Source organism: Hemicordylus capensis, chromosome 5, assembly GCF_027244095.1.
Source record: "Hemicordylus capensis ecotype Gifberg chromosome 5, rHemCap1.1.pri, whole genome shotgun sequence".
Lineage (NCBI taxonomy): Eukaryota > Metazoa > Chordata > Lepidosauria > Squamata > Cordylidae > Hemicordylus > Hemicordylus capensis.
In genome coordinates this window covers 211,838,703-212,123,136 of record NC_069661.1, presented here as the reverse complement: position 1 = coordinate 212,123,136, position 284,434 = coordinate 211,838,703, and the positions used below count along the sequence as shown (strand labels likewise).

The following is a 284,434-nucleotide window of genomic DNA, read 5'->3' as shown; positions in this document are numbered from 1 at the left end:
GACACCAGTATGACTGCTTGTCATTTTTGTCTGTTTTTTAAATATACATGTTCGTCTGTTTTTAAAATTTACAACATTTAGTCATCCAGGAAAGCGATCTTAGAATGGAAGGAAGATTCTCTCCTACCACATTAATAATGAAACTTACTTTGGGAGGGGAGGACTACACACTCTCTAATCACTAGGTAATATTACTCCATTTGCCTTCTATTAGTTCTTTAGTGAATCCACCATATATAATTAATCTATAATTTTGCTAAGATAAGGACTGTCACGTTTTTCTTTCATTCTGTCTGTGATTTACAAAGGGGCCCTGTGTTTCAATTAGCAACACAGGCAAATCCAAATCAATGCTGGCATCTATATTTTTAGGTAGAGTTGCTATTTCTTCTTTGTCCCAGAAACCCTCCATGAAATGAAAAATCCGTTTTACACTCAGCAAGAGCTAACCTAACAGCATAATCCGATGCATGTTCACTCAAAATAAAACCACTCTGTTCAATGATGCCTAAGTGTGCCTACGATTGCAGTTTTAGTCTGAATAAAACACCTCCTGTGAACCATTTTGAGATAAAGCACGGACTTCCAAGGCTTTTTTTATTCCCTAATATCTACCTTGCCCTGCCTTTGTTTCACTAAATATGTAGCCTGAAGAAAAGATCTATTAAATTTAAATGCAAGCTCACTACTTTGTGACATTTTAGTTGGTTCTAATAAAAGATATTACACGACTGCGGACTGTTGCTCATGATAGAAGCCAAGTATGACCCGGTTCTGGCAGGTCCTACTGGACAAATCTAGGATTAGAGTGGTGAAAAATCCATCCATCTTAAGTCATTCACACATTATCTTCACCCTCATACAATGAGTATACAGTCTACACAGGTACAGATCTGTATACAGGTACAGTCATTCACATGTTATGCTGAACGGAGGTACATTAGTACACTTCCTATCTGTACCTTTATTTTATTTATTTGAAGGGCCTGTTTATTTATTTATTTGAAGGGCCTGTATTCAGGTTCACTTAAAATGAACACAAGTACAGTCTTTAACATAAACACATGTATGAATGACACCTGTGCACTTGTACATCTGTGTACTCATACGGCATGATGTCTGGAACGGGGCTATTAACCATCCTTATGTTCCGAAGTCAATCATTAACCCAGGTCAGATGAGAACCCCATCATGAATGGAGGGACAGCATTCTACCTTTTTACCATGTGTTAACCTCTGTATGATGGTGGTATATGATGTGAGGGACCATTAATCCCTGTTATCTGACATACTGTTAGAGTGGAAAATCCAACTTTTTACCACTTTAAGGATCCTGCTTCGTGTGGGTGAAATTTTACCTTAGCAGGGTAGGAAAATCCCACTTTTAAGGTTGCCATTCTAAACATATTTGGGAGTATGCCCCCACTGAACGCAGTGGGATTAACTTCTGGGCAATACATGCAGGGGCATGGTAGGGGTAGGGGAGTGAGGCTGTTCACCCCTCTCCCTGAAAGCCCCTTGGAGTGAGGGAGAGAATGAAGACAATAGGGAGGGGCGAGCAGGGGAGTTGGGGGGTCCCACAGGAGCTGGAGGCCCCGGTTCTTTGAACCCATCTGCCCAATTATAGCTCCACCCCTGCCGGTTTTTTAAAGTGCATTCAAGGCCAATTACTTCATTTTTAGGGAATCTGAAAGGAAACCCCAAAGTGTGTGTTTCAGAGAAGGGAGCCACGACTGGAAAGGTCCTTATTCCATCCCAGCAATAACTCGGGGTTTTGTTTGTTTGTTGCTTGTTTCTTCCATACTGGAAGGGGATCCGCAGAGAGGTGGGTGGGGAGCGTCTCTGCTCTCTGACCCCACCCCCGCGAAGGGTGGGGCGGGCCTGCCCATGGCTGCCCCGGGGCAGCGGGGCTGAGAGGAGGCGGGCCGTGCCCTGAGAGCGAGGAGGGCAAAGTAGTTCAAGTCGCGGGGCCGCCTCAGTCCGGAACAACACACGGCGCGCAACTCAGCATGGCCCGGTTCAGAGGCAGCGGCTCCTACCTGTCCTCCTGCTGCTGCTGCTGCTGCTGCTCGTGGGGGCTCTTCCTTCTCTGGGCCGTGGCAGAAACTCGAGCAGGTGAGGAGGACGACACGAGCCCTTGACACGGAAAAGACCTGCCCGCTACTCTCGCCTGCTCCTCGGGAGGGAACTTGGGCTAAGGTATTCCGAGAGGATTAGGAACAAGGGGGCGGGCGCAGCCAAATCCCTTTCCAAAGCAGGCTGGAAGCGGGGTCCGCTGCTGAGGCAAAAACGAATGGGCACGACCCTGAGAGGGAGAGGCGGCAGAGCCGGGAAGGTCTCGTGTGAAATCTCCTCTCCTTACACTGCACACACACATCCAAGATAAAAACTCTTCTTTACTTTCTCGCTCTTCACTCGTGATCTAGTCCTTGGGATGGTGAGCTTAAAACAACCCCCACCCTGCTGCAAAGCCTCTCATTGCCTGAGCAGACGGCCTTAAAAAATAAATTTAAAAAATGATGTGTTTAGAAAACGGGTAGCAAAAGCTTCCTTCGTTTGGAAATAATGCAAAACGTTGAAAGGTTAAAGTTGTCAGGTTCCAAATTTCAAAAGTAAAGAGTATTCTGTTCTGGAGTGTGAGGAGCTGTTTTCTGTCACTATGGAACTGGAGTGTTTTGAAATTCATTATGTTCTAGTTTGCTGGTTTTCCTAAAAGAAACTTCATTCCTTTGAGGTAAGAGGGTTTCTTTCGTTTTTTTTAAGTCTTCAAATGGGAGGCATTTCCTCCCTTGGGAATAATAATTGTAGTCCGGTAGCTCCAGCCACACTGTATGAACTGAAACATTGCATCAGGTAAAGAAATAAAGAGAGGTTAGTTGCAAAGTTTGAGCATACCCCACACTTTTTGAACAATTTTAACCAGCGTGGTGTAGTGGTTAGAGTGCTGGACTAGAACCAGGGAGACCCGAGTTCAAATCCCCATTCAGCCATGAGACTAGCTGGGTGACTCTGGGCCAGTCACTTCTCTCTCAGCCTAACCTACTTCACAGGGTTGTTGTGAAAGAGAAACTTAAGTATGTAGTGCACCGCTCTGAGCTCCTTGGAGGAAGAGCAGGATATAAATGTAAAAAACAATAATAATAATAATAACACACAAGGGATGCGAGACACAATTAGGGTATCTTTCTAGTGAATTGTGAAAAGTGTTAAAACTACAGTTAATTTTCCAAATGTTGACAGCCTAGGAGCTATTGTCATCTAAGTGAAGCTCTGTTTCATATACTTTTAAAAGGCATTTTGCAAAATGAAAAGAAAAAACAACTATTGATTAAAAAATTATCTATCATAGGATGGGAAACTATTTGCTGAACAGATACAATGATCAAATGAATTTACAATAATGCTTGTGGGATTCAAATATAATGGAATACAGTACAAGAATATAATATTATTAGAATGTGTATGTTGTAATGATGCAAACCTTAAACTTTCACAAGAGCCAAAACAGATGCGATAATGACTATGGGAATGGTGCTTGCTCAGGTTATAGATAATATCTGACCCATTACATATAAACGCATGAGGCTTGGCCCATTCATGAGTACTATAGAGTTAGGATACCAGTGATCAGTAACCAAGCAGATGTATTGTTGACATGATAACTCTGTGCATGAATGGGCTGAGTTGCAAGTAAGTGCATTTATGCATGATGGGGTTATTGTGGAACATTTGTCTGGCTAGCGCTTTACCCGTGACCAGCATCATGTCTGTTTTGATCCTTTGTTTGGGATGCATAGGCATTTTAGAATGATTGTAACAATCGTAAAACCTATATTTATCCCATATAGCATTTCACAACTGAAGCTGTAATTGCACTTGCACAGTTTCTTCGATAGTTGTCTTTGTTATTGTTCCACCTTCTAAATCTTTATTCACTATATTATGCCTTCATGTCTGGTGAAATCTCCTTTAAAAATATAGCCTTTAAGGGGGAAAAACCTGGTATACAGTATTGTGGCACATTGGTATATTACTGGACACCATGTTGTCCCACTTTGTCTTACCTGTAAATGGGATGCTAACCTTAGGAATAAAGATGGTTACCAACTCAAAGCATTTGGCTTTCCTAACTTTTTCATATACACTTAGAAAGTTTGGCTGATAGCCAGATCCATGGAGCACTTGTGCAAACATGTTGCATTAGTGCAAGGCTGTTGTATTAGCTAGTTGTGCCAAGTCTGGAGCTTATTTTCCAGACTAGTGTTGCGCTTATGCAGTGAGGTATGCAGTCCTCATATGTTTTGTGGGGAACTTCTGTGCAGTACTGAAATCTGGATCATCTCCAGACTTTGTGCAGCTTTTTGCATTAGTACAACTTTGTTCATTGCACAAGCAATTTGTTAGTCTGAATGTCAGTTTTAGTAAACTAGTTTAACTACTTGTAGTTTAACTATTCTTCATGTAGCTGAATGGCAATTACTTTATGAAAAGTTGTTCAAACCAGGGTGGATTTGATTTAAATCAAACTGATTTAAATCACGATTTAAATCACGATTTAAATCACTAGCAGGGTGGATAAAAATAAAAAAAATCCGATTTAAATAAAAAAAATCTGATTTAAATCAAAAATCCGATTTAAATTAAAAAAATTGGATTTTTTAATTTAAATCGGATTTTTTTATTTAAATCAGATTTTTTTGATTTTTATCCACCCTGCTAGTGATTTAAATCGTGATTTAAATCAGTTTGATTTAAATCAAATCCACCTTGGTTCAAACTACATATACTACTCTTGTTGATGTTTGCCACTATAGTTTCTCTGTTGCCTGCCAGTTCGAATCCCATTATTAAAAATACTAAATACTAAAAATACTATGAAATATTAGGTAACAAGGGTGTGCAATATAAAACTGGCATTATTATGGTGAAATATCTTTCTGATTCCATATAGATGAGTCGCCCAGTCCTGTTCTTCAGTTCTGCACAACAGCTTTGTGTGATGCTGGCTAACAGCAGAGCTGATCAGTGTTCCTTCCCTCTAAGGCATGTGTGCACGCTCACATGTTTTTTGATATCCGCTCAGTCAATTTTAGATCCTGCTCAGGTTGAATCAGAGAGGTTCCACTCTGAATGCACATGCGTACACACTGCCTTGATACTGCCGCCCAGAACGAAACTTGTTCGGCACACAGATGAAAAAAATTAGAACACGAGTGGTGATCCACTTCCAGACCCACTTGGTGAGGGAAGCTCCAGGCAGTTAGGCTGGGGTTCGTAGAAGTTGCAGTAGCAGGGGGTAATAGAAGGGCTCTCTGGTCAGCAGACAAAGATCTGTGCAGTCAAATACCTTTGGGAATGATTTCACAGACATTCTCTTTGGGCTTGCAGCAGGATGGATGGCTTGAGAGACTACTCTGGGTTTGAAGATTGGGAATAACAAAAAGATTTATTCCCAAATTGATTGGGAATAACAAAACATTTCAAGGGATTTGGACTCCCTTCCGTTCAGAGGGGCAAGGGTAAAATGAAGGTAGCTCAGAAGAAAGTTTCTTCCAGGCTGGCCTGATTGAATCTGTCCTATTGTTGGAAAGATATGGCGAGGAAATCAGTTCCTCTGAGTCCAAATACTTTTTCTTGTTCTATTGTCTTTAAAATCCAGGAGGTCTAAATGGAGGCACCTTTTAAAGTGACAGTTCTCTTATATGTTGCAAGCAGGGGAAGAACAACTGTCCCTATCCAATCTCAGCACATCATCTCTTGAGTGGTTGTTGCTAGTGTCTACCTTATGTTTCTTTTTAGATAGTGAGCCATTTTGGGATAGGGAACCATCTTATTTATTTATTTATTACTAGTAGGGGAGGCCCATTGTTGACTGGGCCAAGTCATTTTGCAAAGATTACTGATAAAGAAGTTAAATATAAGTAATAGAATTTTTTATTAATGGGCTTGCAAAAGGGAAGTAAAATAACAGTTCGACTAGGGGCCCACAATAGCTGCTGAATGGCTCAGCGGGGAAGTAACTTCCCTATGAAGCAAGAGATTGCTGGTTCGAATCCCCGCTGGTATGTTTCCCAGACTATGGGAAACACCTTTATTGGGCAGCAGTGATATAGGAAGATGCTGAAAGTCATAATCTCATACTGCGTGGGAGATGACAATGGTAAACTCCTCCTGCATTCTACCAAAGAAAACCACAGGGCTCTGTGGGCACCAGGAGTCAACACCAACTCAATGGCACAACTTTACTTTAGGGGCCCACAAACGTTGGCTTACATAAGAACTGCCCTGCTGAATCAGGCCCAAGGTCCATCTAGTCCAGCATCCTGTTTCACACAGTGACCCACCAGATGCCATTGGAAGCCTATAGGCAGGAGTTGAAAGCACCTTCTCTTTCCTGCTGTTACTCCCCTGCAACTGGAACTCAGAGGCATCCTGCCTCTGAGGCTGTAGGTGGCCTACAGTCCTCCAACTAGTAGCCGTTGATAGACCTCTCCTCCATGAAATTATCCAAACCCCATTTAAAGCGATCTAGGTTGTTAGCTGTCACCTCATCTTGTGGCAGAGAATTCCACAAGTTGATTATGCATTGTGTGAAAAAGTACTTCCGTTTGCTGGTCCTAAATTTCCTGGCAATCAATCAAAGTAGTGCACTCATCTAATTTAAGTAATAGGATTGTTCATGCAAAATGTGGTATCTGTAGGTAATTGGAAAGTATGAGTTTATTTTGCACAAACTCTTCAAAATACATAATATATTTCTTTTTCTGTGTAAACGACTTGAGAACTCTTGTTGAAAAGTGGTATACAGACTCTCTCCAAGTTACAAACACTCACAAAACAAAGCTCCATAACATAACATATTACTTTAATGAGGTCTCCAACTTACCAACACCAGCCTGCAAATACAAACACAGCATTCCTCTTGGAAACTATATGTTCCGAATTATGAACATCTGACTTACAAACAAGCTTTTGGAATACAACCTGTTTGTAAGCTGGGGACTCCCTGTACAAGTAGTACTAGTCGCTGCCGCCACCATCTTTCCTGGAAGATGTCAACTAGCTGAGTTAGTCAGGAGCTCTAATTTAGCTTCTGGCAAGGGCTGAATTGAGGCTCCTATGTTTCTCACAATAGACCAGACAGTGAGAAGGAAAGTCACGTCAGGCTGGGGGGTATTGCAGTCAGTGAGAGGAGGAAGAAATCATGTCAGGCTAGGGAAATATTGTTTCTTAACTTAGAATTCAATTCAATTTGAGTAAGGTATTCTGACATTTGCATACCAAGCTTGGTGTTGCTGATTTAGTCTCATCTTCTTGGACTATAAATCAGGGCTGCCACCCACAGGAATGTAGGCGAGAGCTTGGTATCAGGACCTACACACAAACCTTACATTTTTAAATGTAATTTTTCCATGGCAGCCTCTAGCTTAGTTCAGTCTACACCCAGGCTCCTGGTTTTGCCTGGGAGACTTTTGGGGGGGAAATGGCCCGAGAAGAAAGTCTGTTCCAACAATAGAAAAGGTGCTGAAGATGCATCAGGAAGTTGGAGTCCTCCAAAATAATGTCTGAGATTCAAAATGCTCAACAAATTTCACACATTTCTCTTCTCTAAGGCAAATGTGGAGAAGAACAGAAGGATGTTCAAGTCTTCTTCACATTCTGTAGTCCCAGCTTCTGGCAAGGGCTGAACTGAGGCTCCTGTGTTTCTCACACTAATCCAATCAGTAAGAAGGAAAGTCACTCCGGCTGGGGAGTATCGCAGTCAATGAGAGGAGGAAGAAATCATGTCAGGCTAGGGAGATATGGTTTATTATTTTATAATCCAGTTCAATTTGAGGAAGGTATTCTGGCATTTGCATGCCAAGCTTGGTGTTGCAGATTTAGATCCGGGGTAGATGGCAGCCAGCGAGCTGGCAAAGTCCTCAGAAAAATTAAATTTGCCCTCTGTGGCTATACCAAGTTTTAATCAGGGTTTTATAAAAGGCTTGCTCACATTTATTTATTTATCTATCATGTTTTTATACCGCCTGATATGTATATCTCTAGGCGGTATACAAAATTTAACACACAATATAAAAGAGTAAAAACACATGATGGTGTCAGAACATTTTAAAATTTAACACACAATATGAAAGAGTAAAAACACATGATGGTGTCAGAACATTAAAAGGATAGAAATTGGACTTATTTACAGCTCTATAAATGACAGGAGAGCAATATTATGATCCAGCTAAAATGGCCACCACTATGTCCAAGCTTACACCAGTGTAGATAGCTTGCATTCTGTGATCTCCCAGCACAGGGGCATAGAGAGACCCCTGGGGGCCAGGGGACAAAATCCTATTTGGGGGCCCCCCTTCGCGCATGTGAAGCACGTGTTCTCCCAGCACTCTAAGCCATGCCCTCTGCATCTGACTTCATACGCAAGGGGCAGGGCAACCAACATCCTACCGCCACCCTCTGCCACTATTTCTGTTTACCTCTGGAGGGTGGGGGTGAGCTGGGTGGTGGCAGTGGGTGCTGTAGCTGGCTGGCCGGCCTCTCCAGCCAAACTGCGTGGCTGCGGAGTTCGGACATGGACACTGCATGCCCGTGGTGTCACAGGCATCTGACGTCCATATCCAGACTGTGCAGGCCTGCAGTTTGGCCGGAGAGGCCCAGAGAGGCCAGCTGGAGAGCTGCAGTGCCTGCCAGTGCTCGGACCCCCCCCCTCCCGAAATAGCTGTAGTGGGGCAGCAGCGGCAGCAGGGCAAGGGAAAGGACGGGCAGTGGTGGCAACGGGGCAGGGGTGGCCTGCTTGGATGGCCCTTGGGGGGCCCCTGACCCTCTGGGCCCAGGGACATTTGCCCCTGTTTGTCCAATGGGCGCTACGCCCATGTCCCAGCAGCAATATCAAACGCATAACGGTGACAGTAGGAAATGATGGAATGATACAATGATAGCCACTTCCAAGAAGTCTTTAGCAACTCTGTCATCATCTACTAATCACATCATCTCCAATGACATCCCTATATTATCCATGCATGAAAGTCACCATTTAACATGTGATACTGACAGAAAAGCCATGACAATGTCACTTGACCCATTTCATACCTTCTCTCACTCACAGTGCACACATATGGTGCCTGGAGTAGTCTATTGTTCCTCCTTTTGCACAGCTAATACCATAGTTTAGTGGTAAGGAAGGCAGCAACTGAGTGATACAAAGACCCATGGATCCACTCAAGGTACCTTTCATTTCCCCAGCCCACTTCTCATCATTTCTACTGCCTGCCTGCCCCACATTCCTTTAGAGGATTGCAAGTGCGTGCAAGTTATTTTCCCATCATACACTGCAACCATCTGTCTTCATACAGCCCAGCTGAGTGGTTTACCAAACCAGGGGATGGGAAAGTCAGGAGGGTGGTTTGCTGTTGGAGTCTGCTTGCTTACTCTTGCTGGAACTCAATAGACTAAACATGAAACAGATCTCCAGCTCTAGAGGTGGTGAAGTCCTTGCCTCCTTCCCATAGTATAGCCTATTCAGGAGACAGCTGAGGTGGGTAACAAACAGGGCAAGTGAGTGAGAAAGAGAAAATTATAGCTGTTAACCATCTTAAGAAGTGAGCTATCATTACAACAGGCATAGCTCTTAGACCCTATAAGTAATGGAATGGCTTCTGAAGGCAATATAAATTAATAGGGTTGCCAATCTGATTGTTTAGCAGTGCTCCTGAGCTTCTGAAAGTGCATGATAGACAGCAGAGTAACATGTGCACTAAATCCCAGTGCTAAATATGACTGCATCTGTTATTTGGCTGTCAAACAGATTTCAAAGGCAAATGAGCCCTGCTAGACCAACCTGGTGACACCCCAGACAGGAACAGCTGGTGTTTTTTTACTGGGCATTGTTATTGCTGCTGACCCCATATGGGTGGGGAACTCTCCTCGGTGCGTGATGAAGGGTTGCCTAGTAGCATGTGAGAAGTCAAGAAAAATGTGGGGATAGGTATAATAATGGGTAACTGCAGAAACATAGGAAGCTGCCTTATGCTGAGTCAACTCTTTGGTCCATCTGGCTCAGTATGGTCTACATTGACTGGCAGCAACAGTTAAAGATTTCAGTCGGGAATCTTTTCCTGCTCTCATGATTCCTATCCAAGCCAAAGGAGGAGGGGGGAGTTCACTGGGGTTTAATCCTTGACTGTAAAGGATTCACAGTAGGCGGCCACCATCCACTTTATTTTGATGTGGGAATACCCACTCTGCATATAAGCTTTCTGAGGTAGGGATGGTGGAGGTGTAAAGTGGCAAAACCCTCCCAAAAGGGGCTCAGCCAGTCCTAGGCCTTCAGAGGTGTGTGACTAAGGCAAACCCAAAAGAAGAATAGCACACTTCAGCAAGGGTTTATTATTAGATTCAAAGAAAAAGTATGCAATAAGAACAATTATAAGAGAGGGTTTTAAAAAAATTAAAATAGGTAGCACAGATTCCAGCGAAACAGAAAAGAAAAATTCAAGTCCCTTTTATGTGTCTACTTAAACCGGTCCTAACTGGTTACACACTGGCTGCAGCCTTCCCATTTGCAGAGCAGCTCCCAGCCTGCTACTTCCTCAAGGCCCTCTTGGGACAGACTAACCAACAGAACAAAAGCTTGCTTCCCTCCAGTAGGGATGTGCACAAAACGGTGCTCGGCCTCTTCGGCGAAGGGGGGGTTAGCTTTAAGGAGCAGGGAGGGTGCTCATCCCCACCTCCGCATGATGACCTGGCTGGGGTTGTACGTGCATGTGTGTGATGTGCTCACGGGCACTGGCCACTTCCGGTCTGACAATGACCGGGGAGGCAAGGAGGTATGCTGCTGCCCCATGCTAGCGGTTTTGCAGACAGCGCCGGTGAAGGAAATGTGGCGGGGGCTGGATGAGCACCCTCCCTGCTCCTTAAAGGTAAACCCCACCACCACCGCCAAACCAGCCCAAACTCCATACCTCCGAACCGGTTTGTGCACATCCCTACCCTCCAGTAGGTGGCAGCTGTGCGTATCACTCTCATCCAGCCCTCTGGATTGGTCCTTCTGCTTTGAATTTCCTGGGCTTTCTACCTTATTAGGAAAGGCCCACCTTCCAGTTGAGGCCTAGTCCTCCTCTTAAGCCTTACTGTCACTATAGCAGCCCTAGGGATGTGCATGGAACCAGCAGGAGACAACTCAAATTATTATTTCTTGTTTACACAGTCAGACAGGTGTTATTGACTGGTTTGTTTTATCCAGACATCGAGTCCTTCCCAAGTACCTGGGATGCCAGAATTTTATTGTCAATGTTGTTGTTGTTATAGATATCGTCGCAGAATATAGGCTGTTCCCAGTAAAGCTGCTTTTTGTAATTGGCTGATGGTGATTTCTGTGGCCCCTATGGTGTTGAGGTGCTCTTCAAGGTCTTTTGGAACTGCACCCAGGGCGCCAATTACCACTGGGATTATTTGGGTCTTTTTCTGCCACAGCCTTTCAATTTCAATTTGTAGATCTTTGTATTTGGTGATTTTTTCTATTTCTTTTTCTTCTATTCTGTAGTCTGTCTGTTTGTAGTCGGAAGTCCTATAATATTTTTGCATCTTCATTTTCTACCACTTTTTCAATTTTATAGTCCCACCAATTTTTGGCTACAGGTAGCTTGTATTTTTTGTAGATGTTCCAGTGTATCATCCCTGCTACCTTGTCATGCCTTTGTTTGTAGTCAGTCTGTGCGTTCTTTTTACAGCAGCTGATTAGGTGGTCCACTGCTTCATCTGCTTCTTTACAAAGGTGGCACTTGCTGTTTGTTGTGGATTTTTCGACTTTTGCTCTTATTGCATTTGTTCTTAGTGCCTGTTCTTGCGCAGCCAGTATTAAACCCTCTGTTTCTTTCTTCAAGTTACCATTCTTAAGCCATTGCCAGGTCTTGGTGATGTCTGATTTTCCACTTATATTGTGCAAATATTGACCATGCAGGGGCTTATTTTTCCATTTTTCTGCTCGGTTCTTGACCTGTTCTTTCATGTAGGCCTGCTTTGTTTGATTGGTGTTGAATAGTTTCTCGTTCTTGACCATTTGAAGTGCATCTTCTTCACTGTCCTTGATATATTCTTCAAGGCCTCTTTTCTCCTCCTCTACTGTTTGATGGACTTGCAGCATTCCTCTTCCACCTGAGCTGCGAGGGAGGTATAGCCTATCGACATCACTGCGGGGGTGCAGAGCATGATTGATGGTCATGATTTTCCTGGTCTTACGATCTAGCGTCTCTAGCTCTGCCTGGGTCCAGTCTATGATTCCTGCAGTGCATCTGATAACAGGTATAGCCCAGGTGTTTATGGCTTGTATGGTGTTCCCGCCATTGACTTTGGACTTGAGGATTTTTCTAACTCTCCTGATGTATTCACTTCCAATTTTTCTTTTAACTTCAGTATGTGCAATGTTATCAGCCTGGAGAATGCCCAAGTATTTGTAATGTTCTTTCTCTTCCAGGTTCTTGATGTTGCTTCCATTGGGCAGTTCTATTCCTTCTGTTTTTGTTATTTTTCCTCTGTTCATTATTAATGCAGCACACTTGTCTAGTCCAAACTCCATTGCTATATCGCTACTGAATATATGGACAGTGTTTAGCAGTGATTCAATTTCTGACTGAGACTTTCCATACAACTTCAGATCATCCATGTACAGCAGATGGTTGATTTGACTTGATGTTTTAGATGTTTGGTATCCGAGGCCTGTTTTGTTGAGTATTTGTGAAAGTGGGGTCATGGCGATTACAAACAATAGAGGGGATAGTGAGTCCTCTTGGAAAATGCCTCTTCTAATGCTAACCTGTTATTATTGTTATTATTATTATTATTTTAAAAAACATTTATATCCCGCTCTTCCTCCAAGGAGCCAAGAGCGGTGTACTACGTACTTAAGTTTCTCCTCACAACAACCCTGTGATGTAGGTTAGGGTGAGAGAGAAGTGACTGGCCCAGAGTCACCCAGCAAGTATCATGGCTGAATGGGGATTTGAACTCGGGTCTCCCCGGTCCTAGTCCAGCACTCTAGCCACGGGATACCTTTAAGGTGTCTGACATGTGCTTCTGTTGTCTGACGAGGCAAGGGGGCAGCAGGGAGGTACGCTGCCACTCCACCAGACCCTTTTAAAGTGCAGTGCTGGTGGGGGAAACATGGTGGGAGGGGTAAGAGCATCCTCCCCCGCCCTTAAATGTATCCCCTCCCCCAGCCTGCTGGTCTTTCAAACCTGTTTGGAGGCCTGTAAAAGGGCCTCCAAACAGGTTCGTGCACATTCCTAACCAGCCCTATCTGAAGATACCAGGGATTGAACCTGGGACCTTCTGCATACAAAGCAGATGCTCTATCACTCAGCAACAGTATTTTTGTAGCAACAGACAAAAAGGTAAAACCTGTAACTTTAACTATGTGTTTATCAGCATTCCTCAGTTAATGAATATGTTTCTACATGTCTCACCTCTGTTGAGGGACCTGCAGGTGGGGGTTCATCTGCTAGGGGTGAATATATGGCTATCTGCACATGACTCACCTGTCGATTGAAGGAAATTGCAGGCAGCTTCACATGCAGTTCTTGCTTGTATCACTGCACACCTAATAGTTTGTATCTTGCAAAGAGTGATATGTACTCTTTGAGATAAGAGTGAGATGGTTGTTTGATCAGCAGTACCTGCAGTTGGAGCAGAATGTTTGGTGTTCACTGCCAAAGGTGTTTTATTCCCCATATACCTTCCTAGTCCATGTGATGGGGAGACTTACCTACATTTGAGGATTTGTGTTACAGCTATAACAAGTTTTGAAGCCAGAATCTCATAGACTCGGTATTATAGAAATGTGGGTTATTGGCTCTCCTTCTCAAGGGAGGCGAACTGGTCTTGTGGTAGCAAGCATGAATCATCCCATTTGCTGAGCAGGGTCCACCCTGGTTTGCAACTGAATGGGAGACATGTGAGCACTATATTTACCTTAGGGGATGGGGCCACTCTGGGGAGAACATGCAGGGAAGAACATTGAGTTTCCCTCCTTGGCATCTCCACATATGGCTGAGAAACACTCCTGCCTGTAATCTTGGAGAAGCTGCTGCCAAGTCTGTGTAGACAATATTAGGCTAAATGGACCAGTGGTCTGACTTAGTATATGACAGCTTCCTATGTTCCTATGATAGCTAGTAGCAGAGCTATTTGTGTGACAATTGAAACCTGACAATTTTAGTCTCTTTTACTTATGCATCCAATATTCAAAAGGCTGCTGCTGAAATTCTATTTGACATATACCAATTGTGTAAATTTTGTTTTTAAAGAACTGTGAATCTCTCAAGACTGCTATGATGAACAAGATTGCTTAAGCATAACTTTTAACATCTGGTTCATGCTTTTGTGGCTAAAACTGAAACAGGTGGTTTCATACAAGTTTTGCAACTATGGCTAGTTGGCAAATACCGAAGCAGTTTCTCCTGAAGTGATGGGGAAGTGAAACCATTTGTTGTTGTAAGTTTAGAAGCAAATAGTTGTGGTTGGAATGATTCTTAAAATCAATCTTGGCATTTAGAGAAGTATGACCAAAAGCTAAGATTTTTTTAAAATCAATTTTTAAAGTCAGTGCTAATCTGAAGCACGTAAATTTATCTGTCAAGAATTAAGACAGCTGGAAATATCTGTAGAAGCAGAACTAATATGCTGGATATTATTTCTGTTTTAATGTATTGCCTCATTACCATGTTTACTCAGATGCATGGTTGTTACCACACTCTGTGACTCTGCCTTTGGCTGATTAAGTTGAATTAAGTTCATACAGCAATTTTGTTTTATAAGGTAGCCAGAAAACTGGCTCCAGGTAAAGGTGATATTGGGGTCAGAGTACCCAAAAGGGAGCAATGGAGTCAAGACAGATCTCTTTGAAAAACTGGGGTTACATTTATTAAAGACAGAAGCACATGAGATTAAACTGGTAGTTGGCAACCACTTGGTGAGCCAGGCAGAAATGTCTGACTACAAAATGCTAGATCTTGAGCAAAGCACCTGGTTTCTTAACAAATGCATGATTGAGAGAATCCTAGCATAGAGGGATGGGGAAAGAGCGTGAGGGTCCGTGCGTGAGGGTGAAAGAGAGTGTAAAGTTGTCTGCAAAGCTGGAGTGCATTGAGGGTAAGTTTGTAGTCATCTTTCTCTGGGCAGAAGTAGATGGACAGGCTGTTCCTTTATGTTATAGAGGTGATTGTGAGGCCTGAGAAGTTCAGAGATGTGGGTATGAAACATGTGCTGGCCCACTTCAGACAGACCTGAGCTGCAGGGAAAGGGGCCAAGTTAGAAAGGCTTCTGGTGCAGTGGAAAGGCAGCTTAGACATAGGTTGTCAGTCCCCCAGTGTTAAGCCAGAGCCGGCTAGAACTTGGGGTGCATTGAGTTGTTGTAGGGAATTGTGAACAAATGGGCATGGTTTGAGCATCCATCCATATAAGTTATGAATGGGTGGCAACTGTTTGTAAACAGTGTGAAGTAACACTGCAACAGATACAGTAGATGTGCCAGGTAACCTGCAGTGCTGTTATGGACCTGGCAGCACAAGGGCTCACTGAATTTGGGAAAGGGGTGTAGCTCAGTGAAAGAGCACATGCTTTTCATGCTTTGCATGGTCCCAGATTCAATCTCTGGGAACTCCAGATAAGGCTGGTGGGTGGGGGTAGGGAATCCTGTTTGAAGCCGTGGAGATTTGCTGCAGTGATGGCTGTCAGTCATGGCAGACAATACTAACATACATGAACCAGATGTTTGGCTTAGCATAAAGCAATGAACTCTGCCACAAATGTATCTTTCACCTTCATTGCATTTGCATCTAATCTGTACAGCTTGTTTCAGCATTAGGCACATGCACACTAGCTTTTTAACTAATTATGCATTTAAATAATCAGATAAGGTCGTTCACATGACCATTTCATCTTGTTTGGGCACGGACTGGTGGGAAGACAGACTCCTCCCAGCAGACTATCGCCCTTCACCTGAAAGCTCAAGTGGCAGAGTCAGGAGTTGGAGGAAGAAGCCCTCTGGCATCCCACAGTGCACTGTGCCAGGAGTGCAGGTGCATTGGGAGATTTATCTGCTGTTGGGCGCTCCTGCTGCCCAGCTGGTAGAAGGGTGGACTTGCTCCCTTCTACCTCACTATTAGCCCAGGTACAAAACCTAGGCTACCCTGTTGCAGAGCACCAGGATTGGGGCCAATATCAGCACTCCAAATGACCAGCTCTACACGGGTAGGGCTAGAGTTGACATGCCCCCTGGAATTTTGGGTTCCACCCGGTTTTTAAACATCTCACCCAGATTGCTTAGCCCACCCAGATTCACCTGGATTTCAGCTTTCATTTTTTAAAATAAAAGCTAAGCTCTAGCCCTTGTAGAAGTGGAGTTATGGAGCAAAACATGCAGTCACTACTCTGCTCAAAAATTATTTTCAAGCCAATTTACATAATATACAAATTAGGCACCCAGATTTGGAAATCCAGAATATGGCAACTCTAGGTAGGGCTGGTCGTATGAATAACCTTAATGTGTATTAGTGCATGCATTGTTTTTACTGTACTTAAGTACCCCAAGATCCATCTGCTGTTTGTTGACTTATTCTTAATTCATTCAATTCTACCATGTTTTGACCAACTGGGTCTTGGTTATAGTCTGTTGAATGGTAAAACTTCCACACACAAAGAAAACAAGAATGTTATGCTAGCAGAGGTAACAGAAACTTCTAGACCAAACGCAAGTGCTCCAAGGTTGCTTGTCTTATCCTCCAAGATGTAAGATAGCAAATGCCTTTTTATTTTAATGTTTGCATTTATAGCCTGCCATATTGCTCAGTGGGCCCTCAGGCCTTCTAAAACAATTATATCTGAAAATCTAATGCAGGTTTGGAATGAACAGCTCGATCTAGTTGCCCCCAAATTCAAATCACTGGTCTGTCCTAGCAGAACAGTGTGTTGCTAGGACCAAGGGAAAATAAAGCCTTGCTACAACATTCAAGACAAACCCATCAATATAATAAACATTTTAATAGCATTTTATTTTTGACAGAAGAATATCACTGTGGTATCATAAGCATAAACTCCTATCTCTCAAGCAGATTCCAGATGTGGAGCTTGGTGATCCACCAAGCTCTTTGAAATGGGAGCTATTATATAGAGGCCCTCAGGACTCCATTCTGTCACCAATGCTTTTTAACATCTACATGAAACCGCAGGGTGAGATCATCAGGAGATTTAGTGCAGGGTGTTCCCAGTAAGCTGATGACACCCACATCTATTTCTCCTTATCATCATCAGGAAATGGCATTCACTCCCTAAGTACCTACCTATGGGCAGTAATGGGCTGGATGAGGGATAACAAATTTGAAGCTGAATCCAAGCAATACAAACATGCTTATTGTGGGGGATCGAAATTTGAGGGATGAGTTAGGTCTTCCTGTGCTGGATGGGGTTACTCTCCCTCAGAAGGAACAGGTACGTACTGTAGCTTGGGAGTGCTCTTGGATCCAGGCCTCACCCTGGTATCTCATGTGGAGGCTATGGCCAGGAGCACTTCCCATCAGCTGAGGCTGATTCAACAGCTGCATCCATTCCTTGAAGAGAATGATCTCAGAACAGTGGTGCATCAGCTGGTAACCTCCAGGCTTGACTATTGCAATGTGCTCTACGTGGGGGCCTTTGTACATATTTTGGAAATTTCAGTTAATTCAAAATGTGATAGCCAGACTGGTCTTGAGATACCATATTATACCTTTTTAAAAACAGTTGCACTGGCTGCCAATATGTTTCAAGGCAAAATACAAAGTGCTGGTTATTACCTTAAAAGCCCTAAATGGCTTGGATTTGGGCTACCTTAGAGAGCAACTTCTTCAGTATGTTCCCCATCGCATGTTGAGGTCATCTGGAGAGGTCAGTCTCCATTTACCACTGGTACGTCTGGCGGCAACTCAGAGTTGGGCCTTCTCTGTAACTGCTCCTGGCCTATGGAATGAACTCTTGGCAGATATCCATAGTTTAGGCTCGATGTTGGAATTTAAGAGAGCCCTAAACACATACTTGTTTGGCCTGGCCTTCCAAGGTTTTAAAAATGTTTTTAAGTATTTTAATTGGTTTTAAATGGCTCTGAATTGTGTTAAAATTGTTTTTATATTCTTTTAACCAGTGTGTTTTTAAATGGTGTTTGTTTTTATGTTTTTAAGATTTGTTGTGCACCCAGAGCCTTTGGATGAGAAAATCTAGAAATGTAATAAAATAAATAAATAAATAAAGCCTCTTAAAAGCATTCAGTTTTCCTGTTAAAGGGGTGGAGAGCTGTGCACAGCATACACAAAAATCTTGCCTTCAGGATGACTTTGGCTCAACATTATCATTGAGAATAATTCCAGTGTAGTTTAACTCAGGGATATTGCCAACTTTTGAATAATAGTAAAATTGCAATTGATATGTTTTGTTTTTATATACATACACACACTCCAGTCAATAGGTTTCAGGATGAACGTGGGCCATACTACATGCACTGTATGAACTGCAGTAATTCATCGATTTGTGTGAGGCCACAAAGGTTTTTTTGCGTTTAAAATTTTTGGAAACCAAGGGCATGGGAGGTTGTAGCCTGGACAACTATGCTGTTTTAGTACTTCAGCTGAGACTTATTCTTACTAACCACAATGAAAAATCTTGTATTTCATTCAAATCTCTAGATTCAGTACTGACACTGTGGATTTAAGCAGGTTTCAGAGGCTGTGAGAGTGAGAGCACACAGAAGAGAGCCAGCGTGGTGTAGTGGTTAGAGTGTTGGACTAGGAATGGGGAGACCCGAGTTCAAATCCCCATTCAGCCATGATACTTGCTGGGTGACTGTGGGCCAGTCACTTCTCTCTCAGCCTAACCTACTTCACAGAGTTGTTGTGAGGAGAAACTTAAGTATGTAGTATACCACTCTGGGCTCCTTGGAGGAAGAGCGGGATATAAAATGCAAATAAATAAATTAAAAGAAAGAAAGAAGGGATTCTTGGTGTTGTCCAGGAAATCGAGCCTCCGTCTGTTCAGTGATAGATCATTTTTGGTCCACTTTTCGTCTCTTCCAGTGTCAGAGCAGATCCTGGCACGCAAGATGTGTCCCCTAAGATGAGGGTTATGTGAAGGAGTCGGTGGCTATATAGAAGGGTACGGGTAGGAATAGGAGGAGAGGCAGCGGAGGAGAGACAGGGTCAGTATCCCATTAAGAAATAACTAGCATCCCTTTGTTAGATCTAGGCACAATGAAGAGGAATTGCCTTAGGGCAAAAGCCATAGTGAGAGGCCATTCACAGTGAACAGACTCAAATCCTGCAACAGAGACCCTATCCTCCAGATTGAGAATACTGTATTTTAGAAAATAGAAGATTGTTTCTAACCACTTCTGCATAAACCAGATCATGATCTCAATGATGGAATATTTAACTTAGATGTTAGGTATTAAATAAGATCAATTAAGATGCTCTTGTTGAGTAAGGATAGTGGAAGAATCTTCTACCCAATAGATAAATAGGACTTGGTCAACAATGAGATATGTAGATAGCAGTGTTTAGGTATCTTGCTCAATAGCATCCTTCTTATTGGTATTTGCTAATCATTGTTCTATTTCCTTTATTTCCTGCTATCTTGAATGTGATTTTAATATATAGAATGTTGATCTGTATAATTTTAAGAGTATCTACCTACCTTCTCTGAAGTGAACTGCTTTTAGTAAAACTCATCAAGTTCATCATCATCATCAACTCATGCCTTAGAATGGAAGTGGGCTGGCCTACTGTTGAGTCTAGAATCTGGAAGGCCATGTTCAGTTTTTGGCGCAAGTTGTTTTTCTGCCCTGATGGGCTTGCCCCGTTAGTCCTAGAAGATTCTTTTAAGACCCGATGGAAATGGTCCATTGACAACAGATTAAGTAGGTTGGGTTTTTCATCTTCGGTGATAAGACAGATGGGCCTCGAGAAGGCCTCAGATGCCATAAACCAACGCATAATGGACATTGCCAGGCAGGAGGATGTTAGTAAAATAAGATCTGGGGTTTTTATGGGGGCCCAAATTGATAGTCGGCTCCCGGCTCGATACTTGACAAAGCTATCCTTCGTTGAACACCGTAGAGCAATGACTGCGGCCAGGTTCAATGCCCTTCCTTCAGCCGTCCTGGAAAGGCAATTTCTGAAAATCCCTTATCTCCAGAGATTGTGCCCGTGTCATGCGGGAGAGGTTGAATCTACCAAACATGTGTTGTTGAATTGTTGTTTCTATAAGGAGTTACGAACAGAATTAATTTTCCCTCTTTTAAGAGATCGCAGATTGACCTCAGGTCAGGAGAAAGTGGAGTTTTTACTTGCAGACTTGGATGATTTCATCTCGACAAACGTAGCTAAGTTTCTTTGTATTGCAAGTAAACTCCGCAGAAGACATGTTGAGAGGTTAGATGCAGGCATAGTATAGTAGGAGGGTGAACAGATTTTATCTAGACAAAATTCTTCATGGATGATACTCTTACTGTACTGTTTCTATTGCAGTTTCTTTTGATGTTCTGAAGTGGCGTGCGTGGTTTTGTTGTATTGAGAGGCCGTTGGCTGTAATAAAGTACTACTACTACTACATCAAGTTTTATGTGTACCATTCAAAGTCTCTGCCTGCATGCCCATGAGTGTTCCTTCTAAGGCGTGTGTGTGTGTATGCTCACATGTTTTTTATTGTCTACTCAGTTGATTTTGTTGGGGAAGAATGGCAGTTCAGTCCTCAAATAGCAAAGTAAAACCAGTTTGGTGAGAAAGCAGCAAAGCAAGAGGTCTTGAGACAGTTCTCTAGTACTGAAGAACTACAAGTATTTATTGAAAGAAAAGGTTACAAACAAATGAGTGGTAGCTCATGGCTGAAGAGAGAGAACAAACAAACAGCCATCTCTGGAGAGACAAAATGGAGGCTAATACTGGAAGAACAAAGAGGGGAGGAGTCTAGTACTTTTCCATGACCCTAATCCTCCCCCCCCACAGTGGTCACTATAAGACATTGCAGCTGAGAGCTGATGCTGCCAGGGTCCTAGCTCCAACAAAAATTTTAGATCTTGCTCAGGTTGAATCTGGAAGGTCCCTTTCTGAATGTATGTGTGCACACACTGCCTTGATGCTGCCGCCCAGAACAAAACTCACAGATTAAAAAAAAAATTAGAGAGAACACTGATGCCCATCTGTGTGTGTCACTTTTATAAAGAGGGAACCTCAGGAACACCACATCAAGAGGATCTGTTAAATGTTAATGGAACAATGGTTGTCACTCCCAGTTTCATAGTGACTTGAAAACAACACAAGCAACATTTAAGTAACAAAATTATAATTGTATCCATAATAATAATAAAGAGGTCAAACAAAAGAAATAAACATATAATTCAGTTGCATTTGAAGAGGCATTATTCATTGTACCCTGCTGTTGTCCAAAGCAGCAATAAAATGCCATAGTCAGTAATGCCGTCATTATTATAAGCAGATAGAATGTCTTGAATAACAATGACAACCTGATAGCTAGAATGATGTAAGGAGTGACAGGCAGTCCTGTGGACTAGAATGATGTAAGGAGTGACAAGCAGTCCCGTGGAGTGGGAATGTATAGGACATAAATATGAATGACATTTTCTCTTACAGTGATTCCAGTGTCCTTTGATCAAGGACATCTTTCCATACACCTCCATTTGAATTTTTGACCTAGGCACAGTTGTTCTGCTGACCTAGATCCTTTTACACAGCCTGCCTCCTTGGAAACTAGTCTGTCAAGCTCAAGGCAAAAGATCTTATGACACACATACCCATCACCCAGCATGCCACACTAATTGAGGGGGAAACTTCTTTAAAACAGAGTGCTGTCATCACCTCTAGTGGATGGAGGAGCTACATCTAAAATCTTCTGAAGATTTTCAGTTTAATCATAATTGCATTAAACATTGTGTGGGTTTGTATGGAATGAAAATAGCACATTTGAAAACAGTTGGGCATAGTTAGTCAGTGTTGCCTCCTATATGTTTCAGGAGGTGCAGACTGGAGTTCAAAGGTGAACACATAGGTGCCAACTGTACTGTCAACCCTCACCAGCAATGAGGGTTCCATTCCGGGAAAAGCTCGTGGTTGGTGAATTCGCAGTTGGCGAGGCATTAAAATAAATGGTAAATGGGGATTAGGGGAGTCAGTCGCAAAAAGTCCACAAAATACAGTTTAAAATAGAAAAAATCAATCACTCCAGAACCCCCAGAAATCACCCCATCCCCTGGAAATCGCAACCCCAATTACCAAAAAATCTTGCCAAACTACGAATACTTGGGTCACAGTTGGCGAGACCTGCCACATTTTCCCAATCACATATACTTAAAACCGTGATTGGGAAACCTGCGGTTGGCGAGGGATGACTGTACCACCAGGGACAGTTCCTATTCTCTGGAATCTGTCCCTGGTAAGGCATTGCCTGTAATTTTGCTTCCTGTTCAATTTCACAAGGGTGCCAGAAAATTGGAAATAATGGCTGTACTGCTGTGCAACTACATTCACAGAATTTTTCAGCAGCTGTGCACAAGTGCTCTTGTACAACTGCTTTGATGTTGTGTTTCTGTCCCATGCAGCAGCATGGGCAGTGCAATGCCACCCATCTAGCCTTGTGCTGTATGTGGGCTGCCAATCTTCAGGATTCAGCTCCCTCCTCAGAATCTTTAGAAATTAAATCTCCAAGTGGGTGGATGGGTTCATGGTGTCTCTAGTGCACCTGCATGTCAATGGAAGCACAGTAAGGCACTATGCAGTGCAAAACAGTGGGGCTGTTCACACGATCAACCCTATCCTGGCCTGCACAGCTCTACCCGGGTAGGGCTGGTCGTGTGGCACGCTGGGGTCAGGACCGATCCCAGCACTGTCCTGCTGGGTAGCCCAGGTTTTCTACCCAGGTTAAAAGTGAGGTTGAAGGGCGCGAGTGCACTCTTCTACCCTACTCCCCAGTCGTGGGGCTGCTCAGGCAGCCTGCAGCCTAAGCAGCCACAGACCTGGGCAGCAGGAATACTCGGCAGCAGGGAAATCTCCAAACCTCTTCCTCTGGCTCTCCTGCTCACTGTGGCACCACTCGTGTGCCGCACGAATGGCAGAACTTGCAGGGGACAGGCAATCATCTGCAGGAGGCAGGTGGGATCCTGCCTCCCCACCAGCCCACCTCAACACCTGTACACTGGTCGTGTGGACGACCACAACCTTAATATCTTGCGAATGGAATCCAGGCTCCAGCAATGTATAATAATGTCTGGGAGACTTGGGCAGTAATCCCTGGTATGAGAATTGGTTGTTACCAGGCTTTTCCTATTTTCACCTGCAAAATGTTGGTGGGCATGGGATGCTCTGGTAATCTAGAATAATGTGCTCTGCATGCACTTTATAATCTGCTTTCTGTTTGCGGTATGCATGTAACCAGAACTGTGTGCCGTGCCTCCCAGATTGCTTAGCCACACCCCTACACATTCCCTGTTTTCATTGGTGAAATGTTGACGAATATGCTAACTTAGGTATAGTTGGCTCCACAGTTAATACACAGAAAAGGCAATATTTATATTTTTGTCACACTTGACATTTTTGCAGTTAAGCTTACCAGAAGTTATGTGGTCATTCTTTGTGTGCCTGCAGTTTCTCCAGTGGAGAGTTTGTCATGGGGTGTGTCTGTATTACAAAATATATTCTGTGGAAGTGGGGAGAACAGGACAGTCTAATGTTTGCTCTTCCTTGACACATGGCATGTATTTTTATTTATCGTTAAATTTGTACATTGCCTTCCATTAAAACAATCTGTCTAATTGCATGGCAAAAATTATGTGCATAGTATAAATTTCTCATATGATTGGATTCATTTGCAAAATGATACCAGCCTGTCTGAGGCTTGGCAAGGCATTCTCTGTGGTGTGGTGCCAGTTCTGTTTCTGATAACACCTCCTTATGGAGGCAAGCAAAGCCCTACTCTGTACATTTTCCTCCATAACATGAAAACATGGCTCTTCAGAAGGTGTTTAATATTGCTTGACCTCTTGCTGCTATTATTTTTGGACCTTGGAATATGAACTGAGTGTTGTCTACTGCTGGATTTATATTGTACTGTCTTTCATAGTTTTTATTTTATTGTTTTAAAAGTTTCATTGTGAGCCTCTTTGGGTCTCATAGGGAAGAAAAATAGGATAGATGCTTACCAAAAAGAAGAAGAAGAAGAAGATCCCTTTATTTAGTTTACAAGTGCTTATCTTGGATTTCACCACTGCACGGTACTGAACATCTTATCTGAAGGTCTAGATGTTTTGAGTAGGTTAAGTAACTGGCATTCTAAATGCTGTCATTTCAAATTTGTAAGTAGCCTTGAGGACGAAGGTTGAAAGGATGGATAAAAAAGCTTCAAGTAAATATTTACTGAAACTTTAAACTTCTGAAGTCCTGTTGACATGTTTTTCTGTTAAATGGGACGCTTTGTGCTCTTATGTTTTCCTGTGCTGTCTCTGTGAGAATACTACTTAGAAATATTGGACCCTTTGATCATATTGGTTTACACAGACTGTGTCCTGCGGTGCCGAGGTGTGTGCATCAGCTGAAGCCTGATTGTATTCCTCGTAAGTGGGACAGATCTGGCTGGCTCTAATGACTGCTATTAGAATGACTAGTGAAAGTTAGCACCGTGCAGTTTTTGTGAGAAAGACCAGCTCACAGGATGCTACACACAGAAGCTGGAGGGAATCCTACTCTGGACTGTGCAGCACAACAGTCAAAGGAGCATCAAAGGGTGGTGGTGGTGTGTAGTTGGGTTCAGGACACAATCATTGAGGGCAATAGTTGTGCCACTGAACTAGGCCCAGGACTCTAATGTCTGAACTGTCAGCTGTTGTACTTATAGCTTGACCTGTTTTATCTAACTGAAAGTGACTAGTGTCTGGCAGTAATGGGGAGTACTTGGAACAAGGTCCTACTGAAATCAGTAGAACTCACTTCTTCATATAACTTGTCTAAGATTGAGACGTTAGGGTATTTTAATATTAACAATAATAGCATGTTTCAGTCTGCTTAAGTTAAAAAACCAGCAGTTAATATAAAAATAGCTTTCTGATATGTGAAGGTACAAAACTGGCACACTGTAAGTCAAGTAAGGTTAAACTAATGGAGACATTGGATGTAAAAATCAGAAGCTGGAACTGAGAAGATGAGCCTCCTCATTTTGATCAGATAAGATAGTTATCTTATCTTAGTTATCAGAATGGTAAAAGAAACGAGTGTTTTCTCAGCTATATTTTAGTAGGACTGGAAGGCAAAGAGGTTTCTTTTAGCTGTCAGTGTGACAAACTGGGCCTCTCTTGAAGCAGAATGGAAGCACACAATCATACAGAAATAGTTCAAAGAGAATTATTTCAAACCTGAATTTATGTGTGAGGAGCAAGTAGTTAGTGGTTGTGAATCCTCCAGTCTCCTAACTTTTATTGTTTAACATTTATATGCGATCATATACAGTATCTGTTTAATAGGCACAAAAACCTCTTTTGCGGGGGGTTTTTAAGTTTCCAAGGCCAAGCCATGGATGATGCCATATAGTGAAAAGATTTTTCTGCATTTTAAAATTTTATTGGCTTTTACAATAGCTTTACAATCCAACTACATTCATTTATTTGATTAAGTAAATATTGACTTCCCGCTTATCTGTCTGTGCGGTTCACGTTAACTATACATATAAACCATTGCTATAATAATTCAAAACATACATACTCCACATTGCTACTCGATTTTACCCAACCCAACCTGCTGTTATTACTATATTTCAAACCTTGCTGAAAGGTCCATATTAGAAAAATAGTTCTTTAAGTAAAATAAAAATGGTTCCCAATCTTCTTTGAAACATTCCAAATTTCCATCCCTTATAAGTGCTGTAAGTTTTGCCATCTCAGCATATTCCAAAATTTTTATCAACCAGTCTTGTTTTGAGGGCATTTTATTGTCTTTCCATTTCTGCGCATATACTATTCTAGCCGCCGTGGATGCATACATTAAAAAAGTTAGATTTCTTCTGGATAACTCTCCTTGAATTATTCCCAGCAGAAAGGATTCTGGCCTCTTAGGAAATGTCATTTAAAAATTTTTCTTCAGCTCATTATATATCATACCCCAAAAAGCCTTTGCCTTCCCGCATGACCACCACATATGAAAAAAAGTTCCTTCACATTGTCCACATTTCTAACATTTGTTTGAAACAGTTTTATACATTAATGCTATTTTTTTCGGTGTCAAATACCACCTATACATCATCTTATAATAATTTTCTTTTAAAGTATAACATGCAGTGAACTTTAAATCAGTTTTCCATAATTTTTCCCAAGCAGCCATATCTATATTATGACCCACATCTTGAGCCCATTTTATCATAGTTGTTTTAACCACTTCATCTCTTGTCTCCTCCAAAAGCAACAACTTATACATCTTAGAGACTAATCTTTCAGCATTTTCACACTCCTTCTCGAATCTTGACATTTGAACCTCAAATCCAGTTTTAAGATCTTTCTTATAAATTGTATTTAGCTGATGGTACTGAAACCAGTTACTAACCAGATTTTGTACTTCGTTTAGGTTTTTTAAATTTACAGCCCTTCTCTTGAAAACATAACAAATCCCTATAGGTATCCCATTCAGGTTGCATATTTGTCACTTTACGTGCCAAAGCTTCAATCGGGGATACCCATAATAGAGTTTTACATTCCAGCCATTTTTTATATTTTACCCACACTCCCATTAGACTCCTTCTTACATACTGATTAAGAAAGTCTTTATGCACTTTGCTTTTATCATACCACAGATATGAGTGCAAGCCAAACCTTCTATCAAATCCTTCCAGATCAAATATTCTGAGATTTATTTATGTTATCCATTCCTTTAACCACATCAAACAAACAGCATCGGAATACAACCTTAAATCAGGCAGTGTAAGACCATCTCTTTCTTTAGCATCTGTTAAATTTTTAAATTTAATTATTGGTATTTTCCCTTGCCAAACAAATTTAGTAATGTCCTTTTGCCATTGCTTGAAACAGGTTAATGTATTAATTATAGGAATAGTCTGAAAAAGAAGCAACATTTTAGGTAAAACATTCATCTTCACAACTGAAATGCTTCCCATTAAAGATAAGTTCATTCTAGTCCATCTTTGCAAATCAATTTTTACTGCATTCCATATTTTCATATAATTATTTGAAAACAACAAAGAGTTTTTGTTTGTCAGCCAGACACCCAAATATTTGATTTTCTTCTCCACTTTCAATTCGCTTATTTCATAAAGTCTGTCATTGGATTTCTGGTCCATATTTTTGTCAGCACCTTCGTTTTACTCTTATTAATATAAAACCCAGCCAATTGGCCAAAGTGTTTTTTTCCAAGAGCCTTCCAAGCCTTCTTTTTTCCAAGAGCCTTCCGATCTTCCCTAATGGATTTTCTAGAAAAAACACCACATCATACGCAAAGGCTCTGAGTTTATACTCCTGTTTCCCTACTTTCAGGCCTTGTATTTGGTCATCTTCTCTGATGATTCTACAAAGCACTTCCAGAACGAATATAAAAAGTAATGGGGAAAGTGGACAACCTTGTCTAGTTCCTTTTTTAATTTTACAATTATTTGATAGTTCCCCATTCATAATAATTTTGGCATATTGCTCCAAATATATTGTCTTAATGGCCTTAATAAAATTATTAGCAACTCCCATTGCATCCAGTAGCTTCCACATAAACTGCCAGGAGACGTTGTCAAATGCTTTCTCTGCATCGAGAAAGATCATAGCTATCTGTTTGTCGTTATGTTTTTCATAATACTCCAATACATTCAGGACTGTTCTCACATTGTCTCTTAGTTGCCTTTTTGGCAAAAACCCTGCTTGATCTTCATGTATAAAAGTTCTTAGTATAACCTTCATTCTCCTTGCCAAAATAGCAGCAAAAAGTTTATAATCATTATTTAACAGTGAGATTGGCCTGTAATTCTTGACTTGCGTTAGATCTTGATCCGGTTTTGGAATTACTGCAATGTTGGCATACTTCCAAGACTCCGGCATATTTCCTTTTTGCAGAATATCTTTCACCGTCCATTGCAAAGGCTGTAATAACTGATCTTTAAAAGATTTGTAATACAGAGCTGGCAAGCCATTGGGCCCTGGTGCTTTATTAACTTTACTTTGATGTATTACTTCTGTTATTTCCATTATTGATATTGGTGCATTCATAATTTCTATATGATCCTTGGTAAGTTGTGGAATGTTTTGTGTCTTCAATAATTTATCAATTTTTATATCCTCTACTTTGTTTTCTTTATATAATTCAGAGTAATATCTGAAAATTCCCTTTTTATTTCCCTTTCATCATAGGAAAGTCTTTTTTTTTGGTAGATATCTTGGATATGTACTTTTTCTTTTTCTCACTTCTAATTTTCCAAGCCAATAACTTTCCTGGTTTGTTTGCAAATTCAAATGACTTTTGCTTCACATATTTTAAATTCCATTCAATTTCATTTAATACCAACATAGAGAGCTGTTGCTGAAAATTTTTAATGACTTGAATAGTCTTTTGCTTGTCCTTAATCCATAAGTTTTATTATCAGTCCATTGACATTCCATGAGACTATTTTGTAATCCATCTTGACTAATTAGAATTACGTGTTGAAGGCACTGAGTGTTCTGGGGTTAAACATTTTTTGTATTTACGCCAAAATTCTTGTGCTTTGAGGAGCTCTGTAATTCTGTTCCTCTTCCCTTTGTAGAAGAAGGAGACCCCTTCAGGCACTTCCCATCTGAAGCGTATTCCATTGGTATTTAAAGCATCTGTTAAAAATTTGTAATCCTTACGTTTCCTTAAGATCCTGGATGCTATTTCTTTCAAAACTTTTACCTGTTGGCCTTCAATGGTAAGGGCTTTAGCAAAATGTGCTTGCAATATCTGCTCTGTATTCGATTTGGAGTTAAATTGAACCATACAGTCTCTGGGTACTTTGTTTGCTGTAGCATATGCCGAGTTTACTCGAAAAACTGAATCTTTCTGTTTCTCCATCTCTTCACTTGGAATTCCCAAAAGTAGTGCGAGTTCCTCCCTAAGCACTTCTTAAATATCTTGCCCAGTTTTTTCTGGGATCCCTCTAAACCTCAGAAAATGCTCTTTTTGTCTCAGTTCCAGCAAAGCCATCTGATCTAGTAATTTCTCCCTGTCATCTCTTAATGATCCCAGGTCTTGCTCCAAACTTTCCACCCTTCTTTTAAATTCTTTATTGTCATCAGCTATTTTTTTCACTGTCTCCTCGATATTTGATGTTCTTTTATTCAATATTTGTATATCTTGACTAACTTGTTACAAGGTACCAGAACTTGCTTTTAATTACTGTTTCATAGCAACTAATGTCTCATTCAGATTCAAAGACATTTTTCCTTCACCCGGGCCTGGGTTTGGAACAGAAAACCTTCTGGCTTGTGTTTGGTTCTGCTGTTTAGCTTTTTGCATTATTTTCAACTCTTCTTCTCATACAGCAGTGTATAAATGTTCAAACCCAACAACACAGCTCTTACAGAAAGTTTCAGTATCCTTGTTATAAAAAAATGTACAGGCCTCCAATTATTTCCAAATAAGCTCAGCTCCAGACCGCAACCCTTCTATCTTATCACCGCAAGTTCAGTTCTCCCATGGTTCAATGATCCGCCTTCTTCATCTAATTGGTGCACTTTCTAATAGACATCATTCACCACCAAACAGCAAACAGCAGTTCACTTCCTCGTTTAGTTTAACTCTCTCAGGATGACTAACAAAGTAGTCCCAACTATTTTGCTTTAGGTTTTAAAGCTTTTAACCATCAGTTCAGTTCTTAAGCTCCAGCATTTGATACACAAATTAAATTCCCAACCTTAATTTATGGCTGGCAGACTCTTACAAGGACTTCACGGCAGTGGCTTGACATCTGTCCAATCCTTACAGCAACAGCAAATAGAATTCCAGCAATTTATCACTGACCATGCTTCAGGGTGAGCTTCTTGATCTTTAACCATTAATTATAATCCAAACCGAAAGAAATTGAATGCCAGACAGGCTTCTGTCCGTAGATTTCCAAAGGAGAAATTCAGCTAGTTGTTTCCCAACCCCCACCGCTCAACTTAAATCAAAGCTGTGCCTTCCAGCGCAGCATTTGAGATAAGGAGCAGGCTCCGGGGGATGCAGTGGGCAATCTCCATCCAAACCCTTTAATCCAGGGTGGTGGTGGTGGTGTTATGAAGACTCAGACTCCCCCCCCCCCAATAACTCCTCCTCGGTCTCCCCTGTCGGGATGCATGCAGCCTCGTTGGCACTCCAACCGGAAGTCGAGGGGGGGAAATTCTGGATTTGAATATAGAATCCTTTTCAGTTTCTTTCTAGAGGAGCATGTTTCATAGACAATGCTATGTTGTTTTTTCTGGGGAAATTATGCCTTGGAAGATGCTTCCACTCATGTAAGAAGAGGTATCTGATTTCCACCAATTTCTCCTTAATGACCCTCACAGCCCCTACAGTCACTGCTCTGATGGGTCCCCTGCTCTGATGGGTCCCCAGATATTGTATTACAGAGCGGTGTACATAGTTTATGTTTATCCACATGACGACCCTGGGAGGTAGGTTAGGCTGAGAGTTAAGTGACTGGCCTAGAGTCACCCAGAGAGTTTCATGGCTGAATGGGGATTTGAACTCAGTTCCTAGTTCAACACTAATCCACATTAATCCCATAAATGTTGTTGGTTTGTCATATATGAGCCTTCTATTGACAGTCTTTTATGTACACAATTAGACATACGTATAGTACTTAATCCCCTTAATTTGATTAGAAGTGGCCACTAGAAAGGAAAACTCAGCCCTCCGCCTTGCTGCCATTTTAATTCCCATACATATACACTTTCCCTTCAAAATGAGTTACCAAATATGTCTGCTTGCCATTTGCAGTGCAGCATTCTAATTCTCAAATATCCTTATTGATATACTTGCAGATCTCCACTATGCAACTCTATATTGGGTGAAAGCTGAAAAGAACTTCCAGCTTAAAGATGTATTGGACAAGAATGGTGACATTTATGGCTATTACAATGACACTGTACAGTCTACCGGTTGGGGAATTCTTGAAATCAAAGCAGGCTATGGAAGACAGTCTGTAAGTAATGAAGTCCTCATGTATGGTGCAGGTATCTTAGAAGGCTATCTCACTGCTTCGTAAGTATCTCTGTACACTTAATTGACTGAATTATTATAATGAGGCTTGAAATTTTAATAATATGATTTCTTGACAGTCTTATAAAGGGCCTCGGGCTTTTTTGTCATCTGAGCAAGATAGAGGAGAATTCAGTACTAGTTGGGTAGTGAAACTATGGAAGGGTGGTCTAATCCAGAACAAATATTTACTCATTGTTCAAAGTGAAGGGAGAGCAAGGTGCCCTTTCACTTTTGTCTTTCTTCCGAACTTTAAAAGTCACACTTGCAATTTCTGTAATTCCAATATATGTGATATGAAAAAGTCAGCTCAAAACTTCGATTGGGACATTAATAATTACAAGTTTGAAATATGTAGAATGAATGATTGAAATCTTTGTATTATTTTCATACCTGTCTTTGTTTAATGAGTTATCAGTGGCATGTACTTAAAATGGTAAGAAGAGAGTGACAAAAAGGTATAAAGTAGAAGTTCTGAAACTATGTTCTTATCAGCCATTTCAAATCAAGAAATCAATGTTCAGATTTCTGCCCTCTTGCCCTGGCTGGAAGACAAGTAGGTCAAAAGACAAGTTGTTCTAGTACAACTGGACTAAATTTGGTCCAAATCGGTTAGGCAGTTCACAAGTTAGCCCACTTGCACCTCAAATGTTCATGAGTACACCATTTTGAATTGGGGTGGATGACATCATCACAAACTGTGTTTGAGGTGCCCCTATGTGTCCCTACAACTGTACCCAATTTGATTAAAATCCACAGGTTAGCCCACTAGCGCCTCAAATGTCCATGCGTCCGCCATCTTGAATTTTAGTGGATGACATCATCACAAACTACATTGAGCCATCCCTATGTGTCCCTACAGCCATATCAAATTTAGTTTATATTGGTCCAGGCATTGTGAAGTTCATGGGAGGGGGACACACACACACACACACACACACACACACACACACACACACACACACACGGAATGCTGGGTAATCTAATAAGCCTACTGGAAAGTAGGCTAAAAAGTGAAGAAGCCAGAGTGAGGGGGGAGCTTTTCCCCACAACTCTGGTCCCATCAGGCCCAAACTGCGTTGCCAGTGTTTGAATGTAGCACTGGCACTGCTAAACCATAGTTAAGGGCGGCAAAACTCCACTCTGTCCAAAGGTACAGAATGGAGTTTGGTGAGGGAACCGCAGCCAAACCCTTTTAACCCTTAACTCCAGTTTGCCAAGTTTGGATGTGCAGCTTTGGAAACCAGAGGTGAAGGGACCTCCAGTTTCCCAGTATGTCCGAACTCGGCCATAGCAAGAACAAACACATCAACAGCCAGAATACCTTGAAACTGAGGCAAGATCTGCTTTAGACAGGAAGCCTCTTATACTCTTCCTGTCTGTAAGGAAGCCAATACTGGCCTCACGGTGGTGGGGACAGCATAGAGCCTGAAGACTCGAAAACTGCTGCAGTATAGTAAGTCACCACAAAGGGCAGTGGTAAGCAGAGTCTCGGCCTCAGGGAACTCTGACACTGGAAAACCATTTATATTCAAATATAAACAGACGGGGTGAGGGGAAAGAAATATGTGGGAGGATGGGAATATATTAAGTTGTGTGTTGAAGTGTTTCTGCTAGCACATAATTGCAGAAACATACCTGTTTTATATTCTCACATTCTTGTGAGTTCAGTTGCTGTTTGTACCCTGAAGAACACACGTATTAAAAATACTGCATGTGTTATGGTGTGTGTGTGTGTGTGTAGAGGGGGATGATGTACTGTTGATGCTTAACTTGCAGCGGGGGGGGGGTGGCCTTTCTGTCCAGGCTCCAAAATGACCTAGGTGCACCTCTGCCCAGTGCTATTCATAACCAGTGGTTGTGCAAGCAGCACCTCTGCTGTTTCCTCCACTGCAGTGCACTCAGTGAACAGTGTCTGGGCAGCTTACGAGTCCTCAGCAGCCCCAGGGCAGACCGTTACAGAGCCAATAGGCTGCATATAATATCAGCCCTTTTTGCTTCTTAATTGTGCATCTGACCTATAAGTAAGAGCCAGTGTTACTAGCCAACCCACACAGAGCATCTGTGCTCTCTTTGGGGCCAGCTGTATCCCCCTCCCTCCTTTCTGCCCCACACTCTTGCCCCCTCTTCCCCTCCCTCCCGCCTCACTCTCTTGTCCCCTCCCCTCCCCTCCCTCACCACTCTCTCTTGCCCCTCCCCTCCCTCGCCACTCTCTCTTGCTCTCTCTCCCCCTCCCCCTCTCCTGCCCTCCCCCGCCCCCTCTCTCACCCTCCTGCCCCAGTATCTCCTGCCCTCCCCCCTGCTCCTCTCTCCTGCCCTCCGCTCTTCCCCCGCCCTACTCTCTTGCCCTCCCTCCCCCTCCGCCTGCTCCTCTCTCCTGCCCTCCCCCTCTCCCCCACTCTCTCTTGCCCTCCCCCTCCTCGCCCTCGCCTGCCCCACTCTCTCTTGCTCTCCCCTCCCCCCTCCTTGCCCTCGCCCGCCCCCACCCCACTCTCTCTTGCCCTCTCCCTGAATTTCATTTTACAGTACTTACCGGGCGGCGGCAACCGCTGCTGCTCCTCTGCCCAGGCGGTGAACACGGAAGTCCTGCCGCCCAGTTCCCTCCCACCCCAGCCTCCCGCGGGCATCTGGCCTCGGTGGCCGGTTCCGCCGCCGCCTGGCCGTGAGCCGCCTCCGCAGCCGGGCCCAGCGCCTCTGCGGCCTGGCCCACTACCGGGCCGAGTGCCACCTTTGAGGCTGGGCCTGCCAGGCCCATTGCCGCTGCTCGCTAGCCTCTGCGGCTGGCCTCTTTGAGGCCGGCTACCTCTCCCCTACCCTCACCCTCTTGCCCAGGCTGCCAGGCCGAGTCCCGCTGCTGCGGCTGGGCCCGCTGCCGCCTCGCCTGGGCCCGCTGCCTCGCCTCCGTGGCCCAGACGGGCCTGCGGCCACCGTCGCCACCCACAGCCTGGCCCGCCGCTGGTCAAATTCTCCTGGGTGCGCTGCGCCAGCCAATCAGGCGAACTCATTTTCCCTGGCACACCTAGGAGAAACATATATAGATAGATAGATAGATTATTAGTCTGTTATTATTAGTCTGTTGTTGTTGTTATTATTATTATTAGTCTGTTATTATTAGATGGCTTATTAGTCTGTATTTGTGAAATTAAAAATGGAAGAAAAAATAGAATAATATTTCCCTCCTCTTTATTTCAGACGTATGTGTGACCATGTTGCAAACCTGTATCCACAGCTGATTACGAGCGTAGACATTGAGAAAAAAGTTCAAAATTTTATGGGGTATGTACTCAGTTGTCAAAAATGTGACCCTTTCCTAGTGGTGGATGGATGACAGTGCCATAATAGAGTTCAGACAACCCATGAGATATTTTCATGATGCAGAAAGATGCCACAAAAAAGCTGTTGTCTTCAAGGTGCCACAAGTCCTTTTTTTGTTTTGACTGCAGTCGCTCTAGTAGCATCCTGAAAGAACCTGCAAAGACAATAGAGATGCATGTGGCCCCACAGCAGTTCAGGAGTAATGACATTTAGATGGAATGTGCTGTGTGAACTGTTCCTATATTAAATTACTAGATGAACAGGCTGAAAGGCAATCCCATATAGTTCTTTCTGAAAAAAGGACATTTATCAATTGGCTACACCAGGGATATTCAACATGGGTCCCCAGATATTGTATTACATCTCCTATCATCCCCAACCACAATGGCCAAAGGCTGAGGATGTTGGGAGTTGTAGTCCAGCAATGTTTGGGGAGCTAAGTCTGAGAACCCCTGGGCTATACTGTTGATTGCTTGATAAACAGTGCAATCTTAGGCATGTTTACTCAGAATCACATTTCATTGGCTGATCTCCTAACTATGTGCTCGTGCAAGCCCTGTAGCACTAGCACAGGGATGCACAACTTTGGCCATCCAGTTGTTGTTGGTCTTTAACTCCCATCTCCAGTCACAGTGGCCAATAGGCAGGAATGATGGGGGCTGTAGTTGGAGGGCCGAAGTTGTGCAGCCCTGCACTAGCACAAGGCTCCTGCACTAGCTACTTGCACCAAGTCAGGATCTTGTAGTCTAGTACTGTGCTACTGAAAGCATGCTTACGCTTGCACAACCGGTCTGTGTGGGGTGCACCTCATATGGTTTTAAGGAAAATTTTTGCACTATAGTGCAATATGGAAAATCCCCATGCCTTTATGCAGTTATGAGGACTGGTCTTGCAGTAGCAAGCATGTCCTCGCTAAGCAGGGTCTGCCTTGGTTTGCATTTGAATGGGTGCTGTCTACAGTAAGATATTCCCCGATGAGGCTGTCGATGAGGCTGTAGATCAGTGTTCGAGCGTCTGCTTGCAGAATGCAGAAGCTCCCAGGTTCAGTCTCTGGCATCTCCAGGTAGGACTGGGAAAGACTCTTGCCTGAAACCTTAGAGAGCTGCTGCCAATCAATGTAGACACTATTGAGCTGGATTAACTAATTATTATTATTATTTCTTGTTTACAAAGTCAGACAGGTGTTATTGACTGGTTTGTTTTATCCAGACATCAAGTCCTTCCCAAGGATCTGGGATGCTGGAATTTTATTATCAATGCTGCTGCTGTTGTTATGGATATCATCAAAGAATATAGGCTGTTCCCAGTAAAGTTGCTTTTTGTAATTGGCTGATGATGATTTCTGTGGTCCCAATGGTGTTGAGGTGCTCTTCAAGTTGTCTTGGAATTGCCCCTAGGGCGCCAATTACCACTGGGATTATATTGGTCTACTTCTGCCACAGCCTTTCAATTTCAATTTGTAGATCTTTGTACTTTGTGATTTTTTTTTTCCTATTTCTTTTTCTTCTGTTCTGCTGTCCCCTGGTATTGCTATGTCGATTACTTTAACTTGTTTTTCTTTCTTCTCAACTACAGTTATGTCTGGTATATTGTGTGGCAGATGTTTGTTTATAGTCGGAAGTCCCATAATATTTTTGCATCTTCATTTTCTACAACTTTTTCAATTTAATGGTCCCACCAATTTTTGGATACAGGTAGCCTGTATTTTTTGTAGATGTTCCAGTGTATCATCCCGGCTACCTTGGCATGCCTTTGTTTGTAGTAAGTCTGTGCGATCTTTTTACAACAGTTGATTAGGTGGTCCACTGTTTCATTTGCTTATTATTTCTTTTTTACACAATCAGACAGGTGTTATTGACTGGTTTGTTTTATCTAGACATCGAGTCTTTCCCAAGTACCTGGGATGCCAGAATTTTATTGTCAATGTTGTTGCTGTTGTTATAGATATCGTCGCAGAATATAGGCTGTTCCCAGTAAAGCTGCTTTTTGTAATTGGCTGATGGTGATTTCTGTGGCCCCTGTGGTGTTGAGGTGCTCTTCAAGGTCTTTTGGAACTGCACCCAGGGTTCCAATTACCACTGGGATTATTTGGGTCTTTTTCTGCCACAGCCTTTCAATTTCAATTTGTAGATCTTTGTATTTTGTGATTTTTTCTATTTCTTTTTGTCCTATTCTGATATCCCCTGGTATTGCTATGTCGATTATTTTAACTTGTTTTTCTTTCTTCTCGACTACAGTTATATCTGGTGTATTGTGTGGCAGATGTTTGTCTGTTAGTAGTTGGAAGTCCCATAATATTTTTAGATCTTCATTTTCTACAATCTTTTTCAGTTTTATGGTCCCACTAATTTTTGGCTACAGGTAGCTTGTATTTTTTGCAGATGTTCCAGTGTATCATCCCTGCTACCTTGTCATGCCTTTGTTTGTAGTCACTCTGTGTGATCTTTTGACAACAGCTGATTAGGTGGTCCACTGTTTCATCTGCTTCTTTACAAAGGTGGCACTTGCTGTTTTTTGTGGATTTTTTGACTTTTGCTCTTATTGCATTTGTTCTTAGTGCCTGTTCTTGCGCAGCCAGTATTAAACCCTCTGTTTCTTTCTTCAAGCAACCATTCTTAAGCCATTGCCAGGTCTTGGTGATGTCTGATTTTCCACTTATATTGTGCAAATATTGACCATGCAGGGGCTTAATTTTCCATTTTTCTGCTTGGTTCTTGACTTGTTCTTTCTTGTAGGCCTGCTTTCTTTCATTGGTGTTGAATAGTTTCGCATTATTGACCATTTGAAGTGCATCTTCTTCATTGTCCTTGATATATTCTTCAAGGCCTCTTTTCTCCTCCTCTACTGTTTGATGGACTTGCAGCATTCCTCTTCCACCTGAGCTGCAAGGGAGGTATAGCCTATCTACATCACTGCGGGGGTGCAGTCTAGATCTTACGATCTAGCGTCTCTAGCTCTGCCTGGGTCCAGTCTATTATTCCTGCAGTGAATCTGATAACCGGTACAGTATAGCCCAGGTGTTTATGGCTTATATGGTGTTCCCGCCATTGAGTTTGGACTTGAGCATTTTTTAACTCTCCTGATGTATTCACTTCCAATTTTGCTTTTAACTTCAGTGTCTGCAATGTTATCAGCCTGGAGAATGCCCAAGTATTTGTAAGGTTCTTTCTTTTCCAGGTTCTTGATGTTTCTTCCATTGGGTAGTCCTATTCCTTCTGTTTTTCTTATTTTTCATCTGTTCATTATTAATGCAGCACACTTGTCTAATCCAAACTCTGTTGCTATATCGCGACTGAATATACGGACAGTGTTTAGCAGTGATTCGATTTCTGACTGGGACTTTCCATACAACTTCAGATAGTCCATGTACAGCAGATGGTTGATTTTACTGGATGTTTTAGAAATGTTGGATGGTTTTTTTGTGAAAGTGGGGTCATGGCGATTACAAACAACAGAGGGGATAGTGAGTCCCCTTGGGAAATGCCTCTTCTAATGCTAACCTGTCCAAGTGTCTCACCATTGATTGTTAACTGTGTACTCCACATGCTCATTGCTTTTTAAATAAATATCTGATTGTTTTTGCTGACACCAGTTGTTTCTAAACATTTTCGTATCCATGTGTGAGGCAATGAATCGAAGGCTTTCTTGTAGTCAATCCATGCAACACTTAGATTGGTTTTTCTTCTCTTGCAATTTTCTAAAACCATTTTGTCAATCAGCAGCTGGTCTTTTGTGCCTCTGGTGTTCAGGCAATTTCCTTTCTGTTCAGCTGGAAGCTGTTTGTTAGTTAATAAGTGTTGCATGACCTCATCTGCTATTTTTCCAGTTAATAATTTGAACATGGTTGGCAGGCAGGTTATCGGTCTATAATTACTTGGAACTGCACCTTTTGCTGGGTCTTTCATGATGAGATGAGTTTTCCCAGTTGTTAGCCATTGTTCAATATCACCTCCTTGCAAAATGTGATTGAACTGTTTTGATAGGTGTTTAAGCCAAAAGCCATGCAGTTCATCGTCGCCTGGTGCAGTCCAATTTTTAATTTTCTTTGCTCTTTCACTTATTAATTCTTGTGTTATTATTAGATCTTGCATTTGTTAGTTACATTTTTCGACCTCTTTCACCCAGCCTGCTTTTTTATTATAATCTATTGGATTGTCCCATAATTTCCCCCAGAATCGCACTGTTTCTTCTTTATTTGGTGTTTCTATGTTACTTGCAGTTTCTCCTTCTATGCTTTGGCAGAAACGTCTCTGATTCGACTGGAATCGGAGATTCTGCCTGTGTTGTGTAATTCTGGCTTCGTATCTGCTAATCTTCTTTGACACTGCTGTTATTTGCTGCCTTATTATTTCCAGGACTTCTCTAATTTTCCTTGAATTTAGGTGGTATTTTTGGATCAGATACTGTTTGGTGTTTTCATTCTTCAGCTTCTTGTCTTTCATATCTTTCAGTTTACTAACATCTGATCTAAGCCTGGAGATTTTATTTTCTAATCTCATCTTCCATTTAGGTGATGTACTACTTTCTTTTGTTACAGGTCCACTGATCTTATATCCGAGCTCTTGTGTTGTTATTGTTGCTGCACTGTACATTAGTTGGTTTGTTTCTTGCAAATTCTTGGTTGTTATTTTTGCAAGTGCAGCACTGACATCTTTTAATGCCTGAGCAAGTTGTTTTTTGGCAACTGTTTTTAGAGCTGGGAGTCGAACCCTGGTGGTTGTTTGGTTCATGTGCTCAGTTATTTTTTGCTTTAGTTCTTGTTGCTTTTCTGTTAAACGACATTCGGGTTTTTGAGGTGAAGGCAAAGGGGAGGTTGCCTGGTTTTGATTTTGAAACAGTTCTTCCAGCTCAACTCCTGTGAATACTTTATTTCTTATTATGAATCTTTTCTGGTCTGCTAGCCACTGTTTCATTTGCTTCTTCTTCTTCTTCTTCTTATTATTATTACAACATTTATATCCCGAGCCCAGAGCGGTGTACTACATACTTGAGTTTCTCTTTCACTACAACCCTGTGAAGTAGGTTAGGCTGAGAGAGAAGTGACTGGCCCAGAGTCACCCAGCTAGTTTCATGGCTCAATGGGGATTTGAACTCGGGTCTCCCCAGTCCTAGTCCAGATTTTTTTATCCTAGTGTTTTCTGGCTCCTTGTGCAAAAGTGATTGGAATGTCAGCCACTGAGTTCAGAAGGACTTACCTCCAAGTTATAACCAAAGTGTAGTACTCTGAGATGATCTGGAGCAAGGTGTACAACTTCAGCCCTCTCGCAGATGTTGGATTACATTCCCATCATCCTGCTCCCGCAGATTTTGGACTACAACTCTCATCATTCCTGACTATTGGCCACTGTAGCTGGGGGTGATGGGACTTGTAGTCCAACAACAGCTGGAGGGCCAAGGTTGCACAGCCTTGATCTGGAGTATAAAAATCCTTTTCTCTCAAGTCTAATTTGTTCCTATGCAGGAAGCAAAACCAGTGGACCAGAGAACAAATCAAAAACAACAAGGACGACCCCTTCTGGAGACATGCTGGATACGTTATTGCCCAGTTGGATGGACTGTACATGGGAGCTAGGGAGTGGTCTAAACGACAGAAAAGAACAGTAAGCGTTTCTAAGTTGTCTTTGTGTAAAAATAAATGTGATATGCCATGTTCGTTAATTATATAGGTTTTTTAAAAAGAACAACGCAGCACCTTTTAAACTAACTTGTTTTTTATTGCATGAGCTTTCATGCTTTATAACCTCCTTCCTCAGATGTGGGGTGAAAGCAAGGATGGTCAGTTACAGGCAGGTAGTGACCAACCTTCCGTATATATTTAAAGAGACACTGACATTTTTTCATTATTTAAAAGACACAGTGTTCTCATCCTAGCAATACTGCTTTCTTCTATATATAAAACATGCAAATAATCTAGCTGTACTACAGCAGCTATCAGTTCCATGTAGAATACATAACATAGGTTTCAGAATGAAGCATTATTTTCCAGAACTCTTATTGCGTAGCCTTCTTGGAAACTTAGACGGAGTGAAGAAGCTCTATTTGCACATGCTCTGTCTCCTACAGAGGATGGAAAGTGACATGGCATGGAGTTGCTGTCACTGCAGCTCTAATTGTTGTGTGGGCTGGTTGACCCTCTGGGATATCAGAGGCAGCAGTACTGTGAATTAGCAAGTTGCGAATTGACTGAAGACAAATAGCTTTCACCTTTATTGCCGAGCTCAGCCTTTTTATTTCACGCTGTGAGAGCAAAGACATGAATAACGAACTGACCTTTCCATCTTTGTCTAAGCTCTGCAAGAAAACATGGAACCTGGGGTTGATGGAGTCGGGACCAACAGCATTTAAAACAAATGGCATTTATCCCCTGTTGTTTTTACATCCAGCCTTTGCTGAAAGTAAGCTATAGAAACAAAGAAGAAAGGAAATGTGGTGAGAATTTTTTCACAACCAGATCAGTGATCCTTGTAAGCACATTTACTTGGAAGCAAAAAAAGCCAATGAAATCGATAAACCTGGCTTTTGATTAAAGATGCTGAAATCTGGTGGGAAGGAGAACTTTATAGCAGAAGCAGTTACAAACATAATATTTGGTGGACTTAAATAAACAGTTGAGCTAGTGACTGAGGTGATGAAGTCACCATGGGGTGACCTGGCATGGCAGCTCTTAATGTGAATGTTCTGACTGCTGAGTGGTGAGGAGAAACATTAAAGTCCTCACACAGCGGAGTATGCTCTGGTGGTGAAGATGTTTAGCCCTAGGGATTATCTGAAAACATGAGGTTGAGTTAAAAAAAAAAAAAGATTTATTAAGAAACATCACATACTAAGAGAGAGACATTGAACAGCATACCCAAACAAGCACTAGCCCTTAACAAATGAATTACTCTAAACTGACCAAGACAGACCTATTAACATTTCATCATGCCTCTAGTAGCCAGAAGAGGTTACTGTGGTGCTAAGAGCAATGCTTTAGAATTCTCACTTCTTCTAACACTTGCTTGAGCAACAACTCAACAACTTCCATCATTTCTCGCAATACAAGAAAATGATCTCTTGGCAATGACTTTGTGAGTACATCTGCTAACATCTTCTCCATTGGGCAATATTTCAAATACTGAACTGTTTTCAGTATTTGAGACCTGTTTTTTGTACATCACGTACATAATGGTATTTTGTCTCAATATGCTTTGCTCTGGATTTTGCCTTCTCCATTTGTGAAAGCGAAATGCAATTTTGATTGTCCTCAAACAATTCAGTTGGTTTTGGTTCATCAGCTCTAAAGTCTTGCAACAATTTGTGTATCCATGCCCTTTTCTGGCAAGCCTGAGTAGCTGCCACATATTCTGCTTCCATAGTGTTCTGCTTTCAACTGCACCAACTAATTACTCCACCTCCGTAAAATAACAGGTATCTACTCATGGATTTACAATTTGTTGTGTCTTCTGCCCAGTCTGTATCCACATAACCCACAAGTCCTAGGATTACTACTTGCTGGTAATTTAAATTTTAAATTAGCTGTACCTTTAAAATATCTACCCAGCCTTTTAACTGCAATCCAGTCACTTTTGGTAGATGTACTCACTTTCCTGCTTAAAATTCCCACAGCCACTGCAATGTCTGGTCTTGTTACTGTGGCAATATATAGAAGTTTCCCAATTGCTTTCCTATATTGCCCATTGTCTGGAAGAAGCGTGCTGTTTGCATCTTGCTTCAAGAAGTAGCACAAAACCAGAAAACCCAGTTTGGTTCAAGCAGAATCAGACTCAAACTGAACCGGGTCCAGTTCTGTGCACTACATCTGGGCCCAGTTCTGGCTCATGTCGGAATTGGTTCAGGCCCAGCTTGGGTGTGGGGGAGGAATTTAATAATAATAATAATAATAATAATAATAATAATAATAATAATAATTATTATTATTATTATTATTATTATTATTATTATTATTATACGTTTATTCGGTCATTGACCAGCAACATTTACAATAAAGCAGTACGTATTTTACAAATAATATAACAAAACTTGGCCATAACAGAAATAATATCAGTGTCCTCATTAATTAAAAGATAATTTAAATAAAATTCATCAGACCGGCCAGGCAAATTGTCTAACATAGGAGATAAAAGTCTTAAACGGGGTTCCCTATAAAAATCACAATAAAGAATAATATTATTATAATAATAAATAGACTTACTGCCGTTATGGGGCTTTGGTGGTGTGGCCATGGGGGGAGTTTCCTGAGGTTCCCTCCCCCCTGCCAGCTTCCCCCCGGTCATTTTTGACCTATTTCAGGCTGTTTTTGGCTCACTGTGGGCCTCTGTGCACTGGTGGCAGCCATTTTGGAGGCCACCGAGCACGTACACTGAGTTTAGTTCCCTTTGCCCTTACACAGCATGTACACTTGGGCTCTGTATTACAGTGACTTATATTTAGGCCTCTGTCTAGATCTTCCTTCTCCAGCTGAAATATTGCATTGGGGTCTTTGTGTCTCATTTTTCTGTGCCATAAATTCAGACATTTTTAATGTGAGGATTGTTTTACAATCTTGGCATCTTAATTTATACAGTCCACATCGAATAGGCTACTCTTTTGCAAAGTCCTTTTCATAAAAATGCTCTCCCAGTGGCCATTCGCTCCTCGGACTCCATCACGGCTTTTAGAAAGCTTGTTAAAACTTGGCTTTTTACCCAGGCTTTTACATAATCGTTTTTACTGCTGCTTCTGTGTGTTTTTACCTGTTGTATTGGTTTTATGCCTGTATCTTATATGTTTTTATATTTTTAGCTTGTTGTTTTTATTGCCTTTTTATTGTATGTTTTAACTTTTGTAAACAGCCTTGGGGTTGTCTTTTAACGAAAGGCGGTATATAAATGCAACTATAAAATAAATAAATAAATAAATGAGTAGCTCACCTTTATCTGTGATAAAACAGTATTTTCCTTTGAATTTCGCCTCATAACTTTCTCTGTAGCATATTCAGGCTGGACAGGTGTGGGCACAAACAATGCATCTTCAACAGTCAGTTTCACTGTTTCTCTTTTTTGCAGTTTGCAGTGTATTGCAGAACCTCTGCCTTCAACAAACATCTGCTGCCTATTTGCCAGAAAAATGGAAACTTTATAATTTGTGCCCAACTTAGTAAATCTTTCTCATTCTTTAATCAAATTACTGGTTGCACCTGAATCAATACAAATTTTAGCATTACATTTTGTAGAACTAGCTTTTAAATTTTTCTCAGTATTAGCAACATATGTTTTATGTTTGTTAGACTTATCATCTACTTGCTTCCATGCATTTTTCTTTGTATACCTGGGTGACCCGCTCCTCCTGAAATGTGGTAACACCTCCTTTTTAGTTGCAAATTCTTTGTTCTGAGGATATTGCGCCTTCATATGTCTGGGACTCCCATAGAGAAAACACTTTTTGTTCTTTTGATACCTTTTAAAAGCATTTCTTCACTTGACTTTAGTTCCTTCCCATCACCTCTGCACAAATTGAAGTCTTCCAAGCGGTTTATCACAAAATCAAAATCAAAATTGTCTTTGGCTTCGAATACATTTCCAATAGGCTCAAAATGCTCAGGAAGACTTTTCAATAACAATCCAATCTGAACCATATCAGGCAGAATTACTCCCTGTGCTTGCAGCTGTCGTGAAGTCTCCAACACTTCATTTACATGCTTAGGCAGATCCTCTCCCTCCTTTAGTTTCTTAATACACATCTTTATAACTTGATGCACCTTGGAGACAGCTGACTTTCTTTCATACAATTTCTTTAGAGTACCACATCCTTTGCATGCTATTGATTTCTTAAATGCACTAATACAGAATCACTCACTGATCCCAGTGGGTGACCCTATTATAGGGTCATTCATTATCCGAGTGGCTTTATCTTCTGTATTGTCCCAGATCTGCTCCTCCTCTGACAGGGTGTTCTGTGTGTAAGTCCCTGCTGATTCTGTGGGTTTTTAGGAGCATCTCCATTTTGAAAGACCACGGGTCAATATGTGGACCTTGTAACTACTCAATCCCCTGTGGCACTCGTCCTGTCTCCATCTTTGAGAAAACCTTGTTTTCCTATTCAGGCTTTCTTGACCAGTCTCAGAGCTCTTGGTCTATAACCCTATTGATGGGTGTGAAGAGAAACATTAAAGTCTCAATGCAGCAGAATATGCTCTGGTGGTAAAAGATTTTAGTCCAAGAGATTATCTGAAAACAGTAGGCTGAGTTAAAAAATTTTTATTAAGAAACTAAACATCACATACTGAGAGAGAGGCATTGAACAACATACCCAAACAGGCACTAGCTTTTAACAACAACTGAACAGTTCTGACTCTTGACAGACCTATTGACATTTCATCATGCCTCTAGTAGCCAGAAGAGGTTACTTTGGTGCTAAGAGCAACACTTTAGAATTCTCACTTCTGACACCTTACCCACTATTAGCAGTGTCACTACTCTTTTCATCTTGGAGCTTATTTAGGTCTTTTCAGAGGAAGGTTTTGTGTTTGGGGGTGTTTGCGTGTGCAGAGAAGGGACGGTGGAAGGGGGGAGCCTTAAGATGGTGAGAACGTATTGGATGTTACCTCCTTTTCAGGTGAATTTTTACACCTGCTTGTTTAAATGCAGGGGTTGGGAGAGAGAATGAATGAGGGTTGGAGCCTACCTTGCTTTCTTCCAGTCTGCAAGACGGGACAATTTATTCAGCACTTCATGAGGCCAGTACAGCCACTTATATAATTAGCTGGTAGCCTATCCACACTTACCTGGCAGTAATCCTCACAGGAAAAAATGGGTTGGATCCTGAGTAGACTTTGCTCAAGCAGAACTGCACTTCTGCTTCTGCAAGGGGAGATGGGATTTCTGCTGACTCCCTCATTTATCGACAGCCCCTTTGATCCATACTTCACACTGTTCCTAGGGGTCTTGCCTATTCTCAGGATTAGCATTTCAAGTAATGCTGGGCACTGTAGGCCAGAGGAGGGGTCAAGAAAGCCCAATTATGCAAGCAGCATGCTGCTCATTGTTCTCTAGATCCAAGCTATTGAGACTTACTTGTGCATAAACATGCATAGGATTGGGCAGTTAGACTAGAACCCCTGCTAACTTGGCAAAGAGGCACCTTTTAACATGGTGATTCTCTTTATTTAGCAGGGGGAGAGTAACTGGCCCTATCCACCCCCAGCAAAGTACCTCAAGTGTCTGTTGCTGGTGTCTATCTGAAGTTGCTTTTTAGATTGTGAGCCCTTTGGAGACAGGGACCCATCTTATTTATTTATTATTTCTCTGTGTAAACCTCCCTGAGCCATTTTTGGAAGGGTGGTATAGAAATTGAATTATATTATTATTATTATTATTATTATTATTAATCCCCCAGTGAGGCACTACCTTGGCATGGTTGTGGAGCTTGCGTGCTCTGAGGAAGGTGAGGGCTATGCCAGAGGTCCAACCATACTGGACAGGTCTCACCAGAGAGCCAGACAAAGAGTGCCTCTCCCATCAACAAATATGGTGAGACATAACTTTAATAAATCTATACCAGATTGGTCGTCGCCCGGGTCAACAAGGACCGTGCCAGGTGCTGGAGTCCCTGGCCATCTGGTGGCAAGTGGGCTACAGGACTCAGGATCTTCAGTTGAGCAACCAGGGCTGGAGACTGCAAGGTTACTGGAAGACACATCACATAACCAGAAAAAATATACGAAAAATGCCAACAAGGAAATAATGATCTGCTATTACAAGTCTAGTCCAACTAGAAGAGGTTATTTTAAAAGAATGTACCAAATTTGGAAAGAGAAGCATCCAGATACAGAAATAACAGAACAAAGGCTAGCAGACCAGAGAAGATTCATGATAAGAAATAAAGTATTCACAGGAGTTGAGCTGGAAGAACTGCAACACAGGCTCAAGATATGGAAGAGGAATTATCACCAACTGAAGAAGTTGCTCAGGCGCAGGTGGAGGAGGTGTTGGAAATAGAAGATGCCACTGTTGCTGAACTGTTTCAAAATCAAAACCAGGCAACCTCCCCTTTGCCTTCACCTCAAAAACCCGAATGTCGTTTAACAGAAAAGCAACAAGAACTAAAGCAAAAAATAACTGAGCACATGAACCAAACAACCACCAGGGTTCGACTCCCAGCTCTAAAAACAGTTGCCAAAAAACAACTTGCTCAGGCATTAAAAGATGTCAGTGCTGCACTTGCAAAAATAACAACCAAGAATTTGCAAGAAACAAACCAACTAATGTACAGTGCAGCAACAATAACAACACAAGAGCTCGGATATAAGATCAGTGGACCTGTAACAAACGAAAGTAGTACATCACCTAAATGGAAGATGAGATTAGAAAATAGAATCTCCAGGCATAGATCAGATGCTAGTAAATTGAAAGATATGAAAGACAAGAAGCTGAAGAATGAAAACACCAAACAGTATCTGATCCAAAAATACCACCTAGATTCAAGGAAAATTAGAGAAGTCCTGGAAATAATAAAGCAGCAAATAACAGCAGTGTCAAAGAAGATTAGCAGATACGAAGAGTTACACAACACAGGCAGAATCTCCGATTCCAGTCGAATCAGAGACGTTTCTGCCAAAGCATAGAAGGAGAAACTGCAAGTAACGTAGAAACACCAAATAAAGAAGAAACAGTGCAATTCTGGGGAAAATTATGGGACAATCCAATAGATTATAATAAAAAAGCAGGCTGGGTGAAAGAGGTTGAAAAATGTAACCAACAAATGCAAGATCTAATAATAACACAAGAATTAATAAGTGAAAGAGCAAAGAAAATTAAAAATTGGACTGCGCCAGGCAACGATGAACTACATGGCTTTTGGCTTAAACACCTAACAAGCCTTCATAAACAACTATCAAAACAGTTCAATCACATTTTGCAAGGAGGTGATATTGAACAATGGCTAACAACTGGGAAAACTTATCTCATCATGAAAGACCCAGCAAAAGGTGCAGTTCCAAGTAATTATAGACCGATAACCTGCCTGCCAACCATGTTCAAATTATTAACTGGAATAATAGCAGATGAAGTGATGCAACACTTATTAACTAACAAACAGCTTCCAGTTGAACAGAAAGGAAATTGCCTGAACACCAGAGGCACAAAAGACCAGCTGCTGATGGACAAAATGATTTTAGAAAATTGCAAGAGAAGAAAAACAAATCTAAGTGTTGCATGGATTGACTACAAGAAAGCCTTTGACTCATTGCCTCACACACTAGATCGTAAGACCAGGAAAATAATGACCATCAATCATGCTCTGCACCCCTGCAGTGATGTAGAGAGGCTCTACCTCCCTCGCAGCTCAGGTGGAAGAGGAATGCTGCAAGTCCATCAAACAGTAGAGGAGAAAAGAGGCCTTGAAGAATATATAAAGGACAGTGAAGAAGATGCACTTCAAATGGCCAAGAACGAGAAACTGTTCAACACCAATGAAACAAAGCAGGCGTACAAGAAAGAACAAGTCAAGAACCGAGCAGAAAAATGGAAAAATAAGCCACTGCATGGTCAATATTTGCACAATATAACTGGAAAATCAGACATCACCAAAACCTGGCTATGGCTTAAGAATGGCAGCTTGAAGAAAGAAACTGAGGGTTTAATACTGGCTGCACAAGAACAAGCACTAAGAACAAATGCAATAAGAGCAAAAGTCAAAAAATCCACAACAAACAGCAAGTGCCACCTTTGTAAAGAAGCAGATGATGCAGTGGACCACCTAATCAGCTGTTGTAAAAAGATCGCACAGACTGACTACAAACAAAGGCATGACAAGGTAGCATGGATGATACACTGGAACATCTGCAAAAAATACAAGCTACCTGTAGCCAAAGATTGGTGGGACCATAAAATTGAAAAAGTGGTAGAAAATGAAGATGCAAAAATATTATGGGACTTCCGACTACAAACAGACAAACATCTGCCACACAACACACCAGATATAACTGTAGTCGAGAAGAAAGAAAAACAAGTTAAAGTAATCGACATAGCAATACCAGTGTATAGCAGAATAGAAGAAAAAGAAATAGAAAAAAATCACCAAATACAAAGATCTACAAATTGAAATTGAAAGGCTGTGGCAGAAGTAGACCAATATAATCCCAGTGGTAATTGGTGCCCTAGGGGCAATTCCAAGACAACTTGAAGAGCACCTCAACACCATAGGGGCCACAGAAATCACCATCAGCCAATTACAAAAAGCAGCTTTACTGGGAACAGCCTATATTCTGCAACGATATCTATAACAACAACAACATTGACAATAAAGTTCAGCCATCCCAGTCCTTGGGAAGGACTCGATGTCTGGATAAAACAAACCAGTCAATAACACCTGTCTGACTCTGTAAACAAGAAAATAATATCTGCACCAGGCAACAATTTGTAGTTTGAAGCACAGCCTGAAGATATTAATGTTATATATCTGTTTTTAAACTTCTAATGAAGTCAAGTGTTCTAAATGCTTGTATCTAAAACATATCAGTTGATTTTTTTACTACCGTCCTTATTAATTTATAATGATAATGGTCTAAGCAAAATCCAAGTTAGCATATATAATAAGTTAAGAGACACCTCACAGAACATTTTAGCGTTGTAAAATTTCACCTTATGAAATGGCCCTCAAGGTACTGCCCTGTTCAGCTCAATCCACAGGAAGATTAAGCTTTTCTGTCATGCCTCAAAAACATCATCATGACTAAAAGTCAAACTAGATGAGATGGGAGAAGATCTGTGATCACATCTCTTGTTTTCTTCAAAGTTAAAAGTAGTCACAGGGGGCAATTCAGATGAGGACAGATGGCACTGCAGGGAGGAAGGTTAACTCTTTCACCCACATAATTTCCCCAAGCTAAAGCACATCTCCAAAGCTGCTATTTGTCTTGTGTGGGGTGGGGGTGGGGAGACTCTAAGGTATTATACATATGTCTCCTCCTACCTATCCCAGGTCACCTTAACTGGCGCAGCAAGGAAATGCTTGACTAACCAGCAGAAGGTTGCTGGTTTGAATCCCCACTGGTACTATATCGGGCAGCAGCAATATAAGAAGATGCTGAAAGAAGATGCTGAAAGGCATCATCTCATACTGCATGGGAGGAGGCAATGGTAAACCCCTCCAGTATTCTACCAAAGAAAACCACAGGGCTCTATGGGTGCCAGAAGTAAAAATTGACAGCACACTTTACTTTACTTTACCCACCCTAGACTGCAGCTAATTTCATCTTTGGGGGAGATTTGTTGAACAGTCATCCACTGTCATAACGCAGTTGCATCTCGGCTCAGTGGGGCTGCTCAAGCTCAGCCAATGTCTTGCAGAGCGTGTTCTGGCTGACGGCAGAGCCATTTTAGCTTATTCCCTTTGTTTCCCCCAGAAAGCTGCAATCACAGATTTACCACCAGTTCATCTAGTTTATTCCTTAGATAACCTGAGAATCTGGGGGTGTCCTTTTAAAAGTTTTCTATTATTATTTGTGGCTAACATACTGTGCAAGGGTACATCAGCCAGTAACTTTGCATGCAGACAAGTTGTACAAATTGCACAAATGCAATAAGTGTGCAAGGATGTTACACAAGAGGAAATCCATTAGTTCTAGTGGACATATGCTAGTGTAATATCATTTGTGCAGTTGCACAACTTATTTGCATGCAGTGTCACTGGGCTAACGTACCCTTGCACAGTATGTTACCCATTATTATTATTATTATTATTATTATTATTATTATTATTATTATTAAAAAATCTTAATCCATTCTTCACAATATATTAGGGCTAAGAAATAAAATTAATTACTTTTCAAGCCTTCTTAAAACTGGATCACAGAAAAGAAGTTGAAAGCACATTTTGAAAGACAGGGAATATATGGAATTTGAATGTAAACTTTGGATGCTACTATGAGAAACAAGCGACTGAGACACATTTTACAAAAGACCTGAGGAGAGGGAAAGGGGCTTTCAAGACAGTAAATGTAAAAATTAAATTCCTTTCTGAGTCCAAGCAAGAGACTTTCATGTGTTTATATTATTCTCAAAATGTATTCAGTATTCAAACACTTTTTTTTTACAAAAAAAGTGACAATAAAGAAATTCTTTGGGCAGGTAATTATGTTCAAATCCTATAATCCAGATATAATGGCAAAGCAGTGTGTGCTTGACAATGCATAGGAAAGGTTCAAATTCTTACAAAGCTCTCAGGTATTCAGAGAACAAAGTTAGGGTAGGTGCCTGAACAGCTGCTTGACTAAACAGCATATTCTGTGTAGGGAAATAAGAGTTATTAGATCTGGCAGGCATGGGAAGTTCCAGTGGAAACAAACCTGACAAATAGACAGATGGGAAAACTTTTATTTTGTTAGGCATATGGGATCCTTGAAAAACAAATAGAGGAGATATTGCCCAAAGCTGGCATTGTAGCAGGACAAAGGAAATGGAGGGGAAAGCAGCTTCTGGAACTCTGCCACAGAACTCTGGATGGAGCTCAGAACAGGTGTAAAGTTTAACCTTCCATATCCAAAACCATTCAGAATAGGGAGAGACAAATGGTGAACCCTGCTAACTGGGCAAACCGGCACCTTTTTAACGTGGCGATTCTCTTTATTTTGCAGGGGGAGAGTAACTGGCCCTACCCACCCCCAGCACAATACTGTGGCTGGTGTCTGTCTATGTTTCTTTTAAGATTGTGAGCCCTTTTATGGATAGGGAGCCATCTTATTTATTTATTATTTCTCTATGTAAACCGCTTTGGAAACTTTTGTTGAAAAGTGGTATATAAATAGTTGTTGTCGTTGTGATAACAGATTTTAATTCTATTTCTGGGTGCCGCTTTGCTTTGAGTTGTATATAATTTACTTTGTTCACATTCTTTTGCCTAGAATGCTGGAAAGATGAGTTAATGGAAGTGCTTTTTGTACCGTATTAACAAGTAAAGTGCTGAAAAGATGTGTATACTATTACTTATCAAATGGACTGGAGGATAGCTGGTCATGTGGTAGCAAGCATGAATTGTTCCCTTTGCTAAGCAGGGTCTGCCTTGTTTGCATTTGAATGGGAGGCTACATGTGTGAGTCTCCCATTCAAGCTTTTCCCCTCAGGGGATGGGGCTGCTCTGGGAAGAGCTTCTGCATGCTTGCATGCAGAAGGTTCCAAGTTCCTTCCCTGGCATCTCCAAGATAAGGCTGAGAGTGACTCTTGCTTGCAGCCTTGGAGAAGCCGCTGCCAGTCTGGGTAGACAACACCGAGCTAGATGGATCAATGGTCTGACTTGGTAGAAGGCAGCTTTCTATGTTCCTATGACACAGTAAGCATACAAACTGTAGGGAAGGTTGCCAAAAGTGTTGTGGCACTGGCCAAATCTTGCTGCCAGTGGCAAAGACGATGGGCAGTGATCCATCGACATCAGAGACCTGCTTGGGCTGCTGCATAACTTGAAAAGCAGCCCTGTCAGTGTGGCACAACAGGGTTGCTGCAGAAGGCCTTGAAAGCGCTTCCAGACGGGCACGCTGCACTGCTGCTCGGAAGCGACAGCCCCATCACACTACATCAACAGGGCTCCCTTTCAAGTTGTACAGCAGCCCCAAGGGGTCCCTAATGCCCATCATGTTGGCCAGTAAAATTAGCAAAACTGCTACCAGAGTTGGATCACGGCGTATGGTGAGTGCCATGTGAATAAATGAGGGAGCAAAAGGATATACACTGCTGAGATGCTGACTGAGGTCATGGAAAAATTGTGGGCATACTGATACCTCAAAGATGCATGCTAGGACCACAGCTCTTCAAATGGAGATTATGCATGTTTCTTTCAATCATCATCATCAGCATTTATTTAGAATATTTCAAGTATTCAAAATGCCACACGTACATTATCTTAGTAACCTTGTAACAGAGAGAGCCTTGAAGCGAAGAGAGCCTTGCCTGAGGCAAGCTACTGAGTTTGTGGCTAAGGGGAGTTTTGAACAATAGACTTCAGAGTCACTGTGTTGCATTATATGGCTTTAGCTAGCCATTTCCAGGGCCACCAGCCACACACCCACATAAGGGGATGTGGACTGGGATAGCCTTGCTGCTGAGGAAATAGCCTTGCTGCAGCAGATAATCCTCTACACAATTGTTTTTCATACTATGGCAGACATACACTCCAGCTCTATAAAGGGGGCATGCATAGCCTTCTGCACCTACCAAAAGAAAGAGAAAAGGCAAGAAAAGCAAGAAAGACATCTGAAATGGCAGGCTTTCAAAATAATATTGGAAAGCAGAGGAAGAACTTGTGACATTTCCCACAGAGATGTTTGTTCCCTCTAAGGCATGCAGACGTACACACACTCACATGTTTTTTGATGCCCGCTCAGTTAATTTTAGATCCCGCTCAGGTTGAATTAGGAGGGCCCCACTCTGAATGCATGTGCACACACACTGCCTTGATACTGCCGCCCAGAACAAAACTCATTCCTCACAGAGATGAAAAAAATTAAGAGAGAACAGGCATAATTGAAGAGGTGCAACATCTTGTGGATTTTTCAACTTTTGCTCTTATTGCATTTGTTCTTAGTGCCTGTTCTTGCGCAGCCAGTATTAAACCCTCTGTTTCTTTCTTCAAGTTGCCATTCTTAAGCCATTGCCAGGTTTATTATTTCTTGTTTACACAGACAGGTGTTATTGACTGGTTTGTTTTATCCAGACATCCAGTCCTTCTCAAGGACCTGGGATGGCTGAATTTTATCATCAATACTGTTGGTTATTATAGATATCGTCGCAAAATATAGGCTGTTCCCAGTAAAGCTGCTTTTTGTAATTGGCTGATGGTGATTTCTGTGGCCCCTATGGTGTTGAGGTGCTCTTCAAGGTCTTTTGGAACTGCACCCAGGGCGCCAATTACCACTTTGTATTTTGTGATTTTTTCTATTTCTTTTTCTTCTATTCTGCTATCCCCTGGTATTGCTATGTCGATTATTTTAACTTGTTTTTCTTTCTTCTCGACTACAGTTTTTACAACAGCTGATTAGGTGGTCCACTGTTTCATCTGCTTCTTTACAAAGGTGGCACTTGCTGTTTTTTGTGGATTTTTCTACTTTTGCTCTTATTGCATTTGTTCTTAGTGCCTGTTCTTGTGCAGCCAGTATTAAACCCTCTGTTACTTTCTTCAAGCAACCATTCTTAAGCCATTGCCAGGTCTTGGTGATGTCTGATTTTCCACTTATATTATATATATATCACAAATATTGACCATGCAGGGGCTTATTTTTCCATTTTTCTGCTCGGTTCTTGACTTGTTCTTTCTTGTAGGCCTGCTTTCTTTCATTGGTGTTGAATAGTTTCTCGTTCTTGACCATTTGAAGTGCATCTTCTTCACTGTCCCTTATATATTCTTCAAGGCCTCTTTTCTCCTCCTCCTACTGTTTGATGGACTTGCAGCATTCCTCTTTCACCTGAGCTGCAAGGGAGGTATAGCCTATCTACATCACTGTGGGGGTGCAGAGCATGATTGATGGTCATTATTTTCCTCGTCTTACGATCTAGCGTCTCTAGCTCTGCCTGGGTCCAGTCTATTATTCCTGCAGTGTATCTAATCACAGGTATAGCCCAGGTGTTTATGGCTTGTATGGTGTTCCCGCCATTGAGTTTGGACTTTAGGATTTTTCTAACTCTCCTGGTGTATTCACTTCCAATTTTTCTTTTAACTTCAGTGTGTGCAAAGTTATCAGCCTGGAGAATGCCCAAGTATTTGTAATGTTCTTTCTCTTCCAGGTTCTTGATGTTGCTTCCATTGGGTAGTTCTATGCCTTCTTCTTTTTTGTTATTTTTCTTCTTTTCATTATTAATGCAGCACACTTGTCTAGTCCAAACTCCATTTCTATATCACTACTGAGTATACGGACAGTGTTTAGCAGTGATTCGATTTCTGACTGGGACTTTCCATACAACTTCAGATCATCCATGTACAGCAGATGGTTGATTTGACTTGATGTTTTAGATGTTTGGTATCCGAGGCCTGTTTTGTTTAGTATTTGTGAAAGTGGGGTCATGGCGATTACAAACAACAGAGGGGATAGTGAGTCCTCTTGGAAAATGCCTCTTCTAATGCTAACCTGTCCAAGTGTCTCGCCATTGATTGTTAACTGTTGTTGTTGTTGTTGTTGTTGTTATTATTTTACACAGTCAGACAGGTGTTATTGACTGGTTTGTTTTATCCAGACATCGAGTCATTATTATTATTATTATTACATTTATATCCCACTCTTCCTCCAAGGAGCCCAGAGCGGTGTACTACATACTTGAGTTTCTCCTCACAACAACCCTGTGAAGTAGGTTAGGCTGAGAGAGAAGTGACTAGCCCAGAGTCACCCAACAAGTATCATGGCTGAATGGGGATTCGAACTCGGGTCTCCCCGGTCCTAGTCCAGCACTCTAACCACTACACCACGCTGGCTCTCATCTGTATACATGAAATAGTCAATACTGTTGTAAGATACCTGTTTTCTATAGATCGTACTCAGCTAGGTAAAGTGTGTGTTTCCATTACCTATAAACTAATAAAAACACAGTAATTAACTTTTAGGTGTTTTAATTTATGAATGGGTAGCACAACCAAGTGATCTAAATTACATTTAAGAGCCCAGTAACACAGTAACAGTTATCTTCAAGATTTCTTGACTAATTACTTTCAGATAAACAGAATAATGGTTTAAAATAATCTTGATACAATATAATATGTTTGTTTTTATTTTCTGTGATAGCATTCTAAGTTTAGAGAATGTCATTGTGAAAAGTCAGTGCAGAAATAAAACTTCTGGAGGAAGCAATGCAATGGATTCCTCCTCAGGTGAAAGAGAAAACAAAATTGCCACTAGCTGCTGTGAATTGCTTGCCCAGGGCTGGTTACAGCGTGATCACTGGAAATCACTTACCCATCTTGGCTATCCTTGCGGCAGCCATGTTGTTTATAGAGCTCTGAATTGCACTTCAGTTTTTAAAATCAGCATTACATTGGCTACTTTTTAGTCCTTCAGTAACGAGGCTAATTTTAGTGATAAGCTTTCCATTTTTTCCCTTTTAAGGAAGACTAACAATTTCACATTTGTTTTTTTTAAGAATATAAGAAGCTGTCTTCTACCGAGTCAGACTATTGGTCCATCTAGCTCAGTATTGTCCATATTGCAGGCAGGAGTCTCTCTCAGCCCTATCTTGGAGATGCCAGGGAGGGAGCTTGGAACCTTCTGCATGCAAGTATGCAGATTCTCTTCCCCAAGCGGCCCCATCCCCTGAGGAGAATATCTTACAGTGCTCACACATGTAGTCTCCCATTCAAATGCAAACCAGGGTGGACCTTGCTTAGCAAAAGGGACAATTGCTACCACAAGACCAACTCTTGAGTATAAGCTACCCAAATCTGAAACGTGTTCATTTTTAATTTGTAAATTAGCCCTAGAACTTCACTTCATATCTTGTCAACACTATTTGACTTCGTTCTTTAGATGTCCTTCCTGTAAAAAGCAGTTCAGATGTGGATATCAGTCACCCACCATGTGTAAACATGACTAAGCGTACATGTTTGTCATCTCTTTAGCCTGCATTTTTATTTTGATAGCTGTTTTAATGGTTTTTAATCAATATAACTGTTTTACTTGGTTGTTCTAAGTTTGGTATTTTAATGGTTTGATTTATTCTTGTAAACTGCCTCTTTCCCTCACTTGCGGGCTTCCCAAGTGTGTCTGATTGGCCGCTGGACTGGATGGGCCTTGACATGATCCAGCAGGACTTTTCTTATGCTCTTAAATGTTTGTTAGGCGGTATAAAAATGCAATATATCTAATAAAATCCCTCCTTTTCCCTTCAGCCTCTCACTGTCTTTCAAGTTGACTTCTTGAATGCAATTGGAGATCTGCTTGACCTCATTCCTTCCTTACATTCACCAGGGGATGAGTGTGACACTATGACAGGAGGCTCTCGGAGATACCAGTGGGATATGGGTCATTGTTCAGCTCTTATCAAGGTAAGATCAGTGAGACTTATTCGCTTCCCACCTTTAGGGCCCCAAAGGACTCGTGTAATTAACTTTTTTTTTTTTTTGCGCTCCAACATGGGATGATGCACCAACTGCATTTTTGTTAATCCTGGTGCATATACCACTGACATTTTAATCCTCATTCAGATTTTGGGGCTAGATTTCCACCCCTAGCTGCATAAACCACTGCACTCCCAGCTATACTTTTGCTGTCAAACTCTTACCTAAACTCTGTACACAATATATCCACAAATGTGGCCCCTCACCAGTAATGATATTTATGCTATTAATAAAAATATGACAGACATACTCCTAGAGGTGCAACTACATTCACAAAGGGAACCACTGTCATCTGTTTTTGGCTTGGACGTGTGTACTCAAGCAGTGTGTGACCAAGGACAGCTGACAAGAAACCAAACAAAAGATGTGATGATTGTGGAAGGCTGGCCTATAGAAGGTGCTTGACCAGCTCCCTTACCTGTGATTATTGCCTTTAAGTTAGTCACAGTGCGTCCTTTCAGCTGAAATTCTGAGAAATGAGATGTTGAAGTACAGATCCTCATTCATGTGGGGTTTGAACAGTAGTGGCTGGTGGGCACCGGACCAGGGGGGCAGGGGAGGACTTGGTTACCGAGGCAGGAACCCGGGGAGTGGGGGTGGGAGGCAGAAAGCAGAAAAGCCAGGGTAAGAAATAGGGAGAAATGCAGCAGAAAAGCCAGGGCAAAAGGCAGACGCAAAGGCAGAAAGAGGGACAGAAGGAAGAAAGCAGGGATTGCATCCCTTCTCCCACCAAACGAACACACTAGTAAAAGATCAGACTTGCCATCAGCCAGGGAATCCTCCAGGGCAGGGAGCTTCCTCCAGCCCCTCCTCCCCTGCCTGTAATGTCCTCTTTAGGTCTTACTGGCTGGAACAGCTGCTACTCAAACTCAGGAAAATGAACATTTCAAACTGTTTGAAATTTTCATTTTTCTGAGCTAAGAACTTGCATCCTCAGTGAGTCGTGCAGTCACACAGGACACCATGGTTGGGATGTGGAAGCCACTGCTGCACTCCCCTGAAATGAAATGTTAAATTATTGTAGGTTCTGTGGCCTGGAAAAGTTGTGTGTGTGTGCGTGCGGCGGGGGGGCATCCAGTGTAATCAATAGGATGATTTGGGAGTAGGAAGTTCTGCTTGTGTGTAAAAAATCATTACTCTGGATGAGGGTTAAAACAAATGGCATGGGATTAATCATTGCCCCCATTTTAGTTGTTGTACCTTATGTTTTCATTTATGCCTAAACTATATTTGTGTAATACAGCAATGTACTAGCATTGGTTAGCAGCATAAGGTTATAAGGTTATCGTTATAAGGTCAGCATAAGGTTATCATTTCCATTTTTGTAGGTGTAGAATCAAATGTCTAAGAATTACTTTTGTCTAGGATTCTGCATTGTGCGGCGTAAGAGTAAAGCTGGATTTCTATTGCTTCCAATGAGAAAAATTATCATGGTCTTTTGAGAGCATGGAATACCATTTCCAAAATCATAACTCTGTGCTCTGTTTTCTAGGTCCTCCCTGGATATGAGAACATCTACTTTGCTCATTCTAGCTGGTTCACATATGCAGCCACACTGAGAATATATAAGCACTGGGACTTCAAGATTGATGATCCACAGACACGCACAGGCCGTGCTTCATTCAGCAGTTACCCAGGTAACAGAGGACGCAAACTAGACATGTGCCTGTGTGTTTTAGTGTAAACAGTAGCCACAGCTCTTGGGGCAAAATAGTATCCATGTGAGGGGTAGTGGTGGTTTCCAAACAAAAACTGCAGCAGGGCAGAGTTAAGTCTCTACTTCCATGTTGTGGTCTCCTCCTACTTACATTTTAAAAAACCAAACATGTGAGGCCAAATTACATGATTAATGTCACATCTAGCTGTACAGGGAGTTCTATGTATGTTTGTTGTGTTTGAATTCAGGAATCTCATCTGCATGTTGTAAAATCTTGCAGAGTTAACTACTTTGTGACCCAGGCCCAGAGTATTCATCACAAAAATGTATGGCCTGGGAACATCAGAGTTTATTTCTACTTTGAAAAAGTGCTTTACTAGTTAAGTATTGGGACTAAACAAACAAATAATGAAATACATTTGACAATAAAGAATATTAAATTTCATTGAGGACTACAGCTATAATCTGAAGGTGAAAGACAAATTCATTTCTAAAAACGTGAGCTCAAGAGCATGATAAACCTATGGATTCCTAAAAGAGAATTTGTTATGAATTATATAGAATCTTAGATCTGGTGCAGTACTGAGGTTGTGCTTCTCCAGCTTACTAAATCTGCATTATGCTCTGAACCAATACTGAAAAGTGCTCCTGCTCCAAGGAATAATATGCTACCTTATTTGTATGTGATCTTAACAGCAGCCCAGTGATATTTGATATTGCTAGTACTTCAGTTACAAAAACTAGTAGCCTCTATTTGTAGCAGCCTATCTTCTCAAGTTTGCTCCATAGGTTTCAACTGCAAACCATAGGAATTCATATCATATACTTAAAAGAGCCTTCAGAGTCAGGCTGTGTGTGTGTGTGTACACACACACATATTCATTAAATTAAATATTGCTTGTGCTGGGTTGCATCTATGGAAAATATCACATCCATCAGTCAGAATACTTTTGCTTGCCATATGCTGGCCTTGTGCTTAGGACCAGCCTCGGATGCAGGCATCAGAGATGCAAAGCATGGACCTTTATTGGATGTGTGAGTCTTTCTGAATGAGAAGGTTTGTTGTGACTGGATAGGTGGGTTCACTCACTTTATTTAATCAAGAACCAGTGTGGGCTGTAAACACACTTGGTTTGTTCTGCTGCCTTTCCTCCATGTGGTTTTGTTTTTACTCCCCTGCTGAAACTGGGGAAGAGAGAGAGCTGGGCAGAGAGAGAGAAAGTCCAGTTCTTGGGCTTAGGAGGAGGAGGGGAGGGAGAGTCCCATTCGATGGCCGGCAAGAACAAGAGAAATGGTAACGGGGTCTGGGAAAATTGGGCAGAGGGGAGAGACCTAAAGGAGAATGTGCCTCATTGTTCCCAGCCTCTCTTAACCTGGTGGGTTAGAAAGAGGCTCTGTCTGTGTAGTGAAAACAGCTCCTCCCTTACTATTCATGCATTCAACACAGCAAAACCAAGTGATTTTTTAAACTCCTTTTCTAGTATAGATTTGGGGGCTTTTCTTGCTATAAAAGCACAGATTTCCACATGCATCATATATTCAGGCAGCAACGTCCCCCGCGGCCGGAAATCAGCACTGAATGTGCTTCAGATTGGTGTTTAGATACATTGCTCTGTATCTGTCCCTTCTCAAAGCCGCCATCTGAACTCATTTCTACTAGTTCTACTTTGTCGGAGGGCCAAACTACAAATGACAGTGGCAGAGTGGGTCTCCACATCCCTATAAGGCAGCAGGGTGGAGAATGATTAAAAGATTCTATATATTTAATTCTCTTAGCCGGCATGCGTGCCCAGGATTTGGTAGCGGAACTCTTGCGACACACTGCGAGAGTTCCGGCATTAATAATGGAAGTGGCCCGGCCCAGTGAGGAGGGAGGAGGGAGGGAAGAAAGCAGCAACAGCGGCAGTGGCGGCGGGCAGATGGGGGGTGGGGCAGGGGGAGAAAAAAGCAGCGGTGGCCGCCGGATGGTGGCGGGGGGAGAAAGAGGCGGTGGGGGGGGAGCTGCGGGTGCGGGGGAGAAAGCAACAACTGGTGGGTAGGCTGTGGGGGGAGAAAGTGGGGGGGAATAGAGGCGCAGATATACAATAATTCTGTATACTTGTTGGAGTGAAAATGCATCATTACTGCAATATACATATATATGCATTGAAATGATTTGTCTATAAATTTTCCTGCTGTGCAATATCCTGCACTGACACATGCAGTCCTTTGAATAGATTATATTCTGTGGTTCACTTCCAGCTCAGTCAGTTTTGCCACCACTAATTAATAAGGCTGTGATTAATAAGGTTACAAGCCCCGAATCATGATCCCTGTAATGTTTGCTGGAAAGCTAACTGGCTTGGATCCAGAAGATGTAATCAGAAGCACTGCTGTTTGGTTTGAAAGAGTGACCATTCAAGATTACTTGAGAGCTGTTGATAGATGAGAGAGAGAGAGAGAGACTGGCTTATAGATGAAGAAGACTGGCTTGTTACCTGGGAGGCCCAGTTACCACAAACCAAAACAAACAAGGATGATTGAAGGAAGCAATAATCACCATTTATTTTAACCCAGCGCTGGTGGCTTTTCCCAGTACCTCACGGTAAACCTGAGAATCGCGCGCAGCTGCCTGGGTCACAAGTTTTTATACTTTGGCATAACTACATAGCTGGGCATCAACATTCAGCCCCAAAGAACCAATTAGTTCATTGGTTAACATCATTGTCCGTCATATTACAAATATTATAATCATTGCTAGTTAGACAAGCATTCCCTAGTACAAAGAAACATTTCTACTGCCTATTGATAAGCGAAACTGTCTTCCTCAGATGGCCTTGAAGTGTTTTACAGGCCTTTGCTTTTTCAAGAGATACAAGGAGAGGGGGGCTCTTCCCCCTCTAGCTTGTCAGCAAATTTATGGCTTTACACCTCGCAATTTGGCAAGGCAACTTGCAGACTCTATTAACCATTTCTTGACCAGTGCAAAGACACTTTCCCATTCCATGAGAACAAAGTGATTACAACGCAGCTTTCAGAAAAGGCAGTTTCCCCTCATTCCACATTTCCCCCCTTAGAAGCCATTTTTATGGCTTCTCTTCTTGAGGTAACCTTGTATACATAGCCATTATATGGGGGGCAGTTTCTTTTCTTACTATCGCTGAGATAGTAGATAGCAAAGCACTAGTTATACATAGTATTATGCAGGGCAACAGTAGCAGTATTAACACAACAATAAGAAAGATCATAAACGCAGATTTCAACCAGTTTAGATCCAGTGAGCCAATTCCATAAGTCCCAGTCTGTCACACTGCCAGTTCTTCTGAAAGCTCCTCTCTCTCTCACTTGACCACTGCTTCGGTCTGTAACAGAAAGACATCCCTCTCGGGAGAGACAGTTCAAGGCAATCCTGCTTATGCTAGAAATAAAAAACAGATGCATGTATTACCAATTTCCCTCCCCTGGGTAGGGACAACATGCTGAAACTGAGTTCCTGAGTAGCCCAATACAATAAATAAACCTGAGGCTATTTTCAATTTGATCTTTTGGCATTTTCTTTCCAATTTATGTTTTTGTTTTCCTGCTTGCCCTCTTTTCTCCCCCCGAAGTCCAAAACAGGGGATAATGTCCTCATTTACTTCACCTGATGAGCAATCCTGAGCAGGAGGCAAAAACAATGAAAATCAAAAAGAGAAAATAATAATGTTCACATCCATACCCCATTGTGGGTTTGTGACTTTAAAGGCATTAAAATCTGACAGGTCAAACAGTCTTATCTCTTGAGAGGCCACAACATAAGCTCCAGTGCTCGAATATCCAGCTGTTTCTCCAAAAAGTCCAGAGCGGTGTACTGCATAAGTCTTTTTTTCTTTTCTTTTCACAACAACCCTTCGAAGCAGGCCAGGCCATTTTAAGTGACTGGCCCAGTGTCGTGGTTGAATGAGGATTCAGACTCAGGTCTCCCTGGCCCTAGTCCAGCACTCTAACCACTACGTTGGCTGCCTACATACTTACAGACTTCTGTCAGGGCAATCAATCTCCATCCAGTGTATCTGACTTCATGATTCGTCAGTGACATCTGGCCTTTGGGATTTTCACTGCCCCCATTTATGCCACGTGTAGATAGTGTTCCAGCTCTCCATCTTCAGCCTCATCACTAGCAAGCTTGGTAGGGCAACAATATCCTCAGAAAAACCTATAAAAGAAACAGTCCTTGCCCCCCAAGAAAAATACTATACCTATTGAAACAGGATCAAAACCCCTTACGTGAGGTCCAGTGTCTCATGAAACAAACAGGCTTCCTAGTTAAAAGATATCATCAAGAAAAATGTCCATAGTTTCGCCGAGGAGTGAAGCCTGTGATAAACACAGTCATTATCCAATCTCTAGTCAGGAGCTGTGAAAACAGAGTACGGATTGTACGACAAGACACAAACTTGATTCCTATTAAACTGGGAGGTTTTCCAGATAACATGCAAACCAGTCTTGTGGAACTCCCTTCCACTTGCAGGAGTGGCAAAACAAAATTCCTTTCACCAAATCTCATGTCTGGGATCTGGAATTTCAAGATCCAGCTGCTGTGAAGGCAAAGCAGGGCTGGCGGTGGGACAAATTTATAAGTTTTGAAGCCTCAGACCCATTGATAATAGTTTACAGCAAAATCAATTAGCAGAAACATTTCATACATATTACAAAAATATAAAACAATAACTGCATTTGACTATCTGACTTAAAATCTCTTTCCCTTCTTACCCACAATGACAAGTTGCTGTTCAGAGATCTTCCTTTTCACTCAATATTTGGAGTGGGGAGACTACACTCTACATAGTCTCCATTGGCTCTGAATTCGACCAATTCCATGTTGGAAACACTTTTCTATGTATAGTCTATATAAAAACAACTGAAACAGAGTAAGAGGAATCTAAGAGCCCCCTCTTTTTAGTCAAGCAATTTCATTACAGCCATAGGCCATACAGAAAATGTAAAGAAAATTAAAAGTATACATTATACAAAGCTTTTCTCCAAGCTCCCTTTAGCTCAAGAAAGTATTACAAGTTTGTAATAAGGAAATCACCATAAGCCAATACTACAGTATAAAATCACATTTGGCAAAAACAATTGCATCTGAATGACAAGGACACACACAATCAGACATTTGGGAGAATGGAGTGGACAGAACTCGCCCTTTCTTCAGCATATATATACAACCCAGCCTCTATATAGCAAATCACCAAAACACTCTCACATATATGACAAAAAAACACACCCATCAGCAAAACAAATAGGCAGAAAGGCAGAATACCCTCTGCATTTTAACAAAATGTGGAATTTCACACAAAACCTAATAGAAACAGAACTGAACAGAAATAAAGTTCTCAGGAACAGAATCTTCACAGAAGCATCTCTGGTCACCCATAGAAACATACACACATATACACACCCACAGCTCCCCTGAAATTAGCATCAGTCACAGTTAACATTTAAACAAACATTTTTGATGGAAAACAGGGAAGTTCACATTTTAAATATCATTTTAAAAACACAACAAAATGAACAGCTACATATTTCAAACTGCATTTGAACAAAATAAACTGTGATGTAACATTTAAGTCTGTTTAGGGCTTAACTCATGAGCAAGTTAACCAGTCAAGCAGAACAACCCCCCCCCCCCAAGAAAACACAGTCACTAGCAAAATGGTCTATAAGTCAACATTCTTTTCCCCAACCTATCTCAGACCACATTCCTTATACCATCCAAAACAAGACCTTTCCTCTTGACTCTGCTATAAATCTCACAACTCAACCCACTACATACTTTTCATTCCGTTAAAAACTTCCCTTTTGTCAACACCCCGTGTTGGTGTGAGCAGGTGCAGGGACTTGGTGAACTGTCCCTGCCCGGAAAAATCAGTGAAGTCAATTTGGATATACTCAATTAGGGCTGCCTCTACTACCTGAGCCCCAAGGAGCACAACGGGCTCCTATCCTGGCACATGTCACGCAACGTGCACAAGCTTTTTCCCTAAGCAGACACGTTGCAGACATGTAGGGATTCCTGCAGTAGCCTTGCGGGGCCATTTCTTCCCCTGTGGGTGGACTGATGGTAGTGTTCTACCAAAGCGTGTCCCAACCCTCTGGGCATTGCCTGCCTGCTGTCTGGCTGAAAGGACCAGCCCTAGTCCCTGGCTGATGACTCAGCCATCCTGGTTTCATCCTCTGGGTGCTCTGGGTGCTGTGAGTCCCAGAGATCTGTGGGTTTGAACAACAGGATCCCCTGTCGGGCTGGATCTGCTTGCAGACCCTCAGCCACTCTTTGGGCTGCCTGGTCAGCCCTCCTGTTGCCTTGTGCCTTCCTGCCATCCCCCCTTTGGTAGCCCCTGCAGTGCATAACAGCCACTTGCTGGGTACACCAAACAACCTTGGGCAGGCAGAAGATCTCCTTACTGTGTCTCATCTTCTGGCCCCCTGTGCTGATGGTAACCGGTTTGTCCTAGCCCTCCTTGGGGAGGCCAGGCTGACAAAGTCTCCTGGCTCCTGCCTCTCGGGGGCCCCTGTGATGGTGGTCTTCCAATACCTGTCCCTGTGGCATCCTTCTGCCAGACTTGTGTTGTGGCCACCGGCCTCCCAGGCAGGAGTTCCCGGTTTCTCATGGGGCACTCCTTCCCTTCCCTGTGACCCTCCTCTCTATCCTGACCTGTTCCTTCTCCTGCTCAACTTACCCATGCCTTCTGAAGTGGTGGCCGCCAAAAGTTTTGTCTCTGGCCATGAGCCTTTCCTTGGGCATTCTCTGCCCAAGCCTACTGGAAGGCTCCCGGCTACGTCCTGCGCTATCAGGACTTTGGTGGCCTCCGGTTTCCCGTCCCACCACGCCTTCCACTTCCTTTCTATCTCCTCTCCCCTATCTGCTGCTTTCCTTCTCTGTTCTCCTATTTCCCTGCTTCTCCACCTTCTGTCTGTCCCTCCTTGTCCTACAACCACCCAAACATTACCTTCCTGGCTTCACAACAAGCAACTCCAAACAACATGCCAAACCTTCAGTACCTCACACCTTTCCTTTTCCTTTCCTTAAACCAGCCTCTTTCCATCTGCCTTTCAACAATTAACCAGCCTTTCACCAAATAAACCTCCTGAAACATCTCTACCTCTCTGCACCTTTCCAAGTGAATCTGTGCCAATCTCCTGCAACTTGCACTTCTCCTCTTGAGATTTACCTCCATCTCTGCTGGGCAAATGGTCCTAGCCTGCTTGCCTGGGCCTCTGCCCTCATGGCTACAGAGAGGGTTGCCTGTTGCTTGCAACAGCTCCTGAGCCATGGGGAAAGGCATTTGGTCTCAGGGACCAACCTGGTACCTATGTAGGGGTTTAGCCTGGGTCCCCTGTAACTACATTCCACGCCTTCTGGATTCCTAACATCTTCAGTGGGCCAGGATCAAAATGATCCTGCCTTCCTGATTTCTGAGTTGGGGGAGAGAGCAAACTGCCTCCTTCCTACCGTGTTCCTAATTCCCACTGGCCTTGGGGATACGGAACCCCAAGTGCTTCACACGGTCCTGGCAGGCTTGGGCCTCTGGCTCTTGGGACTCTTGTAGTCTGAAGTCCCTCAGAGCCCCCCCCAGCCTGGCTTGAAGCTCTTCAGCATCAACCCTTCCCTTCCCATTGTTTTCCCAGAGGCGTGCTCTCTTACACTCTAAACAGACAGACAGTTCGGGGGGGGGGGGACAGACTGCTGGTAGACAGACAAATTCACACTTCGCACCTCCAGTTTCCGCTCTCCTCCCGTCGCTGGGACAGAAAACGTACTCAGGAGTCCCGCCTCTGCCAGTGCAGGGCCACACTCGGGGTGGGTTTCCCCCTTTGGGGTCCCCCTCTGCACTCACCAAACTTTCAAACTGCACACATTCACACCAACTCCTCCCTTGTTCTTCCTCCCAGAGCCTGTCCTGCTTTTAGGCAGTGCCCTCTGCCCACAGCGGCTCTTGACCTAGGGTGGGCTATTCCCTTGGTCTCCTACCCGTCCCAGGACTCCCAATACGTCACCTGTCTGGACCCCTTGCGTTGGTGTGCCTCGTTCCGCGCCCGTCTTCGGTGGACTTGGGAGTCTGGGTCTCACGCCGCCGGGGGTCAAGACCTTCCTTCTTACAATGGGAGAAGTGGCACCGAAGGGTTGCTCTCCCATGACGTGAGAAAGGGACCCCCAAGTAGCCACCGATGGGCAGGTAAATCACCAGCTTACCATCCGAGAATTAACGGCACCAGTTTATGTTACCTGGGAGGCCCAGTTACCACAAACCAAAACAAACAAGGATGATTGAAGGAAGCAATAATCACCATTTATTTTAACCCAGCGCTGGTGGCTTTTCCCAGTACCTCACGGTAAACCTGAGAATCGCGCGCAGCTGCCTGGGTCACAAGTTTTTATACTTTGGCATAACTACATAGCTGGGCATCAACATTCAGCCCCAAAGAACCAATTAGTTCATTGGTTAACATCATTGTCCGTCATATTACAAATATTATAATCATTGCTAGTTAGACAAGCATTCCCTAGTACAAAGAAACATTTCTACTGCCTATTGATAAGCGAAACTGTCTTCCTCAGATGGCCTTGAAGTGTTTTACAGGCCTTTGCTTTTTCAAGAGATACAAGGAGAGGGGGGCTCTTCCCCCTCTAGCTTGTCAGCAGATTTATGGCTTTACACCTCGCAATTTGGCAAGGCAACTTGCAGACTCCATTAACCATTTCTTGACCAGTGCAAAGACAATTTCCCATTCCATGAGAACAAAGTGATTACAACGCAGCTTTCAGAAAAGGCATTTTCCCCTCATTCCACAGGCTTACAGTCTCCCACATAAAAAGGCAATCTCATTTACATTAAATTGTCATCAACTCCATGCATATGAACCAAACACAAAGCGATCTGTGCAAAACTGAATGAGCAGAACTTTAAAAAGCCACTGTTGCATGCAGTTTTCATTTCTGAGTCTCTTTTTCTTGGAGTCATTGAAGTTAGAAGGTTTTCTGGCCCAGTCCTCTGCGCAGTGCAGAAAACTGTTATGTATATCTGGCAGGTGTCTGTCCAGCTTCTGTTTAACCAAAGAGCCCATGACTGCACGAGGCAGGCTGTTCCAGTGCTCTAGGGGATACTGATATGTCCTGCTTTTCCAGAATGCATTCCTGTAATGAGCTATCAACTATATGGTGTGTTCAGACTGGTACAGGAGTCTGTGTTTGACAAGTTATTAGAGTAGATTGTGGAACAGTGAATGTGAATACCTAAGAAATGGTCATGTGGGTAGTTTCTGGTTTGTCTAGCTTATCAGTTTGCTATTTTAAAGTGCCACTGGAAGATAATAATAGCTCATGTTCAGGGTCACACAGGAAGCCTATAGTGGAGTCTGGCACATAACTGGTTTTCATGTTCTGTGTTTAACAGCAGGAGAGAGGACATGTCCTCAACTCCTGCCTGTAGGCTTCCAGAGGCATCTGGTCTTGGGCCTGATGGGCCTTGGGCCTGATCCAGCAGGGCTGTTCTTATGTTCTTAACTGGAAGTAAATATTTCAACTATATTACATACAACATTTTTCAGTCTTCCTCCATGACTGCACATGGGTTGCCATCATTGTGGAAGGTTATTCTCCCTCAGAAGAGGGTTGTATCCGCTGACTTGTATGGGTTGCCTTGACAGAGTCAATCACAGAGCTTTGCTTACCGCCAGGAGGGAGGGGCAATCCCCTCAAGCTTAGATTTTTTTTGCTTAGTTTTTTAGGGGGAAGCAACTGTCCCTATCCAATCCCAGCTCAGCTTCTTTCCAGAAGCTACTGCTGATATCCCTGGTGTAATTCCCCCCACCCCCAGCTTGTGAGTTCTTTTGGGATGGGGATGAACTTATTTATTATTTTCTGTGCAAACTGCTTTGAGAATTTTTGTTGAAAAGTAGTAACTAGCTGACCTAACTAGCTGACCTGGTGCGGAGCATCTGCACCCCTAATTCTCACTGTCTCTCCCTCCCTCCCTCCAGCCATTCTACACCCTCTTCAACCCCAGTTTGTTCTCCCACCCCCACTTTAGCCCTGTCTGCCACTTCCTCTCGCCACCTGGTGGCCGGCCTGGCCGCCACTTCACTTCCTCTCGCTGGGTGGTGTTTTCTCTTGCCGTCTGGCAGCTGGCCTGGCCGCTACTTCCTCTCACCAGGTGGTAGGCGGCCTGGCCACTGCTTCGCTTTCTCTCTCTCGCCATCCGGCAGCCGGTGATGCCGCTTCATTTTGCTGGCCGCTCATCTTCCTCTCCCCCTCCCCTCACTTGCGAAATCTCGCAAGAGCTGCCATGCATGGGATTGGCCATGGATATGTCTTAGCGAATGATAGATAGATAGATAGTAGTAATATCCTTTATGTACAGTATCTGAGCTTTTAAAAAATATGAATGAATTGGGAGGTAGCCCAGTTATATAGGCGGATGCTTTTTCTCCCCGTTTTTCCATCATCCCTCTTCTTGTTACACTCTTGGCTACAAAACCTTGCGATTGGAGTTAATAATTGTGTAAAGAAGTCTCCTTCTGGATCTCTGCCATGCTATGAGAGAGTAGCTCAGCTATTCATCAGATCTGTGCAATCTGTGCTGCTCTAAACATTTGTAGACTCTGCTTCTGGTCATGAATACTTTGGGTTCTCTCAGGGTCAGTCTAATATTCAGAATATATATTATTCTGAATATATAAACGTTACCCTCACTTGGAGTGCCACCTGGGTCTGCTTGGTCTAGGCAGCCCTCCCCCCAATAGATCATCCAAAGTGGTCTTAAGTCATGCACAACTTAATGAGTATGAATAAGTTGAATAAGTTCTGAAGAACATATATGATCATCATTTAGGAAAATGTGAAACCATTATTGCAGCATCTCCCTTATTTCTAATCCTAGAAATAAAAACTGAAATAAACCTTGGAACATCCATTGAGATAAACAAGCCTTGTTTTGTTTTGTTTTGTTTGTTTTAGGTTTTTTGGAATCTCTGGATGATTTTTACATACTTGGCAGTGGCTTGATCATGTTGCAGACCACAAACACTGTATTCAACAATTCTCTTTATCAGCAAATAGTACCAGAGAGTCTTTTTGCATGGCAGCGAGTCCGTATCGCCAACATGATGGCAGACTCTGGAAAGACATGGGCACAAACATTTGAAAAGGAAAATTCTGGTTAGTATGATTGAAGTGGAACTGCTTTGTATAAAATTTTGTAAAAAGTAGTGAAAGCTCAGCTGTCTGCTCATTGCCCTTAGGTACCTATAATAACCAATACATGATCTTGGATACCAAGAAGATCAAATTGCAAAGGAGTCTTGATGACGGAGCTCTTTACATTGTTGAACAGATCCCCAAACTCGTGGAATATTCTGATCAGACAAGTATTCTCCGGAAAGGTAATATCTTCCATAGGCATCCTACAGTTGATACGTGTGTTGGTGGGGGGAGATCAACTGGTCAACAGAAATCTGTCATTTTTGCTTGGTAGTAAGAATTAGAAATAGTCTAGGAAATAAGAAACAGTGTGCTGATTTAGATGTAACACAGAACCATGACTCATTTCAACTGCAGTTTTACAAGCCAGGATTAGCACCATAGATTATCACCAAATCTTAGCTTGGTTTTTTTAACCATGATTATTTGAGTTTCACCCCGCACCTCCCATGAAGTGCCCAGATTCAATCACAAACCACTCATTTCTCCTCTTCTGCTGGCAAACCTTGTCAGCTATGCTCTTACTACTGGCCATGACAAGAAAGAGGACATAGAAGCTGATCACTAGCTGCTTCAGAGATTTCTGACCATTATTGGCGTGGCTAAGAAGCACACAGTTCTTCTCTCATCCACCCAACACCTCTGCCTTCCACACAAGAAACTCACCAACTATAGTTAATTTATTATTCACTTCCCTGGGGAATAGTACACTTTCTGTGTATATATCTGATGCCTCATTCCCAGGGGAAGAGTATATATACTACTAGCTAATAGACGTCAGGTATATTGATTTCCCAACACTGTGTTTTGAAGCTCTGACTGTGTGTCCTAGATTGTTTAGTTAAATATTTGCTGTTTCGAACATTCCCCTGCCCCAGAAATCACTATCATCATCCAGGTTTTTCCCAGATATGTGCAGTGTCCTGCTGCTGCAAATCTCTTTTCACCAAAGAAAACTTTGGTTTCTAGAACTGTGATCATTTTGAAGGGGCTTCCCATGTCCACAAACAATTGGCCTGTGAAAGCAATCCTCCTCACTTCATTGAACTCTGAATGTTCTTTTCTGCCCCACAGTATCTCTTAGCTGATTTCAACACTCCAGAAAAGCAATTTTATGGCAATTCATCCTAAAAAGAGGATTCAAACAAGTTATTCCCACCACACATGGACTCACCATTCTTCACTTGTTCCCATTTTGAGTTCAATGACACAGGTTTTTAATTAAATTAACTTTATTCATTGTAAATGCGAAACCAAGGAAGAGGTGTGTATTTTAACTTGGAGACCTGGGATATAAAAGGGATTGGAGTGTTTGGCTAGTCACAGATATTTATGGATTGTGTGACATGTACAGGTAATTGTCCCAGGTGAACTGGTCGAGTGCTTTCCTTATTGCCCATATTTCTTGAATGCTGGGCACTTGAGGTGGTTAGTGCTGTGACTTTTTTTAGCTGTTCTTGCCACTCTTGATGCCCTGTCTCCACAACCTTGGATTCACACAGGTAAGGTAGATCTCAGTTGTCTTTCCAGATAACATCTCTTCTGATTGAGGCTGGCATCTCTGTAGACAGGTGTGCTGCAAAGGCAGAATGATAGACCAAGCCTATCTAGGATTCTTGGTTCATACATTGCACAAAACCACAGCTGATAAACTTTGGTTAAGCCAGGTGCAAACCATGGTTTCAGTCCTGGTTTGGCAGCCCAACATAAACCAGTTTGTTGACTAGTTCAGTTCGGAATATTAAACCAATCATATTTACACAGAAGAAACAATGGCTTTGCATTATGTTTGAACCCAGCCAGTCATAGCATGTTAGGCATTCCCAGCAGATGCTTGTAGAGGCAAGGGGCGGGGGTGGTAGCTGTGAAGAAACAAAAGCAGGGGGAAAGGTGTGTGAGCAGAAGATAGACATTTTTGCATATCATTATAACTTGGTGGTAGTAGGGGACAGAAATGTGGTCATTTTTAAAATGTCCGTTCAATATCAAGGATAAACCCAGTCCAACTTGAAGCTGTAGAAGATTACTGATAATTAAAACTGGAACAGAATGTTTACTCCCTTTTGTTGAATTCTGGGATGTAGCCTGCCCAAGTGAAACCCAATGATAGGGTTATTGGCCAATATGTTCCTAGCAAGCTAAGATCTGTCTCATTCCCTAGATTTCTATGCAAGTAATGGCAGTTCTGGAAACAGGGTAGCATATCTCATATTTTAGTTTTTGCAATTCAGATCTTTGGAGCCGTTTAAACCCTGTCTGAATCCACTCACTGTAATGCCTCCTCTTGCAGGATACTGGCCTTCCTACAACGTCCCTTTTCATGAAAATATCTACAACACGAGTGGATATGCAGCTTATGTTAAAAGTCATGGCTTAGACTATTCCTACGAAATGGCTCCCAGAGCAAAAATCTTCCGACGGGACCAGGGAAAAGTGACAGACATGGAATCCATGAAGTACATAATGAGATACAACAGTAGGTGGTTTTTAATTTTTCTTGTTTTCTTCCTGCTCCCCTTCCCACAACATGAAAAGGCTCCTTGCAAAGCACTCGTAGTGCCAGGGTCTGTGCCTGCTAACCCGTTTCAGGAAGTCGCAGAGAAATCACAAGAGGTATTAAGCACTCCTCATTGGTTATGTTTTTGAACAGAACTGGAACAAGAAAATTACATTGCTGAACTAAATATCTGGCAGTGGATACAGTTTTCAAAATCCACCAACAGAGATAGGAGCCAAAAATACAACTAAAATTAGTTCTCCCCAAAGAGCTTATCAGACCATTAATTAAAAATTTTATTTAGCCCATTAGGCTTTCTGTTCCAGAGGAAATAACCTGCTTTCTGTAGCTTCTCTAATTCTTGGTGTTATGAAAATACATTCTAGGGAGACTTGAGCTGAACTGTTGTTAAAACCAGGGCTTAGCTGACATGGTCCCTGCCCAATTTTGCTGCCTCATTCACAGGCAGTGAAGTTGGGCCAATTTGGGCTATTTTCAGGGTGCAAAGCAGACCCAAAATGGTCAAACTTAGCACTAGCAGCAACAGTGAAACATACAGTCTCAGTGATTGGTGGTTGCTGTCTCTCCCTGCTCCCCCCCTCCCTTTCCCCTGAAGGCTGCTCAACTTCATCCCCCATGCAGATGTTAGCCTACAATTCCCAAAATCCCTGGCTATTGTGACTGGGGATTATTGTAGTTGTAGTTCAAAAACAGCGGGTGGGGTGGGGGGCTAGGTTGAGCAGGCCTGCCCTAAAGTGAGGACAGTAAAGCATTACTCTTAGCTTTGGAACAATGTAGCATCATCCCAAAGACAAACTGAGTCAGGCCAGTGCTTCCTGCCCTCACTGTAAAACCCTGTCTGAAAACACCTAGCTGTGTGACTGGTCAGACGATTCATTCTGCAGAGTTGAGATTTCACATTATAACCCTGAGATTTGATATTTGGCACCAAAGTTAGCATTCTAACCAAGCATCATCTGTTCTTAAACAAGAGCATGGATTCACCCTTCCCTTTGGTGTTCTTTAGCTGAGCATATGTGCATCACAACATGCTGTTACCTGGAATAAGAAGACCATGCACATCAGCTATAGTGGCAACTGGTAGTCCTACTTCACACATGCATCAGTTGTTGTGGGTAGCATCCAAAGACCTCCCATTCCAAGTAATAGCCAGCAGAACAAATTATGCAATTATGTTTGCACAAATTTACATGAGCTATTCAGACTGCAGAATTGATTGCAGATTGGTTTTTCTTGGCACAGAATTCGCATTTATTTTCTTAGTGCAGTGAATATTGTACCCCTAATAGCTCCCTTGTGTCCAAAATATCAATGGTATTTTTATATCAAAAGCATTCAAACGTGTTCAAAATATCAACAGTGGAGGATAGGGAAAAGTGTGGACATGGCAAGAAGGGTAGTGGGGAATTGCTTTCATTTAGAGACCTGAGCAGGTGAGCTTATGTGCTGTTTTCTGCACAGAGCAACACTTGTTCCTTCATCTAGTGGATTCTTTCTTCTGTTCTAAAATAAGAGTGGAACTTAATGTAACAAGGAAAAACTGGCTGACATCCTGACTAAATTACCCAGTGGAAGTCTCATCGAAATTAATAAGTGAAGTTAGTCATAGAAATTAATGTCAAAAGAGAGAGAGAGAGAAAAGAGAGAGTCTGAGGAGCATATAGCTAGAAGTGTCAAGGGGAATGACAAAAACTTCTTTAAATATATCAGAAGCAGGAACTGCCAGGGAGGCAGTTGGACCCTTAGATGATGAGGGTGTGAAAGGGATTATTAAGGAGGATAAGGAGATTGCAGAGAAGCTGAATGAGTTCTTTACATCTGTCTTCCCGGTGGAGGATACTGACCATATACCCTCTCCAGAATTGAGTTTTTCAGGTTTAGTGGCTGAGGAACTGGGTGAATTTGAGGTGAAAAGGGAAGACATTCTAAACTGTCATGAAAAGCTAAAAATTAACAAATCACCAGGGCCAGATGGCATCCACCCAAGAGTTCTGAAGGAACACAAATGTGAAATTGCCAATCTCCTAGTGGAAATATATAACTTGTCCCTACAATCAGACTCTGTACCAGAGGACTGGAAAGTAGCCAGTGTGACTGCAATTTTCAAGAAGGGATCCAGGTGGGGATCCAAGAGATTACAGGTCGGTCAGCTTAGCTTCGGTGCCGGGAAAATTGATGGGAAGCATACTTAAGGACAAAATTGTTAAATACATAGAAGAACAGGCCTTGTTGAAGGAGAATCAGCATGGCTTCTGCAAGGGAATGTCTTGCCTCACTAACCTTTTGGAGTTCTTTGAGAGTGTCAACAGGCATGTGGATAAAAGTGACATAGTATACTTGGACTTCCAAAAGGTTTTTGATAAAGTTCCCCACCAAAGGCTCTTGAGTAAACTTAGTGGTCATGGAATAAGGGGACAGGTTCATGTGTGGATCGGTAACTGGTTGAAGGACAGGAAATAGGAATAAATGGACAGTTTTCATAGTGGAGGTAGGTAGGAAGTGGAGTCCCCCAGGGATCGGTACTAGGACCAGTGCTCTTTAACTTGTTCATAAATGATCTAGAAGTTGGGGTGACCAACAAAGTGGCCAAATTTGCAGATGACATTAAACTATTTAGGGTAGTGAAATCCACAACGGATTGTGAGGAACTCCAAAAAGATCTCTCCAAACTGGGGGACTGGGCAACAAAATGACAAATGCAGTTCAATGTAAGCAAATGTAACATGATGCACATTGGGGCAAAAAACACCAACTTCACATATACACTGATGGGATCTGAGCTATCGGTGACTGACCAGGAGAGAGATCTTGGGGTCATGGTGGACAGCTCATTGAAAATGTCGTCTCAGCGCACGGCAGCTGTGAAAAAAGCTAATTCCATGCTAGGAATCATTAGGAAGGGGGTTGAAAATAAAAATGCTAATGTTATGATGCCCGTATACAAATCTATGGTGCGGCCACATCTGGAGTACTGTGTACAGCTTTGGTCATAGTATCTTAAGAAGGATATTGTAGAACTGGAAAAGTGGCAGAAGAGGGCAACCAAAATGATCAGGGGCCTGGAGCACCTTCCTTATGAGACTAGGCTGCAACATCTGGGGCTCTTTACCTTGGAAAAGAGGCGACTAAGGGGAGACATGATCGAAGTGTATAGAACTATGCATGGAGTGGAGAGGGTAGACAGAGAGAAATTGTTCTTCCTTTCTCACAATACTAGAACCCGGGGTCATCCCATGAAACTGAAGGTTGAGAAATTTAAGACCAACAAGAGAAAGTACTTTTTCAGTAATTAATCTATGGAATTCCTTGCTGTGGTGATGGCCACCAGCTTGGATGGCTTTAAAAGGGGATTAGACAGATTCATGGAGGACAGGTCTATCAATGGCTACTAGTCTGGTGGCTGTGGGCCATCTCCAGCCTCAGAGGCACAATGCCTCTCAATACCAGTTGCAGGGGAGCAACAGCAGGAGAGAGGTCATGCACATACCTCTTGCCTGTGGGTTTCCCAGAGGCATCTGGTGGGCCACTGTGTGAAACAGGATGCTGGACTAGATGGGCCTTGTGCTTGATACAGCAGGGTTGTTCTTATGAAACATTAATGTGAATGGGACTTCTACCAAGTAATTTAGTTGAGATGTCAGCCACGGAGTTCTCTACTCCATGTTTTCCTCATAATGTTATTTGGGGGGCTGATGGGGCACCTGTAGGGGAGAACTGGAGGGTGGGATAGGGTGTTCAACTCCTCCCCTACCTGCCTCTTCTCCCTTCCAAATCCCCCCTCAGTCACTTTTAAACAGTTGCTCCCTCTAGTGAGGCTCCAAAACTGGAAATCAGCTCAGCCAGGGGAAACACACTCCTCTCAACTGTTCTCTCCTGCAGATTCCTGTTTCTGCATGTCTGTTATGGTGCTTGGGAACATGCATTTGCTAAGATACAGTATGGCTCTGCTATAAGCTAACTGGTTTGGGTGTGGAATTTAAGTCTTAATTGACACATCACCATATAAACCTGATTGCCCTTTCAAGCAAGCATATGGTGCAAAGTGAATATTCTCTCAAAGGTGGGTCTTTTGCTGTGAATGAATCAGTCAACAAATTCAGTAGGTATTTGTAAACAAACACTCCCTCTCTGACCTTTTTATTTCCTAGACTACAGGAAAGACCCATATACGAGGAACAATCCCTGTAATACCATTTGCTGCAGAGCAGACCTGAATCCCAAGTCTCCAAACCCATCTGGCTGCTATGACTCTAAGGTAAAAACTCCCAAAGGGACTGACCTGCTAAGCAGGGGTAGGCGACATGTGGCTCTCCAGGTGTTGCAGAACTACAACTCCCATCACCCTCAGTTGTAATAAATTGTGGCTGGGGATGATTGGAGTTGTACTTCAGCAACATCTGGAGAACTGCACATTGCCTAAAGGTAAAGTGTGCCCTTCAACTCCTGGCGCCCACAGAGCCCTGTGGTTGTCTTTGGTAGAACACAGGAGGCGTTTACCACTGCCATCTCCCGCGCAGTATGAGAGGAAGCCTTTCAGCATCTTCCTACATTGCTGCTGCCCGATATAGGTGTTTCCCATAGTCTGGGAAACATACCAGCGGGGATTCAAACTGGCAACCTTCTGCTTGTTAGTCAAGCATTTCCCCACCATGCCACTTAAGGTGACACTACAAACATTGCCTACCCCTGTGCTATAAATACATTCAGTGGCACTCTTACCCCAGGACCTTGAGGCCAAAAGTCCAGGGCCTCCACACGTCCTGGGTGATGTGGTTATCCGGAGGGGGGGGGGGGAATCAGGAAAGAAATATGTGGGGTGGGAATATGTTGCATGTTGAAATGTTTCTGCTAATGCATATTTGCATAAATTCTTACCTTCTTGTGAGTTCAGTGGCTGTTTGAGCCCGCAAGAACCCACGTGTTAAAAATACGGCATGTGTCACGGTGTATATATAGGGGGATGATGCTTAACTTGCAGCCAGGGGTGGGGGGCTCCAGCAAGTGGGGGGCCTCCAAAGGCCTTTAGGTCCAGGCTCCAAAATTACCTAGGTGTACTTCTGGATACATTTGGGGAGGTACATTCTCATTTATTCTCTCCCCCCACCCACCCCGCTAATATCATAAATATGTCATTATTTGTTCATATTATTACTGGTGGTAGTAGCTCAATAAATTTGCAATTGAGTGATTTCTATTATTATTTTTCCTCAGAAATGGGTGAGGGGTTTAGAGCAGAACATCAGTCCATAAGCCAAGCGCACATGAGAATTGACCACAAAAATTTGTGAGGTTTGACCACTTTGCAGAGATGTTTGACCACTTAACATACCACTACAGATTTGTGACAATTTTACCCAAGGGAAATTAGTATTAACTATTCAAAGGCCAGGTGAACACCATGAGGCCTGCCCAGTTTTCTTGGAGCCTTGGGCTAGGCTGCAGAGTTGTGAAACATCTGTTTGTCTCCCTCCTGCAACATGATCCTTGCCTTGCATAAGCAACAAAGTCAGCAAAAGTAGTGTAAAATATTTTTTACAAGGTGCCCAGATGTGTTGGCTGATCTGCTAGCTTTGCAAATGCTTATAAGATGTCGAGCACTCAGCCTTGTTAGAGTTGACCCATCATCAGTTGACCCATGTAGAGTTGACCCATGATATGTCGGTGTAGGCCACAGCCTCTTGAGGAAACACACAGCTTGTTCACATTCTCCTTCCATCCCTTTGCATAACCCTGAATAATTCCTCCCTCTCCTTCCAGTGGCATACAAGCGATTGAAATATTTTCATAAGCAGGGCTGGCATAAGACATTTCTGGCACCTGAAGTAAAAAACAAACAAACACTGTTTTCTCCTTTCCCAGTGACACACACCCAATTCTTCCTAAAACTGGTGGGGCACACAGTTCTATTGCACACACATATATAGATATATAGGTACCACAATTCCATCACCACATTACATATTGAAATCTGTACAGTTCCTTGTAGTGCTAATGGTCCACTACATGGTCCACAATAGTTGAGAGTGCCTGAGCATGCTTTATGCAACTTTCATTTACACATCCTTCCTTTATACAACCCAAATCCATTCTGTTACATCTCCCTCCCCTCTCCTTCCTCATCACACCTACCACAACAAAAGTATGTTTTATCATTGGGTATGGACTACATTTAGCTGAAAAGCAGTGTAAAAAGGGGACGTGGGATTAGTTCTCATGTAAAGTGAGTGGGTGTTTTACAGATGATGAATAAGGACAGGTAGTTACTTTCTGAGGGGAATTGGGCAGGAGTTTGGGCTGTGTTGTGTGTGCCCCTCTGCTTCCTCAAGTGGTGAGAAAGTCCAGTGAAATAGTGCTACCTAGGTTATAACTTCCTTTGGAGGAGAGATCTCTGGAGACTTACAGTGACTTTGTAACATTTGCAAATATACAAGCTGAGCATTAGATGGAGGCAAATAGCAAAGCACTCCTGCAAGCAACAGGTTATAGCAGCTTTCTAGAGGGACACTCCTGCACCCAAAAAGGTAGTGCTAGCCATCAGTCTCTCTGTCCCACTCACTCAGCAACTCTCTTAAAAACTCACGCTTCATTGGTTCTCTCTTTGCACTCGCAAATCAACGCCTTCTATGTGGTGACAGTGAGTATGTGCCATCTTTTTAAACTGATGGCTTCTCCCCACTTTCTAGGGAAGTCTCCCATTAAGGAAGCATCATGGACTATTGAGGAACATAAGCTCTTTTGTCAAATCCCAGACACAAAGACTAGGCATTGTCTTTGGGCAACACCCAAGTGTCAGGTTCATCCACAACATTAGATTCCAAGTTCATAACAATGAGCATGTGTATCTCATCACAGTAAACCACTAGAGCAGCAGGGGGGAGGTGACATCTTGCAAACCTTCTGTTGATAGGGAGTGTAGTTTGTCAAACCAGGTTCGTCTTCATAAAGTCCAATCAGGTCAATAGTCAGAAGAATCCAAACAGTGATCACCTCCTGTGAAATGTAGCTGATTGCTTCCCTAAAGGAAATCTGATTGAATTCCCCTCAAATCAAATGAAAGACTCATTTCAAATCACTTATTAACTTCACTTTGAAAAAAGCACCTAGCCTTCCTTAGCAATTAAATCCTCTCATGTGACCCTTTACAGGTAGCAGACCTCAACATGGCTGCGAAGTTTACAGCCTACGCCATAAATGGCCCAACTGTGGAGGATGGCCTGTCTGCCTTCAGCTGGTCAAAATTCAACAAGACAAAACACCAAGGCTTGCCAGACTCATATAACTTTGATTTCATCACTGTGCAGCCAGTGCTGTGAAATGTTTATCCAGATTTTAACAGAGGGGAAAAATATGCTCTGGTTACAGTTTTACTGCCATATGAAATAAACTGGCCTGTGCTGTCCTTGAATCCTGTCTTTGCTTTCCTTACTGGTGTTTTGTGGGATAGAAGAGGGTGGAGCTGCAAGGCTGTAATATCACATGCTTGAAAAAATGCAGCCAAGACTAGAAAGTACTAGATGTACATGTTTATGCTTCTCTACAAGAGGAAAAGTCGTTGCCATCATTTGAAAATTGGTTTTCTGACCCCTTGCAGAAAACCTGACCTCATAAAGCTTGAGCTACAAGACATTTAACTGTAAATTATAAACAAAACTGACCTCATTCCCAGAAAAAGCTTTCTATACAGGGTTGCTGTAGAATAGCTGAGAAATTCCACAGGTTTAGTAGTTTCTGCAAAACTTGTGTGTTTAGCTCGACTGGTGCCTAAATTCTGACTTCAGTTTGCTGTCAAGGTTGCTTTGAAATAGGGGTGATGATGGTTCGAGTGATCTGGCACGGTGGCAGCAGACAACAAGCTTGTTAGGCCCAGCTTCACTGGAACGTACAGAGGCCTTTAGAGAGAATCACAATCCATCTTTGTACAAGGAGATCAAAGCAGACCTTGATCCTGCCTCTTTCTACAGAATGAATCTTCTACCACTGTCTGGTAGCACATTTTGAAAAACTCTGAAGCCCATTACAATACCTGGTCCTCTTTTTTTGTTCACCATCAGTTTGTATAGGCTTATAGAAAAAGGACCAGTTGCAACTGTTTCCAACTACAAGAAAAGATTTGTGAACATAAGAATTGCCATGTGTAAAAAGGTCCTTTTAATCCAGCTCTTACCAGTGGCCAGCTGGATGCCCCTGGGAGCCTCACTAGCTGGGCATGATGGAAATGCCTTCTCAATGTGGAGATTCTGTTTTAGCTCTTGTGGCTATCAGATTTCAATAGAAAACCTCCTTAAATTTGTCTCACACTTTTTGATCGATCGATTGATTGATGATTGCATTTCTATACCGCCTAGTATAGAAATCTCAAGGTGGTGTACAGCTTAAAACATAATATAAAACAAAACATTTAAAATTCATAAATACAGCTAAAAATCGCAATAGATAAAAACACACATTAAAATTTAAATTTCAGTTAAAAGCCTGGGAAAACAGGTACATCTTCAAGGTCCTCTTAAAAGCAAACAGAGAAGGAGATGCTCTTATTTAAGCAGGGAGTGCGTTTCAAAGCCCTGGGGCAGCCACAGAGAAGGCCCAATTCCGAGTTGCCATCAAACAGGTTGGCAGCAACCATAATTGGACCATATATGTGCTAGTAGGCATCAGAGCAACCTGTAGCAATTAATTTGATAAGTCAAATATATGTTGTACTTCCCTAGTTAGATTAAACCTTTGCCGGTCAGTTTCACGCTATGGCCCTGAGTTCTACAATGCTGAGAGGAATGGAAAAGAGAGAGCAACGCAGTTCACTCCCTTTGCACCAGTCATCGTTATTGTGTTCCCCGCACTTATCTCTCCTCCTGCCCCCAAACTAAGAAGCTCCCACTTCCTAAGGCTTTAATCAGATTGCTGATTTCAGCTTTTCCTGGTGTAAGATTTGAGTTAACTTGAATTTGTATCTGTTTTAGCAGAGTGATATAGCACTCAGATTTTAACCCAGGAAAAAGTTATCCTAGCAGAATATGCAGACTCCTTTCTTACTGAAGGAGTCCACTAATTCAGACATATTGAATTCCAATATGGCACTAACACAGGACATGTTATCAAGCCTTCATGTCAAGATACAACCACCTGTTACGGGAATGGCTGTCAGATCATCTGGAGTCCCTCCCATCTCCGCAAAAGGAAGCTATTCTTTCCTTGCAAAAGGATGGATGCAGATTGAGCAAACAGCTATTACATACCTCCAGACACTCCACTGACTGCTCTGCTCGGTCAGTGGTGGGGACTGTTTCACTGCGCAGACATGTGTGGCTCCGGTTGTCAGGCTTGAACCAAGAAGCTCAGGGACGCGGTTTGAAGACCTTCCCTTTTATGGCCTTGTTTGGGATGCAGACAGATCAAACGATGGAATGGATACAAAAGATGAGGAAGACCACCAGATAGATGAGCTTCTCATTCTCATCCTCAGACTCCAGATTTAATAGGCCGTTTCGTTCACAAAAGCCCGTCCAACCCCACTCATCTGGGCCTCAGACCTACGACCATCCATTTCATCAGTCCCGATACACCCAATTCAATACGCAGTATAGAAAGCGCCAGTTCCAAGCCACCAAGCCCTGTCAACTGAAGTCCAAGTCCACTACCTTCCAAAAGAGATCGTGACTACCTGTGGATGGGATTGCAGTTGAGGCCTTATCTGAATCACTGGGAACGTAACATGACGGATGCCTGGGTTCTTACCATCATTCGCCTAGGCTACACCATAGAATACATGGAATGACCACCAGATTCTGGCAGAAGAATCACCCCTGCGAATGCTATCATTCAGGAGGAGATCGAGACCCTCCTCTGGAAGGGAGCTATAGAGCGTGTTTCCTCCCACCTAGGAACAAGTCTGTTCTCCTCCTACTTCAACATTCCAAAGAGGGATGGCGGCCTGAGGCCCATCCTGGATCTACATTGTCTCAACACTTACATAGAGTGCACATGTTTCAGGATGCTTACCATCACATACATTATGGCGCTCCTCTCACAGGGAATGTGGTTTGTCTCCATAGATCTGGAGGACACTTATCATCATATATCGATATGCCCACAGCACAGCAAGTACCTCCTTTTTCAGGTAGGTAAAAACACGTTCCAATTCAGGGTCATGCCTTTTGGACTCTCCTCTGCACCGAGAATTTTCACAAAGTGCATGGTGGTAGTGGTCGGACACTTGCATAAGAACATCCCTCCTGGATCAGGCCCAAGGCCCATCTAGTCCAGCGTCCTGTTTCACATAGTGGCCCACCAGATGCAGCTGGAAGCTACAGGCAGGAGTTGAGGGCATGCCCTCTCTCCTGCTGTTACTCCCCTGCAACTGGTAAGAGAGGGGTCTTCAGGTTTTCCCCTAATTAGACGACTGGATGCTGTCTGCAAAGCCTCCGGAGAATCTTTTGAAGGATCTCCAAGTGACTACAACACTGTTGAAAGACTTAGGCCTCAGTATCAATTACAAGAAATCGCAATTGACACCTACACGCAGCATGAAGTTTTGGGGAGTCATATTCGACTCCATGGTGCAGCGGTAAGCCTTCGAGACGACCAGGCCAGACAGATTCAAGGTTCGGCTTGGCAGCTATGCGAGAAGGCTTTTCACACTGCACGGGACATACAACACATGTTGGGCCTTATGGCCTCCATGACAGTGATCCTACCTACAGCCAGACTTCATATGCGTCAGTTGCAATGATGGTTGCTCTATGCATTTCGAATGCTCAGGGATCGCAACTCCAAGGTGCTATGTGTTCCAGCTCAGGTGCGCAGAACCCTCACTTCGTGGACTGCACCTTGAAATCTCCAGCAGTCCGCTCAATTAATAAGGGCTTCACCGCAGGTGAAGGATGCTTCCAGAGACGGCTGGGGGGTTCACCTACAGGACCTACATCTAAATGGCCACTGGACCAAGGAAGAATCCCTCCGACATATAAATTACCTGGAACTCCTGGTGGTTTTCAAGGCGTTGAGAGGCTTCCTCCCAGAGGTTCAAGGCCATCACGTTCAAATTGTGACAGACAACACCACAACAAAGGCATATATAAACCATCAGAGAGAGACAGGTTTCCCCACACCTTTCTCTCTCTGACTCTAAGGCTCTGGCACTGGGCTCTATTTCATGGCATCAATTTATCTGCTGTGCACATCAAAGGATTCGACAATACCTTAGTGGACAGACTGAGTCGGATACAGGCATTGTCTCACGAGGGGAAACTGGCTCCAAGAGTACTGCAAGATGTTTTCCGTCAGTGGGGGGTCACCAAGAGTAGATCTCTTTGTAAGTAAATTCAATCATCAGTGCCCAATCTACTACTCCAGAGCAGGGCTGTGGAGAGACTCTTCGAGGACATCTTAGCAACATCCTGGTCAAGGATGTTTCTATATCTGTTTCCCTCTTCTCCCAAGGGTCCCTCAGAAATTGGAGCTTGAGGCGGCGAATTGCATCCTAGTGACACCTTGGTGGCTGCGCCAACCTTGGTTCCCTCATCTCCTCCACCTCTCCTGTGGTCAGTTTATCCGGCTTCCCCTCCTGCTGATGTTGCTGTCTTTGAAGGAAGGATGGATCCTTCATCCAGACGTTCAAAAGTTGCAGCTGACAGCCTGATGGATCCAGATACCTGGCCTCCAGAGCTGAAGGATGTTTTTGCAGCTTGCAAGAAACTCTCCACGGTGACATCGTACAAGGCGAAATGGAGCCGTTTTTCAGAATGTGTAAGGTTGCACCATAGCTCTGCTCCCACCACTGACTATGATACTGTCTTACTTACTATGTCTAAAGACGTCTGGACTGTCCGTGTCCTCGGTCAGGGTCCACTTAGTTGCGATTAGGGATATGCAAATTGATTTGGGTACAAATTGATTTGTACCCAAATCTACCTGTTTCGGGTGATTTGGCGACAAAACAAATCACCCCTGTGGTCCATTGGCTAGATTCGGGTCCAAATCAAATCACACCTTATTTGATTCAAATCAATTCGAGATTTGGATCCCTCCTATTCATTCCCCCAGATTCCCAGATTTCATTAAAAAAAAAAAAAAAAAAAGCTAAGCTCTAGCCCTTGTAGAAGCGGAGTTATGCAGCCAAATGTGTGGTCACTATTTTTCAGGTGTTTGGATTCTTTGGTGTATAATTTTTCCTCAATTAATCCCTATGAGGATTCATTACACACCTTCATTTCTTCTATTCATTTTGACTGTCTTTTTGACAGTGCCAGCTGTCAACTACCACGTGCCAGCTACACCCCACTCTCACCTGCAAGGCAGTGGGGTTCTACTCAGTTTATGTTCTAGGATTTTTTCCAAGCGTTTAGGCTCTTTGGTGTCTAATAACCTTTCCTCATAATGAATTCCTATAAGGATTCATTACACACCAGAGTCTAAACACCTCAAAAATTCCTAAAATATAAACTGAGTACCCAGTGGCTTGTGGGTTGCAGGGTAGTTGGAACATAGGATGCCACTAATTCGCCACCCCCACCTGCAAAGAAGTGGGGTTAAAATGAACAGAAGAAATGAAGGTGTGTAATGAAGACACCAAAGAAACTAAACGCTTAAAAAATACCTAAAAAATAAACTGCGTACTCCGGTGTGGGTAAAGTTGACACATGGCAGTTGACAGTTGGCACTGTCCAATGATAGTCAAAATGAACAGAAGAAACAAAGGCATATAATGATCTTCATAGGGATTCATTATGAGGAAAAGTTATTAGACACCAAAGAATCCAAACATTTGAAAAATGATGACTGCATATTTTGCTCCATAACTCCACTTCTACAAGGCCTAGAGCTTAGCTCCCCCCCCTTTTCTTTTTAATGAAAGCTGGGGATCCGTTTTAGGGTTAGGATATGGCAACTTCAAATCCCCATTGTTTCCTATGGCGGAAATGTTCAAAATCAGTAAAAACTAAAAGAAAAATTATTAAAAATCAACCAAGTGTCCCACTGCCTTGAAATTTGAGTGGTAGGTGGCACCAATGGGGACCTACTCACCACCCAAATTTGGTGGCACTAGGACCTTGTTAAGTGGTCTGAATCGGTCCAAAACTGAATCGAATCAAAGCAAATACAAATCAAATATGGGGTGATTTGTAGGGGGTAGATTTGGATACACAACAAATCAGGGGTAATTTGTTTTGGGCACAAATCAAATAAAAAAAAATCAATTTGTGCACATCCCTAGTTGCGATTTCTGCCTTCCAGACCTTCACTGACTTGAATTCTTCCTTGTTTGCCCGAAGGGAGGTTAAATAGTTTTTGAAAGGTCTGGCCCATCTCCACCCAGATGTGCCTTCGGTAGCCCCTCCATGGGACTTGCCCCATCTCCTAACTGCTCTCATGGGTAAACCCTTCAAGCCAATGGTGACATGCGACCTGGGGTTGCTGGCCCTTAAAACAATCTTTCTTGTTGCTATCACATCAATCAGGAGGGTGGGGGAGCTGAGAGCTTTATGTTGTGATCCTCCTTTCCTGTTGTTTCAAAAAGACAATGTTGTTTTGCGGATTAATGTTTAATTCCTCACCAAGGTGGTTACCACATTCCATAGATCTCAGGCCATCTGCTTACCCGTATTCTTCCCTGATCCATCTACAGATCTAGAGTGCAGATGGCACACCTTGGATGTCAGATGGGCACTAGCCTTTTATGTCCACAACATGGCATCCTTCATGTCCACCATGGCCTTGTTTGTTACCTACGGACCGCCCTGTAAGGGCTAGAGGGCTTCGTCCAAATCCATTTTGACATAGATTGTTCAATCCATCTAACTGGCATACCAGGTGGCCGGGTAGGTATTCCCTGCTTCACTGAAAATTCACTCCACCAGGGAAGTGGCCACATCCATGACCATTGACAGGGGGCTCTCTCGGGAGTCCATCTGCCAGGCTGCAATGTGGGCTTCACCATCGTCATTTATTACGCTCTGGACATTAGAGCCTGTTAGGATGCAGCCTTTGGAAGATCAGTTTTGCAAGCATGGTTTCAGTAACTCATTGCTCTTACTACTGAATTTATCTATTACTCTGTTTTCTGCTGTGAATTGCTTGCTTAAGTTAAATAAAGAACATTTTGTGTTCAGCTGTCCTGCCTATTCCTTAGCTGGTCTGAGAACATGTTTTGGGAATCTTTTCCTGGTCTCTGGGCTCTGCTTCCCTCCTCCAAAGTCCTGGAGCTTGTGATGCACCCATCTGTGTGATGGACAGAGACCACTTAGAAGAACTGCAGGTTGCTTACATTTACCTGGAGTTTTTCTGGTGGTCATCTGTCCAGTCACACACCCACCCAGCCTGCCCTGCTGCAGAGCCTTTGTTGGCCGGCTCTAGAGCTGAGGAGGGTGCGGAGCATGTGACCAAGGTATAAGCGGGAGGAGCCTATCTACCTATCAGAGAGCCAGAAAAAGACGAGCTTGAGAGTGTTCTGGAGGTTTCTTCATGCAGTCATGAAACCCATCTGTGTGACTGGACAGATGACCACAAGAAGAGCTCCAGTTACAGGTAAGCAACCCACAGTTTTTTCTATGCACTCCCAGCACTAACATTAGTGCACCACTTACAGGTCAGCTTCCAGCATGCTAGATTTTGGCAGCTTGTTCAGAACACACCGGTCACAGAATCTACAGCGCACTGCACCCCTTTACATAACTTACTTCCAGAAAGAACTCATCATACAATAGCTGCAAAAGTCAGCATACGGTGTGGGGGAGAGGTTTGTCTGAATCCACCTAACATTTTCTACACAATTCTGCACTTTCAGGTGCACTGAGCTTCTGGGTTTCTATAGCATCTCTGAAAGGCTATCAGTGCCTGAACAATACCTACACAGAAGCAGTAAAATATGCTTTCTAGTGTAATTAGAAGCCTTCAGGTACACAGCTGGATGTACCTTCCTCTTGCCTCCCTGATTTCACTTTGTGTTCTTTACTATAGTAATCACTCTTCAGCACAGAATGGGAATTATCTTTTTGACATTTGGCGGCAGCTGCTGCTTAAAATTACATATACACATTGTGACTGAGCACCTGCAGCTCTCCCTGAATGATTTTATTTGAACTCAGGCAAAGGGGATCATAGTTCCACATACATTTCAAACATTCCTATTACCCATTCAGTCCTTCTGTGAAGTTCCAGATCTTCAAAAGCCCCTGTAGGCTGGAAGCTGAACAAATAGACCAGCAGGCATCAGGTAGGACAGAGAACACATTTTTCATCTTCTATATGGCTTTGCCAGGACCATACACTCTCTACAGAAGCCACAAGGTGGCAGTCGTATCTCACTCATGTACTCCGTAGGCCAATCATATCCAAGCAGCCTTGTCCTTTCGATTATATCTATGCATGGGAGTCATCTACACTCTAAAAGAAATGAGCCAACAGGAGTCCTGGACTGACCCCCAAACACTGTAGGACCCAGTCAGATATCAAACAAATAAAAACTGCTTCCATTCTAAATGCCTGAATATTGATTTTCCTATGAAGGGTATTATTGAGGTAATAAGTACTCATCATTAGATAAAAGACATCTATCTAGTTATCAAATTTGTAAACCGCCCCAAACATCCATCTCTGGGTGGTTAACAATAACTACATACCTGCAAACTGCACACACATGTTGGTGCGCAATGCTAATATGCAACTTCCAATTCTAGATAAGAAACATAGGCACAATTTTTCCGAATTTTAAAACTCTAGGAGTGATTTTAAGGCAGTATGTATGAGATACTGAAACTACGGGTTTCAAAGTAAGTGAGCCCTTCCACATCAGTTTGACGGTTAAGGAATTACTGGACATCTGCCACAGAAGCCCAAGTGTTACAGTGGAGTCTGGGAGCATTCTAAGATGCACACAATTTACGTGGTATGTTGGCCAGCCCCTTGTGAACTAAGAGTGCACCCTAGAATACAGCTCTTGTATGAGTACACGTTGCAGATAACTCTGGTGGACAAGCTGTTTCTCGGGAAGGTTTTTCTATTCATTGAGAAACCCTGATAATCCTCCAGGGAAACTTCTGGGTTCCTCATAACATACTTTGAAAACTACTACATACAATATACAAAGTAATTATTTTGTGTAAAACAACAATATATAAATAAAAGTACTGCACTGTAGGCGCCAAGAGTTGAAATCGACTTGACGGCACACTTTACCTTTACTGCATATTAGGCATCACTTTTTTTTTTAGAATTGTTTCTAATTATTCTGCTGCACTATTAAAGATGACACAAAATTATTCTGCATTCATGCAATTGTTTAAAGATATTCATATAAAAGCATTTTATTCCAGATCATCTAGCTAATACATTATTGTTTTCTATCACAGACACTAACAGAATGACCATTCCATTCCTTAGGGTAGATTCTTAAGGTCATTTCAAACAGTATATTATTTAATAGCTAAGATTCTGCCAACTCTTTAATACAGATAGAAAATTTCTCCATCCTTTCAAAGTATGCTTGTAAAGGCATTCTCAGGTCTCTCGTCTTGTTCTCAAAATCAATCAGTCTTGAATCAGATATGACAGAGTTCTTTAGAATAAAAACAACAGAGTCTTGGAGTATCTTTAAGACAAATTTAGTTTAGTATAAGCTTTTGTCACAGACTGCATCTACACCTTATGAAGCAGGCTCAAGTCCATGAAACCTTATACTAAAATACAGTTGCCAGCCTTTAAATGCTATTAAACTCCTTGTTGCTTTTGCTACTCCAGACAACCATTGCATTAGAACCACAGTGCTATCCTAAAAGGTGCTATTTGGAAAAATAGAAACAAATCCATTGTTTCTCCACAGTAGAAACCACTTGCAAAACTCCTTGCAGATGAATCCAAGTAATTTAGATCCATACCTTAAACACTGAATGTTACATAGCTAAACACCTACAAATCCACTTGCCAGTGGTGAGTGCCTCTAGCCCTCTGGCAAGCAGGACACCCTCTCCTCCCCAGAGGTCTCATTTCCATTTCCATTTCAAAAAAAAAAACCAGCAGGAATGTTTTCTGAGCAGTAGGGAACGGCTGCCACTGTTTCTTACCATCTTCATATCCCAATGCTGATGATTTGCTTCTCTCCTAAGCCCTCTGCCAGTCTGCCAGAAACAGGTCTGACATAACAGAGAGGATTGGATGGTGACCACAAATAATGGCTGGCTAGTGAGCTAAGCCTAAATGTAACGGAATGGGCCTTTGTTCAGCCCAAAAACTCATTCAAGTTTCATATCAGAAGAACTTGCCTCAATTTTCAAAGCCATTTTTTGGCCTGGCTTTGCTGTCCTTTTTAGATTTCTTGTCTCTCACTAGCTTGTTGTGAATCAGATGATCTCAGTGTGACTCCTTAGGCCAGAACAGCCTCAAAGTACTCTTAAGCACCCGAATGTCATGCAAAAGATTGCTCCTATTGTTTGAAAACCTACTACTATCAGAGAGAGACATTTCGCTTTTGAAATAAGTGTCTGAACCATCAGATCCTAGGATGTTTCTCCCATCCACAAGAAGAAGAATTTAATTGACAACTGGCGTTACCTCTCTTCCACGATAGATAGACTAAACTTGTGAACTTTTCTTTATAAAGGAAACAGCCAGCTTTTTTGTGAAGTTAGGTGGGGTGTTTTTTTCATTGGAGGGACGCTTGAGGTAGCTGTTTTCAAAACGTTACTTTTGAGTTAGTTTGGCTTTGTAAGGTGAAACCATGCGGCATGGCTCCTAGAAGCGTGCAGAATTCACCATGATGAAAGCTTTGGGTTCCTGAAGTGCCACTTAAGACCTAAGATCTACTGAGTCTCCTCTCTAACACCAGACAGGAAGAAAGGTGCCTTGCTTGTGCATTTTAACTGGCAAACTGGTAAACTGTCCCGCTCTTTATATCTACTTAAATAAACTAGATTTTTTATTGATCTAAACTTGATCTGGGCTGGAAACCTGTTTTGTTTTCTCCCTACTTGCCTGCTCTGGCTACACGCTTTTTACAAAGGTTTTAAGACATTTTTGCTATGAACAGGGAAGATTTTTAAGTTAGTGTTGTCTCATAGGAGACTGGTGGCAGCTCTAACAGGGGATTTTTAAACAAACCTGGGGGAGGTCCAGGGCAAGAAACTCTCTCCCCAGGGGTGTAACTAAAATTGAGTGGATGGGTTAAAAAAAACCTGGGGCCCCCAGCTCCTCAAGGCCCCCCAGCTTCTCAGGGCCCTACCCCTCCCTGCTTTCTTCCTTATCTTCGTTCGAGGAGCCACTGGGGAGAGGGGTGAACACTGGCCCCCTTTCCCCTCGCTATGCCTCTGCCTCTCCCGGTTCACCATACTAAATTTGTAGATCCCTGTTCATGGCTAGACTTCAGAGAGCTTTCATCAAAGGCTAATATCATGCATCAGGAAATAATTTTGATATACTCAGTTTTTGTTGCTTTTTGCAATAAAACTTGTGGTGTTCATGACTGCAGACCAAAACTTGAAAATAAAATGAATATTTAAAAGTGGGGTGGGGATTACGAATGCTCCTATATAAAAATATTACAGACTTTAAGCCAGTTGTTATTACAGGAGGCCAAACCTCTTTGGAGCAGATTCCTAATGCTTACATATGAGTCCTTTCCTTATTTAATGGGCACAACATTTTAGGGGCTTTGTTCATTTAAGTGGGTTTTGAACTCTAGTAAATATTTTTTTGCATCTCATAATTTTACCTCCAACATAAAGAGAGACAAATAAATCTAGGGGCAATTGTAGATAGAAAACCATGATAATTCATATGCAATTTCCTCAAAATATTTGTTTCACATAAAGAAATAAATGTTCCCACAAGGACCAATTTTAAACAAACACATCACATTCCAGTAGTGATAGGACAGATCATCACCCCTTTCTCCCCTGACAAATGCTATTTAACTATTTATATAATAGCTTGAACATCAACATCAGGACAACATAAACAATCCAAGATTTAAGACTTACAAACTGCTAAATGCAAAAATCTCAGTTGACATTTGCTGAACCACTCTATGGCACTGAGTTGGTCTGTCATCAATTAATTAAAAGACCTAATGTGGTGTAGTGGTTAGAGTGTCCAATTAGGCTTTGGGAGATCCAGCAAATCTGCACTCAGCCTTAAGCCAATTACTCTATTTCAGCCTAACCTACCTCACAAGGTTGTTGTGAGGACAAAGTGGGTGGGTGACAATAATCATGTATGCCACTCTGAGTTCCTTGGAAGAAATGTGAGATTTATTTATTTATTTATTTTGCATTTTTATATCCCACTCTTCCTCCAAGGAGCCCAGAGCGGTGTACTACATATTTAAGTTTCTCCTCACAGCAACCCTGTGAACTAGGTTAGGCTGAGAGAGAAGTGACTGGCCCAGAGTCACCCAGCTAGTTTCATGGCTAAATGGGGATTTGAACTCAGGTCTCCCTGGTCCTAGTCCAGCACTCTAGCCACTACACCATGCTGGCTCTCTGAAAATGTAATAAACCACTCTGCAGCAGAACTTGATTAGATCTACCTGGAGACCAATCTGGAGAATTCTCAATGTTTAGTTATTTTGAGTGTGCATAACTTGGTATTCACATAGAAGTAGGCAGACTTAGTCTCTATTGAGAGCAAAACTCCCATTCATGGTCACACTAACCTCAACCTGATCTAAATTAATTATATAATGTAACAGCAGCAAATATTTTTAACATCTGTTAAATTCAGATCCTTTGTATATAACCCAGAGCATTGAAAGAATAACTGTACACATTTCTAATAACAAGCTATTGCTATTATTTTATAGCAATCCTTTCTATTTATCTCTACAAAGAGTTACAAACGCTTCAGCACTGACTAGGATGCAGGCCATTTGCGCGCGCGCACGCACACACACACACACACACACCACCTTTGGAGCAGCCGCTTTTTTTCTCATGCTAGACCAGCTCCTGAAAATTCTTTAGCAGTCTCTTCACCTCAGGAGCGTTACTTACTGGTAATAACATATACAACACAACTGAATATAATTTCATGATATCTCTCAACAATTGACAGCTTTCAAGAATATATTTTACAGCAAAATTAGTTCCCAGATTTAAGACCCTGTCTAATTCCTGACCAAAACAATACTTTACCAATCCCTAAAAGAAATTGTAACAATTTCTGACTCCAGACAGTTAGATTAACACCTGGCTGGCCAGTTCTGACTAGCCTTCTCAGTCAGCCAGCTCACATGGGAGATGCTTATCATCTCATTGTGAAGTGTGAGCAGGGGCGTAGCAAGGTTGGAGGGGGCCCAGAGACAGGATTTAAAAATGGGCCCCTCGCTGATACACACACACACAAACACACTTCACAATATATAGTGCACTCACACTCACATCCCCATTATGAATACGGTGAATATCTAGTTCACATTGAATCTAGTTTCTTTACTCTCTGTTCCTGCTGATCTCCAAGAGACTCAACATAATCCATAGGGGGTGCAACATGGGCGGGTGGGGAGTCATGTGAAGTGCCTCTGTCGGGCCCCTTGAGGCAGTGAGGCCCCAAGACAACTGCCTCCCCTTGCCGAATGGTAGTTACGCCCCTGAGTGTGAGCACTGTAAGATATTCCCCTTAGGGGATGGAGCTGCTCTGGGAAGAGCATCTAGGCTCCAAGTTCCTTCCCTGGCTTCTCCAAGATAGGGCTCAGAGAAACTCCTGCCTGCAACCTTGGAGAAGCCGCTGCCAGTCTGTGTAGACAATACTGAGCGAGATGGACCTATGGTCTGACTCAGTATATGGCAGCTTCCTATGTTATCAGCTGAGTCACTGCTCAGAGTGCATTGGGAAGCTGCCTGGTTGTTTAAAATTTGTAACTTTCCAAAAAGCCCCAAAAGAAGCTATTTTGGTAAACAGAGGTTCTGGTAGTTTACTACTGCCACCAGGCACTCTAAACTTTCATAGATCAAACCGCTGGACTAGAATGCTTTATTCCAGGGTCTCTCTTGAACTTGGAACAGGAGAGGAGAGCTGGTCTTGTGGTAGCAAGCATGACTTGTCCCCATAGCTAAGCAGGGTCTGCCCTGGTTGCATGTGAATGGGAGACTTGATGTGTGAGCACTGCAAGATATTCCCCTCAGGGGATGAACCCGCTCTGGGAAGAGCAGAAGTTTTCAAGTTCCCTCCCTGGCTTCTCCAAGATAGGGCTGAGAGAGATTCCTGCCTGCAACCTTGGAGAAGCTTCTGCCAGTCTGTGAAGACAATACTGAGCTAGATAGATCAATTGTCTGACTCAGTATATGGCAGTTTCCTATGTTTCCTAACTTGTTATTGGGCCAATATAAAAACCTGCTCCCCAAGCGTTTGCCTGCATGTGGAGGTACTTATAGCTGACCTGAGCTCTTAGAGACACTGTGCACCCTAACCCTAACCCCACACGTCTCCCCAAGTTAATAACCAACTCTGAGAGGCTTGTAAAAAGAAAAGAACAAAAAATGGTTTATCCAGTTGCTACAGACTGGTATATCTGAGGCTTTAGCTTTTTAGATGCACTTAAAAATGCTTAGTTTGTTACAAGAATGTTTCAAAATGCCCAGATCTTACTTCGGTGCCACACACTGAAATCTTAGTTACACATGATAAACAACAGATATTTAGAAATATAAAGCACACAGAAAATATAATTCCTAACACAAAGTCTGACTAAACATACTTTCCCCTATGCTAGGCTCCAAAGTCCCAAAAGCCTGGGCTTCATTCCCCCTTGAAAACTCACCAAAAATCCCGACGAGGTCAAGCCTCCTGCAATCCTGTCTTTCAAGGATCTGAAAGTCATCATGCGGGAGCAAACTCCATGCTGGATTTCCTGCCCCCCCTACTCTCCTGTTTACTTCCCCCTCCTTCTTCCCATCATTCTCAGCAGCAGCTCTCATGTCCCACCCATCTGGGGGATTGATTGGTCAGCCCTGGAGATTGCCAGCCTGTCAGTCTGGGACAGGGGTTCACTTCCTGTTGACCCTATTGGGAGTGGGTAGGCTGGTCACCACAGAAACAACTTTTCCTGCTCCTGCCAAGAATTAATAGCAGGCCTACAATAAGGCAAACCTTCTCAACCTCGCTAAAGCAGGCCCTTGTTCCCTGGTGTCACAGTGAGCTGGAACGATCTTAAAGTAAGCAACCTTAAAGGCGTGCTACTTAATGAGCATACTCAGATCAACTGAAAGTGGGGAGAGGAGGAGGAGACTGCTATATACCCCCTATTAGAAGTTGCAGGCAGGTGTGTTTCTCCCTACCCTCAACCCACCCTTTACAAATACTGCTGCTGGAAAATGTGGTGACAATAGGAATTTACATGTGCAAATGAGAAAATTGTTCTGTTTCGTGAGAACTAAAAATGGAATGAAACCATAGTTTGTGTCAGGCAAGAACTACAGCAATAGGGGCAGGGGTGCAGATCCCACCCCAATCATCTGAAGAGTCCACCCCTCATTTCACAGAACTCTCCCCGCTGCCAGACTGTGTGTCAGATGACCCATATTTCCCACCAAGTGTCATTTCTTCCCCTCAGGGGAAAATAAAATCCCCCTCTATCTGAATCCCTGCGTAAGAGGGAGGGAGAGGCAAGTTGCCCTGTGCCCTCTGCTTCCCTGTTTCTTTGCTATTCCAGGCATGCAACACAGTCTGCTCAAAGATCAGTATAGGAATTGTGCATGGGAAGTTCCTAGTTGGCTGTTTCACATAGTGACAGCTCTTCTCAAACACATTTTCTGAGGGAGCAGCAGGCTGAGACCCTTCCTCTGAAGCAGAGCCACTATGGGAAGGGTGGCTCCTGCCCATCACATAAACCATCCATTCTGGAAGGTCCCATGCCTGGTTTGTGCATACACATTCCACTTGTGGAATTCCACTTGTGGAACCATAATCCACTTGTGGAATTCTCTGTCACAAGATATGGTGACAGCCAACAACCTGGATGGCTTTAAGAAGGGTTTGGCTAACTTCATGGAGGAGAGGTCTATCAATGGCTACTAGTCAGAGGACCACCGCCTGCCTCAAAGGCAGGATGCCTCTGAGTACCAGTTGCAGGGGAGTAACAGCAGGAGGGAGGACATGCCCTCAACTCCTGCCTGTAGGCTTCCATCGGCATCTGGTGGGCCACTGTGTGAAACAGGAAGCTGCACTAGATGGGCCTTGGGACTGATCCAGCAGGGCTGTCCTTATTCCCCATTTGTGGGACTGCACAGCAATAACAAGCTATAAACCCAGGAACATTGTAGATAATACGGATTCCTCTCAGTAAAAGGTTTCTGACTGGCAGAACGTCGAAGAGAATGGACACGGGTGGGCAAAAAGTGTCAGTTATGTGGGAGGGAGGAATTGTGTGTGCATCGAGGATTTAAAATTGTATATTTTAATTTATTTATTTGGCACATTTCTATACTACCCCATACACAAGTCTCTGGGCAGTTCACAATCTAAAAACATAAATACAATTAAAACAACTTAAAATATAGATAAAAGCTCTAAAACTTTAAAACTATGAATTAACAACCTGATTAAACAGTCTTGTTTTCAGATATTGCTTAAAAACATCCAGAGAAGGGAAGACTCTGATTTTGTTAGAAAGCACATTCCAAAGTCCAGGAGCAACCCTAGAAAAGGTCCGGTATAATATGAGGTCATCATAAGTCATGATGAATCACAATAAAAGCTTGTCTATCATGATGTTACCACAAGACAAGATGGAGCTGTCAGTGGTGTGCAGACTTCCTGTGACAACAAATAAGACAGGTTACCTCAGAAATATCGGACATAGGTGTACTGGTTTCTACAAAAGTGGTCGAGAATGAATAATGCATTAGGACGTAATAAAGCCCAGGAGCTGCCTTCCCTCCCAGCCTGTTCTGTAATACACGCTAAGCCAATAACACTAGAATATGTAATGAAAGTCTATCCTCGCACAGGATGAGGATGATTGTATAGTATTAAAGGGCTGGACATTAAAGAGAGTCTACTGTACCTTTTGCTGTGCTGGTCAGAAGATAAAGGGGGTGCAGATGCATGCCTATACGAAGGGACACTCTTGGGATGAGGTGAAGCTGCATTAGCTGTTCCTAGGACATTTTCCAAGATGGAAAAATAGCTGGTGAGGCTGCACTTTTATCATGCTTCCTCATTCTTTGCATGGCCGGGTAGATAGTAAAGGGGCATTAGTAAAGGAGATATTGATATATTTATTTATTTATTTATTTATTCAATTTCTATACCACCCTTCCAAAAACGGCTCAGGGCAGTTTACACAGAGAAATGATAAATAAATAAGATGGATCCCTATCCCCAACGGGCTCGCAATCTAAAAAGAAAAATAAGATAGACACCAGCAACAATCACTGGAGATACTGTGCTGGGGGTGGATAGGGCCAGTTACTCTCCACCTGCTATATAAAGAGAATCACCATGTTAAAAGGTGCCTCTTTGCCAAGTTAGCAAGGGATATACAGGGGCATTGCTACTCTAGGGATTTAAACAATCTGGGACCAGGGCCCACAGGCTCCCCTTTCATAATTAAACTCAATCTTACCCTGCTCCCCCCACCAAGAATAATTAGATTTTTTAAAAGTCTCTAATATTATAATCCAGCACCTCTCAAGGTGAAAGCACCAGAAAGCTAAGCGAAGCTAGGAGTTCTCTCCCCTACTGAGAGCAGGTGCCTCCACGGCTACATTCCCTTTCTGGAAGAGGTCATGGAGTGAGGAGATAGCTGAGATTCAGGGCTCTGAGCAATTAATTGGGGGCCTGTGCCCTATAGGCCACTCCCTGATGACACCCCTGCAGGTATACATCATTTTTGCAGTGAGCCTGCTGAGGAAACACTGCACATTTTAGAAATGTATGCAACTTTCTTTGCGGGATCAAGCACAGAGCAAACCCCTTGCTCTGGATTGCAGAAGCCAGATTTGCCCAGTGCTGTCTGGCTAGCTCTTGTGTTGTCAAAGCCACCTCCTCAACCCACAACTTCACAAAGTGGTTTTCATACTGTAAAGAACAGGGCAAACAATTATTATTTTTTAAGTACTGAACAAGTGTTTGAGCAGCTATGTGTTTAAATATTTGAAAACAAGAAAAACCCGCTTGAGGCATGGAAGCTGTTCTACAGGCTGTATGTATGTCATCAGAGAAGCCAAGATGGGGGCAAACAGCTCACTCTCCTGCAGAAAAGCTGCGGCACCTGCTTGTGCTTACATTTACATGCCCCTCCAGTTAGGGGGAAACAGTTTCTCTCCCCTAGAAGCTGCTTTTTGTGTTTACATTAGAATAAGCAAATACGATGAACTACTTCTGGAGAGGCATTCCCACCTGCACCTTCAGAGAGCAAACACAATATTGTATTTTTCTTCAAACGAGGAAGCCATGTGAAGATAGCAAGTGTTAAGACTTGCTTCCTGCTGTGCAAGAAGTCACCCTCCCTGTGGGGAACAGAGGCATCATGGAGTCGGTCCTTCTCCTGTAACTATCATGTAAATACTGATGATGGTGGTGCTTGTGGCCATCATATTGATCTGCTCCGCTTTTATTGCTTTCATTTTTATGAGGTGTGTTTTGAGTGCTAGTAGTGTATTTTATTTTTGACAGCATTAGCCACCTTGAACATTTTATATACAAATATGGAAAAATGGGGTACACACATGTTGATATACATACATTGTGATCATTTACAGTCCCAATGCACTTTCCACAAAGAATAGCTGCATTTCTTGAACTTGGCTTGCCTTAGAAACAGCTGCAGCACACAGAGATATTTGCATATAGTGTGACTGTGAGAGGGGAGGGGAAGTAGGGAACCTGCAAGCAGAAGGAAGAAACTTGGTATGCCATAGCCCTGAAGTGCCTTTTTTCCTGGCCAGATCCAGAGACTGGAGATCAACTCCACAAGGAGAAAAGGGGCTGACAGGCAGTTTTGGAAGGGAAAGCATGGACAGAGGAAAAGTTCAGCACTCTCTCCCTCCCAACCTTTATCCACTGTAAATTGCCCCATCTGAAAAGTATATGTATTTATAGCAATGATGACTTATTAGACCCTTAGAAAATAAAACTCAAAACATCCATGATAACTAAATACAATTGCCTAGCTACAGGGATGTAGTAATGTTACGAGTGTGCATCCTGGGACAAATTAAGGTGCCCCCCCACCTCCTTCCTCCACCCCTATTTCTTCAATATGCAGCAGGGGTGGGGGTTCTAGGTGCACTCTGGTTCACTTCCTGTCAAAGTGAGGATTGTGGAGTTTTAAAAACTGCAACAAAACTCAAAGACCTCTTGAAGATGAGAACCAACCACACAAAACTCCAAAGGTTAAAAACCCAGTAGTTTATTTCAAAGTATAAATCTCAGGCTTGTCAGACAAAACCCCACTACAATTAACACGTATACAGACACTAATCTAATGCATACAAAAATTGGGGGGAACTTGCCATTGCCCTGCTTAAACTGGACTTTTTGGTACATCTTACATTATCTTTATTTACACGTTCATCTGCAGAAGAAGAAAAAAATCAGAGTGCAAAGTTTGTATAAAGGGTTTTGTAGGAGTTTATTTGCCAGTGGCTGGTAAGTTACTCAAGTCCAACAAGTACCCCAAGGATTGGCTGTCCAGTTACTTTATTTACAGATAAAACTTTTATTTTAAGACAGCGCTTAAAATATACTTTCAAACAGGAAAAGCCAGCACATTAAGATGAGAACCAAAAATGTGCTTTAGAATATTGATTAGATCCAATGATAAAAAGAACACATTTTAATTTGTAATCTTGTCTACTTGTACATTTTACTCTCCTCAACATTAACAGTTTACAGAAAGGATGGGTACTTTCTTTGTGGCAATACTAGAAGGTCCTCCTGTGTGTTGTCAAAACATTGGTACCCAGTTCTTGCCCCAGTAACACAAAAAAGAACACCCCCCAAAATCTTGAATATATCTTTTTTTTCTTTTCTTTTTAAAAAAATCTGGATATTCTTGCTGTTGACTGAATGAAAATACTAAAGGAGTTAAAAGAAGGCATCATCCCAACTTGGTTTTTGCACTGCATTTGCAGTTCTCCTAGCTAATACTGTGATGTGGCTATTCAAGGAATGAGGGATAAAGCTGCTTACACACTATCTGACCCTGTATGTAATGTGGATTCTAGGTCACAGACCACTTAAGACAAATTGCCTGAAGTGAAAGGGTGAAGTGACATGATTTACTGCAGTACAACAATTGTGTTCTACTTCCAGTAACTTCCCTCTTGCTTCCACAGATGTCAATAGCTTTACCACAGTTTTCCTTGAGTCCTTTGTGTTCAATGCATACACTGAAGAGGCACAGTAATTTCCCCAATATGCTCAACATTCTGCCTGGAGCTAGACTTCTTGCTCCAATGGTCCTTGAAACACACTGCTTGTACTTCTTGTATGTATGTTCAGAGCTCTTAGAACATTTGCTCAAGCACCTCATCTCTTCCCATTAAAGTGCCAACGTACAGAGCATGCATCTCTCTTTACCTCCAAGTTTCCAATCAATCTTAACTGGAAAGGCTTTCTAGCTGAGGAACAAAATGGGAGATACACAAGCAAGTTAACCTAAGGGACTCACATAAAATTTAGCAGCAATTGTCCTACCACTTTTTCATGTTTGAACTGTGAAAACATTTCACTAGTCCTTTCCTCTGGAATGAAACGTGTTTCTCTGTCATTACAGATCGATTCTCAAGTATTGAAAGACAAAAGAACAGAGCATTGCTGAAATACAGATGAAAAACATTCACATTTAATAGCAGTAGAAAAACAGAATGTTCAAGCATGGGCCAGCCATATACTGCAGTAAGGAAAGCATGGTGAAAAAATACTGACAGTACAATGTGGAGACTAAAATCCCTGCCTGTCCTCTCTTCTTTAAGATTCATAGGAAAGATCTCCTTTGCCCAATCTATAATGAGTGCACAGTGCTGACTGGGGCACATAATTTCACAATAAGCACAGCAGAGTAAAAATCCAATGACTTTGTAGCTTGGTATTGTGCAATCCAGTTTAGCTTATAATACTTTGATAGAAAGGAAGTGTTATCCTCCAAAATCTGTTACAAGCAATTTCTCAGACCTATATTTCTCAGACCCGTTTTCTTCTTTGGAATAAAGCCAAAGAAACACGGTACCAAACACAAGGCCATACGGTCCCAAACTATGAGCTCCTGCCAACCACATATTCAGAGGCTGCCTTACTCTCTGTGTTGCCCTGCATAATTACCCAAATTTATTCTGCATCAGAAAGTAGGGATTTTTAAAAACTGACAGCCTCAGTGCTAGTTTCAGTCCACAAATCAGAAGTTTGTGTTGTGAAATATGCATTGGATCCAATTTATCAAAACCTGTAGTTGGCATCTGTCATATATTTATTTGGTTCAAAGTGGAACACAGTCAGAAGAATAGTAAGTAACTTGTAAAAAAGGTTTAGTTGCCAATGTCTGCTGTATCTCTATAATAAGGGGAAGAACGTACAAAGCATGTCGGTGTAGTTTTTCTAGGCCAGGATTCACACATTTTCTGTCTACATATAGGGGATTTACATCTATTTTGGTGACATATTCAGGTACCATCTCTGGGTGCCTTTGTTTAGAATGCATGTCCCAGGTACCTCCAACCAAGAAAGGAGTGTTACACTCTCCCTTGACTTTGCTGCCCAAGTACAATAAGGTGGAAAGAGGGTGTGTGTGTGTGTGTGTGTCACTTTCTCCTGCAAGACCCAAATCAGATCTTGAACTACCTCTTTGGTTACGTACAATTGGGATTGCTGAAGTCACACAGTTCAGCGATATGCTCCTAGTTCTTAATTTTCCTCCCTTTAAACAATTTTTGTAAGGAAATGCTCTCTCCATAGATGTTTGGTACTCGTCCAATGCCAGCTGATTCCCCCGCCCCCGTATTACTCATTAAAATAAGAGGCAGCCCAAACACGCCCCAAACTGAGAAAAAAATTATCCCAGAAGTGGTAACTCCAGAAAGATAATTAGTCACATTGCCAGAAAACAGACAAACCAAGCAGTCTAATTTTTGTAAGTAATAGCACCATTGCCAAACAAACTGAGTTTTAACTGTCTGCTTGAGGTGGAGACATTTCTCACAAACAACAAAATTCACCCATTTCAAAAGATAATTCTTAACTAGAGCCACTAGAGAGATTTAGCCAAAGATCTATAGGAAGAAAGAGGGTTCCATGCCACTCAAAAGGAACTCCATAGAGAGGACTGTAAAAGAGATGAGGACACAAAGTGTACCATATGTAAAAACACAAGGTACTTGACTCCATATATATGTTCTCACAGAAACAGAATTAAGACCCTGACTTCCCAAAATACACAATATCAACGTAGTCCCAGTTTTAGGCTTTCCCCACTTTGAACTTTAGTTTCAACTATCCGTGTCAAAATAAGACATTATAAAAGAACTAAACCCTGGGCCAGAAAATGATGTGGGAAGAGTTACCTCTCAACTGGAGTTGATAAACCAGGAAGACAATAGATGTGTTGCTTTCCTCTGGAAGACCACATGGTACAGCCTTCTTTGATGTCCATATCAGTTGTGGTTTAAATATGTTTGTTATGGGCATGAGATGGGATAGAAAAAGTGGAGGTACTGTTCTGTTGCCTTGACTTAGCTCACTGAAATGTTGTATTATAAGATTTAATTAAAGTTCCTTGATGATAGCAGTTATCAAGTTGGCTCAGTACAGCAACCCAAATGTGTGTGAAGAGAATTTAGGCGTGTTCTGCCACACAGATTTCTTCTGGCCTACCCATATTGCACACCAATTTCTTGAGAAAAACATGATGTAGCCCAGGGCTGTACAGCTTCAGCCCTCTTGCAGATGTTGGTCTACAACACCCATCATTCTTAACTATTGGCCAGTGTGGCTGGGGGTAATAGAAGTTGTTGTCCAAAAACAGCTAGAGGGCCAATAATGTCCCCATCTTCAGAGGTTAACAGAACCAGCCAGTTAAAATGTTGTTCTGAGTGATCTCAAGTAGAAATTAACCAATGCAGGGGGAGCTGGGTGCTACAATACAAGGGAAGGTTATAATGTTCTGGGGCTAGGAAGAGTACAAAAATTGGGGGAGGGGGAAAGGAGGAGGAAAACACAGAAAATGTGGCTGCATTTATTTCTGAAATTACTGTTTAAGGCACAAATTAAATGTTTTAAAAAGAGGACATATATAAGAGGGGGATCAGGAAGCTACTGGAAATGCAAATGAAGTTTTCAACAAACCTGCTTTCAGCCTGATTTCAGAATGTTCTCTGGTTCTGGTGGCAAGCACTCTGTAGGCTAGTCAGAGGGCTCCTCTCCCTTCTACCCCCACCTCAACAAGTAGATGCATATACATTCCTCAGGAACTGGCCATACACAAGGTCCTTTGTCTTCCAGAAAGCAGACGATGCCTTGTAAGGTAAGACTAGTCGCTGTTCCAATACAAAAGAAAGCAAGACCCTGAATCCTGGCTTCCCTCCTAACCTGACCACTTCTCCTGCCCTTGTGCCAGTGTTTGATATTCCTGTTCAACCCACTGAGACACATCAGTATGAAGCCATGACTCGGGGTCTTACTGCTTAACAGATACAGCAGCTAGTGAGGGAAGAAGAGAAGGATTTTGTAGTTCAAGATTTATTCAGAAATACAGGCTCTCCCACTGCAGGCTAGGAATTTATTTTGGTTTTGGTTATGAGTTCATGTAGTGTACGACAGAGCTGTCCAAAATAATCCTGCAGAGGGAATTCTACAGTGAGTTTCATGCATGAGAATAAACCCCAAACCAGAGTAAGCTGCAACTGTGGGGCAAGAATGGAAGCCTTTCAAGTCCCTAGTTTAACTGCTCTGGGAAGCAATCACATCTGTCGACTGGGGGTCACAGAAGGGTCCAAAGCGTCCATAGATGTCCTTTGCACGAACTGCAAAATAGTATTTGCTGCCAGACACAAACTGAGTAAGCGTGCATGCCATAGGCAGAGGGAGGGCCTTCACTTCCCCAATCTTTTTCCATTGGGAGGGTACAGTGGCACTGGGGTCCTCATGGTATGCATATAGATGATAGCTATCGACGCTGGCACAACTCCGGTCCACTTCCAAAACGCTCCAGGAGAGCACGATGCCATTCTGGCTTTGCACACGTGCTAACTTCAGATGTGGCTTCTGAGGCAGAGAGGTATTGGCAGCTTCGGGAGGCAAGCGTGATGGCTGTGGGGCATCTGGCAGTGGGGCTGGGTGCACAGGCCGCAAGGGCTCCTAAGGGACAGAAAAACATTTAAGAGAAGAGTGCAAGGAAGGTGAGAGAGAAGACGTCATTTCTTCCTATTTTCAAGATATATTCTCTATCAGTCAAGTAGATTGTGCATTCCCGAGAACAGTTCTCAGATCTCAGCAAGGAATTACAAGCCATAAGAGACAGCAACATATTCCTGTTTCAGGGTGGGAAAGTCCAAAACATAGGCTCAGACCTGGACTGAAGAAGAGCAGGGGGAGAAGAGGAGAAAAGAAAATTCCCTCATTTTCCAAGTGGGAGAATCATTTTTCTCCCCGCTGAGCTCAGTTGAGAGGAGGGCATTCATTCATTCATAGTTTTATGTCTCTTGAACATGTGGCTGAACTCAATTTTCTACCTTTTAAATAGAAAATGACAAAGTTTGTTTTAGGTTCTCTTCTTCAAAGCAAAATGGCAGAGGAGAGGCAACCCACAGTTAAACCAATATCCAGCTAGTTCAACTGATTTCACTACAGAAGACTCCATTATAATCAGTCACAAAGGGAAAATGTGTGTTGGAAAATATGAAGTATTAAAGAACCATACTTTGAAGAAATGCTATCCTTTTCTCAGGCATACACTGATGCAACCCAAAGAGTTAATGGATCAGTTAACAACTTATCAGGCCCTAACATCATCCCACAGTGAGCCAAAATTTCCTTGAAAAAGCACTCTTTAAAGGCCAACAATGCTATTTTCAACACATGAAAAGCGAGGAGCAGCATCTTACACAGCAAACTAGGGCTGTGGCTCAAATATTAACAGCTGTACAGTTAGAACTCAGACTCCTGGGATACTAAAGTATCCACATGTAATCTCCTGGACACTTGGTACTGCTCCTTTAAGCAGACCTGCATTGTGTCTCCCCATCTGTTTGCAGCCCTCAGGACATTACAAGTACCCTCTTTGGCCCTTTCTCATATTTTTCTGGGCATTCAATGTTTTCCAGAAAAAGTAACCAAATTAAGTTTGTAGAAACAAAAGATGAAGTGCCCTGGCATTTGTAGAGATTAAGGGCTGAAATAGACATTATATGGGCCATGGGTAAAACGCTTACCTGTGCAAACCTATCCAGTATGTGTGCCCTGTTAAATTTAAGTACATTTACTTCATGTGCTGGCCTATTTGCAAGTAATGTTAGCACACTTTACTTGTGGCACGCATTTGTGTCTGCTTCAGTCCTAAACAGTGCATTGTGGCATGAGCTTCCATAGGCAATGTTGATTTCATCAGAAACAAAAGTACACTAAGAGGACAGTAGAGATTACATTACATCTCCTTCTCAGAGATATGCTAAAGAATAAAGGAAGCTAGTAATGTAAGAATGGAAGTACTGAGAAAATAATCCTAACTGCTAGAATGTAAATACTTAACTTGGACATGCCAAAGCACAAATACTAAATAATTGCTGCAGCAATTAGGACTCTGACTGACCCTCCCCAAGAAACAAAGTCAGATTCATTAATCCCAGATCTCTAGCCTCTTGTTCCAAGCGTTTCTGTTTAAACTACAGTGACCCTAATCACAGAGTTAGTGTGTCCAACGGGACTGATGTGTTTCTCCACTGGATTCTGCATGTCTGGTTTGCATCTATTTAAATGCAGACTCTCCACTGTGGCTAGGCCTAAATTGTTAAAGGGACTTTGTGGCAAGTGATGGCACATAATGAGATTCTTCTTTGAATGTTCATCATTCAATACTTACTGAATGCACTTGAGGTGGCCGGTGATGAACTGTGAGCTGAGGCCCTCCAGATCCCAAGGTGAGTCCATTGTTTACAACATATGCAGTTGTTTGAGGCATTCGCACAGTCACACCTACACAGAAACCAGGAGAAAGACACATGTTAAGGATGCTAGAAATACAATAAGGTTGTGCATGTGACCTCACACTGCCACTCACAAAGGTCTGCGGGGAAGGCAGGAGCTTGCCTCCTTTCCCAGCAGATAAGCAGTGGTGTCTTCGCCTTTGCTGTGCATCCACACAATGTCAAGGCAAAAGCCGGAAGCGGGAGGACTCCCCCTCTCCTGGACCCAAAGTGCCCCGCACCATGAATGCAGAGACTGCTCTCATTAGAGCAGTCACCACGCTTGGCACGGCTGCTCCTCCCCCCGCCCCCCGGTTCACGGCCGGTGGGCTGGTGCAGTGGGAAGCCTTTTAACCCAGCCATGACCATGCTCATGATTGCCTGCTGAGGTTAGAAAATTGGGCTAGTAGGGGTGGAAGCGTCAGGATTGGGAGTGGTCCCAGCACTCCACACAAGCAGCTCAACCCAGGCTGGGCTGCCCTAGCCTGGGTTGGGCTACTCGTGTGAATAGCCTCAATGTCTGGTGATGACAGTTTTCAGTTCCATTTATTTGCTTAAAATCAACCACATTATTTGCCCCCGTGACTAATAAGACACAAATAGACTGACACCAAACTCCTGCAGCCACCTAATGCAGACTGTGCATTCAGAGTGGGGTTTTCCCAATTCAACCTGAGCAGGATCTAAAATTAACTGGAATGGACATCAGAAAACTTATGAGTGCGTGCATGTGCACATGCCTTAGAGGGAACAGTGGTGGTGAAAGGAAAAAAGTGCACCATTCCATTCAAGTGAAACTCTGCCCAAAGTGGCAGTTGTATCTGAGGATATGGCAGGTCATGTGTTACTTCTTGCATAGGACACTTTACACATAGCAGTTGATGAATGTCTGAACCAGCCCACGTGTAGTGTCACAAGAAGTTAGTGTTGGGGATACAGAAGAAAAAACAGGTTGCTCACCTGTAACTGATGATCTGGAAGAGATCCGTCAACATCTATAAGTATGGATTCTGTGCCTGAACAGGGACCATGCAGTAGGCATGCCTCAGTTTGTCGAGATGTCCAAGCCCCACCCCCACGCTAACAGTGTGCTATTTAAATGCTGGCTGGATGCCTTGTTCCTCAGTTCTTGGACAACCGCCGTGGAGGATGACCATCCAGGTACACAGGTGAGTTCATCCATGTCGACAGAATAGGTAACGGCCTGGACACAAGTACACACATAGCAGAGCAATACTGCAGAGGGGTGGTTCAGGAGGGTCTTATGGATGTGGATGGATCTCTTCCAGATCATCAGTTACAGGTGAGCAACCTGTTTATCTGGATCGAGATCCATAAGTACGGGTGACTAGCAAGCTCCCAATGGAGAAGGGTGCAGTAGTGATTATTGTAACACTCTTTTAAGAACACTTCTCCTGAAGTTAGCCTCAGCAGGAGAGTTAGCAGCCTGTCTATGGCACAGTGCTTTATAAAGGGTAACTCCGTGGACCATGTCGTCTGACCACCACGATAGTGATAGTAGAATTTGCGGTGGCAGTTCTAGACGTTTTCGTTGGCTGTCCATGTTGGGATGGAAAGCTGACAGAAACCATAGTTGCAGTTTCTGTATCTTCAGCCAAGCAGAACGTATCACCGCATAGCAATAAGCCATCAGTCTGAGGAGGCACTGTATTGATTGGATTGGCTGTAGGGGATGTTGCTGGAAGAGTTGAACCAGATCCCAGATACAAAGGCATCTGTCTTCTGTCTGGCAAGTATGCTCTTTGGTTTACCGTGTCCAATACTGCTCCTATGTAGGTGGTCACCCGCACCAGTTCCAGTCGGTACTTCTTCCAATTGACCTGGATACTGAGGTCCTGGAGAAGAGCTAACAAATATTGGATCTGTGAAAGTAACTCTCCTCTTTCTCTGGAGGTCAGAAGCCAGTTGTCTAAATAAGGGTAAATGATAAGGCCCTGAGTCCTCAGATGGGCAATCAAGACTGCCATGCATTTGGTAAAGACCAGAGGGGTGGTACAAAGTCCAAAGGGCAAGAAACTGTATTGGTACACTTGGTGGTCTTCGGTAAAGCATATTTCCTGTGTTGTTCTCTGATGCTGATGTGGAAGTAGGCATATTTTAGATCAGGGATTCTCAACGTTGGGTCCCCAGATGTTATTGGACTTCAACTCCCATAATCCCCAGCCCCAGTGGCCTTTGGTTGGGGATTATGGGAGTTGAAGTCCAAAAACATCTGGGGACCCAACGTTGAGAATCCCTGTTTTAGATCCAGCGTAGCAAGCCACTTTTCCACCTGGAGAAGTGGAAGTATCTGTTGCAACGCCATCATCCGGAACTTCCTGACTCTGATCAGCTTGTTCAGGTGGCAGAGATCCATAATGGGGCGGATGCCTCCATGCCGCTTTGGGATCTGAAAGTAGCGGGAACAGAACCCCTCCCACCTGTGCGCCAACGGCACAGGGATGATTGCACCCTTCTTCAGCAGTTCCTCCACTTCGCCCTGTAAGGCTGTGGACGGCGGAGTGAACTTCATTGAGGGGTTGTTTTGAACTCTATGGAATATCCGGAGGATATGATCTTCAGGACCCAGCAGTCTGTGCGGTGCCATGCAAGGGAATGGCTTGCCAGCTTGATGGAATTGTGTGGCAATGGTGTTATCTTATCGGAATTCACTTGCCCAGATGTTGAGGCTCCCGCAGGCGGGAATGTGGAAGGAGTAGTGCCAGTGGGCAATCTTGAACTTCAAAGGCGCTTTGGAGGCTCAGGTTGCTTGTTATGGTGTGACAGCAGTGGCTTGGCTTCGCCTTGATAATGGCGCTTATTATAATGATGATATTGCCTCCTAAAATTGTGGCAATCCTGTTGCCTGAAGGAAGGCTGTTGTTTACTAGAGTAAGTATGATACTTTGAACTATAGGTAGAGGTTGATGCTGGGGAAGTGAACGTCTTAGCAGTGAACTTTGACTTTTTTAGTTGCTCCATCGTGGCATCTGTTGATTCACTAAACAGTCCAGTGCCATCAAAGGCCAGACCTTTGATCTTGTCTTTCATATTGGTCTGGAGGTTGGTGGATCTCAACCATGCATGCCTACGAAGGGTCACAGCAGCAGTAAGAGAGCGAGATTCAGACTCAGCAAGGTTCTTTGCAATGCTTAACTGCTGCCTAGTTAGGTCAGCAGATTTTTCAAGAGTCTATTGGAATTTCCTCTTAAAGTCTTCAGGGGACAAGGTGTCCAGGTCACCCTGAAGAGATTCCCAAAGACCATGATTATATTTGGCCGTACAAGCTGCATAGTTTGCCACCTTGACTGACAGGCACGAGATGGAATAATTTTTTCTCCTTAACAAGTCCAATTTTCATCCTCCTTTTTCAGGTGGAGCTGTGTGGCGCTTTCCGGATTTGGAGGAAGTGGCACAATCGACCACAAGAGAATTTGGAGCTGGCACAGCTCTGACCATAGATCCAAACCAAGTGCTTCTGCCATGGCACGCACGTGTGTGGTATGCTTTCATTTCCTCGTTTGGAGAAAAGTAAGTAGGTGGAGGCACATCAGTGGGGGATCCACCAAGCTGTCCACATCCTCCAGGTCTGATTCAAAGTCAGAGGAACTTTAGTACTCGGAGGCTGATGCAGTTGGGGAAGAGGGAACACATGTTTGAGTTTCCATGTTGGTATGCTGTGAAGGATACGGAGTGCCTGTCTGGGTATTATTATTATTATTATTATTTTGATTTCTATACCGCCCTTCCAAAAATAGCTCAGGGCGGTTTACAAAGAGAAACAACAAATAAATAAGATGGCTCCCTGTCCCCAAAGGGCTCACATTCTAAAACGAAACATAAGATTGACACCAGCAACAGTCACTGGAAGTACTGTGCTGGGGGTGGATATGGCCAGTTACTCTCACCCTGCTAAATAAAGAGAATCACCACGGTAAAAGGTGCCTCTTTGCCCAGTTAGCATGGGTACAGACAGAGCACAAGGAAAGAGAAGTAGTTTGCATGGTTTGGTTTGTTGTGTAGTTAACAGAGGTTGAGTTTGAGAGGCCTTTGAAACAGAGGAAAATGCTTGGTCCTTGGAGATCATTTGAGGCAACATTGATAAGGAAAATGCGAGCGGAGTATAAGGTCTCCAGGATCTTGCAGGTTTATAGTCATACGGCACACTCAGAGAGCAGGTGCCCATCACAGTTCGTGTCATGGTGAAGGTTGGGGGGAGGGATGTGCAAACCCACAAGTGTGCCAAGTTGTAGAGTCACATAGGTGTTCCGCCGACACGGCAAGTGCCAGAGGTGGAACAGAAGTGGTTCCAGTTTCGACATCTGTGGGAAGGAAACTCTTATAGGTCGAAGTGGATGGAGTACTTGAAGAGTTCAATATGGAAAGCAGTTTGTGCTATGGATAGGTCAAGAGCAGCAGTGGTACTGGTATCCGCCTTGTTCTCGTCAACATCGAAGGTTGGCAATGGTGGCTGGCATAGAGGAGACACTTGTGTCGAATGGTATGCATCGACGGTGCCAAAGATGAAACTGGAGTCAGTGCCGGAGAGAAAAAGCGAGCCCTTGATGTCGAGTGTGTCGGCATTGACGGACATAAGGATTGTAGATGTTGAACAGCTGTTGATGCTGACGCGTCAAGCACTGTTTTCGATGTCGAAGACTGAAATAGTGTCAAGGGACGACGCTGGATTGACGACTGCGATGGAGTATGCTCTTGTGTCAGATTGATAGTATTTTGTCGTTAACTTGGTGGTGTTGAGGGAGCCTCAGTAACATGGAGTTTTGCCAAATTAGAGGCACCCGGCATTGAGACGGTGTCTTGTGCGCAATGAGAACCGGTTGTCAATGTCAAAGGCTTGGTTGTCTTAGATGTAGAGGGAGAAGGTCTCAACATCAAGGTCGACATCGTGGATTTATGCTGCATCGACAATGTTGAGGTAGACATTTTCGACTTATGATGGCTCGATGTCAATGTAGTGTCAAAGCCTATTTAGAGGATTTTGACCGATGTGGAGTCGACAATGATGGTGGAGCAGAAGCTGACTTGGGTGGTGTTTTCGATGCCCAAGTAGATGGTCGTGGCTCACCAGGTGTCGGAGGGCTCAAAACCTCATTGTAAATGGCGGTCTGGAGACGAAGTGCCCTATTTTTTCAAGTTTGCTTGGAAAACGACAAACGAATTTCACAGAACACATTGTGCGTCTCACCCAAGCAAATCAGGCACAAATCATGGAGGTCCTTGGAGGGGAGTTTGGCTTTACAGCCCTCACACCTTTTGAAGGATTTTTTCTCCTCATCCATCTCGCGATGTGCAGAAGAGTAGTCAGGTCCATTCCATAGGTCAAAAGCCAGACGAAGTCTGTCAGCCAAGCCAAGTCGAAAAATACCAAAATGTAGTTTGTCAGCCAGAAACAAAGGTCATACACTAAAAATCTGTCCTTTAAAAATAAAGATGAACTCACAAAGGAACTTAACCGACGAAAGGAGTGACAGACCGAGGTCCAAACACAACGGCGGTTGGAAAAGAACTGAGGAACATGGTGTCCAGCCTGCCTTTAAATAGCACACTGTCAGCGTGGGGGCAGGGCTTGGACAGCTCAACAAGCTGAGGCATGGCTACCATGTGATCCCTGCACAGGTGCAGAACCCATACTTATGGATCTCGACAGATCTCGACCCAGATCTACTTCTTCAACCAAGACATCGAAGAAGAGCCCTAAGACGGCAAACCCTGACATATGTCAAAGCCCCAAGGAATATACAAACCTTGCAAAAACAAGACAGAATTCTCAAACTAGGGGCGTAGCTGTAATTGAACAAGGGGAGGAGAAATGGCACTGGGCCCCTGAGGAAGAGGGGGTCCTCCAGTTGAACAACAGCTTGCTATTCACTCTCCTTCTCCTGCCTCTCCAAAGAAGGCGGGGTGGGTGGAAGCAGGGACCCACCTTCACTTTTTCTCCCAGGGCCCACTCCAACCTTGCTACGCCCCTGCCTCAGAAAGAGGGTCAGATACCTTTAGCCTAGAGCTTAAGCAATACCCATTATCAAAAGAAGCCAATCTACAGAACTCCAACTGAAATTGTCTAATTAGAGGCAGACAAGACTGATAATAGAAAAATCTATTAAACAATAAAAACCTCACTGAAATGAAGTTGCAAAGTGGCATGACACTGAAGTTGTGAAACTACAGAGATGGCAAGTCACAATCATATATGAATTATAATCACTTTCTAGATAGAGCATATTTACTGGAGCCTTGTGTGTGCTACATTTCACTTGCATTATGTTATTTTACAATATTACTATAGCAGATTAAAATCTTTGTCCCAGAGCAAGCTCACATGAGGGAAAGAAATGTTGAATCAGCCTTGCTGAGTTGCTTGGCTAGGCCTCTCCTAAAACTATCCTGTATTATCAGTAGGTTCAAAATGCTGCCACCACCACCCCTATTATCGACAGAGCTTGAACTTCCCTGAGTTTGGGGTGGAATCCCAGGGGAAACTCTCTTTATTTTGCTCTTAGGCAAGTACAAAAATCTTCCACATGCAAGCCTGCACGTGGTAAGAAAACTGATAACTTCTGACTGTTTGAGGACGTGATTACACCAGAGAAAAATCCCCCTTTGCCCCCCCCCTTCCCTGAGTTAAAACGCAACTTGGGGAGGCTTGTAAAAAGAAAAGAACCCCCCTCAGTTGTATTCAATTACTACAGACTGCTTCAATTACTACAGACTGCTTCCTCAGAGGCTTCTGAGGCCTTCTCAACTTTTAAATACAGTTAAAAATACTTAGTAAGTTACAAAAATAGGTTTTAATGCACACGTACATTTTTATAAATTTTTCAATGCCCTAGGTAGGATGGGCATAGGCTAGTGTTATTTCAATTACCTTACAGGTAAACAATAATAGAGCAGTATCAGGAATATGCCAAAGCAAGCACACAAAGAAACAGAAATTCTAAAGCAAAAACTGACTAACAAACTGTTCCCTATGCCGAATTCCCTTTTCCTTGAACTCACTCAATTCCTGAGGAGAATCAAGCTTCCTGCAATTCTTTCTTTTAAGGATTTACAGAGTTATTCCATGAGAGAAACCTCCATGCTGGCTTCGAACATGAGGGAGCAAACTCCACTGCCCCTCATCACTCAACCTTTCCACACATAGGTACATAGGAAACTGCCATATACTGAGTCAGACCATTGGTCTATCTAGCTCAGTATTGTCTTCACAGACTGGCAGCGGCTTCTCCAAGGTTGCAGGCAGGAATCTCTTTCAGCACTATCTTGGAGAAGCTAGGGAAGGAACTTGGAACCTTCGGCTCTTCCCAGAGCGGCTTCATCCCCTGAGGGGAATATCTTGCAGTGCTCACACATCAAGTCTCCCATTCATATGAAACCAGGGCAGACCCTGCTTAGCTATGGGGACAAGTCATGCTTGCTACCACAAGACCAGCTCTCCTCTCCTAATGCTTCTCTCCAACAAAGATTGCCCTTCTTGTTCCCAGAAATCCCAGCAGCTGCTCTCTAGATCCCACCCACCTGGTGTACTGATTGGCTGCCCTGGAGTTCAACAGCATGTCAGTCAAGATAAGGGTTCACTCCCTGTTAACTCTTTAGGGGAGGGGAGTCTGATCACTATAAGTCACTCAGTACTACATACATTCAATGATGTTAAACTTTGGAAAATCGGTGTTTTCTCTCTTAGTTCTTAGATCTTCATTAGCAACGGTTTAAAGGCATCTAGTATGATAACATAAACTCTGAATTCATCCAATTTTTCTGTAGTATTTCGAGAGCAACAGAGAAACCTTAACATATTTGGTCCATAGAGTATATTGAATGAGAAAGGCTGCTTACCTGAATTTTGTGGGTTGACCTGTCTCAAACTAGGGTTCTGCATGACAGTGGTTCGTACAGGATTTTGTCCCGATGATGCAGGAAGAGTAGTATAGACCACTTGATGATTCGCAGGGGCTCTTGGTATGGGGAGCCTTGCAGCAGCCTGAGTCACTGGACGATGGGTTACATTCACAGTTGTCTGGGCTGGAAGAAAAATTGGAATAACTAGTACATAAACACTGACTCACCTGCAGATTAATATTGAGCACGCCGAATACTGTTTTGCACATGCAATGGTGGATTAACAATTTTACCCAATCCTCTCTATTCCCTCTGCATCCACCAGTACCTCCCCAAATGTATCTCCCAAGAGCTCCCCACCACAGGGACTTATTTTTGGGAGGCACAGGTGGCTACAGAGGGAAGGGCAGGGGATTGGCAAAAACTGCCCCTCCCCCACTGCACACACGAAATGCCATTGTGCACATGCAATTTTATTTTGAGAATAGTGGCCGACATCCAAACCAAAAATCATACAGTATGAATCAGGTAAAATGAACACAATTTCTCATAACATTATCTGAATTTGCTTTCAACAACATACTTTATTGAGAAAAATAAAAAGGAGACTTTGGAATTATGAAACATCTATAGCAAAAGAACCATTGTTCTCACCAAATGGGTCAATTTGGAATTGGCAATCACAAAATTTGCATCGGTAGAATTATCCTCAGCAGAAAATGCCGAATGATCAGTCATCAAGGTTAATTCAGTTCCATCTTAAAATTTCTGAGACATGCACACGTTAAATGTCTATCTCCACTCTAACTTTTTAAACCTTGAACTGTAAATAAGAAAATCACTTTGGTGGTAAATGGATGGTAGACCTAGGTACCAGTGTAATTCTGTATTCCCCTAGTAATTTTCTTCAGGTTATTAATATGTTCCTGCAATATCTCTTCTAAAAGACATTATTTAAATATATAATCAATAATCTTTTACTATACTGATATTTGAAAAATCCTCTATTTCTAAATTTCTTTGAGTGTTTGCAATGTACTGTTCTGGAATCTTTCTTTTTCATGAGCGATCTCCTTTTCCTAGCTTAAATATGCCTGCTTCCACAGATTTGTAAAGAGGTCCACCTGGCTTGTAGGGATGTGCAAAACGGTCCGGCGGTTCGGATCGAACTGAACCCAACCCCCCGGTTCTGTTAGGACTGGAACCGAACCACTGGACAGGTCCGAATTTTTTTTGTTAAAATTAAAATTAGTTATAAATACCTGTAGCCCTTTCAGGGGGCTTGCTGTAGGCCGTGTGTGTGTGTGTGTGTGGAGTCTGTGAGGTGTGAGCGGTGGCCATTTTGGCCGCCACCACGCATGCGCAAATGCCCTCTGCAAGGCCATAGGCCATGCCAGGCCTCGCAGAGGGCATTTGTGCATGTGCGGCGGCAGCCAAAATGGCCACTGCTCGCCTTTACAGAAGCCCGAAAGGACCAAAAATACTACAATTACCCGGCCGTGGCGGTGATGAGGCAGGCTGGCAGGGGGGAACCCTCACGGGACACACACACCGCGGCATTCAGCAAGGCCCCCCGAAGGAGTTACAGGTATTTATAACTATTTTTTTAAAAAATAATAAAAATAAATTCATGGACCCCCACACCGGACTGGACTGGGGGGGGGTGTTCAATGGGGGGCCGGACTGAACTGGGCCAGACGGTTCCGTGCACACCCCTACTGGCTTGAGCATAAAAAGCACACTAAAAAAATATTGTCAGAACGATCATTTGAACCAACCCCTCTTCTACAGCAGTGGTGCTCAACAATAAACATCAGAAAGGCTTATAAATATTGACGTTACCTGTGGGGAGAACGTGTATGGTGGTCTGTGATAGGCCACTTGTTGGTGCAGCTGCCTGTTGGAGAGGGCTTGACTGTACTGGCTGCAAAGGACGAGCTATCGACTGGGCAGACAGGCCCATTCCAGACACGTTTGATTGGTTCTGCTTCTTGCCATCTGCTTAAAACAAAAACAATATGCAATAATGCTCAACAGAAAAAGGCAGCTGAAAAAAAGTCACAACATTTCCCTCCCGATTCTCCTACAGACTTTCTAGAGAACGCTTCTGAATGCAGAAACATCTGTTAGAAGGATCTTGCCTTACATATCAGTGTAAAATGATATGGACAATCCATGATGCAGTGGCATTTATGAACACAGTTCAAGATTATCATGCTATCTGGAATTTGTTTAAATTGATGAAATCCTCCAGAAACTGAGCTTCAGCCACTCTAGTTACAGGCAATCCCTATACTCTTGGGTACTTCTGCATGCTCTTCTACTTTCTTGAATCTCCAAAAGAATGATAAGCACATGTAGTTGTTACAGATATGCTATATACTGCATCTATGTGTTTGCTTTCACATTCCATTATATGTGTTGCAAACATGCTCACTCACTAGAAAGCAAAAGCCCAAGATCTGCCAGAATTATTGTAGTCCACATAGGATATCATCATCATCATCATCATCATCATCATCATCATCATCATCAAGAATTGTAATATGTAAAAAGGGCAGAGAACAAAGATTGCAAATGTCTGCCAAACAAAATAGAATGTTTGAATGTATCAATTTATTTTAATAGATTTTACTTTAACAGAAAGTAAGATGTCACGAGTCTTAGAGATTGAAGAAGAAATCTTTATGATGGTCAACGACCAACAGAATACAACAGACATAACAAAGAGCGTCTTGGATGATACGGATTATCTGGACCCTTTTCAATCTGGCCCACCCCGGATATGCTTTGGTCGCTCTAGCGGATGCTCTACGCCGGGAACTAGACAGGTGGAGTGTGTCCCTGCTGGTTCTGCTGGACCTCTCGGCGGCATTCGATATAATCGACCATGGTATCCTTCTGGGCCGCCTCTCGAGTATGGGAATCGGAAGTACTGCATTGCAGTGGTTCTGGTCCTTTCTTGGGGGGAGGGTCCAGAAGGTGGTGCTGGGGGACTACTGCTCGGCCTCGTGGCCATTGGCCTGTGGGGTCCTGCAGGGTTCGGTCTTGTCCCCCATGCTGTTTAACATTACATGAAACCGCTGGGAGAGGTCATCTGGGGACTTGGACTGAGTTGTCAGCAATATGCAGATGACACTCAGCTCTATCTCTCCTTGTCACTTGATCCTAGGGAGGCGGTGGATGTCCTGAATCGGGGGCTGGAGGCTGTGATGCGTTGGATGTGGGCTAATAAACTGAAATGGAATCCAGACGAGGTAGTGTTGGTCAGTAGGAGAGCCAATCAGGATGAGGAGATTTTACCGGTTTTGGATGGGGTTGCACTCCCCTTGAAGGAACAAGTACGCAGCTTGGGGGTACTACTGGACCCGGCTCTGCTTTTGGAAGCTCAGGTGGAGGAGGTGGCCAGGGGTGCCTTTGCACGTTTTTGGCTAGTGCGCCAGCTGCGCCCCTTTCTCAAGAAGGCAGATCTGGCCACAGTTACCCATGCCTTAGTCACGTCATGGCTGGATTACTGTAACACGCTCTATATGGGGCTGCCCTCGAAGAATATCTGGAAACTGCAACTAGTGCAAAACTAGGGTTTTATCTTGAGCTGCCTGGTGAGAGCACATCACACTCATTCTGAAAGAGTTGCACTGGCTGCCAGTTCGTTTCTGGGTCCAATTCAAGGTGCTGGTTTTAACCTTTAGAGCCCTTAACAGTTTGGGCCCAGGGTACTTGAGGGACCGCCTGCTCCCAAGGGTTGCTGCCTGCTTGACAAGGTCATCTGAGGGGGCTCTGCTCCAGGTGCCGACAATGAGGGGGGCTCAGCTGTCGTGCACTCGGGACAGGGCCTTCTCTGTTGCTACCCCCAGGCTTTGGAATGCTCTCCCAGTGGTCATTCACTCCTCGGACTCCATCACAGTTTTTAGAAAGCTTGTTAAATCTTGGCTTTTTATCCAGGCCTTTACATGATTGTTTTTATTGCTGCTTCTATGTGTTTTACTCATGTATAGTTTTTATGCTTGTATTTTATAGGTTTTAAATTAGATTGGTTTTATATTTTTAGCTTAATATTTTTATTGTCATTTTTATTGTATGTTTTTTAAACTTTTATAAATCGCCTTGAGGTTGTTTTTAATGAAAGGCGGTATATAAATTTAACAATAAACATAACAAATAACAAATAATTAACGAAGCAAAATAGAATATCAAGACAGTGAACAGTAAACTACTGATCAGTAAGGTAAGACAATTTAACCAACTCTTGACAAATTTTACAAGCTATAACACATAATTTTGGTATAAGAAATAAAATTATTCTGGTCAGACAGTATATATTTAAGGTAAAATGAATCTGAGTGGCCTGGAAAATTGACTCCCATAGTCGGGCAAAGTGATTGAGAGAGTGGTGGCTAACCAGCTCCAGGCAGTTTTGGAGAAAACCTATTATCTAGACCCATTTCAAACTGGCTTTAGAGCAGGCTATGGGGTTCAGTCTGCCTTGGTGGGCCTGATGGATGACCTTCACCAGAGAATCAAAAGAGGGAGTGTGACTCTGTTGGTTCTTTTGGATCTTTCGGCGGTGTTCGATGCCATCAACTATGGCATCCTTTTGGATCGCCTGGGGGAGTTGGGGATAGGAGGCATGGTTTTGCAGTGGTTCCACTCCTATCTCTCAAGCAGATTCCAGATGGTGGAGCTTGGTGATGGTTGCTCTTCGAAACGGGAACTACTATATGGAGTCCCCCAGGGCTCGAGTCTATCACCAATGCTTTTTAACATCTACATAAAAACACTGGGTGGGGTTATCAGGAGTTTTGGTGCAGGCGTTATCAGTATGCTGGTGACACCCAAATCTATTTATCATCATCATCAATCATCATCATCATCATCATGATGAAATGGCATTCACTCCTTAAATGCCTGCCTACAGTCAGTAATGGGCTGGATGAAGGACTACAAGTTGAAGCTGAATCCAAGCAAGACGGAGGTGCTCATTGTGAGGGATCAGAATTTGAGGGATGTGTTGAATCTTCCTGTGCTGGATGGGGTTACTCTCCCCCAGAAGGAACAGATATGCAGCTTGGGAGTGCTCTTGGATCCAGGCCCCACCCTTGTATCTCAGATGCTATAGGTTATGGCCAGGAGCACTTTTCATCAACTTCAACTGATTCGACAGCTGCATCCATTCCTTGAAGAGAACAATCTCAAAACAGTGGTGAATCACAACTATTGCAATGCACTCTACGTGGGGCTGCCTTTGTACATAGTTCGGAAGCTTGTTCGTTCACTGGCTGCTGATATGTTTCCAAGCAAAATACAAAGTGCTTGTTATTACCTTTAAGGCCCTGAACGGTTTGTGTCCGGACTACCTTAGACAGTGCTTTCTTTTGTATGATCCCCATTGCACTCTGAGGTCATCTGGAGAGGTCTGTCTCCAGTTGCCACCAGTATGTCTGGTGGTGACTCTGAACTGGGCCTTCTCTGTTGCTGCTCCTGGCCTATGGAATGCACTCCCAGCAGATATCCTCAGTTTAGGCTCGCTGTTGGCACTTAAGACAGCCCTAAAAACATACATGTTTGTCCTGGCCTTCTAAGGTTTTAAAATATTTTAATTGGTTATAAATGGTTTTGAATTGTTTTAAGCAGTGTGTTTTAAATGGTGTTTGTTTTAATGTCTTTTTAAACTTGTACACCACCCAGAGCCTTTGGATGGGGCAGTCTACAAATGAAATCAATAAATAATAAAAGGGGGCAGAGACTAAGTAAACTCATGCTTCCTCTTTCTGCACTTCCAGTGTAGCGTTCAGTGCAAGAATACAATACACCAGAAGTACAAAAAGAGGAAGCGTGACTCATTCTTAGCAATAGCAATAGCACTTACATTTATATACCGCTCTATAGCCGAAGCTCTCTAAGCAGTTTACAATGATTTAGCATATTGCCCCCAACATTCTGGGTACTCATTTTACCGACCTCGGAAGGATGGAAGGCTGAGTCAACCTTGAGCCCCTGGTCAGGATCGAACTTGTAACCTTCTGGTTACAGGGCGGCAGTTTTACCACTGCGCCACCAGGGCAATACAAGCCATCATTCTTGTATTGATGTTTCCAACTACTGTAACATATAAGCTGCCTATAGTTTATGGTTATGTCCTTTTTCATCCTGGATGACCCCTAAAATCTGAAAATGGGGAATCAAGACCATTTAAAGGCCACAGATGAGTGTGAGCCATGCATTCAATTTAAAGAATTTAAGATTTCTACACGTATCTTACAAAAGTACTCAATATTTTTTCCTCTTGTAATTTAGGAATAGGCATGGTGCATATATCATATTGTTAATACCCACCTTACCTTATAACACAGGAAAGACATTTTCAAGTTTGCAACTAGCTTATTTGAATAGTATTTTCTGATGGCATATTTTTACTTAACAGGTATCTCTCGTCTCTGGTAGCTAACTTCCAAAAAGCAGACTATGAGATTTAGACTATTCATCAGCTCCAACTAGCTAATTCCCATCTCAGTTCAAGCACATCTTCTCACTTACCATGAGAAGAACCATCATCTTCATCATCTAGAGTGAGATCAATTACTCCTGCAGTACCTCCTGTGGCCTTTCCACTCTGAAAGGCAAAGAATTTACTTATTTTTTTTTATTTACAAAATGTCTTTGTCATTTTTCGAACAGGGTGATAAAGTCACCCTACAATAAAATCTGAAACATTCATAAAGAAAAATCAGATTAAAGTCCAGTGAATATCAGCATAAAACCAGCAGGCTCAAGATATCCCAGCAAATACTGTGACAAATATTTTTTTTGCATAACACAGCTATACAAACAAGGAGTCAATCCTAGAGGAAAGGTTTAGAAAGGCAGTAGTACAACAAAGTGGTCACCTAATGGTGCAGCAGGAAAATGACCCGAGTACCAAGCCAGAGGTTGCCAGTTTGAATTCCCGCTGGTATGTTTCCCAGACTATGTGAAACACCTATATTGGGCAGCAGCAATATAGGAAGATGCTGAAAGGCATCATCTCATACTGCATGGGAGATGGCAATGGTAAACCCGTCCTGTATTCTACCAAAGACAACCACAGGGCTCTGTGGTCGCCTGGAGTTGACATCAACTCAACGGCACACTTTACCTTGAGTACAACAAAGCCTACTTTACTTTTTGCAGAGGCATCACCAAGATAGTTTGGATTAAATGTTTAGGCAAAACCACATAGTTCTAAGCCACCCAAACTAGAAAGAGATAGAGGACTCGTTTAGATGGCACTCTGATCAGTCCACATCAAAGCATGGGGGAGGAGCATAGGTATGCATGCCTCTTCCTCCCACAACATGTCTTCTAATTGCATGGTTTGTAGCATTTCAGAGCAGTAATACGAGGCAGTTTCTTTCTAATGTAAACCAGGTAAAAAATGAAAGAGGTAAACACATGGCTATTTCTATCCTGGAATGTATACGGCTGCATGCATCAGTTGCTGTCCTTTTAACCAAAAGGCTCTGCGAGGCTCTGAAAACGGAAATGCTTAGGGCTCTTCCTAGGAGTGCACAACACTTATGCACTTTGTTTGGAAGCCATGGACTGAGTTCTGTATCATCACAATATCCCTGCAGAGGCCACACACATTGGTGCCTTCTTTGCATGGAAAATGTGAAGACATTGTGCACCATGTCATGATTGGTGACTGGTGGCAGAGTTGCCAGGGATGCTATGAGAGTGGCCGTTGGTGTTGCTTCATTATCTGTTGTGCTGCCAGAAGTGTGTAGGCTCATGACAACTTTATGCTGACAGACAAGGAACACAAGATTAACTTATAAATCGGTTTTAAAATACATTTGATTTGAACACTTCCCAGCATAGCATCACTCAAGTAGTTGTGATAGTGTCTACCTTTTTTTTCTTTTTAGACTGTGAGCCCTTTTGAGACAAGGAATAGGGATGTGCACTAATCTTGGGCCATACACAGGTTTGAATATGAACCGGTTCATGGTTCTGTGAACTGGTTCATGCCGGTTCGGCCCAACCATGAACTGGTACAGCAGTTCAAGGGCGGTGGCGAGCAGCACCTTCAAAAGTGAGTAGAACAGGTCCTTACTTTCATGCTGCTGCTCCCTACTGCTGTGGTGCTCCCCCCAGCAGCCCATGTGCAGCGCCAACATGACACCAGCATGCACATGGCCTCCGCGCATGTGTGGAAGCCATTGTGAGCCAGCGCCATACACAGGCTGCTCCACAGTAGCAGGAAGCTGCATAGAGCAGCGGCACGTAGAAGGACCTGCTCTACTCACTTTTAAAGATGCCGCTGTGTCACCCTCAAACTGCTGAACTGGTTCATGGTTAGGTTAAACCAGCACAAACTAGTCTGCAGAATCACGAACTGGTTTGTATTTGAACCTCTGCATGGACAGGATTCCTCACAAGGAATCATTTTATTTCTTTTTCTATGTAAATTGCTTTGAGAACTAGTGTTGAAAAGCGATATATTATTATTATCTACCCAATTAGTCTAAGTGATGTTTCTAAGAAATCTTCTGTAAAGTGGAGACCTGACTGAGCTCAATGCATTGTAGAAAGTCAATGATTTTGTTTAATAGATAATTTTGTTTTGCTCAGTTTAGTCCATGTAGTACATTGGGAGAGAAAAAGAGTTTTGTAGATCTTTCATCAACATTTGACTGTACAAATGCTGACTGTATACTTATACCGTGTTTCCCCGAAAATAAGACACTGTCTTATATTTATTTTTCCTCAAGGAGACACACTATGGCTTATTTTCAGGGGATGTCTTATTTTTTATTAAGTGTGGTACAACAATCTACATTTATTCAATTATAGTTAAGTCATCTTCTTCTGGAACATCGTCATAACTCCAGGCTCGGACTGGCCCATAGGTCAACAGGGCATATTCCCGGTGCGCCCTACCCATGCGGTGCCCCTGTGCCCCAACTCTCACCCTTAATTACCTATTCTGCTCAAAACCTGGCACCCTCCCCATAAACATTCTGGCGCCCTCCCCACATACATTCCGGCGCCCTCTCGGTGCCCCCAGTCCGGCCCTGCATAACTCTCATATGAGCCATATAAGACCCACAGACTGTTGCTGGTCAGTGTTGGGGAGCAGCAGCTTTACTGGTGTGTGTGGGGGGTGAGAGAGACCCACAGACGGGGTGTAACGATACCGGTAGGGGTGGCAGGCTGCAAGCTGAGGCATACGGTAGGGGGAAGTACGGTAAAAATCTCCTCAGAAAATCTCCTCCTCAAAAATCTCCCCTCCTCCTGGCGGTGGCGGGCAACAGCGAGAGTAAGCGCGGCGGTGGCGGGAGGCGGCGAGAGTACGCCGGGAAGCGACGCCGGGCCAGACGGCAGGCCTCGGCGTCGCTCTGCGCACTCCCGCCCGCCAGTGCGCAGAGCAACACCGAGGCCCGGCGTCGCTTCCCAGCGTACTCTTGCCGCCTCCCGCACCACTGCGCCAGGAGGAGGGGAGATTTTCTGAGGAGATTTTTTACCATACTTCCCTCTACCGTATGCCTCAGCTTGCAGCCTGCCACCCCTACCGGTATCGTTACGCCCCTGTCTGTGGGTCTCTCTCACCCCACACACACACCAGGGGGATAGGGGAAAAGCTTCAGCAAGCAGCCTACTACTGAGCCAGGAGAGATCACCACTATGTCTTATTTTCGGGGTATGGCTTATATTGCACAACTGCTTAGAAATCCTGCTACAGCTTATTTTATGGGTATGTCTTATTTTTGGGGAAACAGGGTACAGATGATTTTTTGCCAATAAGGACCCATTGCCTGCTAGGTTTTATAAAAACCTTGAATTCTCAGAAAATGTTTCTGAGGGTACAAATGGGTCCATGAAATCACAGATATCTTATTCACTAGAGGGTTAAGACACAGATGTCAATTAGTACTTCTGCTGTTCCAGTATTGTTAAAAAAACAACACCCTCTGGCGACATTGATTTATAGTACACAATCATTTCTACTACCCACTAAGGACAGAAAAAAACACTGGCAGTACTTTATGCCAATATGGAGATATCCAACATTCAAATATGGCCAAGACACTAACTAAAAACTGGGGGTAAGAGTGTGTGCAGAGAACAACTGAAATGAAACACCTAATTTTGAGGCATAGATCATTTTTCAAAACCAACTTTTTGATGTTTAAATCACTATAACTCAGGAATTGTCAATATATTTTGTGAAAAATTGGGCTGATCATTTGCAGTGACCCAAAGAAAGTTTTTGTGCTTTAAAAGACCTTCTGTCAGATCAGTCATCATTTCATGAGGAACACAATAATATATAATTTAGTTCTTCTGGTCTTAAAGATTTCAAGGCACAATCGCAGGTATGTGGGGCATTGTAGTCGTGTGTGTGTGTGTGCGCGCACACACACACACACACAAAATGCTATTCTAAGTGACTTTTTAGGGTCCTTACTTTCTCACTGATTTTTATTCTGCTTATAGCTATCAATGCTGACCAAGCTATTGCTGACATTTCTCTCCACAGTACTGATTTTCATTTTATACAACAGTGCCACTGCTATGTATACACCACTGTTTGCTGCTCTAAATACCATAAAGTGTGGGAAGAACAGCAGGTTGTTTACCTGTAATGATTATTCTTCAAGTGGTCTTTTGTGAATCACATTGTTGGGTGCCTCTGTAGAGAACCAGCTCAGGAACTTTCCATACTTCCCCCTGCTCCCAAGGGTGTATAATTGGGCAGATATGTTCCAAGAACACGAGCTGCCCCAGGCCTCCAAATGAGGAGCCATCTCTCCCCACCGGGCTCAATATCCTACTCACATACTGCCTCTGTAGCAGCTCCACGAAACAGCTATGATATAATGATGTCATGACCTGGCACAGACTGTGATGCCATTATACTGTACTGCAGCTAGCAAGCAGGCCACAGCTCATAGCTAATGTGCGTTTAGTGGAGCTGCCATGGAGGAGGTAGCTGAGTGGGCAGTGGTGGCCCCAAAAATTTGGGCACAGGCCACCACCAACATTGCTACACCACTGCCCACAACTTTGCTGCAGCGGGGAGGAAGGGTGACAGTGCAATTCCCCAGAAGACCACACGAAGAACTACCATTACAGGTAAGCAAACTGCTGTTCTTCATCTTGGTCTCTGTGGATCCCACTGTTGAGAGTATACCAAGTTCACCTACCTGGAGGAGAGTGCAGACTCTCCTAAAAAAAAGAGGTGAAGAACTGCTCTGCCAAAGGAGGCATCAGCTCTAGCTCACACAAGTCGCAATTCTGTAGATTGTTTGCAAAGGCACCATCATATCAAAAGCTGTTGATATAGTGATGGATCTCGTAGAGTGCACATTAATTGGAAGAGGCTTTTCAGCCAACTGGTAACACAACTTTGTAACTGTGGCAATCCAATGAGATAGCCTTGGAACAGAAACCCAAGTCTCTTTATTAGGGTTATGTACGAAATAAACAGGAAAGATGAATTACACAACTCTACTGTGCGGTGTAAATAAAAAACAATTGCTCTTCTAACATCCAAAGAATGCAATACTCGCTCCTCTGGGGCACTGGGGAAGGAAAGAACACTGGCAATGTAATATCCTGAGCCAAATGAGAAGCAGAGGAAATGATGATCACCTTATCCATGTGGAAGACAATACAAGGTGGATCTACTCGCAAAGCATGAAGTTTGTGACCCTATGGCCTGACATGATCTCTACAAGAATGAGTGTCTCCAGTGTTAGAAGTAGAAGGTGACACATGTAAATGGTTTCACCATTCATTTGGTTTATTTATTTTTATCACATTTATATACCACCCCATATAAGGGTTTACAAATTAACACACAACAATTAAAACCCTAAATCATACAAAACAAATTAAAATGGCCATCAATAAAACTTTAACACACTACACTATCTATATATATAAAAAGCTAAGGACGTACATGGCAAGCCCCGCCCACAGTGTTTTACCAGTCTGAGGCCCAATCAGCAGGCACAGCGCTTAACCAATTGGCAGAGATGGAAGACCGAGGAGATGGAAGACTGAGGGAGGGGTGGCAGTGGAAACGGTGGGGGTGGGGCATTGGCAGAGGAGAGGGGAGACCAAGGATGGCGGCAGAGGTGGTGAAAGCTCCTTCGATGGGTCCACCTGCTGCCCAAATGGCAGGTCAGGACGTTTTCAGAGGGAGGAGGGAGCTGGGCCAGAGACCACTCGTGCAGATCCTTAGGAAGAAATGGTACCCAATGGTCTCGCGCGCATGAACACTGAAAAGGAGGTAGAAGTAGAGTGAAAAGGGGCGTGTACATGCCAAAATGCAACGGGGAGTGTACCGTCTGGGACTCGGGGAGTGAGGAGGAGGAAAAGGGAGTGTACCAAGGGGACAATGGGGGGGGGATGCTGCCAAAGTGGAAATGGGTGGTGGTGGTGAGGAAGGTACCACGTAGCAAGAGAATGGGGGGGGGGGGGGAGAGTGCACCACAGGGGATCTGTGAAGAGAGGTGTTGAGAGGGAGAAATGAGTCCCTTCAGGAGGACTCACGGCTGCAACCGTGCGAATCAGATGAAGAAACAAGATCTGTTAACTCAGGAAGGAAGAGAGAGAGAGAGAAAGAAGGGATAGGCAAGGAGTGCAATACTAGCCCGCAGATGCTCTGTGCAGGTTAAGCTAATATTTTATTATTTTATTTATCACAGACCAGAGGAAAAGACCAAGATGCCAGAGAAGCAGGTAGGTATATACAGATATGGGCTAGCCTGTAGAGGAAACACTTGATAAGTGGAAGAGCAAAAAGAGACCTGTCTGTTGTAACATGTCTAAACATTGCAATTGCTGCCAAATGGAGCGATGCTAGGGAAAGTCCAGATTTTTTTGAGATGCAGAAGGAACATCTGCTGAATCAGCAGTGAGACCTCTCTATCACATAAAGGCAGAAAATCTTTTCAATTTATGCTAAGGTTTAAGTTTAAGGCTTTCATGCTGCACCCACAGTGGGCAGGCTTTCTAGACAAGGCTCGAGTAGAATCCTCTACACCATGAGTTTGAGTGCTGTCACATCTGGGTGCAGAATCGTGCCTCCCTCCATGGACAGCAACTGACTGTGCACAGGTAGATGGAAAAATCCGTTGTGAAGGAGTTGTAGCAGTCCCAGAAACCAAGCTTGCCTCAGACACCATGATGTTATCAATATACAACTGGCCTGGCCACAGAAAAGCTTTTGAATGACATGGGGAATAAGGGGAAACAGTGCAAAGAGGTACCTACCTCCCCCTACCCCGACTCCAGTTCTGCAGGAAGACATCTACTCTGATATCCCCCTTTGCCTACCTGGCTGCAAAAGAGGCAGTACTGGGCATTTTCTTGCTACACAAAGATCTATTTGGGAGGTATCCTACAGTTTATCTCAGCCAAGGCATCTACTTGTGGCTCACCTTCCGATGTCTGCTGAGGGCACCTGCCCAATCACTGCCCACCCCCTGGCTATGAACTGCAGATAGAAAAATGCCTTTGTATGGCCAATGCCATGGGTGAAGTTTAAGGTGCAGCAGGGATCAGGACCCTGTGCTTCCCTGTTTATATACGTCGTTGTGGTTGTGTTGTCTGAGGTCATACAAAATTTGTATTGTATGACTTCAGACCACAAAAAAGAAGGCTCAGACCTTTCATTACTGTTAGAAGTTCCAAATAGTTGATGTGGTGTAATCTTTCTCTTCTTGACCATAAGCTACTGATGTGATTGCTTCTGTAATGCGAAATCCATCTTCTCAATGGCAACTAAAATCTCTGGTTGCAGCCGCTTGAAGGGCAAGCCCACTGTTGGATTTTCATACATAGTCCTTATGGTCCACCAAAGTAGGCATGCATGAACTTTGGTGTTTGGAAACATATGGGTAAATTCAGACTGGGTAAATTCACATTCAAGTCAGGACGAAGAGGTCAAATTTCTAGATACGCTAAATGACTGTGCCCTAGAACAGTTGGTCATGGAACCGACCAGAGAGAAGGCGACCTTGGATCTAATTCTGAGTGACACCCAGGACCTGGTGCGTGACATCAGTGTCATCGACCCTTTAGGGAACAGTGACCACAGTGCCATCAAATTCAGCATACATGCGGGGAGAGAATCACCAAGGATGTCTAACACAGACATTTTGAATTTCAGAACAGGAAACTTCTCCAAAATGAGGAGTATGGTGAAAAGAAAGCTGAGGGGGAAAATCAGGAGAGTCACTTCGCTCCAGAGTGCATGGAGTTTACTCAAAACCACAATACTAGAAGCCCAGTTAGATTGTATACGCCAAAGGAGGAAAGGTACCACTAAGTCCAGGAGGATGCCCGCATGGCTAACAGGTACCGTCAAGGAAGCCATAAAAGGGAAGAAGACTTCCTTTCGAAATTGGAAGGCCTGTCCAAACGAAGAGAACAGAAAGGAACACAAACTCTGGCAAAAGAAATGCAAGGTGACAATAAGGGAGGCAAAAAGAGAGTTTAAGGAACATTTAGCCAAAAGTATCAAGGGAAAAACAAAAACTTCTTTAAGTACATCAGAAGCAGGAAAACTGCCAGGGAGGCAGTTGGACCATTAGACAATGAGGGAGTGAAAGGGATTATTAAGGAGGATACGGAGGTTGCAGAGAAGCTGAATGAGTTCTTTGCATCTGTCTTCACGGCAGAGGATACTGAGCATATACCTGTTCCTGAACCAGGCTTTTTAGGGATGGAGGCTAGAGAGCTGAGTCAGATAGAAGTGACAAGGGATGATGTTCTAAACTGTCTGGAAAAACTGAAAGCTAACAAATCACCAGGGCCGGATGGCATCCATCCAAGCGTCCTCAAAGAACTCAAATGTGAAATTGCCGACCTCCTTGCTAAAATATTTAACTTATCCCTGAAATCGGGCTCTGTACCAAAGGACTGTAGAGTAGCAAATGTAACACCAATTTTCAAGAAGGGATGCAGGGGCGATCCAGGAAATTACAGGCTGGTTAGCCTAACGTCCGTTCCAGGCAAATTGATGGAAAGTATCCTCAAGGATAAAATTGTAAAGCACCTAGAAGAACAGGCCCTGCTGGGAGTGAGCCAGCATGGCTTCCGCAAAGGTAAATCTTGCCTCACCAACCTTTTGGAGTTCTTTGAGAGTGCAAACGAGTGTGTGGATCAAGGTGATCCAGTTGACATAGTCTACCCGGACTTCCAAAAAGCTTTTGACAAAGTTCCTCATCAAAGACTCCTGAGGAAACTTAGCGTTCATGGGATAAGGGGACAAGTACATGTGTGGATTGCTAACTGGTTGAAAGACAGGAAACAGAGAGTAGGTATAAATGGAGAGTTTTTACAATGGAGGGAAGTAAGAAGTGGGGTCCCTCAGGGATCTGTACTGGGTCCGGTGCTTTTAAATTTATTCATAAATGATCTAGAAGCAGGGGTAAGCAGCGAGGTGGCCAAATTTGCAGATGATACTGAACTCTTCCGGGTAGTGAAATCCAAAACGGATTGTGAGCAGCTCCAAAAGGATCTCTCCAAACTGGGGGAGTGGGCGACAAAATGGCAAATGCAGTTCAATGTTAGCAAGTGTAAAGTGATGCACATTCGGACGAAAACCCCCAACTTCAAGTATATGCTGATGGGATCCGAGCTATTGGTGACGGAGCAGGAGAGGGATCTTGGGGTTGTGGTGGACAGCGTGTTGAAAGTGTCGACTCAATGTGTGACAGCTGTGAAAAAGGCCAATTCCATGCTAGGGATCATTAGAAAGGGGATTGAAAATAAAACGTCTAACATTATAATGCCCTTATACAAAACTATGGTGCAATCACACTTGGAGTAATGCGTACAATTCTGGTCACCACATCTTAAAAAGGACATTGTTGAACTGGAGAAGGTACAGAAGAGGGCAACCAAGATGATCAGGGGCCTAGAGCACTTTCTTATGAGGCAAGACTACAACACCTGGGGCTTTTTAGTTTAGAAAAAAGACGACTGCGGGGAGACATGATAGAGGTCTATAAAATCATTCATGGTGTGGAGAAAGTGGAGAGAGAGAAATTCTTTTCCCCCTCACACAACACTAGAACCAGGGTCACTCCATAAAATTGATTGCCAGGAGGTCTAGGACCAACAAACGGAAATACTTTTTCACACAATGCGTGATCCACTTGTGGAACTCTCTGCCACAGGATGTGGTGACAGCCAACAACCTGGATGGCTTTAAGAGGGGTTTGGATGACTTCATGGAGGAGAGGTCTATCAATGGCTACTAGTCGGAGGGCTGAGGGCCACCTCCAGCCTCAAAGGCAGGATGCCTCTGAGTACCAGTTGCAGGGGAGTAATGGCAGGTCAGAGGGCATGCCCTCAACTCCTGTCTGAGGCTTCCAGCGGCATCTGGTGGGCCACTGTGCAAAACAGGATGCTGGACTAGATGGGCCTTGGGCCTGATCCAGCAGGGCTGTTCTTATGTTCTTATATGACCATGGCTGTTTATGAGGATTGAATATATCAAGGAACCACCTCTGGAGCAGCTGCATGTGCAGTTTTGCTTGTTAGAGAAATGGACTGTTAACGGCATATCGGACTTGGAAGTCTTTGGATGGAGAAGTCTGTATGGACTGGTTTGGTGGATACTTTGATGGTCAGGTCTCAGGTATTTCTGAGAAATACCCAATACTTTCCCTACCCAAGATTTAAAGATCACAATGGATTGTGATGGTTTAACTCTGACTTTCTGAAATTGATTTCTAGGCCCAGGGCCTTAAGTAGGTCTAGAACCTCCAAATATCCTTGCAAGACATGCAGAAGATCATGTCACAATGAGCCAAACGCCACAAAAAATACAGAATACCTTTTATCTGGAGCATCGCTACCACAATGACTAGACATTTTGTAAAGACCTTGGGGGCCATCACCAATCCAGATGAAAGCATTTTCTAATGATAGGCCTGACAGCCTACTTGGAAATGGAGGAATTGCTTGTGCGAGGTCAAATTGCTATGTGAAAGTATGCATCTCTGAGACTCAGGGATGCAAACCATCTGTCTTTTGATGAGCAGGTAAAAATCAACTGTATTTCGAACCCCTCTGGCAGATTCCAGATGGTATTGCTTGGAGACTGTTTCTCTGCAAAGCGGGAGTTAATGTATGGAGTTCTACAAGGCTCCATACTGTTTCCAATGCTTTTTAACATCTACATGAAATTGCTGGGAGAAATCATCAGGAGATTTGGTGCAGGGTGTTATCAATAAACTGATGACACCCAAATCTATTTCTCTACATCATCAGGTAATGGCCAGTATGGAGACAGTAACAGGGATAACAAACTGAAATTGAATCCAAATGAAATGGAGGTACTGGCTGTGGGGGGTCAGAACCTGAGAGATGGTTTATATTGGCCTGTTCTGGATGGGGTTACAACCCCACAGAAAGAACTAGTACATAGCTTGGGAGTGTTCCAAAGACATGGTGGAATACAAGTACCAACCTATGGCATCCAGTTTTCCCCTCTCCATCTACTGGTGCAGAGAAGACCTAGTTTTCAGAGCTGAGAGTCAGGTGTTTTTGTAAAAATTTACACTCCTCTGATTGAACACTGTAAAGACTCTCAAATCGTCTTGCAATTGGTGGGGTGATAGATGGCTTGTCCCAGGTATTCTTTGCCACCTCCAACAGTGCAGGAACTATTGGCAATGCTATTTGTGCGTGAGTATCTGCTTCAATCAAGCCAAAAATTGGGTCAGACATGGACTTTTGAGTCTACTGCATCCGCAGGCCCAACACTGATTGCATCCTGGAGATATGTTCTGAATAGAGCTTGAGGTTCTCACATGGTGAGTCCAGCTTTGTGTTAGAGATCCACTCCAAAGGGGATGAACTTGAGACTTCTTAAGACGGAGAGGAATGCAGAGGTTCACATTCAGAAACAGTATATAACAAAACTTCCTGCACTTCTGAGGGATTTGATTCCAATTGAATAGGTCCTGAAGGAGTTCCTTTAGGCAACTGCAGAACTCATACACCAGATTTCAGTTCTGAAAGCTCTGGTCTTTGTGGATCTCGGTGTCCCCTCAACATCATGGGGTGAATTGCTTTAGAAGCTAACTTTTTCTTTTTAGGTGACTCAGCCCCTGTGGTTGCCTGAACCCTTTTCGATCTTTGGAATAGGGACAGTCAATGACGGCACAGTAAGCGAGATTTCAAATGACGGGATAATGATAAAGTTTCCTCTGCAGATTCCAAGGGCAGCATAGTGCTGGAGAGAAGCTTCGGGCTGACAGCTGGTGATGAACTCACAGTCTCTAGAGAAATTGCTGGGTACGAAGAAGGCTCAGTTGCACCTAAAGAGGTCAGGGGAGACAAGCCATCTGATGTTGATGACAGGGCAGTAATAACGGCAGCAGGTGGAGAAGCCATGGCCATAGAAGTATAAAGCACCTTCTCCCACAGCAGGCCTTGGAAACGGGAGGGCCTTTCTGTGGGCTTGTTTAGTGAGGTGCAAACAATGCTGACAGGAGTCCACAATGTCTGCCTCTCCTAGGCAAAGTAAATACCACAGGTGACCATCAGAGTTGGTAATTTTGAGCCACAAGAGGTGCAGCACTTTAAAGAGACTTTTTGAACTTTATTAGCCATATGAAAATATCAAATCAGAAAGGGGGAGATGTGGAACAAAGAAAAAAAAACACTGTAAAGATGGAAATTACTTGAGAGGAAAAGGGAATAGCGTAGAGTAGAGTATTAAAAAAAGATAGGTAAGGATGGTCGAGCCGGCTTGAGGTCGAGCCAGCTCACACTCAAACTGGCCCAGGCCCAGTTTGGCTCAAGGTTGAGCCGAATCTGCTGGGGATGGGGGACTTACCATTGTGGAGCTTCAGGGTGTGTCTTCTGAGGTTCCCGCTCCCTCCTCTGGTCTCAAATGTCCCACTTTGGGCCATTTTCGTCCTGTTCCGGGCCTCTGTGTGCTGGCAGTGGCCATTTTGGAGGCTACCACAAATAGACACTGGCCATCTACATGGTATGATCCGGCCATGCAAATAGCCAGTGTGCATGCATGGTGACCTACAAAATAGCCCCCACCAGCTCACAGACCTGGAACAGGCTGAAAACGGCCCAAAATAGGATGTTTGAGAGCGGGAGGAGGTGGGACCTCAGGAGACCCCTGTGGCAGCACCCTCCAAAGACCTGCAATGGTATTGTCCACCTTTATTTTCTGGGGGAATTTTGTTTCCCTGTTCCCCCTCCCCTGAGCTGGGCCTGAACCAGTTCGGACACCAGCTGGACTGGGCCCGTCTCTAAATGCACAGAACCAGAACCAGTTCGTTTTGAGTCCAGTTCTAGTCAAACAGAACCAGATTTTCTGGTTTTGTGCACACTCCTATAAGTAACTCTTTTATAGGGATGCTGATCAACCACTGAGAAGCTCTTGCTGTGGTGGACAGCAAAGAACTGAGGAGATAAACAGTGCTTATCTGGAGTGGAACTATGGAGTGCTGGAACTATGGAAGGTTCTCGAGCCGGTTGTCTGCACAATCACAAAAACCCAACAGTATGATTCACAGAGATTACGACGAAGACTCATGATTGCAAATATGTCTGGACACAAGATAGAGAATTGTGTAATTATCACAACAGGTAGACAAACACTGAGGAAATTCTGACTGGTCATATTTTTTCAGTGCATAGCCACCACTGTTTACAGACATGACTCCTCTTCAAACTCTAAGATTTAATTGGAAGACAAGATAGCAAACCTACAGTGGGTATAGGAAAGAATCACCCCCTTTGATAGACCTTAAATTCTGGTTCCCTTACATCCTGAAATGAACACACAAAGAAAATTCCCTTCACCAGCTGTACTTATCCAATGCAACCTATAACATCCAACTGAAAAAGATCACAATTGCAGTCCAGAAAAAGTGTCAGAAATAAAAAACAAGAATTACTGAGATTGAAAAAGGATCACCCCCCCCCCAATGTCAACATTTTGTTGAACCACCTTTTGCTTTAATAACAGCCTTGAGTCTGTTGGGATACTTCTCTATCAACCTTGCACATCTAGACGGAGCAATATTTGCCCACTCCTCCATACAGAACTGTTCAAGTTCGGTCACATTGGATGGTAGGTGTTGGTGGACTGCTATCCTCCCTGGATCCGGTCGGCCCTCCAAACTGGATGGAAGAGCAAGGAGGAAACTGGTAAGAGAGGTTACCAAGAGGCCAGTGGCCACTCTGAAGGAGTTAAAGGACTTCATGGCAAAGGGTGGTTGTTCTGTGCATGTGACAACAATTTCACGAGCGCTCCACAGATGTGGCTTGTTCAGGAGGGTCGCAAGGAGAAAGCCACTTCTCAAGAAAGGCCACATTAAAGCTCGTTTGAGCTTTGCCAGAAGGCACCTTGAACATTCTGATGCCAAATGGAAAAAGGTCTTATGGTCAGATGAGACCAAGATTGAACTATTTGGCCTCAACACCAAACAGTACACCTGGCGTAAATCCAACGCAGCTCACCATCCACAACACACCGTACCTACAGTGAAACATGGAGGTGGCAGCATCCTGTTGTGGGGGTGTTTCTCTGCCTCAGGAACTGGGGCTTTCACTAGGGTAGAAGGAAAAATGGATGGGGCAAAATACTGTCAGATTCTGGAAGAAAACCTGCTACCCTCTGCCAGACAGTTGAGGATGGGCAGAAGATTCACCTTTCAACATGACAACGATCTGAAGCACACAGCAAAATTGACCACACAGTGGCTGAAGGAGAAAAAAGTGAACGTCCTCATGTGGCCCAGTCAGAGCCCAGGCCTAAATCCCATAGAAAATCTGTGCAGAGATTTGAAGATAGCAGTCCACCAACACCTACCATCCAATGTGACTGAACTTGAACAGTTCTGTATGGAGGAGTGGGCAAATATTGCTCTGTCTAGATGTGCAAGGTTGATAGAGAAGTATCCCAACAGACTCAAGGCTGTTATTAAAGCAAAAGGTGGTTCAACAAAATGTTGACATTGGGGGGGGGGTGATCCTTTTTCAATCTCAGTAATTCTTGTTTTTTATTTCTGACACTTTTTCTGGACTGTAATTGTGATGTTTTTCAGTTGGATGTTATAGGCTGCATTGGATAAGTACAGCTGGTGAAGGGAATTTTCTTTGTGTTTTCATTTCAGGATGTAAGGGAACCGGAATTTAAGGTCTATCAAAGGGGGTGATTCTTTCCTATACCCACTGTAGTTGTCATGTGAACTGTGAACTTGCCCTTAGAACAGGGAAGTCTTATACCTAACTGGGCTAGTGCTTCTCAGAACTTCAATAAGGATCTGTGTTCCTTTGCAAATTATCTTTCTACCAAACTGTTTTAGTAATCTTCAAACATGTCACATGCTTAGTGGCATTATTCATTTAGTAATACTGGAAAAACTTCCAAAATTTTCATTTCCCATTAATACTCTGAACGTTTTAAATGATGAAAATACTGAAAAAATAATAATCCAAGTTGCTTGGTTGCATTGGGGCGAGGGAAGAAATTTGTTTTGTGGATTATAACTTTACATCTGTATAAAGAAGAATACAAAACCAACCCACCTGTGATGTCACCTCAGATGTTTTCTTGTTTGCTAAAATATCTGTTGGTGGCAGTGGAGGTGGCAACAATCTGGATGTTTGACTCTCTGAGGGAGCAAAGAAGTAACTTCATTGCATTGTCTAACTGAACAATGTACATGATAACACATACTTTAATAGTATTTCTGACAAAGTACTAACAGTTACAATTGGAGAAGATATTCTAATGAAAACAATGGCATTAGACTATCTCACTAAACAGCAGATTATCAATGTCAATCATTTGTGATGAACAGAGTTCCAGTATGAAACACTGAAACTTGCATCCCTTCCCCTTATACACTGGTCCTCCACCACAGTTCAACTGCCATGGGCATACTTAACTTACCAACTCTAAGTGCTGCTGTGGTGCTTGTATCAGAAGGAGCTGTACTGCTGAAGGCTGACAGGGGGATCTTCATTTGTATGGAATTCCTATTGCTGGGAGGAGTATATACTCCTGATGTACTCACAGTGGCCAAAGTAGTCCTTGTGGCTTGTGCAACAGGATGTGCTGTTGAAACAGCCTGTACTGCCAAAGTTGTCCCTATTGAGCAGCCAGCACTGGCTGGAGAGTTCCTCTGAATGCTAGCGTTGGGTATAGAAGGGCTGTTGTTTGGTTTTGCTGAAGTAGCCGATGATAAAGACAATGGGGTTTTGGTCAGGTTGCCAACATTAGATTGGCTTTGTACAGGTATAAATTCAACATTGCCAGATTGCTGGTTAGTAACCAAGGTACCAGTGTGGCCTTGCAGGAGCTGAGGCTGGGAGGACATCGCGACAGGTACATGCAATATTACTGGCAGAGATTGCAATGAAACAGACATTGGCTGTGTGTTGCCACCAGCCACCTGGCTAGTGCCAACTACTGTTGTGGTATTCGCTGTAGGAAGGACAGAGGTTGTCAAGGAGCCAGAAGTCAAAGGCGCAGAGGTGACTGGAGTCTGGGGTTTGGGATGTCCACTGACTGGTGTCTGAGGAGTAGTAAAAGTAGCAGCAGACACTACAGAAAAGAAAAGAGATAAAGGGGTTTTAAATTCTGTGCCAAGTGATCTCTTTCAGATAATATTGTGACATGGAGATAATGTGACGACTTCATCATAGTAACCAAAAATGTTATGACACTAATTTTTATTCATAAGTTATGCTCCATTTAAACTAAATCAGATATTGAGGCTGTGCGCACGAGCATCCAAACCCAAGCTAGGGCAGCCCAGTCTGGGTTTGGCTGCCCACGTGCACCACCGGGATCGAGCCTGATCCCTGTGCTGCCCTTGTAGGTAGCCCGACATTTTACCGCAGCCTTTAGCAAGGGTTTAAGGGCGCAAGCATGCCAATAACTGGCGCCAGGGTCATGTGTATGAGCGCACACAGAGTTGGGCATCTATAGCACCCGACTCTTGGGGGAATCCCCCACTGCACCATGCTCGCTGCACAGTGTATTGTGGGATTCCTGGAGGCTGGGAAAACGAGTCCTGGCCTCCAGGAATCCGCACAACACAGAGCAGCATGGATAGTGTGGGCACACAATGGTGTGCCGAAGAGGAGCTGTTGGTCACCTGCGGGGGAGGTAGCGAAACTCTGGCTCCCCCAGGCCCACCCATGGTTTGGTCATATGCACAGCCTTACTGACTTTCTTCTTAAAAGCCTGTACATAATGGAAAGTAGAAATCACTATTAAAATGGAAAGACAGTATTTGGAACTCGCTGTTGCAAATGTTTGTGCTTGTTAAGACTGTGAAAAGGTGGCAAAGAAAATTTAACATTTTAATAACCAATAAATTAATTTTATAGACACAAAGTATCTTTATTGTAGACTGTATTTAGAAAATGGCCTTGGAGACAAGTGAACATTAAGCAGGGCTGTGCATTTGCATCACCAATTCCAACAAAAAAGGTAATATTCTTCCAGTACTGCATGGAGGCAGGCACAACTGGTGCGGCCACCTCTGCACATGCCTCTTATTGTGTGATGGGGTTTGGGAGGGCTTTTCACTGGAACAAGCAGCTAAAGAAATGGTGAGAACTGTAGTGTCCAGGTGTCTCCACTCACCTTCCCAGCATCCCATTTTTACCTTCTGCTATCTCTGCAAGCTCAAGTTCTGCTGAACCCCATCTGGCACTGGAGATAGCAGATACTTCCTAGAGCTGGCGGTGCCAGGCACTCACCTCCATTCAGCACTGGAGGAATGGTACATTTTGGTAAAAGTCAGAGATTCGGACACAAAAGAGAGCTGCTATTATTGTATTACTGCCTGGATTTTGTGAACACATTCTCAGGTCTATCTGTATTTTTAAAAACATCCCTATACAAGACCCTACTCCTGGAGCTCATAGTGACACAAAGGTGTACGTCTGTTCCCAAGAACAGCTTATGCTGAAATTATTGGAACTCCAGTTTAGTGCCTGATATTACATACAGGCAATATGGAGTAGGGCTGTGCAAAATAAGTTTAGTGATTTTGAAATGATTCAGATTAGAGGGGTTCAGAGAGAGTCCGAACCCAAAGTTGCAGAGTCCAGTTTGGACTGGACTTCTCCAACCCCCTTTGGAAAAATTCTGAGCTTTCAAAAGCTCCAAGTGTTCTTGGGGTAAGTGAGGGGGGGCTGCTTTTCCCCTCTCTTTTAGTGAACGTGGCGGGGGTGGGGCTCATCTGCCATTTATCTGCTCGCCTGCCTGTGCATATCTAATTTTTTAAAAGTCTCTTTAGTCCATTTTTTACTCATAAGCCACTAATTTTAGTGATTTCCTGTTTCCCCCCTGTAATTTTCAGAAGTTACCTCACTTACCCTTAGATTCTCTGATGGTACATCACCTCCCCTGTGACTCTAGGTTAGATTTATTTTGGGTACCAGTGAGTATCCAATTACTTGTAAAACTTTTTTTTAGGTTTGTCTGACTCTGATCCTGATATTGAGAAGGGTCTAAAGGACCCTGAACTGACATTTGTGGAGTTGGATCCAATCCAGACGTCTGCTTTCATGCACAGGCCTAACATGTAGCACAGTGGAACCAGCCTACCTGGGAATCACCAATGAGAGATAAGCAGGCTGAGCAAGATGAATCAGTAGATAAGCTCTTAGACTACTGGGTGGAAATTTTACATTTATAAGTGCTCAATGAAAGGTCACTGAGCCTCAGCACTACAAAGAAGTTGTTCGCTAATGGACAAAGCCATGGTAGACGAACCTGCAAAAAGTAGTCACCTGTATAGTTTGGGACCAAGCCCATCAAAGCTGAGTGGGTCCTTTGGTTGGAAGAGATTGGTCTTGACATCTGAACCGACCAATTTTGGCTTATTTTAACCTAAACAGGAAGTAGACACTCATGCAGGGATGGGACGGGAGCACGTATTTCCAATGGTCAACTAAACTGCAGAGTCTGGGTGGCCCTAAGATAATTTTATTTTAAAACTATACAAAAGAAAAAAAAAGAATATATCTGGGATGAGAAAAAGGTTTTACCTGTATTTGCAGGGGGCTGAAAAGTAGTTGGTGTGCTATCTCCTACATTTCTCTTGGACTCCAGCATCTGTCTCACTGTGCCAGAATTTCTATGGAATAAATATTCACATTTAGCTGTACCAAGTGGTGGGGGGTGTAGAAAACAACCATAAAAGAATTTAGAGAAAAACCATGTTTATGACATTTAGCACTTTCCACTCATTCTAAGATGTGCACAGAAGCACTCGTTCTTCATATTTACATCGAATAAATAATAAAGTTGAATTCCTAAAAGATACAGGACACACTATTTCTAGCTTTAAGTTCTCCTACTCTACAAGATTGATTACTTTTGTTGGCCACATGAGGACTGACAAAAACCTTAATCCTTTTAAGAGCACCAAGTGAGAGAACTTTACAAATTTATGAGTAAACTATGAAGAAAAGGGAAGTACCCAAAATATCTTGTATTTTTATGCAACTTTTCTATTCCAAATACGTTTCCAGAATAGGAGGTGTCACAGCTACATTCTCAAAGCTTACCGATATGCCATGTTGATACCGCCTGTGTCACCCATTGCTTTTCCTGGGGAATGGGGTGTGTTTTGTTGAGTCTACAAAGTGACACAAGCCAAAGTAAGACCTACAGTCTGAAAGTCATATTACATACATGATTGTTCTATCCACCAAACTGATTTCTCTGCTTTTAGAAATCCCAAAACCTATTTTATTATTTTGTATACACTTCTTGATACAATAGGATTTCTTCTTTTCTTGGATGCATCTAACATTCCAATCCTATTAAAAAGGTACCGGCATATCCGACCTTCCCACCATTACAGCCCTGCTTTGTGGTGCATGATAATAAAAGCAGTTAGTACACACTTCACACACAATAATAATTTGGAGGGCATTAAACGTTATCAGGTATTTTTCTCTTTCTTGTTCAAAAAATCAAGGTCTCTACTTGAATCTAAGTACCTTATTCTGAGCAAGGAACCTATGACTAAGAAGTCACATGACATGAAGCTAAACTAGCATTCTGAAAGTCTCAACTTGCAGTACTTGCAATTCTGATGGACACCTGAAAAACACATTAGCACCAATATGTCCTGCATATTAATATGATAAATAAATACTCCAAATTATCAGGTAAACAAAAAAAGTTTGTTTTTTTTAAATTAAGCAATTATTACATTACATGGAGGTTTACAACTATAGTTTATTTTTCAACAAGAGTGAGCATTTATGCTAATATTTCCAGCCACCTCAATGTTCTGGCAGACTAAGCTGGTGAGAGATGACAATGAAATTCTCAGACATCATATTAGCAAGTATGCCAGTTACTATGTATTGTATAAATACACTAAAAACTAATGAGGCCTTCATAGCTGAACAGGATTCTAGCCCTTAATATAATTTATATCCTACTCTAATAGGATATTCCAAAACACATAGTGTCCTTATCACTGTTTACAGATCTCTTCAATTCCATTTCAAACCCCAACATGGAGAATTTACACCTTTCCTACAGCTGTGTCAATTGAATATTCATATACCTTCCCGCCCAAATAATGCATTTCGTAGTTTGCCTAGGGATATTTTTAATCAGAGAGGATATTATTTTATCAATGTTCAAGAATCACCATCAAGAAAACTATTTTGTTCTAAACTGTATGCAGCAAAATAATCTAAAGCTCTATCCTTACTTCTGTTTTTTTCTTCGAGTCTTCTCTAGCAGCTCCAAAACGTTTTGTTAATCTTGCAATTTTAGCCTCAAAAGAGAAGGGGGAACGGGGGGGGGGGGGGAGATAATTGGATATGATCTCAATAAGTGTTCAGTTCATTGTTGCATTAGCAGTTGACCATATCAACCCAACTGCTCAAAATGAAACAAAAACGATAACACAGACAGAATTCCTCATTTACAACCATTAAATGAAACACCATTTTTACAGTATGGGTCGTCTTTAATTTTCACAGTGAGATACACACATACAGCAACATTACAGAATGTGCAGTCTGTCACTGACAAGAAACTCAATCTTTCTTATTAAAGAAGAGCATTGAGATTTCAGTGTGTTAAAGCACTTTTTATTTGCAATGTATCTTATCCAATAGATTTCCATGGATAAGATGCCATTTCCTACAGCATCAATGATTTACAAACTTAAATTTTCTATGGCACCACTGATTTACAATCTTTAAGCCTGGGGGGAAACCTGGAATTACATATTTCGGTTATATTCTGCTGAATTCTTAGTCAACCTGCTGTTTGATATGATGTGCAACATTCCATATACCCTTTAATGAAACATTTGCACAGTTGCACAAGAGCATTTGTACACTTGTTTATTTTGGACAAAATGAAATAATTGTGCGAATTCAGTTGCACAATAGACGGCCTTTGGAAACTATGGCCATCCATCCTGCAAGTTCATCTGCACACTTTTTACATTTTGCACAATCTTGCACATCTGCACAAGTGTTTCATTAAAAAGGGACATGGAATGTTGTACAGTATATTAGCCACAATTTTTAATTTGAGATTTAGTTTTTTATATCCCAAAGGGGTTAGGAAGTTTTAAAGAATTCATAGAGATTAAGAGTTTCAGCAATGTTACAATATCAAGTAATTTTCTGATGACCCTATAAATCACTCCAGAAGACATATCTTTGGCAACCCAAGCTCTTCTAAATATCCTATTCGTAATTTATTTGTATTGCGACCCAGTATCCAACGGACAACTTGCACAACAGTCTGTGGTTTCCTAAAAACTTGCTTCAACTGCTATTTCTCTTCAATATTTGCTATCCAGGCTCACCAAGACTCTTCTCTCTCATGATACCATTCAACAACATACAACAGTTCACACAACACTGCTTAAAATTGATTTCCTGAAATAACTTTGTTTCCCTTTGAAAAAACAACCATGAGTGTTACTATCTGAGGAAACGTTAGTGAAATCAATTGCCAGAAGTCTAGTCTAACTTTTTAATTTTAGAACAGATGCTTTTTTGAGAGGAAAAAAAAGCTATAAAGTCTTAAACGAATGTGCATATATACCTGTAGTTCGGTAAGGACAGTTTTATGTCTCTTGCTACATTCAATCTTATCTACTCTGGTTTTCAGATCTGCTAAAGTTTTATCAAAAACAGCACACTGCAGGGCACTAAACTTCTCTTCTAGAAACCTCTGGATGACCTGCAAAAACATATGAAGTGTATTAGTTATACTGCTATTTCATACATAGTATATACATAAGTATGTTTAACCCCTGCTTACTGAGCAAAGAGACACCTTTTAAAGTGGCGATTCCTTATATTTAGCAGGGGGAGAGCAACTGGCCCTATCCAACCCCAGCACAGGATCTCTCCAGTGGCAGCTGCTGGTATCTGGCTTATGTTTCTTTTTAGAATGTAAGCCCTTTGGGGACAGGGGACCATCTTATTTATGTATTATTATTTTTTCTACGTAAACTGCTTTGAGAATGTTGGTTCTACTACTATATTATTATTATTAGTATTTCATTTAATGAAGTTTTAACATTTAGCACTACAAAAAAGAAAAAAGGTTTTTTAATTGTTTTAAAGTATTTTAATTGGCTTTAAATGGCTCTGAATTGTTTTAGATTTGTTTTCATATTTTTTTTAATTTGTTTGCTTTTAAATGGTGTTTGTTTTTGTAGTTAGAAGTGCAATAAATGAATGAATGAAATCTAGACAATATCTATATACTTTACTTTAACACTAAATATGGCTATTAAAAAACTCTCAGACATTAGTGTTTGAAACTGAATAAGAACATTTACTACATTTGATTTTCTAATCTATGCGCTCAATGTTTCTGGAGGCAGATTTGCTTTTTTTGTTCACTTGCAGTGTTTGGAAGGTCAGTGATCTCCCATATCATCTTTTAATTGTTTTCTTTGCAGTCCTGTGTGACAGAAATATCTGGCACATATATTTGAAAAAAGACTACTTTAGAATCTAGAGCACAAAATTTTCTACTAACAGAATGGCAGCTATTTGCATAACCCAGAGTCTTTTACACCATGCCAATGTTTTACATCAGCTTTAATATACTGAAGCTGCTATCCTATGTACATTTATATGGAAATTAAATCCCAATGAAGTCAGTAGAACTGACATCTGAATAAACATGCACAAGATTGCACAGTATATGTCCTAACAATGACAGCTTTTATCAAAGAAATGGCAATCTAAATTCTAGTACTCACTGAACAATAAGTTTTTATTTATTGAACAAAAAGTTATTTTAATTTATTGAAATAAATAAATAAAAGCCTCAAAAGAAAATTAGGGGATTCAAAATCAGGGACTTTATTCATTGCCCTCCAAAAAGTATTAAAATGCAAGATAACTATTTAAAAGATTCCTGAACAGAACCCACTACAGGGAGGAGAAGTATGACAAAGATTTAAAAATGTCTTATTCAGAAATATGGCCCATTGGCCAAACTGTCTCTCAGCTATATGTTTCTAGACTGCTTCTGCTATTTGCCTTAGATTAAGAAGTACAGAACGAAATAGAGGCACATATTCCAATTACTTTACTTCCATCCTATCTTCTTTCCAACTCTGCTCATTCACTTCATTTCACCCTGATTACCAGAACTTCAAACTTATCTTTTACAAGGAAATTGCCCATTCCATTAATTTCAGTAGGACAACTCATGCGCAGTTTAGTCTGGATGTCAGTGTTCTAGTATATTTTGTGTTTTGATTTTAGGTTCACTTCGGCTTCCCTAAATAAACTTTCCCTTTAAGAATATCCCTTTAATCTTGGGAATTCAGAAGCTCTGCCATAAAACCACATAAACCCATTTAGCACTATATTACTTAGATATATATTACTTACATAAGGCAGGGATATGCCCACTTTACATTAGTTTCCATCTGTGTTAAGAGGTATCAGTTTATACAAGGATCTCTCTTAATACAGTAAGCCACCCGAAGTGTGATGCTAGTGTGAAAGCAAATTAACTTACTACTGTTTTCTCATTAGTCAGTGTGACAAGCATACTTAATTAATTACATCAGTCCCAGGTGAGTGGTAGGCAGTACCATATGTTAGCACAAAACTAGCTAGTGTCAAACAGAGATGAGCCACCTTATAGTTTTCTATGGTTTACTTAGGAAAACAACAACACCCCAGCTATATTCTCCATAGTCTATTTTAATGTATTATAAATTTACAAAGCAAGAAAACACAGACAAATTGTTCCTTTTAAAGAGATCCTGAATATACACTCTTGCTTAAAAACAGAAGTGTCTTGCTGTATCAAATCAACATCCACATGCAGTACATCCTATGCATGTTTATTCAAAAGCAAAGCCCACTAAACTCAATGGCTGACATGATGCACAGTCTACCACCTCTGTAATGGTCTGCTCTGGGGCTGCTGTGGACTTCTAAGGCAGCCTCCACAATGTTTTGAAGCAGTGATTGCAGCAACTGCATTTCTGCGGGTTTCCACACTCGTGACAATGGGGAAACTTCTGGAAACACAGGTTCCACAATCACTACTTCTAAACAGCATCGAGGCTGCCTTTGTAGTCTACAACAGCTCCAGGGCAGACCATTACAGAAGCAGTAGGCTGTACATCATGTCAGCCACTGGGACTTACTCCCTAATATACCACCTTGGAATTTATTAAAATAAAAGAGAGCATACAAATCTGACAATAAGTAAATACATACACTTAGAACTGCAACCTTACACTGCAATCACACTTACTTAGGACTAAGTCAAATTGAACTCAGTGCTGACAACCTAACAAAGCATCCATGATTCCAGCAGCTGCAAGGATGCAGTAGGAACCCATACACGGCTCTTTGCATTCTGAATTATGAGTGCAATTGCACAGTAGTGCTAATATTTCAGCAAGGTCCTGCACTCCGAGGAAGTGCTCAGTGGAAGCAGAAATCCATCCCTTAAGGCAGGAATGTGTTTCCGCTTTTACAGAGTGCTTCCAGAACTTGGGAGAGCACTCTGAGATATTAGTGCTTCTGCACAATTGTGCTAATTCAGAACGCAACAGAGCAGTGCACAAGCAACTGCTTGAAGCATGGACACTTTGTTAGTCAGAATGTTAGCCACTGGGATTTACTTTGTAATAAACATTCACAGTATTGGGTTGTTAGTTGAACATTCTTTGCAAGAACTCTAGCAACAGCAGGCACTATATGGACCACTGGCCCGACTGACTACAGTCTAGTCTCTCCTCACCCTGGGAAAGGGGGCAAAAAGAGAAGAATAGAGATAGTCCAGTAAATACAAAACTAGATAGTAATATTAGTACTGAGCTATTCCAAGACTAATATTCTTTCTGAAGTGATTGGTGGATGCATAGTAATATCTCCATACAATAATTCCCTATCACTCATTCAGTACAATCTAGACTAATATTTTCAGAGTACATAGGTATACTGGAGATTAAAGTTAGATGCAGCTGTAAAAGCAAACACAAAATGCTCTAAATTAAAAGGCAAAATGTCTACAACAGAAGAGGAGATTTTGCTCTACCTTTTCTAGCTTCTGATTAACATCCCCTCTGGTTGTAATTTTTACTTCAAATTCTGCTTCATATTCTTCTCCCATATACCGACGGCGTTTGGAATGGACATTGTCCATATCCTCCGACTTGGAACGCTTTCTTCTTGATGCTTCACCTAGAAGGATATGACACACTCTTAATATCCAGTGGTTAGAAAATCCTATTGATCATGGGGATATTCCTCTTCAAGACAAATAATTCAATGGACTTCAACAGAGAGATCTTAGGAAAGGAACATAAGAACATAATGAAGACAGGAATAGTCACCTTGCATGATGGGCAAGGTGGAGATGGTGTCAGTTCTTAAGACTCACAGGGAAAGCTACTTCTTGGCAACAGATACATCTTCTTCTTCAGGAGAGTAGTATTGCCAAGTGGGCCAGATTTTGGTTGCTTCTTGAAGTACATCCTTGCCTTTGGTATTTGTCAGTTAAAAATAGTATATGAGATGCACAGATGGGTGTGTGTGTGTTGGCACACACACACATGTGACCTAGTGGTCCTAAATGCAGCAATAATTGTTTATATAACATATTATTAGGCATTTTCCCCAAGACCTATGTGGTCCCAAGACTCAGTAGAAGAAAGATTAACTGAAAACTGGTGGGAGGCTTTGAAACTACAGGTCACTCACATGTAACTTTGATTCTTCTAATGGTCATCTGTACTTCTACACAAATGGGCTATGCGCCTGCACAGAGACCTTGTCAGAATCGAACAAGTTCGATTCTCCTGCTTTGGGTGGGAACCCCGCCCCCAGCCGCTATATGCAGCTGCGCCACTCCTCATCCCCTCAGTCACAGAGTCAAGTGAACCCCGCGGGGAGGACGGGAGGGAGTGTAGAAGTACAGATGACCACTAGAAGAACTAAAATTACAGGTGAGTAACCTGTAGTTCTTTGACATGGTCTCTGTCTTCTACACAAATGGGCGCATAACAAGCTAGCACCCAAGGAGAAGGGAATAACAGAAACAAATATAATCTGCCAGAAATTTTTATTTTAGAAACAAGTACATTAACTGAAAATGGATTGCAGGACACTCCTGCCAAATACAGCATCATTTCTTGCCCTGTTATCAATGGCATAATGACAGATAAACAAATGGGGAGAAGCCCAAGTAGCTGCCTGACATATAGTGTCCAATGGGACCGCACGATCAAAGGCCACAGAAGCTGCCACGGACCTAACAGAGTAGGGCCTTAACTGTTGCAGGCAACTTTTTATGAGCCAACTGATAACGAAGCTCAATTGTGGAAACAATCCATCTAGACATAGACTGGGCTGATGCCTGTAGACCTGTGCGAGGCCCATCATAGAGAACGAACAAGGAGGGAAATTTCCTCCATTCAGCAGACATTTGAATATAAACGGACAATGCCCTTCAAACATTTAAGTGTTGCAACCTCCTTTCTGCATCCGATGAAGGATTCGGGTGAAAAACCAGTAAAGTGAGTGGGGACAAACATTGAAACATGGACACCACTTTGGGCAGTAACTTGACAGCTGTCCTGAGCACTTATCTTTATGGAACTGAAGACATGGTTGGCCAGCCCTTAGGGCCTGTAACTCACTCACCCTCCTGGTGGAGGTAATGGCCACCAAAAAGGTGACCTTCCAGGTTAGAAGGTGGGGATCAACTGAAGCCAATAGTTCAAAAGGTGGCCAAAGTAGACCAGCCAAGACTACTGATAGGTCCCAAGCCAGAGACATAACCAGATCGTCAGGGAACGTGTGTGTTGAACCCTTCAGGAAACTCTTTACCCCTGGGTCTTTAAACCATGAAGCCCGGTCAGAAGGGGAATGTACCACAATGGCAGCCAAATAGACCTTAAGGGACGAAATCTTCAAACCAGATTCCTTAAGGGACAACAGACAGTTACATGTACAGACGGATTAAATGCATCAAACCCATGTTTGGAAGCGAAGAAGTGAAATAAGTCCACTTGTGGTCATACGACATCTGTGTGGACTGCTTTTCTAGCAGCCACCAACACTTCCCTAAGTCTCAACGCGAAGTCAGCAGGACCTGCCATGCAATCAGATGAAGGGACCAAACATCTGGTTATAGCACCCGTCCCTGTTCCTGAGACAGCAGGTCTGGCAGGGCAGGTAGGCATCTCCAGTCCACCGCCAAGTGCAGCAGGGTCGGAAACCAAGGCCTCCTGGGCCAACATGTGGCTATCAGGATCGCCCTGGCCCAATCCACCTTCAGTTTGCGCAGGACCCTCGGGATCAGAGTAAATGGAGGGAACAAGTACAGGAGAGGGCCCGTCCAGGACATGACCAGGGGTTCCCCAGAGAACTATCACCGTGCCCACCTCTAGAACAGTAGAGAGCACACTGCACACTGTCCTGTGTCGCAAACATGTCCAGAGTTGGGACCCCCCAATGCCATGAACACGTCCCTCAGAACACCCTGATGCAGTGCCCACTTGTGTGAGACCACTGTAATCCTGCTTAGAGTGTCCACCTGGACATTCAACACACCTTGGATGTGACACTGCATGTGCCACGCACCAATGCCAAAGATCTAAGGCCAGAAAACAGCAGGCTTCTCGATGATGTGCCACCTTGTCGACTGACGTATGCTTTCGCCATCGTGTTGTCTATTTGGATCAACACTGAATGGCCCCCAATCAGGAGCAGAAAGCCTTTGAGAGCGTTGAAAATAGCCAACAGCTCCAGATAATTGATGTGCCTGGTCCTTTCCTTGGGAGTCCAATGCCCGCTCAGGCAAAGCCTGTCTAGGTCCGCTCCCCAACCGAGCTCTGATGTGTCTGTTGTGACCACCCAGCTGGTCCAAGGGGTTTTGAAAGGAGTACCGACACCCAAGGGCCTCACCTCCGTCTACCACTCCACCACCGCCCTCACTCCAGGAGGTGGCGTGCACTCGAGATGGCCTGGATCCCGAAGGGGATCGAACACATCCAAAACCCACCTCTGAATGATGCACATCTGCAGACATGCTTGAGGCAGAACGTACGTACTGGATAACATGTGTCCCCAAGCGCTGCACGGAACACATGGTATGTGGACCACTGGCTGGGAAGGCGGCTGCCAACCTCCGTAGAGTGATTATACGGCCCATCGGAGGGAGAACCTTCTCCAAGATTGTGTCGAAAATCAGCCCAATGAACTTAATTCGATGGGAGAGTTCTAACTGGGACTTTTTGAAGTTTATCTGGAAACCCAATTTTTGTAGGGATCATAGGCCACAATCTCAAAGGTGTCCAGAACAGCCTGCCTGGTGCAGGCCACGATCAGCCAATCGTCTACATACAGCAGTACCTGCACGCCTTGCTCCTGCAGGGACGCCACCACCGGGGCTAGACATTTTGTAAAGACCCTAGGCGCGGTCGTGAGGCCAAACGGCAGGGCCTAGAATTGATAGGGGATCCCCCCCGATCTGAAAAAACAGGAAGCGTTGATGCTGCAGTCAGATTGACACATGGTAGTATGCATCTTTTAAGTCCAGTGATACCATCCACATGCCTTTGTGCAGGATGGACATAATGGTTAGTATCGACAACATCTGGAACTTCTTGTAGGTTAAATGCCTGTTCAGAGCCCTGAGGTCTAGTATAGGGTGCTGGCCACCATCTGGCTCTGGTACCAGAAAGTACCGGGAATAGAACCCGCGGCTGTTTGGGTTGACGACTCGCTCAATCACGTCCTTTTCCAGGAGGGCAGTCACCTCCTGCTCTAACTCTGGGATGCAAGGAGTCACCACAACCCCAGACACCGGCCATGTCCCGCAAAACTCCAGAGCATACCCCAGACGAATGATCGTGAGGACCCATTGGTCCATAGTCACTTTGTCCCAGCTCACCGCAAATGGAGCCAGGGGTGTCCTGTAGCACCCTGACTCATTGTTTCTTCTGGGGTATACCCGGGTGCTGTTTTTTGAAAGCTGGCTTACTGGGCTGGCCTCCCAACTTCTATTTCGGCTGGAAATTAGAGCCATGAAAGGGCAGTTCCAAAGGCGACTGCTGCTGGGAAGGAACCTTTCACGACTGGTAGGGCAACCACTTGGCCGTCTTCTGTGGCTTACTAGTGGGTGAAGTGTAAGACATGGAACGTGCTGTTCTCCTCAACTTTTGCACCTTCTGTAGCATATTGTCTGTTCAGAAAAGAGGCTAGAGCCTTCGAAGGGCAAATCCTTAATTCTAGATCTGGCCTCATAGTGTAATCCCAACGACCGCTACCATGTGTGCCTTCTGAGTGCCACCGACGTGGCCATCACCTTGGCTGCACATTCCACCAAATGGCAGGCAGAATACAGTTCTTGTTTGGCCACTTGAATGGCCTCTCTGGCAAACGAATTGGCCAGATCCCTCTTATCTTGCTGAAGAAGGTCCAGAAATGGGCTTACCTTCTCCCATAAAAAATGATTATATCAGGCATTATACACTTGGTAATTTGCCACCCTTAGATGAAGCACTGGGGCAGAGTATAGTCACCTCCTGAAAGAGCAACATTCTGCCCTCTTTATCACTTGGCGCTGACTGGCCGTGGCCTCTGGTTCTTTGTAGGGAGGCCTCAACGACTACTGAATTCGGGGTGGGGTGGTTCTTCAAAAAGGACGTATCCTCCCCAATTGCACCCGATAAAAACTTTCCAGCAGCCTGTTGGGCTGAGAAAGCGTTGTCGGCTTCTTCCAATGACGCTTTATGACCTTCAGCAATGCCAGATTTAGGGGCAGAGCAGCCGGTACCTTAGCTTCGGTACTGATGAGGCTGAACAGTGGGTCAAGCTCTCCTTGGAGCATCCAAGGAGCATCCGCTGCAGGCCTGGTCGGTGAATACGTCTCCTCTAAAGAAGGAAATCCCGGTTCCTCCATCGCCATCGAAGGCTCCCTACCGGATCTATTACGATCGCTGATCATGTAGAGGGTTCCGTGGTCATTGGCGAGCTAGGCCACTTTGATGACTTGCCTAGTGCAGTCCGATACCACCTTAGCCGTTTTGGAAACAGGTGCCTCCAATGCTGGAACCTCTTCCACCTTCCTTTTAGGAATAGGAGGGAGGCGACGACCCGCCAGCAAGTCTTGATGCAGCTTCAGCTTCTTTTTTAGCTTCGGTACCACTTCAGGAGGATCTGTAGAGGACTTAGGTACCGCGGACGCTGGGCGCTGAAGATGATCTTCCGAGTGCATGGGCTCACTCGAAGCCGCTGATGGTATAGTGGCTGAGGGCATCGATATTGGTACCGAGGTCGGGACTTCAGATTCTGCAGGAGCAGACACTACACGCTTCGACTGTCCCGATGAGGCCATCTTTACTGAGCATTTCTGAAACAAGGCTTCCGATGACCAAAGAGCCAGATCCCACAAGGCTGTGTGCAGGTGAGAAGCCCTATTTTTGAGAGCCTGCTTCGTGAACTTCTGCCAATGAAGATGGGTCTCGACAACGTGGGATTCCCCCAGGCACAAAAGACACTCGGTATGAGTATTGGGGGAAGGGATCTTAAATCCACAGCGACTGCATTTCTTAAAGTTTGTCGTGCCTGGCATGCATGTCGAAGGTGCTCCAAAACGGGGGGGGGGGGGGGAGACCCGCAAAACTAAATCACAAGGAACAAAAAACACTACTACGCGAAAAGAAGGAGAAACAATTTTTAAAAACCCAAATAAGCAATGAGAAAAAACAAGGGAATATCTTAATCCTATTCATTGACAAGCTGCAAACTCCAGGATCTTCATTGAAGCACGGACGAAGAAAGACTGAGGGAATGAGGAGTGGCTCAGCTGCATATGTTAGAAGGGGTGGCATATGACCCCTGCTAACTTGGCAAAGAGGCACCTTTTAACATGGTGATTCTCTTTATTTAGCAGGGGGAGAGTAATTGGTCCCATCCACCCCCAGCACAGTACCTCCAGTGACTGTTGCTGGTCTGTATCTCATGATTCTTTTAAGACTGTGAGCCCTTTGGGGACAGGGATCCATCTTATTTATTTGTTATTTCTCTGTGTAAACTGCCCTGAGCCATTTTTGGAAGGGCAGTATAGAAATCAAAATAATAATAATAATAATAATATAGCGGCTGCGGGCGGGATTCCCTCCCAAAGCAGGAGAATCGAGTTTGTTAGATTCCGACGAGGTCTCTGAGCAGGCACATAGCCCATTTGTGTAGAAGACAGAGACCATGTTGAAGAACTAGGTGAAACCTTTGTTCCCTAGTATCTAGTACACACTGTCAGGAGTAGCAAAACATTGCAGCAGCAATCTGGGTGAGGACACCCTGCCCTGAGGGCTAACATCTCAATTTTTCTGTTTTATTGCATTTTAAAATAACTTATAAGCCACTTTAAGAACTTTGGTTTGCATGTGGATCCACACATTCTAAATAAATATTCTATGGGGTAATTTAGGGGGAATAGGCAGAAGATGATGAAGGTGGCAAAGGACTTTTGCTTCCATTTCTGCTGAAACAGCACAACTTTCAAACAAGTGCTAGCACACATACAGAGTACTCTTAATTACATTCTAAATACAGAAACCAAGAAATTCACTTTAACACAGAGGTTCCCAATCTGTGGTACTCCAGATGGTGCTGAACTACAATTCTCATGATCCTCAACTACAATTTATTGTGGCTGGGGATAATGGGAGTTGTAGTTCAGCAACATCTGGAGCACCACAGGTTGGGAATTGTTTTAGCACAATATCATTCCACTTAATAGCATTATTTGCCATACATACTTCTTTCTGGAGGTTTCTCTTCTTCCTCCTTGTCTTGCTCCTTTTCTTCCATTTTCTCCAGTTCTTTTTCTTTTTCCTCCTCTTTACCTTCTGTGAGAAAGACCAATCATTTTACCTCATTGAGGGAAAACCTCCACAGTATGTTATGAGAAGTCTTGACAGTTGTCTCCTAGTGTATTAGTTAACTTGTGTTTACAACTGTTGCAGGCATGAACAAAAGGAGCAGGAAAGCTGGTCTTGTGGTAGTAAGCATGACTTGTCTCCTTTGCTAAGCAAGGTCTACCTTGGTTTACAATGAGTGACTATCTGTAAATGCTCTAAGATGTTCCCCTTAGGGGATGGGGTCATAGTTCAGTAGAAGAGCATCTACATGCAGAAGGTTCCAGGTTCAATATTTGAAAAAAAACTTTCACTTGAAACAAAAGAGTTGTCAAATATGTGTGGAAGTTTTTATGTTGTATAGTTATTTCACATGGCAAGGACTCTGTATCTTGCAAGATCAGACAGTTGCAGGCAAATCCAGAGCTTCTCAGTTCAGACTATTGGGTATCTTGTGAACTTGAACTTGAAAATAAGATATGCAAACTCAAAATTAACCCTCCTGCATGATCAGACAAGTAAGAGGTGTGGAAGACCCGTTTGATCAGGTCCAGGTGACCCATTTTGCTTACATAGCAAAATGATAACCAGTGATAGAGAGGTCTAATCAACAGCTACTAGTCAGAGGGCTATAGGCCACTTCCAGACTTAGAAGCAGGATGCCTCTGAATACCAGTTGCAGGGGAGTAACAGCAGGAGAGGGGGCATGCCCCCAACTCCTGCCTGTAGGCTCCCAGTGGCATCTGGTGGGCCACTGTGTGAAACAGGATGCTGGACTAGATGGGCCTTGGGCCTGATCCAGCAGGGCTGCTCTTATGCAGTCTGAACTACTTAAAGCTCTCTGAGATGCAAATTTTATGCCCAACAATAATGCAATGACAATGTCACAGAAAGGGAGAGAACCACGAACCACCCAGAAATCATAGAGAAAAAAATGGTTTGCACCTGCTTGCAATGTGCTTAACATTGGGGGGGGGAGAGGAGGGAGGAAATCCACAAAGTTCTTAAGACTGGTTCAGACGTGAGGGCACCCAGTAATTTCAAATTGCTGGTGGAACCAAAATTAAGCACATCTGCCACCATGCCAAACATTTTGTAAGAAGGATGAGATGGACCAATTTTTGTAAATACTCCCTTTCCCTAAAGAGGTATAAGGAAAAATCAAAAATCATACAAACTATGTGTACATTTGTCCAGCTTGCATGCAACTTCTTACTCCAGATAGATAGGCTAGTATATTGCATGCACTTGAGCTTGAGCTAATGCCCTTGAGCTAATGAAGGTGTAAAGTGATTTCAAAGTGTCCAGAGGCTGTCTACAGGGATCTAGTAAAGGACTTTACGCCTAACTTGGAAAAGGCCTATCCTTTGTAATGAATATCACATGACATGATGAACTTCACATTTGTAGGTAGGTGACACTCTTAATTTGTAAAACAGATGCTCTAGTGGTTGCAGTATAAAGACCTTTCCTGATAACTGGTTTGCTTTCTGGTCAATGTCAAACTATGATGCATACCTTCTGTAAGGATGTGGACTAATGAGAATGACTTATCTTTGGGACACAAATTGAACCTACTAGATTTCAAACATCTTCATTTGTGATCTGATTCACCTTTGGAATGATAGGCTATTCACAGCCATTGAGGCAGCAACTCCCATGCATCCTCATTCACTGCTGTATCCCAACAGTTCTCCTTTGTTTATCAAAACAACATGATTCCTAGAGTACAAGTGGCATTCAGCTTCAACTCTGTTCCAAGTCAATTTCAGAACCTATGCTATAGCAACCACTGAGACAAAGAACACTTCCTTGCCTGCTCTCCCAACATTTGAAGAATGCCATTCAGTGGAGCTGATATAAATTTTGAATAGTATGATGAAGCTAAAGTGCTCAACTCTAAGGACTGTGTCTAGTTACAATGTGTTGGCAGGAAAAACTAGGCTCTATGCTCAAGTGGGATCTGGAAGTAAGTGTTGCGGTGTAGCCCCAAGCCCCTGAGAGCGCACTCCTGCCCAGGGCTCTTCTTACAGTGGACACCTTCCTCCAACACTTCCTTAAGGCCCTTTCCTGCTGCACTAGCCAAAACTAGAGGGTCATGTCTGCAGCTGGCTGCTAGTTCTGAACCTAAGTATTTTACTGCAATTTAGTGTGTGTGGCAGGGATGGGGTGGGGGAAGAGAACTGGTTCTAGAAAGTGGGAAAGGAGAGTTATTTTTGTATTTCTTCCTCCTGAAACATCCCTGGATAGTGTGGGCAGTGGGGTTAACTTCACAGCAAAGATCTCACCAACCTCAGTTCTTTCTCCAGGATACTTACTATATGCTCAAAGAGGCCAACTCCCTCTTTTCTCTTGCCTTCCATGTTCCGGCTTGTTTTTCAACTGACAACATAAAATTTGATGCCTTAACTGTTCTTAACCACAGACAACCAACAGGCTTACACAGCCTGCCCAGTTTCTGGTTCCTTTAGACCACCCCTTTTTAACTCCTCTACTAAGGCACAAGTGACAGCTTCCCAGAGAAAATACAAAGAAATCCAGGCTTTTAGTGTGGGCATGACTGAGCAGCTGGTATATATTTCTGCGTACTTAGAGAATCCCGTAATATGTAGAAAGCACTACCTAATTTTTGTGGCACTGTTTTGCTTCCAAACTAACAGCTACCCAAGGTGGTCAAGTGCCTATTAGTATATATGATTACTTTGAATGCAGAGTTTAAACCAAGGAGTGCTATGCATGTATAGAGTGATTCCACAGCAGCACAGAATTCAGCTAAGAATTTCAGTGTTCATGTATATGTATGAAAGCAGTACATTTCTAGCACATCTGGGTGCAAAGGTATGCATCGACATGTTACTAATCCTTGCTGAAGTCACAGAACCCAGAAAGGAGTGACAGAAGTAAGGCTTATCTGTTGTTCTCTTATGAGAAAAGCGAGAATTATGCAAAATAAATTGTGCAAATTTACTCGATTAGCATGATTTACACAGGTCATGGAATCCAGTTTTTATTAGTACAGCATTTTGAGTTTGTTTTTTTAAAACATGAAAGAAGCAAGGGCCAAAAACATCCAGTTTATCTGGATAAATTCCATCCTGGAATTTGAACAACTCTGCGACCTACTAAGGCTGATGTCAGAGGGAGAGTCTAGGCAACAGGTGCTAGGCAACAACTGCCAAGGGATGTGGAATGTTGGGAGCACAGCAGTTGAGAAGGAAGGTGGAGAAGGGAAGAAAGAGGGCAAAAGCTACTGATTTGAGAAGAGCTGGCACTTTGGTGGGTTCTCAGAGGAGAGCCTCTGTTCCACAGCCAAACCATCAGCCAACAGTCCAGTAAGAGGCAGAATGAATGTGAGGAGCAGATAAGAGCATGGGGCCTGCCACACACCTTAAAAGACTCTAGTGATGCAGGAAACTTCAATTGCTATCCTGTACCATCTGGGCCATTGTGTGTGCATGCTGTTGGACAAAAGAGTAGTGTAGTTGTTTCTTTTGGTGTGGTGAAAATAATTTTGTCAAATTCAAAGCCTCGAAATATAACCTTTTGTTCCACGCATGTGTTTGTCTGGACTCTCTAAGCCCATTGCGGATTCCGCTTAAAAGAACCTGTGGCTTCTACCTGCCACACTATCACTGCAGAAAAAGTGGTTGAGCAGATGGGTGCCGCAGAACTTCAAGCACCAAGTCTTTGGATTTGTGCTGCTTGATTTTTCTCAGCCAGGTTACTGAACTGACACACTTTGATTGCACTCTGCACAAAGACAAGAGGAACACTTCCCAGACAGTGTTTAGACTTTTCAGTTACACTTGATATAGTAAAACATGAGGTATTTGGTCACTCAACTATAGGTCTAGAGAGAATGCAAATAGGACTGCCTTGGAATGGCTCTTCTGGGAAAACTCAGATGGTGGGTATGGATGAATGCTCATAATCTTGACATTCACTGGGGAAACCAGTAAGGTCCTGTTCTGTCCTCAACTGTTAGGAGATAGTGTGTGTGTGGGGGGGGGGCAGGTTTGCAGTGTCACAATATGAAGGTCATACCCAATTATACAACTCCCCACCACAAGTTGACTAGTGGTTTCCATTCTTAAGTAGTGGCTGGCTCACCAACGTTGCCAGACAAGACAGTAAAAAGAAAAAGATAAGAGTCCAAAATAGACAGCTTGAGAGTTATGTGTGTCAACTGTCTGAATTAATTAATTAATTGATTGATTAATTAATTAATACATATTTCTATAATGCCCCAAACACAAGTCTCTGGGCAGTTTAGGGTTAGGTCTAGTCACTCAAAATATTCACTCCTGATGTACTCCTTCAATTCTCAGGAAGCGGCAGACACCAGGCTTCTACTAATTACATCTAGTAAGGAGACTTCACTCTGGTGCAAACTGAGCTGTTGCCATTCATTCCTTTATAAGCACCTGAGACCAACCATTATGATGTACTCTATTTAGGGCTGCCTATGAGAAGTGTTTGGAAGCCTCAGCTGGTGGAGAATGCAGCCACGTGTCTCTTAACACAAAGAGGACACTATGACTACATGGAACTAGCACTCCAGTATTTGCACAGGTCACCAGTACCACAGAAACAGGTAATATTTACCAAGCTATTGCCATTTCTGATAAGGGAACAACTGAATTAAAATTGATTTCTTAGCATACATGAGATACCAAAACCAAAAATAATACAAAGCCTATTGGTAAGCATTTTAACTTCCCTGGACATAAGGTCACAGACTTCAGCTTAGCTGTATTTAAGAAGCTAAGCTCAGGGGGACAGCTGCAAGTAGCAGATTTAAAAATCCAATTGTAAATGTATATGAAATGTTTGTCACTACCTGCCTGTAACTAACCACTCTTGCTTTCACTGTGCATCTGAGGAAGCGGGTTATAACCTAACAAAAACTGATGAATTAAAATATTAGGCTAAAAGATGCTGCCATGTTATATTGGGGTGGGGGGGGGAGAATGCTGAGCTTGCCATGAATGGTTCTTTTTATGCAGTATACAGAGGTCATAATTCCTAACTATGGGTTATGCTCTCTTACTTGATCCAAAGCAAGGAGTGCTTCAGGTAGATCAATCAGGTAACTAGGCCTGCCTCCTTACCCAGCAGGCAGTGGGAGCAGGACCCTCTCTCTGAACTGACAGAGAATACTGCACCTCCCGGAAAAGGTGAGAGTTACAGATTTATGATGAAGGGAAGGAGAAAAAGGCTATGCACTGAGAAGCAAGCCAACCTACAGATAAGAAATTTGAAGTGACTGGATCCACAGGTGGGCCGGATGACCTTCTTTCACAGAAAGAACCATTAACAGGAAGTCCAACATTTATCTCTCACACAGTACAGGAGGTCATCATTCCTAACGATAGGACAGATCAGAGCAGTACTGTAAGGGAGGGAGTGGATTAGACATAACTACCTTCTGGAGCACTGTGTGCCCAACGACAGCTTAAGCCAAATGGAAGACACTGATCTTATAATGTTTAATTAAGGGACATATAGGACGACCAAATGGCACCTCTACAGATTTCAGACAACGTGGTGTGTGCAGAGAAAGCAGCCAAAGTGGAAGTACTTCATGTTGAGTGGGCCACAATGAAATGTGGGACTGGAAGAGATAGGGCTTGTATGCCAAGGTGATACAGGCCCTCTCCAGTGTGAGTAGCCTTTGACACCTTGGAGTCCAAGAGAGTTGGGGTGAAAGGAAACAGAGCAAGTTGGACCTATGAAACTGTAGATATACACACGTGGACAAATTTGTTGGTACCCTTACAGCTCACTGAAAAAGTGTTTTATGCTTCCTGAAAAGCGATTAAATGAAAAGCAATTGTCCCATGTATACCTGCATGCCTTTGATATGTCATTGAGTAAAGCAAACCAAGTGTGAAAAGAGACAAAGTATTGCTTATTCTGCAAAGATATTCTAAAGTGGCTTGGACACATTTGTTGTTACCCCTCGAAAAGATCATAAATAACTGGATTAGAGTAATTTTTCAAATTAGCTTTTTTCTTTAATTAGTATCACACATGTCTCCAATCATGCAATCAGTCATTCAGCCTATTTAAATGGAGAAAAGTGGTCACTCTGCTGTTTGGTATCGTCGTGTGTCCCACAATGAACATGGACCAGAGAAAGCAAAGAAGAGAGTTCTCTGAGAAGGTCAGAAAGAAAATTATAGACAAGCATGTTAAAGGCAAAAGCTATAAGACCATCTCCAAGCAGTTTGATGTTCCGGTGACAACAGTTGCAAATACTATTAAGAAGTTCAAGGTCCATGGGACTGTAGCCAACCTCCCTGGATGCGGCCGCAAAAGGAAAATCGACCCCAGAATGGGCAGAATGATAGTGAGAATGGTAGACAAAAAGCCAAGAACAACTTCCAAAGAGATATAAGCTGAACTCCAAGGTCAAGGTCTCTCCCAACTGGTGGGTGAAGAGAAGAGGAAGATGGAGGCCAGAGGTGTGGGATCCGGAGTTCCTTCAGAGCATACCTGTCCTGGAGCAAGACAGGAAAGGAACTGGGAGGATCTCATACTCCCTTTGCCTTTAGTTAAGGGGGCCAGGCTAGTCACCTGACTGATTTACCTGAAGCCTTCCTGTCTTTTGAGCAAGTAAGAGAGCATAACCCATCATTGGGAACAATGATCTCCTAAACTGTGTGAGAGATGTGCCTTTCTAATTCCAAAGTTCTGGTTTCTTTACATTCAGTAAACTAATTTCAGTAATCACATATTCTGACCATCCTAGAGCTAGTAACAAAACCTAAAGCCCTCATCTCTTATGTTTCAGCTTGGATGCTGCAGACGAACACAACTTAGGAGGGGGAAAAACCCTGTCCTTTCCAAATAGACATTTCCTCCTCTTACTGGGTGGAAATAGGTGATTAAGAGGCAGCCTTCAAAAGCACATTGCTCGATGGTGGTAATCATGTTCTGAGGTAGAAGTTAGCCTCTCGCCAAGTTGTCCAGATTTGTGTTACAAACCCACCCCACTTTCCAATATGTTCAGCAGATGGCAGTCAAAGAAGTGTAGTACTACTAAATGAAGAACAGTACTGTCCCTTCTGCATGGCTGAAAGGTATAACCACTCCCACATTCATTTACAAATAGAATCCTTCCATATCTACCTTTATATGCTATGTTGGAACTAGACATTCAGGATTCAACCAAAGAAGAAAAGTGTAACATAGTCAACAACTGCTGCTGTAGATTCCATTCAATAACTCACGTCAAACTGTTAAACATATTCCTAAAAAGATTCTTTGATGGCGGATAGTAGTGAGAAACTATGTCTCTATTTATCTATGTTAGTTGGGATTGTGTTGTTTTTTTCTGTTAACTGTTGCTAGGAGGGAGTGTAACCAGGTTACTGTTGCTAGTGTGTTGCTAGGGGGTGTGGTCTCAACTGGGTTGTCAAGGTTACTGGAAAGAGAAAAATAGTGACAGGAGGGAGTTACCAATTGGAGGTTTACTGTTGCCCAAAGATGGCCAGGGAGAGCTGGTTGGTGTATGAAAGGGAAAACCTGAAAAGAGAAAAAATATTGAGGTCACCAAGAGGGAAGCCCAGAAGAATGTTATAGGGATGTCATGATTCCCAGGACAGTGTGTCGAGAGCTGATTCCTACTGATAAAGTGTAAATACAGGATGTAACAGATTAACTTCTGGTTATCTGGAAAAAAACAAACTACACTGGACAACTAAGGGGAAAGAGTGAAAAGTAGTAAACTTTGCATATAGAGGGGAAGCTGGCAAGTGGAACTTAACAGGGGAGTGACTGGATCCTCTCAGTGAAGCTACAGTCTTGTCAGCTTATCTGGAAGGCAGCTGGGATACCTTGTAAAAGTGCTCATAATATTCTGCAACTAATATTCTGATAATCACCTTAAATGGCACAATGGGGAAATACTTGACTAACAAGCAAGAGGTTGCCGGTTCGAATCCCCACTGGTACTATATTGGGCAGCAGCGATATAGCAAGATGCTGAAAGGCATCATCTCATACTATGTGGGAGGAGGCAATGGTAAACACCTCCTGTATTCTACCAAAGAAAACCACAGGGCTCTGTGGGCGCCCAGAGTGAAACTGACTTGATGGCTCACTTTACCTTTAATGTTCTGATACAGATTATCTAGACCCATTTCAAACCAGCTTTTGAACTGGCTATGGGGTTGAGACTGCCTTCATCGGCCTGATGGACGCTCTCCAATTGGCTACTGACAGGGGGAGTGTGATTCTGCTGATCTTTTTGGGTCTCTTGGAAGCTTTCGATATCATTGATCATGGTATCCTTCTGGACTACCTGAGGAAGGTGGAATTGGATGGCACTGTTTTACAGCAGTTCCGTTCCTACCTCTTGGTGTTGGTTGGAGATGGTGTTGGTTGGAGACTGCTGCTCTGCAAAGCAAGAGTTGCACAAGGCTCCATACTGTCTCTAACGCTCTTTAACATCTACATGAAACCGCTAGGAGAGATCATCAGGATACTTCGTGCTGGGTGTGATCAATATGCTGATGATACCCACACATCTATTTCTCCATATCAGCTTCAAGAAATGGCATAACTTTCCTAAATGCCAGCCTGGAGGCAGGAATGGGCTAGATGGAGGATAACAAACTGAAGTTGAATCCAAATAAGTCAGAGGTACTAACTCAAGAGATGATTTAGATTTGCCTGCTCTGGAAGGGGTTACACTCCCCCTGAAAAAGCAAGTACGTAGCTTGGGAATGCTCCTGGATCCCAAATGCCCTTTTGTTTCTCTTGTTGAGCAAGTGATCAGGAGCGCTTTTTATCAGCTTTGGCCATTTCCTGAGGTAAATTACCTTAAAATGATAGTGCATATGCGGATGACCTCCAGGCTTGACTACTGTAATATACTCTACGTGGGGCTGCCTTTGTACATAGTTGGGGAAATGCAATTGGTACAGAAAGCAGCAGCCACACTGGTCTCTGGGACAACCCAAAAGGACCACAAAACACAGATCTTAAAAGAACTGTACTGGGTGCAGATATGTTTCCGAGTGAAATACAAAGTGCTGGTTATTACCTATAAAGCCCTTAGCGGCTTGGGTCCAAGGTACTTAATAGAGTGCCTTCTTTCTCATGAACCCTGTCATTTATTAAGATCATCTGGGGAGGTCCAGTTATGTTTGCCACCAGCTAGTTTGGTGGCAATTCAGGACCGGGCCTTCTCTGAGACTGCCCAGGGACTTTGGAATATGCTCCCTGTCAAAATAAGAGTGTCACCATCTCTGGTTGATTTTAGGAAGACCCTCACCTGTTTTATCAGGCTTTTAATTGAAATTCACTATAAAATGTTTTTTATTCTATGAAATTGTTTTGTTTTTACTGTTTTATATTTGCTTTAAATTGTGTACATTACCAAGAGATACATGTATCAGGTGGTATATAAATATAATGAATAAATGAAAAAAATGAAGAAAAAAGTCATTTTGCTTTGCTTAAAGTTATTTATTAATGTCATTTGTATAGTTCCAAGCCACCATGCCCAAACTACTAAGAGAAGTTTTATGTTCAAAAGAGTTATATCATGGTTATATTTGTGGCAGCAAAGAAAAGGTGACTTTGTCACAGATGGATAACCTGTAATTGCATAAAAACAGTACAGATCTTATGCTGGATCATTACAATCTCATAAAATGCTTGTGGGCTGTACCATGACTGGCCAATATAAAGTTGATTATTCTGTAGAACTGTGAGGTTCCTCCTAGGTTCCAGGGGTGGCAGACCATCCTTTCTCGGTGTTGCGGCTGCCAGACACTGAATATTTCCCCACAGCAACCGGGAAGGAAGGAAAAGTGGCTGACATGGCCAGTGGGATGGGGGCTTGGGATAGGGTGGAGGGGCCAGAAGCAGCTGACGAGTTGCAACTGGTCTCACGAGGGCCAGAAGTTTCACAATGTGGGACTGACAGGGCCTTTTTACTGTTTTTACTTGAATCCAATACTACCCCCTCACCCCCCATTCTTTGATGTTAGAAACCAGGGTAGCATCTTAAAAATCAGTCTTCTTCCTTTTGGGTAAATACAGGTATTACCTCTATTTTAACCTCTGAATTTAAGGGGATCATCTTCCATTTGGGTAAATACAGTAGTCCTTCAGTTGACGATGAGAGGCAGCCGGAGGACAAAGAGTGAGGAAGCAGCTCTTCCAGGCAAGCAAGTTGGTAGCCCATGGAAGGAGGCGGTGGGGGGGAGTGCTGCTTAACCACCCTGCTCCCCACCACAAACTCCTTGTCCCTTCTGAGGCCACAAAGGGGACAGTCCCACTGAAGGCCAGTCATAGGAGAAAGGACCCACAAAGCTATCCTGATGAATAAACCAAGAGACAACTTCCATCTTAACATGGTATGTGATTGCAATGAAGCATAAAATGATGTGTAGTGGTGGTGCAATGTAAGCCATTCATTTTCTCTTGACCAAGTTCTCTTGGGATTTGTCCATGATAAAATTGATGAAATGATCAAGTGCACTTAGGAGATTTCATGCCATGGAGAATGTAGCCACTTTAGAACTTTCTTCTATTGATACTCTTAAGGCAATTTTTTGGTGGAAAGGCATGAAGGACAGAAAGTTACTTCTTCAGATACAAGGGAACTTGAAGCAGTAGTCATAGTAATCCATGTGTTCCACTCAATAGGGAATATTGGGCCATCTGGCAGCAGATAGGCTTTAAAGTAAGATTCACACAGCTCTTAAGGCTATAGATTTCCTCACTGACAAGTTTGGTTTCCTGTCTTTCCTTGGCAACAGCTGCTTAGATCCCACTGATTTAGCCTGAGGGGAGTAAGCTTTTGACCCTCCCAGGGTTCAAGCTAAGCAACAACTTCAGGGTTAGTCCTTTAAAAAAATACCACAGGGGAAGGGGAAGGATAGCACCATATGTCATGGTCAAAGGCAAGGGGATTTGGTTCTCTGAGATAATATGTTTGGTATTAATGGGTGACAGGTGAGTGGCTTGTGTTGCATATGTGTGAACATGAAGTAATGGGATGAACGAAGATACAGCAATCCAAATGCCCTGGGACTAGAGAAGTAAGAAATCACTCTGGCCTCTGTCACCAGCCAGAGGAATGTAGTCCGCTAGGAGACTGCACTTCATCCCTGGAAGAAGATCACTGCAAGGGGAAAGCCAGCCTGGCCCCACCCATTCATCACAGAATGTTCAGCTTCCCTCCACCCTGCCAGAATGTACTCTGCTTTAATTGCCAGTTGCCTTGGAACTACAGAAGTGACGTGCTGTCCTCTGCCTTGGACTAAGCGCTGCTGGGTGTTTGTATTATCGATTAGAAGACACCTTGGTGGTTATTTTGATTAGAAGGCAGAGGATAAATCTAAATGCAAACAAATGATGTGAAAGGAAGCGAGGTATGTCAAAGCTCAAGGAAGAGGAAGGAACAGCACAGCTGAGGGCTACAGCTGCTTCCCATTCTTTTCCTCAGCCTTAAGGTCACTACTGAAATATTGGTAGTTTCCCTAAGCCTCACTTGGTGCTGGTTGCCATACTGACAGTCAATAAGGAATTTTATAGTTTATTTGTAGAAGAGCCTGCCAATCTGGCTGGACAATGCAGGGTGGGTCAGTTGGGGGTTAACTGGATCCACCAGCCTGAAGAAAAAGGTTGGAGTGTTCTAACCTTCAAGGACCATTCTCTTAATCAACGATCCTCTGTGAAAAACCACCAATTGTGATTACATGCCATTTGTGTTGGGTGCTAAGAAGGCCCAAGGGATGATTTTAGTGTATTGTCTGTCTGGATCTCTAGCACATACAATTGGATGAGCTAATGGAGGTGGTATCAAACCTAGGGTTAAAGCTTCTATCAGATTAGTATCAGTGATATTATATTATATTGTGTAATGTTCTGACTTTAATAAAGATTTGGAAGAAAATGAAAAAAGAAAGATAAGTATTTCTGGGAGATTTCAACTTCCATGTCCAGGCACTTTGAATGGTTTAGATCAGAATGTCATGACTACCATGGTAATAATGGAACTCCCCTTCTGTACTGATCACTAACAGTTGCAGCTGGGAATGCTCTGAATTTGTTTTGCACAAGCCTGGAATACGATAATATAAAGCAGTCAAGATTATCTGTTTTTGAAAAACAAAATGGATCCAACTATTTCCAGAAGTCTCTAGTGGACTTCTCCACCAATATTTGTTGACAAGATTAATGCTCCTAGGCACCCTCTTCCATACACAATGAGGTAGCCATCTGGTTTATAGAAGAGTACAGACAAATAAACACAGGGATGACAGCTTCAAGTCAAGGGCACTATACTTGGTATTAATCTGATGAAGCATACCACAAAGTACATTTAGCCAATGGAGTAGCAGTGATGGCAGCTCAGAAGTTCTTCATTGCCATCACTGTGTACATAAGTGTCATTCATCTCAACTCTTCCAGATATACAGGCTATGTTATCCTAAGTTCTCTATCCAGAAAGTAAGGTTACCACTAACTTCTAGTGACTTACTAGCCATCTTTATAGGTCAAACTGCTATATATGACATCAAATTTTGGGTGCTATTAGCAATAAGTATCCAAGGCACCTGTTTACCATTTGGTTTTTCTCACTGGAGGATGAGGACAGAGTTAATGGAGAAGCACTGCCCACTTGAAAGAATGGTGCCAAGGGTTAAGGAAATTATCAGTGTCTCTCCTTGGGGGAGATATGTATGAGCAGCCTTAAAAGAAGCAGAGTTCATTACGGCTAAATAAGCCAACTTTAAATTGCTTGATCATCTTGATCTAGAGTCTCCAATTTACCTTTTTGGTCAAAATTACCAACCAGGAAGCAGTGGTATAGTCACAGGCATTCTTGGAAGAAATCAAGTTTTCCAATCTCATGTCATTTAGGTACAGACAACCAGTAGGGATGTGCACGGAACAGTGCAGGGGAAGGGGGCACTTACCCCTCACCCCTGCTGGCACTCGGTGTCAGTAAAAGCCTTCTGGGCAGTGTACCTCCCTGCCGCCCCTTCCGCCTTTTCAGCTAGAAGTGGCTGGAAGTACTAGGCGTGCGCCCAGTGTTCAGGGAGGTACACTGCCACCCCAAAGGCTTTTACCGACACCCAGAGCCAGGGGTGGGGGAAGGGTAAGTGCACCCTCCCCTGCCTTTGAACTTCAACCCACCCACCCACCCACCCACCCCATGTTCCAACCTGTTCGGAGGCCCATAAAAGGGCCTCCAAACAGGTTCGTGCACATCCTTAACTACCAGTATCATTTTAATTGTAGTAGTAGGCAATATGCATTAGGAGATCAGGGTCCTGTTCATTCTTTTAATTAATCTCAGCAGATCTTGATATATAGACCACTAGATTATTCTGGGCCATCTGGAAGGGTTCAGAGACTTGTAGCACTCTGGTGGCCTACTCCTGGCTGACTATGTTGTTTCAGAAGATATGAGACTTTGTCCTACATTGCTCAAGAAACCAAGCCTGTCCCTAACATACATAAAGGCAGAGGGGGGAAGGTATCTAGAGCATATATTGGCTGTGAACTCATCTGTATATTGCTGACACCCAGATTTTTCATTCCCGGCGCACTTAAAACCAGAAAAATCACAGTTAAACTATTAATGGTGATTGGCCAGCCCCATGTGCTCAAACAGAGTGTGTTGTGACAACCCAGAATTTCCAGGCAATCCCGGTCAAATCACTGTATTTAAAAAGGATTTAACCAGGATCACCTGGTTAGTGATTCCAGTTAAATGCTGGTTAAGTATAGCGATTTAACCAGAATTGCACAGAAATTCTGAGTTCTCACAACACACTCCACAGGAATGACTAGCAAACTGCAGTTAACTGCAGTTAACTATGGAGAGGAGAGCTAGTCTTGTGGTAGCAAGCATGACTTGTCCCCTTAGCTAAGCAGGGTCTGCCCTGATTGCATATGAATGGGAGACTAGATGTGTGAGCACTGCAAGATATTCCCCTCAGAGGATGAAGCCACTCTGGGAAGAGCAGAAGGTTTCAAGTTCCCTCCCTGGCTTCTCCAAGATAGGGCTGAGAGAGATTCCTGCCTGCAACCTTGGAGAAGCCGCTGCCAGTCTGTGAAGACAATACTGAGCTAGATAGACCAATGGTCTGACTCAGTATATGGCAGTTTCCTAGGTTCCTAACTCTTTAACCACGATTGATCTGGTCATGATAACGTAGCCTCTAGGCCTGAGCTTTCAGGAATCTCGGAAGCACTGATAGAGCCATTCCCTCCCCCACATTGCACGGAGGCAGCCGATTCCGGGGCAATTGTCCCAGGTAGCACAGTGGTTGGAGATTTTTTAAATTCCTGGCCCAGGAGGCTGGGCAGCTGCAGGGAATGTTGGGAAGGTTAGTTGGGAGGGTTGGAGACATGCAGGGGAGGCTGGGAAAGAGTGGGGGGGGGTGCCTGAGAAGAACTACAGTCCCCAAGCATCCCCACACACTTTTCTAGCCTCCCCTGTATGTCTCCCTGCCTTCCCAGAAATTCCCTTCACTTGCCCAGCCAGCCTCCGTGCTGGATCAGAAATTAAAGAACTTCCCAACCACCATACTACCTGGGGCAATTGCCCCAGGATTGGTTGCCTCCGCGTGGTGGGGAGAGAAGGAAATGGCCCTATCAGGACTTTTGGAATCCCCGAAAGCCCAGACCTAGAGGCCTCTGCTAATCTTGAAGCAGCTGTCTCCATCATGAACCACTGTCTGAACTTGAATGGACTGAGTGAAGGTACATGGTCAATCTAAATCCACACGGATTTATGATGGGTGTTCATCTTGATCCAGGGAGACAAGATGTTTTCAAACCCCCTAACAAATTAGGTTTTCAACTTGAGTGTGTTCCTGGAATCCAGTTTTGCTACATAAGTTTCAGAAGGTTGCTATGGACCGAAAGTACTGTACACCAGTTCTAATATGATACCATAGATTCTTCCTGGAGAACAAGCAATCTGGCCACTGTCATCCATACCCTAGTAGCAAGAACTGACTAGAATTCAGCTATGGGACATCAGTGGCTCACTGGTGTTTGGACTTGGATGTGCCCACATTACCCGCAAGCTGCAGCTGGGAAAGGAATGGCCAAGAAGGCTGTACAGACAGATGGGGTTGAGACAGATTGCTAGGGAGGAGCCTGGGCTGAGCAGGATGCACAGGAGAAGCAGATGGGTGGAAAGAACCAGGAGCTCTTGTGGGAGGTCAACTTCATGCTGGGCCGAGGCTTGCAAGTCCTACAGGAATTGTGGCCAGGCACTTAAAGCTGGAGCTGATGACGGAAGAAGGAAGCAGCGGAAGGTAGGAGAGCCCGAGGAGTAAACTGTGCCCCAAAGGAGTAAACACCCGTAGAGGAGTTGAAGGCAGGCAGCTGAAGGATATGAAAATAAAAAGGTGGATATGAACCCCCCCACCCCGCTACCCTGAAGAACTTCTTCCAGATCTGAAGCCAGGAAGCTGAGGTCCTCTCTGAACTGGGATCTAGGAAAGCAAGTGATGAAAAAGAACACAATACCTGCCTTTTCTTGCCTGCCAGATGGTTTCAAGAGTTATTTAAGATGTTAGTGAGGACTGTAAGTGTCCAGCTGTTGCAGTGAATGCCCTCCTCAACATACAAATAAGACAAGAATGCATACAAAAGTGTTTCAGAGAACATAATGAGGCAAGGTTTAGTAGTATTTGGAATCTCCAGTTTTCTATTGTTTAAAGGATGTTTCTGAAGAACTTCATGCAAAAAAGAATGAATTAAATATGTCAATTCCCTCCTTCTGCAAATGTATCTAGTCTATGCTTTGCATATTCCTTTTTCATGTAGAAAATCAGGACGATATTAATACAGCTCACTGCATTTGCTGAACATTATCCATGTAATCTGGCTGTGCAGTCTGGCAGCAACATGGCTCTAGAGTAAGAGAGTTGGTTGTCTGAGCATAGATCAGTCTATTCATTCTGTGCTCATTTTAATTACATTTTTAACATTTAGGCTGAATGTGGCATTCCACCATAAAAACACAGAATACGGTTAACATTTATATTATATTAATTTATCATTGTTAAACTGTTCATTTCATTATTCCATGGCAACAGTCACTTTTTATATTTTATAATTAGCACTCTATATAGATATAGAGAGGAGATAATGCTTTACGGTTGCACAACAAATATTCTACTGGTCAACTGACCAAAGTATTTTTGAATTTTTATTGCACCAAACTCCCATAACATACCAGTATTCCCACGCATACATTTGAAGGCTGACATACAGTTTGTTACATCTCTAACTATTTTACTAATGGCATGCATCTACATTCAACCCAAAATTGTGAAGAACCACCAATTAAAAAAATTAAGTAAGAAGTACTACTAACCTGAAGGACTTGCATCGTTTTGCATTTCCACTTCAGCTTCTTTGTCACAACAGAGTTCCTCTTCATCAGAAAGTACCAAGAAAGCTTCTTTGGGCAAACTCTCACTGCTTTCATGCTTGGATGGAGAACCTAAGTTGTTTTCCACTTTATCTTCTGCATCTAGGTTAGGATTTTCCACAGGAAGCAAGATGGATTTGGAGAAACAGCTTAATTCATCTTCTGCTGGAGCCAGCTTTTCTAAAATAGGAATAATTTCATCTGTTTCCATGGTGGCTGCACTTTCCAAGGTACTCTCTACCGGTTCATCCTCCAGTGCTTTTTGAGGGCTACTTTCTAGAAGAGCTGCAGATTGGACATCTTCATCTTTTGGATCCTGGTTGGTATCCATACTGCTAGATATTGCTTCCTCACCAATGTTATTTACAACAGCCTCCTCAGCACTTTTTTCTTCTTCCATAGGCATATTAGGAGTCAGAGCTAGCTCATTTGTTTCTACTGGCTCTACTGAGCAGTCAACATTACAGCTCACTTTAGTTTCATCTTCAGATTGATTTGGTGTGACTTTCTGGTCCAAATTATCTTTTATACAAGTGTCTTCACAGTCCAAACCATCTTTTATACTGACCTCTTCCTGGAAGTCATTATCTTCATTACCGTCAAGCACCTGATTTTCAGGATCAGGGTCTGAAGTACTACTAGCATTCTCATGATCCTGCTCAGGAGTAATGTTCTCAGGTGACACAGCTTCAAGTTTAGGAGTCAGGTCACTGACCTGGTTCTCGTTGACATGCGGGACATGCAGACTTTTGGCATCAGCAGTTTCTTCAGTGTCCATTTTACCTTCTTCAGAGTCAAGGCATATATCCTCTATACCATTCACTTCTTTCTCCTCTGTGCAGTCTGGGCTGATTAAAGGGGAATTGAGATCTGAATCTCCGTTTTCATGTTTCCCATTTAGCAACTTAACATCAGTGGTCTTCAAAAGTTCCTCCTTCACCTTATACACACTCTCAAGTTGTTGTCGATCACTTGCTCTCATGGTCTTGCGGGCTTTAAATACTTTTTTCTGAGGCTCTTCATTGCTTTCCATCTTGAACCTGAAAAAAGAACATTTTTTTAAAAAACAAAGGATAACATGGATTTCACACACTATTCACCACCTGAGTCAATGTTTCCAAAGTGACCTTGAAACAAAAACATGCCAAACATTACATGCAAGTAAATGGGGAAACCTTCATTCAGTTAAACATTTCCAAATCAGAACTGGCCACTAAAGCACAACTATGTTGCCAACTTACGTAAATACATCTTTATTAAGTGGGAATGTTTAAGTGTGTGTTTTAATAGATTAAACAGAAATTGTTATGCAAACAAAACTCATAGCAAGAAATGTATCCTAGAATGTAAGGAATAGGCAACTCAAGTTCTGTAAACTAGTCTGCCAAAGCTTCTTGCACAGCCACCACATGACACCTTATTCTTAGAATGGTAGTTCCAAGATAAATGAGGGACCTTTTCTGCTTCCTTAACAGGCCTTCTGTTGCTTATTCCCACGCTTAATGCTTTCTCTGCTCCTCACTTTCCTCATACAATCATATTATTGCTTTACTATATAAGTGTCCAATAGCTGCAGTCCCTTCAGACTGTGAAATGTTCTGCATAGTATATGAATTACAGTAGAGTACAATCAAAATTTGGCAGGACTTTAATACATACAATTTAATTTTAGGAATGACATCTTTTGAATATTTTATTGCATTTAAAGATTACCATAGAATGAAGGACAGATATAAATAGATAATAAAACCATTTAGGTGATATGCCTCATATAGATAGATAGGATATAGATTATCTCAGGTGATATGAATACAATTTGAAGTAAACTGATGTCATCCTAATCCTAATTTTAATGTGAACTGAATTCACTCTCTTTATTGAATTAATTAATTAACTGATTGATTAAAGCGTGTGAATTCAGTTCACATTAAAATTAGGATTAGGATGACATCAGTTTACTTCAAATTGTATTCATATCACCCAATCTGTATTCATATCATCCTAATTTTAATGTGAACTGAATTCACACTCTGTTCAACAATCTTGAATGAATTTTTAAAAGAGCCCAATAGGGACTTTGCATCAAAACAAAAATGACTGCTTAGATGAGGAAAGAATATTGAAGTACACAACCACCTCCCCACAGGATAGAAACACTGCTAGTCAAATACAATGCAAGAGCTGCATTTCTTGTTTCACTTCAGAATAACCACAAAGCTAAAGAGATCTAGAGGTAGATGCTCAAAGCCATGCAAAACAGAGTAGTTAGCCCCAAACCCATAATGAATGTTCTTCTGTTCAATATCCATTGAATCCATAAGTAAATGGGTTCTGCGCCTGCGCAGGCACCTCGCGGGCCGACTAAGTAGCTCCTCGTGACACCCAACCGTCCTCTCGTGCTCTTAGTGCCCTTTATATTGAACGGCTGGGCGTCCTCATCAGTTTTTGTGCAGACTGCCCATAACATACAATCTGCTACGTTGTAGCCTCACTTCTGCAGTGGGGATGGTTTCCGGGTGGGTCTTATGGATTCAACGAATCACTACCAGATCACCTGTTACAGGTAAGCAACCTGTTTATCTGGATCGTGATCTGTTGAGCCCATAAGTAAATGGGTGATTAGTCAGCTACCCAGCAAGGAGGCGGGTGCAGAAGGACGTCCCTCACGGTAGCACCCTTTTCAATACACTCCACCCATAATCAGCCTGACGCGTCATGCGCAGGTAAACCGCATGATGTCTGATGAATGGCTGCTGCGTTGACCACGTCGCAGCCATGCAGATGTCATCCATCTTGATCCCTGAGAGATGAGCCACTGACGTCGAGTACGCCCTGGTAGAATGGGCCCTAATCGTCCTGGGGGGTGTAACCCCCTGCTGCTTATATGCCAGCAGAATCAGTTCAACCAGCCAATGAGCTATGTGCTGATGGGACACTGGCTGCCCCTTGTGCTTGCCCTTGTAAGCTACAAATAGCCGATTTGACTTTTTGATTTCTCTTGTCCCTTTCAGATAGTATAGCACAGCTCTACGCACATCCAATGAATGCAGCGCCCTTTCCAGTGCCGACTGTGGGTCTTTGAAAAAGGTAGCCAATACTATTTCCTGATTAAGGTGGAATTCAGTGATAACTTTCGGGCGGAAGCAGGGGTCCAGTCTCATCACGACCTTGTGCGGGTAGAACTGGGTGTACGGTTTATCCACCCTCAGCGCCGTCAATTCTCCCACACGCTTCGCTGTAGTGATCGCAATTAAAAAGGCTGTCTTAAGTGTCAGTAAGCGGAGGTCAGCTGAATGTAGAGGCTCAAAAGGACCTTCTGTCAAAGCAGAGAGAACCAATGAAAGACTCCACTGTTCTAATGGCTTTTTTAGTGGAGGGTACAAGTTATTTAGTCCCTTCATGAACCTCTTACACTCTGGATGGGTAAAAAGCCTATTCTCCAAGCTGTTAATCGCAGTGTCTGGATCTCTGGATGCAGTATCCGACCTCCCTCTCTTTGTAGAAGGTCCGGCACGTCTGGAAACATGTAGTAGTTCCCCTCTGACAGCCGAAGTAGCGGCGCAAACCACGGCTGGCGTGGCCACCATGGGGCTAGAAGTATGCAAGTCGCCCTGTCCCTCAGGATCTGAGCTAACACCTGAATGAGAAGTGGCAGTGGCGGAAACAGGTATAGGAGCCCCCTGCTCCAGTCGTGTTGAAACGCGTCTCCCAGAGACCCCACACACACGCCTGCTCATGAGCAATATCTTCTGCACTTCCTGTTGGCTGCCGTGGCAAACACATCCACTGTCGGTGCGCCCCACCAACTGAAGAGAAGATTGATACACTCTCATTTGATCTCCCATTCGTGCTTCTGGCCTATCTGGCTGCTTCGACTGAGAGCATCGGCAAGGTGATTATCCACACCTCGAATGTGTAGTGCAAGTGGATACATGATGTGCATAATGCACCAATCCCACAATCTCAGGGACAAGGCACAAAGCATGGGGGAGACCGTCCCCCATTGTTTGTTTATGTATGCGATTGCCGTTGTATTGTCCAGATGGATCTGAACTACCGCCCCTTTCAGCTGTGGCTCAAAGGCCCTTAACACCAGAAAGGCTGCTAAGAGCTCCAGAGCTTGCTGGGGCGTCCACTGACCTTGTATGCAGTATGGGCCGCAATGTGCTCCCCACCCTAGCAGGGAAGTATCTGTCGTGACCCATGCCGTCGGAATTAAAGGCTTGAACGGAACTCCCTGCAACAGATTCGCCTCTGACATCCACCAACGCAGGGAAGTCAGTACGGCTCTGGGAAGCTGTAAAAACATTTTCTGGCTGTCTACGTTGGGGCAAAAGTGCCCCAGGTACCACCTTTGCAGGGGACGCATCCGAAGCCGCGTGTACCGGACAGTCGTGTTGCAAGATGCCATCAAACCTAACAGCCTTTGAACTTCCCTTGCCTTTTGTCTGGGGTTGCATGTGAACCGGTGCGCCAAGGCCTTGATCTGGCAACACCTTTCCTTTGGCAAGTACGCTCTCCACTGCTCCAAGTTGAGGGTGGCCCCTATGAAACTCAGTCGTTTCCTTGGTGTTAAATTTGTCTTCTTCCAGTTGACATTGACTCCTAAATCTTGGAGAAGACGCTGCATCATCTGGATTTGAGTACCAAGCAGTTCCTTGTCCTTGCTCACCAGGAGCCAGACTAAATACGGATAAACAATCAAGCCCTGTGTTCGAAGGTAAGCCACTACCACTGCAACGACCTTGGTGCATACGCTTGGGGCTGCTGAAAGGCCGAAAGGCAGGACCGCATACTGGTATATCGCCTCTCCCACTGTAAATCTGAGGTATCTCCGGTGGTTCTCCTGGATGCCCACATGGAAGTATGCATCCTTTAGATCTAACATCGCCGCCCATTCCTCCTGGTCCAGGAAGGGGATAATTTCCTGCAACGTTGTCATCCTGAACTTCCGAGCCCAGACAAAGTCGTTGAGACCCCTCAAGTCCATGATTGCCCGGATACCCCCATCCCGCTTGGGTATCTGAAAGTAGCGGGAGTAGAATCCGGACAACCTTTTTGCCCACAGCACTGGAACAATCGCTTCCTTTTCCAACAACACCTGAATCTTCTCCTCCAATACCGGTGTCGCCTTGGTAAACTTCAGGCCTGAGAATGGAGGCAGAGCTGTGAACTCGATCGCATAACCAGTCTGTATTATTCTCAGCACCCATTGGTCCGATGTTATATTGTGCCATGCTTGGGCATGGCTTGCCAGTCTGATGGTCGAGCCGGCAACTACAGGGCCGGTGACAGTGGTCCTGGAAATTGTTCGTGTATGCAGTGGGCTGACAGAACAATAAAAAAGACTGCTTAGAGGCGTCCTTATTGGGACGATTGTTCTGGTTCTTGTGCTTGTTGTTGCTATTAAACCCCTTTGACCGCTGGTAGGGTCTATTCTGTCGTTTAAAATCCCTCTTGTCTTGGAAACGGTACGGTCTCTGGCGTGTATAATTATGGCTACAGGAGCTCGTTGCTGAGGTAGTAACCATGAAGGTTTTCGCCGTAAATTTAGACTTCTTCAATGTCTCCATAGTTGCATCAGTGCTTTCATGGAACAGTCTCTTCCCATCAAAAGCAAGGTTCTCTACGCGGTCCTTCATATCTGGTTGAAGAGAAGTAGCACGTAACCACGCATAGCGACGCATGGTGACAGCAGTTACCATGGCCCTAGACTCAGTCTCTGCTAGATGTTTAAAAGCACTAAGCTGCTGCCTTGTGACAGATGTAGTTCTGTCATAAACTTCATTGAGCTTATCCTGCAGCTCCTCAGGAGTCACTGAAGTAGAATCCTGTAACAAATTATCCCTTTTATAATTTATCCCAAGTTATCACTTTTATAGGTGAGTATAACGTGCCATGCACGCAGCGTAATTGGCAATGCGTATAGCTAGGCTCGAGATGGTGTACAGTTTACGCCCCAGTACATCAATCTTTCTGCCTTCCTTGTCCGCAGGTGTCGTGTGCCAGCGGCCACCCTTAGATGTTGACGCACAATCGACCACCATGGAGTTTGGATCTGGATGATGTAAAAGGTAGGCGTTGTCTTCCTCTTGAACCCTGTACAGGTTCTCCAGTCATTTTGATGTAGGGTTTGAAGATTGTATGGTATCCCAAGCTGACTTGGCCGCCTTTGCAATAGCCGGGATCATTGGCAACGAGACAGGATGCGATGTCTTAGATTGAAGCATCATATTATATACAGGGTCAGCGACCTCTGTCTCAGGTTGTTTCAAGTCCATTCCCAATGCCTCTGCTATCTCCCATATTAATGAATGGTAAGCCTTTAGTTCCTCTGTAGGGGATCTGGACAGGCGCGGCGGAACATCAGATGGGGGATCCGACTGATGGCTTGCCTGATCAGAGGCTGAGTCGCCCGACTCAGAATACTCCCGCTGTACCGGTCCGGGAGACGAATCCCGCATTGGAGGGCTTGGTGGCGGGGTAGATTTCCTCTTCCGCTTCCCACCTGGCTTCTCCCGTGTTGGCACCAGAATCTGAGTCTGACAAGAAGCGGAGGCTTGAAGCATAGGCTGCTGGGGATGAACAACCTGGGGTGGCTGGAGCAGCAACGCCGGTTGTAGTGGCATCGCAGCGCTCCCTGAGGGAGGTCCCATGGTACGATGTTGTTGAGGGTCAGGCTGCAGCACCTTCCATCTCAAATATTCTGCATAGTCATGAGGCAGGGAGTGCCGAAAGCCACAAGAATGAGTTGGCTGATTAGTAGCTTGGCACACACCTGCATTATAATTAGACGGGCCAGCTATCGGAGACACCACCGCCAAAGGCGATTGCAGCAAATTTCCAACTGCACCCCTTGGGGAGAGAGATGGTGTCTTAGGCAGGGGGATGGGGGATCCCCATCCTCCTGTTCCTCGTCCAGACCAGTGCTTAAGAAACCCCGGAAGGTGGACTCAGAGGGGGTGCTTGATGCTGATTCCAGCAAATCCTGAAGAGCAGAAGTAGCACTTCGGTCCAAATGTTGACAATCCACCCTCCTTGCTTGCAGTGGAGTGGATGGCGACTGCTGAGGGGTAGGTGCCGGCGACAGAGATAGACGTCGCTGTGTTGGAGGTCTCTCCACCTGCACCAAAAGTTGCTCTATTGATATCGACGAACGCGCGGGCACCGTGTGCTCCGACACTGAAAACTCCTGTTGGTTCAGAGCAGCAGCAGACGTTGAAATCGAGCTCGCCCCACCAGCCTCTGCATTCCAATCCGTCTCTGATCCCTGTGCCGAGGAGCGCGAGGGCGTTCCACACCTCCGTTCACTCTGGCCATCGCTCTCAGCGCTCCGGCCATTCCTCTCAGCTTCTCGACGGCGCTTTTTCTCTATGCGCTGCAGTTCCTTTGAAGAGACTTCCAGAGGTCTCTTGAAGGTCTCACCTGCCGACATGGTTTTAGACCATTTAAGTGCAGCTCCGTGTTTCCCCGACCCCGAAGGCGGTGTCAATGTCAAAGGGACACCAGGGCGATGAGTCGGGGGCGCAGCGCTTCATCATATAGAGCAGCTCGAAGGCGCAATGCTCTATTCATCCTTGTCTGCTTCGAAAAAGCACAACAGATTTTACATGCTGCCGTGTTGTGCTCTTCACCAAGGCACAGTAAGCAGGCATCATGGTTCGCGCGGCACTTTACACAGCACTTAAAAGTTGTCTTAGTCTCCATTCTTTACGCGATCTCCGTTAAACAATCCGAGTCCCGTTATTGGGCAGCAGTGATATAGGAAGATGAAAGAAGAAAGGCATCATCTCATATGGCGTGGGAGATGGCAATGGTAAACCCCTCCTGTATTCTACCAAAAAACCCCACATGGCTCTGTGGTCACCAGGAGTAAACACTAATTCGACGGCACAATTTCAAATTATGTATAGACTGTCAACCAATCAGATGGACCTTTACTCGCCATGTCATACTGAAAGTGTTTCACACAAAAACTGCTAGCCTTGCTTCTGGAATGTTCTAAACACTAAATCTTCCAGTAAGTGATCTTGCTTAGTATCCCTGTTTGCAAATAGGGAGAGACAAACAGATTTTTTTAAAATTTCAAGAGATAGGTGAGCTGCATCATCACAAGTTTAGAATTATGCTCAAATCATTAATTCTATTTAATTGTAAGCAGACTTGTTCTAATTCTTATAGCAACTTATTAGTATGCACATCTATTCAGCAAATAAGCAAGTTTCTCTCTTTAACTTGCTAAAAAAACTCAGTTATTTAGATGGTTCTTTTCTCAGTGGTCTAAAATTAAAAACTGAATTGCTACTAATAAAATAAAATTTAACAGAGACAAATGCAAAGTTCTGCATTTTGGCAAAAAAACAACACAAATTCACAGATATACTTATTTTGTACAAAATAAATAACTACAACAGAACCAAATCTATCCCACTGAAATGAATGGGACTTGTTAGTCATTAATGAACACAGATGGATCTTGGCACACATTTTCCCAGCATCTGCGCTTTTGCGTATCCACTGTTGGGCAATTGACACCTGACCTCTGTACACATGGGAAATTTTTTTAAAGGGCTGATTTTCACCCCATTATCCACCATTTCGTTACCCATGGAAATTGGTGGGTACAGTGCCCCCGCAGATAATGAGATCCACCTGTAATCTGAGTGTTGCCCATAGTTTCCAAGTCACAAATAATAGTTCTACTTTATTCTGCACTTTTCCGATTTCATCTAGTTTTATATCCAGTTCTGAGCGCTACATTTTAAGGAGGATGCAGACAAATTCCAACAGGTTCAGAGGAGGACAACAAAGATGGTTGGGGGTATGGAAAACACTCTATGAAGAAAGGTTGGGTGTGTTTAGCCTGGAAAACACTGAAGGTGGCAGTCCATGACAGCATTCTTCAAATACCTGAGGGCTGTCGTGCAGAAGAGGACAAAGACACATTCTTTGTTGCCCAGAAGGAAAAATTGGAGCCAGTGGGCTGAAGTTACAGGAGAAGAGATTTCTAGCTGAAATGTCCACCTTTATAATTAAGCAAATGTTTCAGCTCTGCATGCAAATATCATTACAGGAAAAAGTACAAGACAGGTTACTGGTGAACATGGCAACAAAATAATAAAACAATTTAAAGTTGCTCTCCATTTTGTCAGTCACTTATTTAGACAGATATTTTTGTGGCTGAATGCAACATAATTATCCAGAGCTCAGTTGAATGCACTGTTTAGCTGGTGTGTGTGTGTTTTAGTAATACTTATATAGACATGCACACAGAATATACAGGATCACAGTAACCAGACATAACAAATGAGACACCGTACTAGACCACTGGTTCCCAATATATTGTAGCTGGGGATGATGGGAGTTGTAGTTCAGCAACATCTAGAGGACCACAGGTTGGGAACCACTGTGCTTGCTAGACTATATTCTCTACAGAGTTGTTTGTCAGAGTTGTTTCAGTTCACATCCACAAGGGTGCATACTGTAGCCACTTAACAGAATGGGATTTCTGAGGATACTGAAGAGAACAAGGAACATAAAGCAGTATGGAATTAGATCACAATAGACTAGTTTAGATAATTCGTTCACATCTGTGCAAGCCAATCAGCAGTCCTTTTTCATACGTTTTACAGCTCTACAAGAGCAGAAAAGCTGTAACATTATTTTCTTCCCTGCAAATAGGCTTATATGCATTTGTTCTGAGATCACACTTCTACTGTTTAGCAGTTATTATTAATTCCATACTTGAAGGTTCTTCAACTGGTGTTCTAATACATTTAGTCTTTTTAAGGATCATATGACCAACTTCACAAGAAAGTTAAGGACATCTCTGCATTTCTGACACTTTAGACAAACTATAGGCAGTAGCATTTGAAAAAGATACTGTATTATTTAGTGTTCTGAATCTCTTCCAGTGTGAACTGTGATACCCACAATGACCCAAAGACCACAGGGATTTCAGTGAAGGCTATGTTCAGATGATTCTGACTTGATTCAGTGCATTCAAATATACTCACACCTCTAGCAGACACGTCATTAAAGACTACGTGCTGAATTAAGGAATAGCACTTGTTAGAATTCAAAAGCCTTGTTTCAAGGAAAGAAAGTTTCACAGTACAGCGCCAAAGTGTGGAAGGATACTTGCATTTTTAAAAGGTGAGCATGATAGAGGAACATATTCATTTTTTAAATAGGGAAACATTTATTTTTTTCAGAACTAATTAAAATACATTCTCCTTTGGAATATTCCAAATGAAATCACATTAATAGTAACCATAACTATCCGACTGTAAAAAGTCACCACCAGCAGAAAGCATTCCTAAAATCATAGTTTATGTTTTCTTACTAAAAAATTTAAGTTACTAATGCTCTACTCATCAGTGCTTATTTGGTAAAGCTAGTATACTAGTAGATATTAAAATATACCCAAAAGAATCATTTTACTACCAATTATGTAGTTTTTATTTCCCCTCCCCCACATTTTCCCCTAAAGGGAGACCATTGCTGCGTGGCAACAGAGGAAGGTATTAGCATAGCTGCTAAGGATTAGCCTATAATTGTGAACTCATGTGAGTAGCTCTTGAATTACTGAAAAGGTTAGCCAATCAGCTGCCAGTTTTTTGAGTTTTGCCTGGTAACACAGCAGTAGGGGGAGAGGTAGGAAGGAGAGAGAGATTATGGAAAGAGAGCAAAATAAACTAGAATCCAAAATGAACGTAAGCCATGGTTCTCTACATAATACAACTGCTCTAGAACAGCCTTTCTATCTGAGTTACAACACCACAGTTAGTATCTGCCACTACATAATTGTTTTTTTTAAAGGAAATTATATAAACATGTTATGTTCATTACAATTCTATAATAGTATGCTATGTAATCTAGACATGCAAATCAGACTTCCAAATAATGTTGCCTACAAAGTAATTAAGTACCCTAATTGGTCAAGACACTTTCTCTAAATGAAGCCAACCTCTACCCCCAAGCCCGATTCCAGTCTTGCAACATGCAGAGTAAAAAAGGGAACCACCCTCCTTTTCTAGAACCTGGCTGGAACATTTCCTAATATAGCTCATTAAAATTCAGCTGTATGCTCACATAATGAACATTACCTTTCTGTGTCAAGTGCCACAAGGAAGAATGCATGTTGTATCTTGTGCATTCATAGCCGTGTTCCGACCCAACCGGCAATTTCATATTGCTATTTTACTTCGTCTCAGTTTGCGTTAATGAAACAGATGAAGTTTTTCAAGTATATTAAGAACATGGTTTCTGGAGTTCTATAGATTACAGATGTACATTTGTTAAACTTATAGAAAAATGAACCCTTTCATGCTAAACTTATATTGTCAACCATGTTAAATTCCATGTATAATTCGTTATCTTTTTTAAAAATGGGGGTGGGGGCGGCACAATATGCACGTTCCCCAGAAAAAATGCATTAATCCTATATCACAAGGTTAGCATATACGTTGCTTATTTTACTTCCCAAGTGTTTGAATAAGAAATTTGGGGCAGTTTAGGCTACAACACATAGAATTATATGTTGCTCCTTTATATGAATGTTCAACATTTAGGAAGAAAATGAATTAAAAGAAGAATTAAATCATAAGCACTCCTCCTCATGATAATTCCTTGTAATTTCTAAAACATACCCCAAGAGGGAGCCAGATGTAGCCACACAGTCAGCTTGCATGATCACCACAGGGAACATGAACACACACACACTGCTTCACTGTCACTAAGTTCTGTGCCGGTACAATTTTACCTTATCTGATTGGCTCAAAGAAACTGGTACACAATCACCAATCAGGAATTTGCACTCTGGATACTGCCCAGCAACAAGGATATAAATTACTACTGAACATTTAAAGTTTCTGAAAACAGAAGGTTAACTGCTGAATATTTAGAAAATTTTAATAGCATAATCCTTTAAATGTTTTGTTTAAGACTTTGGAAACAAACAATATGGCTAAACTGTCTAACAAGTATAACTCTGAAAGTTATCACTACACATTGGTGGTAAACACAGTATGCATGTTGTGCAGGAAAGCATAGCATTGGAGGTTTTCAGTGAAACAGGCTCTGAAGAACTATGGAGAAAACAAGCAGTGTAGCACAGAATGGAACTTGCACGTCTCTTCCATCAGAGAGATGCGCAACCTGTCTTTGAATCTGAAATCCGCACATCTCCCTTCAGTGGGAAAATGTGAAAATTCCATTTGAGACTTTTTCTTTTTTTTTAGCACAGACGCTCAGACAAGTTAGCTTCTCAATGACGCTTCTGAACAGTTTGAATATATGTGCCTCCAGAGGGCTGCTGCACTAACACAAGTTACTCAAGTGCAACTAGTCTACATGTCATCTGAATTAATGGTGCCAGACACCAGTGGGTTGGTGGTGGCTTACCATTCACTATGGGGCCCCCTTGTTCAGTGTGGTTTCATTTCACTTTCCATTCTCTGTCTCCCTACTCTTTTGGTGTGTGTGTGTGTGTGTGTGTGTGTGTGTGTGTGTGTGTGTGTGTGTAATATATATCTCTCTCTTTCTTTCTCTCTCTCTCTCTGAAAGACAGGGTCTGTGCCAGTGTACGATGTCATCATGCACCTGCCCACTTTCTACAAAGGCTTTAACCATGGGCCTTGGATTGAAGCCATAGTATTCTACTCTTGCAAGGAGAGGTAAGTAGATCTGGTCTTCTTATGAAAGTTAGGATCGCATTCAAAGTTGTCATTTCCCTGCCCTGTCCCCACTGCACTACCTCTTTACCCACCTTTCACCTGCTAGGCAGAGAAGCAGAATTGCGATGGCTCTTGCACTTGCAAGCACAGGTTTTTGTTTACTACATCATGCAATCACTGCTTGTTTTAGTTGGAATTTAGATTAAACAAATGAAGAATAAATGATGTCGTCCCATTTGAAGTGAAATTACGCAGCACATTACTGTACAAAATAGTTTGCCAAAAAATAATTGTTTGAAAATAACACATGCGCATATATGGAGATCAGCCCCTAATCAAAGAAATATACACATATCTGTTGCTTTCACAGGTTTCATATGGAAACCTTTCCTTCACTTCAGATATTTAGCGCCTCATGAAAACATCCATTTTGAAGCATTCAGTGAATATTTGTTCATCATGATGTTTAAGGCTATACAAGATTTAACATTACCATGTTCTTGCCAAAGATGGCAATCTGCCATAATAGAGGGGAAAACCTATTACGAACTATTACATATGTAACTGCTTGCTTCCATACAAGTACATGTCCTATAAGATAAGGTGATGTGAGTATGACCTCTCTCTTTGTAATTTTATTCAACAGCTTATCTCATGGTAGTGTGATGTCATCAATAGTAGCCCTGAGGTCACTAATAAAATTTGACCAAAATAAAATAAAATACCCACCACAGTCACAAAAAATTGAATGCAGAGATTCAGCATTAAGAAACTAGCATTTATAAAGTATCATAAAACATTAATAATTTAAATACTCTATACAGAGACTTTAATGTTCAGTATCAAAAAAGGGCAATTTGAAAACCTACCTACGTTGTAATCCAATTGATTTCTCAGAAAACATATTGTTTGCCTATTTCTTCTTTCCTCTTAGGAGATTTCTTCAGGGAAATGAAATGCACCTGCTTGCACATGCACATCCACAGATAGAGGTCACTGCCAACATTATACCAAAGTCATAACTGTGGATCAAAGCAGGCAGGGCTTCACGTTTGGGAGGCATGACAAATTAAAGCCTGGTTACAAGAGTGAATTACCTTTCTTCCTGGCAACCTACTGGTTTACCTGTACATTAAAAATGACAGTATATTTTGCACGTGTAGAAGACATACCCTAACCAGGAGCCCCCTACAGCCATGTTGCCATCTTATCAGCAAGCCGAGCAACAGAAAGTATACTTGGCTAGTCTGATGTCAGACGACTGTCTGAAGATTTGCATAGTCACGCTGGTTGGCTGCTCGAGATCAGTTTGTATAAGCCCATCAATACCAGAGGCTGAGAATCAGCAGGAAGCACAGAAAGATCTGCCTGGTAACAAGGCTAAAAATAGAATCTGTATGAAGCACTGGAGGGAGTGTGAAAACAGGAGCAGAGCACGAACCAAGTCACGGTGCCTCTAGATGCAAAGTTGTACAAATACAGGGGCATTTTTCTCACTAAGGATAACCCTATAATGTTTTATGAATGGAACAGATCAGCAGATAACCTGTATGCACAGCAACTTTCTGTACAGTCTTAAAATAATTCAGTGATCACAAATGTTAAATGACAAATTTCCATTTGATTCCCTTTTTGGAATTATTTTTAATGTGGGAAATGTGTATCAGTCTTCAGAAAATTTCAACTACTTTGTAATTTTAGGAAGTTATGATAATTTCAGTATATTTTCATTTGAATCAAGAACCAATATAAAAAGAACTTCATGCACAGAGGTGATCACGGTACTCTCTAATTTTTATTTATCATATTTGCGTCCTATCCTTATTCAAGGATCTCAAAGACCCCGATTCAGTACACTCCAGGTGCTACACCTATTAATGGAAAGAACTCCATAGGGCAAAACAGAATCTTGTTCTCCCCCTCCCTCAAGTGGGCACTTGGGTTATGGGTGCCCATGTGGGTCCTTTGTGGGGAATGGGGAGAACAATGCTCTGTTCTCAAGCCCAGATATTTTCCCATTTTATCCACACAATAACCCTGTGTGAAGGAGGTTTGGCCAAGGGATTGTCATGGGCCCCTAAGTTAATCAGTGAACCTCATGGTCAAAATATTTGAAACCAGGACTCCCTGATACAAGTCTAAAAAATCAACTTATTTCAAATATAGAAACTTTGCAAGTATGTGTCTGCAACAAAATGTCACAGTATATTCCTGGTGTGCTTGTGTTACTTGAGCCTGAAGCTGAGCATAGTGGAAAAACAAACGTGAGCAATAAAGACCAGAATCCCTACTCTAACTTGGTTCTTACTTCATATCCAAATTTTATTTTTCCAATTTCTAGGTTGTGGGGGCACTGGTCCTCAGTCCTAGCCCCTTTTCATTCCACCCTACAATTGGTCAAGTGAATGTTTGGCGAGGGGTCAGTTTAATGTCTCCTCACTATTTGATGAGATCGTAGGGAGGGAAAGGGATAATGGAATAAGTTGTATCTAATGGTGAGTGGTGTTAGCTTATTGTAAGAGTGTGCGCGCGCTTGCACACACATAATGATCAGCAGATTAACAGATTCAGTGCACAGCTTCCTCCTCCATTCATTCCTCAGGAAAGCTGGCATACATACTGTTGTCTTTATGTTATCTGAGGGGGGTAAACCCACCACATCAAGAGCTTAAAATGTGTTAAACCCTTTCTCCCCTCAGAGACACAAAGCTGTGAAACAGCTGGTGAGAAAACGAGTGTTTTAGGTACCTGTCCCCCACAGAAGCAGAAGATGTGACTGTTTTGAGGGCATATTCTTCAAACTGGGGGAAAATTCCCACTCCTTTTGTTCCCTCCTTCCCTGCTCTTCACCACTGAGTTCCACCCACCCAATTGTCTGTTAAACGCCCTTTGAGCCCATAAACATTCTACTCCATTGAGTTGCACTGGGCATTTGGGGGTGGTTTTGGCACCGTTAAGGTATTTTTTCTTCAGATTTTTGTGAAACCAAAGTATCTGCAGGTTATCCTGAGTCTGCCGGTACCTCTATCTTGCCCACAAGTGCTCTGGTTATGTATCCATCAGGATCTTAACATTTCCTTTTAGAAATAGATATAAAATTCCTAACTTTAGATTTTTGTTTTATTGACAGCTAACTAATTATCTCAAATAATGACCAGATATCATATACACGCCAGGATAAAAAGAGCTGCCACAATTTGGCAGTGATAGACACTTAATGTTGGATTAAAAGAATGTAAGCTTTAAGAGTTCCACAGACATCAGGCAGAATCAAACAACTTTTCTGTCTGAAGAACTGGTTCAATAAGCAATATTCATAGGAAGCAGACATGCCTCTGACTATTGGCCACTGTGACTGGAGATGATAGAAGTTGTAGTTCAACAACACTTACCTTTAGAGGGCCAAAGTTGTGCAGCCCTGGCTTACAGGGTTGCCAAGTAACACATGTTAAGTGCTTTGCACAATCAAAGCCCATATGCCAAGTTCTATTATATACCTGTACAGCAACTCCCACTATTGCATTTACACGTTTCCCCCACACAAGGGTGAGTTATTCTTCAATTTATGAAAACAAAGTGAGAAGTGGCCCCAAGACACGTATGCACACTTATGCTGAATATGTACAAGGACAATACTTGTTCAAATTTCTGGTCACTGCCATCAGCTCAAGACAGGGAACAGTATTAAAAAGGCATTAAAAGAACATTTTTGCTTTTAGTCAATTGAGAGATTTTTCATTATATCCAAAGGGTCCACTGGGCAAAAGTATCTTTGATCGCTGTAACTGACAAGTTTGAAGTTCAAAGCATTTTAAAAGCATAAAAACTGAGCTCTACAAATAAGAGTCTTCTGGGCTAGATAAAAAATGTAGAAAAAAGCCATTATCAGACAAGAGAGAGAAGCAGAAGATATCCAGGAATAACTGCTTATTACAAACTCATGTGTTTGTATTCCTCTCTTTCCAAGGAGCAGCATACATGGGCTTTCCCAGGTAATCTCCCAGGTTATGGCAAGGTTGGGCTTCAAAGATGAAGTATATCAGGCATGTTCAGTCTACTTCCCAAGCCCAGTTTGTCATGCACTATCATTTTTAAACAAAAATCATCCATGTAGGTTTCATTGGAATTGAGTAACAGAACTGAAGTTTATATTGCAGATAGAGAACAGAATGAGAAAATGCCTTTGTTGCATTTCTATCAAGCACCAACCCCCCCCCCCCGAACACAATACCAGAGATTGCTGAGGAAACACATTCTCAGTAATTCACTATTTGGGTTTGCTGAATTATCAGGTCACACTAAGAACCAACACTAGGCAGTAAGCCTACAGAATGTACACCATAATATTTATTTATTTAAGTTGAAAGCGTTGTGATCTTTACTTTTATGGATAGAGTCAATTGTTTTATTGGTCCTATTCATTAAAAAAACAGCTCAATGAGTTACTTCAGATTTTTCTAAATGCCACTTGTATTCTAGGTAATGTTAACACTATTGTTGTCATTTTGTCCGCCCAGTTCTTCTGCCAATTTGAGCTTCTGTGGAGGAAGAGGAAGCAGCCAGGTCCAAAATTAGACCTATGGTCTGGTTGAGAAGCACCCAGCCCCAAAGAATGACATCTGTTGCATAGTGCTCTTAACCATTATTTCCAAGGGAGAACTATTTACATTGGATCTGCCAGCGGCTTGTTGCCAATAGGATACTCCCACTTCAGGGGTCCATGACCTTTTGTTGGGTTATTTTCTCAAGTCTTACATCAGGGTTTTTGTTTGTTTGTTGGGTGATATGCTAATCCTATAGTGAAAGTAGCAGGTTAGAGAAGTCTAGATATGGCTACTACAGTCTCTTAAAAGAGTCTTTGGTGTGAGGAGGGGCTTGAGATTATTAGTGGCAAGTACCATCTCCAGTAGGTAGGTAATTAGGTAGGGTGTGTATATACATGCACAGAAAGACCAACCATTGTTCTATTAAATGGATGATGATTTTATTGTGTTTTCTATTGCATTTTAATTATAAGCTGCTTTGGGAGCCAATCTCAGTTTAAAAATGGAATATAGCATGTACAAGAAATTAGGGTCATCACCCAAATAAATAAATTGTAGTTGATCATATGACTAACAACTGAACAATTAACATTTTATCACTTCCTCTGTATTTAAATAGTTGCATCTAGTGTGGTGCCAGGGATCCCCCTCCATTGGGACCCTGGGGAATCCTCAAACAAGAAATCCACAAGCAGTCACTCCACCAATCCAGAGTCAGAGATCCCTCTTCTGCCCCTCACTGCCCCATGAAACATGAGGATGAGGTTCCCCCAGAGGAACTGGGCCCCAAGAGGTGGGTGGTCCTCCTGGCTCCTCCTTAAGCTCCCCAGTCATAGCTCTCAGCTGCTGGTACAACAGTCCTGCTTACTGTGCTTCCCAGCCACTGCCAGATTGCCTAGCTGTCTCGAGACCTGGTTTACTGCTACCCGCTTGCCTAGCTGCCTAAAAACCTGTCTGCCATTCACTCTACCACCTCATTACCTAGATACATTGCTACCTTGCAACCCTGCCACTGTGCTGCTTGTTTGTGCCTTGCTGACCGCTTTGCTCAGCTGGGAGTCAGATCCATGGCAATGTAACAAAGGAGATCCTTTAACCAAGATTGAAATGGTTTGAAGAATCTTACAGTCCCTTCTCTTTTTAGAGCTACTCCCACCTTCCTGTCCATTATCCTTAACTAAGGCCAGTGTCACATCTGAGGCAAAGCCCCGCTCCGAGTCCTCTGGATAGCACCCAGCTTGCCCTCAGTGGTGTCTGGCTTGCAACTTATGCCTCAATCATAACCAGCTCACAGCTCCCCTCCCTTGATGACACCTGGGCAGGAAGCAGTTTTCCAGACAGCAGAACAATGGCAATACCATTGCACAATTTCCAGATTCTCCAGCCCGCTGGGATGGGATATCTGGGAAATTCTAAATAGCAGTCTGGTTCATCAGTGAACATAAGAATGGCCCTGCTGCATCAAGCCAAAGGCCTATCTTGTCCAGCATCCTGTTACACACTCTGAGAAGCCCACAGGCAGGAGGCGAGGGCATACCCTCTCTTCCTGTTGATCCTCTGCAACTGGTATTCAGAGGCATCTTGTCTGTGGCTGGAAATGGCCTATAGCCACCAGACTAGTAGCCCCTAATAGACCTGTCCTCCATGAATGTCTAAGCCCCCTTTAAAGCCATCCAAGCTAGTGGCCATCACCACATCCTGTGGCAGAGAATACACCTCTATCATGTCTTCCCATAGTCACCTCTTTTTCAAGATAAAGAGCCCCAGATGCTGTAGCCTTGCTTCATAAGAAAGGTGCTCCAGGCCCCTAATCATCTTGGTTGCCCTCTTCTGCATCTTTTCCAGTTATACAATGTCGTCCTCAAGATACAGTGACCAGAACTGCATGCAGTACTCCAAGCTGCACCATTTATTTTTATAAGGGTATTATAATATATTAGCATTTTTATTTTCAATCGCCTTCCTAATGATCCTTAGTATGGAATTCACCGTTTTCACAGCTGCTGTGTACTAAGTCTTTCAATTAAACTTTCAATTAAAACTTTCAATGAGCTGTCCACCTCAACCCCAAGATCTCTCTCCTGGCCATATGTGTGAAGTTGGGGATTTTTGCCGCAATATGCATCACTTTACACTTGCTTACACTGAACCGCATTTGCCATTTTGTCACCCACAGAGAGATCCCTTTGGAGCTCCTCCTCACAATCTTTTTAATTATTATTTCACCACTCTAAAAAGTTTAGTGTCATCTACAAATCTGGCCACTTAGCTGGTTATCCCAACTTTTAGATCATTTATGATCAGTTAAAAAGCAGTGGTCTTTAGTGGCGAGTGCTGGCTTGAAGGAGGATCTGTTGTTGCTGCCTGGTAAGCCACCCCCCCACACACACACACCATATTGGGCTTTGCCAAACTTAGAAGGCAGCAGTGGCAGCTCCCTCTCCAACACAACAATTCATGGCTAGATTGACAGTGGGGCTATTCTCACAATCAGGCAAAATCAGGCTAGGGGAGCCTAGCCCGATTTTGCCTGATTGTGTAAATTACTGGGTGGTTTGTGAGCGGCTAGCCCGCTTTAGTAGCCCTCCCCAAGTGCTCCGCAAACTCGGGCTGCCTGATTGTGAGTAGCCACGGTGCGGATCTGTGCAGTAGCTACTCGTGGGTAGACCCCCGGAGGAAAGGCGAAAAGCTGACTCCCGGCTCTGGGGTCTCCCCAGTATGCCCTGCGCACTCACCACTCCGGTCACTCAGGGCTCCCTCCCCACGCACTCTCAGGAACCAGGTCTCACTGATCATGAGACCCGGCTCAGAGTCAACTGCCAGCAACAGAGTGAGCCATCTAGTTGTCATTTCCACCCACCCACCCACCCACCCACCCACATCTGTTAATCAGTTTGTTCCAGATACACCCGAGTCCTCACAGGGGCCCCTGGAGGAATTCCATTTATGGATGGGCAGGGCAAGAGAAGATAGCAAGTGACTGTGCAACCTGATTTGCCAAGCAAGCTATACCACCACTGTGGTGTGGGCTGGAGGCAGGCAAGTTAAGGGGATCAGCCATGGACCCTGAAGGGCCTGGGCTCCCAGACACTGCCCAACCTGGCTTACCACCATGAAATCTGCATCAGCCCTATGTCTTTGAATGGCCAGAATTTTTTAGAGGCTTTCTGTTTAAAAATACAATGTATGATAGTTTGTATTTTGTTATTATGCTATTTCTAGTAACTATCCTAATACAGTATGACATCGTACATCATGGGCAAATAGGTCATTAAAAAAGCAATTGTTTTCTAAAATGCTAAAAATATTATTCTAATTTTAAGTTTAGTGAAAGTGTATCTTTCTACTTGGCATAAAGGATCTAATTAATTATAACCATTAAAAATGATGATTTACATCAAACTACTAGTATGTATGTACTTTTGTTTAGTAAAAGTATCTGAACTAAAAATGGAACATTTGATTTAAAAATCTCTTCTGTTGGTGACAAGTGGATGAAAATGAAGATTAAATAATGTCATCAGGCTACAGCAGAGGATAAGGTAAGCCGCAGGGCTCCTCCACTGGCCTGAGGAGGACCAACTGTCATCTGGCCCCTCCCCTCCCTGAAGAACCAAGTCACCCTCCACAGCCATTGTCATCAGGCTGCAGCAGCGGGCAAGGCAAGCAGTGAGGCCCCTCCACTGGCCTGAGGAGGCAAGTATCTTCTTGACCCTCACCACTCCACCCTACTTTTTAACTTCTGTTTGCATTTTTGGGACAGGATTATTAATTATAAAGAATCTTTTAAGGCACTCTGAGCCTTTCGGGAAGAGTGGGATATAAATGTAACCAACAGATTTATAAAAGGTTTCAGTTCTATTGAATGTTTTTAAAATGAGCTGGTTTAATGTGAAGTCTTAATATCAGTAACAAGTCTAAGTTCATCATCTCTCAAACCTGAACCCATGAGCTTTTGAAAGAAAATATCCAATTTTTGAGGTAAACCATTGTAAATATATGATATGATACAATGGCTCAGGTACTAGATGTATTGCAACAATTTGAAAATATTATTATACCAACCAAACAGCAGGCTAATTTACATTCCATCTCATGGAAAAACAATTATACCTAGGGTTGCCAACTAGTTACTACTGCCTCAGATTTCGGATCATTTTTAATCCCTCCAACGATTTTCATGTTGTAGGGGGTGTCTAGAGACACCACTATTTGCTTGCCCTCTCCTTCCACTGTCGTGCCAGTGTGAAATGTTCTCCATATAGTGGTGGTGACCAATTAAAGGGCTACCTGCTGCCTGCACAGGAAGTAATCCTCTCCCCACCCGACAATCAGCTGTTTGGTGTGTGGCGGGGCTTGAAGAGGTCTCTGCAAGTGCCTGCAGCTGTCTTGGAGCTCCATGAAGTAAGTTCTCCTCCAGCGTGGGCTAGCCTGGTAGGCAGAGCAGCCTCCTCTTGTGCATGATCTCTGTGCTGCTGCCACTATACTTCTGCTTACTGCCATGCTTGGCTATCCTCAGAGCTATCCTCCATGAAGCCTGCCCTGAATGTGCATGTGTGTCACTATGGGATTGTTTGGATTATCTCCCTGCCTTTTATATTTCTGTGATGGCTTGGCATAGGGCTTTGATACAGGCCCAGATGTAGAGCAGAGCGGGAGGACTCTGTGTATTTAATTTGAAGTGGATTGGTGAATCCAATAATTTTTAATGCATTGTTGATTTTATTTTTAACTTCTAAGAAGTCCTACAAGTGGCTTGTTTCATGGCAGAATATTACAAAAACTTCTGGAACTGAACCTTTGGATTCTCACTCCACCCACATGTGGAGGAATCTGCCTTTTCTCTTCATTAAAAAGAGTAAAGCACCCTACTTTTCTACTCAACCCTTTAGATCTCCTGAAATGGCTTGACACTGGACTTTGATATCCAGCACAGATGTAGGGAAGGGTGTGAGGACTTTGTGTATCGAATTTGAGGCATGTCAATCCAGTGATTTCCTCCTCACCACTACTGCAGGAAAACTGCCAGAAAGAGTAGTCTCTATCCAGAGTACTTCACACCTAGTGAAAGGAGAACTGTTACCATTCCAGCAAACATTTTTAAAGTAAATGCACAATGCTCAAGTTGGTTTGTGATCCAGAAGGTCTGTGTGAGAACTGTGAAGCAAGGGACTTGTGATGATGTTTTAATTCCCCCTCCCCTTTACAAGAAGTCACCTGATTGCACAGCAGGGAAATAATTTGACTAGCAAGCCAGAGGTTGCTAGTTCGAGTCCCCGCTGGTATGTTTTCCAGACTATGCAAAACACTTATTTGGGCATCAACAATATAGGAAGATGCTGAAAGGCATCATCTCATACTGCATGGGGGGTGGCAATGGTAAACCCCTCCTGTATTCTAACAATGACAACCACAGGGCTCTGTAGTTACCATGAGTCGACACTGACTCGACAGCACATTTTCCCCCTTTACAAACACACTGTATGTCCAACCTGGTTTGTGATCCAAGTACATTTTGAACTGTGGAGCAAGAAACATGTGTTGTGTCCCAGTTGGTTTGTGAATGGTCAACAAGGTGTATAGATTCACTGGGGATTGTGTAGTCTCCACATACAAACCCCCACCCAAATGAACTCTATCCCAGACTTGTGTGTTTGTGGTGATTTATCAAGAAGTTGTGTGTATCCTTCAGCTGTTCAGTAGGTAGGAGGGGCTAGCAAAGGCAGAGCACTCTTGTGCCAATGGGATTCCGTCTGTGATCTAGAGAAGGCTGATGACTGTGGAGAAAGGGGTGTGGGGTGGCATGTGGTGGAGACTTGCTGTTGGAATGAAGGGCTGGTGGCAAACCTAACCAGGAGGTGAATTTAAGGTTAAGAAGCAGGGGCCTTGAGAACATAGCACCTAGACTGCAGAGTGAACGGACACACAGCTCTCCTGGTCATCAGCTTCTCCACAACAGCAGATTGTATTTATTCTCAAATTATCCTATTTTTAGCAAAATGTGCATATATTATACCTAATGTATGCAAATTACTATGCAGAGTGGAGACCTTTTTGGTGAACGGCACCAACTATTCACCAAAACATGTACAACTAGAGATGTACATATCAGGCAGTATAAAAATATGATAAAGAAACTATTTCAGCTTTCTTGGTGATTGAATTAAACCATTTTTACCATCTGAACTTGGAAACCCTAGTTATACCTAGTCCACTCACGACTGGTTCTTCCTTCTGGAAATTCCTGAACACTTGAGCTGGAATCCAAAGAGCTGATGGTGGGTTTGTTTGTTCTGAACGACTAATCCCTCCTCCCCCATTATACAAAACAGCTTTTAATAGTTAGGGGAACTTCAAATGCAGTTTGCCAGATGGCATGGAGGGCTTCTTTTGGTGAAAAACCACCTTAGGTTTGTGGAGCAAACTTTATGATTTGTTTGATTCTGTCTTCAGTCCTCAAAGTGTTTCATTTAGTGCACAGGGTTTTAACCTGGGGTTCACAGACTCCCTGAAGATACATGGGGTATAGTCAGGTGGTCTGCAGAAGATTTCTGCTACAATGAATTGGTTTCCTAGTGAGCCAGAATAAAGTTTTTGAAAGATATATATCCTGAGTACCACTCCCAACATCCGCCATTTTAACTGGTGCATAATGAAATTATAATACAAGTATGGACCCACAACAAAATGTTGCAGTATATCCCTAGCATGCATGTATAACTTAAGGCTGTGGCTGAGCATCATGAAACAGACAAAGGCAAGAGTCCCTACTCTAACTTGGATCTTTCTTTATATGGAAACCTTATTTTTTCTGATTTCTAGTGTGTGGGTTTGGAGGGGCACTGGTACTCAGTTTCAGTTCCTTTCCAAGTTTCAAAAGGTAATGACTGGTGAGGGGTCAGTTTAACATTTTCACCAATATCTGCTGAGATTGTAAGGAGGGAAGGGGATTGTGGAATAGTTTATGGTGTGAATAAGTAAGTTTGAGAGCATGTACACACAATTAACAGATTCAGTGTGCAACCTCCTCCATTCCACAGGAAAATTCACACATATACAGTTGGCTTTGTGTTAATCCCTCACATCAGGAGCTTAAATGTGTCACATCCCTTCCTCAGAAACACAAAGCTGAGAAATGGCGGGGGGGGGCGGCATTTTAGACATCTTTCTCCAACAAAAACAGAAAGGGTTGTGACTGACTTGAGGGAATATTCTTCAAGCTGAGTAGTTTCCCATTTTTTGTTACAAGTCCTCCTTCCCTCCTTGTCATTAAGTTCCATGACTTCACCCACCTGGTTCTCTGTTAAGTGCCCTCTGAGTCCATGAACATTCCACTCCATTGAGTTACACTGGGGCACTTTGGGGTTTGTTTTTTGTGTGCGTCCTTTTAGATCCACGCCCCCCCCCCCCTTCAGATTTCTGGGGAACCGAAGTACCTGCAGATTAACCCGAGTTTGCTGGTACCTCCTTCTCACCCACAGATGCTCTGATTATGTGTCTGTAAGTTTCATAACGCTTCTAGTTCTTTTGAAATGAAGATAAGATAAATGGGGTGATAATCCATGGGTAATACTTGAGGATCCGTAGGGTCCGTAGATGCAAAAAAGTTAAGAATCTCTAATTTTGTGTCCTTATACGTGGAATTTATCCTATGCTGGTGAGGCAGGCAAAGGACTGGAAGGAACTACAGTTCCCGATGTCCCTGAACACCTATACAGTATCCCCACATGTCTTCCCCTTTGGCACCAAATGCTCCAGTTCTTGTAAGAGAGTTTCTAGCACTGAAAATATGAAGAAATGTGTGGAGATGGCCAGAGCGAGTAGCTGCAGGGAGCTGTTGCAAATTCATTTTGTAAGTTGGCTAAACAAGCCAGTGTAATGATACGGTCCCTCAGAGTTGCTCCAGAGACCAATTTGGTTGTGAAGTTTTGCATTAACTGAAGTTAGTTACCAAATCCATATAGAAGCAGACCTACGTTCTCTGCCACGTGATGTGGTGATGGCCACTAGCTTGGATGGCTTTAAAAAGGGGCTTAGACGAATTAATGGAGGAGCAGGCCTATCTACGGCTACAAGTCGTAGGAGGGCTATAGGCCACCTCCAGCCTCAGAGTCAAGAGGCCTCTAAATACCAGTTACAGCAGAGCAACAGCAGGAAAGGGGGCATGCCCCACCATCCTGTGGCCCACAGGCATGAGAAGAGATAAGCTTTTGGCCTAATCCAGCAGGGCTGTTCTTAAGTATGTAGAGACCACTGTTCCCACCAAGGTGCACATGTGCATACAGTCTCTGCTGCACCTAGCACCACCCCCCAACTGCCCAGCACCCTGTTTCTTCCTCTCCTCGGCTTGAGAACATTGCTCCATTCCCCCCGCCCCCCAGTGCCTCCTCCCTCCTCCAGTTCCAGCTGCAGATTTCGCGAGACTTCTGGCAGACAGAGCCAGAGGAGGACAGATGATGACGGGAGGCAGCAGCTCCACCCCGCTCCACAGGTAGGCCAGAGAGACCAGAGCTGGGTGCCTGGGGAAGGTGTTTTTTTTTTAAAAAAAAAATGTGCAAAAACTGGGGTGTGTGTGTCTGTGTGCAAGACAGAGTTAGGTGCACACACTGCCTTGATACTGCCATCCAGAACAAAACTTTCTGCTCACTGATAATAAAAGTAAAACGGAACCCTGGTAGAGACCATCCTACATTGCTTGGGTCTAGCATATCCAAATGTGTTCCTTCCTGCGAATACTTGCCAATTATGATCTAGAAGAAAAACCCAGCTTCAACTACTCATAATGAATTTAAAAAAGACACCATAAGACTTTCTTGCTTGTGGCATTCCATTTATGGAAATCTCTTCTTAATTAGGCCTGCCAAAGTTTGTGCCTATACATTTATGTAACAGGTAATTATTAACACCCTTTTGCTCACCCACTCCAACTTACACAGCCTTGACTTCCCATGGCTGTCTCACAGAACAGCACTTAACTGGCTGGATCATGCTCCTAGAACTTGTGTGTTGAAATAATGATCTCTTAAGAGCTCTTGGTGGTCTTACATGGAAAGCACAAGTATAAATGCATGAAATCTAAGAAATTAACTAAAGATAACAGTTCATATTTGTTGGAAAGAAGAGTATACCACAGCCAGAGATATAAGCTTTCTGGGGAAAATTTGAACTGGACGAAAGTGCCAGCAAACCTTGCCACACAAATTTTCTCATTTATATTAACAAAAAGTTCTCAGAGAATTTTACTAAATAGATTGTGATCTGACTTGGCCTGTTACTAGACATTTATATATACGTTTTTGATGGTGTTGTTCTTTTAAACCCACCACATTAATTTCCCAAGCTGTATCTCAAAAGACCAGTGTTAAATCAGAGATGTGCTGGCTTTTTTCATTGGATCCCAGAGCTGTTTACCTTTGAAAAAGTGGGAAAGCCTTCCTCCTCTTTAATCAGGATAAAATAAAATAGGGGCCCAGTCTCCAGACCATTTTGTCACCAGTCCAGTCATGAGTTGCCAGTAATGAGGTACCATATCACTAGCTGCTACTGGTGTCCAGAAAGGGAGAAGCTCACGTAGAAATTCATGCTCTCTCAGCCAAGAACCTGCCTACTGCTAGACTAAGGTAAAACTCAGTGCCAGTTAGTAAATACTTTTTAAAAAAAATTCCTGTGTGCCTTTCTTTACTCCCTTTTCCCTTATCCTGTGTACAACCCTTATTTACTTAATAAATTTCATATAATTAGAAGTGACTTCAGTCTGATTTTAAAAGCTTCTGGAGAGTTACCTGCAAAACTCTTCCCAATGTGCCTCATAAGGTCATGTGCTACTGATGGTTTGTTTTTAGACTAATATACTGTTTGTCTAGAACTGGGTTGTGTGGACTCTGGCTGCACAGTGCCTGTAAGTCCCAAGCCAGACAGTTCTAGGTTGCTGAAGCTGTGTCTGTCCCTGATCAGTGAATTAGATAGAAACATTGGTAGACTTACCGTGAATTGATCTTTTTTGAGGTATGGGGAGGGAATCCTAACTTTACGGGTTGTCAGCCTTCTCATGCTTCAAGACAGGGCCAATCAGATTTCAGATCTGTATATACTATGCTGCTCCAGCCACACCCAACCCAGTTCCTGGACTGTGAGCAAAAAACCTGTAGCCCCACACTGGAGAAAAAACTCTGGCTTTCAACCACCAGAGAAACAGAATGAACAAGAATAGAAGAAAGGTCAACCAGGGAAAATCCAGAGACCTCCAAAGGAAGAGAAAGAACAGGGATAGCACAATCTTGAACCCTGGGAGTAGCCCCGCCACCCAAGGAATATCATTCCTTTCCCAGCATCCGCGGGAGGGCTGGTTGCCCTCCCCATACCTCGAAAAATAGAACTCCATGTGGCTGCTTTACAAATCTCCTCCAGGGGAGCTCTTGCTGAGCAAGCTGCCGATGCAGCCGCACTTCTTGTCAAATGCGCCGTGATACCTCTGGGCACAGGTAGGTTCAATGTCTCATAAGCCAAGGCTATAGAAGCCCTAAGCCACCAGGCCAAAAACAATTCAGAAGCTTTGGTCCCGAGGGAGCCTGCTTGAAAAGAAACAAAGGAGGAGTCCATTCTCCTAAAAGACTGAGTTCGGCGGGTATAATTTCTTAAAACTGTTCACACATCCAACTTATGCCACACACGTTCCTTAGGATGCGTGGGCTTGGAACAGAACGAAGGTAACACCAGTTCCTGGCTTCAGTGGAAAATAGAATTGACCTTCGGCAAGAAGGTAGGATCCAACTTTAAAACAATTGACTTTTTCGAAAAATACACAACTCATCTCTCACTGAGAGGGCAGCCCACTCTGAGACCCTCCTAGAAGAGGTTATCGCCACTAAGAATAAAACCTCGAATGACAAATACCTCAAAGAAATAGAACTGAGAGGTTCAAATGGAGCCTTGGTCAAGGTACTTAAAACCTTATTTAAATCCCAAGTGGGAAACCTGTGGATAGGGGAGGAGCCAAATTACTCACTCCTTTCAAAAACTGTCTAATATGGGGATGCAAAGATGAAGAACCAGAATCCCTGAGGTCCAAAACAGATGATAGAGCAGAGACTTGCCACCTTAAGGTGTTCGGACAAAAACCCCTCTCTAAACCAGACTGCAGAAACCCCAAAACTTCTAACACTCCAGCGGAAGTCGGAAGGACATTGTGCTTTGCTGTCCAAGAACAGAAGGCAGGCCAGGTAAGTTGATATATGCAAGAAGTGGACACCCTGTTGGACGCCAGGATGGTATCTTGAACCCGAGAGGAATACTCTTTATCCACTAAGAGCTTGCGCTCAACCTACAGGCATGAAGTCTCAGCCAGCCGAGATCCGGATGCAGGAGGGGACCCTGGAGGCCAGGGAGACACTAGATCATCCATCTCTTCTGCCTGTCTGCAGTGATGCCTGGCAAAGAACCTCAGGAGCTTAGTATTGTGCATGGTTGCAAAAAGATCCAGTTGATGAGGACCGTACCTATGTACAATTTGATCGAACACCGCCGGCAGCAGCAACCACTCCGCTGGGTCTATCCACTGGTGACTTAGTCAGTCTGCCTGGAGATTATCCTCCCCGCTCAGGTATTCAGCTGCTATGGACTTCAGGTTCAGCTTTGCCCAGGCGAGAAAGTGATCCGCCGCCTGCATAAGCGCTCGCGACCTCATGCCACCTTGATGGTGTACATGGGCCTTGGCCGTCACATTGTCCGTTCTGACCAAGATATGACGGTTCTGAATTAGTCCCTGGAACTGTAACAGAGCCAGGCATATGGCCTTCAATTCTAGCCAATTGATATTGAACTGGAGATCCTCTTCCAGCCATATTCCTTGAGCATGGTGATCGAGACAGTGTGCCCCCCAACCAGATAGGCTTGTAACCACAACCTTTAGTGGAGTATCAAGAGGACTACCCCTCTCCAGTGCCAGAGAAAGCCACCATTGAAAGGATTCCCTAACCTTGGACAGAAGAGTAACCTTCAAATGCTGCTTTTTCATGATCACTAATTGATAAGGAAGAAGAAACCATTGGAGAGGTGTTGAATGCCATCTGGCCCAGGGAGTACAGTCCAGGCAGGCAATCAAGTGTCCCAAAATTTGAGCTAGGGACATGAGGTCCCCTTTCTTCTTCAGCATCCAAGAAGCGATAGTCTCTCTGAGCTTGTTCTGATGCTCTACTGGTAGAGATACTAATGCCAACTCCATATTGAAAAACACTCCCAGATGTAGCAGAATGTGAGATGGTTGAAGATGACTCTTCAAACAGTAGATAATGAAACTGTGTTCCTCCAGAATCTGGACCGTGCAGGTGACATTGCTGAATGCTTGATGGCAGGACACTGATCTGATCAACACATTGTCCAAATATGGATAGGCCTGAATTCCCAGGCGTGTGTGATGACAGCTACCGTCAATTTTGTAAATACTCAGGGCACCAACGACAGGCTGAAAGGCAATGCTCTGTATTGGAACTGCTGTTGATTGTAAGCAAACCTCAGGAAATGACGATACCTCGGGTGAATTGGGACATGCAGATAAGCCTCTGACAAGTCTATAGATGAAAGCCAATTCCCTGCATAGACCGATCTCTTGATGGACTTTAACAACTCCATCCTGAAGGTCTGCTTCCTCACAAAGCAGTTTAGACGCTTCAGGCTGAGAATCGCACGCCAGGTGTCATACTTCTTTTAAAACCCAGAAGAGCCAAGAGAACACGTCTTGCTATGATTCCATCGTAGGAACTGGCTCTACAGCCCGAATCTGTACCAGACAAAGAATAACACTCCATCAGAAGCCTTTTGGAACACTGTCTGGAGACAGGAGTTATGAAAAGAAAATTGTGGGGAACAGATCTATTGAATAACCCTGGGTAACCGTACGAATAACCTACTGATCAGCACCCAGGTCCTGGCAAAGTCCAGGAGACAGCCCCTAACCGGGGCGGAGTCATTGCTTATGATTCCTGGAATCTGCGCTGTTGGCGAAGGATCCCAATCAATTCTTATTCTGTCCCGTTCCTGCCGGACTGGGATGGTTTCCAGGACCCTCTGAATGCCAAACCTCAGTTGTCTTTGTCTCTGTCAGTGCCCCTGAAGCCAGCATAACCTGCACAGAGTGAATTCCTGTAGGACGAAAGGAACTCTGAAATGAGGAATTAAACCCCCTATGAGCTTCCCCTCGCCTCATAGGCATGGCCATGTGTGTGTCTGTCTGTCTCTCTCACAGGTTTCAACTAAAATCGGATCTAAAGACTCTCCGAATGACTTCCCTCCTAAAAAGGGAGTAGCAGCCAAGGCAACTTTGACTTCGTGTCTGTTTTACAATGTCTCACCCATAAGCCTCTCCTGACCACCACCCCTGCTGCCATGGCACGGGAGGCATGTTGCAGACAATCAAGGCTTGAGTCAGCCTTGACACTGCCCAAGTTCAACATTTTCTGGAGGCACCAATCCTATCAGTTCTTTCGCCCAAAGAATGGACAACCTAGCAAAGACTGAACTGGTAGTCACTATTCTAATGACAGTGGCCAAGGCCTTGTGACCTTTTTGTAGAAGATGATCCTCCTTCTCCTCAGGTGACTTTAAAAAACTCATCGCCTTCCTTATTCAGCTACGCACACGACACTAATTGCACCACAGGAGCATCTACAATGAGAGCAGCTAACAAGGACATAATGTCAGGCAGCAGAGTATATAATTTCTTAGGAAAAGTCAAAACAGGTTTAGTAGTAACAGGCACCCCCCATTCTGCTAACATTACATCCTTGAAGAGAGTGGGAAAAGGAACCATGGCTGTTGAAGCAGAGGTAGAGGGGAAAACCTCTTGATCCAAACCTGAAGTCTAAGGAACCCCTGATTCTGGGGACACATCCTTAAAAACTCTTTTCACTTTGGCCAACAAAACCTCAAACTCTGACAAGGAAAACAAACGAAAAGAGCTGGGCTTCTTTTGAGGAGGGCTCTGTTCATCAGACAATTCCCCTTCTTCCTTTTCTGACTCAGAGGACTCTGTGTCAGAAGAAACAGCAGCAGAGTGATGAGGTGGAGGCACAGCAGTAACAACAGAAGAGGCTGCTGCTTGCAGAGGAGCCACTAGGGGGTGTTTAGGTGCCCTAATGCCCTCATCCGACAGTGGCACTCTTTTTCTTTTATGGAGCCTCCTTTTAGAGGGGAGGGGAAACTGAAACCGCTTGCTCTGCAGAATAGCCCTTCTGAGGGCTTGAATCAGGGGAAGAAGAAAAGGAAGGGCACCTAAACGCCCCCTAGTGGCTACCAGCCCTGAAGAACCTAACTGTTCCAACAAAGGAGACACCAGGGACAAACATTGTTTTTTTTAACGAAGTCCCCCAACCACTGCAACTCACCGGCTGACAAAAGCCTATTTGTTAGGGCCAGTAATAGTCTCAGGCGTTTCTGAGCGCGCCCCCTGTAGGAGTGCAGAAGCGAGTGACAAGGCCGGAGGGAAAGCCTTCGGAACAGGCACGGGCTGAGGAGAGACCATAATGGCTACTGTGATTTTGGCGGGAATCTCAGAGACTGTCATCGGTGATAGCCGCACACGTACTGCCCGTAGCTGAAGCCTCTCACAAAGCGGAGCCCCGCCGGAGGCCAGCTTGCATTCCTGTTTCTTTTAGGCCACGTCTGGGCCTTTTAAGTGTTTGGCCTTCTTTGCCGCTTTTCAGGGTGGAACGAGCTCTAGGCACGGCGCCATCTCAGAGCTTTTAGCAATCGTTCCCTCAGAAAGCCCAGCAGTGCACACAGCAGCAGTCCCAGACACCAACATAGCCTCTGAGAGGGTCCCTCTGAAAGGGCTCCCTTCAGCATGTCACCGCAATGTGAAAGCTCCATGAGTGGAACAAGCGTGGAGACACAAACCAAAATGGTAGAGGATAACAAAGGAAAAACAAGCCTAAGGCAGCTAGAAGCTAGAAGAGACTGGGCAGCTTGTGACTGTCTTGAAGCGAGACAGGACCAGAACTGGGTTGAGTGTGGCTGGAGCAGAATAGTATATTACAGATCTGAAATCTGATTGGCCCTGTCTTGAAGCATGAGAAGGCTGACAGCCCGTCAAGTTAGGATGCCCTCCCCATTCCTCGGAAAACAACTGGTGGCAGCCTACCTCGAAGGAGTTCAGTGCTCCCAGCAGTTAGATCAGACTAAACTCTCTACTGAGGGTAGATCCTAGGAAAGTGTAGAGTAACCCCTGGTCTATCACAACTCCCCTTTTTCTTCTACAAGGTGGAAGTGAGAACTGCCCACTGAAAAAAGTGAAGAAATCTGGATTTTTACATAGTTGAGATGGGCTGGCATCATATCTCCCTTCCTTCCCTCACAAACAAGAAGGAGCAGCAGCAAAGAGCGGAGCTACCATCTTTAGCTTTCAGGGCAAACCTACAATTTCCCTCCAGAAAATAAGACAGAAATACTATACCATCTTTTAATTGCCACGCTCTCAACATTCCATAGGTCCTGGAAAATCACTATTAATAATGTCACAATATAAAGTTATACTGGTACTGGCACATGTGTCAGAGACACAGAAGTAACAGTCCCTCATCAGAACTTAACTTGGCTTCAGTAACAGTTTTGGACCCAATAAAGAAATTGTGTACTTGAGATTTTAGTACTCAAGAGTCTTGGTAAAATCTACAACGGCCAGAACAAGAACCATCCTTGGACTCGTCACCTTTCCCAGTAAACATTATAAACCACTTATTATTTTAACCTGGTTTAAACAACACTGAAGCAAGACTTTCCTACCTATTCCACTATTTTAGATGCTATGGTTCACACACTTCCTTTAAAAAAAAACCCCATATTTGCATCACTTAGAACCAATGTTTCCTTCCCTTAATGATGTTCAACAACCTTCAGTTCAAGACTGATAATTTGCATGCAAGACAAGTCATCCAGTACATTCCAGAATTCACACAATATAATTGCAGGACAATGGCTACTACTAAAATAAAATCTGCTGAGTCCCTTTGTACCAACTGGCTAAAGATAGGAGAGTATCTTCATCTGCTGATAAACACAGATCCAATTACAAGTTTGCAGAAACAAGCAGTACTCTGAACAAGACCAAAATATTGCAAAATAAGTGCTTATGTTTATCCATCTTTTGACCGTGCAAGCTTTCAATTTGCACTCTCAGGCAGTAAAATGTTGGCGAGTTGCTCCTGGAATCAATATTATCAGGGATTAAAAATGTAGTGTTAAACTCAAGTAGTATTAAGCTCAGCTCAAAAAACAGAGTATGCCACAGCAGTTAGGACAGGCAATTTATATAGTACGAAGGGCTATAACATAATTAATTAGTTACCATACTGCATAAGTGAACATTTACATGTATCATTTTATGAGCTTTAATTTAGTAGATATTCACAGTTATATGGAGGAGGGTAATACCACAAATGTGAAAGGAAAATTAAATTTACCCTTGAATAATCTTGACAGAAATAATAAACCTAAGCTTATTTGTTTTCAGATGCTTTATTTTTATTTAGTATTTTTGCTCTCACATTTTCAAAATGTATCCATCCAGTCTTGAGGGCTAGAATCTTTAGGGCAGCCTCTAAATCTCAAGATGATCCTAAAGAGCCTATAGGCTAAATAAATGCTGCGGGGGGGGGGGGCGGGGGTCCAAAGGCAGTCCATACACTACCCATTCATTCCTGGATGGTAGCCGAGACTTTATACCATCAAGGCCTTGTTATCAATTTTTAATTATACAACAAACAAAACTAAAAAAAAATTAAGCGAGATTAGATATTTTCCCAAATGGATTTGCAGTGATAGAAATAATGACTGAGATTAAAGCAAACCCCTTTTTATTGCAAAATCACTAAGCTTGGTCATCAGGTTTCCCATCTTAGAACTGTAATTATCAAACCAACCTCATTTTTAAAAAGTCTCTGGCTGTCCCCAAGAGTCTCAAAATATATTTTTCTCCTCCTACAACCACCTTACAACACAGTAAAGCACATAGCTTTCAAATCTCAAGAAACATTACTTTAACACACACAAAAATGACATAACCTATACAGCAAAATCCTGGCAGGGCCTGTGAAAATTTTATGAAGGAACTGGTTATCTTACCTGGAGACAAGTTGACACACATCAAGTGAACTTCCTCCTCAGCTCAGCTGCTTACATATCAAAAACAGCAGAAGAACACTTCTAAGTCGGCCATCTTGAGAACAAACCTTATTTGTTTTCACACAAGCAAGATATCTACTACAGTTTAACTAAAATTTGACTACTGTGCGACCTTTCATTTAGTTGCCCACATCTGTAGAATGGCAAGTGCCGAAAATTTTATTCACTCAACAATGCACCTAGAGGAATCACATTAGCTCTTATAGCACATTATAGTCTGCAAAAGCCAGCTGCAATGGAAAGTCTTCAAAATGAGACTATTCGTACTGCTTGCTGCAGTGCTAGCAGCTGCCTGCACAGAAAGTGTGTGCAGTGCGATACCTCCCTTATGCCATGCAGTAGCAGAAAAGATGCATATCAGAGTACAGCAGAAAGCACCACATAGAACCAAATAAAAGTTGGTAGTTCAAGTGTTTGAATACAAGTCTTACTTCTGGATGTTTTGTATTTCTTCTTCTATTTGCCATATATTTTTCTTCAGGATAGAAAATACGGTCTTGGAAATTCTGGACAATGTAAAGTCCATGACATAAACCAAAATGAAGTTACAGCTAGCTGGTGCCAGCAGAAATGTACATAAAGGAGCCTCCATATCATGAAAGAACTGCAACAGCATACACTTGAGCATAACCTACTCTACCTTCTATGTGTGAGGGACAACAGGTACTGAACATATACTTTAGCAGTTTGTTGACCAGTAGACCAAACAGGGATAAATTGATTTGATATTTTCACATATTTGTAATAAAGAAAGCACTAGCAAATATATTTTAACATGCTTTTTGCAAGAACAGTATTTCACTACAAATATTTTTGTACTGTTCATATTTAATTCCTATACATACACTCACAAAATTTCAAATAAAGTAATTGCTGCCAACAATCACACAGTGGCTGACATCCAGACAGAATTTGTGCCAATGTGCCAAGCTTTTCCACTGCACAAGGGAAGGGTGATTGTCTATGATCCCCCTTCCCACTATAGCCACCTGTGCCTCCCAAAACTATGTCCCTAGGGATTGGAGGACCCTCAGGCACAGGTAGCTGCAGAAGGAAGAGGAGGTCACAAAAAATCACACAAACCCTGTGCAACAGAAAACCCTAGCATGTTGGCACAGGGTTTGTCTGGATGTCAGTCACTGATTCCTAATTAAGTCTGATTTTAAAAGATTAGTTTAAACTTCTATAAGCCACCACCCCCAAAAAATTACCAAATATGTATCATATTTTAACTAAGCATTTATAGAACTGCCTTAAAATGCAATATACTCACATCTATATTGGATGAAATGTAAACTCTGAATTTCAAATAAAGACAGGACAGTTCTGATCAAATTCAGTATACATGCAAGGAGAGAATCGCCAAGGAAGTCTAACACAGACACTGAACTTCAGGAGAGGAAACTTATCTAGAATGATAAGTCTGGTGCAAAGAAAAGAAAACGGAAAGGAAAAATCAGGAGAGTCACTTTGCTCCAGAATGCATGAAGTTTATTTAAAACCACCACAACAGAAACCCACTTAGAATGTATACCAAAAATTAGGAAAGGTACCACCAAGTATAGGAGGATGCCAACATGGCTAACAAGTAAAGTCAAGAAAGTTATAAAGGTGGGGGGGAGGGATTTCCTTCAGAAATTGGAAGGCCTACCCAAATGAGAACAGAAAGGAACAAACTGTGGCAGAAGAAAGGCAAGGAGACAATAAGGGATGCGAAAAGAGAGTCTGAGGAATGTTTAGCTAAAAGCATCAAGGAGAACAACAAAAACTTCTTTAAAATCAGAATCCAGAAACCTGCCAGGGAGGTGGTTGGACCGTTAGATGAGGGAGTGAAAGATTATTAAGGAGGATATGGAGATTGCAGAGAAGCTAAAACAAGTGCATCTGTCATGGCACAGTCTCAACCAGCCCCATAATCTTAAGCTTCACTGCTGCCACCAAGTAGACTTTTGTATTTTTTTTCCTGGTTGTGTCTACTGAAACAGCCTTCTAAAACTCTGTTTCTCTCAAAGTTAGGTAGGGTGAAAAGGCTTCTAAGCATGGGGTGGGAGGAAACATTGAAACTATAAATCTTTAAATTCCAAACAAGAAAACATTACTTTTAAATAGTTCCATTCAAAACAGTAGTTCTTTTTGAAAACTTAGTACAAGGAAACAGCAACCAAATGAGCATAAGGAACAAATAAAATAGTAGGAGAATGCATCCAATCTAACCTGCACCCAATACAGTGGCCTAGCTTAGTGTCCTTACCAGGAGTCTTCTTATAATCACCTCTAGTCAACTTTTGCAGTTTTCTGGCTTTCTCAGCCTCTGGTCTTGCTATTTCTCTGGTCTTGCTATTTCTAACCAGTTCTGGTGGTTCAATTCCAGACTGTTCTTTCAGCTGCTCTGAGAGTGATTCAGTTCTTCTGACAGTTTCAGCTCAAATCTCTCAGTGATTTATCAGCTCTAATTTCAGCAGCTATTCTCACTTGGGTCTTCAAGACTCCAGCTTCAACTCCTACTGGAATTTGCACTAACTTCAACTTTTCAGCTCTCCAACTTCTCAACTAACTCTCTGCTGCAAGCAAGCCTCCTTTTATTTTCTTTCTTCCCTCTAATTTTTCTAAACAAACCAATCAAAACAACTCAAGTTCCCTCCATTATTTTAGAGCAGATCAAATTAAATCAAACCTTGACTTACCTACAGAATTGTAACCTGTATAACTCTTCTCCCTTCCAAACCAAGCTGTGAACATTTGGGCCCTGTACAGCCTTTTAAACACAGAACATAGGGAGTAAGCAAATATATATTCAATACAGAAATCCATAACACAAAAAGAGGTGGTTTAGGCCTCATTTCTTCACAGCAGCTGTTTTCACGACAGAGGATTATGAGTGTATAGCTATGCCTGATCCAAGCACCCCAGGGACAGGAGGCTAAAGAACTGAGTCAGAGCATGGGTGATGAGAGATGACGTTCTAAACTGCCTGGAAACCAATAAATCGTTAGGGCCAGATGGCATCTACCAGAGGGTCCTTAAAGAACTCAAATGTGAAATTGCTGACCTCCTTGCAAAAATATAAAACTGATCCCTACAATCAAGATCTCTACCAGAGGACTGGGTAGCAGCCGATTTTCAAAAAGGGATCTGGGAGGATCTGGGAAATTACAGGCCGGTTAGCTTAACTTCTGTTCTGGGGAAATTCATGGAAATCATTCTCAAGGATAAAATCGTTAAGCATATAAAAGAGGACCTGCTGAAAGAAAACCAGCATGGTTTCTGCCTCACTAACCTTTTGGAGTTCTATGAGTATCAACCGGAGTGTGGATGAAGGTAATCCAGTTGACAGAGAATGCTTCAACTTCCAAAAAGCTTTTGTCAAAGTTCCTAATCAAAAGACTCTTGAGAAAACGTAGCAGTCATGGAATAAAGGGACAGGTTCATGTGTGGATTGGTAAACGGTTGAAGGACTTGAAACAGAGGGTAGGTATAGACAGACAGTTTTCACAATGGAGGGAAGTAAGAAGTCCCCCAGGGATCTGTACTGGAACCACTGCTTTTTAATCAATTCGTTAATTATCTAGAAGCTGAGGTAAGCAGCGAAGTGGCCAAATCTGTAGATGACACTAAACTATTCAGGGTAGTGAAATCCCAAACAGATTGTGAGGAACTCCAAAAGGCTCTCTCCAAATGGGGGGGGGGGGGGTGAGCAACAAAATGGCAAATGCGGTTCAATGTGAGTAAGTGTAAAGTGATGCATTTGGGGGCAAAAAACCCAACTTCACATATATGCTGATGGGATCTGAGTCGTCAGTGACTAACCAGGAGAAGGATCTTGGGGTCATGGTGGACAGCTCATTGAAAGTGTTGACTCAATGTGCAGCAGCTGAGAAAATGACCAATTCCATTCTTGGAATCATTAGGAAGGGGATTGAAAATAAAACAGCTAATATTATAATGGCCTTATACAAAACTATGGTGCGACCACACTTGGGAATATTGTGCACAGTTCTGGTCAGCATACCTCAAAAAGAACATTACAGAAATGGAGTAGGTGCAGAAGAGGGCAACCTCTGTGGGCTTCCCAGAAGCAGCTCATGGGCCACTCTGTAGAACAGGATGCTGGACTAGATATGTCTTGGACCTGATCCAGCAGGGTTATGTTCAACTTTTAAAAACCCTTTTTAAAAAAGATAAGTTACCTCACTAGGACACTAGTGACACACTTTTTATTTTAAAGCACAAATGCTTTTACTGGTTTTAATTATGGATTGTATCAACTACAATACCAGCACCCCCAGCTACAATTTATTGTAGATTGGGAACCACCAATTTAGATTGCTTTGTTTGTGGCCTGGGACCCTTATATCTTAAGACCCGCCTCTCCTTTTAGAAACTGCAGCCTACTTCTCAAGAAGCAGACTTGGCTTCATGAGAGTTCCTTGGGCTCTTTATCTAACCAGATATAATAACACAGGGCTTGACAAATCCCAAGAACCACAGATCAAATCGTGTCTAGACTAGGATATTCAGAGGTTATGCTGTTTAATGAACTATTTGGCCTAGGCAGCCCTATTTCTGTTTTAAGTATGTTATTTGTAAAAGGAATAAAGAGAATCCCATTTGCCTTTCCTCTCCTCAATGTCTGTTGCTAAATCTGGTAATTTTGTCAAAGATCCATTGTATAGCTCCTACATTTTTAGGCTGGCTCCTAGATCCAAAGAAAAAAATCAGGTTGCTTACCTGTAACAGTAGTTCTTGTTAGTGGTCCATTGTCCTTCACACTTTGGATGTCTGCGCCTGTGTAGACAGGACTGCAGAACCTTCTAGAGCTGTAAGCTATAACATTTTGGTTATAAGTGTATAGCTACTTACAGAGTACCTTACAGGGTATAGCTCCTTGGCGACAAGCGTATAGCTCCTTACAGATTACCTTACAAGGTATAGCTCCTTGGTGACAAGCGTATCGCTCCTTACAGATTACCTCCCTAAGTCCCTGACTGCCGTGATCATATATAACAGGTAGATGACGGCTACAGTGGGGAGGAGGAAGGGTTGTGTGAAGGACAATGGACTACTACAAGAACTACTGTTACAGGCAAGCAACTTGACTCTTCTGTTAGTGGTCCTATTGTTCTCCACACTTTGGAGAGATTAGCGAGCTACTCACCAAGACGGTGGGAGAAAAGGGCATCTACTGAATGACTGTGTCGAGGACTGCTGCCCCAAACTGTGAATGGGCTCTTGACCTGGTGTCCAAAGCCCTTTTCACGTTGCTACCTGATAGATGGCATCTAATGGAATTCCTTGGAGATGAGCCGTGCACATTGTCACTGCCCTTGTAGAATATGCTCTAGTGTAGTGGCTTCTTAGCAAGTGTGTAGATCTGTTTGATTGCAGATGTGATCCAGGCTGGCAACCTCTGGCAGGAGACTTGTTTTCCCTTGTTTCACAAAGCATAATAGATGAACATGGAGGTGGACTGATGGCATGGTTGAGTACGATGAAGATAAAATAGCAAACATTTCATATTCAGGGTATGCCAAGTGTGTTCTTTAGCTGAAGATACCAAGGGAAACAAAACTGGAAGGCAGATGTCCCAAGATACATGGTACCAAGATATCACTTTAGGCAAGTATCTAATGTCCAGCCTGAGGAGGACCTTATCCTGTTGGAAGGATATGAAAGGGGGGGGGTGTTCCTCCCTGAGTTCAGATATTCAATGGGTGGAACTAATTGCAGAGAACAATCATGTTTTAATGGCCAAGTATTTCAGTGGGCACACAGACATTGGCTCGAATGGTTTGTGCATGAGCACAGAGAGAACCAGCTTGAGATCCCATGGAGGGGCTAATCTTGGAGCTGGGGGATGCAAGTGGAGCAGTCCTTTGAGGAAAATTTTTTTAACAGGGTCCAACAAGAAAATATGAACATGGGGAGTGTGGTACGTAAATGAAACAAGATGAATTTTCAGTGACTGAACTGCAAGAATGAAGTCCAAGGAAGCCTCTTTGGGGAAGACCCCTTTGGAGATCGCAAAAATGCTAAGTCATGCCCATTTTGCCTGTAGGAACATTGTGTCCAAGGTTTTTTGGCAGCAGAGCAGAGATGATACCCAGGATCTCCTGGTCGCAAATCTTATCATGCGCTCATCCAGCGCAGTTTACACTCTGTTGTAAACTGCCCTGAGATTTGCGTTTTGGTTGGTATACAAATATGGCAAGTAGGTAGGTAAATAAATAAAATAATCAGCCAGTGATCCTCCAGGCTGTGAGATGAAGATTCTTCATCTGGATGAAGTAGTGATCCCTGCTCTCTGTTAAGTAGGTCGGGATGGTTGAGTAGAGGCAAATGCTGACCTTTGGCCATGGCTGGCAGAATGGAGAACCAGGTTTGTTTATTTAATTATTATTTATTTAACATATTGTTATACTGCCCAAAACGCAAGTTCTCTGGGCGGTTTACAAGACAATAAAAACAACCAATAAAAAGATCACATTTCAACAATTAAAATTTAAAAAGTTAAAACTATTAAAACACAATTAAAACAGGACACGAGGAAGCGATGAGGATGCAATCTGTTGCTTCCTCTTTGCTCTTGTGTAGTACTATTGGTATGAGAGGTAATGGAGGAAACATGTATAGCAGTTCCTTGCTCCAAGACAAGAGAAACATCTCCCAGGGAGCGCGTCCTTGGCCTGCTCTGCTGCTTAACTGTGCACATTGTTTTCCTAGGTGGCAAAAATGTATGCTCATGGATGACCCCATCTGTTGAGGAGGGCCTGCACCACTGGGCAGTCCAATGCCCATTCATGGGATTGTGTTTGTTGAGACTACTCAAGGAGTGTGCCCATAAATTTTCCTTCCCTGCAATGTGTATTGCGTAAGGCCAGATCTGGTGACAGAGACACCACATCCAGATACTGATGGCTAAGTGTGACAATGCTGGAGAGTGTGTCCTCTTGATGGTTCAGATATGACATCACAGTCACATTGTCCATCATAACCTACATCAAATGGTTGACTCAGGGTCAAGGACTCTGGGTGAGGACTCAGGTTGACTCAGCCTTCCATCCTTCCGAGGTCGGTAAAATGAGTACCCAGAATGTTGGGGGCAATATGCTAAATCATTGTAAACCGCTTAGAGAGCTCCGGCTATAAAGCGGTATATAAATGTAAGTGCTATTGCTATAAATGGCCTGTTAGCAGTAGTGGAAATGCCTTCATGGCCTTCCAGATGGCCAGTGGTTCCAGGCAATTGATGTGGTATCTGCTCTCGTGTACGCCCCAGTGATTGCATACACTGTGGTTTCCGCAATGTGCTCCCCATCTGAAGTTGGGGGCATCTGTCATAAGAGTTCTGGTAGCTGGAGGATGCTTGAAAGGGTGGCCTTCTACCAGATTTGAGGTTTTGGACAACCAATGGATAGCAAGTAAGACGATTCCTGGTATCTGGAGCTTGGTGAGAGGGTGGTCTTCCTGTGGATGAAAAAAACTGACAGGAATCATTCTTGCAATGGCCTCATCTGAAGGAGTGCCAGAGATACGATGCTGGTAGTAGATGCCATGAACCTCAGCATCTTTTGTATGGACTGTGCTGCATGAGTGTGTGATGTTAAGATTCTGTGGGCCAGGGGCTTGATATCCATTAACCTGTGGGAAGGCAAGGATGCAAGCATCTCCTGGGAATCTAGAATGGTGCCCAAAAACTCTATGGTCCTTGAGGAAGTCAATTTTGACTTCTCCCAGTTCACACAGAATCCAAGCTCTCCTAGAAGAGTAAGTGTGGAATGATATGTTGATGCAACTTCTCTTTGGTTCTGGCCACCAAGAGCCAGTCATCTAAAATATGGGAATAGACTGGTGGCCAGTTGGAGAAGGAGTGCCGCCGCCGCCATGCACTTGGTAAAGACTCTTAGCTCAGTGAACAGACCAAAAGGGCAAGTATTGTTAAGTTATCTTCCCAGTGCAGAAGGGCAGGTACTGTCCGTGGTGTGGCCAAATCGAGATATGAAAATAGGCATTTAAGTCTATTGCCGTGAACCAGTCATGAAACAGAAGCCGTAAGTTCTGGGTGAGAGTGGTCATACGGAACAGACATGAGCAGATAAAACTGTTGAGGCTGCGAAGATCTAAAATCCCCCCGTTTTGGGATAGCGAAGTACCTTGAGTAAAACCCCAGACTGTGTTGGTGCACACTGTTTGAATGGTACCTTTCTTGAGAAGGGATCAGATTTCTTGTTGTAGGACAGGGGTAGATTGTGTATGTGTCCTCAAAACAAACGGAAGCATATGGAACTCTAGTGCATATTCCATTCAAATTATAGTCATCATCCATTGCTCCATAGCAACTGCCTGCCATGGTTCTGAGAAAGGAAGCTGTGTTGAGCCAGACATCCTGGCAGACCCTTTTATTGTAGGCTGGCTTGGACTTAGGGGTGGGGTTTTTTGCGACTGTGTAGCAGATTTGCAAGAGGAACTGTAAGGCTGATACCTGTTCCTTTTGAGACCATGTTGGTAGAATGGCTGGTAGGATGATCTTTGTTGAGATTGCTATCACCTTATGGACTCTCTCCAGCGTATCATCAGTTCCTTTACCAAAGAGGTTCTCTCCATTGAAGGAGTGGTTTTCAATCATTAATTTCACGTTAAGAGGTTATAGAGGCAGAATTCATCCATACGTGTCTCCATAATACCAGTGCCACTGCCACAGAACCTCAGTCTGCCTTGTGGCGGGCAGAATGGAGTTGCTGTTTGGTGATCTGTAAGCCTTCAGATAGAAAGATCATAGCTGCATCCTTCTGGTCTGGTTGAAGCTGTTGGGATGAAAAGTTCCAGTTTTTAAAACTGAAAATGGGTGTCTAGCCATGCACAGGTGATAGTTTGATATGCGCACCTGAAGGCTTGCCATGGTATATATCCCATTTACCAAATGACTAGATTTTTGCCATCAGGATCTGATGGGGAAGATAACATCTGTTTGGCCTCTTGCTAAGAAGACTCAACCACTATTGAGTTAGGTTTGGGATGGAAGAACAGGTAGGGTGCATCACTCTGGTGTACTCTACAGAGGTTCTCTAATTTCTTTGAAGTTGGGTGGACAGATGGTTTGGTCCAAGCTGCTTGTGTTATGTCTGTAACAGTGAGCAAAAGCAGTAAGGATAGTGGTGCTGCAGAAGAAGATTGAATAAACCAAACACAAAGATCTGTTGTCTCATGTTTCAGCTGCTGTGTTTCTAAGCTCAAAGCTGACGCCATACGCTGAACCTGTTCAAAGTATGGTCTATAATCTTCAGAGGCAGGTAAAAGTCCCATAGGGGTGTCAGCCTTGTTATCTGGCACAGCCTTGACTGGTTGAGGTGGTACTCCGGTGTTTTGTGGCTGGCCATCTTTTTTTAGATGTAACCTTTGTTGTCTTTTTTGTTTCAGGCTTGGGTGCCTTATTCTTCCTATTAAAAGAATGAGAACAGGAGCTGGATAAGGACCTATGGCAACTTGGGCTACGACTGTACAGGTGAAACTCGAAAAATTAGAATATCGTGCAAAAGTTCATTCAGTAATGCAAATTAAAAGGTGAAACTGATATATGAGATAGACGCATTACATGCAAAGCGAGATAAGTCAAGCCTTAATTTGTTATAATTGTGATGATCATAAAGACAGATGAACAGCTTAAAGTGTCTGAGGACAGGAAGAATGACACTAAGTCCCATCAGACATCAGCCTATAAGGGCAGCAACCTCCACATCCACTTTCACATACATGGACTTCTGTGCTCTGGATAAGAGACCTGTTCTCACAGGTAGAACCAGGTCAAACCAAGATATGTCAGGCGTTGAACAATCTGAAGGCCAGACGGCAATGGGAGCAGGAGCACCAGCTGGTGTATTTGACCAGTAGCAAGTCAAGAAAGGAACTGGGGATCCTGCTCCCACTGCCTGCTGGGAGGAAGGTGGGACTTCCTGTTACCTGAAACCTTCCTGTCTGCTAGGAGCAACTGGTGGAAATTAACCCTTTATAACTGATGACCTCCCACTCTGAGGGAGAAACTAACTTAATTCTTCTCTGAAATGTTTAAAAAGGAAAGTTTGTATTGAAACATGGTTTTACTCCCCAACAATATAGTTCCAGTAAGTTTTGAATCATTCCAACTTCGCAAACATCTGAAAAGCAATTATTTAATAAGTCTGGGTCTTTCTTAGCCTGACTTTGTGAGATTCAAATTTACCAATCACTACCTGGCATTAAACTATTAAATTACTGGTGAATATCAACATTTACCCATTTCTAACATGTGTTATCTAATCAATTTAAACACCAATGAGCACATTATCTAGCAGAGTTTACTGCCCGGCTCTGGTACATTTTGCAACTCATAACTTGCCCAGCTTCCTGAAGGGAAGTATCATCTTCTCAACAACGACATTTCATGTTGAGGTGAAAGCGAGGGAGGAGATGAGCACTATTTGTGCTGGCTACCTGAGCCATGATGTGATGGTTTCACTGGACCTCCACCAGGTCAGAGACAACATAAAAGACACGTGGTCAAGGTTATCTTAGGCTTTGTGAAATGGCCTGAACAAAGGACTTTAGTTGGTAATCATATCACAACCAAGCAGTGAAGACAATCTTTGTGGGGGGTTTTGCCGCTGTTCTTCATATCTCATCTTTTTCTGGAGACACATGGCAGTATAAAAACTCAAAATAAAACTATTTTTTGTTTTAAGAGTATTGCCTAAAGGGGTAATCGGTTTTTCATCCACAGTTCACCAAAGAGACTGCCAATAATTTTGTTATGCATTTTCTTGAAAAAGGCTTCATGCCTAGATTAGCAAAAGATGGACAAAATTGTATCAGGTCTCAAAGTGCTTCTTATGGCAAGATTGCTTATTTGAATGTTTAAGTGCCCACAATGTGCCAAAGCAATAACTGGATGTTACTGGGCAGAACAGTATTATTCCATGACATGAAAAGCAAAAGTCCATGCTGTTTGATTGACAGTAAGTATTTGTAATTTGCATAATAATAAAAATACAACAAATGACCAGTTGCGTCATTTATAATGCTTGACCTCAAGTCATACATTTTGCTCCTGGCTCATTGTTTTAGATAGAAAGCAGGCTTTAATTTAGTGCCTTTGATGGAGAGACAAATTCATTTTTCAGAGATTAAGAATGCAGACTCAGTATTTGTATTCCATGCAGATATTTTAGAGGATTTGAGGAATAGTCCCCTGATTTTTTAATAATCAGTCTTAACAAACAGTTTTTAGCTACCCTAGTTTTAGAACTGTATTCCAACGGTTTCTAAAAATTCAATAAAAGATAGGCAACATTCCAATACTATCAGGTTCAGTGTTAATTAAGTGATTGGTTTTGAGTCAAGACTGTCCCTTCAGGCCAATATTAGCAAGTTTTCACATCACAAGAGTCATCACAGGATATTGTGCAAGAACACAGAAAAAATACATCAGACTGAAGAGCCCATATGGATTTGGCAAGATCAATCCAGAAAGCACATAGTTTCCTGCCAGCACGTGCTCAGAAAATCCATGGAGATTTCCAACATGACTAAGGCGAGTGAGCAGATATCTATTGAAATGAAGAAATTTATTGTTATTTTCACCAACTTACACCAGGCAACATGTTTGAACAGACCTAAGTGATAGAATGGCTCTAAAGTTAATGACTCAGGATCATTAAGAGATTGTGTGAACAGAACTGGTATTTTACACTACTAATCATGCAGAACTACCTTGCAGCTTTGTTGCAGTCAATGTACTAAAACTCAAGGCAGAGTGGTTAGAAGTAACACAAACACCAAATCAGATTTAATGCACAACAACAAGCTAAACCAAAGCTGGCCACCACTAACTCTAAAACAAATTACTGTCTCAGATAAGAGCCCTGACTATTGTAATTATAAACATCCCGTTATGCTAGCAAGTCACTTAATTAGAGTAAAAGTCAGCCATCACTATATACTGCAAGCCACAATAATGCCAAAGTCTTTTGTTTAAATAAGCTTATAACTGTTATGCCTGTTTTCCCAATAGTAGGCATTTTAAAAAGGCACCACACACAAAACGGGAGTCATTCAAAGAACACTACAATTAACGCATTTTGGGAAAGAGAATCAAGTGATCTTTCAAGATAGATTTAGGCAGAATTATCTGTGCCCAACTTCAACTATCTATAATGGGCATAACCTAACCAAAACTAAGCTGATTCCAAAGATTCTATTGATTCCAATTGGAAGTTATGTGCATACTAAAATCTCGCCTACTGATTAAATGGGTTTTTAAGTACTTGGTTTTGGCTGCATCATGCACAAAAATCTGTAAAATAGGCATAATTTATCTATCCCACAGAGCGCCAAGGTAGACCAACATTTCTTAAATATACTAAAATCCTGTAGTAAAGTACATCTTGCTGTAGAAATCTGACAAAAGCAATTTCTCTAGGGAAAATGCTACTATAGCTATGCATTGTTCTCATTCAACTAGCACAGTGTGGTGGGTCAGAAAACTCAGACTTGACAATAACTATAATGTGAACATTTCCAAAGCACAGCCATTCTGACATGCTCCCTGATAATTATTCTCCTTATTACCACCTGCTGTTATAGAAATTTCTAGGTTTATGCATAAGCAAGAAAGTTGGAAATATGAACTACTTTTGGCATCTTGGATAATATCAACAAATGATACATCTAGTTATTTTTCTTAAGAATTACTTCAGGATAAGATTCTATTCATTTAGAATTAGAAATATTCATTTAGAATATTTCACAGAGGAATCTGAGTAGCATATAGCTGACGTTCACTGAACTGAAGTTCAGTGAATAAATGGAAAATTTTATTTTAAAAACTCTTAATAGTCATTCTGGGAAGTCTCTCCAGGATACCACTCAGGGGGGAAAGCAGCGAACTTACACAAAATATTCAAGACAACTGGAGTGAAATCTTTAAAAAAAACAAAAACATTTTAACTGTTTCAATTTTATTACAACTACCAGTTTTCTTACAGACTATTCCTTCATTTTAAATTGCACATAAGACAAATAGGTGCTTAGTCCCCAAGCAATGTCAAAGAAAATGTCAATATTCAGTTGAAACACACATATAGCAATGATGCACATTTATTTCCTGGGAAATCTTCCCACTGTACAATATGAAATTTATAAGTCCTTGACTTCAAATTAGTATCTATTAATTTGTACATGACTAACAAGAAGGCCATCGATTGTGCTGATTTGGTTTACTCAACCTCCAGGACCCAAAGATTTGAGGAATGAAAATATATTGCAACCTCCTCTGCAAGACCACAGCTAACTTCAGAAGGGAAAAGGTTCAGAAGGGAAACTGATCCTCAACACCACAATTGAATCCTTGTTGGTGGAGAGAAGACCACACATGGTTGGGGTGGTGGGCAGGTACACTAAGGAATACCAGTGGGGCAGGGATTAAACCTCATGAACCCAGCCATTAATAAATCAAAACCACTCTAATCTGTGTTGTCTCTTGCTAACACTAGAATGTGATGGAATTTTGGCAACTGGCTTTTAGAAAGGTGTATAAGAGCAGATATTTTTAAAGTAATGAAAAACTATGTTAAGATTTATTAATTGTGGAGTATTTCCCCAGAAGGTAACTTCTCTTCTTTAAGGAAACTCAACTTATGAGGATAGGCCTTATAAAGACCCTTTGATCCAAAGACACCTTGAAGTGAGAACATGTTGTTGTTGACAACTTGATCAATAACAATCTAATTGTGTGTCCCTAGTTCAGGAAGAATATCAAGTTACTGCTCCTAAAAGCTCATACTAAGTCAGAATAATGCCTAATTTCTAGAACTCCTTTTGTGAGTTTCTGCGGACACTTACCTCTCTCTTAACTCCATGTGGTAGAGCAGTAAAAGTATTGAAGATCTCTCTATCAATATGTATATCAAACTAAAAACACAGGACAACATTCCTTTGTGAATGTAAGTGAATCTGTATCTAAATGGTAAAGTGACTAGGACTGAACCAAAATTCCTTTTTATTTCTACTTTCGCTGCAAAATAAAAATATCTAGAATTTAAGGGGTTATTTCTAACCAACAATAAACTGTATAAATGCACCAATATACTGTTGTCAAACAACTGATATTCCCAGATACTCCCTAATCCAAATGTCTAAATAATCCAAGAGAAAGAGAGAGCACACGCGAGTATACTACTGCTTCATCCTCTGCATATCTTTGTGCATAGATATCTGCAGGATTAAAATATACAATTAAGAAGAAAAAGACTTGCAAATATATGCCTATTTCTTTCATTAAAATCAGACTCCAAAATTCAAAATGGTGGTAACAAACAATTACTGCACATTCACAGGAATGTGACCTTTGACCCTAGCAGAATCACTTCCACAATTCTTGAGAAACAGAACTATTATCCAAAACACTAAGTGTATAAACTCACCTTCACCAAATGCTGAGAAATAAAATACCATTTTTTCAATTAGTTCAGAATGTAATATATACATACAAATACATGATGGGGAAAAACTGTTTCTCAAAAAAGAAAAACACAGAATTGTTTCTTACCTCTGAATCTGTAACATGTGACTTCAGATTTGCTCATTAGCATACAGCCAAGCTAAACTGTTTCAGAGAACATTTCGTCAGCCATTTTGAGACTGCACTGTTTCAGCTGCACTGAGTGTGATTAAGATGGCTGCAGTGTGCACTCAACATCAGCCAGTAACAACGTAGCAATGTGTGAAACATTTGTCACAAAGCACCTCCCTCCTTAAGTAGTACCCACACACACTGTGACTATTAGTGCACATGCTGCAGAAACACTGCAGTTTCTTAGAGCACAAGTGCTACAAACAGAAAACTAACAAGACACAAAGAGTGCCTCTGTGAACCAGTCACAGTTCAGAATATACTCCAATCCTGTTCTGAATCCAAGCAGCTGCAAGTCCATGTCAGATATTATTCACTACAGGAGTGAAGCCAAATATTACTGCCAGATTGGGAATCCTACACAGGAGGAGCCTGGTTTCAGTTCTTTCTTTCCTTAAAGCACTTTACATTGCAAAATAATACAGGGGCATTTTAAAAAACTCAAGGGAACAGGTAATTACATTTTTTTCAACAACCAATCAACCAAAAGCCATTCCCCTACACGTTTTGATTGATTCACAATAGGCTTCCGTCCACATAAGGCAGTTTGCAAAGGTGGAAACTGCTATCACAGGAGTAAATACACAAGATAAATATTTTCAACATCAAACTACCAAAACAGAAGAAGGCAGGACAGAACAGAACACAGTATCTGGCGGCAAAATATCCTCCCTTCAATAACACACATTTGTCCAATGGAAGCTATGCTTCCTTCCATGTAACCAGATTTTCAAAAAGCATATATTCCTGCAAAATTAAACACATTTATCATAACTGGCATTTGAGAGGCTTGTTGCTCATGCTGGTAGTTATTTAAGCAAACTTTCCGTGGCCAGGGATAAGTAGATATTTTACCAATTTATTTTAAGTACACTTTGTACAGTGTATATATTGTGTATATACTGCTCTGTACCCGGAGGATTAGAGGCTAGAAATTCAAATAAGTAATTATTCCAGAATTTAGCAGTAGCTGCCCCTGTACAAATGAATGCCATAAATAAATATATACACAAACCCCTCAGGAGGATAGCTTAGTGAGTTTGTGGCAGAGAGAAAATTTGAACAAGGGACTTCCTGGCTGCCATCTCATATTCTTAGCCACTACACCATACCAGTGCTCAGATTACAAGCACACTTTATATTGCCACATGTAAAATCCAAAACAGTAAGAGCTCTGTGCCGTATTCACCCAAATAGAAGGCAGCTCTGGATTTAAGTCAATCTCCTTGAAAAATAGAGCTTATATACAGATTATACTTGTATTTACCCAAAAGAGAGGACTCTGAATTTAAGACAACACCCCCCCACCACACACACGGACACAATTTCTAACCAATTAATTTTTGAAAAAGCTTGTCTTGGATGCATGTAAATACTGTACATAGGTCAATAAATGAACAGTAATCACAACAGATCAGAAAAGGCAAGCAGCTTCGCTCTGGCCAGTTTTATACTAGAAGGTAGCAGAGCAAGAACAGCAACATGAGAAGGTTCCTCAGGCCAGTTAAGATAATATAACTAAAATTGGCTGGAAGCAGGAGATGGAATGTCAATACTAAGAATATACTGAAGCCACCACCTTTACTGCCATTCGTGCTCTTTGAAAGAACATGAAGACTATAAACTGATGAGTGTTCATACCTTTACGCCTCACAGAGGGAGGCAAGAGAGAGTAAAAGGCCACTCCCAGACTGTTACTCATGAGTAGTCTCACTAAAATTAGACAAGACAGTCTTGGCCAATTCATCCCATTTTAATGAGACTACTCATGAGCAACTTATCCAAGTGGCAGCCAAGGTTTCCACCTCTGCTTCCCTTGTGGAAATAATGCAGAAGCTGGGGGAGAAGGTAACAATTTCCCCAATCTGCCAATTATCCCCTGCAGAAGTGCTCCCTTGCACTTTTTATAGTTTTTCCTGTAGTTGGTCTTCAATCCCAGAAATGAACTGGACAGTGTTGGGAAGCAGATATGACCACAAAACAACTTCAGAGTGTATTTGCAGGTGAATCAATGGGCACACAAGGGGTTAATACCCCTTGCCAATCCTACCTGCTGTCTTGATATTTTAAAATAGTAAAGTGGGAGACAGATTATATAAATCCCTGCCTCCAACCCCCACAAAATCCCCATTAAGCAAGGGAGTGGGACCACACATTTGCCAAGATAGGTCTGCTTTACTGTTATCTGACTCCGACTCCCGTTATCTTTCCTCACTTTGAACAAATTTAAATATGAAGTATTTATGTGGTGAAGAATGTGGAGAAGTTTCTCCTGGCCTGTAGCTCCTCAGACAGAATAAAAAGGATGAACAAATGTTTGAATGCTTTAAAAAAAAATTAAAAGATAGCGAGGCTCTTCACACATGGACTGAGAGATGTGCATGTTCCCAGTTTTCAGTTGTGTGAGAGCAAACAATTAGACAGAAGAAGGGAGAAGTGATTGTGTGGGAAACAGGAACTGGGTAGGGCACCTTTTCCTCCTGCATTGGTCAAATGCTGGGTATGAAAGCTGGGTAGGAGAGTGCTATCCTACCCAGCTCCTATCTCCTATACAATCATTTTCCCCTCCTCCTACCCAGTTGTTTGCTCCCACACAACCAAAAATTGTGAGTGTGCACAGCTCCCAAACCTGGGTAGGACATTTGTCCTACCCAGTTTTTGGTTGTGTGAACAGCCTCAACATTTTCCTCATCATGTTGATTTCCCATGAACATGGCAAGAACTTTTAGCTTACTGTATACAGAGTCAAGCCATTTAAAATATGGGTTCAGTTCCTGTGCAGGTTCACCCAATATTTTTCAACTCTCTGCCAAGTACTAAATACAAAAAGTAGTCTGTAACCAGTTTTGAATTGATTTGGATACATTTCATATAGAATACATAAAACTTTTCCTGGTAATGCAGCTCTATAAAATGAATAGTTTTTTCCTCCTCAAACAAAATAGGATACGAAAAGTTTTATTTTGAATGTTTTAAAGATTCCAACAAAATACAAATATTTAAAACAAAACAGAAAAATATCCTGTTTAGGCTTAACAGTAGAATGGGAGCAAGGAGGAAGTGCAGTGCCAAGAAATCACAAACAACTTTCAGCCGTAATTTAAGGATCTTTCAAACTGAGGTTGTGGGAAAGTCTCTATTTGAGTTCCAGGACTACCACCAATCCCTGGCCCTAGAAATCTCTCCTGCCCTTCCTCCACAAGGCTCACTGGTAAATATGGTTTCTCCAGCTAGCCGGAGCTGAACAGAACCCTTATCTTACCACCCTTCAAAATAATTTCCTGGGTGCCCAATTATTGAATTCATTTAAAGTGGTTACCACTGTTTGTGTTTTTCTAGTTCAGGTTCAAGGTGATCAAGAGAGTTTTGGTTCACTGAAAAAAATATATATATCTGAACCAATTTAGTTCAGTTCAACTCCTTGCTTCTATGTATGGGTAGATTTTCTTTTTAAAATGTAAGCACATTAAAATATGGGAATGCATTTTGAAAAAACCTCTGAACTGCTGGTAGTGGTGAAAAATAGTTTCAGATAGGTATTACATCAGATTCACAAGGTCTTTACCCATACTGCTTTCTGTAGTGAGAAGGGAAGAGAGAAGATAGAATACACCAGTTGTTTGTGTGGATACTGTGCTGGTTACAGAAACCTGAAATCAGCACCAACTTGTGGTGAACATGTACGGCAAGCATGCCCATAAAAGGCTATTCTAAAGCAGACTGCAGATAATCCAGGAAGCTTAACGTGAAGTTTGGGGGAGGGGGAATATTTTCCATCCAATCAGCAAGCTACAAAACACTCTTACCCAAAGGCTCAGCAGGGTTTAAACACATGCTCTCCACAGTACCGAACACAAGCATGAGACAATAAAGAAAGTGCTGTTTTAAAAGATATTCCGTCATTGCTGCTTTTGAAGTACTTGCTACTAGCAATTTGCTTGAAGCCCTGAGCTGCTACTATCAAAAATACAACTATGATTAAATTATAAAGGTTCAATTGGTTTTGATTAAAACCAATGTATTCTGCTTAATATCACATCCCCAAACAGAGTCTTAATGCTTGAATGGCAAATGTAAATTGTGTAATTTAAATATTTATATAATACTGCTATCTTTTAGTTTTAACAAAATCTGTTTGTCACATCAACATTTTAGAACATTTATATAGCTGGGCTTGATCTAGTATTTCTGAACCACAACACCAAACATTATCAGAAGAACAAATTTTGTTAATTCTTGGCTTGATGAGAAATATTATGGCAATGCCTACACACACACACACAATTTTATGAGCATGTTTGCAACATATAAAGCCAGCTTGGGGGGTGGAGGAAAGCTGCTCTGGGAATGCACAATTCTGCTGAGCCAGTTGTTTCTCTGCATTAGATTAGAAGCAGCTAGCGCTACCTTATAAACTTGCCCAGACTAACAATCTGAATGTACTCAAAAATATGGATTCAACTTAAGTATCTTTACTTTAATCTTATTTTAATCTAAGCATGGCAATTGCTGACACATATAGATACTTCAATGAAAAATGTTGCACATCACACAAAATGGCCACTACAACCACAAAATGAAAGACTGAGGAAGCTTGTACACAGCAGACAGCCTACAGATACATCACATAATTGGTCTGTACAGTATAAACCCAGATTAGCTGGAGTTTTGTGAAAGCCAATGAACTTTGTGTGTCATGGAGAGAAAATTGGGCCAAACTAGATGTATGGAAGCAGCTATGTGTTTTATTTTCACAACTCTGCTTCATTTGCATATATCATGAGGACAGGAGTGATTTTTTAAAAACATGAAATGGAGTATGTGGTGGAGGTGAAGCTATCTTCCCTCTCACTGCACTCCACTGCTTCAAGCAAAATAGTGCACACAGTACAGCAGGAAGGGGGGATAGTTTTAGCAGAGGAAAGAGAGAAGGGAGCCATCTGCCCTAAAGTGTCACCCTGCCCTGGAAGGTGGCGAGTAGAGCTTGTGGTGAGTACCAACAGCTGACCCTCTGCTTTCCCAAGGCACTCTCTCTATGGGAACAACGTTGCTGCAAACTTCTCTGTGGCAGCGAGTGGCTACAGCTAGGATATGGTATTGGACCTCATCTACATTAAAAGTGGGGAAGAGTGGTTCAACATCTTATTCCTATCTCTTCTTCTGGCTGTTCCCATAATGGGAGGGTTCCTGGCTGCTTCACCAGCTTGTCCTTTGGCCTGCTGTTTAATGCCAGGTCGGTCCAGAATAAGATCTCCATCATCTATTACTTAATTGTGGAGGAAGAGGTCGACCTGGTTTGTATTATGAAGACCTGGGTGGGAGAGATTAATCTCTTTCAGCTGTGTCCACCTGGATATTCAGTGCTGCATGAGCATAAGATGGAGGGCCTGAAGGGAGGAGTAGCTATCCTCTCTAATAAAACGCTTGGTGTCCGTCCATGGACGGACACCAAGTGTGTGTCCGTGCCTCCCTGCCCTGTTCTGCGCCTGCGCGAAGCGCAGGCCCAGAACAGGGCAAGGGAAACAAGCTCGCCGGCACCCGGCAGCCATCTTGGGCGGCCAGAAGCGGCCGCCCCGAAGAAGCCGGAGAGGAGGCGGCGGGAAAGTGACCGAGGCGGTGGCGGAGCCGCCGCCTCGGCCAAAATAGATGGAGGCCGGGGGCGGAGGCCATGTAACCTTAAAAAAAAATTTACTCCCGCGGCCGACGCCGCCGACCGCCCACCCTCCCTCCCAGCTGCCGAGTCCCCCTTACCCTGGCCGACTGCTGTTGGCCGTAGACAGCCCTCAATTTAAGAGGCAGAGAGGAGCTCGCAAGCAGAGCTCCTCTCTGTGCAAAGCCTCTTGCCGAACTGCCGCTTTGGGCGCTTGCGTCCCTTGCGCCCAAAGCGGCAGTTCGGCAAGAGGCTTTGCACAGAGAGGAGCTCTGCTTGCGAGCTCCTCTCTGCCTCTTAAATTGAGGGCTGTCTACGGCCAACAGCAGTCGGCCAGGGTAAGGGGGACTCGGCAGCTGGGAGGGTGGGCGGTCGGCGGCGTCGGCCGCGGGAGTAATTTTTTTTAAAAAAGTTACATGGCCTCCGCTCCGCCCCCGGTCTCCGTCTCCCCGGCCTGGCGGGGGCAAGTGCCTGGGCCGATTTGGCCCTTAAAGGTAGGGGGGGGGAACAGCGGAGGGAGGGGGAATGGCGGCGGGGGGCCAGGAGCGCCGTTACTAGCGCCCGTTATTCAACGGGCCAAAATTCACTTGTAATTTATAAAAGCTCTATTTTCCTCTCTAGGCCACCTGTCCAAGTGGGTGTTAGGCTCTTGGGACAGAGTGGGGATTCTGCTGGTGTACTATCCACCCAGCTGTCCAGCTGTCTCCCTGCCTGAGCTCACGGAGGTTGTCTCAGATTTGGTGTTGAGGACTCCCAGGATGATTGTTCTGGGTGACTTCAACATCCATGCTTAGGCTGCCTTGTCTGGGGTGGCTCAGGACTTCATGACCACCGTGATAACCATGGGGCTGTCCCGTTTTTTGCCTGACACATGAACTGGGGAACACTCTGGGTCTGGTTTTTCTTTTCTTTTCTGGACAGGAGGATTGTGATTTGAAGGTGTGTGAGTGGGGGAAAATAAGTCATCTATGCCCTCGTCATGGTCAGATCACTTCTTTCTGAGGCTTAGAGTCTTAACGGCTACACCTTTCTGCAAGGGGTGGGGGGACCTATAAAAATGGTTCACCCCTGGAGACTGATGGACTCCCAATTGATTCCCGAGGGCTCTGGGGGCAATTTCCAGCTAGTATGGCAGGCACTCCTGTCGAAGCTCTAGTTTCTCTCTGGAATAGAGAAATGGCTCAGGCGGTTGACACAATCTTTCTTAAGTGCTCTCTCCCGCAAAGCAGAGCACATGCAGCACCATGGTTACACATGAGCTGAGGGCAATAAAGCAAGCTGGGAGATAGCTGGAACGTAAGTGGAGGAAAGTTCAGGGTGAATCTAAGCAAATACAGCTCACTATTGAGCCTACTCTGTGACAGTGATGGAACAAAAGAAACGCTTTTTTCCATCCACCACTGCATCCTCTCAGCGTCGTCCAGCAGGGCTCTTCCAGGTGGTGCACGGCCTTTTGAAATCTGGCCCCAGGGAAGATGTATTAGAATCCTCAGTAGCACACTGTGATGCATTTGCACAGTACTTTGAGGGTAAAGTCACTTGTATTTGCCGTAAGTTGGACACGATGGGTGATGCAGGATCTTTGAGAGAGGTGCCCAGAGTAAAACCTAGTCTAGTTTTGCTGGAGGAGTTTCAGTTATTGAAATTATTGTCCCGAGGATGTGGACAAGGTGTTTAGTAGAGTTTGGCCGGCCATGTGCATGTTCGACCCTTGCCCTTCATGGCTTACTAAATCCAGTAGGGAAGGAATTTTTAGCTGGGTCCAGCAGGTTCTAAATGCCTCCTTGAAAGAGGGAGTGGTCCCAGCTCCATTGAAGCAAGCTATTATATATCTACCACTCCTAAAAAAAAATCCAGTCTGGACCCAAAGGATGTAAACAACTAAATTCACTTCCTGGACAAGGTGCTTGAGTGTGTTGTGGACTATCTAGATGCATTTCAACCAGGCGTCAGGCCCGGCTTTGGAACAGAAACTGCTTTGGTCACCCTGTGGGATGGCCTGTGTGGGAAGGGCAGGGGGAGTGCAACCCTATTATTTCTCTTGGATCTCTCAGAAGCTTTCAATACCATTGACATGGTATCCTTTTGGATAGGTTGGCCGAGCTGGGTCTGGCAGCACTGTTTGGAGGTGGTTCCGCTCCTACCTCAAGGCCCGTTCCCAAAAGGTGATGCTGGGGGATTACTGCTCAATCCCTTGGCAGTTGTGCTTTGGGGTTCTGCAGGGTTCCATTCTTTCCCCTATGCTGTTTAACTTCTACATCGAACCACTGGGAGAGGTCATCCAGATATATGGCTCGAGGTGTCATCAGTATGCGGACGGCACTCAGTTGTATCTCTTCTTTTCATCAGATGCAGGTGAGGCAGTGACTGTCCTGAATCAGTGCCTGGTTGCTCTAATAGACTGGATAAGGGTTAACAAGCTGAGACTCAATCCAGACAAGACAGAAGTACTGCTGATTGGTGGTTCCTTTGCCCAGGTGAATGATGTTCAGCCTGTTTTAGATGGGGTTGCAACCCCTGAAGGACCAGGTTTGCAGTTTGGGGGGTGCTCATTGATCCAACACTGTCACTAGAGGCTCAAGTGGCCTCTGTGGCTCAGAGAACCTTTTATCAGGTTTGGCTGATATGCCAACTGTGACCTTACCTGGACAGATAGCTTGACCACAGTTACTCATGCTCTGGTAACCTCTCACAGATTATTGCAATGCATTGTACGTGGGGCTGCCTTTGAAAACCATCCGGAAACTGAAGCTGGTACAAAATAGGGCTGCAATATGATTAACTGGGACTGGACATTTTGAGCACATTATGCCAGTGCTTTGTCAGCTGCACTGGTTCCCAGTCCATTCCCATGCCCAATTCAAAGTGCTAGTGTTAACCTTTAACATCCTAAATGGCTTGGACCAGGTTGCTTAAGAAAGCGCCTTGTCCATATGTCCCTACCTATACCTTAAGATCTGCTTTGGAAGCCCTCCTCAGAGTGCTGCTGCCAAACAAGGTGAGGCGGGTGGATATGAAGGAGAGGGCCTTTTTAGAGGTTGCACCCATTTATGGAATAGCCTCCACAGTAAGGTTCACCAGGCTTCATCACTTTGTTATTTTAGACGCCAGATGAAGACCTTTTTGTTCACTCAGGCCTTTTAAATTTTGGTCTGTTTTTAACTGATTGTTTTAAAAATGTGTTTTAAATTGTTTTGTATTCTATTTTGTATTCTCCTCCCCCCACTTTTGGTCTGTTATGATTTAATTTACGTGTTTTTCTCATGTTTTAATGCTGTGTTGTAAGTCGCCCAGAGGGCAATTTGTTATGGGGTGGCTAACAAAGTTTATCATCATCATCATCATCATCATCATCATCATCATCATCCCCACTGTTTCATGGTGGGGAAATGAAATGGTGGAGCTTGACTAACAAGCAGAAGTTATTCACTTCCTCCATACTTGATACACAAACTTGGACAGTTCCTCCATACTTGATACACAAACCGGGCAAACACAAGCATAAATGGCAAGTGGCCACCTCTAGTTTACCTCTAGACTTGAACCCCTCACCCCTTAGACTTGAACCAAAAGAGACTGTGTGGCCTTAGGCAACTCACTGTCTCTCAGACTAATCTACCTCACAGGACTGTTGCATGCATTGTTCCCTCTAAGGCATGCGCACTCACAAGTTTTTGGCTGTCCACTCAGTTCATTTTAGATCCTGCTCAGGTTGAATCAGGAAGGCCACATTCTGAATGCAGGTGTGCACACACTGCCTTGATACCGCCGCCCAGAAAAAAAACTCATTCTGCACAGAGATGAGAAAAATTAAAGGGACGACTGATTACATGGACAAAGTAATTTCATGTATGCCTATGTTGTCTGAAAGAAAGGGCAAGATACACATATGATAAACAGTATGATATTAAGAAATGTGATGCAAATTGATCAAAGAGCACCAATACATCCTGAAAAAGCCAAATAAACACAGTGCGTCTTATAAAAGCTTGTGGGCTAGTGGCAGAAAGAGCTTATTTTGCCCATCTAAGCAGTAATTTTAGGTCACTGTAATCTAAAAATAAGCTTTGAATTTAGCAGATATAAATGTGTTTCTATAAATCTGTTCACATCAATAATTTTTGTTGCAGTTTTATTTTTCCTACCTCCTGTGGAAAAAAGAAGGGAATATTTCAATGTGCTTCATTATTTACAAAATTACTAATAAGAGCCTCAACTACCATTTCAAGTATTAAGAAGCTTGCAAATTTGGTACAGAAAGAACAGAATAATGTTGGGAACTGGATGACTACATCTGTGGATTATGTTCAACATATTCAACTGTTTACTTGAATTATTGGCTTTTATCAACTGAATGGTCAGTACAGTCACATGCTGTGCAGTTTTCATGTAAAGTGTACTGTCAAGTCGATTTCGACTCCTGGGGCCCACAGAGCCCTGTGGTGTTCTTTGGTAGAATGCAAGAGGGGTTTACCATTGCCTCCTCCCGTGCAGTATGAGATGATGACTTTCAGCATCTTCCTATATCGCTGCTGCCCAATATAGTACCAGCAGGGACTCGAACTGGCAACTTTCTGCTTGTTAGTCAAGCATTTCCCTGCTGCGCCACTTAAGGTGGTATAGCCTGATGTATTGCTAAACTCTAAAAAAACCTGTTCTCTCAAGGGTGTTCTGTTTTTACATGTTTGCAAAACATCTTACTGAGAAGGTTTTTTTTTTTAGTAAGAATACATCTCTCATTTCTATCACTGAGATATACAATAATTGTTGTTATTTAATATGTTAAAGGACCATAGTAACCAGCCCCCATTAGGGATGTACACAAAACAGGCTGGCCTGGTTCGGTTTCAGTCAGAACCGGATCTGAATAGGATCGGGCCAGTTCAGTTTTGCCCCCATCAACCCCGCCCCAGGTTTGATTGGGGGGGGGGGGTTTGAGAGTAAAATTTTAATTGTTAAAAAAATCTTTCAGTACTTATCCCCTCCAAGGGGCTTCGCCAAGGCCATGGCGGGTGGGAGGGTTCCCGCAGAGGTTCCCCCTCCCCCCACCAGCCTTCCTTGTAGCAAGAATTGCCTGATTTGGGCATTCTCTGGCCCTTTCCAGGCCTTCCCCCCCTCACGGCAGGCATTTTGGAGAACACTGCGCATGTGTGATGGGCCTCTGTGTGGCCTGGATCATGACCCGACCACACAGGGGTGGCCTGCAAAATAGGAACATAGGAAACTGCCATATACTGAGTCAGACCATTGGTCTATCTAGCTCAGTATTGTCTTCACAGACTGGCAGCGGCTTCTCCAAGGTTGCAGGCAGGAATCTCTCTCAGCCCTATCTTGGAGAAGCCAGGGAGGGAACTTGAAACCTTCTGCTCTTCCCAGAGCAGCTTCATCCCCTGTGGGGAATATCTTGCAGTGCTCAAGCATCAAGTCTCCCATTCATATGCAACCAGGGCAGACCCTGCTTAGCTATGGGGACAAGTCATGCTTGCTACCACAAGACCAGCTCTCCTCTGTCCAAAATGTCCACCGCAACAGGGGAAAGGCCTGGAAAGGGCTGAAGAATGCCAGAATTGGGTGGTTTTTGCCACAAGGCTGGGGAGGGGAGGGGGGAACCTCTGCGGAGCCCCGCCGCCCACATGGCCTCGAAGAAGCCCCCTGAAGTACTAAGAAATTTAAATTTGACGTGCAAACCACCCGGCGGGGGGGGCGGTAGGGGGTTCGGTGTGACCTCGAGCTGTCGAAGCAAACCCATTTGACATCAAACCTGTTTGCACATCCATAGCTACCATCATGGCCCAAACAATAAATAGTAGTAGTAGTAGCCAGATGACCACCAAGATAAAAATGGCTCAAATGAGTACTGAACTCCCTATATTCTTACAAGCATGGCCAACACAGCAACCTTGAGGTCCTATTATTGCAGCTCAAGGTGGATCATTCAAATCCACTGGGGAATCCTAGCATGTGTGATAATTCTCTTTTTAATATAAAGCAGAGCCCACAGAAATGCTGATCCCATCTAAGTTACAGCAGCATGCCCCAAACCATAACGGCTAACAAAAAAGAAGTTAAGAGGAGGCACCCTTCAAAGTTATAGAAGCTATTCCTCACCAATTTAGATTACTTCCAGCTCCCATCTATTACAGTTCTACCCAATGAGAACCCCATACTCATGAGAAAGGGAAGGATACAAACAGTGCATTTCAAGATCAAGGCTGTCTCCTGCTTTCATTGGGATTTTCCTGCACTCAGGCCAAAGAGAATCATCCATCCTATGTATCATGCCATTTCCATGTGATCCTACCTTAGGTTTGTTTTAACAAGGAAAGGTAGGATTCAAATTCCTACAATAAAATAAATGTATATCTGTGTCTCAATCTTGATTTGTGAGGCAGATTTGTCATTATAAGCACATCTGCGCGGTTAAAAAAAATCATCTCAAGTGCTAGGTCGTCTAGGCTCACAAGGATTTAACACTGGTGCTCAAGAAATATGTTCCCAGTTACATAGAAGGCTGGTTGCTGAATACAGTATTTTATATGAGTTCCTAAAAATCTCATAAAAGGAAATTCTAATAACCTAAAATATTTGTCCAGTCTTATTCTAATTAATCCTCAACAACAAACTTCCATTAAAAACACACACACTCAACATTACCATGAAGACATTTATTTACTGTGCAGATCAAAGCAGATTTGACCAATCCCAGGTGCCAGAGAGCCATGGTACCTAAAAATCTAGACTAGGATATTCAGAAGTAGAGTTGTTTAATAAAATATTTGTCCCAGGCAGTCCTGTTTCTGTTCTAAGTACGTTACTTGTAAAGGGGATAAAGAGAAGGCCATTTACCCTCCACCACTAATGTCCATTAAAGTGTCCATTGTCTGGCTCCTAAATGTTTGGGCTGATTCCTAGATCCAAAGAATATTTGTCAAGGCCTGAATCAAATGCTGCATTAGGGATATGAAGGCTAAGGAAATACTGGAACACATTTTAAGAGGTTTTATCTTTAAAAATGTTTAGTTATATAATCTGCTCTATAAGTCAATTTGAGCTTTTTCTTTAGAACATTTATTCTATCTATGGATGATTATTTATAATATTTATATACCGCCTGATATATATCTAGGTGGTGTACATAATCCAAATTAAAGGATAAAAACGAACACAAAACTTTCACAGAATAAAAACAATTGAAAACATTTCACAGGACAATTAAACAGTTTAAAATTAGTTTTTAACTCATCTTAAACCAAAGCTTTTTGGATCACTGGATTTCCAGATGTTTTAAAAGGAAACTCTGATTAGACACTTTGGGGAAGAGCATATGCATGCTGGTTTGTGGAGTCTTCCCATTCTTAAGCAGTATACCTCTGATGTAAAACCTCTGTGTTCAAAGGCATTCTGTCACCACCTCATATGCCACCACAAGTTCCCAATCATCTCACCTCCATCTTGAATTCCCTGGTCAGTACAATTGCCACCTCACTGCTGCAATATGCACCTCCACAAGTCCATTCATCACCCCTCCCCCATTGCCTCATAGAGCTTGCAAGGACTCATGTTACCTTGTCACCAGCTTGTGCTTCTTCATAAGCATTCATAAGGTCTCTTTCACAACCTGTTGCCACCTCCTTGAATTCTCTCACAAGTTCATACACCACTCCACTGCAGCCGTGGAAACATCACTGGGAGGAAGTGCATTTCCCAGATGTCCCCATGTGCTTTCCCAATGTTCCCATGTGAATCCTCAGCTCTGCTTCTTGAAGAAGAGGTCCTCCTAGCACCATGAATGTAATGAATTGTACCAGAGATGACCACAGTGGGAATAGCACCAAGGGGATGCTACAGATTCACTGGGATTAAAGTGTCCAATGAACCGCCTCAGTAGCCAACACATGTTTTCTAGAGTTTAAGGGTCAATTTTTTAACTGTTGCATCTTAGCCACTTTCTGCACCAGATCTGAATGGGTGGTGCCCCCTACTTGATGCCTGAAAACCTTCAGGCAGATAGAGCAAACAATTTAGGTTTTATCACCAAGAGAGAATTCAGGGCTTATAATGTTAGAATGCTGAAACAACTCCTGCATCTTAATTATATTAACATAACTGTGATATAAGGAAAGGTTCTTTGGTAGAGTATTCCCTCTGCAACTGGAGGATAAGTTTTCATTTCTATTGAAATACTGCTGATTTTGATCAGTATTCTTTGGAAGGTACTGTAGTATCTTAAACCCTGACATAAATTACTACCCATGCCTCTCCAGACTAACAGAATTATAGACCTTAATAACTGAGCTAGCCACATAACTTATCTTCAAAATCACAGAATACCACTCCCACTTTAGTAGCACAGATCTGTTTTTCTTTTTATGACAACACATAGTTATTAAGGGATATTTTAAGTCTGTACCCTTGGCAACATTCCACTCAGCCAGATCAGGATCTAAACTATAAAGTTGTCAAAGTTCCATTTTGACTGAAATTATATAAATTATGCACCAAACAATATGCTCATGTAAGCTCAAACCAATTTCCTGATGTAGAACACTAAAAACTTTGTAACATCTTCAACTAAGATAAAGTCACATTCCGCACACATGCACTCTGCGCCCCGCCGCCGCCCCCCAAAACCCATAATTAAATGAAATTAGTGGATTCAGTAGTGGAAGTGTGATTCCACCTCATGATTATTCAGCAGTGCATAAGGACACAAGAAGCAGGTAATTTGTGTTCACTTTAAATCTGTACGTCATTTTTCTTACACACACACACTTAAAAATAACAACAGCTTTAGACTCTACAGATTCTCTTCCCATAAATTCCGTACAAATCTCACAGTTCTGCTTGATTTAATTTCCTTCAGGATGATATTATAAGCAATGCTGTCTCTTGAAATAGTGTTAGGACTTAAGCCAACCTGAATGAAATGGTAGGCCTTAGCCCTCTGAATTGTGATTTTTTTTAACCATATGTAGTGACTCATACTCTGCTTTAAGAACCCCTAGAAAACAAAAGCCACTGAATTCCTGAAACCCAAACTCTTTTAAGGGATGGAAACCTATATGTGCCCTTATATCTACTTATTTTTCTCCTTCCTTCACTCAGGACACAGGCCTTGAGCAGCAGCCCTCCCCCTACCTTTCTAGGGCCTAGTCTCTGGCTACAGTTAAGCTCGGAGGAGCTGATATGAGCTTCTCTGGCCCTGGCTCTTCTTTTAATAAAGTTGTGACCAGGGTGGATTTGATTTAAATCACATCGATTTAAATCATGGGGGTTTTTTTTACATAAAGACTCATTCTTGCTAGTCTAATCTTAATATTTACAACCAGATGAAGGTTTCATTTTTGGTCATCTTCTAGGTAGAAAAATTGCCCAAAATAATCTTACAGAAACCCCTGGAAGAGCATGACATTGTGAATGGATTAATGGAATTTATTTACCAAAAAATTTAAACATTGCATATATACAGCCTCATGCTACATAATTAAAAACTAATCCTTATTTCATGATAAATACCTTTGGACTATAATGTATCTTAAATAAAAAACTATCTTTAGATAGATTTTTTTCCTCCAAAAGCATTTTATTTTTAAAAATCCAATTTAAAATAAAAAAAATCTATTTTTTTAATTTTTAATTTTAAAAAATCATTGATTTTTATTCACCCTGGTTGTTTACCAATTAAAACAATGTTTTAATTGTGCTTATTAGTATCTGTCTCATTTCCTTCTGTCCAGAAAGTAGTACATTTTAAAGGTTGTACACAAATGGTATAGCTTCCAAGCATGGACAGACAGAGCAGATTTCTCCCCTTTAAGTCTCAGGCCTCCACTTAATGGTTAATGGCCAACAGGATAATGGCTTCCTCAAAGTAACCACATTGAAATTAAAAGGACAACCTTAACATGATCTTTTAATTTTAGTAGGATAACTTTGAGTCATGTTCAGTTATCTTTTTCTTGCTGTATTCTCTACAAAGTAGGAGGGATCATTGGCATTTTTGTTTTAAATATACTAACAGATCTTGTGTCCTGTGGGATGCTGTGGCTAATGTTAGATTCTTTGAGAACAGTCCATGTGCTGAATTTCCACTCACACTTTTTAAAGGACCTTGCCATTATTATCCCCTCCCCTAACACCATTTTTCAGGGATTGTTTAACTGTTTCCTCATTATTTGGAAGCAAGGCCCACCAAGTTTAATGGAATTTACTTCCTTCTAGGTGTCCATGTACTGTAGAGTTGCAGGTTCAGTTATCAAAATGCTGCTGGAAAATGCATGTGTACATCTCCAGCAGCCTCTTTCTTACAGTGTTCTGCTACATGCTTCCAGAAAGCTCCAAAGATAGGCCAAACTATTATTGTGATGTAGACTGCCCTTGAACACGGAGGTTCTACATTAACACAGAGGTTTTACACCTGTAAAACTAGGTGGCCAAATTTGGCTTTTAAACAGCCAAATTCTGGCTTAGGGCCCATTTGACTCACGAGTACACCCCTTAGGTAAATATGGAGGCTTCATTTCTTAAGTATGGTCAAGTGAAGCTTCCATATTCACTGCCAGTTTAGTTCTAATGTAAAAGCTCCATGTTCAAGAGCAGTCTACATCAGAATGATAGTTTCTTGGTGCTGGGTGGGAAATGGGTTTTTTAGGTTTTCCTTGAGATTCCTTCTTTGGAACTTCTTAGCAAAGGGTCTTTGGTCCAATACTATATGTTTCATTCAGAAGTAAGTCCCAGAGAATTAAATGTGTTTCTCACCTCAGAAGGCCCCCCCCCTCCTTCTATGCTTTGCTGAGTGGCTGGGAGGAAGGCGGGGGAGGGAGAACACTTACATTCTTGCCTAGGATCTCTGCTGGTCTGGATTCTTGTATGCATTCACTCAGAAGTAAGCTCCTGTGGAATCAATTGATTTACTTTCTAGTAATTTATTCTAAGCTTTGCTGAAGAACTTTGCTTCCCCACTATAGTGAGGGTGAGAGAAAGGGGGCAGAGGGAGAAAACAAATGCCTATGGAAGGAAAAGGTTTAACTATAAAAGTGCCAGAGTGCTCATAGACTCTTTTTAACAGGCAAGTGTTTTGGGAACCCAGAAGTTACTTGCTAGAAATTGCTCCTCCCAACTTTGGCTTCAAAATTTTCAATTGGTAGACTCAGTTATGCTCTTAACTAACTTTAGCTATTTTCCCTGTTATAATGGGGATTCCAAACAACTACCCAAAAATTACTATGTTGATGTTTTTCAAACCAGCAAAAGACATCAATCCTGTATGGACATGAATTTTTGGGAAATGCTTTTTTTTTAAAAAAGGCATTAAAATATACATTATCTGTGGTGAAAAAAGGTCGCCAAAACTCTGATATCTCTTTTTAGAAGTTAAAAAATTGGTGCATCTCAGCCATTTTGCAATGGATTTCCACCCAAAATGGAATGAGCTGATGTGTGCACAATTTCAGAGATGGTTCCATTCCGGGGCGGGGGTCACAGATAGCAAAACCGCAAATAACAGAGCAATGAAGAAAGGGAGAAAAATGACTGAAAACAGGGGAAATGGGGGTAGTGCACTACTATGCTTTTCTTCTTCACCACAAAAATGAGCCACAAAATGGCTCCTGCCCAGTGTTCTCTCTAATTTTTCTCGTGTGTGTGGAACGAGTTTTGTTCTTGGCAGCAGTATCAAGGCAGTGTGCGCGCACATACATTCAGCATGGGGCCTTCCTGATTCAACTTGAGCGAGATGTAAAATTAACTGAATGGAAATTTTAAAAAACAAACCTGTGAGCATGCGCACACCTTAGAGGGAACACTGCTCTTGCCCTCAAAATAGGAGGAAGAAGTGACCTCAGAGGTTATTTCTGCCCATTCCCAACCCACAGATACACAAGCCTTAACCCTTTAATTGCCGGTTTTCAGATATACCAAGGTCAGGTGGCAACTACTTGGCCACGGATAAATGAAACTACAGATGCTGGGTCTGATTAACAGGGTTTGCCTGTAGTGTACATATACTACTTAACTAACAACCCTTTCATTAGTCTCAAGCAACTCACAGCCAGGTATACCACATAATACAGAAGTATCTTCTATTGGCCCACATCTTCCATGGCACTATGAGGGCAGAAATGTAATGCACTCACAGAATGGCTGGAGAATAGCTGCTTTGAATGTTTCTTCTGCAGCCCAGGTGAAGCAATTTTCACTTTTCTCCCCTCCTTCCAAAAGTCAATTTTACTTGCAGGAAAATGTCCCTGAGGGCTGTGTGACCCTCAGGGACATATTCCTGCAAGTGAAAGACGCTTTGGAGGGAAGAGAGAAAAAGGAAAATTGCTTCCCCTTTGCCTTCTGCCGGGCTGTGGAAGAAGCCTTCAATGCAGCTATTCTCCAGCTGTTCTACAAGGGTGGAACCCGTCTTCTGTCCTCACTGTGCTACATGTCAGTCACTGAGTTCATAAAACTGAAAAATGCTACATTTACTTGAAAAGTTATCTTTGTGCCATTTGTAACTGCAGAAAATTAAATTAAAGTGATAGACAAAAGGAAAAAAAGGAAAGGTTGTGCCATCGAATTGGTGTCGACTCCTGGTGACCACAGAGTAATGATGGCTTACCATGGCCATCTCCCGCGCTGTATGAGATGATGCCTTTCAGTATCGCTGCTGTCTGATATAAGAGTTTCCCATATTCTGGGAAACACACCAGCAGGCATTTGAACCAACAGCCTCCTGCTCTCTAGGCAGGTTACTTCCTTGCTGTGCCATTAAGTGGCTTTTTAAAGTAGGACATAATTCTTCCTCTTGCAGGTTCAATGTCAACAAATGGAAGAATGTGGCATTAACAGAGCACCACCTTCCCTACAACTTGGTGCGCTGCACCAGATTTCTGAGGGAGCTTAGAGGCACTGCACCAGACTTCTGAGGAAACAAAATCTCTATGTGTTTCCCCTATTCCCAATCAAGTTCTTCCCTGCCCCTGGTCAAGAAACAGAGGGAAGTTCAGGACAAGAATATAGCAGGCAGATACCCAGATCTCCTATTATGATCTCATATGTTGCCCTTGTGCTTGTGGGTAGGCAGGGGCGTAGCTATAATTGAACAAAAGGGTTCAAAGAACACAGGCCCCCACCTCCAGAGGGCCCTCCAGCTACATCCCTCCCTATTTTCTTCATTATCTCCCTCAGTCTGGGGGGCCGCCAGAAAGAGACATGAACACGGGCCCCCTCTCCCCTAGCTACACCCCTGCGGGTAGGGCTTCATGAGGCTTCATAAACAATAGTAAATTTGAAGCTTGATGGCACTGCATTTTGTGCCATGTAAACCTGCAACAGTCAACATGTATTTACCCTAATACACTTTAGATTAGCATATTTATCACTAAAAGTATCTTATGAAAACACAAACCTTGGCCCAAGATGCAAAGTAGCTAAGATTACATAGCGATAAAACCCACTTTGACTATAAAAGGCATCAGAAATAAATGGGGGTGGGGGGTAAACTACTACTTGGTTTTGATTAAATACATGGTATCTAGATACCATGTCATCATACCTAGAAGACATTTGATAACTTTAAACATACACCTTTGGCTAAAAAATATAGACTTGAAATTGTCAAATACAGTTTTCACAATTAATCAATTTCCCCCACACTTCCAATTTTACTGCAACTGCCCAATGTTTCCTACTCAGTTGAGTGAGTAACAATGATTCAGTACAAATAATCAGCATTTATATAGCGCTTAGTATTCAAAACACTCCACATACATTAATCTATACTATATTTCAGGGCAGATATTCCTCTCCTTTGACATTCATTTAGTGATGAGTGCTACTGTGCTCTAAATATAATATATTTACCTGTTTCTCCATCTCGTAATATCTATGATATGAGAGTGTATACATTTTAAAGTAGATTGGTATTATGTCTTATACTTTAGGATTCTCTTTTATACTTTAGTATTTCCAGCAGTAGGGAAGACTTTTTCTTCCTCTGTTGGACCATGATGCAGCACTTGCATCAACAGTCTCAATGGGATATTTGTGAGAGCTGAATAAAAATGCACTCCCTGAGAAACCCATGCACACTGTCCCATGGCTATCTTGGGCCATCAAAGCAGAACCACCACTACACCACTACAGATGAATGGGAACTCCTGCATGCACATACACACACACAAACAAAAGCCATCACCTTCTCAAGCACATAAACCAATCTTTTATCATACAGGCTGTGATTATCCTATACTAGTCCAAACAAGAAAGCAGTTTCACTCAGAAGAATTAATGAGGAACCTGGAATTCCACAGTCCCCATAATAGGACCCAGATAACCATGTTAGGAAAATAGAGGGGGTGAGTGTTAGATAAGCAAGCTCTCTCCCCCACCCCCCAAGTATAAGCGTTGTTGCAGTACAGTGCTCTGCACTTTTGCTGGACATTTTTGCCTGGAGACTTAGAAGATGCTACAGCACTCCTTAAAATGAAGACCTGGAAGAATAATCAATGCTGTCATGTTTAGGAGCACTCACACAACACAATCCCATACTATTTCCTTCCCTTGTTTAACTGGAAAATAAGAAGTGCAAGAAAGTTGGAAAATGGGGGGCGGGGGGGAACGCTCTGCTCTAAGCCAGTCCTAAACTGCAGTTTAGGAAATTGTAATAAATAGGAAATAATTGCAATTTATAAAGTATTCATGTTCAACCTTTTAAAAAGAGCCCTACCAAAACAAGACCCCCACCTCACTCTCTTACAGATAAAGCAGGGCTGTAGCAATACAGCTATACACTGAAACACAACAGCACTAACCAATTGCTCCAGAGCCTAATTTATTTCTCTTCGTGCGCTCAGCAGCAGGTCAGAGTGCCGCTCCCTCCGATCGACAGCTCCTCGTGGCCAATAGTGATAGCTCCTCCCCGCTCTAGAACGAGAAGTGAGGACTTTCGGGCGCGCTTACTCACTGCGCATGCGTGGACACGAATATTTCTTGTGATCATAGATTAGTCCTCCAGCTGGCAGGACCGGCGGCGCCTAATAAGAGAGGGGGAGGAGCGAGCAGAAACCACCGCCTGGGCGCAGCACTGAGTCGACAGGAAGCCTCCACCGCGATAAGGTTTCGTGGAGGCAGTTCGGAGCAACTCAAGAGCGAGAAAAAGAAATATCCTTCGCTGTAAAGTACTGCCTGAGGCGACTCACTCCAGTTGCTCTGTGGTAATCGTTGGCCGCCGCTGTCGCTTCCGAAACAAAACCTGAGCTTTACAAAATGATCCCGCTCTCTCTCCTTTCCTCCCCTGCCTCCTTCCCCTCCCGAGTCCGAGCTGTACCTGTGTGTGCGAGGCACTCCGCCGTCAGTGCTTCCGAGCGTTGCTCTCAAGCGCTCCCGTCTGCCTCCCCTGCCGCCGCGGATTCAAAAAAACACACAACCTACAACACGCGCTGGGCCGTTTTGCAAATGAGCTCCGATCTCCTCCCACTCCTCTTTGGCCACACCTCCTTCGGAGAAGCAGGGGCCCGATGTGCGAGCTGCTTTTTTCCCCCGCCGGCCAATCCGCATATCGGCCATTTCGACGGTTATGCAAATGAGAGACAATTATTTAGCATATTTCGCGGGAGGCTCCGCCCCTTCTTGCGGGGGATGTTAGGGAAATTATTGGTCAGAGCCCGCGCGGGCTGATAAGGGATTTAAGGAGGAACGGGTGACGGTTGGTTGTTTAGGTGGGCAGGCGGGGAGGGGATGGCAAGGTAAGGTAGTGCAGCGCTGCTCCTTCTGCTGTTTACATCTTGGAAAGAAGTAATATGCGATGCTCCCTGGCGCAGCCTATTTACCCAACGAAAAGCTGTTGCCTGGCAAGAAAGGAGCTCCATAATTTCCACGCTGTTATTCATGGATGAATCACTAGTCCTCAGCATCAGTTTCCCTTTCGGAGTGCTAGATCATATTTTTAGAAATTAAATAAGTGATCCTGGTGTTCTGTGGAGGTATGGCAATCCAAAATCATTGCCTATTAGTTATTCTGTCCTAGGTCCTTCCCCCCTCTTCCCTTTTTGGCAGGTTCCTTTGCTTCACAAGTTTGTCACAATATTTTTGTAGGTGCTCATACCTGCTAATTTTTTTTAAAAAATTGCTGCCAGTAGCTGGCATGCCTTTTTTTGTTTTTGTTTTTTTAGAATTACTAAGGATTTCAGATTACGTAAATGGCAAACCCATTATCCAAGATTACACACAAAGTTGCAAGTAGGATGTGCAATGCTTTAACTACAGAAAATATTAATTGATAATTTAACTTGGACCCTGATCTGTTTACTTAGAGGTGCTCAGAGTGCACAATAAAAATACATTTGCAAGGGTGGGGTGGGGGAGATCTAGATCTCTCTTTCTAAGCTGCTGTTGCTGAGAGATCTGATTTGCCCAACATAAGCGATGCAGTGTTTAGTTGCTCAGCTTTTCAGTGTTTTGTGTCTGGGATAATTTGATTATTCTAACAAATAGTATTTTGTTAAAAGAATCATTTTGCTCAAAATTGAGTGGATAGTGATTGTGTAAGTGTCAGATATTTGGTGGACGGTGCCTGTGACATGACTTAAATGCAAAACACTTGCTGTTTTGTCAAATTTTTAACATTTTTATATTTTTCTTTCCATAGACCAAGAGCACTCCCATGCTCCAGCAAAAGTATACTCATCTACCAATTTATTAAAAAGAGGTGGAATGGATTCTAATGTAGCTCACAGCTGCTCAGTGTTGTTCAGTTCTCCATTTTGGAGGGGGACAGAATAGCACACACATTCCCCAACAGATCCTGTTTGCTTTCTTACCTCCAGCTCTCCCCACATTGATCTATCCAGTCCCTTTCCCCGTGTGTCTGATCTCCTTCACCTTCTACAGATTTTCCTGCAGCAATGCTATCACAAGTCACTCTGAGGATCCCATGTGGATGGAGACATACACATTTTAGAAGTACAGAATTCTAGAAGTACACAAATAGAAGAACATGTAAGTTGTGTATACAGTGGTTGATCTGGAAAATATTTAAGAGAAGCATAACTCCTAACAGATTCAGTATCAGATCAGTACTCCCAGCTGGGCTGCTCTATTACAGTCACACAAAGGAATGCTTCTGAAGTATGTAACACAAATAAAGGGAGAGAGCCTCAAAATTGCTTATAGCCCAGCTCAAATGTCACATGAAACCATGGTTTTAATCATGGCTCTAGGAAACATTCACAAAACTTGGGCTTGTGCGCTGCTCCCTCTCTATCACACACGAGGAAAGAAAAAATTAAACTTCCAGTTCTGGTTTAGAACCTATTTCATATCCTGGCATGTTTATAAATGTTATATAGAAACAAATTAGGATTTGCTGGGCTTGGATGTCATGGCATATTTGTTTGTTCTAAATCAGAATTGGACATTGAAAATTTCTTGCCCACGTGTACAAAGAGGCAGGGGGAGTACATGAGCCTGCACCTCATGAACACTGCACAGAACCAGGATCAAACCATGGTTTTATATAATGTGTGATCTAGGCGTGTGAGTCTTATGTGGGGAAAGTGTTTTAAGGCTTCTACAAATTATTCCGACAAAATAAGTTAACACTGTATTTGTCCAGTTTATACAACCGAGAACAATAACAGACAATCCAGAAGACAGACCAATACTTATTTTAGTTATCGGCTGAATTGGATGAATATGAATAACATGCAATTCGGCAACCACAAACAAGAGTTGCACAGGATATCTGGCTCAGCAGTAGTGTTAACGGAGAAACGTTTGGGGTTATAATAGACAACAAATTCATCTGTTATAGGGAATGGGGCCATAGCTCACTGGTAGCATATCTGGTTTGCATGCAGAAAGTCCCAGTTTCAATCCCTGGCATCTTCAGGTGGGGATGTGCATGAAACACAATTTAAGCACTGAATCCTGTACATCCCCCACACCTTTAATAGCAATAGCAATAGCAGCAATAGCACTTACATTTATATACCGCTCTATAGCCGGAGCTCTCTAAGCGGTTTACAATGAATTAGCATATTGCCCCCAACATTTCTGGGTACTCATTTTACCGACCTCGGAAGGATGGAAGGCTGAGTCAACCTTGAGCCCCTGGTCAGGATCGAACTTGTAACCTTCTGGTTACAGGGCAGCAGTTTTACCACTGCGCCACCAGGGGCTCTTACCTGCTCCATACCTGCTCCCCTGCTCACTGCCACAGGAAGTTCAGCGGCGCTCCCCCACAACTATGATTGTGTGCAAGCGGGGCGTCTCCCAGCCGCTCTTGCATGATGGGCCTCATGCAAGGGCCTCCATGCATGTGGAGCAGACATTTGTGTGGTCAGCTTTGGGATGAAATCTAAACTTCCCTCTTCCTCCTCTTGCAAAGAGAGACAATACCTGACAGATAAAACAAGTTTCTTATCTGCAGCCTCCAGTACAATAGGGATGAGTAAGTAATGTAACTTTGAAAGTGTGCCTATTGAAACTGTTGATAGAATTATTGGGAGAGTCAGTCCCAGCACAGGATATTCTTTAACCTGCACACTCCAATTGTCCTCACAATCACCCTTGAATGCCATAGGCGATTCACACACATTCATACCCAGGAAGGACTAAAACACAATGCATTCCAAAAAAAAAAAAAGGTGGTCTGTGCTCCCCTGTTCAGCAGAGCAGGACAAAAGAAAAGTGCCCTCAAGGCACGTTTTGTGATATAAGTATCCCTAATTCTATGACTCAATGTGCTTCCTTGTGTCATTACACCTGGGACTCCCACTGAGAAACATCTCGGTGTTCTCTTGTGCCTTTCACTCTGGAACCCAGCAGATTGCAGCAAGAGACTCCAGCAGACCACCTTAGTGATCCTCTCCAGGACAGATGATATAGCCTCTTGCCCAGCTTCTTCAGGGCTGAACCTTTCTCTTATTGCTGAAATCTTGCCCCTCTATCTTAAAGTACCCCTCTAGCCTGTCTGGGAATTTACACATAATTTGGAACTTTAAGCTAAATGTGCTTTACAATAGTCTGCTTCTTCACATGTTTGTAGTGCCTTTAAACTAGGGCCACATAGTCTTAATTAAGACATAGTCTTAACTAGGGCCACATAGTCTTAATAAATTCCTTTTTTATTTAATTCAAACTTCTCTCAAGACGATTTTCTTGAGTTCATATGCTTGCACAGATTAAGGCTGATTGGAATGGGCTCCCCTTTTGAGCTAAATTCCCCACATTCTCCTGAACTAGGGGGTGCAGGCCAATCACCCTCGAGGCAGTTTCATTAACAATGGGCTTCCGAACCAGTTTGAATGACTGACGGTTCCACCAGTTCAAAGGTGGGGGGCATACCTTTAAGGGTGGGGGAAGGTGCCCTTACCCCTCCTGTTCCCCCTCCTGCTGTATATCCCCCACTGGCACTTCACTTTAAAAGTCTCCGTCGGGGCAGCAGTGTAGCTCCCTGCTGCCCCAGTGTCCTCCTTGGCCAGAAGTAAAAGGAAGTACTCGGTTTGTGTGCAGGGAGGTATGCTGCCACCCTGACTGAGACTTTTTAAATGGAGCACCAGAGGGGGAAACACAGTGAGAGGGGTAAGGGCACCCTCCCCCACCCTTAAAGGTATGCCTCCCTACCTTTAAACCATCCCTGGCCAATTCCATGCACATCCCTAATTGGTAGTAGGTGAGAGCTACACCAGTCAGGCTTTTGAACTCCTAGACCTTATAAAGGTGAGCAGCACTGAGGCGCAGCTGCTGCTGTGTGCCGCCAAAGTTGGTCTCCAAGAGGGGCTGACCTTTGGGGTGGGACTGAGAGCTGGGACCAACCTATTGTCTTGGACTGCTGGAAGGAAGCAGTCACTTCATTGTTGCCTCGTACTTAGGCCTGGTACAGGTATGTGTCTTGGGTTGAACAGAGATGTGGAGGTGGCGGATGAGGCAGTTATACCAGTGGTGGTGGGGAATCGACGAAGATGTGGTGTTAGTAGGCCAGCGTGCCGTTACAGGGGAAGGGGATTCAGAAATTTAATTGTCGTTACCCCTTCCAGGAGGCCTACCACCTCTTTGACCTCGGAGAGCAATGCCAACCACACACAGAACCTTACCTTATTACTCTGTAATTCCAGGTCGGTTCAAAATAAATCTGAGGTATTCCATGACTTGATTATGGATGAAGGAGCCGACTTGATAGGTATTATAGAGACCTGGTTGGGAGATGCTAGTGGTCTGGTTTGGACCCAGCTTCTTCCAGAGGGTTACTCCATGGTGGAGCAGGTGAGAGGATGTGGGTGGGTAGGAGGGGTGGCTGTGGTCTATAAGAATACTTTACCAGGATCTCTGTCAGGGATTTGGCCTATATTGAATGTGTGTACCTAAATCTAGGGACCAGGGATAGACTGGGACTTCTGCTGGTATACTGATCACCCCGCTGCCTAGTGGAGTCCCTAATTGAGCTGACAGACCTGGTTGATGAGTTGGCATTGGAGTGGTCCAGGTTGCTGGTGGTGGGGGACTTCAATGTTCATTTTGGGACCAGGTTGTCAGGAGCGGCTCAAGAGTTAATACAACTGACGACTGTGGGCCTATCCCAATTGGTCACGGGACCAACCCATGATGCTGGTCACACGCTCAATTGGGTCTTTTGCTCTGATCATGGTGGTGTTCTGTGAGTGGGGGACTCCTGTCATCTCCCCATTGTCATGGATGGATCACAATCTGGTTACAGTAGAACTTACAGCCACAAACCACCTCTGCAGGGTGAAGGACCTATTAGATTGGTCTGCCTGAGTTGTTTATTGGAGCCAATAGGATTCCAAGAAGCTTTGGAAGGGTTCAGGGTTGGCTCTGCTAGTGATTCTGACGATGCTCTGGCGCAAATATGGAATAATGAACTCCCTAGAGTGGTTGACGCAATCTCTCCTAAGCGTCCTTTCCGACCTGCTTTAAAGACAGCCCCATGGTATTTGGATGAACTATGGGAATTGACATGGTGATGTAGAAAACTAGAGCACAAGGCGAGGAAGACTCAGTGCTAGTCTGATCAGGCACAAATAGGGGTATGCATGGAACCATCTGGCCCCGTTCAGTTCGAGGCCAGACCAGCCTCAAACGAAACCGGACTAGTTCGGTCTGGCCCCCATCGAAACCGCCCCCCCCGTCCAGTCCGACAGGTCTGCAATTAAAAATAAATAAATAAAATGAAAAATAACTACCTGTAGCCCCTTCGGGGGGCTTGCTGTAGCCACGGGGGGGGTGGTGGTCCGTGAGGGTTCCCCCTCCTCCGCCGGCCTCCCTCATCACCGCCATGGCTGGGTAAATGTAGTCTTTTTGGCCCTTTCAGGCTTCCGTAAAGGCGAGCGGTAGCCATTTTGGCGGCCGCTGCGCATGCGCAAATGCCCCTCACAGAGGGCATTTGTGCATGCACGGCACCGCTCGCACATACATTCATTCATTTGTCGGATTGGACCGGTGGTTCGGTTCCAGTCCGGATGGAACTGGGGGTGGTGGTGTTCAGTTCGATCACAAACCCCCCAGACTGAACCGTCGGACCGCGGACTGCCGGACCAGTTCTGCACATCCCTAGGCACAATTTGAAGATCCATGCTCTGGCAGTGAGGGCGGGGGGGGGGAGCAGTTCTTTTCTGTCTGCATTGCTTCCGCAAATTCACATCCAGCTGAGCTGTCTAGAGTTGCAAGAGGACTAGTATGTACCCCACCCCTTGAATTTAAACTTGGAACCATCGGTAACTTGCTGTGATGTTTTTAATGACTTTTTTGCAGATAAAATCAGATTCGGGTTGACCTGGTTTCCAAAGTTACTGCAGAGTCTACTGTGGAGGTGTCCAGCAACTCCTCTTATGTGATTAGATTGGATCATTTTCAGTTTGTGATTCCTGAGAAAGTGGACAAACTGCTTCAGACTGTGTGTCCTACAACCTGTTATCTTTTATTTTATTTTTATTTATTTATTTATTTATTTATTTATTCGATTTCTATACTGCCCTTCCCAAAATGGCTCAGGGCAGTGGGACTGGGTGGCACTGTTATACAATGGTTCCATTCCTTCCTCTCTGGTAGATTCCAGATGGTGTTGCTTGGAGACTGTTGTTCTGCAAAGCGAGAACTAAAGTATGGAGTTCCACAAGGCTCCATACTGTCTCCAATGAGGTTTAGAGGCTTGGTGCTGGGTCTTATCAATATGCTGATGACACCCAGATCTATTTCTCCATGTCAACCTCATTAGGAAATGGCATATCTTCTCTAAATTCCTGCTTGGAGGCGGTAATGGGCTGGATGAGTGATAACAAACTGAAGTTGAATCCAAATAAGATGTGGGGCTGCCTTTCTATGTAGCCTAGAAACTACAATTGGTACAGAATGCAGCAGCCAGATTGGTCTCTGGGACAATTCAAAGGGACCACATAACACCAGTTTTAAGGGAACTGCACTGGTTGCCAATATGTTTCCAGGTGAAATACAAAGTGCTGGTTATTTCCTATAAAGCCCTTAATAGCTGGGGTCTAGGCTATTTAAGAGAGCGCCTCCTTTATCATGAACCCTGCTGCCTGTTATTATCTTCCGGTCTGGTTACAGTTGCCACCAGCTTGTTTGGTGGCAACCCAGGACCAGGCTTCCTCTGTGGTTGTCCCGGGGCTTTTGAATATGCTCCCTGCTGAAATAAGAGCAGCTCCTTCTCTGTTTGTTTTCAGAAAGATCCTCAAGACTCACCTGCTCTCACAGGCTTTTAATTAGAATTAATTTTAATAATTTGTTTTAATAATTATTTTATGCTACTGTTTTTATTTCTGTTTTATACTACTATTTTAATTGTTTCGTGTATTTTAATCTGTGCTGATTTTTAAATATTGTTTTAAATTTTGTACACTGCCTAGAGATGTACATATCAGGCAGTATAAAAACACAATCAGTCAATCAATATAAGAATACCAAGTAAAAGTAGTAAAACTGCTAATTGTAGTTGTACCTTCAACTTCAATTGATTGATTAAGTACTGTAAAGTCGGTGTCGACTCTTAGCGACCACATAGATAGATTCTCTCCAGGATGATCTGTCTTCAGCTTGGCCTTTAAGGTCTCTCAGTGGTGCATTCATTGCTGTCGTAATTGAGTTCATCCACCTTTCTGCTAGTCATCCTCTTCTTCTCTTTCCTTCAACTTTCCCCAGCATTATGGACTTCTGAAGGGAGCTGGGTTTTCGCATAATATATCCAAAGTATGACAGTTTGCGCCTGGTCATTTGTGCCTTGAGTGAAAATTGCGGACTGATCTGTTCTATGATCCATTTGTTTGTTTCCTTGGCTGTCTGTGGTATTCTCAAAAGTCTTCTCCAGCACCAAAGTTCAAAAGCGTCGATACTTTTTCTATCTTGCTTCTTCAAAATCCACCTTTCGCATCCATAGAGTGTCATGGGAAAAACCATGGTCCGAACGATTCTAATCTTTGTAGGTACAGAAACATCATGGCATCTATCCTTTCCAAGGCCTTCATTGCAACCCAACCAAGTAGTAGTCTGTGGCGTATTTCTTGACTGCTGGATCCTTTACTGTTGATGATCGATCCTAAAAGGCAGAAGTTATCCACCACTTCAATGTCTTTATTATCAATTCTGAGGCTGGCTGCTGTACCTATTCTCATTATTTGAGTCTTCCTTACATTCAGTTGTATTTTATCTTATTTTCTCCCATTTTATCTCTATGCTCCTTGACTTTCATGATTAGAGCTTGCAGATCATCTGCATTCTCAGCTGTCAGAGTGGTGTCATCAGCGTAGCGCAGGTTATTGATGTTTCTTCCTCCAACTTTAAAGCCACGCTCATCTTTCAATCCAGCTTCTCTCCGTGTATGTTCAGCATAGGAATTGAATAAATAAGGAGAAAGTTTACAGCCTTGTCTTACTCCTTTGCTGACCTGAAACCAGTCTGTTTCACCATGTTCCATCTGGACTGTGGCTTCCTGTCATGTGTATAGTTTTCTCATGAGAACAATGAGATGTTCTGGGATGCCCATTTTCTTAAACATATTCCACAACTTGACATGGTTGACACAATCAAAACTTTTCTGTAATCAATAAAGCACATATTGACTTCTTTTTGGTATTCTTTGGCTTTCCCAATTATCCAGCGTGCATCAGCAATGATGTCCCTTGTTCCTCGGCCTTTTCTGAAACCAGCTTGAACATCCAGTATTTCCCTTTCCACATAGGGCTCTAATCTGCGTTGGATGATCCTGAGCATTATTTTGCTAGCATGTGAAATTAAGGATATTGTGCAGTGCTTTACACAATCTGTTAAGTCTCCTTTCTTTGGTATGGGTATGTAAACTGACCTCTTCCAATCTGTTATCCCCTGTGTCATTCTCCAAATTTGCTGGCATAGTTTGGTTTGAGCCTTGACTGCTGGTTCTTCTGTTGCCTGCCATATTTCTGCAGCTATTCCATCAGTTCCTGTAGCCTTCCAACTTGGTAATGACCGGAGTCCTGATCTAACTTCATCTTCCTGTACTAGAGGTTCTTGCAAGTAGGGAATATCTTCTAGAGTATTTTGGATGTTGACGTCCCTCCTGTACAGATTTTCAGTATACTTCTTCTGTCTCTGTTTGATCATCTCGAATCAGTTATTATTTGTCCTTTGGCATCCCTTAACATACCAGTTTGAGGTTGGAACCTCCCTCTGAGTTCAGTGATCTTTTGGAAAACCTTCCTTGTTTTTCCATGTATATTTCCATCCTCAAGGTCTTTACAGATGTCATTGTAGTACTGCTTTTTGTCTCTTCTAACAGCTTTCTAAAATTCCCTATTAAGTTCCTTCCTGAGGACTTTATCTTTCTTGACTTTGGCTTCTCTCCTCTTCTTGGCAATTTCCACCATCTGTTCTGACATCCATTTTGCTTCCTTCTGTTTCTTGGTCTTTGGCAGTCTTTTTTCACATTTGTCCTTAACAATTTATTTGATTTCATTCCACAGTTCCTCTGGTTTCCTATCAATGAGGTTCAGAACTTCAAAGTGGTTCCTGATGTTCTCCTTGAAAATGGTGGGTACTTTCTCAAGATCATATCATGGAAATTGGATAGCTTTGTTTTCCGCTTTCACTTGACTTGGAACGTGCACATGAGCAGTTCGTTATCTGTTCCACAGTCGGCTTGGGATGTGCACAGAACTGGGTGGGGGTGGTTCATAAGAACAGCCCTGCTGGATCAGGCCCAAGGCCCATCTAGTCCAGCATCCTGTTTCGCGCAGTGGCCCACCAGATGCCGCTGGAAGCCACAGACAGGAGTTGAGGGCGTGCCCTCTCACCTGCCATTACTCCCCTGCAACTGGTACTCAGAGGCATCCTGCCTTTGAGGCTGGAGGTGGCCCACAGCCCTCCGCCTAGTAGCCATTGATAGACCTCTCCTCCATGAAGTCATCCAGACCCCTCTTAAAGCCATCCAGGTTGTTGGATGTCACCACATCCTGTGGCAGAGAGTTCCACAAGTGGATCACGCATTGTGTGAAAAAGTACTTCCGTTTGTTGGTCCTAGACCTCCTGGCAATCAATTTCATGGAGTGACCCCTGGTTCTAGTGTTGTATGAGGGAAAAGAATTTCTCTCTCTCCACTTTCTCCACACCATGCATGATTTTATAGACCTCTATCATGTCTCCCCGCATTCGTCTTTTTGTAAACTAAAAAGCCCCAGGTGTTGTATTCTTGCCTCATAAGAAAGGTGCTCTAGGCCCCTGATCATCTTGGTTGCCCTCTTCTGTACCTTCTCCGGTTCAACAATGTCCTTTTTAAGATGTGACCAGAATTGTACGCAGTACTCCAAGTGTGGTCGCACCATAGTTCGACAGCAGGTGTGTGTGTGCACTTACCCCTCCCACCGCATTTCCCCCACTGGCGCTCCATTTTGCTAAAGCCACTAGGGCTTTACACTGCTGCCCCTAGGGGCTTTAGCAAAATGGAGCGCCGATGGGAGAAATGTGGCGGGAGAGGTAAGTGTACCTTCTCACGCACTTAAAGATGCACACACCCCCACACACTGTTGAATCAGCAGAACTGCCCGCCATTCAAACTGCTTCGGAGGCCCATAAAGGGCCTCCTAACCGGTTCCATGCACATCCCTACAATCGGCCCCCGGCCACATCTTTGCTGTTCTAACTGAACTCTTCCACCTCCTTGCACCAATAATGTAATCAGTTTGATTTCTGTGTACTCCATCTGGTGATGTCCATGTATATAGGCTCCGCTTTGGTTGTTTGAAGAATGTGTTAGCAATGAAGAGATCCTTGGCTTGGCAGAAACTAGTAAGTCGTTCTCCTGCTTCATTTCTGTTTCCTAGGCCATACAGTCTGACTGTGTTTTCCTCCTTACCATTTCCAACTTTGGCATTCCAGTCTCCAACCACCAGTAGCACATCTTGCTTGCATGCTCTGTAAATTTCAGACGGAACTTGAGCATAAAACTCATCAACTTCCTCTTCTTCTGCATCAGTCATTGGGGCATATCTTGAAAAACTGTCATGTTAAAAGGTTGTCCACGAAATCTAATTGATATCAGTCGATCACTGACTGCATTGTACCCAATGTGCTGTCATTGCTATATCCTTCCTGACTATGAAAGCAACACTATTCCTTCTTTGTTTTCCATGTCCTGAGTAGTAAATTGTGTGATTTTCTGACTGAAGGTGTCCTACTGCAGTCTGTTTTAATTCACTGATGCTCAAGATGTCAATCTGTAGTCGATTAATTTCATCTTTCACTGTATCAAGCATTCCTATATTCATGCTTCTTTCGTTCCACATTCCCATTGTAATTCTGCCTTTATAGCTTCAGATTTTCTTTTCCCACATGGCAACATCAGCTGCTAGACGTCCAAAGGGCTTTAATCTAACCGCGTCGTACAAACCATCGGTACTCTGAGAGATCATCAGCTCTTCCTCAGTAGCATGTTGAGTACCATCCAACCTGAGGAACCCATCATCCGGCACTACATTGACAATCATTCTATTTTGTCTAACCTTATGGGTTGTTGTTTTTTGTAAAATACAAGAGCAGTTTACTACTACTACAACAAATATTGATATACTGCTCTTCAACCAAAGTTCTCAAAGTGGTTTACATAGACATACATACATACATACATACATACATACATACATACATAAGATGGCACCCTGTCCCCAAAGGGCTCACAATCTAAAAAGAAACATAAAGGTAGACACCAGCAACAGCCACTAGAGGAATGCTGAGCTGGGGTTGGATAGGTCCAGTTGATCTCCCGCTGCTAAATAAAGAGAATCACCTCTTTAAAAAAAGGTGTGCCTCTTTGCTCAGTTAGCAGGGGTTTATCATTGCCTTCTCCTGCGCAGTATGAAATAATGCCTTTGTTGTTGTCACTGAAGTGATCGTCCACCTCCAGCACCTTCCTACATCACTGCTGCCCAATATACAGGTGAAACTCGGAAAATTAGAATATCGTGCAAAAGTCCATTAATTTCAGTAATGCAAATTAAAAGGTGAAACTGATATATGAGACAGACGCATTACATGCAAAGCGAGATAAGTCAAGCCTTACTTTGTTATAATTGTGATGATCATGGCGTACAGCTCATGAAAACCCCAAATCCACAATTTCAGAAAATTAGAATATTACATGGAACCAATAAGACAAGGATTGAAGAATAGAACAATATTGGACCTCTGAAAAGTGTACTGTGCTTGATTGGCCAGCAAACTCACCTGACCTGACCCCATAGAGAATCTATGGGGCATTGCCAAGAGAAGGATGAGAGACATGAGACCAAACAATGCAGAATTGCTGAAGGCCGCTAATGAAGCATCCTGGTCTTCCATAATACCTCATCCGTGCCACAGGCTGATAGCATCCATGCCACGCCGCATTGAGGCAGTAATTGCTGCAAAAGGGGCCCAAACCAAGTACTGAATACATATGCATGCTTATACTTTTCAGAGGTCCGATATTGTTCTATTCTTCAATCCTTGTCTTCTTGGTTCCATGTAATATTCTAATTTTCTGAGATTGTGGATTTGGGGTTCTCATGAGCTGTACGCCATGATCATCACAATGATAACAAATTAAGGCTTGACTTATCTCGCTTTGCATGTAATGCGTCTGTCTCATATATCAGTTTCACCTTTTAATTTGCATTACTGAAATTAATGGACTTTTGCACGATATTCTAATTTTCCGAGTTTCACCTGTAGGTGCCTGCTTGCTTGAACTGGGCAGCTGGGATGACCTTCCCGCTTTTGGTGACCCTACTGGGAGTATGGTAAAAGGAAAGCTGAAAGGGTAAATCAGGAGAGTCACTTTGCTCCAAAGTGCATGGAGTTTACTCAAAACCACAATACTAGAAGCCCAGTTAGATTGCATACCCAAAAGGAGGAAAGGTACCACTAAGCTCAGGAGGATGCCAGCATGGCTAATGGGTACCGTCAAGGAAGCCATAAAAGGGAAGAAGACTTCCTTCCGAAATTGGAAGGCCTGTCCAAATGAAGAACAGAAAGGAACACAAACTCTGGCAAAAGAAATGCAAGGTGACAATAAGGTAGGCAAAAAGAGAGTTTGAGGAACATTTAGCCAAAAGTATCAAGGGGAATAACAAAAACTTCTTTAAATACATCAGAAGCAGGAAACCTGCCAGGGAGGCGGTTGGACCGTAAGACAATGAAGGAGTGAAAGGGATTATTAAGGAGGATATGGAGGTTGCAGAGAAGCTAAATGTGTTCTTTGTGTCCATCTTCATGGCAGAGGATACTGAGCATATACCTGTTCCTGAGCCAGGCTTTTTAGGGTTGGAGGCTAAAGAACTGAATCAGATAGAAGTGACAAGAGATGATGTTCTAAACTGTCTGGAAAAACTGAAAGCTAACAAATCACCAGGGCCAGATGGCATCCATCCAAGAGTCCTCAAAGAATTCAAATGTGAAATTGCTGACCTCCTTGCTAAAATATATAACTTATCCCTGAAATTGGGCTCTGTACCAGAGGACTGGAGAGTAGCAAATGTAACACCAATTTTCAAGAAGGGATGCAGGGGCGATCCGGGAAATTACAGGCCGGTTAGCTTAACGTCAGTTCCAGGCAAATTGATGGAAAGCATCCTCAAGGATAAAATTGTAAAGCACATAGAAGGACAGGCCCTGCTGGGAGTGAACCAGCATGGCTTCTGCAAAGGTAAATCTTGCCTCACCAACCTTTTGGAGTTCTTTGAGAGTGTCAACAAGTGTGTGGATCAAGGTGATCCAGTTGGCATAGTATACCTGGACTTCCAAAAAGCTATTGACAAAGTTCTTCATCAAAGACTCCTGAGGAAACTTAGCGTTCATGGGATAAGGGGACAAGTACATGTGTGGATTGCTAACTGGTTGAAAGACAGGAAACAGAGCGTAGGGATTAATGGAGAGTTTTAACAATGGAGGGAAGTAAGAAGTGGGGTCCCCCAGGGATCTGGACTGGGGCCGGTGCTTTTTAATTTATTCGTAAATGATCTAGAAGCAGGGGTAAGGAGCAAGGTGGCCAAATTTACAGATGATACCAAAGTCTTCCGGGTAGTGAAATCCAAAACAGAATGTGAGTAGCTCCAAAAGGATCTCTCCAAACTGGGGGAGTGAGCAACAAAGTGGCAAATGCGGTTCAGTGTTGGCAAGTGTAAAGTGATGCACATTGGGACGAAAAACCCCAACTTCAAGTATACGCTGATGGGATCTGAGCTGTCATTGACTGACCAGGAGAGGGATCTTGGGGTCGTGGTGGACAGCTCATTGAAAGTGTCGACTCAATGTGCAACAGCTGTGAAAAAGGCCAATTCCATGCTAGGGATCATTAGGAAGGGGATTGAAAATAAAACGGCTAACATTATAATGCACTTATACAAAACTATGGTGCGACCACACTTGGAGTACTGCGTACAATTCTGGTCACCACATCTAAAAAAGGACATTGTTGAACTTTAAAAGGTACAGAAGAGGGCAACCAAGATGATCACGGGCCTCAAGCACCTTTCTTATGAGGCAAGGCTACAACACCTGGGGCTTTTCAGTTTAGAAAAAAGACGGCTGTGGGGAGACATGATAGAGGTCTATAAAATCATGCATGGTGTGGAGAAAGCAGATAGAAATTCTTCTCCCTCTCCCATAAAACTAGAACCAGGAGTCATCCCATGAAATTGATTGCCGGGAAATCTAGAACCAACAAATGGAAGTACTTTTTCACACAACGCATAATCCACTTGTGGAATTCTCTGCCACAAGATGTGGTGACAGCCAACAACCTGGATGGCTTTAAGAAGAGTCTGGATAACTTCATGGAGGAGAGGTCTGTCAACGGCTACTATTTGGAGCGCTGTGGGCCACCTCTAGCCTCAAAGGCAGGATGCCTCTGATTATCAGTTGCAGGGGAGTAACAGCAGGAGAGAGGGCATGCCCTCAACTCCTGCCTGTGGCTTCCAGCGGCGTCTGGTGGGTCACTGTGTGAAACAGGATGCTGGACTAGATGGGCCTTGGGCCTGATCCAGCAGGGCTATTCTTATGTTCTTATGTACTTCACTCATCCCTCCTAGGAACATACACACCCCACCACGATGAGGCAGCATACCAGGACTTGTGGGAGCAACTACAATTAGTGATGTGCTAAACTTGCAGAAGGAATTCTGGTTTCAAATTTGTTTTCCAAGCCCAAACATTAATTTATCATATAAAATCCATGTGTTCATTTTAATTTTGGCTGGTTCTGGTTTCTGCTGCCGTCAGCTTTATTTATGTCTAACTTCAGGTAAAAACCTTGGACATTTCAGAGTGCATAGCTCAGCTACAATCATTCTACTTCATGGGTTTCGCAGTCTTAAGGCTGCATAAGAAGTGTTTACGAATGCAAATTTTGTTCTCAAGAATGAAGGCTTAGTGTAAAATATGTACTACAAAGTTCCTGTACATCTTTTTTTTAACCTGATACTTTGCAATTAAACTCTCTAAAAATAATCATTCAGTTAATATCTGATGGAAACCCAGCCCCAGAAGACTTAAAAAGAAACACAAAAAACTTTGCACGTCTGGTTTTCAAACATTCTGTTAGCCTCTCTGAACTAATCTGAACATCAAGAAATATTTGCCAGAATAAGTACCAGTGCTAGTACAGACGTATAACCACAACCAACACCACTAGTAATGAGCTAGGGATCTAAGCATACTAGTAACATCTGTTGTGTCTGATAAAATATCCATGTGTCCTGTTATTAATTACTAATTGCTGAAACCAAATGGTCATCAGACTTCAAATAATCTCATATAGTAGCAGATACTAAGAACCTGTGGGTGTTCATTTCTTCCAGCTTTTCTTTTGTTTTTGGCTGGAAATATGCAAAACACGGTTGAAGAACATCGATAACCTTGCTAAATATGGTGGGTTGAACAGATATTTTGTCATCTTGGGTAATCATTTCAGAAGTATGCATATGCTTACAGTAAATACTAAAACTGCCTAAATGACTAAAATGTTTGCATAGTGATATATTATTGAGACCTGAGAATTACCTACCATTCCATTCTGTCTGTTGAACACTTCTGTGTGATTCAGAAGTTTGCTTATTCATTCATCAACTGACAGTTGAATAAAAGATATCTCATTACCTAGTTTTACCTAGTTTGTATGCCTTAGCTCATAGGGACATTTGAGGAGTTCCTACTTGTGTATCTTGTGGTACAGAAAGGAGTTTGCCTTTTTTTAGGGATTCTTTCAACTCTCCCACTTGCATGTTACAGGGCTGAACCAAGAGTGTGGGAAGTTGCTATATGTATCTATCTGCCAGTAGTCTTCCAAGTGAAAAAGAGAGGAAAGGGGGAAATGAAGGGAACACAAAAGCAAACAGCTGGCTGAGTTCCAAATGTATTGTTGAGCTTTTCCCATCATTTTCTCTGTGTGCTGCTTGTGTATGGTGTGTCTTGTGAATTTTGCCTCCATTTTATTTGTAAATATTGTGTATTTGCATGGTTATCTTTATTTGTGTGGTTAGCTTTTTGTGTTGCTGCTCTCTTGTAGTGTTCTGCTCTCTTGGATGTTTTAGTGGCAATTGCGTTTGTGGTATTTGGTGAAAACTTTATTGAAAAGTGCTGGCGCATACAATATGATTACTGTATTGTGCCTGTGCTGATGTGCCTGTTAGAACCCAGTATACATACAACTCCCCCTCCCCCAGTAATGTTCTTTGGATTAGTGACATTCTCTCCTCTTCAACAATGCTGTGTCCTCCTAGTGTTCACTTAAAGGTAAAGTTGTGCCATCGAGTCGGTGTCAAATCCTGGCAACCACAGAGCCATGTGGTTTTCTTTGGTAGAATACAGGAGGGGTTTACCATTGCCATCTCTCGCGCAGTATGAAATGATACCTTTCAGCATCTTCCTATATTGCTGCTGCCTGATATAGCTGTTTCCTATAGTCTGGAAACATACCAGTGGGGATTCGAACCAGCAACCTCTTGCTCCCTAGGCAAGTTACTTCCCCACTGTGCCATTGGGTGCCTTAGGCAAATGGAAATGTGTTAGGTCTTTCTCAGCCCCTACGAAGCCCTAGACTGTTCTAGAGTATGACATCTTGCATAGTGAAATATATTGGTGTGAGAATAAAAGGCAATTCAGAATAAAAGAATAAATTGGTGTGAGAATAAAAGGCAATTCAGGAGACAGAGTTGGAGCTGTGGTATAAGATTTGAAGTGTTTAAATCTGCAATTTTTATTTTAGTGCTTGAGGACTATGAAAAATGATGTGTGAAGCTACATCTCCCAATATTTAATTATCTGGCTTTTGTAGATTTGCCAGATGAGTTGCTGGTGTAGCAACCTAACTACTTCATAATGAAAATTTCTGTATGTTGGCTTGTATTTAATGTCATTCACAGAGTACTGGTTAGTTTGATTCACTGGAGCGAGTACTGATCTTGGATTTGGAGACTTAGATCAAATCCTAGATTGGTTTGGATTCACTAAATGGCCTTTCACAGTTCCCCAGTCTGTGAAATGGGAATAAACGTTACATGCCTTCCAGAGAATGAGGCAAGAAATATAAAAACACTTTGTATACATGATATAAAGACTGAAGCTAAGTAAAATAATTGGGAATGCTGGGAGAGCAGCCAAAACTATAATGCGTTTAGGCAGCACCAGATTATTGGGGGGGGGGATTCCTGTTTGATCGTGGTAAAAACTAAACCTTTGAGACTTTAAAAAAAATATTAGCGAAAGCAGGAAATGGAATTTTAATTCATGGTAGGTTTTGGCTGCTCCCTGCCACAGATGGTTGCATTGACAAGGGGTACTATGGTAGCAAACAGCTGAAAGAAAGGAAATGGGGAGATGTTGCCATGGAAGCTAGCCACATGGAGAAGTGAGAGATGTTGCCTAGCAACTGTGAGGGCTTGAAGGCATGAGCATTCCACAGAGAGCTAAGAAAGCAACAACTGGAATGGTTGGGGGAGGGGGAAAATAGACAGAGTTGAAGGACACCGAAATAGTGTATGGAATGGCGGCAAGGAAAAACCCAGGAAAAATAGTGAAGGAGAAATTAGGTTCCTGGGGGAAATTAAGCACCAGAAGAAACAGACTTATAACACAGAGCGGTGGTAGCACATTATGAAATGTTGCCAAATTATTTTAACTTTACAATGAAATATGGATTTAAGGAATTTAAATTAGTGTAAATTCATTGAAAGCGCTGGTATGATGTGAGAATCCAAAATAAAATTATTTTCCTCAAAATTAACTAGGATATAATGACCAGGGGTGTGCACAATTCAATTTTTGCAATTCAGTTCGAGCTTGATTCAATGTTTACTGTTCCGTTCAAATGTATTTGTCAAGAACAGCCGGCTTGGCTGGCTGCCTTGACAAATCAGCCTTGAATCACTCAAATTGATTTGAGTGATTCAACCACCATTTCCCTAGGGGTTGCTAGTCTACCAACTGGGATCGGTGGGCAAACCAGCCCTCTGCTGTGGATTTGGCGTGTCAGTCCGCCTCAGAGGAAGGATCGGTCTACCTAGGTAGACCAGTCCTCCAAAGCATGCAAACGTGCAAGGTCCGGGCAGAGGACTGGTCTACTTGCCAATCCCAATTGGTAGACCAGCTCTCCGGTTTTTCCAGGGAGAGCTGGTCTTCCAATTGGGATTGGCAGGTAGACCAGCCCTCTGCTCCAGATTTTGTGCATTTGCCCACCACGGAGGACTGGTCTATCTCTGAGGCAGGCTGACACGTGAAGTCCAGAGTAGAGGGTTGGTCTACCCACCAATCCCAATTGGTAGACCAGCTCTCTCCAGAAAAATGGTGGTTGAATCACTCAAATCAATTCAAGTGATTCAGGGTTGAATCTCCCCATGAAAAAACACCATTTTGAGGCCCAGTTTTTCCAGGAAAATGGGCCTCAAAATGGTGTTTGAATCACCTGAATTGATTTGGGTCAAATCAGGGGTGATTCTCCTCAACCTCAAATTGGGCCCTCTATTTTTGAGGGCTGGTTATGCCTGAACACATTAGTGGGGGAAATGGAAGCGCAATGACTATCCATGCCCCTGCCCTGCCCACTGGTCATGCCCCCAGAGCTGATCCAGTTGCTGGCTATGTCCCTGGGCCTCCTTCCATTCAGTGCTTCTTCAGGTAAACACTGAATGTGGACATGCCTGGTGGGTATGTCCAGCGGGCACATTTTTGTTAGGGGTCTGGCTAGCCAGTGTGTTCCCATTTTCTTCTCCCTGCATTCAAAAATAGAACAGAAGAGAATAGCTCCAGAAGAGGGTTTCTGTGTGATGTGAGAATTGGGCCCCAGCCTCCTCTGTGACATTGTCAAAGATCCTGAGGCCTCTCTAGTTAGGTGATGCAGCTCAAACAGCAAAATATCTTAGATAGCACAGGTAACCTGCAATGACCACTATATAAATCACTTTGAGAACTTTTTTTTTGTTGAAAAGCAGCATATAAATATTCTAAATAATAACAATTAATAATAGTAGGTAGAGAACAAGGCTGGTTAAAATAAAATATTTTATCAAATTATCATTGCTAGCATTGTGATAACTTAGTACAGTTTATATAAATATTATAACATGCAAATTTTTGTGCTAAAAACCAAGAGGTGGAGCATAAATTGGGGAGGGCACAGAATAAATCAGATCAGAGCTATGTAAGCTGCTATAAAGAATACAAAAACTGGCAGATGCAGATGTATCGACATGATACATCTATAAAGGCAGAAAAAACACAGGGTCTTATGGGAACTCAAAGACTAACAAATTTATTGCAGCATACACTTTCGTGGATACAGTCCACCTAATTCCTCTAGAAATTACAAAAGCAGCATTGTTCAATGTTACATTTCTGTGCATTAAGATATAGAGGTCATTCACACAATCAAAAACTGTGTTCTAACTGGGTTTGGGAGCTATGTGTGCTCCCAAATTTCAATTGTGTGGAAGCAAGGTAGAAGGAAAAGCTACCCAGGTTCTTCTCTTACCTTGCATCCACACAACTGAAAACTGGGATTGCACACAGCTCCCAAACCCAGATAGAACACTATGAGGTTATTCTCACGACCATCCGAAAACAAGCTAAGGGAGCCCAGCACAGTTTCGGCTGGTTGTGTGCTGCAATGGGAGCTGTGCGGCTCCCAGTGCCATCCCAATTAAATGCCCCCCCCCCAACGAGGTTAGCGGAGCATGTGCTCCACAAACCCTATTTTCCTGATCGTGTGTCGCCGCAGCGACTCACAAGTAGCCTCCCGAATGGGGGGCTACAACAAGCCTCCTGGTGTCGGGGGGCTCCACAGAATGCCCCGCACACTCACGTGGGTCATTTTGGGACTTCCAGGGGCCAGGCGGCCCCCAAACCCCACTGCCTCAACCAGCTCCGTGATGGAGCCAGTAATTGTCCGGGCAGCCGATTCGGCCGCTCAGGGAGGTCTTCCCGCTTGTGTGTGGGGAGAGAGCAGGTCAAGCCCACTCTCCCTGCAAATCCCATTCAGGCTCTCTACACTGCTCATGTGGAGAGCCTCGGTTTTTGGTTGTGTGAATGACCTCATTGTTTGATTTCCAGACCTTCCATCTTAAAAAAGAAAAGAACAAATAAAACACTTGCTTAAAGATCAAAATATTTTAGTATAACTTCTTCATCTTTTTATTCATGAGAGATTATTTAACTTTCCCCTCCTTTCTCCTTTCCCCCCAAAACTAGTATTTTGTCTTTCTCTGGGCTAATTTATTAGGAAGAAGCCAGGTAATGGCACATTATAAGAATTAGCAGAGGGGTCCATGAACAAACCAAACACTATCCTCTCACTGCTTGATTAAATAATTCTGAAGAATAGAAATTGGCCAGTGACATTTTGACACTAGTGAATTCTGATATGTAGTATAAAACATGGGGTTTCCAGCCAAAGAGAATAAGGCACTGTTGTTTGCTGCTGTGACTCATAATCCAAGAATGCACTGATTCTCCAGTTTCTACTACTAATGTGAGGAGGCAAAACAAAATTCCACATACAAGGTTCTGCAGCTGCCTGATTATCACTGGAATAACTAGATACGTATGTTCATGAACATCTCAAAGAACATCTCAAACAGGGCCTAGGACCAGGAGTAATATGCTGTTGCTGAAAGAAAGAAGGGGGTGAAATCCTAACATATTAGCATTTCTGCTCCAAAACTAAATTGATTTTCCACTGCCAATGCACAGTATATAGGTTCTTCGATGTGGTCTCTGTCTTTTACACAAGTGGGCTATGTGCTTGTGCAGAGACCTTCTCAGAACCTAACAAGCTCAATTCCCCCACTTTGAGCAGGAACCCCGCCCCCAGCACTACATGCAGCTGCGCCACTCCTCATCCCCTCAGTCTTTCTTCGTCTGTGCTTCAGTGAACATTGTGGAGTCTACAGCTCGGCAACGAGTAGGATCAAGATATCCCCTTGTTGTTTTTTTCTCCCTGCTTCTTTGGTTTCTTAGTTTTCTTCCCTCAGCACTGACGCTTCCTGTGGTTTCAGATCGGGAGGATTCCCTATCAATTCAAGGCCTTGCCGTTCGACCTCACAACCGCACTGACTGTCTTTACGAAATGTCTGGCCCCGGTGGTGGCGTTTCTGTAGGAGCAAGGTTTGTAGGTGCTGCTGTATCTAGATGATGGGCTCATCTTGGCGAGCACCAGATGTGCGGTCCTGGACACCCTCAAGATTGTGGTAGATACCCTGCAGGAGCTGGGTTTCCAAATAAACTTCAAAAAATCCCAGTTGGAACCCACCCATTGAATTCAATTCATCGGACTGATATTCGACACAACCTTGGAAAAGGTCTTCCTTCCGATGGGCCGCATAGTTACTCTCCAGAGGCTGGTGGCTGCTTTCCTAGCCAGTGGTCCACAGACTATGTGCTTCATACAGTGCCTGCTGGGTCACATGGCAGCGAGTACATATGTTCTACCTCAAGCACGTCTTTGAATGCGTGTCATTCAGAGGTGGTTTTTAGATGTATTTGATCCCCTTTGGGATCTGGGCCATCTAGAGCACACGCCCCCTTGATGGGTACAGGCGACGGTGGAGTGGTGGATGGAGTTTCGGCACTTGAGTGTCGGTACTCCCTTTCAGGCCCCTCAAACCCGATGGGCCATCACGACAGACGCATTGGAGCTCAGTTGTGGGGCACACCTGGAAAGGCTTTGTCTGAGTGGACATTGATTCCTCAAAGAGAGGACTCGACACATCGATTATCTGGAGCTGTTGGCCATTTTCAACACTCTCAAAGGCTTCCTGCCCCTGATTGGGGGGCATTCAGTGATAATACAAACAGACAATACAACGGCAAAAGCCTATGTCAATCGACAGGGTGGCACGTCCTCAAGGAGCCTTTTGTCTCTGGCTCTGGAGCTTTGGCATTGGTGCGTGGCACATGCAGTATTACCTCAGTCAGTTCATATACAGGGTGCACTGAATGTCCAAGCGGACACTTTGAGCAGAATGACGGTAGTCTCCCACGAGTGGGCTTTACACCAAGGTGTTCTCAGGGACATATTTGTAAACTGGGGAGTCCCATTGCTGGACCTATTTGCTTCCTGGGACAATGCACAATGTGCCCTCTATTACTCCAGGGGAGGTGAGGACGAGGGCTCTCTGGGTGATGCCTTTGTCCTATCTTGGGCAGGTCCCCTTCTGTATATGTTTCCTCCATTTCCCCTCATTTCAAAGGTCCTGCGCAAACTGAGGGTGGATCGGGCCAGGGCAATCTTGATAGCCCCGTAGTGGCCCAGGAGGCCTTGGTTTCTGGTCCTGAGGCGCTTGGCAGTGAATTGGAAATGCGTGACTGCCCTGCCGGACCTGCTTTCGCAGGAGAAGGGACAAGTGCTTCATCCAGATGTTTGGTCCCTCCATCTGACAGCATGGAAGGTCCTGCTGACTTCCCATTGAGACTTAGGGAAGTTCTGTTTGCTGCCAGAAAGCAGTCCACATGGAAATTGTATGATCACAAGGGGACTCATTTCCGTTCCTTCGCTGTACTGCATAGCTTTGATGCGTTTAATCCAAGATGTATGTAACTATCTGTTGTCTCTTAAGGAGTCTAGTTTAAAGCTTTCATCCCTTAAGGTATATTTGGCTGCCATTGTGGTGCATTCCCCTGCTGACCCCTGCTAACTGGGCGAAGAGGCACTCCACTTGCAAGAGATCATTAAGCCATCCTCTAACCCCTTGTTCGATGTTTTGGAGGATGATTCATCCAAGTCTAGCAATTCCCATGAACCAAGCTCTGTTGGACATCGCCCAGAGTTTTTGGGAGAAACCATCCTCAGTTCAGGCAGTTTCTAGGAAGGTGGAGAATCTATATGGGATTCGAACAGAAGACTCCCCATTTTTCACAAACACCTGGTGCTGAACTCTATAGTGGTTGAGGCAGCGCAGACAAAATCTAAAATTAAGTTGCTGTCTTCACCTGTAGATAGAGAAGGCTGCAGGTTGGATGCTATGGGAAAATGTATGTACTCTAGTGCCACAATGCAGATTGATTGCGAACTACCAGGCCTGCATGTCCAGGTATAACCATCTCCTATGGGAAAAGATGTCACAGCATATGGTGTCCCTCCAGTCACCACAAAGGGAGCCTGTCCTTGCAAAAAGAAGGTTATAGACTGAGCAAGCAGCCCCTCCATACCTCCAAACATTCAACTGATTCTGGTTGTCCAGAATCAGAGTCCAGGTCCCTGACCACGTTGGTTTCCTTGCGTTGGCATGCCTGGCTTCATTCGTCTGGCTCGAATACAGAGGCTCGGACTAGGATTGAAGAACTACCATTTGATGGTTTAGCCTTGTTCGGGGCTCACACGGATGAAACAATGGAGCAAGTTCAGAAGATGCGAAAGACAGCAAAATCCATGAGCTTCACATTGATGGCATCAACTTCAAGATTTAATAGGCCCTTTCGTTCACAACAGCCTTATCAACATCAGCCGTCTGTGCCCCAAGTTTATGACCACTCCTTTCGACAGCCCTGATACTCCCAATTTAACCAGCAGTACAAGAAGCAGCAGTATCACAACACCAAGCTGATTCAGCAGAAGTCCAAGCCCATGGCCTTCCAGAAACGGGCATGACTACCCTTGGCTCGTTTCCAGGCTAAGACCTTTCCTGGATCGATGGGAGGATATAACAATGGACTCCTGGGTCCTCACCATTATCAGAATAGGTTATGCTATAGAGTTCGTGCAGTGTCCTCCACACTCAGGCAAAAGGTCTACCCCTGCAAACGCAATACTTCAAGAAGAGATTACCCTTCTTTGCAAGGGGGCGATAGACCAGGTGCCTCTTCACCTACAAGACGGCCTGTTCTCTCGTTACTTTACCATCCTGAAAAGAGACGGAGGATTAAGACCTATATTAGATCTCCGTCTTCTCAACACTTATGTTTGATACAAACATTTCAGGATGCTCACTGTTCCAGATATTCTGGCACTCCTTTCAAAGGGGATGTGTTTTGTTTCTGTAGACCTGAAGGATGCATACTACCACATCTCAATTTGCCCGCAACATCGGAAATACCTCCGCTACCAGGTAGTAGGGGAAACATACCAATTCAGAGCCATGCCTTTCGGTCTCGCCTCAGCACTGAGGGTGTATACAAAGTGCATGGTAGTCATAGTGGGACATCTACAAGAGAGAGGGGTACAAATTTTTCCATTCCTGGACGATTGGTTGCTGGCTGCAAGGTCCCCAGACCGCCTCCTAGAAGACCTTTGCATGACTCTGGACCTACTGAAGAACCTTGGGCTGTCCATCAACTACAAAAAGTCACAACTGTGACCCACACGCTGCATCAGGTTCCTGGGGGTCATGTTTGATTCAGTCTTGGCTAGGGGTGTGCACGGAACCGCAGAGCTGCGGTCCGGCACTGTGGGGTGGGTTCCTTTAAGGGCGGGGAGGGTTTACTTACCCCCCCGCCGCTTGCCCCTGTCCAGCGCGCGTATTTAATGTAATAATTGGGGCAGCAGGATACTTCCCTGCTGCCCCTTGTCCCTCTGCAATGCCGCCAGCCGCTTTGACTCACAGTTTTGAAAAGTTATTACTGCTGCCCAGTGCCAATAACGAAGTCGAAGAAGCCGGCCTCTCCGCCCGGCGGCTCCCCCAGGAGCCGCCGCCGCCTCCCAGCAGCCACTGAGAACGGCTCTGCCATGGAGGATGCGCCGACGCGCCGCGGCAACCCTCACTTCCAGCTACCATGTGACTTTCCCCCACATACAGAGTGGCTGCATTCTGCCACTCTGTATGCGGGGGGAAGTCGCATGGAATCCGGAAGTGATTCAACCCTCACTTCCAGATTCCATGCGACTTCCCCCCGCATACAGAGTGGCAGAATGCAGCCACTCTGTATGTGGGGGAAAGTCGCATGGTAGCTGGAAGTGAGGGTTGCCGCGGCGCGTCGGCGCATCGGCACATCCTCCATGGCAGAGCCGTTCTCAGTGGCTGCTGGGAGGCGGCGGCGGCTCCTGGGGGAGCTGCCGGGCGGAGAGGCCGGCTTCTTCGACTTCATTATTGGCACTGGGCAGCAGTAATAACTTTTCAAAACTGTGAGTCAAAGCGGCTGGCGGCATTGCAGAGGGACAAGGGGCAGCAGGGAAGTATCCTGCTGCCCCAATTATTACATTAAATACGCGCGCTGGACAGGGGCAAGCGGCGGGGGGGTAAGTAAACCCTCCCCGCCCTTAAAGGAACCCACCCACCCGGACCCGAACCAGCCAGATCCGAACCGGTCTGGACAGTCCGGAGGCCTTTACAATGGCCTCCGGACCGGTTCAGACACACCCCTAGTCTTGGCAGCAGCTAGTCTGCCAAAGACCGTGTCGGAAACATTCATCAGTTAGCTTGACACCTTTACAGTCAAGCTTCTCACTGAGCAAGAACTATAAAGAGAATGTTAGGTTTCACGGCCTCCACAATGGCCACCTTGCCAACAGCCAGGCTTCACATTAGACCTTTACAGCGCTGGTTCCTCAATGCCTTTCACGCAATGGAAGACCACAATTCCAGGGTGTTACAGATCCCTGCTCGGATACGCCATTCTTTAAGGTGGTGGATGACTATTCGGAATTTACAGGAATCTACGCCATTCCAGAAACCTTCTCCCCAAGTGCGAGTGACAACAGATGCCTCAGAGGGGCAGCACATCTTTGGAACCTTCGCATAAATGGACACTGGTCCAGGGAAGAGTCCCTCTATCATATAAACTATCTGGAACTCTTGGCACTGTTCAAGGCCTTAAGAGGTTTTCTACCAGAGGTGAGAGGCCGACACGTGCAAATCATTACAGACAATACTACCACCAAGGCCTATATCAACAGACAGGGTGACACCGAGTCCTGTGCCCTACTCGCCCTAACACTTGACGTCTGGCACTGGGCCTTATTGCATCACATGGTTCTCTCCGCCATTCATGTCAAAGGACTAGACAATTCCTTGGCAGACACCTTAAGCCGGTTAGGCCACACATCCCACAAATGGAAATTGGATCCAGATGTTCTGCACACCATATTCAGATGGTGGGGGTTTCCAAACATTAACCTCTTTGCAAGCGAAGACAACCATCAGTGCCACCAATACCACTCACTCCATAGCGGGTGTTGGAAGAGGTTCCCGGGGTGACGCCTTCGCGACCAGCTGGTCAGGGAAGTTCCTGTACCTGTTTCCCCCAGTTCCCCTTCTTCCCCGAGTTCTTCAAAAGTTGGAGCAGGACCTGGCAAACAGCATACTGATAGCCCCATACTGGCCATGTTGTCTGTGGTTCCCTCGTCTCCTTCAGCTCTCGAGAGGTCGGTTCATTCGGCTTCCTCTCCAACCATCTCTAGTCGCAGCAAGAGGGTTGGGTTCTCCATCCAGATATCAAGAAACTGCGCCTGGCTGCTTGGAGGATCCAACTGTCTGGTTGTCGGAATTGAAAGAAGTTTTGCTGTCTACAATGAAATCTTGTGTGGCAAAGTGGAAACGCTTTTCGGAGTCGCGGCTCTGCATGGTTCTGCTAACCCTGATCAAGCGAAGCTCACAGTGAGGCGGGTCTCATGATCCGTGAGACCCGCTTTTGTTAAAACTGCGGGGAGAGCGGGCAGGGAGCCCTGGGTGGCTGGATCGGCCACCCACACGATGGCCGGATCTGAGACGGAGACGGAGACGGCGGGGGCTGGGGAGCTCGGGGGCCACACGGCCCCTGGAAGCCCCAGTATGCCCTGCGTGAGCGCGCAGGGCATATTGGGGAGACCCCCGAGCCGGGAGGCTGCTTTTAAGCCTCCCGGCCAGGGGTCTTCTCATGAGTAGTTGCGGCGCGGAGCCGCAGCGTGGCTATTCACGAGCAGATAGCCCAGGTTTGCAGAGCACTCGCTCCGCAAACCCGGGCTAAGGGGCGGGCTACAGGAGCGGGCTAGCCGCTCCAGAACGACCTGGCTCGGCAGCGAGCCCGGTGGTTCTGACTATCACAAAAATCGGTCTAGGATTTTCCTAGCCCAATTTTTGTGATTGTAAGAATAGCGCCAGTGATTCTTTCTTATTTGTTGGAGTTGAAGAAGTCAGGACTCTCTATGTCATCTATCAGGGTCCATTTGGCAGCAATTTCAGCCTTCCGGGAGATCGCTGTATACGACTCCTCTTTGTTCATCTTAAGGGAAGTTAAGCAATTCTTAAAGGGGCTGGCCCACCTGCACCCAGATATACCCTTGATAACTCCCTCCTGGGACTTACAGTGTGTGTTTACCACATTTATGGGTAAGCCCTTTGAACCAATGGCGACTTGTAACCTAAAACTACGGTCTTCCTTGTCACCATCATGTCTGCCAGGAGGGTGGGAGAACTGAGGGCTTTCCGATGTGACCCCCCGTTTCTGTTGTTTCACAAGGAAACAGTTGTGTTTCAGGTTGATGTGTCATTCCTGCCTAAAATAGTGTCCTCCTTTCACAGATCCCTATCCATTTCGTTGCCTGTTTTCTTTCCAGCTCCTTCCACAGAATTAGAACGTAAATGGCATACCTTAGATGTCAGAAGAGCACTTGCCTTTTACATGGATTGAACCAAACCCTTCAGAACCACTGAAGCCTTATTTGTGACTTTTGGAGAGCCCCATCAGGGCTGTAGGGCTTCCTCTCAATCCATCTCCTCTTGGATTGTGCAGGCTATAAAACAGGCCTACCAAGTTGCTGGACAGGCTCCCCCGAGTTCTACAGGTATACGGGCTCATTCTACCAGATCTGTAGCCACATCCACAGTGTCTGACAGAGGTCTTCTTCTGGAGTCGATCTGTCAGGCTGCTACTTGGGCCACTCCTTCATCCTTCATTAGGCATTATGCCTTGGATGTTAGGGCTTGCAAGGATGCCACTTTTGGGAAATCAGTCCTACAGGCGGTGTTTAATTAACTGCTCAATTCCTGCATGTATTGCTTTGGGCATGTTGTTCTGGCTGTCTATTCTGTTGTTGGTTTTCAATAAATATTTTGTTCTTTCAGCTATGTGCTTCTCTCCTCAATTGTTCTTGGTTGACTTGGGAGTGCCTTAATGTCTCAGGCTCTGCCCCTCCTCCATGGTTCTGGAGCTTGCTATGCGCACATCTGTGTGATGGACAGAGACCGCTTAGAAGAACTGCAGGTTGCTTACCTGTAACTGGAGTTCTTCTTGTGGTCATCTGTCCAATCACACACCTACCCAGCCTGCCCTGCTGCAGAGCCTGATTTGGCGGACTCTAGAACTGAGGAGGAGAGTGAGGGTCACGTGACTAAGGTGTACAGGGGTGGATTCTAGCTACCTATCCTGAGGCAGAAAGAAAGAAAGATCAGATTGTGAGGGTTCCAGATGCTTCTCGCACTGCGTGGAAGCCCATCTGTGTGACTGGAAAGATGACCACAAGAAGAACTCCAGTTACAGGTAAGCAACCTGCAGTTTATAACTAGCACCTATTTTCAATGCAATTGCTTTTTTCCTGGAAACATGAAATAATGATTTCTAACCATGTGCAGAATACACCTCACCACTGAGAAAGTTTGACCTGACATAAGTCTCAGATTACAGAAAAAGAGGTCATGCACATGACCTCAGCCTCAGGCTCTGGAGGGCCGGCAGGAAGGCAGGAGCTTTCTTTTCTTCCCCTGCAGATGAGTGGCAGCCATTTTGGGCTCCGCCACACCATGTACCCACATGAGTGGTGCCACAGCGGAGTCCAGAGCTGGGATCGGAAGTCCTTCCGCATCCCAGTGTGCCCCGTGCCAGCAGTGGAGCAACTGCTCAAAATGGCGACAGGCTGGGGGGAAGCCCAGGTAACTGGAGGTGATCTCATAGACATTTGCCTGCTGATATGGAATGAACTCATGGTTTGTTCTACCTCGGTAATATGCCAGGTACTAAAGTCAGGCTCCGCAGGTCTGGAGCAGCTGGGAGTAGAGGGCTCCTGGTGCTCCATATGACACCAGCTGCCGGGGGTAACAGTCAGCTTGTGTCCTGTGAATGCCCTCAATGTCTTACAAGTCTGAGATGTTGGAATAAGATGTCTTTTGGTATAACCACCTACACAGGCTTGAGATCCCCAATTTTTCAATTTTAGTAACTTCCTAGCAAACTGTCCGTCAGTTACGGTACGGGTCACAACAGGTCTGTGCTGGCCAAATCTACACAGATGTGAAAGGTAGGAAAGGGCAAGGAGCAAGACAGGAATTCTGGAGCAGATACCAGGAAACAAGCTGGAGAGCAAAGCTAGAGAAGACTGTTGTACCAGTACTGGAAGGCTACAAGTGGAGTGTTTAAATAGAATTCAAGAAGGCCTCCACCCCCTTCCTGGTCCTACTTTATTTTATTTTTATTTATTTATGTCTACATTTATATCCCACTCTTCCTCCAAGGAGCCAAGAGTGGTGTATATGGTTATGTTTGTCCTCACAGCAACCCTGTGAGTCAAGTTAGGCTGAGAGATAGGTGACTGGTCCAGAGTCACCCAGTAAATTTCATGCCTGAACAGAGATTTGAATTTGGGTCTCCAAAATGCTGGACAAATTTAATACCAATTCCATAGCCCAGGAAGATGTGTTGATAGATCAGCTGGGTGAAGCTCAAGTACTGACAACGCTAGACTTAAAAAGGGGCTATTGGCAAACATCCCAAGATAAAGGAGAGGATGGTTTTCATTACCATGCAAGGCCTCTTCCAGTTCAAAATACTGCCCTTTGGGCTCTGTGGAATCTCTGTAATTCCAACAGTTAATTGACAACATCTTGGCCTCTTGGCACTCTAATGCTGGTCTAGTTGGATTATATACTACAGTGGTTGTCAGCTAGAGGTACACATTCCCCAAGAGGTACTTCACAAGGTTCTAGGGAGTATGCAGCAAGATTTGCTCCCCCAGCCACAGTGCTCGTTCACCTACCCAGCTGTATGCCCTTGCCACCTTGCTGTGATCCACACCACTTTTCTCCCTAGGGCAGTCCCTCCCCTCCAATCTGTCATCAAACTAGGGCCCAGATGCTGCAATGGTGGCAGGGTTGCCAGCAGTCCCGAATTACCTAGAACGTCCCGTCCAGGATGCCATCTTCCCTGTATTTTGGCTCCGCCGCACATGCCGCCAAGGAACCTGCAGGGTGAGCCATGGAGCTGCTGGAACTGCTGTGGCTGCTGCAAGGCTGGGTGTGGCATTGCTGCTTCCACTGAGCTCTCCTGCTGTCCATGGCCAGGGGAGGCACTGCGCCAGCAAGAGAGGAAGACTGGCAGCATGCATGCAAGGGCTCCCCTCTCCTGGAAGCAGTGCTGCTGTCCAGCCTTCTCTGCCCCACCCCCATGAGGGTTCCTGGTTCCCCAGTGGCAGCCGCCCTCTCAGTGACAAGGCCAGCAAGGGCTCCAAGGCCCAAGCCCGCCTGCTCGAGGCCAAGGAGGAGAAACTGTCTATGGCAGTGGTGGCTGAGGGGCCTGGCGCTCAGAGAGGAAGCCTGCAGAAATGATGGCCCCATCCCTGAGATGGCCCTGCCCTGTGTCCTGTATTGTGTCCCACAATGGTAACCCCAAATGGTGGTAGAGCACCAGGCTGGCAGCCTGCAGACTGCTTCAGGAGACAGGAACTTAATGAGACAGACTGATCAGCTCCAGAGGAGGGCACACAAACCTATACAACTGGGGAGGATGATACTAAGAGGAGCAGAATAGTGTAATGGTTAGAATGTTGGATTAGTACTGTGGAGACGCGAGTTCAAATCCCAATTCAGCCATAAAACTCATGGAGGCTATTCTCACGATGGGTGGGGGGACAGTCCATTTCCCCCCCTTGTGAAAACCACCGGGCTCACAGGTGAGTCTGGTGGTTCAACAATGGCTAGCCTGCCTAAGAACCCCTCCCCTAAAATGAGGTTAGTGGAACGCTAGCTCCGGTAACCCCATTTTACTGATCGTGTGCCACCCCAACACATGAGTAGACCCCCAACCAGGAGCATACAACAAGCCTCCTGGCCTCAGGGGTCTCCCCCTAATGCCCTGCACACTTGCATGGGGCATCCTGGGACTTCTGGGGGCTGGGGGGCCCCTGATCCCCACTGCCCCTACCAGCTCTGCAATGGAGCCAGTAGTTGTGTGGGTAGCCGATCCAGCTGCCCAGGGGTGGCTCTCTGCTAATGTGCGGGGAGACCCTCCTTGGCTCCTCAAATTGATTGTGTGTAGAGCCTCACTGGGTGACTGTGCCATCTGGCTTCCTCCCACTGTTTATATCAGAGTGATTGGCAGGGGTTCAGACCAGTCACCCTGGGAGGTTTCAGTTGCATGTTGTACCAATTACATTCTATTTGATATTTTGAAGATTGAACCAGATAATTTGTGCAAAAGTGTGATTACCAGTTGCTGGTGGAGCTTGATTAAATGCTTCTCCATCAAGAGTATCTTGTCCAAGCTGTGGCCAACTTGCCACTGAAGCTCTTCCTTGGATAACTCACCTCATATCATCTTTAATAAATTGGCAGCTGGTTCCTTTCCACAGGAACCATTGCTTGAGGTGGTTAACATGCAGAAGCATTATTTGATTCCACTCATCACTGTGCTTAACTTAATAATAAAGGAGCCTACATGTTTTATGCATTCTTCTGCCTAAAGTAGACCATCCCACTGACTCTCTCTTACTTGGAACCATTACTTGGAACACTCTCTCTTACTTGGAACCATCATTGTTTGGCTCATCAGCCATAGAGGCTATTCACACATGAGTGCAAAACCGGGCAAAGGGAGCCCAGACTGGTTTTGCACGCACGTGTGAACCACCAGGATTGCGCCCAATCCCAGCAGCACCACAGTGGCAAACCTGCTCGTGGAGCCACCCTTCTAAATGGGGTTAGGAGATCACGAATTTTCCTAACCCCATTTATCTGATTGTGTGTCAGCAGCCATGGCTGACAGACTCAGGGAGGAGAGGGGCGATCTCCATAATACACCACGCACTCACACAGTGCATTCTTGAAGCTCTGGGGGTGGGGCGACGTGAAGCAATGCGCCCTGGCACCTTGACCCTCGGAGCCATCAGCAGAATCCGGTGCTCAACTGGGCGAGCGATGTGCCCGCTCAAGGAGGAAGAACTGCTTGTCTGCGGGGAAGGTACGTTAAACCAGCCTTCCCTGCAGCCCACCTTTTAGCCCTTCTCACTGCTCGTGAGAAGAGGCTCATAGTATTGTTTCTGAACTTTATTCAACCGATCACCCTCAGCTTCGTTCAGTGAATTCTTCAACTGCTGAAGTTAGACCTGTGGATGCAAAGGCCTAATCCATTCATCTTCCAACAAGGAGGGAAGTAAGAAGTGGGGTCCCCCAGGGATCTGTATTGGGACCGGTGCTTTTTAATGTATTCATAAATGATCTAGAAGCAGGGGTAAGCAGTGATGTGGCCAAATTTGCAGATGATACCAAACTCTTCCGGGTAGTGAAATCTCAAACGGATTGTGAGCAGCTCCAAAAGGATCTCTCCAACCTGGGGGAGTGGGCGACAAAATGGCAAATGCAGTTCAATGTTAGCAAGTGTAAAGTGATGCACATTGGGACGAAAAACCCCAACTTCAAGTATATGCTGATGGGATCCGAGCTGTCGGTGACGGACCAGGAGAGGGATCTTGGGGTTGTGGTTGACAGCTCGTTGAAAGTGTCGACTCAATGTGCGGCAGCTGTGAAAAAGGCAAATTCCATGCTAGGGATCATTAGGAAGGGGATTGAAAATAAAACGGCTAACATTATAATGCCCTTATACAAAACTATGGTGCGACCACGCTTGGAGTACTGCGTACAGTTCTGGTCACCACATCTTAAAAAGGACATTGTTGAACTGGAGAAGGTACAGAAAAGGGCACCCAAGATGATAAGGGGACTAGAGCACCTTTCCTATGAGGCAAGACTACAACACCTGGGGCTTTTTAGTTTAGAAAAAAGACGACTGCGGGGAGACATGATAGAGGTCTATAAAATCATGCATGGTGTGGAGAAAGTGGAGAGAGAGAGATTCTTTTCCCTCTCACACAACACTAGAACCAGGGGTCACTCCATGAAATTGATTGCCAGAAGGTCTAGGACCAACAAACGGAAGTACTTTTTCACACAACGCATGATCCACTTGTGGAACGCTCTGCCTCAGGATGTGGTGACAGCCAACAACCTGGATGGCTTTAAGAGGGGTTTGGATGACTTCATGGAGCAGAGGTCTATCAATGGCTACTAGTCGGAAGGCTGTAGGCCACCTCCTGCCTCAAGGGCAGGGTGCCTCTGAGTACCAGTTGCAGGGGAGTAATGGCAGGTGAGAGGGCATGCCCTCAACTCCTGACTGTAGGCTCCCAATGGCATCTGGTGGGCCACTGTGCGAAACAGGATGCTGGACTAGATGGGTCTTGGGCCTGATCCAGCAGGGCTGTTCTTATGTTCTTACTAGTATTTTGAAGCCTGTTATAATAACAGGCGCTAGCCTTTTCCTCTCCCCTTTTTTTTTTAAAGTACTGCCGCCGCCGTTGCCGCCGAAGTCCCACCCTCCCTCCCTCCCAACTTCCGAAACCACCTTACCCCGGCCCATGACAGTTGAGGAAAGGAAGAGCTCAATTGAAGAGGGAAAGAGGAGCTCGCAAGCAGTGCTCCTCCCTCTGCAAAGCCTCTTTCCGAACTGGCGCTTGGGGCGGAAAGGACGCCTCTTGCGTCCTTCCGCCTAAAGCGCCAGTTCGGGCAGAGCCTTTGTAGAGGGCGGAGCACTGCTTGCGAGCTCCTCTTTCCCTCTTCAATTGAGCTCTTCCTTTCCTCAACTGTCACGGGCTGGGGTAAGGTGGTTTCGGAAGTTGGGAGGGAGGGTGGGACTTCGGCGGCGGCAGCATTTTCGTCTCCCTGGGCCAGTCTGGACCCCCGCCGCCATTTCCCCTCCCGCCACGGCCCGCTTCTCCGGCCGGGCCGGCCACCCAGGGCTCCGGCGGGCCCGCCACTGCCCGGGCCCATTCCTGTCTTCCTGGGGCGGCTTTTTCTGGCCACCCAAGATGTTTGGCGGCTCCTGGCACTCGGTCCTTTGCCGCCGCTAATGGCCGAGGCGGCGGCTCCGCCCCCGCCTCAGCCACTCTCTCCCTCCTCCGCAGTCCCGGCTTCTTCGGGGCGGCCGTTTGTGGCCGCTCAACATGGCCGCCGGGTGCTGGCGGTCGTGTCTCTCTTGGACTGTTCTGAGCATGCGCTCCACGCATGCTCAAAACAGTCAAGGCACGAACGCACGCTTGGTGTCCGTCCACGGACGGACACCAAGCGTTTTATTAGAGAGGATGTAAGGCCAAAAACTATGAGACCAACACCCATATTGTAATATTATTTATTTGTTTGTTTGTTCAATATCTATACCACCCTTCCAAAAATGGCTCAGGGCAGTTTACACAGAGAAATAATAAATAAACAAGATGGTTAATAATAGTTCAAAAGGGGTTAAACCTTTGAAGGCTGGAGGGGTTCTCATGTTGTGAATAATATGAGGTCCATGTACAAATCCCACTAGATGTGGTGATCCTATTTGTTTATCTATTTAACATATTTTATACCACCCAAAACCTGCATCGTTGGGCAGTGTACAAAAAACCCAATACAAATTAAACAAAACAATTTTTTTTTTAACACATTAAAATCATTTGCCAATCATTTACCTTCTGCAACATGGTCTTCAAAGCCAGATTCAATTGCTTGGCCAACCTCTCCACCTGAGGATAGCAGACAGACCAGAACATGACTCACACCATCTAGTAGGGGTGTGCCAACAGGTTCAACATTGAACAGGTTCAACGTCAAACCTGTTCGGTTTGACCATTTGGGGTCAAACCGAACCACCCTGTGTTTGGTCCGACCCTGGACTGAACACCCCCAAAAGTTTGGGGGGTTTGCGAACCACTTTCTTTAAAAATAAAAAAAATATTTTTACCTGATTCCCCCTCAGGAGAGTTCCTGGAGGTGGCGGGGGGGGGGTCTGTGGAGGTTCCCCCTCCCCCACCGGCCTCATCCTTCCATGAACCCACCCCCAGACTGGACCTGGTGGGGGTGGGGTTGAGGGGGTACCAGACCGAACTGGCCTGGTCTGGTTCGAGTCCGGTCCAGACCCGAACCGAACCTGGCCAGCCAGTTCTGTGCACATCCCTAGCATCTAGCACAACTGGTGTATTAGGGTAGATATGAAGAAAGTCTTCTAATCTCTTAAGACCTTAAATTGTTTCACACAATCTTGAAAAAGGTAGGACAAGCATCCAACCAAGGTTCAAGAGCAGTACACACCCCTGCTTTTGGTTATGTGCTTTAAAAAAATAAAGGTAGGAGCGGGAAATGATCTTCCCCATCCTATCGAGCAACTGTACCCAGCTGTGTAATGAGGTAGGAGTAAAAGCCCACATGATCAGGAGGTGGTTCTTGTTCTTCCTGTACTCATCTTGCTCTCCTGTCCTTGGGTCTCTGAATGAGCTCCACCCACCCTTTGCACTCTGAGAATGTTTGTAGTTAAAAAGCAACAGATCTATATTCTAAATAATAGTGAGAAAATGAAATGTGGTATGTGGCGCAGCAGGGAAATGCTTGACTAACAAGCAGAAGGTTGCCGGTTTGAATCTCTGCTGGTACTATATCGGGCAGCAGCGATATAGGAAGATGCTGGAAGGCATAATCTCATACTGCATGGGAAGAGGCAATGTTAAACCCCTCCTGTATTCTACCAAAGAAAACCACAGGGCTTTGTGGGTGCCTGGAGTCGAAATCAACTTGATGGCACACTTTACCTTTATGTTCTTATCCTATTTAAATAACTAAGACATATTAACCAAAACATTCAGAGAGATTCAAGTGCTGAGCTACGACATGGGAGACCTGATTCTGTCTTTAGTCAGCCATGAAACTCACTGAGTGATCTTGGGCCAGTCACTATCTCTCAGTCTAACCTACCTCACAGGGCTGTTGTGTGGACTAAAGTGAGTACTCATGTATGCTGCTCTGATCTGCTTAGAGGAAAGGCAGAACATAGATGTGAGTAATAGCAACACAAGAGCAGTTACAGTTAGGAAAATGTCCAAATTATCTTTCAGCTAGGTAGAAGTGCACCACCAGATAAAGGGGAAGCAGAGCATGTTGACAGGTGGTTGGTTGGTTGAAGGGGGAGGAGTGTGGACCACACCACTGGGTAATGCGAGGGGCAGCACCTCACTGAACTATTTCAGATGACTAGAGGGGGCCTTAAATGTAGTTAATATCAAAGAACATTTTTATTGTAATTCTTGTCCTTGACCAAATGATCTTATTGTAAATGAATTCTGAATGGGTGTATCCTTTCCTTATGGAAGCCAGATTGCCAGGGTTTGAACTCCCACTGGGGAAAGCCAGGGGTGGGAATTGGAAGTGTGAGATTTCCTGATTTCCACCCTGTTCTCCTTATGAGCCAGGAACAACATATTACAAGAGCAGGGGTGTAGCAAGGTTGGAGTAGGCCCAGAGACTAGATTTTAAAATGGGCCCCCACCTCACTGAAGCTCAGCTCATGAAGTAAAGAAATCTGAAATGAGGAGGCTGTATAGTGGTAACAAACAGCATAGTAAATTATATATACACAGACACACACTATGTGCCACAACAGAACATCATCCTAAATTATTTTTTAAAAGGTTTAGTAAATTGTGGATGATGCAAGTCATGTAATGGTACTAGAGAAAGACATGCTGTTCTGGTAGCTCCAGGTCTTAACACTCAATTTCAGAGGATGAATACAACTGAAGGAAGCCCATGCGGGTGCACGGGCCACAGCTGGGGGAGTCAGTCCTGTGACTTGCCTCTGCCCCCCCCAAGGCAATGGGCCCCCAGACAACTGTCTCTCCTTGCCCTATTATAGTTATGCCCCTGTACAAGAGCCTACTTACACTTCTCCTACGGCATGTCATCTGTTTAGCATAGAGAAGCTGTGAAATTCTGATTTAAATTAATTGGAACAGTATGAAAGAGATAGGACAAAGTTAGAAAGAATCAAAGGATAATGTTTTGTTTATTAAGGGTCAGGTTTTTTTGTTTTTAACCAGACAGCAAATGATATGATAATGGCCAAGTACAAATATCTAGTTATTAAATATGAATTCTGTTTTAAAAAAAATGTTGTTAGCAATGCAGAACATGTAACCTACCTGTTCTCTTGTGTGCTGATCTACAAAAATGAGTGTTCCTTAGATATGTACGCAATCACATATCTAATTGTAGAATATGACCACAGAATTATCTGTGTGGGTAATTTGTTGCATGCTTTAAAAAAAAAACCCAAACCTCTGAAGGGTCACTATTCCTCATTTCAGAGACTGGAGTTTGAGAGAAATATGGCACTGAACAACTCCTACATTTTCTTCACTTGACTGCTGTTTTTACAGCCTTACATTGCCTCTGCTTCCTTCGCCTCTACCACTTGCTCCAGTCTTCCAGGCATGGCTCACCCTCCCATGCAGAAAGAGCTGTGGGGGGAGGGGAGGAAGCCAGACCTGCAGAGGAAGTTCGTTTCCTGATCGTGCGGGCTTATTGCAGGATACTCTATTTGTACCAGCAGTTCTGTGCTCCATTGGATCGTACTGAGAGCCACTTACCAACAGCTCCTTCTATAATCCTAGACTGGGAGTATCCCAGTCTCCATGCTCCAGGCCTGGTTGGAATCATGGGGAGCCAGACAGACTGGAGCCTTGGAGAAATGTGTAGACTGGCCCTCAGAACAGATGTATGTCATGGGAGGCTGGCTCAGAGGACACTGAGCTAGGGCTGCGGCTGCAAATATAAAGTTATGGTGCAGAATTATGATTTTCATAATATGTCCTGACCTGAAATTACTGATAAAATGTGGCTTTCCCCCCTGGCCACTTAAACAAATAAATACAAAAATCAGTTGTAGAGAACATGGATTGTATTTGGAGAGGAGAGCTGGTCTTGTGGTAGCAAGCATGACTTGTCCCCTTAGCTAAGCAGGGTCCACCCTGGTTGCATATGAATGGGAGACTTGATGTGTGAGCCCTGCAAGATATTCCCCTCAGGGGATGAAGCGGCTCTGGGAAGAGCAGAAGGTTTCAAGTTCCCTCTCTGGCTTCTCCAAGATAGGGCTGAGAGAGATTCCTGCCTGCAACCTTGGAGAAGTCTCTGCCACTCTGTGAAGACAATACTGAGCTAGATAGACCAATGGTCTGACTCAGTATATGGCAGCTTCCTATGTATTCAGGGAAATTCTTGGAAAGGCTTTTCTAAGAGATCAGGTGGGCTCACTTGGTAATCCAGTCCCCACAAAGCAGGCGCACATCCGCATAACAGAGATGAAAACTGATAGGATGACCTGTCTGTGCAACCACTCACACTGTGATCTTTGGGGCAGCCGGCACCTGGCTTTTTAGCTGAGAAGCAGTCAGTCAGCCCCATTGGAGCTGGTAGAATAATGGCAAGTTAAGACTCAGGAGGAGACTGCCCTTTATTTTGACTTGAGTGTGTTGGATGAGGGCCGTGACATTATCTGTAGCACTGTCCATGGAGAAAGAAGTGATCCAGCTATTGGCCCTGCAGAATGGGGCTGCTAGCATTTAGGGGGCAACGTGAAGCAAATAGGACAGATGAAGATGACAAGAGTTCTGTAATCCTCATGTGTTTGTTATGCTGCATTTATTCCTTCTTTTTAGGTGATTTAGTCAACCATATTAGATTGCTGTAACACGTTCCATATGAACCTGCCCTTGAAAAATATCTGGACACTTCAGTCGGTGAAAAATGCAACAGCTAGACTGTGAGTGGGAGCTTGTTTATGATCTAGGGATGTGCAAACAGGTGTGAACCGGTTCAGTTGGAGGGTTCAAACTCAAACCAAAGAGGGCATTGAATTGGCAATGCCGGTCCAAGTACTAAACAAACAGAGCCTGGTTCTAGTCAAACTGGTTCGAACTGGTTCAAAGGTTTGAGCCTTCAAAACTGGGTTGGAGTGGTAGGCACCCATGAGTGCTACCACCCAATCCAATTGGATACTCCTGCTATATTTTTTTATTTTTTGAAGATTTTTCAATTTTTTGCATTTCCCCCATAGGGAATAATGGGGAATTGAGGATGTCCAACTGCCCCCCGGGGGGTGCCTGGGCACCAAAGTGGGTTTGGGTGCATGGCAGGTATGCCCACAACTCCCCTGAGCCCTCAGGAGCACCAAGCTCATGGTATATATGTGTGTGTGTGTGTATGTGTGTGTGTGTGTGTGTGTGTATATATATATATATATATATATATATATATATATATATATATATATATATATATATACACACACATACAGATATATATATCTGTTTCAATGCAATGAATCCCTCCCCCATTCAGAAAAAGAACACCTGACCTCCTTAATTGCTGTGAACTCTCTGTGAACTTAGAGTTCACAGCAATTAAGGTCACACTCTGTTCTTTTTCTGAATGGGGGAGGGATTCAGAGAGAGAAAGCTAGTCTTATGGTAGCAAGCATGACTTGTTCCCTTAGCTAAGTAGGGTCTGGCCTGGTTGCATGTAAATGGGAGACTACATGTGAGCACTGCAAGATATTCCCCTTAGGGGATGAAGATACTCTGGGTTCCTAGTTCCCTCCCTGGCATCTCCAAGGTAAGGCTGAGAGAGACTCCTGCCTGCAACCTTGGAGAAGCCGCTGCCAGTCTGTGTAGGCAATACTGAGCTAGAAAGACCAAAGGTCTGACTTGGTATATGGCAGCTTCCTATGTTTCTAAAATGTCAACTTTGTGCTTACAATATATCGGAATATTTCATGAAAAGGTTAGTTTCAACTTCTCTAACTTAATGTGATTTATCTTTATATATGATCTATATGTATGATCTTGATATAGCTGTGACGACTCCAGAAGTTAGTTGTTAACGATTTTTGAGCCACCTCTGTGTTATTTGAAACAAAAATATTTAAAGATGCAAAGCACCAAAATATACTGAACTGCCACTTTTGCACATGTCAATGACAGAGATCCCTTTAAAGATCCCTTTAACAACTATTTGCAAGGGCAATATAAAATAAAACTTCTTGCACCTGTCAGATATCTTATAAATGTATGAGAATGTAGCATATATTCCAATTTTATTTCAAGGGCATTTTACTTCTTTCTTGACAGCCTCCTCTCTCTCCCCTTTCCCCCAGATGTGAAGCCTTTGGACATCTTGAAACCAATTTACACATTCAAGCATCTGACTACATGGGCTGTAGTCCACGAAAAGGTATGTCGCAATATATCTTTTTAGTTGTTAAGGTGCCACATGGCTCTTGTTGGTTTTTACATAATTAGTCATCCTGGGATCACAATTTTTAAAACTCTCTTTAATATCTGATTTGTTTCAGGGCTGAAACAGACTAGGCTGAAATAAACTGAAGACACAAAGACATTAGCAGTTGTGGCTTTTGGATTTTTTTCTAATGGATCACCACAGCTACCTAGGTTTGCTGACAACCTTGGGGCTTTTGTCTTACTATTCTTTTCTTACGAATTTGTCTTACTATTCTTTTCTTACGAATTTGTCTTACTATTCTTTTCTTACGAATTTGTCTTACTATTAACCTCAGGATAGGTGATAATTTAAATAATAGCAGGTCTGGGTTTTTTGTTTGTTTGATATGCGGAAGTGCAGAGTTGCTACAGATGCAAAGTGACCAGTGAATAAAGGATAGGTGGCTGCTTTTTATATTTAGTATAAAGATGGTTACTTCATTGTAACAACTCCAAAAATAACAACCTGTGAACATGAAGCTGGCAATCTTTCAGGCATGAGGTTTAAGCAGCTTTTGTTTTAATCTGTTTGTAAAGTGAATGTAAAGCTTGCATTGGCTACAGGGCTGTCCCTAGGATTAAAAGTTCCCTGGGATGAAGACTATGCTGAAAGGCATCATTTCATGCTGCACGGGAGGAGGTAATGGTAAACCCCTCCTGTATTCTACCAAAGAAAACCACATGCCTCTGTGGTTGCCAGGAGTTGACACCGACTTGACGGCACAACTTTACTTTACCCCATGGTTAGTTTATCAGTGTTGCCCAGTTGCGTTGCTTGTGCAGGTTTGCAAAACCTGGTAGTGTAACAGGCCCTACTATTGTTCCCAGACTTCCTCATCAGTGCTCACGAAAAGCACCCAGAGCTACTTCTCAGTGATTTGCTGCTTTGCTGACAAGTGCTGAGATCCCACTGAGGTCTCCCAGGCTTCTACAGTTTCACTCCAGACAGTACATTTAACAAACAGCAAGCCGCCAAACTCAGTTCAGCATTCCCTTCAGGTAGGTGCCCTGGGCGCCTGCCTGACTTGCCTACCCTTAAGGCCAGCGCTTGGCTGGCCATAATAGTTATTTGCATTACAAAGCCTCTCCTGTGCTTCTTTATGTATTTCCAGTTTAAGCTTCCATGTGAAAATGCCCACAAGAATGCAACAAGTCTATAAATAAGGTCAACAATGATAATTTATTTATCATATTGGTGGCAGTTAATATGATGGCTGCTTCCAATGGTGGTGCTTCCAGCGTGGTGTAGTGGTTAGAGTGCTGGACTAGGACCGGGGAGACCCGAGTTCAAATCCCCATTCAGCCATGAAACTAGTTGGGTGACTCTGGGCCAGTCACTTCTCTCTCAGTCAATCGTCTGACCTATCTCCTCATACCAAAGGGAGGCCAGGGCATCAACAGTACCATCCGCTCTCTCAGTAGGAAACTTCCCTAGAGCCATCAGGAATCCATTAGGATCCATAAGCCTCTGAGGGCAGACCATCTTAACTGGTCTTCCACCCCTGCAGAGGTGTATAATTTTTTTACATACCCCCTTCAGGGGAGTTATTGGAGATGGGGTGTGTGTGTGTGTGTCCGTGTCCGCGGAGGTCCCCCCTCCCCCCGCCAGCCTCCCTTGCAGCCCAAACCAGCCCATTTGGGCCTTCTTCCTCCGGCACAGCAGCAATTGGCCTCTGCATGACCCATAGACCAATATGGTCTTTTGCCCTGAACAGGGTAGTGTTCCGTGGATGAGGACTCCAAGCGGGATAGAAAATGTAATAAACAAACAAATAATTGTCTAGAATGGACCACCATCTGGTTAAGGTAGTATTTACAGCCACAACCCACCTCTGCAGTGGTGAAGGAATGATTAGGCTCGTCTGCCTGAGAAGGTGATTGGATCCAACAACAACCACAAATATTTATATACCGCTTTTCAACAAATGTTTCCAAAGTGGTTTACATAGAGAAATAATAAATAAACTAGCTTAACCCACGCAGAGCATCTGCGCGCTAGTACTTGATTGCTCCCCTCAACCTCTGCCACAGCCCCCCTCACATCAGAGATCTCTCCACCCTCACCTGAGTTGCACTCCTGCTCCCCCTCCTCCATCCGGTTGCTTCCATCCCTTTCACCCCTCTTGGCCATTCCTCCATCCCTTCACTCCATCTCCCTCACCCCTCTTGGTCACAGCTGCGGTGTTGCTGGTGCCTATTGGCCAAGCTGCAGCCTCCTATCCCCAGAGACCTCCACACCCTCACCTGAGCCCTGCTCCTCCACACAGGAGCAGCTGCAGCAGCAGAAGCAGTTGACCAGACCCTTCCATGCTGCCACCACCACCATGGCCACTGGGGCCACCCCTCAGGCAGCTGAAATGCCCAGGCTCATCCTTTGACTGCCTGCCTCCCTCCGCCAAAGGCCCAAACAGCAACGTGGTTGCCTGGGCCCTTCCTTGCTGCTGCCACCATGGCCACTCATTCCCCTCAGGCTGCTGTCAGGCTTGGGCCCATCCCTCACCCTTCCTTCTTTCTCTGTTTCCCTCCTTTTCTCTCTCTTTCTCCCTCCTCCACTCATTTCCCCCCTGCCTGTCTCCTCCCTTCTCTCTCTCCCCTTTCCTGAGTTAACAGATCTTGTTCATCTTGTTCCTCATCTAATTCACACAGTGGCAGCCTTCTTCTGCTGAAGGGGCTCTTTCCTCCCTCACTAACCTTCTCTTTGCAGTCCCCTGCCCACTATCCTTTTATATGTACTAGCCAACCCTGCACAGAGCATCTGTGAGCTCTTTGGGGCCAGTGATTACCTCTTTCCCCCACCTTATGCCCCAGTCTTCGCTTCCTGACCACGGCCGGCCCGTGCTGGGTGCAGTCACCTCTCCTCCCCACCACTACTTCTGCCCCCCTTTCTTTCCCCTCTCCTGGGCCTTGCCTCCACGGCCCGGCTGGGCCTGCCACCACCACTCCATGGCCGGGCCAGGTCAGGCCCACTGCCGCCTCTGACCTCCACAGCCGGGCCGGGCCCGCCGCTGCCATGGCGACCAATCCTCCTGGGTGCGCCTCAGACAATCAGGTGCCTCTGCTGCCCGGCCAATCAGCTGGGCGCCAGGACGCACATTCCAAGGCACACCCAGGAGATACACACACACACACACACACACACACACACACACACACACACACGCTACCACACTATTATATCTAGAGAGCTCAGAGCTACCACACACGAGATTAGCCACGGGTATGCCTTAGAGGATTAAATATATAGAAGATAAGATGGATCCCTGTCCCCAAAGGACTCGTAATCTTTAAAAGAAAAAAGGTTTGAAGAAGTCTTGGAAGAGTTTGGAGTTGGCTCTGCCGATGATTCTGTCAATGCTCTGGTGCAAACATGGAATAATGAACACACTATAACAGTTGACACAATCACTCCTAAGCATCCGGCTTAAAAATTAGCACTGTGGTATTCAGAAGAATTACGGGAGCTGAAGTGGCTAGGTAGACGATTAGAGTGCAAGTTGAGGAAAATTCTACGCAAATCCAATAGATTACAAGACAAAGCACATTTGAAGATCTATGCTCTGGCAATATAGGTGGCAAAAAAGTGACTCTTTTCTGCTTGCATTGCTTCCGCAAGTTCATATCAAGCAATTGTCTAGGGTTGTGAGAGGGCTAGTACGTGCCTCCTCCCACTTTAACTCAAATGTGGAACCTCTGGTCACTCACTGGGACATTTTTAATGTTTTTGCAGATGAAATCTCTCATATTCAGGCCAAACTGGACTCCACATTTATTGCAAAGTCTACTAGGGAGGTGTCTAGCAACTCCTCTTATGAGATAAGATTGGATCATTTTCAATTTGTTACTCCTGAGGATTTGGACAAGCTACTTCTGACCTACCACCTGTTCTCTTGACCCTTGCCTAACTTGGCTTGTTTCATCTGCCAATAGTACTATAAGAGAGGGTCTGATACATATTATAAATGCTTCTCTGAGGGAGGACAGGATGCCTCCTTGCCTTAAGGAGGCTATTATTAGACCTTACTTGAAACCTGCACTGGATCCCTCAGAGTTAGCCAATTATAGACCTGTCTCTAATCTTTCATGGTTAGGGACGTGCACAAAACCGGCTGGCCCAGTTCGGTTCGTGGTCTGGACCGGACTCAAACCTGACTGGACCAGTTTTCCCAGCATCCCCTTGACCCCACCCCCGGTTCGGTTGCATCCCGGGGTGTGTGGTGGTTTGCAAAAAAAAATTAAAATTGGGATTTTTAAAAAACCAACCCCCCCCCTTTTCCCCTTCAAGGGAGTTCCTTTGGATAGTGTGTGTGTGTGTGTGGGGGGGTGTCCGTGAAGGTTCCCCCTCCCCCTGCCAGCCTCCGTAATCGCCCCCTCCGGTCATTTCGGCTGGTTTTTCAGCTCATTCAGGCCTCTGTAATTTGGTGCAGCACCCAAAATGGCGACCGCTGTGCATGCGCAAATGGCCTCTGCAAGGCCTGGCATGGCCCAGGGCCTCGCAGAAACGATTTGTGCATGTGCGGCAGCTGCCATTTTGGGCGCCACACTGAACTATGGGCCTCCCCTATTTCTCAGTCTAGCCGACCTCAAAGGATTGTTGTGAGGATAAAATGGGGGGAAACAAACTTGGGATAATGTAGTCATCTACATTATCATCTCCCTTCTACAGTGGGAGTCATCTGTTCCTGTAAGGCAGGCTTTCTCTCTCAATGTGACCAACTTTACAGGTTGTTGTGAGAAAAAAGATGACTTTTAAAATGTTTTAAGCTTTTAATCCAGTCTAAGCAAGAATGGGTGCTTGATTTCCTGTATTGTTCTGTGTGTCCCATAGTGATACTGCGGCTGTTCTTACAACCAGCCTAACTCAGGCTAAGGCAGCCCAGCCTGGGTTAGGCTGGTTGTGTGAAGGAACGGGATCTTCATGGATCCCAGTGCTCCCATGCAGCCTGACCCCCTTACTAAATCTGGCTGCTGGGTATTGTGTGTCTCCTTTGGCTGAATGCAGCCCAAGGAGAGACAGAGATGGGGGACTACCTCAATGCACTATGCACCATGGTATTGTTCTGGCCACATAACACTCCACGTTCCCCCATTGAGCACTGCTCCTCTGGGGTGCATGAGAGGCATGCCAAAGACCCAGGGCTTGGTCATCTGGGGTGGGGGAAGGTGCCCACCCACTCTTGGCAATCATGAGAATCACCTTAATGTGTCCCACTCCCATCACAGCCAGGTAACCTGGAAAGTCTGCTAAGCACTCTGCATTCCCTCCAGCAATCTTAACACAAAGCTCTCGAAAGATAAACTTCAGACATAGACTAAGCTGATGCTTTGTTTCACAGAGAGGAAAGAAATGGAAATTTGATACCCTTAGTCAGCCACAGTAAACAATAGGGGACACAGACAGGGAGATATTTGTAAACTACTCTGCAAAACAACTTGTCCACACCTCAGGCAAGTTGCAAATTTACACAGAGACTGGATCACCAGACCAGAAGAACATCAGTCTCTTCAGGTCAGGCTACTAGTTGCAGTTAGAGGAACAGAGGAACTTTAAAGCAAGCAACCTGTGAGGTAGAGAGTTCTCTTGCATCCAAAATCCAGTGTGGGGGAGGGGAGAGTTGCTCCCTCTTGCCCCTCTT

The 284,434-nt window shown here is 43.5% G+C and overlaps 2 protein-coding genes and 1 long non-coding RNA gene across 18 annotated transcripts; 2 read left to right on the top strand and 1 right to left on the bottom strand.

Moving 5' to 3' along the window:
* Positions 1-1,575: 1,575 nt before the first annotated feature.
* On the top strand, positions 1,576-79,440 carry PLBD1 (phospholipase B domain containing 1). Of its 9 annotated transcripts, none has more exons than XM_053257175.1 (11): positions 1,576-2,115; positions 31,046-31,265; positions 34,455-34,538; positions 40,039-40,177; positions 56,415-56,570; positions 58,135-58,279; positions 69,275-69,475; positions 69,559-69,699; positions 71,808-71,993; positions 76,184-76,290; positions 79,181-79,440. In XM_053257175.1, the coding sequence occupies exons 1-11, from the start codon at positions 2,010-2,012 to the stop codon at positions 79,346-79,348; spliced, it is 1,653 nt and encodes a 550-aa protein (XP_053113150.1). In that variant the 5' UTR covers positions 1,576-2,009; the 3' UTR covers positions 79,349-79,440. The 9 variants fall into 9 exon arrangements, with proteins under 9 accessions (XP_053113150.1, XP_053113158.1, XP_053113155.1 ...); XM_053257180.1 differs by lacking the exon at positions 1,576-2,115 and adding an exon at positions 2,183-2,199; XM_053257178.1 differs by lacking the exon at positions 1,576-2,115 and adding an exon at positions 2,284-2,437.
* Positions 79,441-98,354: 18,914 nt separating this feature from the next.
* On the bottom strand, positions 98,355-237,983 carry ATF7IP (activating transcription factor 7 interacting protein). Of its 4 annotated transcripts, none has more exons than XM_053254286.1 (15): positions 237,846-237,983; positions 167,774-168,870; positions 151,306-151,395; positions 144,573-144,718; positions 141,090-141,227; positions 139,732-139,797; positions 138,566-138,636; positions 138,044-138,132; positions 134,928-135,581; positions 134,561-134,646; positions 119,528-119,603; positions 114,833-114,991; positions 112,988-113,173; positions 105,031-105,143; positions 98,355-103,310 (listed from the first exon to the last, which is right to left on the bottom strand). In XM_053254286.1, exons 2-15 carry the CDS (start codon positions 168,861-168,863, stop codon positions 102,894-102,896), a joined length of 3,381 nt encoding a protein of 1,126 aa, XP_053110261.1. In that variant the 5' UTR covers positions 168,864-168,870; positions 237,846-237,983; the 3' UTR covers positions 98,355-102,893. The 4 variants fall into 4 exon arrangements, with proteins under 4 accessions (XP_053110261.1, XP_053110263.1, XP_053110260.1 ...); XM_053254288.1 differs by lacking the exon at positions 237,846-237,983 and adding an exon at positions 237,331-237,442; XM_053254285.1 differs by lacking the exon at positions 237,846-237,983 and adding an exon at positions 216,799-216,938.
* A 92-nt stretch (positions 237,984-238,075) lies between these two features.
* On the top strand, positions 238,076-279,216 carry LOC128326772 (uncharacterized). Of its 5 annotated transcripts, none has more exons than XR_008308257.1 (7): positions 238,076-238,263; positions 239,166-239,515; positions 244,289-247,555; positions 253,855-253,924; positions 277,182-277,285; positions 278,678-278,754; positions 278,876-279,216. It is a non-coding gene; the product is annotated as an uncharacterized LOC128326772 (long non-coding RNA). The 5 variants fall into 5 exon arrangements; XR_008308256.1 differs by having other exon boundaries at positions 238,076-239,515; positions 244,289-244,346; positions 247,489-247,555; XR_008308254.1 differs by having other exon boundaries at positions 238,076-239,515; positions 247,489-247,555.
* Positions 279,217-284,434: the final 5,218 nt, after the last annotated feature.

Bases quoted from the DNA above. Each gene is read 5' to 3' on its own strand.
- PLBD1 (XM_053257175.1), top strand. From the start codon at position 2,010: ATGGCCCGGTTCAGAGGCAGCGGCTCCTACCTGTCCTCCTGCTGCTGC. The intron at 31,266-34,454 runs GTAAGTATCTCT...TCTTTATTTCAG, and splicing joins GAAGGCTATCTCACTGCTTC to ACGTATGTGTGACCATGTTG. The intron at 40,178-56,414 runs GTAAGCGTTTCT...TTTTCCCTTCAG, and splicing joins CTAAACGACAGAAAAGAACA to CCTCTCACTGTCTTTCAAGT.
- ATF7IP (XM_053254285.1), bottom strand. The intron at 134,647-134,927 runs GTAAGTTAAGTA...TTGCTCCCTCAG, and splicing joins CACAGCAGCACTTAGAGTTG to AGAGTCAAACATCCAGATTG. The intron at 105,144-112,987 runs GTAAGCAGCCTT...GTTTCTGTGTAG, and splicing joins GGTCAACCCACAAAATTCAG to GTGTGACTGTGCGAATGCCT.